Source organism: Fringilla coelebs (genome assembly GCF_963513975.1).
Source record: "Fringilla coelebs genome assembly, chromosome: 4".
Classification (NCBI taxonomy): Eukaryota; Metazoa; Chordata; class Aves; order Passeriformes; family Fringillidae; genus Fringilla; species Fringilla coelebs.
In genome coordinates, this window is record NC_140032.1 from 8,960,112 (window position 1) to 9,204,300 (window position 244,189).

At 39.7% G+C, this 244,189-nt stretch overlaps 3 protein-coding genes across 3 annotated transcripts; 2 read left to right on the forward strand and 1 right to left on the reverse strand.

The window, feature by feature from the left end:
• Positions 1 to 2,414: 2,414 nt before the first annotated feature.
• ZFYVE28 (zinc finger FYVE-type containing 28) lies at positions 2,415 to 148,879 on the reverse strand. The gene is made up of 14 exons (XM_084203833.1): positions 148,610 to 148,879; positions 81,790 to 81,930; positions 63,228 to 63,365; positions 60,505 to 60,707; positions 58,681 to 58,770; positions 56,237 to 56,326; positions 53,488 to 53,589; positions 44,500 to 45,867; positions 33,023 to 33,127; positions 18,836 to 18,990; positions 18,180 to 18,296; positions 16,556 to 16,660; positions 5,557 to 5,660; positions 2,415 to 4,646 (listed from the first exon to the last, which is right to left on the reverse strand). Exons 1-14 carry the CDS (start codon positions 148,646 to 148,648, stop codon positions 4,515 to 4,517), a joined length of 2,889 nt encoding a protein of 962 aa, XP_084059959.1. The 5' UTR covers positions 148,649 to 148,879; the 3' UTR covers positions 2,415 to 4,514.
• Positions 148,880 to 149,481: 602 nt separating this feature from the next.
• On the forward strand, positions 149,482 to 202,097 carry CFAP99 (cilia and flagella associated protein 99; the record flags this gene model as incomplete). Its single annotated transcript, XM_084204529.1, has 16 exons — positions 149,482 to 149,569; positions 152,237 to 152,364; positions 163,311 to 163,455; positions 165,569 to 165,663; positions 171,689 to 171,801; positions 173,921 to 174,101; positions 178,708 to 178,788; positions 181,836 to 181,901; positions 182,833 to 182,892; positions 186,772 to 186,860; positions 189,103 to 189,307; positions 191,022 to 191,163; positions 191,944 to 192,095; positions 194,271 to 194,476; positions 201,016 to 201,175; positions 201,794 to 202,097. The coding sequence occupies 16 exons, from the start codon at positions 149,482 to 149,484 to the stop codon at positions 201,959 to 201,961; spliced, it is 2,079 nt and encodes a 692-aa protein (XP_084060655.1). The 3' UTR covers positions 201,962 to 202,097.
• Positions 202,098 to 207,519: 5,422 nt separating this feature from the next.
• On the forward strand, positions 207,520 to 223,563 carry RNF4 (ring finger protein 4). Its single transcript, XM_084204327.1, has 7 exons — positions 207,520 to 207,906; positions 213,796 to 213,959; positions 214,421 to 214,541; positions 215,266 to 215,352; positions 217,716 to 217,881; positions 220,476 to 220,524; positions 220,861 to 223,563. Exons 1-7 carry the CDS (start codon positions 207,723 to 207,725, stop codon positions 221,008 to 221,010), a joined length of 921 nt encoding a protein of 306 aa, XP_084060453.1. The 5' UTR covers positions 207,520 to 207,722; the 3' UTR covers positions 221,011 to 223,563.
• Positions 223,564 to 244,189: the final 20,626 nt, after the last annotated feature.

The following is a 244,189-nucleotide window of genomic DNA, read 5'->3' on the forward strand; positions in this document are numbered from 1 at the left end:
AACTAAGACAAAAAATCAGCTTCCTACCTTAGAGTGAAACATGAGGGAAAATAGTTCTTTACACTTCAGAACCTTCATGTTTAGTGAAAACAAGAAATGAAATGAGTTCATGAAAGACTAATTGCCCAGTTTGTTTTATGCATGAGCCCCAGCATTCCTAGCACATGCAGTTACAGCTTGTTTTCAAAGAGACCAATTACTTCATTAAAACATCATCTTCACACTTCCAGAGCTGCTTTAACAAGTCTTCTCCTCTTCATCCTTCTGGTCTATTATTTTACCATTTTCTGGTTTAAGAGGAAAGGAAAAAAGAGCCAAATGCCAATATCTATAATTTACTAACAGCTATTAAAACCTGAGAATTAGGATCTATCCTTTCTCCACCACAAAGTAAAGGAATACTGCGGAACTTTAAACACCTTGGTACAAGACCCATGGCATCTCAGGCAGCCAGGAAGGACCTGTGTGGCAGGATGCTATTGCAGGTACAAGGACACCAAGTGGTTTGAAACAAGCCTGTGCCTGGGAATTTGAAGGGCAAGATCAGGAAACAATAAAGATGAAAGCTCTTTGAGTTGTCTTAATATTTCACTATGTGTAAGATATTCACGGAGGCCACAGAGTAAGTCTAGTTTATACACAGCAGAAACTGAAAGCTGAGTGATGGGGTGAGGTAAAGGGTGAAAGAGGAGAAGGAAAAAGAGCTAAATCCCCCCCAAAAGAAGTCAAAAGGATGCCTACAGAGATGATTTCTTCCAGACAAGCAACATAAAGCATAATTCAGTGAAATGGTGTCATTAGAAAATACAGTTCACGGTAAGCCCTTGACTGCAGTACAAACCTTGGTTCCAAATGAAAACATTTGAGCCATCACAGTCCCTCTGATGAAGCAGAAAGCAGGAGTCTCTATGCCTGCATGTGCAGGAACAGAGTGCTGCAGTCCTGGCACTGGCAGGGAGATGCTATCGGGTGTTGCCACGGAAACGGCGGTGCAGCCCCAGCAGCTTTGACTTTGCAGGAACTGAGAGTTCAGCGAGGCTCTGGGAGCTGGCTCCCCCAGCTCCAGGCAGGACTGTGATGGGGCTGTGTTTGAGGCTTTCCCACAGCCCACCTTTCCCATCTCCCCAGCCAACTAAAGGCACAACCACACACAGGCTGTTTCCCTCCTCCTTCCTTCTCAGCTCAGACAATGCGCACTAAGGTCACTCCTCACCCATCACTTCCATCCAGGTTCCCCTCTTACCAAGATGCTGTGTGACAGCTTTTCAGTCTGTTTGAATGTTCTGGACAGGGGTATTCCCTGGAAGCAGAGGTATTTTACTGAAGTTCCTTTCACTGGAGAGGAAGCCTTGATATCCACCTGCATTTACAAACCCAGAGAGAGCTGGAAACGCTGTACAATTTGTACAGACCCAGAAAGGATCACTCCAGAGTTTACTGTAATTACTTTTTTCCCCCTGGAAACAGGCTTGATTCAGAAGGGAGCTGCCATACAGGAGAGTCCAGCACCAGGTGAATTATTGCTGTCTTTGGCAATGTTGCTCTTACCTTAGTATCCTCTTCATGCCCATTGTGATATCCCCAACAGGAAAACTGCTGTGAAACATACTGTATTTTGGAGAAATCCCCTTTTTAATTAAAAAGTCCCTTTAGGATCAATTTCTACTGTCACTTATTCATACACCTGAAGGCAGCATTATTTGCCCATAAACATTATGCATGTTAATTCAGATACAATCTTACATTTGTGTGCAGGCTTCCCATCAAGTTTCCCCATTGTTGCACCACTGAAGCTGAGACCCCAGTGTAATGGAGCTGTAACATATTTTCTGTTCAGTGAAATGACATCCTAGAGCCATGCAGCATTAAGTCCTCTGGAAAAGAAAATTAATTCTCATGAACCCTTTAACAGCTGTATCTTGTACAGGGGGCAGAACAAAGCAGCACTGGGCATTTATATTTCCCAAGGATAACTGTGCACAGAGATCCAAGGAGCACTGTTTTCATTGCAGATTTGCATCCCCCACAGGAAAGATTATTCAGATGTGACACAGGCAGATCAAACATGCCTGATGACTGAAGTGGCCATTGACACAAGATATTTTGGGAAGGGAGATTTTCAGCTGGTGGCAAGAGATAGCACGAGGCAATGCTAAGTGACAGGCTGGTATTCCAGCTCTATTTACCACCCCTTCACTGTATGGGTGACTTCCATCTTAAAATTTAAACTAATTTCTTTCATGTTATTTGCAAAGTGAGAAAGAGTTAAGGCCAGTTTGTTTGACAGGATGGCAGCTGTCAATCCATGTAAACAGACCCCAAAATGAAAAAGCAATCCAGCACGTGGAAGTAGAAAGTCCTGACACTTTAATTATCTGAAGAGATTACAAGATGAAAGTCTTTCTTGAGGCAAATGTATATTATTATTGATATAGTCATTGTGCTTTTCAGTAAGAGAAATAGGAGTCTGTATTTACATAAGAAACTATAGTGTCTGAGATCTTTAAATATCATATTTATGGAAATGATTCTGAATTACAGCATTTACAAAATAAAAACAAGCTTAAATAAATATTCAGTGCATTAAATAAGATTTTTTTCCACAGAAGCAACTTTTTGTGCATATTTATTTCACAATTGAAGTTTGTTGCAATTTTTTAATCCTATAAAAGAAGCATTAAATTTCTTGTGTGTTTTTCTGTTTTTTTCTTCCTAAAAATAAAACTGCAATAATCATTGCAATGTGAAGCCTGAGATTTAAGCCTGAATAAGTATCATTGCTTGCACCACATTACCCATCTCCCACCAATCACCCAACCCCATGCCTTTCCAAACTCCGGTGAATGCAGACACTCCAACCCAAGGATTTCATGAGAAGGACTTCAGGGATGTAATAACAATAAAAAATATAAATAAGTGAGGATAACACATCAGAGCTGACATTGTCTACAAACAGCATCATAAGGCTTGTGCATTACACATCAACTAAGTGAAGCTGTTTCATCTGAATCAAAATGACAGTAGTGCCAAACTGCAGCACCCTTATATGGCTCATTAACACTGAACAGCAAACCACTGAGCAAAGGGAATGTCCCCAAAAAAATAAAATTAAAAAAAAAATTAACACTGGCCAGTTTTGCCTTATCATTTTGAGTGATGACCTTTCTCAGGCGTGATACCGCAAACAACTTCCTCACCCATTTTTGTATTTATCACTTTGAAACACAGTGTGTAACACCACAAGTCAGGAAAGGGGGCACAGCAAAGAGCTCTTGATCTCGTTTCCTCTGTAACCACAGCACACACTGCCTTGCTTTTCATGTGGCCAACTCAAAGCAGGTCCAAATGCCTTTGAAACCTCAGTGCTCAGGGACCTCTTACTGCAAATAGTTCATGCAAGATCGTAGCATGAATGCGTGTGAGTCTCATTTCTTTCCTCTCTGAGTGGAGATAATTATTCCCTGGTGTTTCAAATAAATACAAATGTCTTCTGAGTTGTTAGCATGAGTGAAGTACCAGTATGCACTATTTTACATGGTTACTCTGCCAAATGTGGACAACAAGTACCCCTCTCTGGCTGACCATTCTGTAAGACCTTTTAGATATCTCATTACATATTTGCCTTTTAAAAAAACCTCAGTATGGGAGAAATAATTTGTCTTGTCTACTAAATTTTGCTGCCAAACTGTCAAAAATATCTATTTTAATATTAATTCATTTATTTGGTAACCACTTCCTCTGAAGTTTAAGTTTTAAATGCTGACATAGAAACCAAACTTCTGTGTCAGACTTTTATTAACAAGATTTCACATAAATGATTCAGGTTATAAATTCTTCCAAAACTCCAAACTATGGAACTGGAAGTTGGAAAAATTTGGAGACAACTTGGAGTTATTGCTCTGCTCTGTAAATAAAAGGCAAGAGAAATATACTGGTTTAGGGCCTTCAGGGCTTCCTATGGGATTCACTGAAAATTTTGCCTTTGTAAATATTGAATACAGATCTGAAATGATTTGCTTTTATTAGTCCTAGCATAGGTAGCAAAAATCTAGACATGGGGAAGTTAAATGGCAGCAGGTGGGAGAGTGCTGATGCCCCCAGCCATGCTGGGATTCCAGTGGGCACAGGAGTGTCTGAGCTTTGGGACTGATCCACTGGGGATGGACTAATTAACTGGCTACTCTGTTGCTAGCATGTAAGATAAGCAGCAATGCCTGTTCAATTCTCTGAGCCCTATTTCCTTCCACACAGTGCATTTGTTCTGCATATGGCATCGTAACATTAATGTTATAAATTTATGGAAGACTGTCCTGTAGCCTTAGAGCTACAGACGCTTCGTAGTTCCCTTTAGCAGCTTAGTAAAATGCAATAAAAACTGTCTGTACAAAATTTATAATAATGGATGTCAAAGCCTACGTGCCCTCACTGGGTCCCTCTTTCAAGTTAATTCTTGGCTTAGGTCAAATATATCAGTCCATGTAAGACTCCAGAAGCCACACCAGTAGTTTAATATGTCAGATACCAGCTCTGTCACTATAGAAAGGAGTGACATGGAACATGTAACAGTGAGTGCAAACACGGACAGGCTTCATCTGGCCATAACGAGGTAATGGAGCAGAGTGGGAGGAACAGCGGGAACAGAAGATCTGAAAAACAAGAGGGGAAATTTCTCTTCAGTTCTTCTGAAGAACAGGATGGCACAAAATTGATTTCAAGGGAGGGGAGAGAAGATTGTATGAGCTAGCATCAGCACCATCCTCAGCACAGCAAGTGCAGAGCCCCAGCAGGCAATCCCTACCCAGTTTAACTGGCCAGGTTCAGTCCCTCTAGTGAGGGTGCCCAGCACTGACAGTAGCCAAGGCTGGCCTGTCCTCCTCTGCAGCTCACAGGGGAAGGCAGCTCCATCAGAGGTGCAAAGAAGCATCTCTCCCTTGGTTTTAAAGAAAGGCTAGGGGAATATTTGTGAATATCTCTGAATTTCATACTCCTGCAAGTCCAGTACACGGTTAAAGAAAGCAGCTTCTTCCTTTCTAACTTGTACCCCAGCCAGCAGGCAAAATGGGATTGCAGATTTCTGGCTTCCTGTGGTACATGACTGCTTTTTTCTCCCTCGCTCCCTCTTCCACCCCCACAAACTTGCAAAGCAGCAGCCCTACACACCAGAGTGATCCTCCAAAGGTTTGGGAAGAAAGCAAAGGGACACCCTGTCCCTGCAGCTGAGCTGTGAGTGCATCACCCCTGTCAGTGCAGGCTGCCCTGGCTCTTTAGAGCTTACAGCAATAGTCCAGAGTGACTCTGTTGGGGTGGGGAGTGTTCTAGGACCTCAACAGGGAATTCTGCCTCCAGCCTCATACAGCTTATTGCTGTATAACATTCAACCCCCTCCCCAACCCTTTGTAAGCTGTAAGAGCTGGCAGCCCAGGCACAGAGCAGCACCTGTGAATTGAGAACCCTGGCTGAGCGTGCACATTCTGCTGCACAGCCGGGTTCTGTGGTGCACATGAATTTGCTGCTGGCTTTGGTGGGAGTTCCTCAGAGCCCTGAGTGAGTCATTACCTTGCCACAGCTCCGACAGTGGTGCTTCCTGCGAATGACTGTGAAAGGAGCCTTGCATGCAGTGCAGTAGCTGCAGACTTCATCTGGAACCCAGTCGGGAGGATCTGTCAGAAACACAGCAACAAAAGGGAACATAAATCAAAGGGGAATAAAACCAAACATGTGATTACCAGATCCACAAGGAAGTAGGGAGAGTAAAATATAGCAGCAGCTGCTTGCATCTGCATTTCTCCAGGTGCTTTGCAAACAGTAGCTGAGTGAGTTCAGGATGCCCAGGAGGGCTCAACTCCCCACTTCTTTGCCAGGCACCCATCTTTGGACAGAGCAGATCAGGCATTAAAATGGCCCATGACAGCTTTGGACTCAAAATCTATCTTAGTCAAATGCAATTCCAGGGAAAAGGAGATAAGCAAAATAAAGCAAGAAGGCAAGAGATTATTAAAGCAGAACTGAATCACAAGTGTTTTTTTGTCAGTGCCACCACCATCAAAACAAGCTTAGAGCTGAGATCATTACCAGCCTCTTCAGCCTTCCCTCCAGATAGGCCAATTGCTTTTCTGCAATTAGGCAAGCAACTGTACAGGTAACAAACCCAAAGCCTGATTACCATCTGTTCAATTATTAGGACTCTTCCTGGAAGTCACCAGTAACTACAGCAAAACCACAAAATCAAGTGTACACAGCTTAGCAGAGAAAGAACTTGCCCATTACCACAGAGAGCATGTTTCAGTTGTTTGTCTTCTGTGAGCTCTCCAGCCTCCCATAAAAGACAAGCAGGGAAATGATTTGGTTTTGGCAAGGCAGAAGGCATTGGGCTCCCTTCTGTCGAGCTGTTTCTGCTCACGACAGGCTGACACGACCTCAAAGAGTCTGGAGTTACAAGTGTAGAAATGATGAAGCTGACTGCTTAATTAAGTTGGTAAAAATCTAATGAGTGCAAAGCAAGTTCTGTCCAGAAGGAATCCATGGACAAGGTGAACATGAACTACACATGAACTGATTTATCCAAGTTCCCTGAATGCAGCTCCTTTCTGAGTATTATTTACAATTTGCAAGCCATGCAATTGCTGATTTATAAACCTGGCAAGCAAGATCTCTGCCTCAAGGAGCATACCATCAAACAACAAAATATATGGTGCAGTTGATGCAGAGGTTAAGAGGACAATAGCTATAGGCAGAAAGATAATTAAATGAAAAATCCACTGTTTTGTTCCAACATAACTATGACCAGTTTTCATGTGTTTGTCACATTGCAACATTTGTCAAATTAGAAGTACAAAGGATATAGCATTCAATGTAAGAAACTGTTCAAAAAGCAGATTAGTAAAAACAAAGAGAACTTAAGATTTTGACTCAGCTTTTATAGGCTTCTCTAGACTACTTTAGAGGTTGAACTAGCTTAAGGAAGCTATCTTTCACCTAATGAGCACATCAGTCTGATAAAGGTTACACCCACAGGGCCAGTAACCAAACCCAGAAGTTGATGTGCAGAGAAATTACTGATGTGGTGGAAAAAAAGGAGATTGCACAGATGAGCCCTCATCTCATCCCTGAGAACAGTTCACCAGAAGTTCTGTGGGGACAGAAGGTTACAAATTCCTGGTTCAAAGGCAGAGTTTCCTTCAGCAGCAGGGAGATACAGGACTGCCAGCTTAAGTCAGGCATTAATAACAATGCAGGAAAGACATTTTTCTTTCCACTTTTTTTTCCTTTTCTGCAGTCTCCCTAGGCACTACATGTATCTTGCCCAGTGAAAATTACTCTAGTATCAGTTTATGACGTAGATTTTGAAAACTTTTGTCACTTTCTCTGATCTGAAACCATGGCAAGCCTGATGGAGAATCCCCATGCTCTCCATCCAGGAAGCCCCTTGGGTTATCACATATATCCAAAACAAAAAGCAAAAATATGAACCAATAACAACGTTCCTGTTTACAACTTGTCTCTACATGGATTATGTTTCCAGGGATTTAACCACCCAGTGATTCTCACTCATTTTGAACACAGCAAAATTTCAGAAGGTATTCAAGCTCTGTGCCACCAGGTCTCCCTCTGCAGGTCTGGTGGAAGCAGGCTTGGTAAGATGCTCAATTTGATACTGATGCTTTATAAACTGCATTGCAGGGTGGGCTACCAGGTTCAGATACTGATTTTAATATTCACATAACAGCCACAAGCACAGGCCCTTTCTGTCCCCCCTGCAGCATCCCAATGTGATGTGCCACTTCTGCAGCAGCTGCAGCCATCATCACTCCTCAGATCACAGGTAGGTCACACACATTATAAGCCAACACAAGCCCACCCCAAAGAACTCATCAACAGAAAGCAGCTTTCTTATCAGCTGCTTAATTTTTGGTTTGGGTTTCTCTGAGGGGCTTTTTTTTTTCTTGCTTTGTCTTTTGTGGGGGAAAGAGTTGGGTTTTTTCCCCCCCTGCCCTATATTTTTCTGTTGTTGCCCTTGAAGCGCAATGCTGAAAAAGTTATTTTTTAATTGACCTTGCATAGATTTGCCTCCATGCTAAACAAAAAGAATAACTGCAAAAAAACACCCCAAAACCCCAGCCCCCCCAAAAAACCAAAACCAGGCAAATAAACAAAAGACAAAAACAAAAACCACCCAGCAAATTTTGATAAATAATGACCTCAAACTAACAATAATCATATAAGCTGTAATTCACAGTTACAGAATCACTTGACTGACAGATGAATTAATCTGAAAACTTTGTTTTTGTAAATTCCTTTTCATAAAAAATAATTCACAACTCATTGGCAATGTACAGAAACAGTACAACCCTCTGCACAGAACACTCTGCCACAGCAGAGGGACTCTCTCTGCCTCCACACTGGTGTCACCTCAGCTGATTCACTAAGTGTCACTAGGGTGGCCAAAGGGCACATTTCCCCAGACAGTGACTCATCAGCAGGGGGGCACAGCCAGTCCCTGTTGCCTCAGGGGTTTTGTGCCCTCCCAACCACTCCACCAAGATCTGCTGCACTGCAGCACACCCCCAAATAGTAACACTTGGTTATGTAACAGCTTTTAACATTCAAAATGCTGTACAAATGTAATTGCTTTAATCCTCATCACCCAGCTACAGTCAGTGTGTGGGGAGAAATCAGGAGAAGGATGTCTTGCACAAAATCAAAGCGGTGCAGCACTGAAGTGACATTTGAAATAGGGAACTTTGGGCCCTACCCCAAAGCCTTTCCTTCCAGCTGACTGAAAATGGCCTTACACTGCCTACAAAGGCAGAGTTGTGACACTTTGCACTTAGAAATCAAATGCAGTGCTGGAGTGGAGCTGCAGTGCTCACCCTGGCAGGAAGGATCAAGTCCTGATGGCTGCGTTTCTCCGAGCCCACAGAAGCCACCCCTTGGTTCCCTTCCCCAGCCTCATCTCACTCAACCCTGGGAGCAGCCCCTGAGTTACACACATCAACGATTGAGTCACTGGGCTTTTTATAGAACAGGCTATTGAAATACTCTCTGAAGAGCCCTCTCCTGAGGGGAAAAGCTTCCATGTGAGGAGCAGAGAGTGCGTTACAGGAATTAAACCCCGAGCACGAGCCTGAAGCTGTGCTGGGAGCAGGGCAGCAGCACTGCACCCACAGGCTTTTCATGTTACACTCCTTCTCCAGGCTATGCTGCTCCATTAACTCTGCATGCTGCAGCAAATAGCAACATCCAGTCTCTAAAGCATTATCTGCCTGTGCTTCAGGGATTTGGAGAAGGAAGGGAGGGAAAACCTTGTTCCTGGGCTAATTGGCCCAGTGCTTTATCATGCAATGAGAGTTTGGAGAAGTCTGCTGGGAAATGGATGAAGTCCACAGCACAAACATCAAAGAGGAGGAGGAAGGGAAGGAAGGGATTAATGAGACAGTCTACAGATATAAATTTTAGAAGAAAACATTAAAAACATGCACAGAAAAAGAGGCAGAGAAATGAAGAGAAACAAGTATTTAAATGAATAAGAAACAAGTTTAGAGAAAGGAAAAAGCACAAGATAAAATTAGTGTTATGACTGAAAAAGGCTCTTAACTATTCAAACAACTTGCATGACAATTTCTCATAAATCATGAAATTTTACAGTCTTTTTATTTATTCTGTAGCTTTAGCATTCACCTTTACATGTGCATGCTACCTCATTAGGTAAAAACAGTTTCTGCTCCTCAAGTTAAAAGTAAGATAAATCCAAGATGCTGGAGCTTTAAGAAAATCATAATCATGGACAAAAAAATCACAGCCACTGTAAACTATCAAAAAGAATACATTAATTTGGCATTAAATATGTGCATTAGACCTAATGCAGTCCCATCTACTCTTAGAAAACCAAGATGATCATCTCTCTGTCTCAGAACACAAGAGGAGAGAATATGGACCCAGGTCTATCAGCTGTGATGACTAAAACATTAGCCCAGAAAGCTGAACTGTTTTCTGTGGTGCTGAGACACAAGGGACCAACAACAGAGAAACAACCCCAGAAGTTGTTGGAGCTTGCAGAAGACCTAGGCCAGCAAATCTGTACTCTGGTAGGAAACCAGTCAGAAGCAAGACACCACAAGTCCCTGCTGAAGAGCAGGTGCTAAACCCTAAACTTGTGATGTTTGTGTTACAGCCAGACAATTCAGAGAAAAGACCCCTTGCTGCATCTTTTATTTGTATCAATTATTCCTAATGCAGAACTCCAACTGAAAGTTCCTCCTGCTGGAGCTCTCTGACCAAAGCAGGATTGTAAATTCTCACAGTTTTAAGCACAGAAAGTTGAATAACAAGTTGACTTGACTTTACCTCCTCACTTCAACTGCCACAGTAAAATGAACCTTTTTTGTCCCTCATCACACCTGATTTTCCACATGTTATTCTGGGCAATCTCTGACTTTGATGTAAGATTTCTAACAGGCAATTGTACCAAAGTAATTTTTGTCCTTGCTCAGAAGATTCAGTGCTGATTACGGCCAGCTTGACATTTTTCAAAAAATAAATTTTTATGCTTAATATAATTTGGTGACAATTTTGGGGCTAAGGGAGAAAAGAGGTACAGACTTCTTAGTTTCAATAGCTTTCTTAGGATGGAATTTCTGTGCAAATCTAGAAAGCTTTTACCAAGACAGAGCTTTGCAAATTTGGGCTCAAGCCTCTTTCTGATTCAACATCACCTTGAATGATGTCCTGTGTTCATTCTGTCCAGGTACATGACCAACAACTTATTCTTTGGGCAAAATAATTATTTATACAAAATGTAGCAACTCTCACAGAAAACACTGGTTTCCATTGAGATATGGGTCAAATCTTTACTTTAAATCAGATGGAGCAGAGACTTGAGTCTTCCATATAACCATTAGTAGGAATATTCTCTGTAAGACTTACCAATCATTATAAAATAGAAAAAAGTTGATAATGTAGATCTACAGAAAACATACCAGAACACTCAAAACATGTATTTATTAGACAAAAAGTTTAAAACCTAATCAAAATCCCAGTTATGATGTTACAGAGTTGAATAAGCCTGTTCTTTACAGTGTTTAGGGGATGTTTTCCCATAAGTGCTGCATGGAATTCTCAACAAGTTCCACATAGTGCCAACAAAGAGGGATAGTCTTTGAGAAGGGAAAAGGCTCTGAGCAAGTTCTTAAAACCTAAGTCAGATTGAATTATTGCACTAAACCTAAAACCTGTAAGAATCCTGTAATTCTACATGCATGATTAAATATGTTCAGTTGATTATAAAACATTGCCTCCATATGGAAATTTGACTCCTCTCTCACACAGAGTAAACAGAGCTGCTGAAAAGGGATAAAGTGAAAAGTTATGTGGACAGAACAGGTTTGGCCACTGAAGTGTGCAACAGTTTAACTTCTTTCATTTACAAGGTGTTGCTGGTCATCACCATAAATAACAGAGTAACCACAGCACAAAGGGGACCAAAGAAAAACTGAAGCATTCACCTGGGGCTGACAGCTATCTCTAGAGCCATGGTGATTAGATTCTGCACACACAGGAGCATGGGTGGGTTTTTCTGGCCCATAATGCAACAAGAGTCTGAGCCTGGGACTGTGAACTTCTGAGTCGTGCTTGTGCTGCTGGTTAGAGAGCAGTGACCAAACAGGAGTGGGTGGGATGGCAAGGGATCAGGGGGAAATAGTGAGTGCTGTGAAGCAGACAGATGCTAACACTACTTGGCACAAACAGGTATTTGTACTGGCAGCCACAGCCATCCATTATGTCTGCAGTTTTTAGTAGCAAGCAAGGCAGTTCTGTACAGATGCTAGAGGGATAAGGAGTGAAAATGCAGGGATGGCTGCAGAGACAGCTGAGATGCTACAGCAAATATTTTCATGAAGTACCAACAGCTTCATAATGCTTGCTGCTTTCCTTGAGAAAAACCTCCAGATTTCTAGATATCTCATGCTAGGACAAGAAGTATAACTCACTTTCTTAGCCTGCCTTTAACTTCATTAAATGGATAATTTAAAATATTCACATTTCCCTCAGTTGTAACAGATCAGTCCTCCTGAGTAATAAGTTATCCCAAAATACATGTACAGTAAAACTCATATTTGCCCACCTTTAGTATTAAAATCACCAAACTCACAAGGATAAATGTAACGTTCCCAAATATGGTGAGCAGGGTCACACTTATGCTTTATCCCATTAACAAACTGATAAATGAAAACATAAAAAGGCAATAATTTCGAAGTCAAAAAAGTTACGAAGTTCCTCTGTGTGTGCACACCTATGTAAACACAAGACAATCTGCTAGCAAACACAAAGCAAGTTTTCTGTTAGGGCTAGAAATATGATGCCAGATGCATAAATGGCAGAAGGACACCAAACTTCTTCCCCAGTGTTTGCTGTTTCTAGAGCTGTACTGGATATTAAGAATGACACAGCTCTATCCTGATCAGGGATGCACTGACACTGGGTTAAATAAAAGCAATTTTCTCACATTTTCAAACACAGAGGTTTCCTTTACATTGTGTGTGACCTGTGCTGCCCATTCTCAGTCAGCTCTCATCCAGCTGTGGTTTGTCCAAGCTGGAGCTCAGGAACTTCCCAGCAAGGCTCCTCCTGTGCTGGTTTGTAGCTCACCAGGGCACAGGGAGAAAGGCAATCCCATGCAAGTTCCAGCACACAGGCCCCGTCTGCTGTTACTGCAGTTCAGAGCAAGCACCACTGGCAGGCAAGAGCCCAAGCTTTTTGCCCATTTGTAGCCAGCCACTACAATTTGCTTTGAGTTTATACATAGAATTTTGTAACCTACTGGCCATCACTTCCCTCATACAACCAGGACAAGAAATTTTACAATATTTAAAAAATACTTATTGAATATTGCATAAATTAATATTCTACCATAGGAAAATAAAATTGTTTTACCCTCTCTCCCTCTAAATATAAATAATTTTTTAATACTCCATGAAGTATAACTGTATACACTTCCTTGACAAAAATCTTAGAGCATTAGGACAACAAAGATTAACATACAGACCATAGGCTCCTGCTTGTTTTGGAATGCCAATTAATCTGTAGTTTATTGTATTTCAACCTTCAGAAGGTCACAGGATTTAACTCTTAAACCCTTGCCAATGTCAGTTGGCTCATAATAAACATTCATATTTGTTTTATGACCTAGACCAGCTGGTGGGTTTTATATACAATAAGAATGAGAAATCTGACAAAACAAGTGATTCATCTTCATAATGTGAGTAGAGGCTAAAACCTTCAGCACAATCTTAAGGCCATTTATTTGTTCAGGTTGCTGAGCTTGCTTTCCATTTTTGGGTTTTTTTTAAATACCATTGATTGAATACAATCTAAAGCATTTGCTACATTCAGTTAGAGGGATTTATTGGATAATAGGGAAGAGCTTTCCTGGCAGGTAGCTGGCAGGACCTTCTCAATTTGATACATACTCTGCCTCAATGGCAGAAGGGAAGAGCTATGATGTGCTCCTTTGCTTTCAATTGTTTTCACTTTCAGTTGAAATAATTGAGTGACCTGAGGTATAGAATTGATGTGCAAAACAGGAATTAATTAACTTTGATGCAATGCCCTCAGTCTTTGCTTGAATCCCTTTACAGTGATAACTGTGGTGTAACTCCTGTTGATGTGGCCCAGATTTGGCCAGAAGGACAAACCCACCAAACTCCCTGCAAGCAATAGGGAACAATGTTCAAGCAGCAAAAGTTGCCTTATCCACCAGACATCTTCCACCTGCACCCAAACATCACCCAAAGTCAGGGGCTGTTCCTCCCACAGGGGCCAGCAAAAACAAGACACATAGGGAGGTGTTGTAAGAGGGAAAAGGCACATGGCTGCTGAGGTTAAAATCTTGGGGGAAGTTTATGCCCCATGCTGGATGCCTTAGGGATGGCAAAACCATGTATCCCATTAGCTGTCCCTGCACACCTCAGCAGAAAAAGTCTGTACAGCATTGCCAGCAATGTCAACTTGTGACCTGAAGGGACAGGGATTTAGCATGTATTGGAGGTGAGGGGTGTTCCTAAAGTTCCCATAAATTCAGCAAATTGTTCCCCTTCAGATGCCCTTATTAGTAGACTTTCTGTGCTTCTTGTGTTTGGAAGGTGAAGCTCATCTCCGTACTCCTCAACATCCTGTGTCTCTTTGGGATACATAAAACTCCTGCCCACCGGGCCTGGAGCCAAGTTACAGCAGAGTATACTCTTCAGTTTACACAGTCAGAAAAGCTGCACTGGTTTGTAGATATTTACAGCATAACCATGAGTAGATATTTACAGTATAACCACTTACACATAAGCCAAGGGAGGCTCCCAGAGAAAGCCTGCAAGGAGACTGGTGCAGACGGGCCAAGCCTCCCAGTGAGCCTGTGTGAGCCCCAAAAGCAGAGTACCTGCAGGAGCACCTGCTCACTGGCTTGGTTTAGAGGATATGTTAGCATGGGACACCATTGGCCAAGGCAGCACAGCTCATCCTGGCATCCACATCTATTTATTCAAAAGGGACTTGCTTATCCCACCAAGACCTGCTTTCTGCCATGCAGGCACACACACAACATCTGCTATTCTGGAATAAAGGTGCAGGCAGGGGGTTGTTTTTGTTGAAGTAATCTCATATGCTATAAATACTACAGATCTGGTTTTACCATCTGCTTAGGGCAGGGACACAACTGATTCACACTGCCTGAGTGCTGCTTTGGAACCTCCAAAGATTCCCCTTTACTGTGTTGGCCATAACATCACCTAAGTACTCAGACCATGCTCCTCTTATTTCAGTAATAACATCCCAACTCACTTCTCCAAACATGAACCATTCCCCATGCCAATAGCAGCTGCCATGAAAGGCTGAAGAACCTTAAAAGCTGAGCAACATGCCAGGGAAGAGAAATGATTTTGCTGTGACACAATGCCCATCCACTGTGAGAGGGTCATGCAGCATCCTGCAGTTCAGAATAACTGGCTTTCAAGTTCTGTAAGGCAAATTCACCGACAGCATCAGCATCGATCCAAAACAAAAGACAAAGAATTGAAATGGTAGAGAAGGAATAATCTTGCACTCTTTTGCAATACAGCCTATACATGGTAAGGATTTTGCTTAAAGATTTGTTCCTTCCTGCACCTTCTGTGACATTCTGAATTACAGCACAATAGAAAAATCAATTAAAATGACTACTGAATAGTTCTTTATCTGCCTCCAAATCATCTTCCTCCAGAAGAGATAATATTTCTACAGTGCATTATACATGAATTAGCCCTGCTGTTCTAAATAGATTAGATCCTTTAGCCTGCAGCTTCAGAAGAAGGGTAAGCAAGCAAACCATGGGTTTTATATAAGTTATAAATATGCATATTCCTCTAAAACCTAATCTTTAAGAGTTCTTTTCTTCTCTCTGTGATTTCTGATCTTTATTACAAATGACATGAACCAGTATTTCTTTTCTCTTGGTCACCACCCTCCACATACAAGCAGAGGCACACGCTGCTTTATCACCCAGCTCTGTCATCCTGCATTCCTAACCTCTCACTGGAAGGACTGTAGTGTACATGGACAAATATATAAAAATAAATCAAAGTTTTAAAGCACAAGGAAATTACTGCACACTTGAGTTTCTGGGAAGCTCAGAGACAGTTTCATAGCTGATGGTTGTCTTGTACTTCTCACTTGACCACAGACATATTATGGCTCTGGTAATTGGGCTCCTGGCGTGCTGAAACCACCACTTAGCCCTGAAGATCAAAGCTGATTGCTTTCTTGTTTGCTCCATCTCATATATCTCTTTTCTTATTCTTTGACTGCAAGTGCTCTGATATCTTTTAATCCATTTTTTATACTGAGTTTGCCAGAATAGGACTTGAGCCCATAACTTACTCTGAAGAAGCTCAGATTAATAAAAGAGAAACAACTTGTGAGCTTTCAGAATACTTGAACCTCAACCAAAACTCTGAAACTTATGTGCATTTTTCATTCTTACCATGTACTCAGTGAGATTTGAGCAATCTCAGCAGACTCAACTAAAACTATCATTTTCTTTGAAATAATATGGTGAAGAATGTGAAAATATTAGCCAAAACACCTTGATCAAAGACAAAAGTAAAGAAAATATGAAAGGTACTTCTACCTTGGGATAAAGCAGCACATCCACATGCAGCAAATGATACAAAAACCCTCTCAAGATTTGGCTGAGAAAACCTTACTGAGGGCTTTGCATCTCAAACAGCCCTCAGAAACTCATCAGATGTAACATCATACCCTGTATTAAAGCCTTTACTATATACACTTTCTGCACTGATACAGAGCAACTCATACTGAATATGACCATTTGTGCATTAGACTTTCACGAGGCTGTTAGAAAAAACCTGAAAGAAATACGCTCAGTTTACCTTCTGCCTTTGTCTCTAAACCAGCATGACAACATCTTAGACTCACCTTCCAGAGCCAAACATTAAAAGACTTTACATTTTAATGATCACTTTTTTAATACATCAGTGTTGTCTCATTTTAATTCTTAGAAAAAAGAAAATACCTTCAAAGTCCCCATCTCTGGCTTTTGCTGCAAGTTCTGAGGATGATATACTTTCTTGACATAAAGCACAGTCTTCCAGTGCTGCGTTCCTTAAACCATGATTAACTGTAAAACAATTCAAAAAATACTCATATTTTCCCAATTTTCACTTAAAAGATTCATGTTAGACCTTCTGGGATTAGACCACAGTAGCACCTTCTTAGACTTCTTGCATTTTCTCTACCCTGACACAAACAAGTCTCCTATTCTGCTTTGGGATGACAAGAGAAATGAAAGAGGCTGTTATTACAGGACATGCAGTCTTCTTCCTTCTGCTAGTTTCGCTGCATTACATTTCATTTCCCAATTCTTAACTTGGATCCTTTAACACAAGTAGATTTTGAGAACAATGAGAGCTTCCCAAGGTGAATCCCACACATCAAATCACACATATCAAAGAGAAACTTCACCCCAAAACTCCCATTTTTTGCTCATTTTGTTTATGCTTACTTTTGTCAATACCATCTTTTATAATACAAGAGTTCATCCATTAGAAATTACATCCATCCAAGTACTATTGATTAAAATATATTTCTCAGTGATAGTTCTTTACAGCTCCAGTTTCTTTATTACTATTTGAAGGTTCATGAGCTCTTGTGCTCTATTTCTAGCAATTCTGTCTAACCCCATTTATGTATTTTTTTTTTAAACAATAAAAAAAGCCAGTCTATTTTCACATCATGACAGGCTGTTGTGGAAGTTTCAACCAAAAGTAACAGAAGACTGATGCATGCTGTGCATTTTCCCACTGCAGAATTGGGACTGGTATGGAGGTTTTTTCTGCTGACTTGATCCAACTATTTAACCAAGTATTTCACATAAAAAGCTCAATGCTTTTAAATGAAATAGGGAGAAAGAAAAAATTTTCAATCTGGAGGAAAGGAAGGAGGAAAATAAAAAGAGCTCTGGTCACTCTCAGATGCTGGTTGTTCTAATGATAATAAATGACAAAGGTAATTGCAGCCTTGCTGGGATGACACTGTTATTTCTTAGATAAGTTAGCAGACTTGCCACTTAGAAAAGAAATAATAAAAATGTTCACAGAGGGAAAAATATCTTTTGTTGGTTCATGATCTAGTTCTGGTTCCATTACTTTAATTATCTAGAAGTGGAATGTGGTATTTTTCTATTTTGAAGCCAAATTCTTCAATTTGTTCAAGAGAGGACAGATTTCAGCATCTTGCAGAGCATCCCCATCTTAGAGACTGTTCTTGGTAACTTAAAATGTACCCGCTGTGAAACAAATCTGGGGCCAAACCCTGCATAAATCATAAACTATGATTTATAAGGGCTACAAACACTGTGCTGTTGTTAAAAAAAGGAATTTGGAAACAGCAGATGAACTCTCTGAAGACTTTAACTCTTTAGTATTTGCCTTACGACAAACTCCTGGCTCCTAAACAGGATTTCATCCTGTTTACAGTCTGTTTCCATGACTCCTTCTAAACTTAGGTGAAATCACTGTACAGTGAATCCTGCCAAAAAGATAACAATATGTTAGGGGAATTTGTGTCAAATAGTTTATGGATTCCCACTGGGCTACCAGCAGAAATTCATTATAGAAAATAAATGTTTAGATCTTTACCTTTCTTCTGCTTTTCCTTGTCTTCTGTTTCAGGTTTGGTTGCCATAACTTCAAACAAGGTCTTTAAGATACTTCTCAGATCACTAGCATAGTTTGTCTGCAACTGGTCAGCAACACCTTAGAGTTTGAGAAAATGGGTAAATCAATTCTAGACTGTTATACCATCCTTTAAAAAAGCATTTTAATCTGCCTGTTAGCACCAGTAATGGCTTCACTTACTTTTAAGGGGATCACTTGCTCACATTAGGAATAAAAATGGAACACATGATTTAGCTAATTCTCCTTAACGGCCAAGTTACATTCTGGTTTTCATGCCACCTGCAAGCCAATACATATATTCCATATCCTTTGGCAGGAAATACTGAGAGATTATTTTTGCATGAAAACAGAACTGCTAAGTCAAATTTCATTCCTTGAACACAATAGGGCATCAGGGAAAAATCAAACCTGATACAAGTCCAAATTCTTCAACACTAAGGTCTAAGATGTCAGCATCTCTGATTCTGTAAGTTCCAAACAGGTAACAGATCCTTCTAAACCAGAGTTTTCCTGAAACTTCATCTCAAGTCCTTTTTACCACAAATTGATGTGCAAAACCCCCCCCAAAAAATCCAAAAACCCCCTAAAAATAGTTTCTAATTCAATGATTCTCATACCTGAGATACAGACAAAAAGGCGGTGAATAAGATCATTACTGCCATGAAATCTAGATCTGATCTTCTCTCGTGTGGCAATTTTGGCAGCCTGCAAAGCCAGCTGGATTTCTTCCTGATCAATGTCATCAGATGAACAAGAACTTGTCATTAAACTGCTGTCAGAGAAAAAAATAATGTAAAGGAAAGTAATGTAAATCTTCACTCAGTTGTTCAGGATGTTCAGCAAATCCTAAAGGATTTATGACTCAGGCAAGACTCTATGGTAGCAGAATTAATTGCTGTAAATTCTTGTTGAAGTTAATCAGCACGCAACCAATCACCAGCACGTTTGATTTTCACTCTGTGACAGCTGCAAAAAAACTTGAAGCAGAAAATCACTTGTCTGTATTTTACTGCATTCTTCCTTAGCTGTTACAAAGTGCTGTGCCATTTTTCACATTAACTTCTTCTAAAAGCTCAATTCTGAGACCATAACTCCACCAAAAATCCTGAAGGGGAATATCAACCTAAAAATGTGAAGGTCAGTTCTGAAGTCAACTTAGAAATTTATGAACATGGAAATTATCTGAAAAAAAGAAAGAAATTCTGAATTATGTTACCTTAATATAGCAAGAACAGAATCTAAATATAACTTCACCAAAAAAAATGGAAAGAGCACCAATAAAATATGATTTACACAGTAGAGGTAGGTTAATTCCCTTATAAATGTAACATTAGAAATAGCTGAAATGTCAAACTATTGTGAAGAATGGCTCATCAACTCTGAAGAGATTTAAATGTGCCACCAAATGTCTACTCAAACTTTTAATTTTTTGTTAAAAACCAGATGCCAGACATTCCCACACTCTCACCACCACCACCACCACCCCTACCACATTTCTCTCACAGAAAAGCTTGAAACAACCTGAGACAGCAAGGAAGACTTGGAGAGAATCTTCAAATATCAGGAATTACCTTAAATATTTGTAAATCAAGGTGTTTAAAACAGGGAAAAGCAGCATTTTGCCCCTATAAACTCTTAAATGGGACTAGAGCAGAGGATGTAACTACACTGAAGTCCTAAGGATTCACTGTGCTGACCAGAGGAGACAGGAGCCTTCTCACTTGACTACATTCAAGTCAGAGGGAACACAAACCATTTTTCTCCACACACTGGAAAGAAATTAATATTGCCAATTATTACAAAAAACTAGACTATTTTACTTAAAATCACATTTTTGCTGTCCAAAATTCCAACACTCTTTACAGACAACTACCATGTTAAAAGATGAGTTACTAACTGCATGCATAAGTAGCATGTATAACAAAAAAGTAATTTCTAACACATTTTGAGTTCAATCTGCTTTTACCAGGTGCAGAAACATTCACCATCTTGCAGATCCTGTCCTTATGGCAGTATGCATGAATAGTTATTCTGGGAGAGGATACATAGGTAGCATTGTTATTTATAACAAGATTTTATAGGATATAGTTTTCAAATTCTACCTGTAGGCTCCACAGGTAATCCTTTGAAATATAAAAGAGAAATAATTATGCCACTCCATTTTAAAAGCCCTAGCAAAAAGAGACTGAAAATAAATAAGTACTGGAGATATCAATGGCAGATGTGTAGCATGAGTACCTTAACTGGCCCCCCATTCCTCCAAACACAGAGTAAAGATTAGGCTTGCAGGAGACTCATTTTATTCATGTCATCTGTTGCTACTAACAAAAGAAAATTCCTGTAAGGAGATGTTATTTCTGTGTTTACAGTTCCAGCAGCACCATGACTGACTGGGCTTATCAAAGACACTGAGAATGAAGTGAGAATTTTCTTTCAATTTTCCTTTGCCTTTCTGTAGGGGATATAGCAGATATTAGAACAGCAAAGAAAGGCCTGTGTTTAGGACAATGAAAAGGTCATGTACAAATGTGGCTTACAAAAGAATAAACTGAAAGGCAGCAAGAGCCAGGAAGAGATTCCTGGCTGACAAGGGTGTGCAGTCAGAGGATGCCTGTTCACACAAACCCCCTCACACACAGATAAAGGGCTCTGCCTTGCAACATGGCCAAACAGGCTCTAGTTTTTGTTTTACATAAGAACTTTCTTAGTGATACACACATATGCACCATAAATTGCTCTGCAAAGCAAGCATGGACCTCCTGACAAAGCCAGATGCAGTCTGTGTAATTATTATTTTAGAAGAAGTTAATGTGAATAACCCTAATACAAAGATCTCTTCAAAACTCCCAAAACACAGAAACTTCAGTGAGGGGGAAAAACAGGGCCACTGAATCAAGGATGACTTTTCCCTCCAAATCACAGCTGAAGAAATATTTCAAAGAAGGTGTTAAGTGGGCACAGAGCTGTGAAGAGTGCTTTTCAAGAATATAAGCTATTTGGTCCTTTGCTGTTTTGCAGAAAGGAAGAAAGGCTGATTCTACAATTCTGATCAATTTTAATAATAATGTTTGCCTTTCTGAGCCTCCTCCAGCTGGGAGGAATGCAGTTTTACCTACTTCATTCAGGAATGTGGTTTGACCTACTTCCACTGCATACTTTTCTGTTAGATTTTGTGGTCTGTCATTAAGACTGGTCATGTCACCACAAGAGTGGCTGGGACTCTTTTTTCCCTCAAAATCCCCAGCAGGGAACACATGTGAATTGCTCCAGCACTGTGGATGGAAGGTCAGCATGTCTGCACACTCACATTGATGACACACTTTCATTTGCACACTCCCATGACAACCACAGTATCCACAGACAGGAGGTTCAGAAAAGAGGATATTTTGTTCTTGGGATTGCTTGTGCTACTACAAAGCAAAAAAATGAATACTCCAGAAAAATTTAAAACTGGACCTAGGAATTGCTACAGAGTCAGAAACAATTACTCCATCCTTACCAACACAACCAAGTCCAACTAAGACAAAAATGACTCTCAAAGAACATCTAATAACCATCAGTTCTTTACTTTAAAGTCTATCTAACTGTTAAAGAATGTAGCCAAAAATACAACATTGTAGAGACAGTAAGAAATACTGCAAGAACAGAAACACTGCAATTGTTTCAGATAAACAGCAAAAGAGCCAGCTATTTTTAAATATTAGAGTATCCCAAACAGCAATGACTACAACCATGCAAATAGATTCTCATGATTTTATAAATTGATATTATAGAAAACAAACCTGAAATATGATCTACTGGATGCAGCTTTTTTTTTCTTTCTATAAAGAATATCTTTCCTTCTTGGCTTATCTAACATGGATAATTTGGATCAACATTTTCAGCCAATACCAGATGTTTAGGAAGCATTTCATTAGTGTCAGACTACACTTGGATCGAGAATATTTCACAGCCAGCACCTACAGAATCATGTCTCATTGCACAATACAAACAGCCATACTACTGCTAGAGACAAGTCCTCATTTTCTCAACTATTTGTGTTGACAGGAACCCTGAATAACCCAGTGAATTAAGTTACAAAGAGGTAACATCAAAATAAACATGGAACTCTCCTTGTGAAACATTTATCATATACACAATGCTTATCAGGCATTAATTTTTCAGACTGTAAAAACATTGCAAAGCTAACACATCTGAAGGTGAATATTGAGAAATAAGATGTTATGTTAAAGGTTGATTCCAAACAATAAATCTGCTTTTACCTTATAAAGGGACAGATACCTTGAGGCAGATAAAATGAATTAGCTTTTTGTTTAACTTGGCTGCAGCCACCCATTTTAAAATTACACTTCATTTCTTAGATGAGAAGAGTCTGACAACTCTTCCAATACTGTCAAGGTGTATCTCTACACCTTGCCTGGTCTCAAGGCTTTACTGTGAAATTTAGCCAAATATGTACAAGCAAACAAAAGCCAGTAATGTAATTGTACACAATAAAATCTTTCACCAAGATGCAATCTGCTTGCTAACTTTTGTGTTTCAAAGGACACTTCTGAGCCAGTTTAAATAGCAGTACTCATCCATAATGGAAAACAGGACTGTGGAACAAGAAGGTTATGACAGACATTTTCAGAAGTGGACAGACATTTCAGGTAACCATCTGTGATACTGTAGGCTTTGGGCTGTGCTTGTTGGTCACTGACATTCATCCAAAACCAGTGAAAAGCAGCAAAGTCTAAAACCAAACAACCAAAGTCAACCAATTCAACGTGGGTCCAAATTTAAATATTATACATTTGTGCTCAAAACTTAGCAACAGCTGTAGAAATCTGTGTCCACTCACAGATGTCTCCTTTCAAATTTGTCTGGAAATGTTTGGTTCTTGTAAACCCGAAATCTGCTCTGCATGAATGCAGAATGTATGAGATCCTCTGAAAGAATTTCTCATTATTCACACACCAACCCCCAGAGTATCTTAAAAATGCATTAAATATACAGCAGTGACAGACAAACATAATTTAAAAGCTCTTTGCTTCAAATACAATGAATACAAAAATTCAACTGAACTTTCATGTTTTCAAATTAATCACAAAAAAACTTTTAAAAATACATGGCTTGGTTTTGTTTCTTTATCTTTTGAAATCTTAAATCAAAAGCAATAGTGGGTCACTTCTTGCAAAGGAAAAAGCCCAACAGAGCCATTGTACTCTTTATCACAGAATTAGAGAATGGTTAGGGCTGGAAGAGAGCTTGAAAATTATCCAGCTCCAACATAAAGATGTGGTGCAATTATGTCACCAAATTGAAAAGGAAATTAAGACCACCTTTTAAGTGTCTGATTTCAGGCAAGGTCTTGAATGACAACTGATTTCCAGGAAAAGATCTCAGAAGATTGTCAGTGGTGCCTGTAAACAGAGACAGCTCAAGTTTCAGCCACACAAACTCATCCCAACCAAGTCAAAGAAGAAAACTCTATAACAATACGACAAATGTTTACTAGAAAAGTGTTAATAGATAATTCAGTGACTAACCTCACCATTTATGTTATCCAAATACCTGTGACATCAGGGATTCCCATTCACTTTCTCTGAGAATCTCCAGCAAACTACACAAGCAGGGGCAGAAGCAGAATGTAATTCTCTGCAACAAAACAGGTAAAACCTTCCTGCTGTAATGGGAATTTATAGCTCTGTGAATTCAAAATCCATGCAAGAATTCAATTCATTAATTGGTACCATTCTGATGCAGAGGTTCACCCAGAGATACATTTTAAGACCAAGGTGCTCTCTAGGAAAGTGATGTACAGTAGCAGGTGAGACCCTTGACAGTAGAGAAATGTGAAAACTTTCCAAGAAGTTTTCTGGGATTTCACACATTCCTCATGTTCTACACAGAAGGACATTACAGTCATAAACCTTGTTGGAAGTTTCTACAAAAGGTCACTAGCCCAATTCTTAAATATAAATTAGTGTTCATTTAAAAATTGATCAGAGACTGTCTACAAATTATAAAGCAGTGCAATTCTTTGGACTTAAATGATATCAACTCATTTGCACTAGTTGGCCTTAACAAATCTCTCATGTCCATTATTTAACACCACAGGTACTGAATAACTAAAGATATATACATGTGTAAGTGTGTCATGTATGTGAATTTCCTCCTATACATTTAGAATATTCTAGTTCTTAGAATATTTCTCAAAACACATTACCATGGGCTCCCCAAATTTCACTGTTTGCTCATACAGAGTTTGGCATAATGGCCACTTATGCTCTGTGTACAATATCAATAACATACATTTTTTATCCAATCCACAATATTTAAGATTCTCTCCCATTTGAATATCTTCATCCTTATGGTAAATGAAAAAAACCCAAACCAAAATGTTTGCAGGCAAGTGTATGTTACTGATTGCACACAATTTCTAAAACAACTTCAGCAAGTTGGTACATTGCTCCCACTGATATTTGTGTAGGCTGTAACTGGAAATCTCACCACTAACCTGTCAGCCAAGCTATTTACTCTTACTCCAGAAGGCTGTAGTCAACTCTGGGTTGCAGTTTGCTAAAAAGAACAAACAGCAACTCCAAAGGCCATGTAAAGGTTCAAACACAATAGTTCAGGAAAGACAAAGGTTGCATCCATGAGAGACGACAAGAGGAAAATTACAGGGGTTTAGGTAATGGATATGTAATTCCCATATCAGCAAGAAAAAACCCCAACCTACTTCTCATCCTGCTTTTTGCAGTACCTCTAGTGTTTCTTTTTGGATACTCTCAGCAGACACACTATAAACAGTAGGCTAAAACCTGTTGGTTTCTAACATGTGCTAGTTTTGATACGGTTGGAAGAGAAACTGTGAGAATCATGGCTTCCTACAAATATTTTAAGTTAGCTGGATGGCTACACACTCAATTTTAGAGTCACTTAAACCCAACCCAGAACATTATATGATATTACTTAGATAATAGCATATAGATTTTTAGCTAAGGACTATGCTTTAAGGAATGACCCCAGAAGCTCCATTTAAAGGAGACTAAAAAAAGATTTAATGCAGAACTTTATTTCTTGTCTTCTAAACCCTAGGTTTTTTTTAGGTCAAGATGGTTTTTAAATATAACCCAAATATAACCCCTTAGCTATTTCATCTCTCTTTTAAGAGAAACAGGTCAAGAGAGTAAAAAACCCCACCAATCAACCCAACCACCCTTAAAGCACACCAAGGCTTCAGAACTTTGTCTTGAGAAACAAATCATGTAACTGCATGCAAATCCTCTAAGTGCTAGAAATCACCAAAAGAACTGGACTTGATTGGACAGGGGGATTACCACACGTGTGAGCAATGCCCAGTTCCACTCACAGCACGTGCTGGAAGCCCCATCTGCTGTCAGCCTTCTGAATTCCTCACTGGGGGGAATTACTTCTCCTACACTGCAAGATTTGCAGAAGCCTGTCCTTATCTTCTCTTGCCCCTGTAGAGGTGGGCAATCCAAGGCTGGCTCAGTAAAATAAGGAACTTGGCTAAGAGGATTATCCCAATGTCCTAGGTGGTACTTCCAGTCAGGAAAAAGTCCTGAGCATTGAATTCTATTGAATTTGAAATCAATAGCAAGAACTTCTGCTCCAGAGCCTGGCAGCTTCTGTAGCTCCCCCTTCTGCTGGAAGAACATCTTGAATCTCTCCTCAGCTGTTCAGACCTCAAACTGCAGAGCATTCTCACTTGGACTTTGCAAAATCCACAGCTGGTAAAGCAGCATCTTGCCAAACAGATCCACTGTAAGAAACTCAGCTTAGGAGAACTTATGGCTTACTCAAACTCATCAACACTCTGGACTGGGTTTTCAGATGAATGCAAAGATGCAGTATTTCAAATGGAAATTAAAATAAACAACACTGCCAGCACTGAATTTATCAACTTTAACAGTGCTCTCTCCCAAATAGCTTTTTTGATCATTATAGATAAAACTTCTCTAAGTGTGCATATGAAAAAATAACTAAAGAGCATTAGTAATCAACAGTGGTGCTTTCAAACCATCAAATTTAATGTCAGAGACTTGCAAGGTACACTTACTGCTTTTCCTAAATTAAACCAGAAAGGGATAAACCCTGCAAGATAAAGTTATTGTAAAATTCAAGAAAAAACAAGAAGTTAGAATATTACTTGGGTTCTAATATGACTTTTTTCAATTCCACCATGACATTTTTTCCAACACTTTCTTGCAATCCAACTTGCATTTAAAACTCTCAATCATTCACTCACACTGCAAAAGGATAAATAAAATGAGATTAGAAAGCAGAAATATTTAAACTTCAAAAATATATATTGAACTGGAAAAACTGAAAGTGAAATCCACAAATAGTAGAGAACTTATGATGAAATGGTATGTAAAACCAGCTCTGGTATCCAAGCCAGGGACAGAGATATATCAGTCCCAGCTTTTATACTTTATGCAGAACTTGACAAAGGACAGGCAGAGCTTGGATACCTGACATAAATATTTCAGGGCAAAGAGTAATTTTATAGAGCTCATTAGCAATGGCCTCTGCCATAGGCAAGCCCCAGTTCTGCCTGGCATCACAACAAGTGAATTAATTCATTCAGCATCCAGCTCCTGCACATCCACTCTTGACTTGCAGCTCCTGTGTGTGGCAGAAATGGAGATGGAGACACAGCTTCAGAAATACTTCTCAGCACAAGGAAGTCTAAGGGATATGGAAACTTGGTAGCATGACATTTTCATATTGCTTCCATCAGTTCCCTCAAAAAATAATACAAAAATGAGCAGGAGAAACATGAATGCATCCCAGGGCCTAGGAGAATCCCACAGAAATTCCGTATCCAGATGTGGTAGCCAAAGCTGAGAAAAGCTAATGAAAGTATTAGGTGGAACCTTAAAATTTTAATCAGAAAAGATAGCTGTTTCTTTATTTTCACCTTCAATACAGCTGTAAGTATGAGGAAATCCTCTCTTTTTTCCTCCAATCTAATTGTGGTTTTACAATGTATCTTTAGTCATGGACAAAAACTCTGCAAAAACTGCAGTTACTATAGTGATTTTAATTACACATAATCTGAAAACTCCCAAACATGCTATTCTAAGGGTTTTACTGGGAGAAAAAAACACTAATCTGTAAAATAAAACCTAATTTCCAAAAGCTAGTAATTTTGTTCTATTACTATCACAGGGAACACCAAGTGACATTCAACAGCAGATTTTTTACACATCACTAAAATGAAAATGATTATAATTGTGGCCAAATTACTAAAAATGAAAATTGCAACTGAGTTATGTAGAAACAAGAACACAAGCCCATTATGATCACTTTGTGTCAGTCTCCAGCCATATGGTATGTTTGATATGCCACTTGGAATACAGCTCCCAAATGGGAAATTTGGAGTGTCTACCAATTCTGCCAGAACAGTCTTATTGCCTCTGCCACTGAAGCTAGTCAGCCTAAAATACTGAAATACTGCCCTGCTTCACTTGATTTACACAGGGAGTAATATATTCTATATTTACTTCAACCACACTGAACATTTTAACACCTCTAAAATATGAAGTTTATAATTTTAATAGGGAAAGACAAAAACTTCCAACAACTGAATTCTCACCTTCCCACTGTAACAAGCACTTGTTAACATTAGCCTGGGTTGTTCCTTGGAAAAAATAAAATCTGCATCCAGTTGTTAAAGATATGCATAAAATATAAAATATCCTGTAGGATATCTTAGAAAGGAACACTATAACAGAAAATGCTACACCATTTGGAGATTTAATTTTTTTTTTGTGTTGCAGGGTGAAGAACAAGATAGGCATGAAACACATCAAGAAGAATCCTGGCGGTGAAAACCCAGAGACATCTGCTTCAGTCACACACGTATCACTGACTAAACTCAGAAGCAAAAGCTGACAGACCTCATCAAAGCTGACTTTTTGTTTTGCTGGTACTGCTCAGCTGGTTGTTGGGGCAAGGGATTTAGCAGCTGAACAAAAAGACTGTATACAGCAACCTATTTATGAGTGCATTAATACTGCCCTCACACTGCCTGAGTGACAGAGCTGTGCAAAACAGCCCAGACTCTCACTGCCTAAGAGACACACAAACAGTTTGCAGTTCAAAATCATTAGGCAGGAATAGCATCTAGAGTGGAAGTGATTCAGATTTGCTCAAGGTATAAAAGCCCTTTCTCTTCCCACAGCTCTGCTCACTGAGCTCTTTATTCCAGGACTCCAGTACAGTACATGTAAAGCCATTACTAACAGCCTTTTTCTGGTTGTGAGCAATCTCTCCATCAAGAGCAGCTCTACAGAAAAAAAGGAGACAGAAAATCTACAGTAATGCCCTGATCAGACCAAAAATGACAGTACCAAACAGCAATGCAGAATCTGTCATTTTGCATAGCTTCAATGTGAGCTGACCATGCTAACAAAGGCAAAAGTGCAAGATAGAAGAACTGGAGACAGAGCTGATCAGGTGGACTGACCAGCCAGTTAAAATGCATTGTTAATGGATTTGTTGTACTCCATGTTATGATCTACAAGGTCCCCAGAGTAGCTGTGGTCTCTGTTAAAACCTGCAGGCATGTAATTTGTGCTCTAGCTTTGATAGATTAAGCTCTGGACCATGAGATGAAAGAACTTAATTCTCCTACTATAATTCACAGTCCTGGAGAACAACCAAGTTCTTTTTTCTTCTTGAATCCTTTTCAAGGCACTGAGTTCTACTGATGAGAAAGCACTGTATAAAACCTGCTTCTGTAAGAAACTGTCCACCCACATGAATTTTGTTTGGTCTGAGAGATGGGCAAGAAACTGGCTCGGAGCTCCCACTCAGAGTGCTGATCCATGGTCTGCACCTGGGCTGGAGCCTGCCAGGAGTGGGAATGCCCAGGGATGGACACAGAGCCTCACTCCTTCAGCATCACCACAACAATCTGGATGACAAGAGTGTGAGCACCATCCCCAGGTCTGCTGGTGACACCACACTGGGCGGTGAGGTGGATGTGCCAGCAGGGAAAGCCATCCCACAGAGCAGGACAGGCTGGAGCAGGACTGGCAAGAGCAGCGTGGAGTTTAACAGAGACAAGTGCAAGGTCCTGCAGCAGTGATGACACTGAAGAGCCTGGCACAGGCTGGGATCCTTTGCTGAGGGGAACCTGGGGGTCCTGGTGCACAACAAGAGCTGAACAGGGCTCAGCAGTGAAGCTGCTGCAGCAATGACAGCAGATCAGATGCTGGAATGCACCCACAGGGGCACCACTAGCAGAGATGAGAGATGCGACCGTCCCAAACTGCCGAGAGCTTGTCAGGCCACACCTGGAGTACTCCTGTGTCCAGCTGTGCTCTCCACAGCTGGAGAAAAGGAACAGATGGACTGGAGAGCATCCAAAGGAGGCTCATGAAGAGGACAGAGGACCAGACCTATGAGGAGAGACTGAAGGAATTCTATCAGTATTTGATTCCCTGGAGAAGGCTCCAGGGAACCTCACCACTGTACATAAAGAGTGGCTGCAAAGAGGATGGAGGCTGACTCTCCACAAAGAGCCACATGGAGAGGACAAGTTTTACCAGGGGAGGTTTCATCTTGATATAACAAATATTTTACACTAAGAATGATCAATGTCTGCCCACATACACACAAATACAGATATTCTAACTGAAGTATCTAGATAAATATCGCACTCTAATTGCTGGCAGATCCTTGCTGTTTCGCCATAAACTTGAGTCACAATTCATTGCAGATACTGCCTTTTACACACTGTAAACAATGCTCTAAAACTTCACCACCAATTTTTTAAAATGACTAAAATAGCAGAAAAATACACCAAAAACCACCAGTAGTTAGGCAGCAATGACATCTTAAAAAACCCCCAACCTGTTGACTAGGTAAAGTATCTAGTGTAACACTAAGGTTAGTTTTAAGAGTTATTACTTATATTTGAAGTTCTCATTTATTGGTTCTTTATAACCTTAAAATAAAGAAGTAGAGTTTACCATGTAAAATTTACTCTAGGCAGACAAACCCTTGAATACAGATTCATCAGTATTTCTTTCTCCCTGGCACTCTTAGAACAAAAACTCCAATGAGACTTGAAATCCACTAATTGTAACTATCCTGTTCTTCTGTTGTCTCACTTATTTTTCCTTATCATTCCCAAATCAATTTTTTTCTTGCATTTTCTAGCTGCAGTCTTTCAGAGAACTTAGGTCCAAACTTTGAGCATATCATATTATTCCTTGCTGAGAAAGCTGACTACTGGTATGGGCATCTCAAATCTGGATACCACTTAAAGAATATTTTGAAAAAAATCATCTTCTGAACAGGGCTGAACATTTAACTTCTTCACCACCAGAGACTAGAAAGAAGAACATTTTACATAGATCAGGTACCAATGAAATCAAACTTTCCTTAGCAAAACCATTTGAGAACCAAAACCACTGTTTTGAAGGGTGCTTTGGGATACAAACAGTTGGAATTTTCTCTCTGGTTCTCCATTTGGAAAACAATAAATGTACATTTCTAGAGAATTCCATATATTCAATACTCCATTGTTTCAAACCAATTCCATCTGTGCTATTTAATACACAATTAGTTCAGCATTACTACTGCAGTTAAACTGGTTTTGCTATCACAGCTAAGTTTTCTGGAGATATTCCCAAAACATGCTGCAATCTGACAACATGACTGTCAGTCTCAGCACTGATTATTTAACAGCACAAAGGAATTGCTTATGTTTCACAGGAGGATGAAAGACCACATAAATGTATTTCAAGAATTCTATCTTTAGCCAATTACTTTCCAGATAAAACTGCAAATGTTACATTTAATGTCTAATTGTTGTTTAGTATAAACATCAAGAAATTAGATACATTAAAATTGCATATTTCAGATTAAAAAGAAACAAACTCCCAAATTAGGTATTATTTTGGATATGCATATGGCATCATGGAAAACCCAGTTATTTCAGAAAAGAACATTTTAGAGATGTTGCAACTCTAGAGAGGCTGTTTAATGGCCAAACAAAACTCTCCAAAGAGAGAACAGAGGAGCACCTAAAAATAACATCTTCTAAAAAATTATACAAATAGATGCACTGAATATCACATTTCTATGCACAAAGATCTAGGAACATACTAGTGTGAAGCAGTTAGAACTTAAAAGTTGCTTTTTTCTTTTATTTCATTAAAATGAGTCATTAAAAGGAGTTTCAGCTATTTTTAAACTGAGTCTTTCAAAAGGGTTAAGTCCTGTCATTACAGTCAAGCAAGCACTTTGCTGGTTTGTTTTACTGGACCACAAACTACACCTCTGGTAATATTCATCAGATTGCAGCAAAATAGACAACTTAGATTTCATCAAGCCACCCAGGGACGATGCAATGCTGTTTTTCAGTGGACAAGAGCTCAAAGGCACTGCCTTAAAAATCAAACTTTCTTTTACCTAACTACCAATACAGTGTCAACTGCAACACTACTGTACAAAGGCAGTCCAGTAAGGCCTTCCAAAGAGGTGGTGCATCTAATCAAGGCTTATTCTCACTGCTCCAGTTATTCCTGAAGTGTCACTGAGGCTACACCATCCATTCACACAGCCCTGTGTGAAACAGTCTCCAGTGCACACAGTACTTGGAACAGGGCAACTGCTGCAAGCAGGTAAATTGGGCTTTGTTTGAAGAACAGTCAAAAGGAAATGCATTTCAAAATTAATACAATGAAGAACAGCTTTTGTTGCCTCTTTCTGCCCTTATTTTAAAAATACAAGACTCTAAAAAACTGAAGACAGTTACATCCTAAAAAAACCTCCAATTGTTATTTGTAGTATTGCTTCTATCACTATTAGAAAAGCTATCTTATCTCCTCTTTTTATCCCCAAACCTAGATGAAATTTCCAAATCCTGAAGTTCAAATGAAGTTCTGGGAAAAAAAAAACAGATGAAAAAGAAAGCACAAGAAGCAGTGGAAGATGATCTACATCAGCTGAAGTAGGGGTATTTCAATCTGTCTGCACCAGAGCAAAAATGTTACTGCATACATCGCATGCAATACATCTCATACATGTATGTTATGCAAACAGTGAAAAATGCAAAGATTTCATTTTTATGTTTTAGTTACATTTTTCTGTCCTAACTTTAATTTCACTATCACTCTCAGTAAGTGCTTTGAGTAAAACTGAAGTTAAAACTCTCATGCAGTTTCAGAAGATGAGAATATAAAATAGTTTTGCTAAAACACCAAGGTCATGGTTTCAGTCCCTGTATGTGCCATTCACTTACAAACTGAGCTCCACGATGTCTGTGGGGCCCTTCCAGCCCAGAATATTCTGTGAAGTCAGAAGCAGCTCTTCACTGTATTCCTACCAGTGTTGGCTACCAACAGGGTGTAAGTAAAACTGTTAACTGGAACATCTTTTATTTTACAAGGCAAAACAAAATGGAAAAGACATGTTTTTTCAAAACCTAAAGGCTGGCTAAGAAAAACATTTGTAACTTGTCAAGCTACAACCTGAAGTGTCTTCTGAGAATTGCTACATGGATAAATAAAAGTGAGATCATGGACATATGTAAGTGGTTCCTGCATGCATTAAAAACTTTTCCATAAATAGTTGTCTCATTTGTCACAGCACTGAAGAAAGCTGGCAGGTTTAAAAAAACAACAACAAAAAAACCCAACCAAAAAGCACCTGTTGTTCAAAAGGAAGAATACTCAGAAGTGTTGCTGTCACTTGATTAATTCAATGAAAATTTTTAACCAAGCATAACTCCATAGCATTTGTCAAATCTGACTGCAAAGCGATGTTATTACCTCAGAGCGTAAATGCTGGAGAGACTACAGGTAGTGACAGAAACACTCTCATAGTCACTGCTGGAGATGGAGCTGAGGGGGGAATCACGTAAGCCATCCTGAGAACTGGAAAAACACACGGAGACAAAATGAACTGCTGAGGCAAGCAAAGGCAAAAACAGAGCATTGAGATAAGTCATGGCTTGTCATGGGTCATTCAGAAATAAGAACAAACTGGCGCTTCCATTTTTTTGCTCTTCAGAAGATGATACAAACCTATTCTGTTTTCTTCCCAAAAGGACGGGCAATTCAGCAAAGTCAGTGGGCACACATCTTGCCACAACCTCCAATTAAATTCATGCCATACAATTAAAATATTCAGGAAATAACTGTGAGTCTTACATTTTCATTGGAGATAGAGGAAATAGCTTGCCCATGCTGCTAAGTGGGGTATAACCTTAAACCAAAGGCATAACAAAGCTAAAAGTTCATAAAGTCATCTTGGGTTTCAGGCCAAGGCACAGTAATCCATACACTTCAAAAAATTCTGAATATTGTGAGAAGTCTGACCTACATTTGCTCCCCATTGGAAGGAAAAGGTCTGTTAGAAAACAGAACATTGACACCTGGGTGATGGAGCTGAATACATCCACCCCTAAGTTTGCTCAGTCCCTCTAAGTGCCATATATGTAGCTCAAATTTTGTGCTTTGAGCCAACAGATATCTAGGAAGGAGCAGTGCCATGGCAAACCACTGACACTTGGTTAGCAGAGATCCACTAGCTACTAATTAAAAGGATATGACTAATTTAAATGAATGGTAGACAACTTGTCTCTGGCATCCCTGAACTAATGAAAGGCCTCTAAATAACACATCATTTCAGATCTTACATCATATTATCATCATAAACTAGAATTAGAGGAGTAAAAATAGTTTCATAAGCACTTATAAACCTATCTCGTAAAGACCAATTTCTTGTTTGAGTAACAATTTACTGCTCAGCTACTGTAAATTCCATAAACTGAGAAAAAATTAAATTATATGAGATAAGAAAATATGTAATCTTGAGCAGAGATATCAAAGTTGTATTTGCTCTAGGCAGTGCAGAAGATTCGCTCAAGCCAGCTGAACTCAAATGTTCAGTCAACAAATCTTTGGACAATGCAAAGAGAAACCTAAGAATCATCTCCAGTTAAAAGAGAGGTACTTATATAGGTCAGGGTTATTTCACCTTTCAAAATTGTGAGTAGATTTTTTAATGTCCTTTTGCTTTTTACATATATGCAAGGCAGTTATGTTTCAAGCTCTTTTTTTCTGCCAAATTTACTATTACAGCTATTTTTTCAGCTAGAAGTCTGGAAGAATGCTTAAGGGGAATTCTTCAAAGCAGTGTATGGAAGGTATGTGCTCTAATCCCCAAGAAATAATAGGATTTGTTTGCATACCTCCCACTAATCACTTGGAAAATGTACCCCTTCATGTTTCTCATTTCTGACTGCCAATCTGAAAATAAATCCCAAGTGTACCATGCTTTAGTTGAAAGGAGAGACTTCACAACCAGAAAATAATTTTATCAGACTTGAACAAAAATCTATTTAACTTTCATTCGTTTTATGTAATTTCCCTTGCTAATTCTGCTCATTATGAAGAGATATATGCATTTAAACAAAGGCTTACTCTTTTATAGCTCATCACCTTTACCCATCCAATCTTACAATATGGTCATGCTACTAAAATGTAATTTTACTGTCTGTTTTACAGCAGCTGAATGATATTAAAAAAACCATTAGCAGACAATTTCCCACCATGATTAGGCAGGTGTGGTAGTGTGCTCACCCCCCTTTTCTTTTCAAACAAAAGCAAGGAATGGCAGTCTGAATGCTGTACCCAAATTGGGCTCCGGGGAGACAGGTAACACCACAGGAGCCAAGGGCCATAAATCTTGCACAGCAGCTGAGAGCTACTTGAGCACACAGCAGCCCAAGTACAATGGGCATGCAAACATGAGTAAGGCACATCTCAGCCCAAAAACAGTCCTGCACAGCCCAGGGCCTGTTGAGCTCTCCTGTGTGGCAGCAGGCTGCATGCCAGGATCTCCCCTCTCACAATTATTCCTCAAGGCTGAGTGAATCCTTATCACACCAGATACTGAGTAAGTGAAATTGGGAATAAGCATGCTGAAATGTAGAAATATTAGCTAAGTGACAAAAAGATTGACTGCACATCCATAAATAATCCTTTAGACATAAACCATTGATCAGGTCTGGGACTAAGTCTGGACCCAGCTGCAGCCACACTCCTCCCTGAACCTCAAGACTCAGTGAAAGAGCCTCCCTGGCAGCTTTGTCTGACCCTGTCCTCCATGTACTAAACATTGAAGTGTACCTTGTCACTGAACCTTGTTAAATTGCTCTTACATTTACCATGGAATTTTGTTAACTCTTTGTCTCACAGCAAATACATCACTGCTTCTCTCTTGCAAGTGAAGCACATCATTCTTTTGCTCAGAATAAACTAATCTTTGAACAGCAAAATCAAGAAACAAGAACAAGCAGCAAACTCAGCATCTTCTTGTATGCTCTTCCACCTCCCCACCATTTCCAGATTTTTCCAGTGTAAAAATCCTGCCAGCTGATTTGGGTAGTAGTAATTTTTCTGAAAGATGTCAGGTTTGCTGTCCTTCAGTGCCTTCTGTGAAGCTCTGCCTGCTATATTTGCAGTCCAATCCAAATATCTCAGTTACCATGATTTAAGCACTTAAATTCCATTTTCTCAGGTTCTTAGTTTTCTACTTTTTTGTTTTAAAGAATTTAAGATTTCAAGTTCTTACAGAGAGCCCAAAGGGCTTACATCTTTCCCAAGAACTCAAAAGCTTACACACATTTTTAGGGAGTTAAATGCTCTAGCCTAAAACATAAACCAAACCAACCAACACCCTAAAGTTGCACCTCTCTGCTAAGAGCAGATATTATTTATTACCAACATTGACCCAAGACATGAAATCCCTTTCTATCATCAGCTGCCTATGTGGAATGGACATTCTGAGAGCCAAGGCAAAGCAATAAAGCACCTTCATGGTAAGTAAACCCAGTGAGCATGATGAACATCATGGCCCACAACCAGCTGGTGTCATCAATTATCTCAATGCTATCTTTACCTTCATCTTCCCAGATGTCTTCAGAACAGGCAATAAGCCTCACCTCATCTCTTCTCCATACTTCTTTTCCTCTCATTTCAATCTTCTCTCACTCCATACCAGTTCCTATCAGCACAACTCCTTCTCAGCAGTTTCATCATCTCACCAATTTTTAAGACTTGTCTTAGCCCTGTTTGCCATTCTAAGCTGCTTTATAAATGCCTTAATTTTCTACTTCTCCATTTTTCTCTTGGGGCACAAACCTGACCATGCTGAACAATCTGCTGACTTCAGGATGAGATATCCATCCAGTCAGTCATCATCTGGCAATGCAAACAGCTTGAACACACTTGACACAAACCACACTCAGACATTGGTTTGTGGTAATAAACTCTGTGTAGTTCAAGCAATTACAACATGGAAACATTTTTCCCATTCCTGTGTATCCATAAGACTGACTCATTGTACTGGAAACAGTATTTATGATTTTAACAGTGTTTATTACTGATTCATATTCAGGCTTTAACTCTTGACATAAGAAGTTCTGTGTTTATTTAGTACTAAGAAATAGGAATCCAATAATGGTAACTCTGTTTTATAATTTCTAAGTGTTATACTAACTAGCTTTTAAAAAAAAACTTTAAATAATCACTGCTTTCCCTCTCAGTACACCCAGTCTTAGGATAACTATAGAGTTTTCTTCATATTAATGTCTGCCTGAAGATCCTCTGTGCTTTTCTAAGGTGCTGGTAGATCCTGAAGTGAATCGACCTGTTTTTCCTATCTCAAGATTCCCATTATCAGCTGGTGATGGCTCAGCACACACATTCATTAATTAATGCACAATTATAAGAGAAAACCGTGCATAAAGCCCCATTCTGCAGCTGAGAGCTGCTCACCCTTCCTTCCCACATCAGCCCAGTGGTGACCTGACCTTCACCACATCATGCTCCTTTGCAATAATGTTGTTTTGGACTGGGATTCATTGGACTGCTTAAACTGGGGAATGTGGCAAAATTTTCTTTCATTTGTAGGTCTTAAACGCCTACAGCGCTGTTTTAAAAACTGCATTCTAGCACTGGATAAAACCACTACCCATGCTCATCAAAACATCATTCTTCAGCACTTCTGATAAAATTACAGAATAAAGATTTGAGGACATGGAGCAAAGTGACATGGGGGGTTATGGCTGCCTCTTTTCATGGAATACTGGCAGACTGAACCAATGAACCCTTCACTGAAAGCTGCTGGCCACTTTTTGCAACTATTCTAAAAGAAAAAAACTGAAAGCCACCTTAATTTTATCCATGCTTTTTTCTGCTGGAATATGTTTCTAGCCTCCTACATTTAATTAAACCTCTGCTTCAGGGGACAGTTTCTTCATGAATGCTACTAATTGAATAAAATTACATTTCATATTACAATAGTTAATTGGCACAAGTATTGTTTGACTGGCTCACTACATGAGGGCTGACTAAAGCCTCATGTGTCACACCAAATCTACTCAAAAATTATCTTTTAAAACTTTTAAACCTGTTATTCCAGGAATCCCTACATTGAAAGCTAATATGCTTCCCTGCTCCAACTGATATTTAGACCTAGTAAAAGGGAAGCTGGCATGGAACAGTGAAACCAAAGCTTTATAACAGTTGTGTTATAGGATATTGCACAAAATCAGAGTTCAACAGGCAAGCTAAAACATTGCCATTTCAAATTTGAGACCTGCATTGTTAAACAGAAGGGGAGGAGGGACTGAAGAAATTAATTTATACTGAATCAGAATTTGGCTAGCTGCACAAAGGCAATAAACAGAATACTAGAAGGGGAGCAAAGAACTTCAAGCAACAGCCAGATAAAGGATTGCTTAAGGGAAGTTTTGCAGTTAAAAGGCTGATATTTGATTCCCAATCAAGTGCTATTTGCTTTTTGCTGAGGATTTTTCTTTCTCCTGAACAGCCAGTTAAAAGACTAATCAGCACAAGACAATAAACAGACATATTTTTGTTTATGGGAACTTGCACAGCCGTCCATTAATTTTCCATGGAAAAGCCAACATTTTTATGTAAAAATATACACAATTTTCTTAAGTCTTACTGCAAAGGGAATATTATAAAAAGCATAAATTTAAGACATTTAATCAAGTTAATTAGAATTTCAATATCAATTAATTTAATTTTGATAAAGGAATACTCGTAGAAAAGCTAGAAACTCGGACAAGCTAGAAAGGTACTTTGTGTGAATTTGGTTTTGGTTTTTTTAGCAAATGTTAGCCACCCTCCAAATACAAATGGCTGAATGGCTGTTTTCCATGCATTTATAAAGGTGCAATGACTTATCTTAAAGTTGCTGCACTGAAAATGTGCACATGTCACATGTTGCTAAGGAGTGAACAAAATAAAGTACAGGCCAAAAAAATCAAAATTAGAAACCAACTGTCTGAAACAGGTGTTCATTTTTAATGAAGTTATTCTAATATGCTGAGGAAATAAGATTTTTAATATGTTACAGTATAGACTACTGTAATATATAAATATTGTACAATATATACAATTAAGGATTAAAGAAGTGAAAGACTAAGAAAAGAGGCAACTTGAACACCAAGCTCAAGAATAAATTATTCCTCTTATTCTAGAGTTGCAATACAGATCAGCAAAGAGCAAAACATGCTTTTCCAAGGACACCTCATTCTTCCTCCTTACACTGAAAAAGCATATGGCAAAATATTCTGATTTTTAGCCCCCACAAGTAAACGCAAACATTGCCAGCATCCAACAGCTGATGGACACAGCTGGAGCTTGCAGGAAGGGTGAAGGTAAGAAATTCTCCTCACTACCAACTGCAGCTCCTTTTGTCCTTTTGAAAACTGTCACTGCAAAAGGCTTCATCAAGAACACATTCAAACAGATCAAGGAAAACAGAAAAAAAAAAAAAAAGTAAAACTGAAGGTAGACATTTTAAATAGACCTGCAGTGGAAAAGTGAGAAACTACTCTTAATAATCTCTTTTTTTATATCAGAACTGTTCTGAGGTCAGTATGTAGATAAACAAACATGCAATGGAACCAGATATTTAAGACTAAAACATGCAAACACCAGTGTTTTATGACAATATCAAACAAGTTGCCAAACTTCATAAAACATTAGCAGATTTACATGGACTCCTCAGCTCCAGAAAGAACAGAAAGACAAATATTTACAAAGCACACACAAAAAAATATCTTCCCTCTTTGTAGTTTTGTTTCTTGCCTGAAAGAGCATGAAGAATTTTATATTTAAATGAACATTAAAAAAAAAGATTTGGTATAGTTTGCTTCCAACTGAAAAACAAGGAATACTAGATAGAGATTTAAAGCTTGGTTTTGGGGTTAACTTATGTTCTTTTTTATCCCAAAACACCAAATGGTGGGGTTTTTGTAGTTTATCATCTAGTGTTCTAGTCCTACATGGCTTTCCCCCTTTAAGTGTTTGTTTAGTTCCGTGTTTGTTTGGTTACAGCCTTTATTTATCACCTTGTCCCTTCAGCAAGTCAGACACTGCATCTTTGCTGGTGCTTTTCTTGTATTTGCATCTCATTAGCACTGCTGGCCAAGACTTGTGTGCTGTTGGTGTTTTATATCTTTGAGATACAAGCAAATAAAAAAACCCCATAAAATCAGCTAACACTTAAAAACCCAAGCAGCAGAGACCTGTCACTAGCCAGTGATGGTTGTCTGCCATGGTGTGACTCCATCAGCACACAAGGGAAGGGCTGGGATAAGAAATGGGCTGCATGGTCAGATCAAGAGGGCAGTGGGAAATGGCTCTGGACATCAGTGACAAGGTGTCCCTCCAGGCAGCCTACTGGGACCAGAATTACTTAATATCTTCATTAATTACTCAGATGAAGGGATTGAGTGCACCCTCAGCACACCTGCAGGTGATACCAAGCTGGGTGGTGCAGCTGACACACCTGAGGGACAGGACTCCATCCACAGGGACCTGCACAAGCTCGAGAAGTGGCCCATGGCAATCTCATGGGCTCTAACAAGACCAAGTGCTGCTGCTGCACCTGGGTCAGGGCAGCTCCCAGTGACAGCACAGGCTGGGGATGAACAGATCCAGAGCAGCCCCGAGAAGGACTTGGGGGTGCCGTGGGGGAGAGGCTGGACATGACCCAGCCATGGGCACTCACAGCCCAGAAACCTCCCTGTCCTGGGGCCATCCAAAGCACCGTGGGCAGCAGGTGAGGGAGGGGGTTCTGCCCCTCTGCCCCACTCAGGTGAGACCCCACCTGCAGCACTGCGTTCAGCTCTGGGGCCCCACCACAGGAAGGACACGGGCCTGTTAGAGCAAGTCAGAGGAGGCCACCAAGAGGGATGGAGCACCTCTCCTATGAGCAAAGGCTGAGAGAATTGGGATTCTTCAGCCTGGACCAGGGAAGGACCAGAAAAGGACCAGAAAAGGCTTCAGGGTGACCTAACTGGGGTCTTCCAGTACCAGAAGAAAGCCCACAGGAAGGATGGAGAGAGACTTTTTACAAGAGCAGGGAGTGACAGGATGAGGAGGGGTGGCTGCAAACTGAAGAAGGGAAGGTTCTGATTAGATAGAAAGAAATTCTTGACTGTGAGGGTGGTGAAGCCCTGGCACAGGTTTCACAGAGAATCTGCAAAGGTCCCATTCCTGGAAGTGTTCAAGGACAGTTTGGATGAGGCTTTGAGCAATCTGGTCCTCTGGGAGGCGTCCCTGCCCATGGTAGCAGTTTGGAACAAGATCTCTAAGGTTCCTTCCAACCCAAACTATTCTATGATTCTATGAAATCTTTAGTAGAAGAGTGTTTAACCTTTATTTTAAACTCCACTGAATTCTGAGGCTAGACAGAGAAGCATGAAATACCAGCTATTTCAGATACAAGGATTATTATGGTAAACCCATCTGGATCACAGAGATTACAACTATAATGTCATATTGTGTTTTAGACTTCCTAGAACAAATGGTTTGTATCACAACACTCACATTTGAGGTTTGTATCACAACACTCACTTTTGAGAACCGCTTTATTCAGAAAAAGGAAAGAAAATTTTCTTCTACCTGGTGACTTACAGTAACTAGAAAGTAAATACATTTATCAACTTGATAAATGAGCCTATCCTGCAGCTATTCCATGTGTATGAGATTGCTTATTGTTCTAGCTAATGGGTCCATCATTCTGAAAATAATCTACTGACTCCAACATTTCCCCTATGGTTAAGCTGGCATTCACAAGCATGTAATAGGGAGCAGTCACAGAAGCCTAATGTGATCTGCCAATTTAAAAATACCATCAAAAAGCAGTGATTAGTCATTGCCCAGGCAGCATGAGTGAGGAAAAGTCCACAAGTTTTGTTACTGAATTATCTCTTTTCCTGATAATATGACTAGTGATTCAGAGGCAAGACCCCAATCTTATATATATACATTTAAGGCAAAAATAGGATCTATCCATATATAACTTTTTAATCTAGTTCTCAGTAGAACCCCAGCATCCCCATCTTTCACAGAACATACCTAAGGAATTGGCATTAGAATGCTTCCAAATAAAGTAGCAACAATCTAGTGACAAAATACCTCCATCCCTACTGCTCTACTGCTGCAAAGGTGGAATGCTTGACAACTCAGAACAGATGTACTGTAGTCTCAAAAATGAATACAGCTAATTAGAAGTAATCAACAAAGTATCTGTGTAAAAGGCTACAGTGAAAACAGACAATCCAACTAACTTGCTAACAAAATATTCAAAAACATTCACCCAAGAGTTTTACTACTCAAGAATGAATAAGATGAATTATTAAGCTCTCTTTCAAAACTTCCTTGATGCCTGGAGTCTAAAGCTGGCCATCCCTAAAAAAAAAAAAAAAGGACTCCACAGGGGGATTCAAACAGCTCTAGCTCTGTGAGCCTGATGATCATACCAAGCAACTTAAAATGTATCCAAAGCTAAAAGAAGTAGACAACAATATGAAGGTCTGTCTGGGAAGTCTGGGAAGATTTAAGGAGACTTCTGCAGAGGGAACCTCTTGGGAGCTCTGTCTAGGGGTCAAGAAGCTTGTGAAGAATGGTGATTCATCTGTCAAGCCTCTGGATTTCCAAACAGGTTCTGCCAAAATACCTCACTAAGGGCTTTTAGGAAAACTAAAGAGCTACAGAACAAGAGGGAGGGGCCCCAAAAGGAAAGATAATTCTTAATCACAAATTGGGAGAAGCTGTTAAACAATCACTTCTCAGAACGGTGGGATTCCATGGTTGAGCACCCTGGGAGCTTTGTTTTTGTGTATGATCTTCAAAAACAGGGCAAGCAATGAGCTCTGACAGGTTACTACCAATGCAAAATTACTCAGGGTAACAACCAGAACAGACTGCACAACTTCCCAAGATCCTAAAGTCTTTTAGCATCAGATACAGAATGACAGCCTCTGAGACCCAAGCAACATCCTGGGGCTTTAGCAGACAACTTCAAAAAGAACCTCAGCACACCACTTAGTAAGAATTCCAAGTCAAACACTGAAAGCCATTGAAAAACAACTGAAAACAATTATGCCACTGTGCACAGCCACAGTCTGCTCATAACTTGAGTAAGAGCAGTTCTGATTCACTTATTGCTAAGAGGAAACTGTATAATTGAAAATTGTTTAGGGCAAGAGATAAAGCATGATCAAAGGTATGGACAATTTGTGGACAACTTCTGAACAAGTAGGCTCTGACTTTTCCAATCTGAAAAAGTAGCCACATTGACAAATATGACTTAGGTCTACAAAATCACAACAGGCAGGAAAGGCCAGACAGGAATCAGGAACAAACAAAAGCAAATGGCAAGACAGACCTTACAGCACTCTCTGTAAAAAGACAATTCTCAGATAAAGTTTTAACAATATTAGCAGAGACTGGACAAGACAGTGGAGAAGTTAGTACATTCACAAAACATGGGAAGCTTAAATAACAGCCTACATATATTTATGATTTTATTCTATTTTTCAGACCTGTTCTCAAAAATTCATGTAGTATCCTACTCAAGGCAAAAACTGGTAGACAAACAGTCTGAATTTTGTATTATTTATGAGGAAACTGATTAAACACAGTGATTGCTTTTACATAGTATTCCATTTGAAGTGCTGCAAAATCATGGAATGTCAAAGGGACTTGTGAATTACATCTTAAAATGAAGTCCGTTTTGAAACCCTGTTGTAAGGCCCTGAATATTATCATACATGCAAGCCTAAGATAGTAAATAGTCAGAATAATGAAAAAGATAAGCTGAGTTTTGTGTATGCTAAGTCATATTTAACCTGTAAATGCAATTGGGTCCAGGCCAAAGAACTCATGATTCTATTTCCACTACCAGTAAAATATTTCATAATTCAATTGGTACACTTATTTCTGTAGCTTTTATATTGTGGTTATACTTCATGGTTCAAGCTACCTCCACTGTGTTATCCTGAACTCTGTGAACATAACAAAATGGCAGAGCCTGCATCACACACACATGGAAAGCCAGCTATCACAGAAATACAGAAAACAAAGGTAACTTATCTCTAATGTCTTCCCTCTGCTTCATGATATTAATACTTCAGGGAAACTGAGGACTCACTACAAAACAGGTTATCCTCTAAACAGTAAACCAAAACAAAGTCAGGTTTTCTACTGATCCATGTAAGATCCCTCGTGTATAATCAAAGTTGAGCTGAAGTGTGGCATTTTCTTTATTACAAGTATTATGATGTTATCTCCCTGTTATCAACTAAGTTCCTTACTGTCATTAAATATACAGAGCCTTAATCCATGACCTCCACTCTTCTATCAGCTTTGGCTGAGATGGTCCAACAGGCTTAAGAGCCACTTTGCACTTTGCTATGCTCCTTCAGCACACACACATTCACAGGTACATTTGTGCCCACAGGCAACACAGTCATATCAAACCCTTTCTCTCAAACCAAGCCAAGGTAAAATGTGTTTAGATAACCATTTAATCCCATGCACTGATGCAAAAGTTAACTTTTTAGTATTTGCCAGACACACTTCTCCTATAAAACAGCAGAGGACAAGGGAAGTAATGACCCAGGTACCGTTTAGCAGCAATGCCCTCTTGGATATATTAAGCAGGTAATGTATCATTGATTTCAATGATACAGAGACACTGGATGATTAAAATTCAGATCTCCAAATCTTTTGCAGAAAAGCTGATGTCCAATAAAAAGTTATCTGCATTAAAATTATATATGGATAAATTCCTTAATCCTGCAACACTCTATTGTTCTTAAAATCAACATTAAGGATACGCCAGTCACTGCAGTAGAAGGATACAGGAATTTCTGTATATGCAAATTACTACCAAGACATCAAGTTGCTCTTACCTTGAACTAGATCTTGACTTTACATCTTCCTTTGCTGTCCTTTCACTACTAGCATCTTCATTGTAGTCCGTTTTTGTATCACACAGTTGTTTCCTCTTCTCCCACTTCTTCTGCTGATTTGAGATGCTTTCTGCTTCTCCTTGAGAGTCACTTTCTACTCCTACCTGTGAACCTGAGGAATGTGCCAGGCACTTAGAGGAGACTGGCAGTTTTTGCTCTTCACTGCCAAAGTCTCTTTCTGCTAACAAAGCAGAAGTTTCAGGTTTTAATGTTTCCTGCTCAGGGACTGAATTGTCCAAGTTATCTACATGGTCCATTTCCTTAGACTTTACTAATGTGTATGAAGCATTTACAACACCTCCTGCAGAATGTTTAGTCTTTAAACCTTCAACACCGTCCTCCCTGCTGTCTTCACAGCTGCCACAACACACACAGGAATTAATCAGACAGTTTGTGGCAGCTATACTGAGTTTATGGGATTCATCCTCCTCCTCATTTGCTAATGGATTAGCAGATCCAGGAATACAGCTAATAGCTGCTTCTGGGGTCGTTACTGGGGATTCTGAGCTAGAAGGAGATTTAGGATTGAATATTACAGTGGCAGATATTTTCATGCCCCCTGTCCTGTGCGCTATCACTTCCGCTGTTTCCGCGTCGTCGGCGTACGCATCCCAGCCATTGAGGTATAACTGTGAGTCTGCACCTTCCAGACAGCTGCACGAATTTGGAACTGCAATGCCAGGCATCTGTTTTCCATCTTCAACATTGTTATTATTGCTTAAGTCACTTTCAGCATCTTTTAAAAGCAAAGTTTCCTCTGTCTGATGGCCATTCTCATAAAGCAAAGCATCTCTATATTGCAGGTTCTGTTTTGAATCGTGGCAAGGGTTATTCACCCAAGCAAAAGTATCACTTACTGAATCCAACCCTGCCAGAGCTTCTCCTGCTCCATCTAGGTCATCCATAAAAAACACTCTGTCCTCTTCATCAGTTAAGTTGTCAAGATGGTGTCTTGTTGGTGAAGCTTCTGTGCTAGAACTATTTCTCAGGCTAGGTCTGTGAGCTGGAGACTGACAGATGCTTGGAGGGGAAAGCAGAGAAGACATTTCATCACCGACTCTGTGCACCATCCTGTTCAGCTGCTCCAGCTCCTGCTCATCATACTGCATGGAACAAGCCAGCTCAGCCTCTGTGTTCTCAGCTTTTGCTGAAAGTTCCTTAGGAGGCAAAGCCGCGCCAGTTATGCCTGGTGCAATGACAGAGGGTACTTCAGGATCTGCTCTGACAGGAAAATCCACATCCTGCGAGATGCACAGGTTCCGTTCCAGCGTGTGCAGTTCATCCTCGGTCAGCGTCTGAAGGAGATCCCTGAAAATGAAGAAATACACACATCACTTGTCATTTATAATCATGAGGCATTGATGTTACAGATTGCAAAAAAGCTTTTACTGTTAGTGCAGAAATCCAGAACTTGAGGGCACAGAATACTTTTGACTGTGTAATTCAGTGCATTTGGCATTCATATCCAGAGCACGTGACTACTGATGCCTGAATTTGAGATTACTCATGCAAATAGAGGGCATAAAATTATATGCATGCTTGCAGTGAAGCCTCAAAATAAACCAAAACACACACAAAAATGGAAATTTTCCCCTCCCCATCACTTATACCGAAAATGTCACCCACAATTAGATTTATTTCATCATTTTACTTTTTTAATTCACAAATTTGACTTTGATTAGCAAACCAATTTTCCATCCTTCAAGTTGATTCAGAAAATTATTCTGCAAAAGAGTATTGCAGAAGTTTCACAGCATTACACTGTCAGATAAAAGAATTCAATAAAATAGTAATATTGCTTATGCACCACTGGTATCTGGAAGCCAGATCAGGGAAACTGGCATTGGAAGTTGGCTCTCTCCTGCCTCAAACACTGAACTCAATCTTCTGGCTTTGTCTGGCATAAACTTAATTTCTTCACAGTGGCTCCAATGGGGCTGTGTTTTGGATTTGTGCTGGAAGCAGAGCTGTTAACCCAGGGGTGTTTTTGTTATTGCTGCTCAGGACTCACACACAGCCAAGGCCTTTCCTGCTCCTCACCCCAGCCCAGCAGCGAGGAGGCTGGGGGTGCACAAGGAGCTGGGAGGGGGCACAGCTGGGGCAGCTGACCCCAGATGACCCAGGGATATTCCACACCCTATAGATGGCATCAGGCTCAGTACTTACAGCTGGGGGAAGGAAGAGGAAGGGGGGGTGTTTGGAGTGGTGGCATTTGTCTTCCCAAGTCACCATCAGGTGTGATGGAGCCTGGCTGCCCTGGGCATGGCTGAACACCTGCCTGGGGAAGGGCTGAATTTACTCCTTGCTCTGTTTTGCTAGTTTGGGGTTTTTGCTTTATCCATTAAACTGCCTTTATCTTAACCCATGAATTTTCTCCCTTCTACTCTTCTGCTTCTCTCCCCAAACCCACTGGAGGGTGAGCAAGTTGGCTGCATGGGGCTGAGCTGTCAGCTGGGGTGAAGCCACAACACCAGGTCGTTAAGGACTAAAGCTCCTGCACCGTGTTAAGGACAAGGCAGGTCTGGAAGCAAACACTGAGCAATTCAGCAAACTGTGTTTTCTGTAGGCATGCAGCATCTCCACTGTTACCAAGTGTCCTCAGTACTGCAGTTTAGGACTATGGGCACCTGAAAACAAAGTGTTATTAAGTGCTTGATAACTTAAAAACAAATCTGCAGACACAGCAGCATGTAATTTTAGGCCTGACTTTGATTTACAATATCCTTCTCAATTAGAAGTCACATATACAAATATCCTCTGTCAAGAACTGCTGCCACCATTCCCAAAGATCACTAAGTGTATTTTAGCATAAAAGAATGGATGGGAAAAGCAAGACCTGTTCAACAGAGATCAGGAGTCCATTATTCCTCATGTGTTTAGGAAAAATTTGCAAGCAGGTAACATACAGCTGGAATAATAATATGCACATATTAAAAGAATTCTCTTAAAGGAGTAACTTTGGTATAAAAAAGAGGCCAAAAACTACCCAAGAAACATTCAATACATCTCACACCTTGATTTCCAGTAAACGGTTTACATTCTTAACTTTCTAACTCAAAGATCAAATATTTTTGCAAGTACTACCAGTTTTTCAAATAGCTCAAAATATATATCACTAATATCTGACCTGCACATCACCTACCTACAGTTTGAAAAAGCTAACAGGTTAGACATTCTTAAGTCAGAAAAAATTACAGCTATGTACATACCATGCACTTAAGATTTTATTTCTTTAAAAAAATCTTGCTTTATATAAGTAATGTGACCCTGAAAAAAGTTCTAGGCCTCCAGAAGTGCCACTTATAAGAACAACTGCACTCCCTTTTCACTTTTCACACTCTGTAACAGAATTTCCTAGAATCATTCTATCTGCATCTTCAAATCTAAAGTTTGACCATTTCTTTCAGTCACAAAAAAGTAAGAAAGGAAAATGGGCAATCTTTCTTAGACCCACTTGCCTAAAAAGCTATAAAGCAGTATTGCTATTTGGCACACTAGAATATTTTAAATACCTATACATTCCTTTCTTTTGTCTGCACAGTATGTAATGACACCACCTTATTATTACTCAGATCTTCTATTTAACCCGTGTCTGTAAGAGATTAGGCACTTAAACATCACCTTAATAACAAACTGAGAATGGCTTAGGTTAAAAGGTCAACATAAAACCAGTAGTGTTACCATCAGTTATTTTAGAAATAATTACACCAATAGGATAAAAACCCCCCCCATAGAATAACATGATTGCTGCCATGAGGCTCTGTATTAGGAATTTCCATTTTGTTAGTGAAGAAACTCTGATGTAGAATTTTATAAGCATAAACAAAGTAATGTGAGATTTTACAAACAGTTGGGGTTTTCATTTTAAAAAACCACAACAAACATCAGTAAGCACAGAAATGTAAAGGTGAAGGGTTTAAGCTTGTCCCTCACATATTCAAAGATATAAAGACAAAGGAAACTTCTGGGTTGGGTCAGGGCTGGCTGGTCAGGCTGGCTCCTCATGGGTCCTAAGGAAGAGGAAAAGCACAGGACAGTCCCACAGGGATCCCTGTGAGCAGCCAGGCATCTCTGAACCAAGGCAGTATCCCTGTGTTCCACAATCCACAGGGAGCTTTTCTTGCACAAACTAAAAACTGTGTGTCAGCAACTGACCCACAGAAAACTGCTTACACATCAGCTACCCTTCTCCATACACCACAGTCACACACACTTCTCAAAACAAGAAAATGAGCAACTTCTGCAAACAGAGACTGCACCAGCAACATCCAAAGGAATTTGCTTTCCATCCAAGCCCATCAGCATAATTGAGAATGATCCACTGGGCCCAGGGAAAATATAAGATTGAATCTTTGGACTTCCAGCATTTATTTTGGGGTTTTATTCAGTACAGAACACCACATGGCAGCACCCAGGGTTACTGAATGTCTGGGTGTCCAGAGCTACTCTGCTTCCTTTCAAAGGCTCTGAGAGCCTGGCTGCTCAGACCTATCCAATACTGGTTTCACACATTCACTGGAAATTCCGGGCTGGAAACACATTTTTACTTTATACTAGCTTGCTCCATGGGCTTGAGTAATAAATTCTATTTCTGCCAATAACAACACCCCAAAATTTAAAAGCAATTCTATGTAGTTGTGAGGATAGTAAATAAAGCCTGATCAAAAAAAAAATTAACAATAATAAGAAGAACAACCACCAGTGAAATCAACTGACAATCCTCATGTCTTTTTAAGTGAGTCAGATCCATGCAGCCTTGCAAGAATAACAAAACCAGTTGAATTACACATGGTAGCCTACCAGCCCTGTAATTTCAGTAGAGAAATAATCCTGCTTTAAATTCAAAGGGAATATGCTCATTTTCCTAATCCAAACACTGGAAATTTTGCTATTAACAAATACAGCTTATTCTAAAAGAGGCTCAAGTAATTATCTTCACTTCTCTGGTTAAAAATTCCCTAGATTCACCATTTTTAAGGATGACAAATGTTTGAACAACAGCTACCTTTCAGATATGCTGTACATCAAATTATACAGGACTCACTGCCAATATGTCATGCTGTAAAATGACTATGAAAACACTGAAAATGAATGTTAACCAATATATGGAAAGAAATGTGACATTTCACCACTAAAACCTGAACATCAGGCATCATCAGTAAACTTTAAGTTTAATTAAACTGTAGCTACTACAGTGGTTCATTTCCTTTTTGCTGAAGAACCTTTAACTCATTGTGCTCATATGGACAAAAAGGATTTCTCCCTCTGCTTCCATTATTCAGAAGCCACAGGTGAAGCCAGCTTCTGCAATCCACTGTGACGAGCAGCAGTGTGCTTTCTTCTCACAAAGGCTTCAGAAAATACAGAATTTTTAAAAGTGGATGCTGAGGTTTCCCCTGCTCTTTTACTCTTTTTGGCATTGTATCACAGACAGGCAATCTAGCTTTCGAAATACGAGGAGCATTCTTCTTTCGGTGGTTACAGCGACTCTCAGAAAAACAAAGCAAGTTCTTCAGATGTGCTCTGCCTGTTACAAGCAGCAGTAGAGATTTGCTCTGCCTACTGCAAAACCAATGGACATATTTTTACTCTACTGCCAATATCCAGGGTACAGAAATTACAAAAAAACTTCAAAGACAGGAGGCCAGATGTCTTTAAAGACAAGTTCGGCTTAACAGAGGTCAGGGCCACAAACCCCCTAATCCCGCACGTTCCTCAAGCCTCTTCCATTAACTTTGCTCCTAGTCTGACAAGAATTTTAAACTGCTTTGTCAGAGAACAGCTTCATTGCTACTGCCAGCCTGTCTTCAGTTCATGCTCCAAAGGGAGCACAACCAGCTGGCCCAGTGGAGCTGCCACTGGAGGAGCCTGGTGCAGGTACAGGGATGCCACACACATCCCCCCACTCCTGCTGCACCCTGCTCTGCTCACCAAAGTCCACAGATCTGTCTGACACTCCCATCACCTGGAATGGTCTAGAAACAAGCACCAGGAAAGCAAAGAGCTCTGAAACAGGGCAGGATTAGGGAGTACTGCAAATTCCCAAATTTGCTGACTTTTGAAAATCCCGGAACCTCCAAGGCATATATAGCATATATATGCATATATAGCATAGGTAGTGTTTTATCACAAGAATGTTCAGTGTGACAGGCCTCTAAGTGACATATCTGTGCACAGAGCAGGTGATGTGATCTGGGTATGTCCTAAGCAGATTGCAGCAGTTTGGCAGAAATGGTTCAAACACCTTAATTTCAAAGGCACAGAGACAGCACTACTATGTAATTATGCTTTGGTAGATGTAATGCTAATGTTTTACACACAAAATAAAAGTCAACACAAGCACCTGGCTTAGATATTAATTAAAGCATTCAAAGCCATAATTTGCTGCTCAACCTTTCCAAAAACTCAGCAAGAACCCTTACAGCTTTTTCTCAGAATCTCAACAATCTCTATTGTTTTCAAAGTTGTCAGCCACCAATAGGACACCAAGAAATCTTCATACCTAATAGATATTTATCTTCTCTGCTAGTTATTATGTGGATAAACATAATTAAATACAGTACTTATCTTTGCCTTATGGATATTTTAGGATAATACAGTTTAAAATTAATTACCTGTAATCCTACAAAATAATCAGCTCTGTGTATGATGTTACTCCATGAGCTAAAATACTTAGTTGGCTTAAAAGTTATAAAAATTTACAGAGAAATTCACTGGGATGTGATCACATTCTGCAGTAAGATGTTCTACATTCTTACAACAGGCACAAAACTGGAACACAAAATGCAGCTGTTTTTAACAGAAGACTTCTGAATCTATTTTCATGCCTTAACTATCGCTGCTGGAGACTGGAGAAAGACTCCAGGGAAAAACACTCTTCCTTTGTTGGGGAGCAGAAGTATTGGTATCAAATATCATTCCATCTTCTTCATAGGTTTCTATGAACCTTCTCACAGAGTGGGGATTGCAGCCTGATGAGTTGAAAAAAAGCCTGATAAGAAAAAAAAAACCTACACAGCTTAGGGACTTTTAAAATTAATTCAATTACTCTGTATGAACAGCACACTTATTTGCATCTCATTGTTATTTTCCTTCAATGTGTTTTCCATTCAAGAATATTACTAAAGGATCTTTCTGAGCTCAGTTCTTGCCAGTATTTGAGTTCCTTCAATTCAGAGACTGCCAGACATGGAATTTCATATTACTTCTTGCTTGAATTTTTGCTCTGATAGATGTTATCTCAGTAAGAACACTTTGCCAGCTTTGTCTCCCAGACAACTGAAGTCACATTTTTTAATGCTCCCTTTCCTTTACAGAATAAATACAAGTCTTAAAGTATATCAGAACTTTGCCAGAATTGAATATGAGAGATCTGTTTTTTAAAGTTTGCATTGAAAACTGTATTTATTGAACAAACAAGCATTTAACAAATTTGTTTTCAACCCCAGAGCTGTGTTCACAGTAAAAAATGAAAATTAAATGAAAATTAAATGGGCTGAGCAATACACTGACTTCATTGACTTTCATTTTTCACATTGTGAAATATGAGGATAATAAAGCAGAAAATACAGATTATGAGAAGAATATTAGCTTTTAAATATCTTTTGGCTTTAGACAGCAAGTGGAATGCTGGGGAAAATATCTGCAATAGCCACATATTGGGAATAAGGTATTTTAATGTAAACTTCATGAACTTTTCAAGCTTCAATACCAATAAAGCTTTTTCCTCCTTCTAACTTCAGTTTTGCCCCTCAGTTCATGCTGTTATTCTTAGCCCAGTGGTTTATAATACCATAATTACTCAAAAAACCCCAACAAACCAAACATGTTGATTTATCAATTTTAATTCTCAGATTTCAATATGAATTTCACTAATGTACCTAAAAATAAGACTTCTAGACAAAAATACTAGGAAGCTTTCAAGGGACACACAAGGATGTGGTCTAGATATTTATAAAGGCTAACTTCAGAAATAGCTCCCCTCTGAACCCCCCTTGACAGAGCTCACATTCTCCCTCAGGAGATGCCTCACCTCTAAGGGATGAGAGGAGATCAATCTGGATATAAACTATGTGAAAACTATTCTTGTATCAGACTGTCACCATGACATCCAGAGAAGGCAATAAACTGCTGAAAATTGGACACAGGGAAAAAACCCAAACCTTTCAAATTATCTCTAGAGATTTCTAGGGACAGAAGTTGCAGTTGGTATATAAATCTAAATTCTAAGAAAATAACTGGGCTTATGGATTAAGAAAATTTTTTAACACCCAAATAAAGTACCTGAAGAGTGAACATAAAGATCCTTTAAAGATACAGCTCATTTTCTACCAAGTAACAGATCAGTCTTCTAAAAACCTCAGCTAAGAAAACAAGATTTTAATGTTCTTTATACTTGAGCCAAAGCCCACATCTCCAATGGTAACCCACACTGAAGCATTATGGAAAGAAGTATAAAGTGATTTATCCTGTAAAAACCAAATTTACAATATGAATAACTGATAGTCATTTCTATTAGGTTAAGAATTATCTGAGTATTGCATCATGGCATAACAAGAAAATGTAATAAGCCTGGTTAAGCAGAAACGTTGATGCTAATTAGAAACAGAATCTACCAAAAATAAACTCCAACTTTACTACTTCAGGCATCATATAACCAGAAGGAAAATGTGAAATGCTATAAAATGATACTCAAAAAAAAAAAAAGAAAAAAAAAAGAAACTATCACAGAGATTAAAAGTTCAGAAAACTGCCATGAAATGAGAAACTACATTTAGTTATTTCACGGGTATATCAGGCTGATGAGAGGAAAATGCTGTTTATGGTTAACATAGCAAACAGAAACACTTTTTTAAGCATTTATGAGTTTCCAGGACTCTGATTTTCACTACAGAAGAGAAGCAATTACAACTATCATTTATTACTTGCCTTATTTTTCTTAGCAAAGTGTGAAAAGGTCTGAAGAGTTCAGACATATCTTCTGGTTTATGGTCCAAGTTTAATGGTCCCTCGGAGTAGACAACAAGGCCACTGTAATTCAAACACATGCATGAACACACACAAATGAAAATTTTATTACACAGAGCAACCACTGAACAGTCAGAAAAGCAACTGTACATAAACATTAGAACAACATTTAACTACATCTCATTATCTTATTTTTGCCTTATTCACCCACAGCTAGAATTAGATGCTATTTAAAGTAACAGGAAAAAGATCCCATCCACTCTGTTCCCCTTTCTTAAACATGTCAGAAAAAGCAATGGAAGCATAAAGGGAAGAACACACATTTATTTCATTGCTGCAGCTGAATGTAAAAAAATTAAAACCACAAAGAAAATCCCATAAAGGAAACCTATTATCAAGTACATTGGGGGAGGTCCACTGATTTGAGATATTGCAGATGGCTTTTTCTTTCCAGTCTAAATTTCCAGGCAAGGTAGCTGACTCCTAGCTCCTATTTTTCTACCTCTAAGATAAATATAACATGGTATTGACATATGGTAAAAAAAGGAAACAGATTTTCTTGATCACATAAAACATATTTCGAAGAAACCATGCTTTTAAATCAACTCAGCACTTGTACAAATTTCTCTGGAGAGAGGTAAATTCACAATCCTGAGAGCTTCCAGGTACTTCACTGTAGGTATCTCAACAGCTCCTCCTGACCAAATCACCACTGCCCAAACCTGTTTGTGCGCCATGGATTTAACAAAATTCACCTTCAGATCCCCTGTGCCACACCCTACTGGGTCTGAGAGGATTCCCAAAGGCACCACTCTGCTTCAAACTATTTAATCCCCTGCCCACTGCAAAAGCAATGGATGTTTCCAAAGGCAACCTGTTCTCACAGCTGAGATGACATCAGTTTTCCTTTTCCAAGGCCACTTTCCCCTTCCTGTCCATAGTGTCAGTGCTCTATTACCCAAGATATTTCAAAGACATGTTCCTTTCCTGAAACTCAAATTCCACTCCAGAGAGCTATGTGGGACCCAAATCACCCAGAGTGACAGTGACCCTTGGCTCAGGGTCTGTCAAAGTCTTACCCTAAGCATTGTCAAAGTCTTTTTGTCACCAGGCCCTCCCTAGGGGTCACCTGTGTGACCACCAAGGACACTCTGAGACACAGCAGCAAAGCTGATGTCACAAGCTATATGAATTCCTCTGAAGTATTAAAAAAAAAGACCAGGGGATTAAGGTTTTGAGGGCAGGAGCAGGGAAGAGGAGAGGAGAGTCAGAAAAAGTTGCTTCCTTTCCAAGTCACTTTTAATTTTTTTTTTTTTGGTGGCTTAAGACAAATTATCTTGTTGCCAGGGGTACCCAATTTTATCTTTTTCTCTATGCTTGCCAAGCTTCAACAAGCAGGCTGCCACAAAGTGAAGCAGCTATTGCTGACTCATGTCTTGTGTTCTGCATAAGCAAATGTCACTACTTTGCTCAGTGAAAGCTCAAGGCTACTCTCCTCAGACTTCTACCTGATGCAAGTCACTGTTCCTTTGGCAGTTTGTCAGCCACAGAATTTAACTCCTGGAAGGAATTTTTTTTAAAAAGTGTCCTAGACCACTACAGAAAAAAAATATATTATGAAATGGCTTCTGTACATGTGTAACATTTGAAAGAGCTCTGTGATACTTCATGACACTCAGTTCCTTATCAGTGGATAATTAGGAGCACTTACACTTCTTCCCTAACCTTCTTTGTAATTTGGGATAGACATGATCTATTTGCCAGAGAGCCCTGGTTTTCCAGTTAGTGTTGATGTGTTCTCCTTCACTGTGTCTTCCAGCAGCTTCAAACTGAGTTCTCACATTCCTGTTGTCTTCCAATAATCAGATTATTACTGTTCTTATTTTTAGAATGACAGTTAGAGACAATATACTATTTAACAGGAACAACAGGCCACAGGGATTTCCTGAGGAGAAGAGTATTACACTCAGGATTTGAGGGTTTTTATTTCCCTCAATTATCCTACTTATATTAGCTAACTGTAAAACGTTCACAATGGTAAAATATTAAAAATATGCTGGCTTTACTCCAGAGAAACTGCTGCCTTAGTAAACCATGAAGACTCATTAGGAAAAATGCATCTGATTTGTTCAATATTGCAAAAACTGCATGAAGCAAAACCACTGTCAATTTAGTTGAGTGGTCAATACAGGGCACAAATCTACACAAAAGGCACAAATATTAATATTTTGCTTCAAGAGAATTAAGCCTAACTCAATAGTTACAATGCAGTTTGCCATGATAATTCTTTCTGAACCTAGAGTCATTGAGAAAAAACACACAAATTTAATTGAAAAATCGTAGTTTTCAAGACTTGTATCCTTATGTCATCCTATTTTTGAGTGTCACAAAATGTGCTTTCAAAAATATTTCTGACATCATGACATTACAAAGACTGATGTTCCTAATTTTTAAATTTTGCTGGAGGATGCCTGATCAATTGTTCCTGCCTGCTCTATTTAGAGATCTACCATCTTTCTTTTTTTTTGTCTTGCTATTCTACATTAAACTGGTAATGATTTAAAACAAAACAATCCTCCTCTTTCATTTTTTTTAAAAAAACTTTAAAGCAAAATCAGGTGAAAGACCATCAAGATTCTGAACACAGCTTTTCAAATCTTCAATAAACCTTTCAATGAGGCAGAGCAGAGAGCAGTTAAAAATTACTTACCATACAATGGCTAATCTTGGAATTGTAAACATTAAAGCTGGTTCATAGTCATCTATCATATCTTGAGTGAGGTATCCAAGCCTTAAGGCTCTAAGCAGAAGAATAAAATTATTTAGTAAGGCATCAAAGTCATGAAGAACACATTTCACTAGGGAAAATTTTGAAAAAATTGTTATGAGCCAAATCAAACTGATAGCAATTAACTCATGCACTGGTTTTCTACAATCTAAACCACTATATATCTATATATCTATATATCTAAAACTGATTGCTTAAGTCTCTGCTTTAAAGAAAAATGTATAATAAAAACACAAATGCAAGAAAAAAATCCCATTAAGCATTTAAAGCTTTTATAGTCATTCAAAACACAATTCACTTTTATGAAATTTTCTCTATTTACTATTTCATGTCAAGCTTCAGCTTGATACTGAAAACCACTGGTGCTGACAATTTTTCAAATAAAAGAAACACTTTTGAAGTAATAAGGGAAAGTATTTGGTTTCATTTTCAAATACAAACTGCTCCAATTATCAAGGTCAATCTCCCCCATAACAAAAAACTTTAAAAGCCACCCAAGAACAGCACAGTTCTAACAATAACTCTTACTGAAATCTAAGGATTTAATATATGGGGGAGACTTCATTGCCCTCAAATAACTTCTCAATGTTTTAAGCCCCTTTTAAACTAAACCCCATTTTGCTTGGATTTTGTACTTTGCTGTATTTTCCAGGTTTCTTCAAAATTTTCAGATTTTACCAAGTTTCATAACATCCTCAAATTTTTTCTCTGACTTGTTCATATCAATGTTTAAGACTGCAATGAAAACTGCACATGAGTCCTGCTTTTGGTCCCCAAAAGAATGGAAATAACTTTTTTTTATTCCTTGTCAGCATTGTCTAGCCAGTACTGCTGGGGGTGGATGGGACACAAGCACAAGGCAAACCCTGGCTGGTGCCAAGAGTGGATGGACACACTGGTGTGTCTCCCTGTTCCTTCCTACAGCCCAGACAGATTTCCCAAAGCTACAAGTAAGAAACCATCTTTTTATTCTTACTGGGGAAATACAGAATCCCAGAACTGTCAGGGTTGGAATGGACCTCTGGAGATCAGCCAGTCCAACCCCCCTGCCAGGCAGGGTCATCTAGAGCAGGTGACACAGGCACACATCCAGCTGGGTTTGGAATGTCTCCAGAGAGGGAGACTCCACAACCTCCATGGGGAACTGTTCTGCCACCTCAAAGTAGAGAAATTCTTCCCCATGTTGGTGTCAACTTCTCTTGTTGTAATTTATGGCTGTTCCTCCTTGTCCTGCTGTCCCTGGGCACCATGGAAGAGAGCCCCATCCTCTTAGACACAGCTTTGAGATTTGTGTGCATTGATCAGATCCCCTCAGTCTTGCCTCTCTAAGAGGCCCAGCTCCCTCAGCCTCTCCTGTAAGAGAGATGCTCCAGACCCCTCCTCATCTTTGTGGCCTCTGCTGGACATGTGCATGCCATAGGTGAGTATGTGTGGTAGCTCTCTGACTGATGGAAGGTAATTCCTGCTACTTGGGACCTTTGCTGAGTTGTAATCCTGTCTCCCAGAGTGCCTGAAACACCTCTGATGTGTGGCAGTGTGCTCTGTACTCCTCCATTCCTTGATCAAAGATCCACCCCACCAGACCCAGGCTCTGCCTCCCCAGCTCTCCTGACATGACAGTGAAACCAACACTTATCCTAAGGGCCTCTTACAGTCAACTGCATCTAAGAATTCTACACAGAACACCATTCACTAATTTTCTTTTAAGAACAGTGTTGCACTGCTCAGACCCTCACTTAGGCTGAGTATTTCACATGCTGCTCCCCTCTACTGCCCATCTGCAGGCTAGTTAATCTGTCAGAAGAGAGAAGAAAAAAAGCTGTTCAAGAGAGTATATTACAAATTCACACTTTTCTTTGCACCTTATACTTCTAGACCTTATGGATTGCTGAATAGATTTCTTTCATCATTGTCCCTTCATACATATAGAGGCAAAGACCAGTCCTTTGAGATTTTCAAGAGCTTTTAGGAGTTCTTTATGAAAATCACTGGAGGTTTACAGATTATTTGAATCATGTCCCCATGTATTCTTGCATGAAACATCATTAAGTCTTGATGCCTTGAACAGATTTAGCTTATTTAAATGCTGAGTCTTCATGTACACATCTGTAACTAGGCATACCAACAATACAGTTACTGTTGGATTATTTACTCTTGTGTTTTGTTTTGTATTTTTTTAATGTAGAAAACAAAAAAACACAGGTTTGTGCCTGCCAAGCATGCTTAATACCTTGGAATTTGGATACTTATGAGAAAAGCAAAATACCTGGTGTTTTATGACAATTCTTCAATATTAATAGTTAATGTACTTCAATAAAAACTCAGACAAAGCAAACACAAAAATTAAGATCTAGTCCTTAACTTACCTCTCCACAGTTTCACAGAACAGTACAATAACCTCTTGCTGTACATAGTATTCTTTTGGAGACTTCACAGGTACCATGGCTGACACGTAACTACAAAAATTATAAAATAATGTACCATTGTTTCACATGCTTTAACAATAAACCAAACCTAGGGCAAATCATCTTAGAGACCTAAGATGATTTCCTGCACCAATTTGTATTTATTTCAACAGCACTCACTATGAAAACTGTACTGAGTAACAATCTATGAGAAACACAGCCAAATTACTTATTGAAGTGGAATTGAGGCAGTGGAAGACAGCAGTAATTTAGAAATATTATAATTATATAGCACATTTATGATACAATGATGTAATTATGATAGCACATTTAGCTATCAGAACCCTTTACTGTGTGGCACAGTGCCTTTACTGCCCCATCTTAAAGACAGAATAGTTTACTCTGCATTTCCACAATAAAAAAAAAAATCTGACTTGAACCAGGTATTTTATCTATAATGATTTTACCTGAAATTAGATGAGTGGAATTCAGTTACCCAGATGAGACAGTTTATGACATTTAAAATTTGGCCTCATTTCTCATTTCTGTGTGGAATTACTAGCAAAAGCACTAATTCAACAATGCAAGAAACACTGGTAGAAGTTCAATGGTTTTTTTGTCACTTTTGCATTACTTAATTGGTCACTTGTAGAATACAAGTAACACAGAAAGGGAAGAAGTTGTTTGCAAAACAATGGTGAAGAAAAATGCTGTACATAGAGAGCTGGTATTGACAGGCCAAAAAGTGCACAGACACTGCCAAGAAACAGTTACTGCTGTCTTTGGTGTCTGCACTCAAACCCACACTTCAAAACATGTTTTTAGACAACATTTTCAGTTAAAGATTTTTCAATGTAACAGAATAATGATGCCTTTACTAATGAGAAAAAACCTGCTTACCTGAGTGAAAGAACACGAGAAAAACAATACTGAGGAAGGGCAAGTGGTAATGTGGGACACAGCAGTCTATAGGCTATTCCCAAGAAATCTTCAAATACCACCCAATTCTAAGAAACATGTTCTGCTAAGAGCAGCACTGACTGTGTCATATTAGATCCATAGATAATCCTGCCCATTATCTTGCCTGTGAGCAGCACCACAAACACCTAACATACAGGCAGGTAGCTGGTTACACTCTGAAGCACAGTGCAAGACTGGTCAATGTGACCCTTGATGCAAAAAAGCATCACCCCAAAAAGCAGTTATTTTTACTTCAGCTATAAACCTCAAAGTCATTTTTCAATCACAAGTTTTCAAATCAGTGATTTCCTGTGGTTAATTATGGTTCATGTAAAAGCACTTCCTCCATCAGAATTCAATTTGCCTTCTTAAATTCACTGGGTACATCTTGCTTGTACCACTAAGCACAAGAGAACAAAACCTCTGTATCTAGAATATTCATTATCATTCTTTTCTTTTTAAACATCTATTTGTTGCCTTTTCTCTGACAAAGAAAACATTAAGAGATTTATGGTTTCCTTTTGTGTCTTGGAAATTCTCCCTCAAATGCCATATGCCAGTATGCAAATGGGGGATTATAGTTTAGTTGGAGAGAGCAAATGTTGATTGCTAAAATGCTATTTAGTTTTCATTACTGCTACACTGGAAGGAAAAATCTAACAATACACAAATTACTAAAGAATTCAAATACAATGATAAAAAAAATTTACATCATTTTTCCACTCCAAGAATACAGAGTGAAACAATTTCCAAATGCCAACGAGCCAAAAACCAGCTGCAGTGGCTAAGACATGGCTCACAACACATTTACTTCATCTGTTTTACCTTAATTCAAACTCAGCAAAAAGGACATCAAAATGCTTGAGGGAATCTTTCATTTTCTCTGTGTAGAGGTTCAAATCCCTTAAGGCCTGGTCACGGATGATATTTCTGACTTCCTCCAGGCTTCGGGTCAGGTCCTTGGCCAAGGGCCTCATGGCCATACTCTCAATTTCACGATTCATAATAATTGAACCAGCAGCCAAACACTATGAAAGACATGAAGTGATAAAATATTAGTTTTTACAAAGTAAAAATACTTCTATACTTAAAAACAAAGCACGAGATGTGCTTTTGAGCAAGGGCAGTACTTAGCCCTGGTTGGAGGCAAATTATTAAACAAGTGAAAGATTTAAGGCTGGTATGTCAAGAGTCAAAAGCTTTCACATAAAAGGTTAGGGAGCAGCTCAGCCAGGAAGAGATGAGGAGGGGAAAAGGCTGAAGTACAAGAATGTCTTAGGGTGACCACAGTGCTGACAGAAGAAGTTATTCTCCCACCAGTTAGGCAATAAGCATCAGTAGGATAGATCCTCTATGCACACACAGATTCCTTGCATAAAGGAGGTGGGAATCCAGCAAAACTACAATCCATGGACTGTTTTGATTTGGGCTTTGATTTGGATTTTTTTATTTTATTGTAAAAGAAATCTGTTCCTTATAAAAAGAACAAATTCTGCAACTGTGATGTCTTTTACAGCAAAACTGCTCACTGGCTATCACACAAGGATGCAGTTAGGCCAGTACCCTGCTTCCCCATGATAATATACAAAAAGCAGGTCACTGAGTGATTCTTCCCTTCCAGTGTCTGGAAAGCAACTCTATAAGACTCCTTGCCCCAGGCATTATACATGGACTCTCTGTGAGCAGCTGACAAAGACATTAACAGTAGATTTTTACTGTAACACATTAATAAAACTTTTTTTAAAATCTTGCCATTGACACAACTGCTGGCTTCATTCTTTTATGGTTACATTTGGAAGACAACGAGCACCAATATAAATCACACCTGCTGCATTAACAGAAATCTTTCTGTTAACTGAGGAAATACAAGGTTGTTCTCAAAGATCAGTGGTTTTTCCCCCTTTTTTAAAATCTCCATTTGCAGGTGTGTCACCCCCCCCTCCCAGGCATCCTGTGGATGGGAGAGCCACAGTAAGAGGGACCTGCAATCCCAGAAGGGATCCTTTCTCAGCAGTCTGAAGCATTGATTGGAGGGCACTCAGAGAAGATCATGTTCTTACTTCTTATCAGCCAAAGCAGTGTTTGTGGGAAGTATGGATAGAGTAAGTGTTACCTGCTGAGAGGTATTCTCAGTCTGCTAACTCAGTGATTGTACTGACAAGGACAGAAGTGTGTACTCATACAGCTCACACAACCTTCTGGCCCCATGAATTCACAGGAGGACAGTGCCTACAGCAGTGGGAGTTGCCATTACATCATCACTGCACTTGTTACTTGCCCTGAAACCAACAGGTCTCTCCAGCCTGAGGGTTGCACAGTGAAAGTTTGATTTGGAAACAGGTTTAGCTGTTTTATTCACAGCAGTGAATAACACAAGACTTAGGACAGGATTACAAAGCATTGACATACCAAATAATTTCGTAAATTCTGTCTAACCTTCTCTGACTCAAAGGAGCCTACAATTAACAACTGTCAAAGCAAGTTTTAGAAAGAGAACACATGCAGGCATATTGGACTGAACAAGATGGGAAATCTTCATGAAGAACATGCACTTGAAAAAGAAAGGAGAAACTGGTAGAGGAAAAAAAAAAAGGATATTAACAGGAGGCCAAGGACTGCTTCAAATACAGGAGAGACAACACTGAAAACAAGACCACAACATTCTGTTGTGTGGTGGGATGTCTGGACTAATTCCTCCCTCAAGTCCCAAGAAATTCATGGTGCCACCTTCAGTTACCTTCAGGCCAGTAAAAGTGAAGAGAAAAAGTGAAGAGTTTATCACTAAAGATGCCACAATATGAAAAATGCCACCAAAAATGATTTATTTTTTTAGCCAAAAGACATCAGAAGTAATAAAAAAATATCTTGCATATCACAGCCTTTTGTTCTGACACTTCAGCCTTCCTTTGGTTAAAATAACAGAAGCTTATTCACTACAAAAATTCCTTGATCCTACAGGTTGCTCTAGAAGAAGTATTTGAAAGAAGGCTTGGTAAGAGAAACCAGGTAAGAGAAAAGTGGACTTGAGTGTTCTGCAGAGGAACTATTGTATTTTTGGCATACACATGAAATGAGGAAGTTGTGTGCAACAAATGACAGCCTGAGGTTGCATGTTTAGGACGAGCTATAGCATAACACAGCCATTAAAGTAAAGTGACAACATGCACTTTTATCTGTTGGAGATGAACTTTTGTCCTGATAAAACTTCCTAATACACTTTTTTTCCTAAGATCTTCAAAACACAAGATGGCTGATCAGAAAAAAAACCAAAAATATCACTCAGATGCTAAACCACAAAAGAATAGTTTTTCACTCTAGAACACTGACAACACAATTATGAAAATAACCTGGTATGCTCTTAGCCCAACCAAAACCACAGTCACAGAACCCCATTTCTCTGAGCACCCCCAGAGCAAGTTCTCTTGTTTATTTTGCCCAGTAATTATTTTTTGTATTTCTTTCTGAAAAGTCTGAAAAGGTTCTTGTGGCTTTACACAACAAAAATAAGTGTGTGTTAATCCCAAAGAACAGAAGTGTGACAGGCCTACCTCTGCTCCAAACCAAAGCTGCCCTGCAAGGTTGTCATGGCGGATTTCCTCTGGAAACTTAACACAGAAGTCTCTGTTGGCCCGTTCATGTGGAATGCATTCATCCATGATCTGGTTTATGATGTTCAAAACATTATCCTGAAGCAAAACACAGGATACCATATATACTGTTTGCACAGAAACATTTTTTTCTTCTAAAACAGACTTTATTAGTGAGGTACCAACAATTAAGATAGAAAATGCAGTGTTTAACTCTCAAGGTCTTCATACACACAGTGAAAAAACAGAATACCGCATAGAAACAAGAGCAGCAAACTTCACTCTCTGTAATTTTCCTAGAACTGTTTCTCAGATTAGCTGTGCTTAACTTTGACTTCTTTAATGGGACACCTGATGAGGAGGCATGACAAAGAGCTTGTTACCTCCAGCTATCTGTACCTATCAGGAGATAAACTAGAAGTACAAGTGAATTATACTTCTTCCATTCCCTCTCACCACATTCCCTTTATTCCCAAAAGAGCATCTGACAGGGTACCTTGCAGTTGTTAGACACTGAGTTATACTGGGACCATTTAAGCTCATCCTGGTAATCCACAGCAGTTTACACACCTGAATCCCAAGTGGGCAAGGGCTGGCACACACACAGGATAAGGGGACACCACACAAATTAGAGCTTTAATAACTGCTCTGATCTACCTCTGCACCAGGACAGTGATCAAACACCTACAAGCAGTTTCTTGATATGCAGTAAATAATCTGTATTCATTTATTTGAAAAGATAATTTTCACATTCCCCTGCTGGGAACTGTACAGAATTTAATTAACATAATAAAGGTAGATTGAGAGCATGAAAAAGGCTGAGTGCTTTCATAAAGATGTTTTGTCTTCTGCTTCTTCCGCTATTTACAGAATTCACATTCTATTTAAAGTATTTCTCAAACAAATACCACCACATCTGTCTGTACCAAATTGTTTAACAGACAGAATTGCCTTAAATCTGTACTTTACTGGTTTATTTTCATCTGCATTTAAAAAACAATAGAAGACAGGAATTTTGAAGAAACCTGCCTCTTTAATATGTTCCCCATCAAAAAAGAAAAAACCCACTTTAGCTACAAAGAATGACCCAAATTTTTTTAATTTCTCCACAGACTGCTGCACCTGCTGCTGCCACAAAATAATCTTAACATTAAGGCTGTAATTACAGTTGTCTTCATCCAAAATAAGTGAATAAATTAACAAATCAGCAATATTTATTACACACTGGTATAAGGTACTTGATGTGTTAATGATTAAAACACTTTCACAATAAAGTATTTTTGCAAAGCTGTCATGAGATATGTTTCTTTTCGATAAAGTTGCAAAAAACAAACAAAAAACTCCACCTCATACAGTTCAAACATACAAAGAAGTGTAACAATCAACCATCTTCTCTAGATGTAAGACTGAAAATCAAATGCCCTGTAGCCCCTGCAGGGCATCACAACACAGACCATGGCTAGCAGGTATGAGAAGAGACAAGAAAAGAAAACCAGAATCACCAAAAAAAAAATTCCAGATTTTAAAGATGAAACCTCCCCCTCACTGAGCTGGGCCATTGTACTGCCAGGATCAGTGGGGCACTAGGATCCCTTAGAAGCCAGAGATGCCCCTTGCAGGAACTGAGGGAAGAATCAACCTTACCCTCCCTAGGGTCACTGCAAGGGGCACTGCAGTTCAAATGCTGGAAGAGAACAGAGCAAAGGTGCCCAGGCCCTGCTGCAGCAGCACATCCTGCACCCCTGGCTGCAGAACACCCAGCACCTCTCTCTCCAGGACAACAGGGAGTTAGACAAGCATCAAATCCAAACTGGCAGGACACTTTAGGGTCAGAAAAAACAGAATAATAGCAAGTTTCCTATTCTACTTCCACTTCTTAATTCATGGTACTGAGTATAGCTCTCCCACCATTATTTAGCTAAATCTACCTGGGAACCAAACTATTTTGAAATAGGTCTCCTAAGAAAATCAACTCCTAAACTACCTAGCTCCTACCCAAAGTAACAGAGCACAGACTGAAACTGAGGATAGAAACATTTACATTGTAGAAAGGCATGAGTCACTCATGAAGTGTTTCAAATCTGTTATTACTGATCTATTTTGAGACCAGGTGCTTTGCCTGTAGCTCTCACTTTATCACTAGTGCAATACAAGTTGCTCTTTATCATTAGGATGAAAAAGCCAGATTCCTGTTTTCAGAGAATTAATCAAAGTTTGCAAAGGCCTTTTTGCATTGGAGAGATATAGTGTTAAAAAGCAATCTTACCAGTTAAAATTTTACAAAAGTTTCATGACATGCAGAGAGCTATTAAGGCAGGAAACTGAGAAGAACACTATTCAAATCTGGTTATATCAGACTGTAAGTAATCCAATTACATTTTATTTTAGGACATGATATTCCAATTTATTTTACTTGCCAACCAACTTTAATATGGGGAAATGCAATTTTTCTCTTACTTTTTTTTTCCTAAAATGCTACACAGAATAAGAGGAAAAGCCATTCTAAAAAAATTTTCCTCCCTAAATTTTATTTTACTTCAGTGGATTATTTTTTAAATGCAATCTTATTTGACAGCAGCTACAAGACAGATTGAATTTCCCTTACATAACCACCTATATACATATTCAAAATTCCTGATGTATCAAAGAACATTTCACACCAATAGAATAAAGAAAGAGGACTCACAGCTGGTAAGCAACTGTTCCATGGTTTTGCTCTGTTTTTCTTATCATTATACCTGTTAAAAAGCCCTAAGATTCTGTCTAAATCATCTCAGGAGATAATTATTACAGGCATCATGAAATTTTATACCTCAATGCACTTAAATATTGCAACTAAAGGCAAGATAATTCAACATTTTACAATATACTAATGTTTAAGTATATAATTTATATGTTTCCCACTTAAAAGACACTTAATATTCTTCCTCATTTCTATAATCTCTAGATGCTTCTGCTCCAAAGGACCCAAGATCTACCAACACATCTTCACATATGCCAAACTTTGAGTCAGGTATTTTTTTAAATATGTGCAGTACTACTAAGTTCAACTACAAGTAATTAGAATTTTAATATACACTTCCCAATGGAGATCAATCACAACAGCTCCATCTCCAGCAGCAGTTGTCTATATGCTTCACATGGGCAGCTGGTTTTTCTGTCAGAGAGCTGAGTGAAAAAGCCAATTAAAAAGATGGGCATCTTTTCCTGCCTAGTCTAGCAGAGATACAGGAAGATTAGGAAAGAACAGTTGATGGAACTTTGATATAAAATGTACAAATATTGAAAGATTTCTACAAGGTAAATTGCTTTTGCTGTTTCAAGATGTGCAATTTCCCAAATTCTCTGTTGTTCTACAGGGTTCATTTTATTGTCCTACAGAAGAAAAAAAACCAAAACAAACCAACAATTCTCTATCACTTCCCTCTTGCTTCCATTTTTCTTATGACACCCAGAGCAGAGTAACTTACATAAAAAATCTGGAATATTTGCTCCCATAATAATTTCAGATCTCAGATGCTTTAAAACTGGAAGGATGCCAGCCAATTTAGACAGACTATCCAATGCATTGTAAGCAAATCAGTCTTTTCTTTAGAAGAGCTTCAAGAAACATTCAATTTATTTAATTACAGTATTCTGCTTTGTAAGCTAATAACGAATGGGTTTGGATACATGGTAGCACTGAAATTTTGCTCTAATTTAAGCAACAGAAATCAATTAGTTGGAATTGAAGTAGTAAATCTTTCACTTGATCCATCTTTCTACATAAAAGCCTCCGGAATTTAATGCCTCTTCTGGTGGCTTTATCTGTTATCTTGTGGTTTATCTGCACACTGGGATGTGCACAGCTTTGCTTCAGGTGCTCTGCTGAGGCTTTACACAGCACAGGCAGCCACTGCAGAGATTCTGCTTTGGGATGTACTCCAAACTCCTCTTTTCCTGGAAAACACAGCTCAGAGTTTCACATAACAGACAGCACATATATTTCATTTTGATAGGGAAGAAAATGAGTTACAGTCAGACAATCTATGTAGGTAGCCACAGTAGAGGACAAAAAGTTGGTTTATTTTTGGCCCATCAGTAATTAGCCATATATTAAATAATTAGAGCATAAAGCTAACATCAATTGCTGCATTAGCTTCCTGAATAGGTACCAAAAAAATGCCAAGAAATTAATCTTCCTTATACTATGAAACATATGTTCAGAGCAACAAAAGGCAAACTAATCTACCCTTTTGTACATGTCATTGATGAAATTTACACCATTCTTCCACAACATTAAACTTAATATGACCTTTCTGAGGTCTTTTGCAAGACTTCTTCAAAAGAAGGTAACTTCCTGTGCTGTTCAGTACCTCTCTAACAGCCATGTTTTGAATTATCAGTAAAATCCAGCTAAGGCAATATGGTCTATGATGTTATCACCACGAGCTTAATAGATGATGATATTTTAGCCTCTTCATTTAAGTCCATAACATTTTTTGTTACCTTTTCTAGCTTGATGTTAAGTTCCAGAACTCCTTCAACATCACATTATGAAAATCAGAAGTCACTGATGAACAAAAATTAATGCCAAAAATAAAGGAAGATTTTATTGCAATTAAAGCAGTTTGTGAATATTTAGGGGTTTACAGGCTACTTAAAAGAAGAATCCAGTACCAAGGTGGTGCCCTCTCTGATGTAACAAACAGGTTTTCAATATACACACAAAAATCCTGGCTGCAGAACCCAGACAGCTGTTTCACATTAGAGAGCCAAAGCCTCTCCATGGCCTTCCCTCCAGTCCATCTTGCACAGCTCCCAAAGGCTGAGCTTTCAGACTCTTTTTGCCTCATCAGCTAACTGATTATTTCCCACTGGCACTGTAGTACTATGGAATTGTTTGGGTTGAAAAACACCCTTCAGATCCTCGAGTCCAACCACTAAGCCAGCACTGCCAAGTTCCCTGCTAAATCATGTGCCCAAGTATCACATCCACAAATCTTTTCATTACCTCCAGTGATGGTGACTCAGCCACTGCCCTGGGCAGCCTGTTCCAATGCTTGGCAACCCTTTTCATGAAGGAAGTTTTCCCAATATCCCATCTAAACCTCCCCTGGCACAACTTGGGCCATTTCCTCTTGCCTTTTCTATTGTTACTGGGGAGAGGAGTCTGAACCCCACCTGGCTACAACCCCAGGTAGTTGTAGAGAAAAACAAGGTGTTCCCTAAGCCTCCTTTTCTCCAGGTTAAACATTTCCATCTGCCTCAGCCACTCACAAAACTTGTGCTTGGCCACAGCACTGCTGATCCAGGCCAGGTGCCATTGGCCTCCTTGGCCCCCTGGGCACACCTGGCTCACGTTCAGCCACTCTCACCCAGCACCCCCAGGTCCTTTTCCACGGGGCCCTTTCCAGCCACCCTGCCCCAGCCTGTGGCACTGCAGGGGTTGCTGTGACCCAGGGGCAGGACCCAGCACTGGCCTTGTTGAACCCCAGACCCTTGGGGCCACTGATCCAGCCTGCCCAGATCCCTCTGTGAAACCTTCCTGCCTGTTTAAGAGATCAACTCTTTCACCCAACTTGGTATCATCTGTAAATTGAGGATGCAACTCATGAGACTCCACTTTCTAAAAGGAACAGAATTTTTCCATGTATGAACTTTGGAGAGCAGCTCCTTGTTTAACCCATCCCAGTAGAGAGTAATACCAAAATTCACCATGAAAAGGCAACTTGGATATCTAGCAATTTAAATTCGGTATTGTCCCAGCCTAGCAACAACAACTCTCAATAAATAAAAGAGGAATCCCCATTCACAGAGGGCAGAATGAAGGAGATGTCATCATGAATTACTGCCATCTTCACTTTGCCTTCCCCTGCTGCAGTGAAAGCATCCTGCATCCCCAACACATTCATTGCTGAGCTGGCATGGATCCAGCCTTCTTCCCTATGGTTCTCTGCTGCAAATTAATTCCCTGACCTGCAGTGCACAGCATTTTCATTCCACTCTGTCCACAGTCTTAGATAACAGGAGTTTCTCACAATGACCTATTTGGTCCATGTGAGCAAGTGGAAACACATGAAAAAACTTGTTAACGTGAGAAACTAAAATTTAAGACTACGGTACTAAACATTATTAGGATCCTGTTTTCAAAGAAAAAATATATTTAAATATTAACTGCTCCCTCCCTGCATAAGATCAAATATGAAATGCAGAAAGAAAATACAATTCCATTCATTTGATGGAGCTGTATTTGTAGCCCAACTTAAAATACAGCATTTTATATTTTATAGCCATTTGCTACAAAATATGAAATATTTAATAGCAAAAATATCATTATTCTAGTAAATATATAATTATTCTATAGTGACCAGAAGTTTCCCAAAGTTATGAAAAGAAGCTGTTAAAAGCCAACATTTAAAAAGACACACTTACTTATTTTATTTACTGATAACGAATGTTTAACTCTGCAGGTTTATTTTTCACCCAACTACAACATTCTGCTGATCACCTGACATTACTGGGGGAAAAAAGGCAAATTTAACATCTGTGAACAAAACCCAACAGACAAAAACCCCAACTCTTCCGATACTTATAAATTACTTAGTGTACTTAGAACAACTATACTCAAGTTCATTTGCAGTGAAGTATGGTGAAAACATATGAAAGGGTTGACAAGTCTGCCTGCTTGCAAAATAAATGTTAAGGGCTTTCACTCAGTGGCAAACCCAAGTAGGAAGCAGGTACCTGACACCAACTGTTTGAAGATGTCAGGCAGCACAGTGAAGACATCTGTTAGAGCAATGCAACTCACACAAGGCATCACTACTAGGAGTAATGAAATAACAAATGTTGCCATCAGTTACAAAACAACTGAACTGGAAATGAAACTCTAAAGGAAAACCACCCAAATTTACAAGCTCTATAATGGCAGGAAAAAAAGTAAAGTAGATGTGTGTATTGTCTCAGATTTAAGCTTAATCTTGACATCATCACTTTGAAATGGCTGTTCTCAGTTTTTCTTTCTTTTTCTAGACTGGCACCTATCAGTCCCCACCAAAATTAAATTGGAAGACAGTGCATAAAAGAAAATAATTTTCTTTGAATATGTCTTAGCTCACTCTCACGTCAAACGGCCTCATCCTGGCACAAATTTGTGACTTTCCTACCTCTGCATCAAGTCTCTTAAAAACAAACCTTATGAGAACTTTGTTCTGGAGTACACCAACTCTGCTCCAGTTTAAAAACAAGCCTCAAACAAAGATACAATTCAGAAAACAATCATGATTCCCTCCTCACCACAGATGAACGAGGAACACCCAATGGGTCGGACAGAGTTTGCTTTTGGCTCTTCTTCCCTCTGTTGTTAAAAGGTATCTTTGTCTGCTACAGTTTCTAAACTTTGTGAAAATGAAGGTCTCTTTCAGTCAACTTCCTCCCTTGATCTCAGTAATTACCCTGCTGTCTCCTCCACTGACCTCTACTAACATAACTAATATAATGTCTCCAGGGCTGCAAATCAAGCAGGCAAGAAAGACCTGGCCATTACTTCAGCTAAAAGTACTCCTGGTTCAATCCACACTGTTTAACCTCTGTCTCAATTAACAAAATGACATCAGGAATAGACTCTTGCCAACTTCTAACCAATCATTAGGTTTCAGAACCCAGCAGGGAGTTCCTTTCACTTTTGGCCAATTTGTCTCCTTTAATGAGATCTATTTCTACCTAATTCTACAAGAAAATGTTCTTCAATGGACAGATGCAATCAAACAGGAAAACATCCCACCTCTGAACTGTCTCATTGTTCACAGTGATTATGGTACATACTCCCAGTTTGCTCCTGTCAAGAATGCTAATGATACAATTAGTATTTCATAGATAACTCACTGCCAATCCACTACAGCACTGCCCTCTGAGTTCTTTAGCAGCTCTTCACAGGTACCCTCTCCATCACAGAATGCTTCCTTTGCAAAAACTGCTTCTCTTCAGCATGGATACAATTCCAAAAAAGCACAGAATGAAAGAGCATACATCTCCCCCCTAGAGATTCCTTATTCTCATACCACTTAAACTCATCAGACAGTAGGAGACACCTTCAGATAAGGTTTTTTTGCACCTGAAACAGAAAGCCACTTTCCATTACAGAACTGGCGTCAGGCCATTCTGCAGTGTCAGCCTTTGGCAGCCAGGCCAGCTGGAGCCTCAGCTCCTTGATCTCCCCATCTCACCCTCCCCGCAGTCCCTGTCCCCATGTCCCACCAGCACTCAGGGCTCTTGTGCTGGGGACACCTGGGAAGGGTTTCAGTGCACAGACCCAGAGAGAGCCACGTCATTTCACTGCTCAAGTTCACAGACAGACTCCACAAACAGTGCATCAGTACAGCTGAACAAGTGTTTGCAATGTAAAGCTGACCCCAGCTTATTTAAACTAGCCTTGGATAAGGATCTAAAACCTCAAAGCTCTCTCAAAGTTGTGCTTTGAGGGGTGCCATGCATAAGTGTGGGAATAGGAACAGGAATAATGTAAATTTGGAATGGACAACTTTTAAACTGACGCTGCCAGCTGACCATGGAATAATGCCTAAGGAACTAGGTGTGATAACTCAGAAATACACATTGGAACAGGGTTATTTTTATATGAAATCAAAGTTAATTTCTCTTGTTTGCCCGTGCTCAACTACATAGCCAAGCAATAAAGTTAAGATATTTACTGAAACCAAAATGTTTATAACATTTCTACCAAGTGCCCAAGGGCCTGAATCAAAGACTGGGCAGCCAACATGTAGAGCTGCTAAAGTTATCGCAGACCTCTGACCAAAACCACTCAAATTTACAGAAATATTTCCTCCTGAAACCATTCTATGCCTTTCCATTAATACAGTTATGAGGCTCACTCGTAACCCACAGCACTGGTAAATTTAAAAGTCTTTGCCTGCTAGGAAAGAAAGAACACATTTAGCATTAAAAATCAATGAAAAATCTGATTTTACTGAGTACAGAATTAATTGAGCAATTGAACTATGCTGAAGTTGTACAGCTGCAGACAAAAGACAAAGAAAGGCCAATTGTGAAATTACACCACAAATGCAGAGTTATATCCAACAACACTTCAGCTGAAAACCAAGGAGCCAAAACCTTTGGAGACTTTCATTCTAAGAGTGTTCAAGCTTCAAATCATTCCTACAGTCTGTGTATTTTAAATGAGTGATTTAAAGTTCTCCTGAAAATTTACATCAAGATAATGCTGCTTTCCTGGTTGAGGAATCCCTCATAATTTTCTTTTCTCAATTATAAATTATGACATTTGCATTTCAGAATAAGCCAGACAACCACAAATGTTTTAATTAGACCTACTGAGAAAACTCATCACATTCCAGCTACAGGGTTAAAATATTTTACAGTCAAATTTGCAAACTCCCTATGGAGGATTATTGTACAAATAATAAACAAGGCTGGCACTGAGGCCAGAGGTTTGTACAAATGTATGAAAATGAAATTAATTTCTCATACCAGTTATCAGGTAAGCCAAAAGTAAACATGACTCCGAAAGCCTGCTAGATTCCATCTCTGATTATCTGTGTCTGCATCAGACCCAAACAGAAAAAACCAAACAAAAAACATACCAAAAAAGACGTTTTCACAGTATCAGAACAATTCCAAAGCAAAAATTACCAGAGCTTACATCACAAAGGCAGTTTAGCTCAGAGCCTCAGTTGCACAAATCAATTGAACAAGCCTTGCAGCCTCAAGAGGATCATCATTTACCACCTCTACATGAACTATTACTCTGTTTGATTATGAGCCTTGTGTATGTGGAATAGCAACAGCTTCAGAGCAGTTACAGACGCTGCAGGGCAAGTGAGAAACCAAAGAATACAAATATCTGCTGCTTGGTATTTGTGTAAGTCATCTTCAGGCACAGAAACTTGAGACCTCTAGAGAACTGAAAATGTATTCTCAGGGCAAACCTAAGAATTCATATTGTGTACATCTTAAGTTAGTATCAAGAGCACTACATTTCCTGAATTAAATTCTGAGCTTTTCTCAGAACTGTGGAACAAGGAGCAGTACAAACATCTAACAAGTACCTACCTTTATCTCTTCACCAGGTGAAGAACCATGTACTTGGGGTAATGCTGCTGCTGTTCATCTCAACACCACTTTGAGAAGTGTTGAAAAAACAGCACTACTCTAAAACAAAATGGAAATCCAGCAGGTGAGAGTAGGTGGTGTAAGCAAAAAAGGTAAGCTTCCTTAACCAAGAGCACATCTTCTGCATAATTAATTTTACACAAGTATAGATTTCCCAGAGCCTTTAAAATTGGAAGCTTTTATGAGTACAAGCATGCATAAGCAGGCAGAAACAAAACCTACTATCTGAAGCCTGCTCTCCAACTGCAAATTCATCCTTATCACAAGCTGTTTTCATATCAACCATTTCAAACTTCTTCAAAGAAACACTAGCTTGCTAATACATGTAATACTTTAAAAAATGAGTAATTTTTTAAATTATTGTCTTAAAGTCTGCAATATTTTTCACCAAGAACACTGTGCAGCAATGAGTTAACACAAATTCTTTCAAAAGCATAAGCTGGAGGCAGAAGACAACCAGTGCATCTTTACTCCAAAAGGAACTTGGGGTTATGAGTGAACTATTTAAACTCATTCTCTCTGGCTAATTATAAAGTTGCAACGACTGAACAAGCCACCCTAATGGCTAACAATTTATTTCCTTCCCATCACCTTAAATTCCAGCCATTCCATTAGTAGTTTATTGTTAAATTATACACTAATAGTAATGAAAGGGCAGTCTGAAATTAATCTATTCTCTCAAACTCCAAAACATTTTGCAATCCCTCCTTCCAACATGTAGAAGTCCTTGTTGTGTCCAATATTTATTTAACACATATTTAACACGGAGAGGCTTTCATCCCAAGGTGCAGCAGGAGCATCCAGCAGGAGGAGCTCGAAGCCTTGGCCCAGGCCCAGAGATTTGGCATCACTGGCCTGAGCAGAGCCTGTGGGATCAGTCTGTGACTGCAGTGCCCTGCTGGAGGGCTCCAGGCTCCCCAGGAGCAGCAGCAGGGCAGCCGGGGCATGGCTGGCTCTGTGTGCGATGCAGGGGAATGCACAGAGCCTGCAGCTGGCAATGGCACCGTGAGAACCTCTGGGGAAGGACTAAGGGACAAACAAAGGAATTGGGGATGCTGCCCCAGGAGGAGGAAAGCCAGGGGAGACCTCAGTGCAGACACTGCTCTGTCATGAATGACAGGGATGAGGGAATGGCCTGAAGCTGTGCCAGGGGAGGTTTGTGTTGGATATCAGGGAAAGGTTCTGCCCCCAGAGGGTGGCTGGGCACTGAGCAGGCTCCCCAGGGCAGTGGGCACAGCACCAGCCTGGCAGAGCTCAGGGGGTGTTTGGACAACGCTCCCAGGGAAGTGGTGTGACCCTTGGGGATGGTGCTGTGTGGGGCCAGGAAATGACGATCCTTGTGGGTCCCTTCCAACTCAGGATGTTCCATTCAAGGATTTTGTTTAATGAAAACTTACTTATAACAACCTGACACATGAGAAAACCAGATTGCAGACTATTGCACAAAATATTCTTCATAATAATCCATTATTATGAAATGAATTATTTCTTATTAAAAAACAGGCTTTAACTTTCAAGTATGTTAAGGTCACAATGAAAATTAAATTCCACTGCTAAGAACTGACTTGAAAAAATTACTAACTTGCCTTCTTGTCTTTCTTATCATACCTCCCCAGTATTAAAGGAAAAAAACAAATAAATGAAAGGGATTTTTCCATATGATTAAGTGAAAAGGCTTCTAGCATAAGAAAACAGACTTAATCCCCAAGTACAGAAACATCACAAAATAAATAATTTGCACGTATTGTTAATCTTGCTAACGTGGGGCTGCCATGTCCATATGGAGAAAAGAAGGAAAATTGCAGCATATTTAAGTCATGAGACTACATAAACAATTCAGACTACATAAAAAATTCAGTGGCTGATACTAGAATCTATCCTTCTTTGCAACAATAAAAAAGAAATAATTAAAATTTAGCCAATCACACTATAGCAGAGCTGACAGCAATCCTCTGATGGCACTGCTGAAGAGTGTGGAAGAACCATAAAGCCCCTGATAGTCAGACACATCACATTACATTAATTCCTACATAACTGGATCTGGTATAGTATCTTACTTCCCAAATGCTGAGAAAAGTCAGCCTTAAAATGACCTGGCTCCATTGTCCTCATTTAGCCTCCAAATGCTCTGGGAATGGCACCCCTGTGTCTCAGGTCCCCTGCCAACACTCATTCAAGGTACCAACGTGCCAATTGGTAGCAATATAAAAACTATGATCAAGGGCAAATAATCATTGATTAAGAAATGAAAAATCATTTTATCTTTTGAAGCTATTGGAAGACTCCAATACCTCTGAAACTAAGAGCCTTCTACAGCTGGGTTTTCTTTCACAAAGAAAAAAAGTATTTTTAAATTTGAATAAAGCTTGTGACCAAAAGAAGAAACTGTTCTAATTGAAGTACAGATAAAATATTCATTCTGTTCTCCTGTTAGCACCTCATGTTTTATATGGATGGCTGCCTCATCCACCAAAGGCAGTGGCTTTCCACAGGAGTTTGCCTGCAATGATTGTGGTCATCATGAGCAGATGGTACAGCACAACCCTGCATCACAGCTCTATAGCAACAACCTATGGCTACCCCAGCAAGCACCATTTAACATAATATAATCACCTCCCTTTTTCACTGATAAAAAATTAATAGTGTTTTGTACACAAAGATAAGTTCTTTTCATTATTTAGCAACTTGTCAATCCAGATTGAGTTTCACCCTTGTGCATTATTGATTACCACCTGTGTTGTCATTTCATGCTACATCAACTTTTGTTTATTTTTAAATATATATAATAAGAAAACTCAAATGTCACACACTGAAGAGCCTTTCCATTTCCCACTACAGAGAAATCAATGTATGCTCTATGACAATTCACTCAGCTCAGTCATGTTTTTCTTCCACTCTGGAAATGTTACTAAGCAATTTGCAAACCCTGCAACAGCTTCACAGTTCTGCCTGACAGTGTTATGTTCAAAGTTTGGTTTGTTTGGAGTTAGATTTTTGCTCGTCTGTTGTTTTCATTTGTTTGGTTTTGTTTTGGTTGTTTGTGGTTTTTTGTTTTGTTTGGGTTTTTTATGCTACTGTTGTTGGGGTCTTGTGGGGTTTTCTTAATGAAATAAAAAAGCAATACAGAAATCTGCCCACATACGTGGTGAAAGCTGATGTGAAAGACAGCTGGACTGCTATCCCCCACCAGGCTGAAATTGGTACCCACCTCCTCAAGTGACCCACTGTCAAACAGGATCACTGCCTTGCTCAGACACAACACAGCATCAGACAAAGAGCTTCCCCACTTCTACACTTGTTTTATCCATCCATCTCCCTCTCCAAAAAGCAAACAACATTCCTAAGCTTTAAAGATACACAAAAAACATATTTCAAAGATAAAGAGCATATATTTTCTTTTTGTGTTAAAGTTTTGATTCAGCAAGGCCAAGTGCAAGGTCCCTCCACATGTTGGGGAAATCTAATGAGAGGTGTCCCCAGCCACAGCAGGGGGTTGGAGCTGGGTGATATTTAAGGTTTCTTCCAACCCAAACTATCTTATGAGTGTGATTTTAGCATGTGACAAAGCAGATTCTCCAAGCATGCTCCAGCAGCACTGTTCCTTTACTCCTTGTTTGCCATATTCAATTTATATCATCTTTATATCAATTTATATCATCCATAGCCCACAGTAAGCTCCTTCAGCCTGGAACACACATTCCTTTATGGTGAGGACAAAGCTTTGTTTCCACTGACACTTGTATGTCAATTTATTTCATAGTGATGCTTTCAGTTGTTAAATTGAGCTTGAGGAAATATGGAGATAAATGTGGTTGAAACACAGCATTTTGGACAAAATTCACCACATATTTTGTACTGCTACAGAAACTGAGACAGACAAGTGATAAAACACAACACACAAATGTGATTAGCTTTCTCTGAGGGCTCCAACTCCCCAGCAACATTTCCTCAGGCTCCAGGATAACAAAGGTCAGGTTCACAGGTGCCTCCTCCTCAGCACTATATGAAGGAGTGACCTATACAGGAGGCAGTCCACTAAAGACTGCATTTTAAAGCCTCATGTTACAGCAAACTGCAGCTGCTAAAGCTGAACTGGAAACACTGGGCTGCCAGTTACAGTAATTCAGGAGTTGCTTCCCAAGAAGGCAAACAGCAGGAAAGGAGTGAAGATCCAGTGTAATGTACTGCCAGTCAATGCAGTGTCCATCACCCCTAGCACTGAGCCAGAAACAGCCATGCCTCACAAATATTAGAAATTCCCCATTTTACTGTGCTGTGGAACAGTGCAAAAGGACAGCACAGGCAGGAGAGTCTAGGCTTGCTTCAGGTCAGTGCCCTGATGGGGCAAATTCCTTCCTTGTGCACTTCAGCAGGTCAAGAGACACTGCTGAGACACAATCTGCAGGAAGAATGCTGATAAAACCATGCTGGAGCTGACTCATGTGCTATTCTGAGACCTCACTACTGTACACAGAGAAACAATTCTCAGTGTACTGAAACAGCAAGCAAGGACCATGATCCTAAAAACATTCTCACCTGTTATGCACAGGTTTGTTACTGGTGAAGTCCTAACAAATCTCTGCTTTAGAAACAATGGGGTTTTTTACTCTAAAACAAAACAAATGAACTTTTGTAATATTTAACAATAAACCCAACTCCATTTAAATAGCCAATAAATTGTTTTAAACCAGCTTACCAAGTCAACTAACAAAATATTCATCAATTTGAAAACAGCAACAATCAAAGCAAATTAATTTAGAGAATGATAGTGAATGCATGAGTGAATAATTTAAAAGTGTACATGAGTTACCATCACTTCTTGTAAAACTCAATACTGTGTGAGGTTGTGAGAAGCATAGGAAAGGACACCTTGTTATACCACTGATATAAAAATACTGAAATAATTTGTATTGCAGGGAAAAAACCTCAGCTGAACAAGCACTGCATATTACTGAAGACTCACTTTTGCAGAGATGTTTTTCTTAAGGAAAAAAAGAGTTTTCCTTCTAGAACCATCAATCATGTTCAAAAAACCAAAGTTTTACATTCTACCTACCTTTTGGTTCATTTAAGAAAAACTTACACAGCTTTTTATCATGCATCCCAGCACACTTTAGGTGTTGTTAATCTTTACAGAAACCAGTACAGAAGTGTTTTATTCTGTTGAATAGGTATTAATCACACAGTAAATGTAAGATATTGTATTGATAGATATGTTATGATTTCACAATATTTGACCACTGACATGCAAACAGCAAAGCAAAATGAGGGATGGCATTTTTATAATAGGCTACCCTAACTGGAAAACAGTGTTACATCACATGGTGAAAATGAAAAGCTTTGAAAACCATTATCTTACTCATCTCACCACTCTTACTCATGGATTATGCTACTCAGCATCCTGCTGTACAGTCAACCCACAGCATTTGAAAACCAAGCTGCAAGATGTTCAGAAATTTTGAAAAGTTAATTTACTGTAAAAAGTGGGATTATCAGCAGACAGTATTATGACAAAGCAGAAGACAACACTCAGAGCTGCAGTTCTTTACTAAGGCAGCATCAACAGTCTTGAAGACCACAGTTCTCAGCACATCCAAAATGTGCCATACCTTCAACCTTCCTTGACTAATTCTGCCAGTTTTGTTAAGACAGAAAATGAAGTATGTCCACTATAAAGCATTACATCCTTCAGGCTGAGACCTTCTGGTTTGTCTGTCTGTTCACACACTACAGTAAACTTGGAGATCTTTAACAAAACTATCAGAAGTTCAAAGTAGACACAGAGATTGAAATCTTGGCTCTTCAGATATGGTTAAGAGCCAACATAACACCCAACCTCTCTCCAAGAAGAATCACAGTTTGTAAGACTTGTTAGCATTTTTAAAAAATCACACTAATTTAAAGGCATTTCCTCTCTCTAATTGATAAAAATAAAATTCAAAAACATCACTTGTTAATCAAGCAGACACTATTGGTGAATAATATGAAAATAAGCAACCCAGGAACAATGAATTAATTTAAAAAACAAATGCCAAGATAGGACACAGAATTTTTGAAATCTTTGTCCCTAAAAAACACTAAAATCTGATAGAAATGCTATGCCTCTAAATTTCATGGAGATAGAAATTGGGAATGATCTGGAGCTCTTAGAACTACAGTTTCCATGGAAAAGCTAGCACAAAATAGGAAAAAAAATCATGTAAAGACTGGGAGTCTGGTAAACTATGTTCTGTGGTCACAAAATACTTTTCAAAAGCATTGCTTGAAGAGTCAGAAAGTGCACATTTCTAAAGAAAAGGTCTCAGAATTGCATGACAGTTTTTGCAGACACCAGAAGCATTGCACAACGCACCTGTTACCCTCCTTTTACATGCACAACCTTCCACCACAACATTCTGAGCCCAGGGCTTGCTCTTGGTTCCCCATCATTCTTAAACCCCACCACACCTTAGGCTAAAACCAATTTTTCCTCCTACTGTGTGATATTTGGTCAGCAAACATCTACATTTGGGTTCTTACTAAAACACTGTCCCTTCTCTTATTTGGAAATTACAGGACAAATTCTTAAAAGAAACCAAAAAACCACTGCATCTACACAGAGTACCACAAAATAACATAAGACATAATTAAGCAAAGCCATTTTTGACATGACATTTGACAAGGATCTGACCTATTCTACAGAACTTTTAAAACTAGAAATTACAAAAAAAGCTGCCTAAAAAAACCATCTTTTCTTTCAGTTCTAGCAACAGATTGTTTTAGTAACAGCAATCTGTTTGACAAATGAAATTACCAGACATCAGAAGATAATAAGAGTCACAAGGCAGTGAATCACTACAGAACAAATCAAGCAAACTGACCAAGGAGCAGTCAGAGTCTGCATTTCCTGCACTCCTACAGGTGAAACATTTAGAGAAGATTTTTTTTTTTTTAATAGAACAGCTCTTCAGGTCTGCCTATACTACAAGGAAACACATCAGAAAGCCTGTGTGCCTGCAGGGAAACAGGGAATAGATTGTCATTGCCAAGGATGAAACAACCAAGGAGATTTTTCCCGCACAACGTTAGTGTTAACCCACCCTTAATATCAGAAAACCTTTCCTGCCAGTCTGGAAAGAATTTGAGTAGAAAGTTTGTGGAATATCACTATGGGAGGTTTTGTAGAAGTCAGATAAATATTTGTGAAGTGTGCTTTGGGTACAGCTGATCTGTCATTCAGAAGACTGAAGTCTTCCCCTGAAGGCAACTTTCACATCTATTTTTTTTTTCACTCCAAGTCACAGCATTTTTAATTGCTAATAAACTTGCAGCTTCCAGTTTGGTAATCCCTTAAACTCACATTTTTCTGTAGGAACAATACAGTAGGAAATTGTGAAGATATTCACAGTCAACAGAAGTATTGAAATTGTTTCTGACAGAACAATACATTCACTGTCACTCTTTCTCTGCAAGCACACTTCAAAAAGCTGCACTTTTGAAATTTAGTTGTCTTGCAAGCAAACACAGAGCACTTGACTGTTTTTCTTTTCAACAGACTCAGCTAACCTAATGTGAACACTTCCTACAATGATCAGAGCACTTTTCTTGAAACTCATTGTAACATGATTAGTGATGAAATTTTTCCACATAATGAAGCTTAGTACATTTTATTAGGAGTAACAGGAAGAAATTTTAGCAAAAGTGAATCAAAATCAAAGTCTTTACACTTAACTGCATCATATTTTACTTGCTGGAGATGTAAATGTATATTTATTACTATGGTCCTTCCACTTGCAATTGCCCTGTAGTGACAGCAAACATTTACTTTTCATACAGAAATCCTCATACCACCTGAGCATCACGTATTTTAGATTTGAACCTACTCCAGTTAAAATTGTATTTCTTAGGTGTGACTGGGAGAGGAAATATCAAAGCATTCATGTAAATATGAAGGGTACAAAAATGTAGATTCTTTCTACCTCTAAACATTTTAATTACCTAAACACCACATAGCAGTCTGAATATAGTTCATTTACTAATGAAAAACCCTGAGATTCATGAGGCATAAAACTGAGCAGCTACAAATGACATGCCTATTTTTTGCTACTTGAAATTTTGAAACATTTCTCCTGCCCTGTAAGCTCTATATGCTTATTTTATAAGAAGGAAACAAAGTTTATAATGTGCATTCTTATTCAGGGAAAGCATCAACGCACTTAAATGAGATGTAGGAAATTTAATTTATGGATAGTATTTTCAAGAATATACCCTTTAAAGTAATGAAAGGCATGTATCTAACAAAGGTTCATTTTAAAAAGCTCTGATGATAAAAACTAATACAAAAAAAATTAATGGCATACATTAAATGTACATAAAAATCCCAGTGAAATCAGGAAGTTGCCACTTGGATTACCTGACAGGAGCGAAACTGGTTGACCAGCAGTGTACATCTCTGTGGGTCTTTTCTTCCATCCAAACTGTCCAGTTCAGCTGCTACTTGATTTAGTTCCTCATCAGCATAGTAGAACTGAGCAAGGAGCTGTGGGTCTGTTCTCTGCATTGGAGACATGAACAATATCACATTACTATTGCAAAAAAACCCCAAATCAATCCCAAAAACTAAAACAACTTTAGCTAGTTGTATTTACTGTGATTTTTTTTGGACATATAAGCCAGATAAGCAGTATGACAGCATGGAAAAGAATGATATTGAGATTATTTACACACACTCAAAAATTTTTTCTACTTTGAAGAAAAAAAAAAAACCTCTCAAAAAACATCTCACATAATAAACCTGAGACATTACTCAGCTACTATTATCTCTAAAACCACCCTGTCATTCTCACTTCTTGTGGCATAATTATCTGGAGGAGCCAACAACTGAATCAGAAGTTTTGTTTATTAAACAGAAGCAGACTTCAGCTCTAGGCAGAACAAGACAAAGTTGCTTTCCAAGCTAAAACAAACAAACTCTACCCCCAAACCTATGAAGCAATGGAATCATCTATCAAGCACCATGGTAACCTTTGCAGCATGGTCTGGTCAGAATCCTCCCTTTGAGCATCACAAGAATGAAGCCACAGAAGAGAAAGGTACTGAATCTGCCAGGGCCAAATTTACAACATTAATAATATCACTAAAAAAGGCATTACAGAGAGAAAATTATGTCACAAGCCTTTCAGGTGGCAAAGAACAGAATCACAGAATCATCACAATGGATTTCTGGCCACATTCAAACAAAGCAGCAACTATAATAAAAAGACCAAACAAATAAAGGAATGACTCCTCAAAAACACTGAGAAATATAAATAGTAAATATTTATACCATAAAAGGATTTTTTTGAACATTAACAGCTAGGAGTTCTGGTTCCAACATCTTAATTGTAAGCTGTCAAAAATCTACAGTCTTGAATAATGTCTTCACTATAGCCCTGATATAAAGGTGCCCAGGGAGAAGAATAAAGCTTGTGATATATGGTCAGGGAAAGAAACAAAATTCAAAACAAATGCTAATAAGAGGGAGAGCATGTAATTACTCTACTACTAAATTTTACGTTGTTTAGTTCTAAATTTCTGTATTTATAGCCAAGCTTAGTCAAGCATTTCTTTAAGCATTCTCTACCTGATGATTTTATTATTTCTGACTTTTATATTTTCCTTCAGCATTTACCCACAACCATTAAAACCCTCTAGAAAATAAACAAAGATGCAGGATTCTGTGTATGGAACTGTGACAAAGCATGACTGCTGATTTTTAAGCATCTAAATTGCATTGCAGAAGCAAAATAAGGCAATTTATTAAGACTGGTCTCAAGCAAAACAAGTATGAGACACTTAGCTCCCACATGGCTGATTTTTTCAACTGGAGGAACAGAAGTTTTAATTGAGTTCTCTCAACTGTGTTATGTTTGGTGTGGATTAGTAGTGTGATCTTTGATTAATTGTGTCAATCATATGCGGTCCCTGGCAAGATGAAACTGCATGAAACTCTAAACCTCTTCACAGGGGGCCACTTAAAGTGAATAAAAGAAAAGTTTACTAATTCAATTTGCTGTGCTAGGTAACAGAAAATTAGGGATAGTGCCATGTTCAATGCCAATTTTTATTTTCAGTTTATGCAAAATATGGTTCAAATAATTTAATCCAAATTCTTTACTATTCTTTGGCAGAATGAGAATTAGCAATTCCCATCCTTAGGTACTAAAATTAATAGAAAGACTTAATTTGAAAACATCTCATGGAGATGTTTTCACTTACCCTGGTAGTTTGTTTCAGGAAATCATCCCATTTAACAACAAATTAATGCATCCAAGATCTTGTTTTCATTTGGTGGACTTCACCAACACTGCTCATTTTGCCTTTTCAGTATTAAATCTATTTTCCTATTTCTTTTTCACTGACTGCAGTAACCCCTTTAAACATGCCACCACTGTGGAATGCTCTTTTGAGTTTGGGATTTTTGGGGAGAATTTTTGTTGCACAGGAAGGTTTTTTGGATGTGGTGATACAGCTGTAATCATCTCAACAGCCTCTTCAGTATGAGCTCTCCAGGCAGGCCTGCAAGTACACCTTGCATTCCTTCTGCCTAATGTCCCTTTATATTCCACATATTCAGCCCAACAAATGGCCCAGGGTATCCTGAGTATCTTTGCTGCCAGCACAATGTACCAGTGGAGAATATTCTTCATAGATTTGAAACCATCACTTCATATATGGTCAAAACTTGCTTTCCCCATTTTGTATGCTGTACACAAACTATCATTCCAGCCAGTACCAAAACAGGAATCAGCACACCACAAATTAAACAAAAAAAAAAAAACTCCAAACAAAGTAACACACATTTAGCCATGTTATACAATAATACACCATTATTTTGGGAAAGATCCCTCACTGAGTATTTATTTTAATGATTTTCACTTTTTAGTAAGTTCCACTCAATAAGTCAGATACCAAAATCAGAAGATGCCTGCCTGTCATACACAAAGTCACTATAAAACTGTCCATATGAACAAGTTGTATTAACTATTGAACTGGTTACATACTGGCTTTACCCATCAAGTCCAGCCAATGAACAGTGACCAGGATTAGGTTAGTTCAGTTTAGTGCATAATGAGTTCTGATCTGATTTTTCAAACAGGATTTAAAGAGACTGCAAGAGAATGTTAAAAAAAAAAATCTTAATTTACCTGTTAGCTTGTTACAGGTTATTAGAGACCTGTTAGCTAGTTACAGGTCATTAGATTAATAACAGGTCTGTATAATTATTTATTGCACATTATCAAAGGAAAAGATGCCATTCTCACATCTTGTAAACAACCTGGTAGACCAAAAGCAGGAACTCTCACTAAAAAATAGTGACAACTAACAGAGAAGAAAAATTCTAGCGTAGACTTCCCAGCATGAGACAGAGACCAAAAAATAAACTACCAACAAGAAGCCAGGGTGCCAAGAGACCAACCTCAAACCACACAGTAATTCTGGAATCTAGGCATCACTTTGAAAATCACATTTACAGACATAAGGGTGGTTCTTAGGGACACATCCCCTTTTGAAAAAAAACTGCAAGTACTTTTTGCATGATTTTTAACAGCAGGTTTCAAGTATCTCTTTTTGAGTAACAAAATGTGTGTCATTTTAGACCTGACAGCAGCCCACAATTTGAACATTAAAGGGAAAGTTTTCCCCCAGGTTTCTGTGATCCTTTGTAGAGAAGCATAGATTTTCTTCGGGCTTTTTCTTCTACTGAGATTGCAACAGGAATGCAGCAGCCACCACCAAAAGAAGGCATGATGATCCCAAAGAAGCCAAAGAACAGACAGAAGCAAGGGAACCATGCAAGTGAGCAATAGTGATAGCACTATCTTCTGAAGCCTGCCAACTCTCCTCTGGAAAATAGTCCATCATTTTTGAACTGCTGATCTAAAGTCTTCAGAACAGCTAAAACCCAACCCTGCTTAAAATAAATTCTATGCACTTGAAAAGCTCCAGGTCTTCCATTGTTCACTGGCACTCTTCCAACACTAAGCATTTGTTTTTCTGCCACACATTCAGGAACCCTGACTTGATCCCTATGGAACAAAACTATAGAGAAAAGCAATAATTCTATGCCTTTGCTGATGGTAAATCCAGATTGTCTTTTGACACTGGAACAAAGTAAACTTACATCCACTAGGGTAACTTTTCAAGTAGAACTTGGTAAAAGATGCATTTTACACAAATACATGTATTTTATTACACATTGTATGAAATGCCTTCACAACCACAGGACAATATTTGGTGACAGAACATGTGCAATACTTTTAACTGCTGCAGGGTGCAGATGACACAACCCTTCCTTAACCAGGAAGGTTAAACATCAGCTCAACCATTCCTATTCTGCTACAGCTCTAACAGCTGAAGTGAAGTTTTTGAGAGAGGCCATCACGTTCACATCAGTGGAACTGCCCTGCATCTATGCAGCTTCCTTTATTCCCCCTGTGGTAAGGGAAAGGGCTGTTTTAAAAGCCTGGACAGTAAGGAGTTAATGCATTGCTATGCCTCAAACACCAATTTCTCACTCAAGTGAGAAAGTCAGAACAGGATGTGCCTGGAAATGGGGGGTGTGCAAACAGAGGACAGCACCTTTCTGGAGCTGATTTTCCCATTCAGGTCCATGGTGAGTGCACCAAATCAAGTGGAGCAGCATGGAAGTGGGGTCAAGGAGTCAATAGGGCCAAGTGAGGCGGCTCAAGAGCACCCAGGACCTAAAAGTGCTCCCTCACTCTTTTTGGGAATTCTCCATCAGAGCACTGTGCGTAGCCCACAGTGTGCCATGAGACTTGGAGGGATCCCACCCAGGAAGGGACCCAGGCATTTCCATGCCAGCTCAAATGTACATAACCTGACAAACTTTTTGTTTCATGGGCCCCACTCCCAAACGATCACATCTGTGAACAACAGAACAGCAAAACAGTAGTCAAGCCTCACCACTGGACCCACAGGTGGTGTCATCTTTCCTCTCAACTATCTGCTCTTATCCTTCTCTTTCTCTTCCTTGTGTATTTTGTGATATTTTTATACTTTCATAAAAGAGAAACAAAATGCCCACATACTTTCCACTGCAAATGAATTGTTTTAAAATAAACCTGCCTCATAAATACACTAGTCACTCAGTGTCTTTTCACTGTAATTCAGCCCAAGGATTTTATTAACAAGAATCTCAGCCTGCCTCAGAGGCAGGTCATAATAGTAATGTGTCTCCAATAAGGAGGGTCCAGTTGTTCTCAGTCTAAATCTGTTGCCTACTACATTTTCAGGGAAAGGAAAGAGGCACAGGATCAACCTCAAACTTTCCAATCCCCCAAATAAGTACTGCCATTATCAGACAGTCCCAAATATGAACAACTACAGCAGAGCACAGAAATTTTTTTAAAAGGGACTTCCCAAGAGGAAGCACATTCCCTTTAGGATGAAAATTCATGAAAGCTATAGGGTAGAAACTTGCTTCTATCTGCAGTGTACAGAAAATAATGACTCTGTATTGGAAGACAACTCCTTGTACCAGGTGGCAATGTGGTCTGTGCAAAAGGCAGAATTAGGCCCTAAAAATTTAAATATAGGCACTGATGAGCCAATCCAGTATTTTTAAAGCTTACAAATGATGTTGTATATAACTAGTTTTAAGCTAAAAATTTAACTAAGACCTACATAACATTATCAGGAAAAATAATTTTGTTAAAAAGCGACAGGAATTAGGCACAAAGTCCAAAGTGTACTTATCCCCATCATGGAAATGTAATGTACTTACAGCAACAGAAACTTAGTCAATTTACAACTTTTTAAAGCAGTCACAGTTGCAGTGTAGATTTAACTGGCAGATGACAAATTCCAAAGACTGAAAGTACTTCTTCAAAAAGAGATATCAGCAAGTGGTTACATCTGCTTATTTCTCACCTCACATGTAAGCAAGTGTATTCACATCCTTCCTTTGGACAGGCACTTGGAATTTGTCATTAATTTCCAAATGCTGATAAATAGCAAGAAGAAACAATAATTCTCCAACAAGCAGGTGAGTCAAAAATCCTGGCATTTAACTGTCAGAAGGTTTAGCAGCAAAAATTTTTCTTCGTACTAAATGAAAGAGGAACTGCTGTTGCAAGTACATAGTTGGGGGGTTGTTTGGTTCTGGGTTTTTTACTTAGTTTGTGGTATTTTCCTTTTAATCTATTATCTGAAATGCTATCTGTTAGAGAAAAAAAGGAAAAAAAATTCCCTCAACAATCACATTTTGTACAATGTCATGAAGTCTTATTCTAGTGTTGCACATGCATTAAAAAAAAAAGGATTCAAAGATGAAGACAACAATTGGCAATTGATCACGAGGATATGGAAAAAAAAGCACTGTGAAAAAAGCTACAGCCTGGTTAAAGCTTTGCCAGCTGCTCTGTGTTTATCTATAGAATATCATCACACAAGCAAGAAAGACAGGTGAACAGCTTGTTAACACAATAAAATGCTAGCAGCACCTTAAGCAAAAAGACAAACAAAACAAACAACCAACCCCAGCGAGATAATGATTCATAGGACAACAAAAATCAGGTGGATAAATGTTTCCAATGTTCTCTACATTGGATGTAATTCAAACTCCCCCAAAAGGAACATCTTATAATGGTTATATTAAGTAGAGTACCAAACATCTGAGACTGCCACGCTGTGGGTTCTCACTCATGACAGATCAAGTCAGTGTACGCAGTTCCTATTTTTGAGTGTTCATACTAAACTGGAAAAGCATGTGCTCAAATCCATATTTTCTGGGGGAAGCACATCAGCATATGCTGAATACAAATTACTGAACCTTTTGGACATCTACTCTGCAAAACAGGAGCGCTCTGCAACTGAGCCCAGCCTCGATTTCTAGGAAAGAACACAGACCCCAGAAGAGAAAGGGGTTTTGCCGTAGGAGAGTGATGGAGCAACCACTTCTACCAAGAGTGGGGAACCTTCAAGGTTGCCCACTCATTCAGCCTATGGCAGGCTATTTTTAATTAGCAAGAAGTTAACCTTACCCAGATTGCATCTGTTCTGCTCTTGATGCCAACTGGTGAGTGATTTCCCTGCCTTTATCCTGACCCATGAGCTTTTTCATCCTATTTTCTTCCCCTGGCCTGTTGTGCACAGGAGTAAGAGAAGAGCTGGGTGGGCACCAAGCAGCCAGACAAGGTCAACCCACTCCTCTGAATTTGTTAAACACTTACCCCAAAGCCTCTCCCAGCAGCTAATGTCTCACAGTCTGACCTTAAGTTAATCACATTTCATTCTCAGCTGTTGCAAGAACTATCAAGTTCCAAGAACAAATATTTACTTAGAAACAAATTCAGCTTGTCAGGATACATACTGAAATATACAAATCACTCATTTTTTTTTCCTAAATGCTTTTATGCAGTTTGTTTCAGATTTGTCTAGATTTTTGTATTTAAATATTACACTAAGCATCTCTTCAAACAAAATTGATCCTGCAGTGCTTTTAGTGATTTGTTACCTATCAAGAGGAAAAGAGCCAATTTAGCTCCCTGGGCTTGTTGATCGATTATGCTCAATTCCAGATGTACAGCCCCAGCTTGCACAGAGGAATCCTGGGGCATTTGCAAGTGGCACCCAGCAATTTGTTCTGCAGCAATGCAAACCATCCTGCCACACTACATTTCACAACTTAACACATTAGAGGACTTTCAAGTCACTCTAGTTACGTCATACCATGTCTAATGCATGTGTCTAAATATTTATAGCAATTCCTAAATATCTGGGCAGTAATGACCTCTTAGACATGTCTAACATGTGAATTTCTCTCAAGTTATTATGTTGCTATAACCTTTTTTCCTTTCAGAACCAGACTTTCATTCTAAAAAAACCCAACTAAACCAAATAAATGAAAAAAACCCAACAACCTCAAGCAATCACTCTGTGCAGTTAAAGGACTGTTTTGAAGACTCTTTTTGGCTGTCACCTTTGAGCACACACATTCCTAAATTATTTTTTCCCTCCTAGGTCTATAGTTCCAGTACTTCAGTCATGCTTACCAGACCTGATAAAATATGAATTTTGCTTTGCTGTTCAGAACTAACTCATTTTGAACAATATGCCATATACAGTTTTTTACTTCTAGATCATAACAAGGATATCTTAATCAGAACACAGACAAAGCTCCAACAAGAGGGAAAACTGACCCAGCGAGTTGAAGCCTGCTGACTGTAAAAGAGTTGCTCCACAGTCCTTCTCAGGTATTAACAGGCATAGCACATTCCTCAGTTTCTTCATGTTCAAAGCACATCTTTATTTTTTTTTTTGGCTTAGCAAGCTCAGGGTAAGTCTGAGGTGTTCATATCATATTTTAATAAAAGCACCATCATCTGTGTGAAGCTGCTCATACATAATCTCATTTGCCTTGTAGGAGACTTTCAATAAACTCAAGCTGAACACCTTGACAGATGTTTGGGATTTAACTACCTTGGCATCGTATCAGTAGCACAATCAATCATTGCAACAAAAAGATTTCATCAAAACTTTGTTTCCAAGTGCATCTGTTCAAACCTGGTGATGAAAGAAACTGCTTGTACAGCCCTCAGCACAGAAACTTTTCCCAGCTTCTGCCTTCTGACAATAACTTCAAATGAATGTTTGCATAAGTAAATCTTTTGATCTTATTTCCACTATTTCAGCTAAATCATATAAGCAAGTAGCTTTCCAAGTGCCATCATCAGTCACACTGTTTCCTACTCAGTTTTCCAGGTAAAAGCAAGCTTCAGTGGTGGTTAGTCCCGTATTTAGCCCAGCACCCATCTGTGGAGTTCACCCATGTCTAACCAGGAAAACACTCCAGACACAGTCCCCAATATCAAAGATTTAAAATCACCTATCTTTGCACAAAGTCCCCACTTCCTTGTAGGCAGAGCCTACCTAAAGTTTTAGGGAACTTTTAAGAATTCCATTGCTTTTAACCACTTGACACTGTGATCAGTATCCTTTTCCCAAGCACACTTGAGCATGAATAGTGGCTTTGAAAATTACCAGAACATGAGCAAAAACAAAGGGAGAGGAAAGGCACCAGACAGACAGACCAACAGCAGGACTTGAAACCATGTTTAAAACCTTTTAAGCAGTCCAACAACAAAACATATTCAAGTACACAAAAAGCAGGTATTTGCTGGAGACAGGAAACTGACTGGATGCTAGTGCACGGCAGAAGGTTCCCATGCATCCCTGCTCCCACTCCCTGCTGAATTGAATTTTTTTTTTGCTCAATTAGGCATTCACAGGTCTTTTCAGACAATATCCTCAAGGTCTGTCCTTGGTCTCCTGGTCACGCAGAAAACCTCTCCTGGGAGACAAATGGGTTTGTACAGCTATCGCTGTTTTCTGTGCTAGCTCAGCATACAGTTTGAGTTTGACCACTTCTCCTCATCAGCATGCATGCTGGATAAGCTCTATCAGTCTTCAGCTATTCTCCACCCCAAACTGCTCCTTTTAAATCAAGACACAGAATGCACAAAAACTAAGCAGAAGTTAAAGGCAACCATGAATGCTTTTCATGCTTAATATGAACAGTTCTGTATCAATTTATTGAGAGGAACAATAAAACAAAAATCCAAACAAAACAAAACACAAAAATACCCCAAACTCTCTAGTCAATACATATAAGTGATTCATACAAGGATTTTCAAATCACATATTGTTTCTTCTGGAAAGATCAAGCTCTTCTGACCTGGCTGATGCCTCTTCAGGTACATATAAAACCCTACATAATTATGGCACCACCTGTTTAATGAATGGACACTTTTCCCACATTCTCAGCAACAGCTTTCAGAGAGGCTATTACACATACACTCTATTGCCTATCCCCTTTTACTGACCAGCAATATTGCTTTCACATAACTGTTGGTTGTCCCCAAATGCATTCTGCAAATTTCACGTTGCCAGGTATTTCTATAGAATGCTAAATGGCAAATGAGACAAAGGCATTAATTGCAAAAGTGATGTTAAAAGGAAATTCATTACTGGTAATGCTTACTGTAATATTTACAATGCCTTGGAAAGAAGGCAAACTAGTTTGCCTTTACTGTATTTGATAATAATATTGAAAAACAACATTACATTGGAGGCACCACAGAAAGGAGAAATGTGATGTTTGAAAAACAAAGCTAGCTCAAGTAATGCAAAAATACTAGCTCATAAGTAAAAATGGACTTTTATTTCAATGTAAACACCTTCTGCAGACCTTTATTAGCAGACAATAGAAACCTTTATCCTCCAGCACAGCTGAATATCTTCTCTACCATCCTGCACTATGCAGGCTCTACACCCCAGTCAGGCTCCAGAAATGAACACTAACTAGGGACCGTACCAAAATCACAGAAAGACTCAAGACACCTCGTATGTAATGGGGCAAAGAATTCCAGTGCTTCCAGAGCCTCAAGGAAGGACACCTGCTGGAGTAGCTTTAGCTTTTATTTTAATCACATAACAGGTTAAACTGTTCCATTGGTTTCACTGTGAATACTGCATTTGACACAAGGTACAGCATAAATGCAGTCTTGGATCAAAGCTATTAAATTTATTTTCAGCTGCAACAGTGAATATTTTTCCCTAAGCAACATAAAATCCAAGTGTCAAAGGTTTCCTGACATTTCTAAAATCCAAGTTCACAATTATTGCCATTAATTTCGAGACTGCTCTGAAAACAATCATTAACAGTTGCATCCAGCCTGACTTCCCCAGGTTTCTAAACTACAGTCACACAATCACATTACTTACCTAAACCATGTCAATTTGCTCTAGAAGGGGCAAGAACAACCACAGGCATTCTCCTATTCCTCATTTTTCCTGCTCTAGCCTGTTTTGTGTAAAAAATGCAAAGTGAAGGTCAGAACCTGGAAGTACTTTCCCACAGAGGTCTTCCCTAAACCAGACACGAATCTCTCCAGCCCAATCAGTATTTTGTTGTTCCATTCCAAGGTTCAAAGATGAGATCTCCAGATCCCTCTAGGTCTGCCAGGAGCAAATGGTACAATTTCCTTCTGAAGGCAAGAGACACCACTTAAAGCTTACTGAAATAAAAATTTCGTTTTCGCCCTTTCTTGCTACCTTAGAGACAAACTCCTTTGCATCTGAATTTAGCTCCAGCTTTTTCTGTTTTGCTCCCTCCAGCAGTGGTTACACCACACCTGAGCCACAGCTCTGCTTTAATTTCCAAAATCCAGGGTGTATGACACGGGCAAGCCTGCAGACTGAAAATGCCTGCAGAGCTTCAGGGACAACCAGTGATGATCTAAAAAAATCTCAATGCATTATTAAACACAAACCTCCTGCTTTTAATACACATGACCTAAGAAACTGTGGAGAAATACTTAAAGGAGACTCATATTTTACACTTTTGTTGTATCCTGCAAACACAATCAAAGCAATTAATTGAAAAGTCTTACAGTGAAACATTTTTGGTTATCCCTCCAAGCAGTTACTTCATCTAATCAGGCAACAGTTTCCTCATGTACTGAATATTTTACAATTCTAATGCTATATGGCTTTTCCTTACCAAGTTACAGGTGAAACACAGCATTTCTTTTCAAAGAAAATGGAGTAAAGACTGACAGGGAGTTCTTTTAAAGCTGCATATATTCATACCAGTATACCATAACTCAGATTTTTTTTGCTATTTGTTTTCCTTGATATATTTTTTTACATTATTTGTAATTATTAATGATATTCATAGAAAATCATTACAAGACAAGCTAAAAGAGAGCACATCCAATTAAAGCTTCTGTCCAGGAAGATACATTAACTTCAGAGACGATATTATCACATCCCAAAATTGTGCTGTGAACACAAACACCATTCAAAACCATGACTAATATCCATAATCCAAGATATGTGTTGAGAGAAATTTCATTCATTTACTTTTTTGTTTATTTATTTGAAAGAAAAAAGGAAGTACAGAATTTATCAACTGGAAATGACAGGCAAAAGAATATAACTTGGAACTCATGAAGTCTGGGGATATGCATGTATTTTCAAGGGCCATCGAAGATTATTTATATTCAGCAAAACACAATTATGATTTTGAAATGGACTGAAAATAGAAATGTAAATCAAGTTGGCAGTGTATTTCTACTCTCCTAGCAGCTACTGCTTGGTTGTTAGTGTTACTACCTACACCAGCCTAAGGACTAGTCAGGACCCAATACAACCTGAGACAAAAATGGGTATTACCTCTAGGGGGGTGGGTGGGTCTAATTACAGTAAGATGGTAAAAGTACTGACTGATTACAACACAATGACTCATTATGGGGACATGTATTTATATATGAATTCCACATTCAGCAAAATAATCTGTCAAAAATTTATGGCAAAAATTCCCAGGTGTATCAATGTAGATTGTTTCAGAAAGACCAGTCTGAGACAGGCAGATCAACATTTAAATTACACAAAAGCCACGTGTGAAATATTGTGGTTACTGTTTAAAGTGTCACTGAATGCTGGAAGTGCTGCAATGAGGAAAGCAATAAAAATCTGAGGCATAAGATACAAAAAAAGAACAACCAAAAGTACTAAGGCAAAGCCAAACAGTACCAGTGTTGAGAATAGAGCAAACACAGGAAATAAAGATATAAACTGAAAAGATGGATTTATAAACCAAACACAAACTTTCCTCTTTGAAAAGCATCTTGGAGCTCCATAGTAAATCCAGCCCTTCTCACTGGTAATTTCTGAGCATCAAAACCCAAAGCTAAATTCTAAAGCTGTGATGAATGCAGGGCTCCTGACAAGACAAATCCTAGAGTGCCAGATCTTTTCAGTGGTGCCCAGGGACAGGACAAGCAGTAATGGCCAGAAAATCAAACCCAGCAATCAGCACGAGTCAGAACTTGACACTGAGGGTGGCAGGGCAGTGGAGAGAGGCTGCCCAGGGAGGTCATGGAGTCTCCCCCTCTCTAGACATGAAAAATTCACCTGAACTCATTCCTATGTAACCTTCTCCAGGTGCCCCTGCCTTGGCAGGGATGTTGGACTGGATCACCACCAGAGATCCCTTCCAACTCTAAACTATTCTGTAATTCTGTAAATGAAATAATTTGAATTATGAAAATTACATTAATAGCCATTGTATATATAAAATTGCATTAGTAAAGGAAAACTTCAAGAAAGCTATGCTAGCTATTTTATTCCATAAAGGAAAAACTAAATTACCTGTGAAGTGAGACTTGCTAAATTACCAGAAGAGCTATTACAAACATCTTTATTTCCCATGAAATTTCATTATGCAAAATATGAAAAACCAGGAGACTGCTAGACTTCTCAATGACTATATATAATGTTTCTTACCACAGGCTTGTTTGCATTGGTGAAGCACAGACATAGAGAACCTCCCAAACACCCCAAATTTCTGCAAAGGAGCTTAGTGAGGCTGTGGTCTGCCACCCCACACCCCACCACCATCAGGGTGCCATTTGTCCCTCTGTGGCAACACATGAGTGACTCTGCTGCTGCCCAGCTGGACCTGCACTCAGCCCAGAATGCCAGGTGGCCCAGCAGAGCCTTGTGCTTCCCAAAAGAGAACAAAAGGGAGAAATTTCTCTTACACACTTAATTTCTCTCTGAATAAATAGGTGCATAAAAACATGTACAGCACTTAGAGCAAGATATACTGCAGGAAAAAAAATTTAAAACCCCAAAAATTGGAATTCAAAGAGAAAAGTTCCTTTTGTCTTCATTCTGCTCAGGGCAGCACTGATTCAGAATTCCTCTGCACACATTGTCCTCTGCAACAGATGGGAAAACTCCCCAGCAGAGCAATATTATACACTTCATCAATTAATTGTGGAGGACAACATGACTCTCATACATTTCATTTTACATGCTGAGGAATTTATTCTGACTTGCAGTGGATGACAGTCCAATGCAGGTTTGCCTTAGTACCTCACCACAAGCATTCAAGCATTGCTCAGTACAAGGGACAATGTGGCATTCACATTTTCTGAAAAAATCCCTTCGCCCAGGATTTTTCTCCTAGGAAGCTGAGAGGCCTCAAAGAAAAGGAAAACAATTCTTATCTCATTTGCTTCTCCTGTGATGTGCTCATGTGGAATGTGTTTGGAGATTGTTCACCCACAGGTGATTGTTCCATTGGACTCGGCTGTCAGTTGTTTTCACTTTTTGGCCAATTGGGGCCAAGCTGTGTCAGGACTCGGGAGAGAGTCAGGAGTTTTCATTATGATCTTTTTAGCATTCAGTACCTTTTCTGTATTCTTTAGTATAGTATAGTATTCTTTAATATAATATAGTGTCATAAAATAATAAATTAGCCTTCTGATAAGATGGAGTCCTCCTCATCACTCCTCTTGGACATCAGCAAAAATCTCAGCGATAGGACTGCAGTTTGATAACTGACACTGCCCTTATAACCAACCCACTCGATGATGTCAACTTCCAAAAAGCCCCACTCTAACAAAATATCATCACAAAAACTTACTCTTCAACAGCAACTAGAGCAAGCCACTTGAAATGACAAAAACAAGCTTTTCACTCATTCTCTGCAACACCCCAAAGTCTCTTTCATGCTGCCACAAGACAGATTCACTGATTTATATACAAGGGGAAAAAAATTTTGCTGGTTGCCATTGGAAAAGCTCACCTAAAGCACCAAACTGACAAATTGAACTGATTTCTGATAATGAACTGATAAAACAGAATGCATGTTACAAAGTTGAAATAAAACTTCTTCATTCTTTGCTTATTCTATTTATCCCATATACACAAAACCAGTTTTTTGCAACGTCTATTTTTTCAGTGGCACCTTGAAAGAGTGGCAATAAAAACACTTCTGAACACATTTCAGGTGGACCTCAGTCACTAATATTCTTTTATATACTTTAAAGACATATGAAGAAACATTCTTAGTGGGAAATTAAGTATGTCTGAGTTTCCTAAGGTGTAGCTCATTGACTCACATTCCCACATGACTTACTGAGTCCTTTCAGAGGTTTCTAAACCCTTACCCAGCCTAAGCATTAACTCCACCTAGACTGAAATAACATGTTCTGAGGGTTTTTTCCCATTCATAAAATCAGCACAGTTCTAGCTGGAAAAGAGTCAAAAGTAGCAGTTTTCCAGACTATTTCTCAAGTTTGTCTGTCAGCTTGTGCCAAGAAAAACTCCACTTAGGCATCAGCAGCCACAGCACCCCAGAAATAGAGAGGAAAAAAAAAGCATAATGCCAAGGAGTCCAGAGGAAAACCAAAGTTTGGTAGAGTGAAATCCCAGCCCATTCCCTGAGAACTGGGCATTAAGAATCTGGTCCAGTTTTAATGAGTCCACACCTGTGCAGGAGAAAGGCAACATATGAGGCTGTGAAGACAAAGTAAAAAGAACAAATCCTGCAAAGACAGAGCATAGCCTGGAACCAACATACTGCAGACACTGCCTTCAGAACTTTTCAGTTCTAGGCAGCAGATGGCTCAGCTATGCCAAAATACTTCTGAAGTACAAGATGTGTTCATTCATGGAAGCTCCTGTTACTTGATTTTCCCATTTGTCCTCTAGGATCAGGCTGCTGAGGCACCCCTCTGCCAACATGTTATTTCTCCTCAGAAAAACATTAACAGACTGAAGGGGAGAAGCTGACATCATACCTGATGGCTCCAAAATTACACATGGATTAGCAGCCTTGGCTTATTAAAAAAAAAAACAAAAAAACAAAAACAAAAACACCAACACAAAACAAACAAAAAAACCAACGAAAAACAACCAACAAAAAAACCAAAACAAAAAAAAACCCAACAAACAAACTCACCAAGGAAAATAGGTAAAATGTGAAGAACCAAGGCTAATTTTAAGAAAAAAGAGTAGTCATGTGCTGGAGGAGATGAGATGTACTGGTTTAGCTGGCCACTGCCATCCATAAGCTTGACCTGAAATCTCTGCACCAAGAGAGAAAGCCAATGAACTGAGATCAAACCAACCAAGATGAAAACACTGGTGAGACACTGATACAGAGAGAAATGTCAGAGGGACAGAGAAGAATCTCCTCAAAACTACATCTACTACTGAGGCAAAGTTTCTGTCCATTTTTTTCCCAATAACTGATCGCAAAGCCTTGGATTAAAGCCATGTCCTGCCTGCAATACAGCTTCACTGAATATACTAAACACATTCCAAAAAAACCTAATCCTTACTTGGATATTGGCAATACCTCATTCAAGACAACACCAGTGTTCTTGCATCAAGCCAAAACCAACCAACAGTTCATGATTATTACTGTGAATTCATCAAGAAACCAGTAATTACAACATATGTTGTTTTGATTATAAGAAAAGCAGAAAAGTGAAAAGGACACTTCCCATTCTGAGGAGAAAAAATAATCTCATCAGTGGAATTTAATTACTTGGTCTATGTGTAAGTAGTTTTAGCAGTAACATATTGCAGGATGCATTCATTTCAGTGTATACACTGGTGGATTTATTTTTCCTAATGCCTTCAAATCACTGAGCCTACTGGACCTGATAGCAAAATTTACAGTGCAGCAAAGCAGGACTGAGAAGAAAAGAGAAATGTGAGCTCTCTAAGAGGAAAGAAAGTTTTTGCATACATTCAGGTTTATTCTCTTGGTAGTTTGAAATTTTTCTCCTTAAAATCAACTTCTAGCAGATTCTCATTAGGATGTACATGGTCATAAAAGCTGTATTATTTTATTATATAAATTTCTGATATGATAGCTGCAAAATAATTTTAGGCAATCAGATGACCCACTGGCCCATCACAGTTCACATCTGCACCAGCAGAAATTCAAATACAGCACTAAGGCAGCACAACATTTCTGAGAATCTTGACATCTGCTTTCTAAACCCACAAAAAGCTGTTATGGTTATTTTGGCTCAGTTTAAAAACAAACTACTGAACCTCTGCAGCATACTGAGGAAAAAATGTTTAAAGCTGGTTTATGTGCAAGAGCCTATTATAATATAGCATTATACATAAGGTTCCCCAGTGACTGCTTCACACAGAAAAGGTTAAATTGCTTAGAGAAACTGTTTTGCAAGATGCTAGAAAATGAATCCCGTTTCTTATTGTAAGCCATTGCCATTCAGACATCGTACCACCCTACCAAGATAAATATGAACCCATTTGCATATACCCAGGTGAAATTTTGCACAGAGTAATAACAAACTACAAAGAAATTTAAAAAAAATGCTAATTAGCTGCCACATCCAGCATTGCAGAACACAGCAAAATAGTTCTGTCTAAGAAATAGCTGCATTCCTGTTCTTTCAGCATTCTGCAGCATATGGATGAACAGCCAGGCTGAAGGCAGACTTTGACAGATTTACTGATTTATATACAAGGGGAAAAAATTTTGCTGGTTGCCATTGGAAAAGTTCACATAAAGCACCAAACTGACAGATTGAACTGATTTCTGATAATGAACTAATAAAACAGAATGCATGTTACAAAGCTGAAATAAAACTTCTTAACTCTTTGCTTATTCTATGTATCTCACATACACAAAACCAGTTTTTTGCAACATCTACTTTTTCAGTGGCACCTTGAAAGAGTGGCAATAAAAACAATTCTGAACACATCTCAGGTGAACATGACAACGAAGTCTTAATACCAAAAAAAAGTGAGCATTCACAGGTTTTATACCACTGCTTGTAACTCTTATCTTCCATATTCTGGCTATTGGCAAAACAACTAATTTCTATCCAGCCTGGCAATAACCTAAGTAATTAGAGTTTTCAAAAAACTGCTGTGTCCTTTTCTACAGTTTAATAACCAACCTTAATGTAAAATTTATATTACTGTAGGGTTCATCATGATCTGGCTATGCTTCAGTGCTCCCAAATCATTCTGAGAGACCATCTCCAGCTTCAAGACTTAACCTTCACAGCAAGTGTTAAAGAAAAAGGCAGAAGGGAGAGCACCAACAAAGAACAGGCAAGAATCAGACTGGCTCAGCAGACAGAACACCAGCTCCACACCCCTCTTCCTCCCTTGCCCTTCTGCAACACTGGGTCAATTCCTTGTTTACTTGTTCAGGTGTTCAGTTGTGCTTTTTTTCTGTATGACATGTAAATGTGAAGTGTAAGAACATATTATCAGACCTAGTAAGACATTTTGCTTTCAGAAGCTGCCTTCTGCTTGCAGGTACTGCCATCACAACAATTTGTTGCAGAGCAACAATTACTTAGATTTGACTTCTCAGTCAAGTGACTACAGGCCTGTTACTGTTTGAACATTGAACAATGAAGGAGAACAAGGCAGAAAAGACAACCTGGAGTTGTCACCTCTGCTTTTACCCAAACTTCTACAGAAAACAAAAAAATACATCATCATATTCCAATAGCATTTAGCACATGCTTGGTATCAGTTTCATAGGCTCAATGATGATAAGCAACTTACAGAACACAGGAAGACAACTCAAGCTACTCCTCATTTTCTTTAATCAGATAGCAACTAGCATTATTCCAATTTATAAAGCAGTGCTAGCCTTTGACAAGGTAACCCACTTGGCTGATCCGGGGAAATGAGGTGACATAACCATTTTGGATTTCAGTAAAGCTTTCGGTGCTGTCTCCCACTGTCCTTCTGCATAAAACGTCCAAACAGCTGGTAAAAACATCATGTGATGGACATCTTCATTAATGACCTGGATGCAGGACTGAAGGGTTCACTTCCTGAGCAAGTTCACAGATGATCCAACACTGGGAGGAGCTGTTGACTCCCTTGAGGGCAGAGAGGTCCTGCAGAGAGACCTCAGCAAATGTGAGGGCTGGGCAGTCACCAACCATGTGAGGTTCAACCAAGGCAAGTGCCGGATTCTGCACCTGGGATGGAGCAGCCCTGGGTGTACAGACAGCCTGGGGAATGAGGGGCTGGAGAGCAGTGCCAGGGAAAGGGACCTGGGGCTCCTGGGCAGTGGAGAGCTGAAGGTGAGCCAGCAGTGCCCTGGCAGCCAGGAGGGACATCCCTGTCCTGGGGACATCAGGCCCAGCATGGGATGGGATTGTCCCACTCTGCTCGGGACTGGGGCAGCCTCACCTCAAATTCTGTGTGCTTAATACTCTGCTCCCTCCAGTAAATAATGAAGAAAATTAACTAAACTAAGCATCTGTTCTAGTAAACCAATCTTTATGGGCATCCTCTGCTAAAAGGATATCGAAAGGATGCTGCTGATTATAGTTTACATCAGAGGAAATGTAAATAAAAATTTTAATACACACAGAAACTTAAGACAGGCTTTTATTTGCAGACTAGAAACTGAATAAAAAACCCAAGAAATCAAGACAAACGACTGTAGCACACAAAATAAAGAACCCATTAAGTCTTTTTTTCAAAGGACCAACTCTGAGATAAACCAAAGGCACAAATTGTGTTTCAGGAGGGAGAAGTCTAAGCAATGAATTCTCAGAGAAATGATGCCCTATTGCAAATGCTGGTTCACCAACGAAGGGAGAGAATGATGCATCTGACTCCATCTTATCAGAAGGCTAATTTATTACTTTATGATACTATATTATATTAAAGAATAATACCCTTTACTAAAGAATACAGAAAGGATACTTACTGAATGCTAAAAAGATCATAATGAAAATTCATGACTCTCTCCAGAGTCCTGACACAGCTTGGCCCCAATTGGCCAAAGAGTGAAAACAACTGACAGCAGAGTCCAATGGAACAATCACCTGTGGGTGAACAATCTCCAAACACATTCCACATGAGCACAACACAGGAGAAGCAAATGAGATAAGAATTGTTCTCCTTTTCTCTGAGGCCTCTAGCTGCCTTTCAGCTTCCCAGGAGAAAACCCTGGGTGAAGGAATCCTGTTCAGGGAATGTGAATGCCACAATGCCCTTTCAGCCCAACATCCCTGAGGCCTCAGAGTGGTCAGAGGTGAACTGAAACCCCCACAGAAAGACCCAGGCAAAGCCTGCATGAACCAGCAGAAAGCACCACTGTGAGCCTGACACCTTGGTTATTTCACCCCCAGAGCTGAGTAGCACTTACACAATTTAGCAGCAATCATACCAAGTGTTTTGCAGTGGCATTTCTTACATGCTTGAAAGCACAGAAGAAAAACCATGACTCAGGAAAATGAGGTAAGAGGCAGGCTTTCACAGTTAATGTGTGGTAATTTAATGCACAATAATCTCAGTTCATGATCACATATTTGAATTAAAATGAACCTTCAAGACAACAAATATTCTTTAAAATTTGCATTTTTAGCACAGAGACCAATGGAACTCAGAATTGCCACTAAATTGCAGAACTGGAAAATCCCATTTTCCTCATTGTAGGAGAAAACAGAAAAATGTGAACTTATTCTGAGGAATGTGACTATACAGTAGGAATTGCAAAAGAAAATATTTTGGGCAAAACAGTGAGAGAAGTCTTCAAATACATTAGAAAATAAGGTTTCAGGACAAAAGGAACCAAAATCCAGACCTGAAAATGGAAAGTCATAAACTTATTATCAGCTTCATCTACAGGTGTCACTATCCAGCCAATGTGGAAGCATGGAACCAATCAAATTCACAATTCATCTTCACGCTGTTACATACAACTTTCCTCATCATTTACTCATAAAAGAAAATGGTGTGCCAACAATATAAGTAACTGAATTAATTTAAGCTTTACAAGCAACTTTTTCCTCTTTGCAACTCTGTGCAAAAAAAAAAACCCCACAAAACCAAAAAACCAAAAAAACAATCCAAGCTACCTAAGAAACCATGGAACCTCCATTTTTTTTAATGTTCTGCAGCATTGCCATGTTTTCTCTCTTTCCTTGAATTTTTCACGATACTCAATTTTACAGATATTCACAGACACACAACTGTTGATGCAGGGTGAGGATTAGAGAAAACACAACCAAAGAACAAATAAGATATCCAAACAAGAAGCCTTCATATCTCTATTGGCTTTCCCTGTTTATACAGAGCTGTTCACATGCCTCTAAGGAAAAGCAGATCCTCTCAACCAAGAATATTTCATGGGAAGCTTTCTTATTCTTTACTCCTTTCACGAAAGCTTGGTCATAAATGTCTGTGTTTCACAGCTCTCAGCTTTATTACACAAGACCTCCCCTTTGCTGCAACCATGTCTGCAGGAAACTTACTCTACTGATTTCTCATTGAAATAAAATTGTTATTCCACCAAAGGTTGCCCAGTTTGGGGGGAAAAATGCATCATTAAAACATTGCAAATGTCAAGTTCTCTCCTTTCTACAAGCACATTATTAAATGGCCATGTTGGGCAGGTAGGAATAAAAACCAGTAACTCAAGGTACAGCTTTAGGCAGCTGATGTGATATGGATTTTAACCTGAAGCGAGGCTGGTGACATTTTGGTAAGAAACCATGATAAAGAAGCAGTAAGCTAAAAACTATATTGATTATATGTATTTGTGATATTGATTAAATAAGACAAGGGGGGAAATAAAGGAAACAGAAATGAGGAAGCTCCTAAGGAAACAGCAGAACTTGCATCCTCAACTCTTGTAGCTGAGATTTGCACTATCATTCAATTACTTTGTTTTCTCTTACTGTGTTTCTTTTAGATTTCTAATTTCTATTCAAGAGATTAAACACTGCAGTTCTTTAAAAGCCATTTTACAAACCCTTTAATTACTCAAGAGGCTGTACAAAATAGTATTTAAAAATAAGATGAAAAAGCAGGAAGAGCCAACAAATGGATTAAATAAGGAATGGGTATCTCTGATTTTAATCCTATTTCAACTTTCATGTCTGGTGAACAATGAGAAAACTATCAGCTTTGGGCCTGGCAACTGCTGTATCAATGTCTGCTACCAGCATTAGCACTGAATCCATCTGTGACTGTGGAACAGTTCAAGGACTTCAACAATATGATTACAGCCTTTAATTTTCACCTGCAACTGTATGATTAAGTTTAATAAAACTGTGGTCTGTACTGTGACTCACATTCTCCAGTCACCAATGAACATTTGTTGCACCAGACACATAACATGCCCATCTTGTACGTGGAAAATTAAGGTAACATTTCACAGCACTCCCTTATTGCAAAGTATTGCAATACAGAAGAACATTCTGAGAATAAAGCTGTGTTTGTAAAGCACTTGGAGATTCTTGGATAAAAGATATTATAATTAAAAATTAAATTACTCCAAACTTGTGGGAGGCTTTTTGCACCTTTCCCTAACAGAGCTCACACCCCCACACACAGCACCACCACTATAATGCTCCTGCACAGACAGAATCTAAGCTAATTCCAAAGTTCAACCCTGCCTGAAGCTACAAATCTGAAACTCTTGCAACTAAGGAAATTCAGCTCTTTCATGTAACTAAGACTGAAACACACTAAATCTGAAGCTTTCAGCCTCAGATCAGGAATCAATGTGGTAACCCTTCAGTGAGCTTAAAATGTATTGCCACCATTTCTTTTCTATAATTTCAAACAAATACCTACAGAAAAAATATAATGAATAAGCAGTAAGAAAAGTTACTGTGACATTCAAATAAAAAAATTGTGAGCACCTGTTCACAAGATTTTTCTTATCATTTGGCACTTTTATTACTTGTGAGTCAAGTTAAGAAACCCCAGCAAGCTTTGCTGAAATATTTTTCATGTATATAGCAATCATTTCATACAACAGAAGAGCTATATTTCACATTTTAAAGCCCACTACATCTGAAAATCCACACACACATCGTAATGGTACCTACACTGAAAGTAAAAAGGTTTTAAGATGGCTCTGACATCAACAATTTATTGCACAGCTACTCATATGTGTATTATGCTTTGTCCTAAAAAGACACAACTCTGAAATGAGACTCTTGGCATTACTGAACATGGGGAAGACAGCAATAACCATAAAAATAAAAATTAAACACACCAGCTGTCGCATAATTTGGAAGCATCAAAAGTTACCCCTTATTTGCTTTTATCCTCAAAAGAGATGTCTGGAAAAAAAGCAACTTCAGAATCAGTTCACTGAAGACCTCACAGGCAACTGAAAATGAATGAGGAAGTTGATCTTGCACTTTTACTAGAATCACAGAGTGGTTTGGGTTGGAAGAGACCTTTCAAGGTCATCCAGCTCAATCCCTTTGCAATGAGGGGGGAGTACCTTCAATAGATCAGATTGCTCAGACCCCATCCAACCTGGCCTACAGGGATGGGGCATCCACAGCTTCCCTGGATAACCTGCTCTGCTGTTCCACTGCCCTCCCAGCACCTATTCCTTATATAGAGCCTCAGTCAAAGCTCTTTTAGCTTAAGGCCATGACCCCTTGTCCTGTCACAGCAGGCCTTGTTAAAAAGTCTGTCCCCATTGTTCCTTAGGCTCTGAAAAGCTGCCATGAGGTGCCCCTGGAGCCTTCTCTTCTCCAGGCTGAACAACCCCAGCTCTCTCAGCCTGTCCCCGCATCAAAGGATGCTCCAGCCCTCTGAGCATCCTCGTGGCCTCCTCTGGACTTGTTCCAAGAGGTTCCTGTCCTCCCTGTGTGGGGGGCCCCAGAGCTGCCCACAGCTCTCCAGGGTGGCACCTCACAGGGGAGGAGCAGGAGCTCAAAGCCAGAGCAAGGACCTGCACACACCAGGATAGCTGGGAAGCAATGGCTGCAGATGTCACACATTTAGGTAACTCCACTGTGCTTTGATTTTTGAAGATTTTCTAAGCCTTCTGATGTTGACATTTTTGTAGCAAACTTTCTCACACCCTTTCTGTAAATAACTCATTGTTTTGCATTCTTTTACAGAAGAAGAGAAATTTGATGAACTGTTGGTTTGTCCAGAGTCATTGGAGAGGCGGCACTGTCACCCTCCAATCCACTGTCACTTCTAGAAAACTATAAGAAGTCAGAAAATAAACTTCCCTTTTTTTTCTTCACCTTGAGAACAGCAGTGTACACTTGTGTTTTTTCATGTCCTATTGTGACACTACACTGGATACCTGCTTATGAAGCATCCTTCCACAGTGGCAAGTGTTCATAAACCTATGATTGACAAGGGCAATCAAGATACCAAAAATGAGAAAATCCACCCAAAACAGAAGATAATGATTTATGTTAGTCAGCTGGTAAGACTTCACCACAGAAAACTGTGGCAGTTCTAACCAGCCTTTTCCCCCCCATCCTATTTAACATTCAAAATTTGCAGAACAACCTTCAGCTTTTACACAGCCAAGTTTTGGGCAGACAGTCTCCCTCCTTTCTTTTCTGGTTAGGCAAAACAGGAGATCTGCCTGTCTTTATAATCTCTATTGGCAAGAGAAACCTACCCTGAAAAAAGCTGAAGCATCCCTTCCCAACAGCCTTCTAAATGTTGCATACAACAGAAAAAGTAAGCTGCTGTGCTGAATACAGAACTAAAAAAACCCCAACCAAACCCATATATGTCTTTTACAATTACATAACATAACATTCTGTCTCTAAAAAAAAAAAAACCACAGAAAACAAACAAACTAACAAAAAACCACTTCACATAAAAACCTGGCAGATTTTACAAATATTGACTCCCTCCCTTTGCCATCTAAATAGGAAAGACAAGTAGTAAAAAAACAGCAATTGTTTCAAAACATGTACAATTTTGAACATATTAACACTTGACAGAATCTCAAAACAAGCTGGGTTGGAAGGGAGCTTTAAAGGACATCTGGTCCAACCCCCCTGCCGTGGGCAGGGGCATCTTTCGCTGGATCTGCCTGCTCAATAGATTTCCCTATTTTAAGCATTAACTTCTCTCCTAGCCTTGACTGGGTCTCTCATGCTTTTTCAGAGCGTATTATTGCTGCCAGTGGTTGCATAAGAGAATTAGTGAGATTTTCAGAAATGCCAGCAAAAGTAAAAATCACAACCTTAGGAACAAAACAGAAATTCAATTATCTGCAACTATTCCCAGATACATTATTTTTCACAAGCAATAACCTGGAAATAATTATTTAATTTTAAGACCCACCCTCTAAAGCAAAATCCCATTAAAAAATGTATTATGTATTTGTACATCTTCAAGTATTTTTAAATATACAACTCACTTCCTACAACATATGGCAGATAAAAACCAGACAAGTAATATAAGGGGCCTGGTGCATTTGTAAAGTTCCTTCCATCTTCTGCTTAAAAAAAAAAATAAATAGATCAGTTTAAAAAAAAAAAGATGAGTTAAAAAAAAAAAAAAGAAAGATCAGTCAGGCTCCAAGCAGAGTTGTGCTGAGTGTGAGCAGGCCCTCTAGCAGGGAGATTATGTGATTATTTTGGGATGCCGCAGTCATGTGGCTGCACAGCAAAGCTTTTGTGGGAAACATGACACAATCCCAGAGCACTCCAACTGCTGCCAGCAACTCGCCCGAGTGCATTTCCCTCCAACACACCCACAGCCACAGGAAAGGAATTACAGATTTCAGGGCTGTGGCCTCAGCTAATCAGGGAGTTTTTATTCCCTGTTGCAGCAAATTTAGAGGTTCCTCTCTCATTTTTCACTGGGTATCACTTCATGATTATCTACCCCAAAAGGCATCTCCCTGGGTATTGCATTTATTCAGTGTTTGTCTTTCTGCTAGACAGGTACGTTTCTCAAACATTTTCATATAGTCTCACATTGTACTTTTCAGAAAAACACCAGACTTGCTAAAAATATTTCACTGGATTATATCTCAAAGACCAATTCACTATTTAACTTTATTTAACTAATTCTGCCTCTCAAGCTGTCTTAAACTCAGAATACTTCCACATTGAAGTGCAACAGTTAAAGCATATACAAAATACTAGCCTCAAGGTAGGACAACTTCAATAAAAACTGAGTGCAAAATTAAGTATCTGAGATGTTAAATAACAAAATACTTTTATAATAGAACAGACTGGAAATTCACATATTTACCTCCTGTCACATGACTCATCACTAGTTTGCTTTTACCTATAAATATGACAGACTCACTGCCAGGTACATGGAGTACTGGAAAACACAAGGTAATTACCTGACTTCAGGATTACAGGAATTTGACCATTAAAAAAAAAATCAAACCTTGTAATTCAATACTTGCATGGGGTATTTCTGCAGCAGGTAAGTTCTCACATGTGTATCACTCAGCAAACAAAACCAATTCCTGTCTAACAAAAATTAGCAAAATGTTATTAAATATAAAACCTCATATGAAAAGTAACAGAAACGTACAGTCACCACAAAAGTACTCCAGAACACCTGGGAAAGAAACTCCTATTCCCAGATTTAAATCAACTCATTTAACACCTCAGGAGTGAGCTGAGGAACATATCTGACTCATTTGCTGTGGAACTCAGGCAATCCAAGGGCACAGCTCAACCACAGCCACTACAGCCCTGCTATGAGAAAGTTCCTCAGTTCTGGCTGCACAGCCACCAGTGGGGCTCCAGGCTGGAAGTGCAGTCAGGAGGGATTTACAAACTGGAATTCTAACACAGAACTTATATTCCAGTCTTTGCCAATTCCTGCAATAAAAGTTTGTCACATTGGCAAGATACGTTCTTTGCCCTGTTTGTGTGAGCCAAACTGAAGGCCATACACTGCACCAGCTCAACTCTTTCCCTGAAAACCTCCCCAAACTTTTCACAATGGGGTTTTTTCTGATATTTGTTAAAACCACAAGGTGTGTGATTTCATGCCATCGCAGACACCATCCCCAGGACATCGAGGCTTTGCTGGTGTACCTGGCTGACCTCAGTGCCTGTCTGTGTGCAGCAGCTCAGAATAGCACAGGGGGTGAGGCAGAGTTTAATGCACGCTCCACTACAGCTGAACACAGCAGCAGCAGCAATTCCCTTTTTTTCCTTGGGAACACACTAAATGAGCCAAGCTGTAACATGCAACTCGTTAATGACTTTGGAAGTTAAAACCTTTCAAGTTAAAAATATGCAACAAAAAGCATCTTATTATTTTGACTTGTCTACAATAAACCACAAACTAATAAAAATATTTTTTAAACCGACTCGTGCAGTTTGATACTTTTTTCCCAGTAAGCTGAAATAATACTTGAGAGGGGAAGAGAAAAAAAACAGGTAGGATGAAAACCAAGACTACTGCATTTTGAGGGAAGAGACCATATTTGCTGATGCATCATTAAATATAAAGGTTCCCTTAACATTTTTAGGATGGACTCTTTAAACTAAAGTTTTTCATATGCTTTGCAACTGATTCTCACATTATCTTAATTCTTACACTTTCTAAGATTTTTATCCCACTAATTACATGAGCAAACTAAAGCTTCTTTAGATCACTTCCTGACTAGCTGCTAGTACCTTCCTAAGGTGTCAAATAGAGTTTAAGTATTTACTGAGCATTTCTAAGGCTTTCAGCTTACTGTACAACATCCAAATCCACTCACATGACATTTTGTAAAACTCCTTCTGAACTGAAATACAAATCTGAAGATACAGCCTCTCAAAGCAGGTCACCATGGAGTCTCAGGCAGAGCTCTATGAGAGAGGGAGAATTAATGCTGACTGATGCCATAAATACCATTTTGAAAGAGAAAGACAAAGAGCAGGTGGGACCATCTACTGTTAATATTCTTCTCAGCATCCTAAGGTGCTCTCATTATACACATCTTGAAAAAAAATAATTAGAGCATTAATAAATCTGCTAGAGATTACAGATTGAGAAGTGATTTTTTTTTCATCAATATGTAAAAGGTATCAATAGTAAACAGGTGAAACAGATGAAAAATGTTTATGGTGTTGTTTAGCTGTTATGGACTCACATTTGGTGAGCAGATCTGTCCTGTGTGACTCTCAGCCCTCCCCACAGCTCATCAGACCTTGCAACTGCCCTGTTTGCCAACCAGTATTTGACAGTACAAAACTAAACCAAACAAGCTTACTTCAGACTTCCTTTTTTCACTTTCAGTAACTTCTCTTGACTTGGCTTCTGCCAGATTAATTCAGCTATTTAATTCCCCTTCATGGCTATAGAATTGCATTTACACCTTGTAAACATACAATTTTAACATCACTGAGTATCTCTAATTATGCTGATTTGTAGTAATATGATACAAGTCTCCCAAGTAGAAACTGATGAAGCTGCATCTGGTTAATTTTACAGGGAATTTGAACAGAACACTAAAATGCATCAAGTATCCTATTTATCTCAGGTGTTAAGATACTGAATGAACTGCATTCTGCATTAAACAGTTATTTGATGACCTAATAATTTTATTTACTATTCAACCTACTTACCAACTTTAACTTTTCATTTTTCCCATATTGAAGTCAAAGGCCTGATATATCTCTTTATAGCTTAATGCATTTGCTTACCCATGCAGAAAAAGAGCTCTACAGTCAGATTATATCTATTTGCTCACAAGACACAGTCTGTAATTAATAATTCCCTACTCTGACAAGCCAATACAGCAATCTTCCATTCTGTAACTCTCAGTCTGTAAATACAGATTACAAAGACACAGCACTCTAAAGAAACCAACTCCAAATCCTCAAGCACAGCCTCTCCAATAGTTTGTTTACTCATTCAGCTGAACACAAAACAGTCTGACAGTCACCAAGTGACATCTGCTCGCTATAAACCTTTCAAAAAGCAACAGCAGATACCACTAGCATCGGCTTCCTCAGAAGAAACCAAAACAAACTGAAACCAAATGAACAAGCCTCACTTTGTTGTTTTTTTTCCACAGAACTCAGTTTAAAAGCCTGTCTTACACCTTCAACATCACCTGATCAGGGCTAGGGCTTGGGAGCACAAAACAAGTGAATGCCCATACTGGTTTCTATCCCATGCATCCTAACCAGCTGCACCAACCCCCTTAAGCATGCTTAAACATCCTTTAGCTTGCAACTCTGCTGGGAAATCGCTGCCTCTGAGCAGCAGACTACATCATCTTACTTCACAGAACAGGTCTGGCCCCATATTCATCCTCAATTTGCTTTTCGAGCCTATTCAGTGCAAGTCATCCAGTGAGGGAGTTTGAAGTGAGTTGATTCCAGACAGCTGCTGAACACCCACCTGGCACTAACTCACTACCCTCTCCTGGGGGATGAAGTGAAAAAGAGAAGGAAGGTAAAAAGACCCTTGGATCAAGATGACAAGAGTTTTACACCGGCATAAAGGAATTAATTCCCTACTCTGAGGAGACGTCCAGCAGCTTCCAGGGAAGAGGAGCTCCAGCTTCACTGGACTGTGAAGACGAGTACCATAGCCAGAAACATCCTCTCCCTTGCTCCTCTTTTCCCTGAGCTTTCACTAGTGAGCACAGCATCATATGGCATGGCATATAACATATAACACCCCTTTGGGCAGCTGAGGTCAGCTGTGGGCCAGCACTGCTTCAGCCACCAGTGAGAAACAGCCCCACAAACCCCCCTGCTCTGCAAACAGAAAACTTCACAATACCCCCCCAGCCAGACCCAGCATTATTACTAGATTTCTCTGAGATTCCAACTGTAAGACTTCTTTTTTCAGTCCCAGGATCCTGGCTGCAAAATTATTTCCCATTACTATCTTGAAAAAGAATAGGATGGGGACCTTTAAAGGGGTCTCCCCACCTTTACAGGCATTTTCAGACACTTTTTAAAATGTTCATTGTGCGCAACTTTCTTAGCTAGGAGTCAGTGACAGATTCTTGAAGTCACTTCACATCCTGCCCAGCATGGACCAGAGCACCATGAATGGCAGAGGCAGGCATGAAAAGGCTCACAGAAATGAGCTGTGACTTGCCACATGTAGGGTTTGTTTTGCTGGAGGAGTTGTTGCTTGGTTAGTTTAAAAAAACATCCACAAACCCATACAGCAGATTGATCAGAAGGCACATAGGTATTACTAGGCAGAAAGTAGAAGAGGAACCTTTTTTCTAGTTTCCTTTTTTTAAAAATCTTTATGCTGCTCCTTTGGGCAGCAAGGATACCCCAAATGTGTATTAATATGGTTGCCCTGGTGCTCATTAGTGCTGCACTCAAAATGCTGCCAACAGTTTGAACAAACATTTCTTGGCTGGAGGAGGTAAATATTTGACAGCCTGATGTACAGTCAGTCTTACTTGGTTAAGCACAGGTAACTCAAAACCATGTTGTTGTTCACATTCAATTACCCCAAATGCAGTTACTGTCTCTAAGGACCTGTTGAGTAGCAGATATTCCAACCTGGTGCTCAGTACTGAAGCCATGTGTTAATGCTTGCTTCAGGAGAGAAGGAATGCAGAGAACCAACCATCTGGAATATTCAAATTCAGAGTTCTGCATATATTTTAAAGAGTCACCTTATTGTGACTGTCTCCATAAGTTAATACAAAAACATGAAAAACAAAACTTGGAAGACTTTAAGCACTATCTAAGATCAGTATTAATGAACACTTTACTACAAATCTGGGAGAAATTCAAATCTCAAATGAATCACACTGTCTATTACTAATATTCAAGTTAAACCATAACATTTATATTCAAGATTTTGCAATCAGCTGCCATATAGCTAATTCCCAGGATTTTTCATTAAAGTAGATTTGGAAGAGAACTCTTCAAACCAAACTGACAATTATCTGCTACACAAACTAACCAACTTTAGGCAGGTTTCATTATGATGGACACTAAAGATGATGAACAAGCAGAGGCTCCTGCTTTTTTATAGTGCACCTTTGCATCTTTTGCCTTCTTCCACACAACTGTGAAACCCCAAAAAAGACCATCTATAAGATGACAGGACATCATTCTAAATCAACTTTGTCAGGATGCTTTTTCTTTGTTACATTCTGCTTAGCTAATGACAGCCTATTCTCCACCATTTCTTCCCTGAGCCATTACCATAATAAAACTTGGTGACATTTAGCACCAAGGAAACCCATCTGCTAACACTTGGACAGCTAGTATCTTTGACAACCTAATTTTCATCAAGGACAGGAGAAGAAATGATCTCTTGCTAACACTACATCTATCACAAATGAGATCAGCCTGTGCTTTTCATTATTTGACATGGATTACATTTGGAAAGGAAAATGGACTGCTGCATTAATGCATCTCCCTGTGCAAAACATCGTCTGCAATTGTACAAGTTTCAAGGCAGAAAGAAGTACATAAGGGAAAGGGATTTCTTTAGGGAAATCAGGCAATGACTGAAGGATGACTCAAAGTGATGAACTCAGATTTGTAACTTTCTTCTTACGTGTAAATTAGAATAGACAATTCAAATGTGAGTTGTACATTTAAACATCTGGAAGAGATGAAGATTACACATTGTAGTCTATAACAACTGGTCAGCATCCTAGCACTGTATGTTTATAAACTCCAAAGGTGCTATAGAGGTTACAGCCAAAGAGAAATCTTCACAGAAGTGATACCAAAGCCCCAGAGCTGAGTCTGTATATACAAAGATAAGAGCTATGTAAATTCCATATGGTTCTATAGAGAAAACAAAAAAACATAATAAGAAGTGACAGAAAATAGATCTACTGCACATTCTGTCATACTGCTACCATAGGAGGCCAAGTACCCCCATCCTGCTTCACCCAGCTCTGGGGTAGGGGCAGTGCCAAGCTCCCCTTCACATCCACTGAGTATCCTGTGGCTCCCACAAGAGCATCACACACAGTAAGAACAAAACAAAACCCCAAAAGAACAGATTAAAAACAACCAAAAAAAAACCCAACCTCATAAAATACCAGCAAATCTAGGAAACACAAAAGGATGAAAGATTATATTTCCCATCTCCCTCCTCAGCTCCATGCATAAATCCCTGAGCATATCTACGAGGAACATGTTAACTGAATAAATTTATTCATGTTACCATAGATTTTAGAATAGTTATGATTTAGGAAGCAAGATTTTCTTTCCCCTCATCCATCAATCCCATTATTACCATACTTCAATTACAAAATTCTCTGCAGCTCACTTTCAAGGTATCAAGTATTCAGTATTTGAGAATACTGACCTAAGTCCTGGTTATATTGCAACAGGAACAAATAACAAAGTATGGTCATACAGAATCAGGGCAAGTATGTGATTAACAGCTTATTTTGTTTACAGGTTGCTGTATCCTGTGGCCTCTGCATAAGTTGTTGCTGAACTTCCAGATTACCCACTAGTAAGTTTAACCTTGTATTTTAATGCAGTGTGCCAGAACTCACAATGAGGCAAGTAAAAATACTGTGCTGCTTTATAAATCAGTTCTTCATGGACAACAGTGGCAATAAAAGCCCACTAAGAAAACTGATGTGAGGATAAATGCATTTTTAAAAGCCCAAACACCTTTAAATCCCCTTTAAAGAGACCACAGACAACACAAATTCATATTACTCAATTTAGCTCAACTTCAGGATCATCCTTCATGCCTATTCACAAGAAAAAGCCTAAATAAAGAATGGTTGAGATCTCTTCTATCTTCTTTTCTTATGGCCTCAGTAGACACTAAAGAACAGAAAGCACATTTACACAAAATCCCTTTAACTCTTTTCACAGAAAAAAAAATAAGAGAAAGGGGAAGCTGAAGAAAATATAATGAATTCAAAAAGCATACAGTAGGAAAAAAACTCAAACTAACTTCTGATGGAAATATTTTCTGTTCTCTTGAAGCCTCTGAACTTACATTCGCTTCAACACTCTGGTCCTTTTTCAGTCTTGACAAGAGACTTGCTTTAGTGGCTGACACTCCACAAAACACCCCCAGAATAAAGGAGATGTATCAGGATGGTAAATGTCATTAAAGTAAAACAGAAGGATGAGAGATAAAGCAGGAAAATATTTCTAGCCAATTTTAGCACTAAATTATTTAAGCAAAATCTTCCATTCTTTAAGTCACCAACTGTTTTGAATTCCTCCTTACACATCTTATCCCTTCTCTCACATAACAGTTTCTCTAGATGAGCAAAACAAAAGGTTAAGAAGAAATTTAGTATCCTTCGTGTCCTGAAAAAAATTTGATACAAAATTAAAAAACAACCCCAAAATATGCTGTCCTACTTGGAATTTCCTTTAGTCCAGTAATAACCAGAGTTCTTACTACCTATTTGAAATTATCCTTGTGCCAGTATGGTACAGAACAGCAGATTTGAGCAATTTTTAAACAAATATACTCTAAGCTTGTATTTCCAAAGTTATAATTAGTGAAACACTGGCAATTTTTATGAATGACATCACTGTCAGACTTGATTTATATTCCAAAAATCTCCTAGCAGTTATGGACATGCAAATCACTTTACTTATTCAAGTACATACAGGAATCTGGAATTATATGAACTAGGCATACAGAATTCTATGACAATCACTTGCAGGTTCAAAACAAGAATATTCAATCTTGTTGCTCTACTTTGTGATGTCTGTAAGATACATGTTCCTCACTGAAGAGTTAAATACTCTCCTGTCTCATATTCTTACATAATAATTACCAGAGTTCATTAGAATTTCGTTTTTTTCCTAAATGTACTTTTAAACTAGCAAATGCTGGCACTGATTTTTTGTGCATGTTCTCACTGAATAGCATGTCAAATATGCCATTTGAGCTTTTAAATTTTTAGCCTTACAGTTTAAATTATTGGCCTGCAAAAGCCTCCATGTGGATTTATAAGTGCTGTCTGAAGAATTCACTTGAGCAGCTTTAAAATACTCAGAAGGAGACAGCACAACATCTGTCCCTGACAAGCTGCTGAAAACCAGGCAGGAAGCCAAGCACTCCCCAAAGTTCCAGCCCAGCAAAATCAGGCAGTCTTGAACAGCTGCAAAGCAAGAACTGCTTTTAACATTAAATCAAAGAAATCAGAGCTTGTGATAAGCATGCAGCAGTTGTTCCTTGAAGTTAACCAAAGGAAGAGAGGCACAGCTTAACTCGCCCATATCAACGTATTACAGCTTATTATTATTTTACTGACGAAGTTGTTTGTGTCTTTTAAAATTACATTAGATTTAAAATACAGGGAAGGCTTCATTGCTTTGCAAAACTAAACAAATCCCCCTCTGAGGACTTGACTATGCAAATCCACAGGAGAAAATAGAGGGAGCAGAACAGTAGAAGAAGAAAGAGCACCACAAATTAGACTTTGGACGCTTCTGTTCACCAGCTTCATGTCCAGAGCCTTCCCACAGATTTCAACTGTCTTTTGGGGGGTTGTTTTGCTCTTAAGGAAACAAGAATAAAAATTGTAACAATGAACACCACAAAACAGACAGAGTGAAAAAGGCTTATAAGATCAAATGGAGATAAACAGAGGTCCAAAGAGATGAAAGAAAGGTAATTGGTAATTCTGAAAGTAGAATTCTAAAACGAAATTCTTAACTCCTGGTGAATGCAGAAAGACAAAAATTAACAAACAAGAAAATCAGTCTGTTTTATTACTTAAAAGAATGTCAGAATGTTTCAAGAAGAGAAGTATCAACTCTTTCAAGATCAAAAAAGAAAACTCAAAAGGCTTTTTCTAGCAATAAGCAACAAGTAACATGGGTTTAAACATGGTGCATTAAAAAAAAAATCTTAAAGCGTGAATTTTTGAGGTACAAAATAAATCTTGAGCAAAATTTCACCTAAACACACGCAGTCCCATGTTTTGAGTCCCTCAAAAGTGTTCAGCTACAAATTTTTTTTTTCTGTATAATAGATTTACCTACATTTTTCCTTTTTCTGCCTTCTTCCAGAAGGCTACCAAATCATGAAGGATTGTAGTTAAAGAAAAAAAATTCTAAGTCACACAACCTTCAACTGCCTTCTGGTTTTATGCATGTATGATATATTAGGCTGCACAGGAACCGTGGAGGCTGGTGAACCAGCTGGGGAGCAGGTTACCACACTGCCCAGGAGGGACAACCCTTAAGCAACAACCTCCTGGTCACGAGGAGGAAAAAAAGCTTCCCCCAGAATGCATTGTCAACATGTGCTGATTCTTTATACCCCACTGGCCCTTCCCCTCTGTTCTGCCCCTGTGCCCTGATTGAATTCGTGGTGATGTTCTGCCCCACTCCTCGCTAGCCCTGTTTAGACCCCTGCCCTCTGTCTGGGAGAGCTCTCCATCCCTGGAAGCCCTGGGGTAGGAGCTCAAAAGACCCTCCCTGGAACCCCATGAAAAGACTCTGTCCCTTCCTTCTGCATCACTCATGGCTGAGGTCACCCACGAGCTGAAACCCCTGGGCCAGAGCGAGCCGTGCCGGTGCACCCAGGACATCTTTGAAAGGTCACAGCACTGTCACCTCCTCCTGCCGTGACAAGGAAAGGCTCAGGGCCACTGGGATTCCTGAGCCCGCCCTGTGCAGGTCCTGCACAGCTGGCAGCACGCAGGCTCAGCCAGAACAGCTCCCACAGCCCAGGCAAACAGCGGGGCAGAGCAGGAGCCACGGGAGCGACCCTGGTGTCCAACGTGCAGGACAGGGGAAGGCTGCAGATCTGCAAAGCTGGGGCTGTGCAAGAAGCTCACCCTGGGAAGAGCAGGGGGGACTGAAGGAGATCCCTGTGAGGCTGGGCTGTTGGCAAGTGCAGTGAACAGGTCTGACACCTTTCACTACCAGAACCATGTCATGAAGCGCCTTTCAGACACACATCCTGACTTCCTATTTCCTTCCTGGTGCTTCCCAGGCTCAGACAGATCCTGTCCCATTACCTGTCCATGCTGCAGTAACAGGGTGAAGTGAGGTTTTCAAACTGGTGCCTCCAAAATGCAAATACCTAGTGACAGGCAGCATGCTCAGAAGGAACCTCTGTGCAGTAATTACCTTCCCCATCAGTCTAAAACAAGTCAAGCATCATCCTTCAAAAATCATACAAGCCCACCAACTTTTGTTGCTCTTCTTGTTCTTGTTACCTTTTATTCTTGTAAGATTATGTGATACTTCAAAGGCTGTTCCATTGTTGCTCTGAATATACTTCCCTTGGTTTTATACCATGAAAGTTTGTGATTGAAAATTTCATACCCACTCTTGTCTGGGTATTTGAGTAAATGGAAACTAGATAAATTTTACTTACACCATATAAAATATAAAAGGAGAGGCTTGTCCAAACTTACTGACAGCTTGAAGAAAAGCAGAATTACTAGATAATCAGAAGAACACAAGAGTGATTTCACATTAAATATAAGAATCATCTAATTTAACTTGTGGCTGCCATGCAATGATGTCCTGGAGAATAACTCTCTGAACATCATTCACCTTCAAGTCAAATTATTTATCTTAGAGTGCCATGGGAAACAACACAGCCTTGAAGCACCACAGTGAAAATAAAAATAGCATCCATAGCTTTCCCTCTAATATAGCAGATATTGACAAACTAATTTTTTCCATTATTCTTCACAGGTTTGCACTTAATCTATTTTTTAACTTCATTTGCTTTAGGAATCAGGCCTATACCAATGCTGAGAAAGAACTGAAGTCACAATAGTCAGCCTTCCATTCTGCTCAGAGACAACACAAGCTAAAATGCTCTTTAAAAAAATCCCAGAATTGATACCAGAAGCTTCTTTGGTAAAGTAAGATTTAAATGAAACATTTTCCTCCAATGGCAGCTACATACAATGTGATACTCCAACTGTACATACAATGTACAAGTTATGACATGTTTTTCATTTAGCTCTAAATAAAATTACAATAAACATGATTTAATAAGTTGCTTTAGAGAGTTGCAATGAGACTATTCAAACACCTTCACTAAAGCAACATAACTAAAACATTAAACCCCACAAAACTAGTAAATTTCACAAATATTAACTCATCCAAGATTAGAAAAGGGGACTCTTTCTCCAGCCTATCATGCTGCTGGTTTTAGAAATTCTGTATTAGATTTTCAGGGACTGGTGGAAGGACTGACTGAGTAAACAAAAACCACAAAGAAATATTTGGAAGATATTTCTCATGTAAAATACAGGTGTGGCCCCAGGGATAAGGACACTTGGGGTCAATGGTCTGCAATGTACACAAAGAGCTCATGCTCAGCTGCTGTGCTTTGCTGCCTTTAGGTTTAGGCTTTATGAGTAAAATGCTAATGGGAACTTATACAACAATAACTTGTGTATTTATCCATCAGAACACCTAAACTCTTGTCCATGCATGAAACATGCTGATTAATTATTACCATCTATCATCATCTTGAGCCTCCAAACTTGGTACAAATCCACATATTGGTAGAACTGCAAAGCAGGCAGTCTGATTCTTTTGAAACAGCATTAAACAAAATTACTTGGACTTGGAAAAGAGTGTGGCTTCCACAAACTCCATTATGGTGGTATCTGAGAACCAGTATTACCAGTATGATACAAGATGCTACAGAACCTTGCTGTTCCAAAGGGAAAAAAACCCACAAACACAAAACTTCATAAATATTTGTAGCTAGACATGGGGAGATGAAAAGGGCTAAGATAAAGTTCTTACTCAGACACCTGGGCTCCACAAGTGTTTTGTGTTTATTTGTTTAAGGAAAAGGAAATAAGCAAAATAAGCAAGGCTTCTCTTTCTCCAAAGCTCTGCCAGCAGCTGCAGCATTCCCTTTGCCCTGAGCTTCACCCAGGTGATGTTTCATAACTCTGGTTATGAAAACATGGAATAAATTCCCTCTCCTAGCCAACAGTACATGTTATCTCTCACCTCTCCAGGATGTCCTTTTCTCTCCCACCTCACCATCCACCTCAACACTACTGTGCACTGATCTGAACTTTCTGAATATTTGGAGAGAGAAAGAGCTTTAGGATTTTCACATATAAACTGGGGAACAAGATATGCCTAGCATGCTAATTAATCCCAGAAGCAGTTTAGCTACAGCCAAGGTTTTTATGATTACACTGCAGGAGAAAAAAAACCAACAAGGAGTTCTTGTCAGGGAGCAGCAGGGAGGAAAGCAAAGAACACAAGCTGGGTATTACTGTCCAACTGCAGAGCTGACCTTTCAATATTAAACAAAACCTCCTACATATGCTGGAATTGGGTGAGGTAGATGGCTCAGGCAGGAAAACAAAACAAATGAAATAACTTATGCACCTGCTATATTAGGGAAGAGGGAGACTGTGAAAAGCAGCTCCATTTAAGTATATATGGTCACAGTAACCAACAGTGCTTAAGAGTGACCACATGAATCAAAATGGAAAAAAAATATTTGAAGAAGTCAATGAAATTAATGGTGAATGAATTAAGACACAAATACAGCAGCAGTCTGCTCAATGTGTTACAGGAACACTGTATCGTACTGATCAGAAGCCAAAAGCATTTGGAAAAAAGGACACAGAGATTAAAGGCAAAGTCTGTGCAGGGTCTGAAATGGCACAGCCAAGAGAATTAAGGGGAAAATCAGGATGGATGGTGGGACTATCCAAAGAAAGATCAAGAAACATGGCAGGCAAGAACTAAGGTAAAAAAACACTGGTAGGTACTGGACACATGTTCAATCTGAACTGAAATGCTCAAGAAGGTTTTTTAGAGCAGTGAGTTTATGCACTCACCCTCTACCCAGGACAGAGAAAGCTACAGGGAACAAACAAAAGCAAGGACATGATCTTCCCTTGTAGGTGACCCCCAGCATTCCCATCCAGCACGGTGTCATCATGAGCAGCTACACTTGGAGACATCTCCCACATCTGAGCTCCTGATCTCGCTGAAGGTGGCACAGCTGTCACCCCACTGTCCATGGGGCTCCCAGCAAATCCTGCATCCTCCCTGAGCCAGCCAGACTCTGGCACGGGCAGGAGCCTCCTCTGATGCCTCTCCCAGCAGTGCAGGGCTCAGGGCAGGTGTGGCAGCAGCACATTCCCCTGCAAAACAGGTTCTCTCCAGCATTTCACCTACATTTAAATATCAAACAACTTTTAACTGCATCGTTTCAGTGACTTGAACTGTTAAATAGAGGAGTAAAACAAAAAAAGCTGTAAGACAGGCAGGGTTTTATAATACAGTGAAATTCCTCTTTATAGTTGGGTGTAGTGTGCCAAGTTTATTTTTAAAATGCCTTCAGGGCTAAACTGCAGAAAATAGAGCTTTGCAGATAAGAATACCACTAGTTCCCTTAGAGGTGAATTCAAGAAGCTCTGTACTATCAGGAACCACATACAGAAAAATACAGAAGACACAAAATCATTTTATCATTAGAAAAATTGTACTGTTCAAAAAGACTAACACTGCCTTACACTACAGAGAACCTACCACACTATCTGCCAGCACTAAGGGAATTTCAGGAATATTTCTATTATAATACTGATGTTTTCTATTTATCACAACTCTCCAGAGCAAGCTTACAAATCAATATTTTTCAAAGAGTATCACTCATATAAACAAAATTGCTCACCCCTCCAGAAGAAAAGGTTTAAACTAAAGTTATGATAAAGCAAGTGAGAAAGAAAAAATAAAATCTTTTCTCACAAAGAAAAATCCTGAAATGCAAAACAATTACAAGCAGTTCTAGTCAGTCATAATTCTGAACTGTGAAAGATCAAGTTTGGCATGTTAATATCTACCTCTGGGAAAGCCAAGAGACAAGCAAATTGCTCCATAAACATCTCGATTTTATTGCTGGCTATGATGATTTTATGACAACTTACTGCAACTGTGTACTTTTAAAAAGCACAGAAGCTACTCTGAAGCTGTAATATTCACAGTAACATCTGCAATATTCTGGAACTTTCATGGTCACACTGTACCTGCAAGGAAAAGCCTGCCTGGCATCAGGACTTTACCAAACCCACCACATTTCAAGGTTCACTTTTAGGGTATTTTTTCTGTTAAGCATTTCAGTTTTCTCACAGATGTTTCTAAGGAATTTAAACCCTTTAAGCAATAAGTAGCAGAAGGTTTTTGTCACAAAATTAAAAAAAAATCAACATATATCAGAATTAGAACTAATTCCTCAATACTTTAGAGAACTACATCTGATTGATAAAAGAAATGAAAGAAGTGTAAGCCTTAACATATCGAGCAAAGGTCCTCAGAAGAGATAATATAGGAAACCTTTACTACTTACAGTTAATGTCTGACATCTTTAAAAAGGCTTTATTTCATATCAAGATTAGCACTTACGTTAGAGAATATGATCTTTAAGGGTAAGTCAGACGTGCAACATTAATATACCTGCAACATTAATATACACAATCCCTTTTAATCTCCTCACCTATGCACTGGACCAAAAGTTTTCTTTTCAGATGCTCTCACAGTTATTTAAAAAAAAAAGCAAAGTTAAAAGCAAGCATTCAGGAATCTTCACATTTCCTCATAAAAGTGATCATTACAGTTTTCAGGAAAACAAGGGGGGGGGGAAAGCACTTTCAAGCCATTCTGTATATTGTCTCAGAATCACTCAAAATGCTGTTTTATTGAATACTTGCAATGGAACCATAATTCTATTTGTCTTTATTCCTATTGGCATAGACATGTCAAGGCCTTAAAAACATGTTGAGTCTGCCAACTTTTACCAACCTTCTTCCTAAAAGGAGGGTCAGTGTTTGGTATTCATCTCTTACTCAATACTCAAACCACTGCATTAAAAAGGTAAACCATAAAAATGGGCTCAGACCTAATATAAATGATCATATGTTATAACATTATTGCAAAGAGATTTCTATAACTAATTCCAAAGTGTACGTTCTACAAAAAGCCTAATGTTCTTCCCAGCACTCACTATGAGATTTGAACAAGAAATTCCAAGAAAAACAGCTTTTCTTATCAAAGAGCTTTTTCTTATCAAGCAACACACAAGATTTTAGCTGAAGAAATTTCTTTCATCAGTCAACCCACAGAGGAGGTGAGATTGTAGTCAAGGCAGAAGAGTGACTACTGTGCCAGACTGAGTTAAGGGATGCAGGTTACAATCTCAGCTCAGCCTCAGCCAGCCCTATACCCTCCATTTCAGTTTTCCACTGGAGATTAGGCTCATCTTCACCTATAGAAATGAAAGCCTTTCAAAGGAGATACTGTATCAGTTTGAGGCAATAAGATGCAATTTAAAACTTGATTTCTCTGAAGTACATCAAGAAAGCACAAGAAAGGGGATTCAGTTCTTCAAATCTAATTGCATACATTTGTACTCCCAACTCAAGTCTCAATACACAAAATAGGATTTTCCAAAAAAGACTGCAGACTTCTCTCTTACCTAACAAGTAGAGCCTACTGAATCAGAACCCAATGGAAAGTAAAGAATAAAAAACTATTTAATTCCTTTTTGAAGCTTGCACAAAAACAATAAAAACAACAGGCTAGCATCAATACTGAAAAAGATCATTCAGCTTCAGGTATTTTGTACTACTCCTTATTTCTGTTGCAGACTCATCTTTTAAAATGAGAGGGTTTATGTATTCATTTCTCTGGAAAAATAAATTTTCCTTTAAAAAAAAACCAACCTTTATAAGCAGTTTATATGAATAATAAGTTTTAAATCCTATGAATCCTAAGGCAGCACAAGGCTTCAAGTGGTGACATGGAAACCAAAACCAAAACAAGACACAGAAGGTGTAAATGGCACTGAACCACACCTCACTTTCCTGAGACCTAAGATGGAAAGAAAAGTTTGATATAACACCTTGCATGAGCTACTCCCAAACATCAGAGTTCAAATGCTCCTAAGAGGAAAGGTGGAAAGTCAGAAAAATATTTGAACAAACCACAGGAAATAATCAAAGTATCTGACTTCCTCAAACAGATTTAAATCCTATTGCATCTATAAAGAAATTCATCTTTATTTTAGAAATTTCTCCTATGAGTCCTTATTAACAATGATGTTAACTGTAGATGAGTGCAAGCTAGGAAAAGTACAGGTATAAATATTATACCACAGTACATAAATTGCCATTTAGGGCATAAAACTCCTGCCCCATCATCCTGCATCTCCTTAAAACCAGACAAAAGTTCCTTGATGAACTTCCTGAACACGTCCAACAGACAGCTTCAGAACTCTAAAAAGTGTTGGTTTTATTTACTCTGTTGTGTTGCACTTTTCTTACAGCATGAAAATTTTAGACAACTTCCCAGAATGTTCCAGGTTGGGATTGGGTTTTGGGTTTTTTTTCAGTCTGGGTATTCTGGATTTATTTGGCCACAGTTATATTGTCTATTAACAATAAAATAAAGTACACAAAGAGCTTCAGGGAGAATGAATCAAAAAGAACCCTTGTGATGATGCAGGATATTGATGATATACAAATCATGTTATTTCCAAAACAGCTCCAGCTGATCAAGTTTTATGTTATTCATGCTATACAGAAAGCTAAGGAAAATGTGATCACTTGTACCAGTCATGATAAAGCCAACACAGAACCTGACATAAATAATATCACAGAACATCATTTAGTACTTAAACTATTCCAAAATTATAATAATCATAGAAGCACAAATTGCTTGTAGCAGCTAAAGCTGGAATAAACACATGAAATTCCCAGTCACCCTGCTGCAAAGCTGCTTATTCAAGTCACTCGTGCATCATTCAAACTTCCAGCTTGGTATTTCTTCAAGCATCACATTCACTGCTTCTAAATGTAGTCTACTTGCTTGAAACTTTTCACCAAGATACAAAAAATCCACGTTATATAAAGCACTCTTTCCTGATACTGATGATGCACAATGAGTCACCACTTCAAAGCCTCCAACACACCACCACAAGACACATTCTTTTAAGTCACGAATAAACCCTAAAGTGGTTTCTTCTGTCTTGCTTCTAATGAACCATCCTTGGTTCCCAACAGCAAACTGAAACTCTGACAGCCAAGAGAATATGAGCTCCACAAGCAGAAATTAAAACTTCTTAACAATACAGACATCTCCTTTAAATCACTATTTGCCAGATTTGTTAAATCACTATTTGCCAGATTTGTTATTTTTAAAACTTTTCTAGAAAGGCTGAAAAAACACAATGACCAGTGAAACTGGTGTTCATGTTGTATCTTTGTTCATTTCTTTTCCAGGCTCTTCACAGTAGATTTGCAGTGTGGCTCCATGATCTGCAACAGAAGGGGGTGGAGGGGAAGAGAGGGTTTGAAAGTTTAGTGTACACTCTGCCAGTGGCAAAGAGGTGAGGATTCACTCAATTTAAGACAGATAAGCTAAATAACTTGATTGTTACATGAACTGCTAGACTTTTTTTTTTTTATGTGCAATAACCTGTTGATATTAAAAAAAAAAAAGCTGAAAATTATTCTTGCTGAGGAAATGATTATTCTGTCCTGGCTGGTGACAGCTTCATCCATAAAAAGCTCTTTCTCAAGCACTTGCACCCCCAGCCCACCTGAGCTGCACACACCTGCATGTGATGATGTGAGTGTCCAGGCAGACACCTCCTCCAGCCCAGACAAGCAATGCTGCAGGTGTGGGCCCCAAAGAGCCCAGCAATAAGAAGCCCCTGCTGCAATAGCTCAGTTAGGTGTGGAAAACTCTCCCAGGTAGATAGTCCACCTCAGGCATGCACTGCAACTCCTAAGTACCACTTTATTATTACAAAATTCTAATGATAGAGTCAACAAATGGGTATAGACAAATGTGCACACCCAGATAGATGCACATGTAAGTTTACAAGCAAATACACCCAAGCAAGTCACAAGGGAAAGGCAATAATCTGGGTTATTTGTGAAGAACAAAGTGAAAGGATGCCCAGATGAACTGAAACAGCCCTGCCAGTGGAAAGCACACAATGCCAGGGATCACCCCAAATCCTCAGAATTGGGTGAAGCAGCAGGAGAGATACTGCTCCACTGGAAGAAGAAATCTCAACAAAAACCAAAGGAATTTCCTAGGGAACTATTTTTGTTGTCTTTTGCCATGAGAGGGGCCAGCATGCACAAAGAACATCTCTACAAGCAATGACTCAGAACTAGTGAGGTGCTTACAGCTATCTGAATTTATTCACCACCAGGAATGATTTTAGAAGTACTCATAGCAGTACAACCCCTCTATCAAAAAGATGTTCCACCACATTTTCATCTTTTTTCCTTCTTTAAGAGGAATCTGTCCAGTTGGTGGAAGGTCACTATTCCTCTCATGATTTCCAATATCCCAATCTAGAAAGGTCTTGCCTTTTATTACTGAAGCAAAAGCTAAAAATGTTATCAATGTACCTCAGATCATCTCAGATAAATACTGATGGTGCTTTATGCTTTAAATGGAGCTTTATTCTTGTTTCTACTTAGCCTACTTTCAAAAAGAAACAATTACATTTCTCAGCTGCTTTCACGTGATTTCTGGTAAGGCCATTATGAATGCCATGTGAAATTTTTGGCTATGGAAAAGACTGCTTTTCCAAAAATGCAATGTTTTGTGATGAAATACAGCACTGTAAACTATCACCAATAATTATATTTTTAATTCACAAGTATAATGTGAAAACATGGCTTTTTTGGTCAAATAATAGTTTTTCACACCCAAGTTTCTATTGCAATTTAGCCAGAACAGCAAGAACTAACACAGATCAGAGCTGAGCTCTGACAGTATTAGCCCCTTGTGAATAAAGCACACCATCAGCTCTACAAAAGTAATTCCGTCAAAAATAACAAGCTATGAATACATATATAAATTTGCTGTGAATGGCAGCAAATGTAGTATTCAAAAACTTGTTGACTGCATGAAATTTTACAAGGAAATCCCCACATTCCTAGCCATGGAATAGGGTTTTGGTTGGGTTTTTTGTTTAACTAGGACTTAAGCACACATAGTCTCTTACTATAACTAGAGTACAGGTGAAAGCTAGCTGAGATACATAACATGCTTCTCTAATGCAAATGTATAATTTCAAAATCAGTAACAGGTTAAGGAACATTCCTGCTCACTCTTTTCTTGCTTGGTTTCTTCCTCAACCCTCACCCTCCTCTTTTTGCTCTGCAACTTCAGTTCCAGCACAGTGCAACTGCATCATCACTAGGAGATGCCAGGTGCAGGGAAAATAAAAATACAAGAAGGTTAAATAGATGTGAATAACTTAGGACCCCAAACTGCCTTAGGAACAGAAATTCTTAATATGTCTGAAAAAACCTCCAACACTTTTCCCCAAAGCAGAAAGCCCAGCTGGTGGCACTATCCTGAACAATGAGCCAATGAAACATGCTACACTGGAACTTGCTGACACAAGAGCCCAGCTTCCTTCCACCGGGACACAGTAAACCAAGGGGCAGCTGGCTGGGATGGTGTGAGCCAGCTCCACACTGCTCTCAGCCAGACAGGCACTCCTCATTGCAGGGCAGCAATGCAGGAATGTCACCTCTGCTCCCCTAAAATGACCTGTCATGCACAGCACTGAACTCAAGGTCCTTGGGGCACAAGCAGAAATCTGGAGAGGTTGCTCACAAACAGAGCTGTAACAGTATCTGCTAAAGAACCTGGGACAAGCTCTGCAAGGGGCAGACCTTGCTTTGTAGTCCATCACAACCTGATACTTCTATGGCTTTTTCAGTTCTGAGTAAATGAACTACACATAGATAGCATATTATGGATTAAAAATTCCACATTAAAAAATCTGCCACTACCACACTTCTGCAAAAGTTACACATAGCAGAAAACCCTCTGCAGAACTATGCTGTATTATTAATTTAATTTATAATTTTTTAGGTGTATATTTAAATTCTCAATGAATGCTGGCTGGCATTGGTTCTGCCAGATAGCAAGGAAGTTTCTGGCAGCATCTCACAGAAAACATTTCTGCAGCCCCACTGCTATCAAAACTGTGCCATGCAAACCCAAACCAGGCCCTAAAGCCACTGCTGAACAAAGCTAAAGATTCTCCTCACAACATGAAAATGGCAGGTAATAGTTATTGCAAATGAATGATTGTGTCTTCCTGCAAGGCTTGGGTCCAATCATTCAGTCACATTACTGCAGTGTCACTGATGACAGCTGAAAGTTACTAGTGCTGTCCATAAACGACAGTGAATACCAAAAAGAACAAAGTTAAAAAGCATAAAGAAAAATAGAATGTGCTCACAAAGCTCATACTTTTTTCTGTTGAAACCTATTCTATGAAAAATGTTGATATCAGTTTTACTCAGAGGTAGGATTTCCCTCTATTCACTAGTACCTATTTTGGAAAGGTAGATCATAACTTCTGGGGTTACACTGATCAGAGATTTTTAGAAGGTAAATCCAAACAACTCACCCTGATTGAGGTTTTAGGAACCTACCTTCCTAAGTGCCTGATCATCATCCCATACACTAGCTAGTGATATTATATGACTTGCCTGCAACAAGTAAAATCCATTATGAAACCAAACACCAGCGTCCAAGAACCTCAGGCTTCTGGACCTGTGTAAAAAATCAGTAGTTTTAAACCCTGCCACAACACCAGCTTTACTTTTTTGTTAAACAAAACAAAAGAGCACAAAAGATTTGATGTTGAAGAACATACTCTACCTTTAAAAAGAAGCTACAAATCCTTTCAATCCATAAATACCTGTTGTAAACTTATGTGGTGACTCTAATAGTCACATTTTATGCAGAAAAGCTGTGTTGTTTCAGGTAGTTTTCAGGTGGATTGCCCACATGTAGGTACCAACAGCACGTTCAGCAAGTAGCACACAACAGTGCCTATTTCAACAGCAGATGTTCTGTCTAAACAACACAAGAGAGTGATTTTTCCAGCAAAAAGCACGGTCATTCAGTGGACAATCAAGTATTAGGAGGTTTTGCACATTCCATGTGCTACACATGATGAACCTCACTGTGACTGAGTCACCTCCACTAGATTATCACCTATCATCACATTTGCTCCAAGTTTCACAGTGTCTGTGTGCTTGAAAACTCCCAGGCATACTGTTCCTGAAACCTGAGAAAAGGTGCAATTTCAGTCCTTTGACATCTTGCACATCCACCTGTAGTGGCAAAATTTTTTGGGCTTGGAGGCCAAGTCAGACCTATAATGAAGCTTTGAAGATCTTGGTTTGAAGACTCAGGAGGTAATAACAAACTTCAAATTTATTTCTTCAAAGGGAAACAGTGAGAAAGAAAATGAACTGCAACTAAAGGATTAAGGGCAGTGAAGTTGATGTTTTGGTTTCTGTAATTTAATTACAAAAGTCATCAGGCAAGATGAGAAAGTAGCACAGATATACATTTGCCACAGACTGACCTTATCAACAGGTGGCCTTTAACACTGCCCACGATCCCAGCCTGCTATAACAATATGTGCTGCTTATTGAAACAGACAGAAAAAGAAACTGGAAAAATGACACTATTTATGAGAACTCTTTATCTCCATCTGCTGCTCAGCTAAGAAGGAAGAATTCCAGGAGAAACTAGTAGAAATCAGTTTCATGGGAAGTTTATACATTTACAAACCTTAAATTGCTCAATTTTATTGTACACTGTTTAAGCAAGGCAGTACACAGATTAAAATTTGCTAGATTATGCTGTGTATTCAGTTCTTACCCATAATAATCTGTTTACCTAGAAATGAATAGTGTCAACATCTATAACAAGAAATATAACAGACCTGTTAATATTTCAAAGGAAACAGAAGCTTGTACCCAATTCCCTGCAATCTTTGCTACATGTACCAACCACAAGCAAAAACAATTTCAAGCAAAGATTCACTCATTGAGTTGCTGGAAACACTTCAAATATAACAAAACAAATGAAAAAAACAACCAAACAACCCCCCATCTGACTCATTTTCAGTGAGCTTATTGCTTTAAAACACTTTGTTGATTTATGATGCCTAATAAGAGACTTGTGCTATTAAAATACAAATGAGACATTCAGGTTTCTTTCTACCTGCTGCATTATACCTGTTTTAAAACACATCCCTAAAGCCTACTAAAATCTGCACTTAAAATGCTAAACTGTAAGACTGAAAAAAAGTGATTCAAGATGACATTTTCAGCTGTTTCTAAAAGTTTCCTTCCATGAGTGCATGTCTGAAGACGTGTAATTACTTTCAATAAAACTAACAAGTAAAAATCCACGTTAAAGCTGACATGTTGCAACTAGAAAGCATTTCTGCAATTTATATGTCAACAAAGAGAACATGCAAATTATGTAAGCAAATGGTTGTTAGACATTCAAATGTTTCAGTTTTACAAGTAATGAGAGTTTCTTTATAGTGAAATTTATTCAGACAATTGGTGATGGGCAACAGTGCTTTTCAGCTCAAACTGCATAGTACAGATACTAAGAAAACAAGAATACTTGATTAAAAGTATTGTTACTTGCTGAACTAGCTCAGACATATTTCACATTCAGTTGTCAACACACAGAGTCACCTCCACTTAAGATGTGCATTCAGTTTTTGTACTAAGTGGTTTTATGAATTAATTACTGAATCTAATTTATAATTACTAATTACCTGTGGGGATTTACACGTGCAATTATTAGAAAACGCCTTTGAGAATAACAGAAGCTGCTCTATCTCACTGCCACGGTCTGAAGAATCGGTTTCTGCACACCACAGCAACTCTACCTGATGCTATGAAATTGATAAATTGCAAAATACTTCCACTGGCTGCACCAAATCTTCTGTGAGCTGCATCAGGGATGCCACAGGGACAGAAAAGCTACCAAAAGCTCAGCTGAAGGGCAGCTAGATCATACAATTTTTTTAATTTTTTTTTTTGTAAGTAAATCATTACCTAGGCAAGCCTAGCCTCAAAGCCTTAGCCCAAGTACCTTCCAAAAGCTGGGTATGAAATTTTACCTTCAAGTGAAGTGAATGACAAGAGCTCCCTTTGACTTTCAAGAAGACTAGGATATCACTCTAAATAAATATATATTTTTTCAATTTTTTAGCACAATTTAATGTTAATCTAGTGCTAAATTAGGGCAAATCTAGTCTTGCTGGAAGAAAAGAATAGGCCATGACTCCGAAGAAACTGAATTGATTAAGAAGGGCTGATCTGATCGCTTTAAAGCAGATCAGTAGAACATTAAACTCATGAACAAGGTGGATAAAAGACATTCCTAAAGTATAAACAGAACTCCATTTACACTAAGTTTGTTGAAGGGAAAAGCAGAAGTAAGGAGCACCCATAGGTATTCCATTTAGGATGATTACTCTATAATCAGATTAATTGCTAAGAGGCAAACTTCTGCATCTTTCATATGACAAACTGAGGGCTCTGCTTTACCATATTGGTACTTCAACCTGTAACCCAATTTCAGTGTCCCGTTCTCACAAGATATTTTGCTCAAATTTAGCAACTCCCTAAAAAAACTGCTAGAATTACTTAAAACTCAAACATTGCTGATGGCCAGAAGAGTGAGACAGCAGGATACAAGAGGGGCTAATCCAGCCTTTTTGCATAATCTGAATTATTCCCCAGGGTGCTTATTTTACCCTCAAGATTTACACATTAAATACATGAACGCAAAGAACCATAAAATATTGAAATCAATACAATTTCAGGTCACTCTGGTTTTAGGAAGATATCTAAATTGTGCAGGAGTCTTGACCAGGACATTTCTACAAGTGCCTTTCAGATGACATTCATCTAGCTAGACAATGATCAAAAAGGTCAGTGCAACACAACCTTGCTACCTTTAGCCAAACCACCACAGGCAATGGAAATCAAGATACTGAGCACAAGAAACCCCAGGAGATGCCCAACAAAATCCTGGTAACTCTCTTAACCCTCAGCAACTCAAATATTCATCCTACAATATAAGCCCTACCCGAGCAATCCCTTTCCTCTGCTGGGGGATGACAAACAAGAACATGATAAATGTGGCCTGACAACCCTGACTATCTTTCTCAAAAAAGCTATTTTGGCTAGTTCTGGTATTAAGAAGAATCTGTCACAAACATCTTTAATTCAATTTAAGATGATGAAGGGACTGGAGCACAGTTCCTATGAGAAAAATCTGAGGGAGCTGGGACTGTTCATCCTGAAGAAGAGAACAAGGTCTCATCAACATCTGTAAATATGGTAAGAGAGAGGGCACAAAGGATGGAGACAGGCTTTTCCAGAGGCTCCCAGTGTCAGGACCACAGGAAATGGGCACAAACTGAAACACAGGGGGCTCCCTCTGAACATCTGGAAACACTTTTTTGCTGTGAGGGTGACTGAGCACTGGCACAGCCTGCCTGGAGACATGGTGGAATCTCCATTTTAGAGATACTCAAAAGCCATCTGGAGATGATCCTGGGCAACTGGCTCTAGATGTGCCTGTCTGAGCAGCAGGGTTGGACCAGTTGAGCTCCAGAGATCCCTTTCAACCTCAGCCATCTTGTGATTCTGTAGTTCAGATGAGGAAAAAAATTCTTAAAAGACAGAAAACAAAGGTAATGATCCTTTCTCAAATTTTCTCTGCAGACATGGTAAAATTAACAAGAAAATTATACCTACTAATAGAATATAATTTGGCATTTAATTCTACCATTAAATATTATTAAAATTATAAAATACAGTATTTTAAAATATAACATTAAAATACAATATTGTAATCCTGGAAAGATACTTTCTTTCAGCCATCCCAACTAAACTGAAAAGTTACCTTAAAATAGATGCAATATCTTCTAGTCCCTAAACAAAAAATCAGCCAAAGTGTGGATTTTCTGAAACAGTTACTGGATTTCACCTTCAGGCAGTTACTGCCATTAAAAGCATTCTGGCACCAACAAGAATACTATTATTAAAAAACTGTATGAAAGCACTCAAACCAAGTTTTTGTGAATCTCACTAAAAACAAATCTAGCAAATCTTTTTTTTTATTCTTGGAAGCCATTATACATTGAAAACAACAAATCAGGATACCTGATGTTGTTCTCACGAGATAAAATGACAAAGAAGAGAAGAACAGACTAAAACAACATGATCATTATTGTGAACAATCTCTAGTTTCAGGCTTACTTAAATTTTTGCTTACAGAAGAATGGGACTTCAGGAAAGGTCAGAAACTGGAGGAATCCTAGAGCCTCTATGCACTCTTAACTGATAGCTATGACATTTCCATTCTCCGGTATCTCTATAAAACTTAATTTTTTTTTTTTTGGAGCAAAACACAGAAGTACCTCTTCCATTGATAACACTACTACTTCAACAGCTGAAAGCAGATTTGCCAGCTCACTTTAGGAATTCCAAGAGGAGCATGCACAGAAACAACACTTGCAGGGATGTGACTTGCCCTGCTTAGCATTCAGCAGAAAGAATAAAAGGCAAGCTCTTCTAGGAGCAAAGTCACACTAAAATCTAGCTACAGATGCTCCAGACTGTCTCCTGCAGAAGCGTCTTTCACTTCCTCGATGTGGGAAGCAGACAAGCCTCCCTAGGCTAAAGTTAGCCTTTCAATAGCTTGGCAGTACCTCTTCCCTTAGCAAACAGAGGAGTGCTCCTCCCTCTCTGCAACTCTTGTGAGCCTACAGAACTGCAAGTACTCTATCTGCAAATGGAGAAGGCAGAAAAAGTCAGTGCAGCTTTATGGCTTTGGAAAATGAGGCTGTTCAAGGTGTGCTCAATGACAGCAGCGCGGACGTGGAACAGGAGACTGGCACAGGCAGCAGCAGCCCTGGCCCAGGCTCTCCTCATGTGCCATCATCTCCAATGGAACCATCTGCAAAATTACCTCTTTCTTTCCTCAACTCACAGGCACCTTCTGGAAACTTCTACCACAGTAATATATAAGAATAAACAGCTCTACTCTGGATTTTGGTTACTTTCATTATAGAGAGGAAGCCATAACTGTCTCTTCAAAGAAAACCTTCTTTAGAGATTCTCTAAAAATAGCCTAAAGCCTATCCAACCTCTCATGAAAAGAAAACCTTTCAGGATGCCTCAAAATAGCATTTTAGAAGCCAAAGCAGAACAAAACCTAAATCAGCAAATGCAGCTATATTCCAAGTATCCAGAGTCAAAGCTTCTGTGTAAAAAAGTTCTTTTCCCAGATGAATTTTCCCCACCAAAACTGTAGATTCCTTATGCTCATCATAAAAAACCCACCCACACCACGCACCCACACATAAACCTGCCAAGAAGACTTAGAATGAAACAGAACAAACCCTTTTTCAAGGTGTATGGTCCAATAAATAAGTATCAGTCATTGAACACAAAAAGTTAACTGTCAAAACCTGTCCTTCCTCAAAAAAGGATTGGCAAGAAAAAAATCTACCTTTTCATTTTCTGACTTTTTAAAAAAGTAAAAATAAAATATATTAACCTCACAGCCTCATTCAATACCTTTAGTCACATCATGTGTATTTAGGTTCTCTCTCAGATCTTTGCTCATGTTCTGCTTTTGACCTAAGGCAATCTCATTCAATATGGAAGAATGTGAAATTTTTAACTGCACTTTGTAAGAAGTTCATGAATCCACAGGCTTGGAAATGTTCATTTCCCCAATATTACATGGCTCAGTTTCACAGACGACCTTTATTGAGTTGCTGCTGCCAAGAGTAATCCCACCTCCCCCAGCCCTGCACACCTGGCTGGCTACCACTCAGCCCTTGGATAACTCCAGCTCATCTGGCTCTTCACTGTCACATTGATTTAATCAGCAAATGTGGGGGGAGAAGCTTTCCAAGGGGCAAAAAGAGGAGTGGGAAAGAGTTCAGTTCTCCTTACACTTGTCCAAGCTGCTTTCCTCCAGGCTGAGTCAGCTCACAAGGGCTCCAACAAATGCCAAAGCTGGAGGAGCAGCGGGAAAGAGGCCAGAAATGGTCACAGTGCTGCCAGGCTGGTTTAGATTGGCACTGGGAGTTGCAAGGGAACCAGCTGCAAATGCAGAGCAATAGGTTGTCCAGAGTGAAAACCACATTTGCCAGATTTGAAGAACAGGTCAGCAACAGGCCCTTGCACTACAGGGGCAACAGTGCATCCTGAGCACTGCTGGCAAGGAGAGGGAGGCAAGCCTGCCTTCCAGTCAGGACTAGGGAGGCATCTGGAGGGCTGGGTCCAGCTCTGGACCTCCTAGTAAAGGAACAGCAAGGACATACCAGGGGTAGTTTATCTAAAGCTGATGATTTTGGCCTAGAAACATCTGTCATGCTAGGACAGAAGTAGAACAGTTCAGCCTGGAGAAAGCTCAGAGTGGATCTTATCAATGTATATAAATATCAGATGGGAAGATGGAAAGAAAACACACAGACTTATGGTGATACCTAGTGAGAGCAAAAGAGGCAGTAGATACATACTGAAATATGAGAAATTCCACCCAAACATCAGGAAATGCATTTTTACTCTAAAGGTGACTGAGCACTGTCACAGGCTGCTCAGAGAGGTTGTGGAGTCTCCACCTTTAGAGGCATTTGAAACCTGACCAGAGCTGGTCCTGAAAAGCCAAGGGGCACGGACTAGACAATTTTACCAGGTCTGTTCCAATATCACCCTCTGCCCAGTTCCCTGATTATAACAGCTACAAATCATCTATCATGTACAAAAAGCTATGATAGTATCACCCAAAACCAGGCAATTCTTCATAGACATAAAGAATTCCTATATGCTTCATTAGTTATCATTGCATTATCCTGAATGAATCCTTGAAACATATTGAAGGAACACAAAGAAGGCTTGACATCATCCTGGTATAAATACTATGACTGATTTATTAAAAAATTACAAGAATTAAATTCCTGTTGTACATGAAGAAGAGCATTCACCTATGAAAACAACTCACATGCTCATGGTTCAGCTGTGTAGTCTCATGCCTTACTACACTCTTGTGCAAACTACAGCAGCTGAAACTAAAGAGGGTCAGATTGTTCAACAGCAATTTAGAGGAAACCCAAACATTTCCAAAAAGGCCACAGCTTTGGAAATACATTTGGTCACATGCTTCCCCAACCTGACCTGAACCAATACCCCAGCATGACACCAGCAATTAGCCTGTTGCTGAACACGGAGCTGGGATGTGACTCAAAGGTTACCAAATCCTGGAAACTCGAGATCACAAGTCAGCAAACTGGCAGTCCAAAAGGCAATACTTCTTAAGCTTTTCTCTTCAGTTTGTTAAATAGCATTATAACTTGCCTTTCACATAGATCTAATTCTCACACCATTCCCACTGGACATTTTACTTTTCAGTCTGAACTTCAGTGAACCTACAGCAACTGCTGAGAGTTTTTTTTTCAGGAGAGGTGCAGTAGGATAACAGACACAAAAGGTCTACAACATGCTAATTAATTCTTTTCCCTACAGATCTACTATCATACTTTGATGGGCCTAGAGAACAGTATAAAGCATCTAGATACTTAATTTTTCTTTTTGAATATTCATTGCATTAATCTATTACCAGAAAAGTACAAAGCTCATTTAAATATTATTATGAGGCTGCAGAGGGTGCTCCAACACTGCTTAATAGACAGTTTCTATTCAATCCCATATTCCTCAGCAAATCCCTCACTGAAACAATTAGGATTTAGAAATAATTCTGAAGGCTGGTTAAGAAGAGACTTCCCTTAACACTTTGTTTTATCCAGAGAGAAAAGTGCTAAGAATCACAAAAGAAATTCTCCTCCCCACACCAACATAAGGTGCTACCAGTGGAAAAGCATCAGGAATGCAGCCCTTCTCCACCATATTGCCTTTTTCCTGCACCTAATTGCTCCACATGGATCTCAGGGACTGGGGACCAGGGAAAGCAGGCACACAGATACGGAAACACATTATGTAATATCATCCTCCATACCCCTTTTAAGTTGCTTAAGCAAATAACCTCCCTAGAAGCAGCTTCTGCTGCTTTAAGAGTTGCTCCTCAAGAAGAGCAAAACTTTCAGTTCTTTTTGTGACCACACAGTGCCACTATAAAGTGGTATAGTGCCACTCAGTGCAGAATGCAGTGACTTCTGCAGGTGCTGCTTGCTTTACTACTGGAGAGATGGGGGCAGGAGTGTACAAAGTAAGAGCACCTCTACTTGTGTATCCCAGCTCTTACTTTTTTATTTAGCTGTGCAGAATTTTTATTTGCTAGCTTTCAAAAACAAAGTGCAAGGGAAAAAAAAAGGAAAGAACCAACTGCTTTTGGTTAAAATTAACAAGGATTTGTATTCTCCTCTTTCTTACAGTTTTCTAAATCTCATTACAGTAAGCACACAGTGAAAAATATTACAGTATCTGACAATACTGTCATTTCAATATATTAATTCTGAGCCAGCTAATGAAAATTAAATAGAGGAAATGCTTTTAAAGTATTTAACATTTTTTTAATGTTTAAATAGTGTAATTAGCCCATCTTTTTCTCTTTTCTGGTTCCAAGCCCAAAATTAACAAGTTTTAGGTTTGATAATTCACATATGGAACTTGAAACAGAGAACAGATATGCCAAACTCACAGTAAAGCATTCACCACATACCCTCACAGCTCTTTTTGGTAAGAACAGCTAGCTCAAAGCACCATGCAGTTCAAGAACGAAAACCTTGTCCTTTGCATAAATATCACTGCCTTGCCCTGCTACTCCTGCAGAGGTTTGCTTCCAACACGTGCTATCTGTGCCTCTAACACTGCAAGATTACTTGCATTAACATTTTATACAAGGTCTGCACCTTCATGTCACCTAAGAACAACTTTGGGTGAGCCTATTTTATGCTAAAGAATTGAATCAGAAGCCCAACCCTCAGTCCCACGTGACTTCACCTGGGTTCAGACTGGCCTCTGTGTTACAGAAATTAACACCTTCTATACAAAACACAGAACAGAACAATAGAATTGGTGCAGTTTGGGCCGGGGTTTCATTTTACCAGTATTTATATTATGAGTAGAACATAAAACAGAAGCCCTGAAGACACTGAAGGTGCAACTCCACAGCTGGTACAAGGCAATATAAAGATCATCCTGCCACCAAAGGAGGAGTTCGTGCTGCCCCTCTCCCCAGTTAAGCTGGTAACTGAGCCTGTACAACTGTATAAAAAAAGGAATGAAGCTTCCACCTGTCCTAGAAAGATGATCCAATCTAGCAAGACACAGCTACATAATTTCCAACACCAACATCAGGGAGGTAAGACAGGAGTACATGACTGCAAGCTGAAAAACCAGCTGAGCACCAGCAGCCTTTCTGCATTTTTGTTACTGTCCTGGTTGACTTAAAATTCACAAGGGGAGAGCACAAAAATTCTTGTTGAAAGTCAGGTATCCTGGACACTGGAGACAGGCAAATATGGCAAATACGCCTCTCTTTGCTCTGAAGTGATCACTATTGCACTAATACATTTGACCATATCTTATTTTTCAGAAGATTTCAGTCATTGCAATAGAAAAGTGACCTAATAGGCAGTAAAAGGAGGGAGTAATAAACAGTGTGTAGTAACAGGGTTCAAGTAACCAGACTGAGTAACTAAAATCCACATCCTATCATGAGTTTGCAAGAACAGGTTCAAAGGCTAAGATTAGTCATTATTTGTAAAACTTTTATCCAACACTGTAAAGCCTGGTTACATCACAGGTACCAGCACTTAGCATCTAATTCCTGTTTTACTATGCAGCATTTCTTCAGCAACTTGATTTCACAAACAGCAAACAAAACAAAATCTGGAAGTAAAATGCCCCACCTCAGTTGAGGACTCACACCCTCCAAATTACAGAAGCATTTTAGTGGAAGGAAACCCATTCTTTCCCCCCCCCCCCCCTCAGAAGTTTAGCAAGTCCATAAACACCAGAGATGCTACCACGAGGGGGAGATGAGAAAGACAGAACTAAGTGGAGGGATGGCTAGTGAGGCATCATTTTAACCATGACTAATTAACAGTTGAAAATCACCATTACCTATCTCCCATATGTTCTCATTTGTAAGGAGGAGTTGGACACTAAATCTAAACATATGGCAACAGTAAGTTGCACTCCAATCTTTGAATAGCAAAGTACATACAATCTGCTCTATTGCTTCAGCTGTAAAATGATATTGCAGGGTAACCTAAAAGGAAAAATCATCTCATAAAAAGCACTGGATAGAAAGAAGTGGCAATTAAGGAATAAAATGGTTGGTTGAGAAACCCCCAAATTAAGCTTTTCTGGCTAGTTTGGCTATTGACCTACATTTAGGGCACCAAATAACCCCTTCTCACCTTCATGCCTCAGTCCCCTATTTCAGAGACAGGAAGCATGACTATTGGTATTTGAAAGATGCACAGATGATACCAAGTCTTGGATCACACACAACATGCAGGCACATGTGGATATATATAGACTGAGAGATAACTGTAAAAAGAGCTGGAACCAACCTCACAACATTTCACTGCTTGACCTGACTGATAACAAATCACTCTGGGCTTAAGCAAAAATAGTGCTTATCTTTCCTACAGTAAAACTAATGTTTACAGGAGAAAGGTCATCACCTCTTAACTCTTCAGGATTGCTCAGGAATTATTGTCTTACATAGCATATGATTTCTCACAGATTTCTACCAGACACATTTCTTTTCTAAATTACTCAAAAAGCTAATCAAGCTGATCAAATGCACTGAACAAGTCAGATATTATAAAATATACAACCTCTTTGTTTCACACAGGAAATAAACACAATGAGGCACCTACAATTCACCAACACTACTTCATTAACATCCGGACAGTAGATTATATATCCATGAAGACAGATATACATATATTACATCAAGAAATTAACAGAACATTTATAATGCAGAGCAAAACATGGGTTTAATGTTTTCATACAGAAAAGTACGTAATCTTTCTAAAAACTCATTCATTTTTGAAAAAAATGCATTTCAGTTCCATATCTAAAAATACTTCAAAATTCAGAAATAAGAGTTGTTTTAACATTAACTTATTGGTTTATTGTATCAAGTATACACAGGACTGTCTACTATGAAACTGCCAAATAGTAACTCCAAAATTTCGGTAGAAAAAGAAATAAACTGAAAAACAGTTACAACCTAAGACTAAGGCTTCCTGAAATAAACTAATTGTCAAAGGAAATAGTGTGGCAAATTAATTTAGAAAATACAACTTTATAAATCACTGGACAAAACAAATTGTCAACAGAATACAGACTCTAAAATAAAGATAAATGCCTAAATGCCCAATAAGAAGCCTTGCTACCTTGTCTCTTCTAGTGAGAGAAGTGAAGAGAAAAAAAGCCTACTGCCTTTCTACTTCAGTCCCTGTCTTCCTACTGTCACCACTACTATCAGGTCTAGTATTTGTCAAGCATCCTGACTGAAATCAAGAAGGAAAGAAATTTATAGCAGGTTTGCAATTATGCAGAAAACCGCACCAAAAATTCTAGGTGGAAGTAACACTAGGGAAACAGAAAACATTGCAAGCAGTAAACAAAACTTTTGGACACAAGGGTATGATATAGCCTAGGGGAAAAAATTAAAAAGAAACCAACAAAAATTTAAAAACCATAACAGCAAAGCAAACAAAAAAACAGCCAGAAAAACAAGTCTTACTGAAAATGAGAATACTTGCTGTGGATATAACATTCTCTTCAAATATACTTAGTCAGCTGCTTCAACAAAACCATCAACAAAGGAATTATCAAAATACAATAAAACTACCAAATATACCCTTCCATAAAATAACTCCAGAACACCACCACAATAGCTGAAACCAGACTCTCCAACATGAACATATCAGTTCTTAACCACTTCAATATAAAGAAAATATTAGCCAAATTAACAATTAACACTGGTGAGCACCTCTCAGTGCACAATAAGCACTTTTAAACATAAGACCTCTTCCAATTATTTCCTGCTGATCATGACATAACTTCCTTATGCTCAACTTTTTACAAAAAAAGTAAGATAGCTGTGCAGTGCACAGAAGATCATTCCTCAAAAGAACACACTGCTATCTATGGTCTTGAAAACAAACCTCTAGATCCAGCCAAACTCTCCACCACAAACATTCATATCATAGAGGAACAGACCTAAAGAAAAATCACTGCAATCAAAATTACAGCCACACAAACAAGGTCTGTGTGTGCACTTGCAATAAGCATCCATGGCACCACGTGTCCTTACAGGACCTCATGTAACCCCCCCTCATCACCAAGGGACACAGAAAAAGCAAGCTGCCATTCCCATTTCATCTCTTATACCTTGAGTGAGGACCTGCAAGTGTGCTCTTTAAAATACACAGCAAAATAAATCACAGTTTCCAGATGAGATTTGAAGGCCCTTTGCATTTCTGCCTGCTCCTTACATCATAGTAACTCTTCCTTATTCTGTAAGGGTTCCATCTATCCTGCACCATAAAATGACATCAACTCCATCAAGACATTTTTGTAAGGCTGTTGACTAGACCAGATGTCCTGGTCCAGCTTTACAAAAAATACTTAGGAAAAAAATCATTAAATGGTTAGCAATGCAGACATCCACTCTCTATATAGGCATCTTGAAAATAAAGTAAAAAGCAGTCAGTGCTTTGAGAGGATTTGGAAGATTTTACAGGAAGAATGCTGGTATGTTCTCATTTGTATGCTAAGAGCACACAGACTTGAACAACTGGACCAACACAGAAAGGTAAAATTTCTGCCTACAGAAGGAGAATTCTCTGCTTACAGAAGGAGAATTAGACAAAGAGACATTACTATGAGAGCCCACACCACTCATAAAAAAGTTATTAGATGACAAACATCCAAATGCCAATTTTAGACAAATACTCAAGACCCCTTTCAAGCTCAGGTAATTTCTTGGCAAGAAACAATAACCTGAAAAAACTGTGGTTTTGAACATATGATGGACTTCAGAATGTCAGGAAATGTTTCCTACATTAAAAGGCTACAAGGGAACGTGAGAATTAGAAGAATGCAAAGCAGAAATGCAGAACACCCTGAGCATCAGGTTAGTTTAGCCTCAGCCACCTATGATTCTCAGAGATCAAAATGCCACTTGATGACAGGAATTAACACATTCCAGCATAAACATCACCCTGATTTAAATTAACCTGTGTTCTATTTCAAAATAAAGAGCAGGCATTTTGAAAGAGTAGGAGAGTCATCCTCTCGTTTTCCTCTCTCAAACTATTTTTCTTCCATTTCTATGCCAAGTCTTTTCTTCAACCCATCTTCCTCACCTGTCTCCTCCAGTTTCTTTTCCCCTGTCTGCTTCCCTTTCATTCATTCATTCATTCACCCAGTGGTGTACCCAGTACTGATGTGATGCCCACTCTTACATTATTCATTCTGAATGACTATCAAGTATGAATACAGACCCTACAAGAGAAGAAAAACAAGCTTATGGCCTACCAAGACTAAGCAAAGTGTAGGCACAACTCAGCTCCTGTTTATCAGCTTTTCAGGGCATCTTATTCCTAAACAGTATCAAAAGCAGTAACAGCAATGGAGGAGAGGGTGGTGAATGCAGAGGGACCAGAGGAAGAACCACCATCTATAGGATCAGGAAGGTGAAGAGGAATTGTCAGGCTAGAAGCCTAAATAGTAATGCAAAAAAGCCACTGACTACTAGAACAACAGCAGGAAAACCCTACAGGCTGCAGGGTAGAACAGACACACAGGATGTTCTAAGTCTGATCCTTGTCATCAAAATAAATAAGAGCAAGACCTTACAGTCACTCCAGCAAGGCATACTGAGCCAGGAATACATTATATTTAAATTGTCCAAACATTCTATCTCCCCAAAAAAAAACCTCATTCTTTGCTCCACCCTAAATCTAGACTTCTAGAAAATGCATTACAACTTCTGTCACTCACCTCTTTTCAAGAAGCAGGCAGCTGACACTACTGCCTCAAAGGAAAACCATATCCTATTACCCTGAGCTGTCCACCAGAGCCATGCTCAGTGCTCTGCTTTAGCTGACTTAGGGGCAGGCCAAGTTTCAGGGATTCAAGAGCCTCAGCTAGCATAGAATGCAGCAGCTCCCTGCCTGAATGCAAGCCATCACACCAGTGATGCCAGCTTGTCATTTGAGATACAATGAATAGTTGGAACATTGAGTAAGTTCAAGATAAAAACAAAGACTCAGCTGAGAACAGGTAAGACAGACTCAAATTTAGCATCATCCTCCAGTAAAACAATCAAGCTGGAGAAACTTGCTCTTTCACATGCACTATGAAGGTGGGTCAGTCTTCAAATGTGAGCCAAATAAACATACACCGTCTTCAATTTATTTATTTTTAACACCATTATTTAAAAATAGTTCTACTGAATTAATTTAAGTCAATGTTGCCAGCACAACTGCCAGGAAAGTAGATCATCACAACTATTAAAGCAGTTAAATGCAGCACATCAACAGCATTTGCACTGTTTATTTTTCAGTTAGTCCAATAAGAAAATGTTTTACTGTGGTCCAGTGCTGAGGATATTCTTAGTGGGAGTTTTTTTGTCATTTCTCTGAAATAACCTAGGACAAATGCATTGTGATTTCTAAGAAGTAATTTTTTTGTAAATTCTGTTAAGTACCATCACATCGTGGGAGGAGAACAACAGAATCTAAACATCCAAATCAGGTTTCCTGGAGAAACACCAGAAGATGAGTCTGCAGGACAAGGGCCACATTAGGCAACACCACTGGATGTCTGAAAATATTCTAAAGAAAATGTTTACTCCACTGGAATCAAACTCAGCTTTAAGCACTGAGAATCCAGCAAGCATGGAGAAATATTAAGGAATTGAAAAATTCTTAGTCATTTAAAAAGAAACAACTTGATGAGCTGTTGAATTATAAGAGCACAATCTATAGCTCAACCAACTCCTGTGCTGCAGACTACCAAATTTTTTAAAAGGGCCCAGAAGAAACCGCAGTTTCCATTTGTCTCTTCTTTGTCCCTAGGCACCTGCTGCAGGACAGAGAAAGAGATAACCACCAGACATCACACCAGGCTAGATGGACCTTGGATCTGATACATTTTGATTCTGCTCACAGCAATCCACATCAAAAAATAATTTCACAAGGTACAAATACATTTCACATCAGAGTAATTAAAAACAAACAAGTAATTCTTAGACAACTGCAATAGTGGCCTCCTTCCCTTTTTCAGCTACAGGTAAACCAAGACTAAGAAACAATATGACTGCAGGTAATTGTATTGATTTAGCTGCAGTGCTACAATACATCAGCAAAGAATTATTAGCTCCCACACATGTGTTCAAGCCACTAGATGGTGCCTCTAAAATGAAGCAATTCAATATGCAAAACTCTGAATAATGCATGATGATTTATAAGTTGCCTTCCTCAGGATTGTTATCAATAACACTGATTAATGTAGTTAAATAGCTGCAGACTCTGATCAGAGAGGGGCAACAAGAATAATTACACAGATAAGTGAGATCAAAGAGCTGATCATTAAAACAATGACTTTTCAAAAACCCAGTAACAGCTGTTTTCTCAAGTAAGAAAAACTCTTCAATCTTCTGTCTTGGAAAGCCATTAGTTGCTAATATAAATATTATACTAAATAATAAATTTTGTTCACAGACTGCTGTGCCCAAAGGTTTTGAATACTGTATGGCACCAGTCAAATGAAAGTAAGTTATAAATAGCTTTTACCTGTTCTTTCACTGTTCATTGTAAGACATTTTTCCCAAGAATAAACTTGCTCTAATTCTCTTCTGTGAACAGCAAACCTTTCACTTGTAAGATTTGGAAATCATAAGATTTAAAATAAGATGCTAGCTGCTTTCCATCTATCACTGGGAAATCATCCTTCCTTTTTTATTCACTCCCCCAAACTAGTATCAAGAGTTGCTTGGCAATTCCAGCAGCTTTGTCCTTTTTCATTTCTGACCATTTCCATCCATTTAAATGCTGCTCAAAATAATTCTCTCTCCTCCTGCATCTCATTCTACTGACCCAATTTTAAAAATGCTTTTTGCATTATGTTAAGCACAGTTAACTGTGTACTTTTTTACTACCTTCCATTCTTCTAACAAACTTCGATTCATATTTAAAATCCCTTTTTCTACTTACAATCTTTTCCTACTAAAAAATTCCTGCAAACATGTTTCTTCTCATACCATTAAAAAAAACAAATCAGCTACTTCCTATTGTATTTCCCATCTTTTACTTTTTGGAGTCAGCTCTGCCACTAAGTAACCGTGACAAGGTTGCTGAGAAAGATTACTCTTTGTGAAGTTTTTGATGGTCAACATTCACCTAGGACTTTTTTTTTTCTTTCTTTCTTTTTTTTTTTTTTTTTGAGCACTTCTCCTTGTGCAAATACAGAATCTCCTAGAGGTTATTTGACTATTTTTGAGCTTTGCCACTGGCTCTCACTTTTCTACTTTAAGTGATTGCTCTAGATTCGCTAGGCACACTCTCTTCATCTTACTTGCCTGTTCCAATGTACCTTTTTACTATCTATTAAGCCTTTTCTTAAATTAGCATACCTATCTGCTGTTCCAAGTCCTTTAACAACTATTAGTAGCAACAATTATTACCAGCTATGGCTCTCTTTCATAGAAATATAGCTAAAAAGAACCTTAAAAACGGTAAGAAAAAGGCACTATGCACAGACATAGAAACAAGCCTTCTCCGAGTACCTGCCATTCCACTTATCCCTAAATGCTATTTCTGCTCATAGAGCACCACTGCAGACACACATTAACAGGCAGCAAGAACCTCTTGGAGAGGTATCTGTTAATCCAGAGGCAGAAAGCAATTATCAGGTTTAAGAAACCCATGAACAGTATTTCAGAACAAACACATGGGAAGAAAGCAACTACAATTCTCAGCATCTCAAGCACTCCAGGGGGAGAAGATGCTCAGCCTCTGAAGGGTGTGAAAGAGCTGTGCTGAGTACCCACTTGTCAGTAAGTGTTCACTCCCAGCTACAAGTTGGGGCCATTTCTGTGAACCCACCTTCACATCCCCAAGGGAGTCAGACAGCCTTTGATTTAAAGCAGGCACTGAGGGCACAGCTGCACTTTGGTCCGTCTTAGAGGAGGGGGTGTTAAAAACCATACCTACAAAACCTCCAGACTTCATGCATATTTTGTGATCCTTATGCTGGTCCTTTAACTGGAGCCAGGCATTCAGAAAGCAGTAGCTTTACTACCAACAACTACAGATTTGGACTGAATTACAGAAATGTAAGAAATTCTTTACCCTAACTGCTATAAGTTCACATTTACTATGTGAAAGAAACGAGGAGCAAAAAAAATCAGAGATATAAACACAAAATAACCAATATTTTTAAAATAAAAATATGAAAAATAAACACACACTGAAGATGTTTCAGTCTGTTATGCTAAACAGATTAAAAAACATATTCAAGTTGTAGTTAGAGACAGACTTTTCTCCTCATCATACACAAAACAGCTCTTTCAAAATCTCAATAAACATGAGCTCAATTCAAAGCAGGTACCCCTTTGAGCTAGTTACCCACGCAATTTTCAAGCTAGTCTCTGGATTTAAGCAGCAGCATTCACAGAAATTATTCTGAATTCTTTGGACATCAAATGCATTTCAAATCTCTGCAAAACCAGCCCGGTTTTGTATTTTTGCTGGATGCTCAGACGTGCCTGGGAGCAGGTTCTGACCGGACACCTGTGGAATGCTCCAGCAGGTACAAGATAAGAAATTCCCTGAAGTGGCAGGGAACATTTCTATTATATCTGTGCACACAGACAAATATCTTGATTTAGACAGGATCATTCTTTTGTCTCAGGAAGGTGGTGATGCCTGGGAATCCTGCAGTGTCCTGAGGAGGTCAAACATAGAGTAACTATTGTTCCACCGATGTGCTGCAGTTCAAGAACACTACTGCTTCAAATCACCCCTCTGCAAAAGTGTCCAGAAGCAAACACCATTCTCCCTCCAAACACTTAAAAACACATTGAATGCACAGTCCCCAAAAGCAAAACACATATTACAGACAACACTTTAAAAATTAAACAACAATCAATGTGGCAGAGGAGGCTGGAAAAAAAATCTTGTCTCTGCCCTGTCTCCAATACATCAGTTAAAAGTCTGCCTCCCAGCAGCTCCACAGATCACGTCACTGCTATTTATTTCATTCTCTGGTTACCTCCACCACTGGCATTTGATCTGGTTTATTAGAATCTGGCAGATCAGCATACCTGAGGAACAGAGCTGGGCAGGAAGAGCACTGACTGAACAAGGATCTAGGGAAGTCGTGCTGCTCTCGTGACAGGCTCCCAACATTAGTCAAGACTTTCCACTTCCTACACCCACATTTTCTCTGCCATTCTTGGTATGTTCAAACAGAGGCAGCAGTTACCAAGTAAATATCCTTGCCTGGATGCAGGTCCTGCATCTTGCAGTAATGATTACCCCAAGACTTTTGTGATTCCACCTTGTTATGCACTCTGTTCTATTCCATTTCCTTGTCTCCACCATTTAAAAAGATTAAGCTGAATTAATTTACATATTTTGGGGCTGTGTTTTTTTCAGGGATGAATTTTGAAATAGTTCCCCTAGGATTAAGCTAAACAATATATTCAGGTTTCTGAGCAGGCTGTACTATGAATTTGCTGCACTCTGATGTCATCCCACCCCTCACCTTCAAAAGTACCTCTGAATGGCCATCAAAGCTCTGGGCCAAACATCCAGTGCTGTCAAAATCTGCTGCCATGCAAAGATCCTATTATATGGCAGTAGGACCTGGAATACTTCAGAAGTGTTCCCCACCACCAGGAGTAGCAAAACCTACCTGATAAAATGCACCTGGAGCCCACAGTGCCTAACAAGGGGTTACAAACAACATAAGTCCTGAGACCTGAGAGCCCCCACCAGGATAAGTATTAAGCAAAGTCCTCCTCAAAATGCATTACATCCAAAAGAGACCCTGGAACCCACTGATCTTTTGGGAAGGCGTCCTTGCAAATTCCTTTAAATAGAAAAGCAAGCAATACAACCAGGAAAGGTACAGTCTCTACATGTGAGATCCTCTGTCTCACCCTCTATAAAAGAAGTACTATTCAAACCTCTGTGTATTTAATGATATGATCCACACCCACTCAACAGCACACCAGGAAAAATGCCTTTTTCTGAAGCTCTTACAATTCACCCGCAACCCATTCTGAATACCAGAACAAAAATGATGTTGCAAGCTACTGAAAACTAAGAAAAACTGTTGGCAAAGGTACAAATACACAACAAAAAGCAGCAGTGCTGGTTCTAAACCAACAGCAATAGGTGTTCCTGATTTATGAGGCCCAGTGTCATGAAACAGGCTTGAAAAGTTCCTTCACCCCAGAGGAGTCCCACAAAACTTTAAGTATACATTGTTTGATACAGACCCTGAATGCCAAACACATACCTCACAACAAAGGGATAGTATATTAAAAAACAAGTTTTATCATAAAAATATAAAATCTTCATTAGGAAGAAAAACAATATGAAGCCTAATGAGTTCTGTTTAAAAAAACAGTGAAAAAGCTATATTCACAAAGATTTCCTCTGCATTTAAGGTTAACAGTATTTCTTTTAATTCATTAACTATTCTTCTCTTAGTTTTTCCATTGTATAAAGCATATAAAAATAAGAAAATTCAATGAAAGTTATTTATATCTTATTACTGTATTTTGGTTACTAAATCTCTATATTATCTCCCTTGCAGTTATTAGCAGTTATCTGACAATTATGTGTTCTTCAGCAGTACTCAAGAGTCAGGACTACACGTGAAATCCATAAAGCTAGCATAATATGAACTTTTATTTTGCAGCAGCATCACTGCTTTTTTTTTCCCCCCACTGCAACACACTGGCCATAATCCAGCCAAAAGAACTGAGTAAATGGAAGGTTTACAAACTGAAACCCAGCATTGATAGTAAAGCAAAGGAAAAAACGACTGATAGCGACCAACAGGAGCCAAAATTAAATCAAACACTTCAGAAAGTGAATAACGATACTGACTGCCGTAATGCCTGGACAAGAAAAAGATGCTATAGATGTTCAAAACCAGTAAAGTCCTTGATTTACGAGCCGAACATCACATGCCAGACAAGATCACCCTCCAGACAGTTGTTACTTAACTCGAGCCAAAAGATGATAATTTCATTGCAAAGCAAACTGCGATTCTTGGATTCCCTCCAAGAATTTCAAAGCGAGAAGGGCACAAAGTACTCACCTACAGAGCACCTTCCAATAAATCTCCTAACTTAGGAAGTTTCCAGGCGCACACACACAGCGCTAATGGCACAACCGGAGCGCCCGAACATCCCCCGGCTCCGTGGTCGGCGCAGCCCGCAGCGCACCCGGGAGCGCAGCCCGGGCACGGCCGCCAGCCCCGCAGCCCCTCGGCGGTGCCGGGCAGAGCCCCGAGCTCGCCCCGGGCCGCGCTCCCCGGCTCGGAGCAGCCCCGCGGCTGCCGCTCTGCTTTGTCATCCCCCACCTCAGCGGGCGCCGCGCTCCGCGCCGCCAGAGCCGCTCCCGCTCCCGCGCCCCGACCGCGGCCGCCGGGACCCGCTGAGCGCCCGCGGGCTCCGCTCGCCCCACACGGCGCCTCCCAGCCGGAGGAAAACCCGCGGCTGCGCGCCCGGACCCGCCGCCACCCGCGTCCCGACTTGCACCCGCGGGGCGACGGTGACCCCGAGCAGCGGCGGCTCCTCGCAACTTGCCTTGGGTTTGTACAGCCACTTTCGGAACCTGTTCATCATCACCGCGGCCGCTGACACCCCGCTGCCGCCGCCGCTGCCGCCACGGGAGCTGCCGGCTCCCCACCCGCGCCGCTCACAGGACCGAGGCGAGCCGTGCCCCTGGCTGGGAGGCTCCGCCGGGTCGCGTTCTCCTCCTGCTCCGCCGCCTGGTCCCGCGGAGCGGCCGCCGGGCGCTCCCGTCAGCGCAGGGACCGTCCGGCGGCTCCGCGCGCTCCGCGCCGCCCCGACCGCCCCCAAAACATTGCGCGGCCGGCGGCAGCGCCGCCCCACCGCGCATGCGCGACACCGCCCCCGCGCCCTCCCCTCCCCACCCAATCGGGTGGCTGCTTGGGGCGGGCCAGCGCAGTCGCCCCGCCCACCCGGCTGCTCATTTGCGTAACACGCGGAGGGGGCGGGGAGACTGCGTGCCGCTTAGGCCACGCCCCGGGGACCGCCTTGTTGCAGTGGCTGCCGGGAGTTGTAGTTTTCCGCGGACAGCCCTGCGAGCGTCCCCTCGGGAATCGCAGGCTCTACCTGCGCCCGCCAGAGCTGTCCGTGCTCTGTAAACCGGCGCGTCACCGACCGCTGGCTGCCCGTGAGCGGAAATACCGCGGGGGCGAGGCACTACCTCCTTGGCAACGGCAGCAAACAACCGCCGCCATCTTGTTTCCCCGCTCGTGTAGTTCCGGGTTCCCGGTCGCGCCGTTTCGCAACACTGAAGCGGGCTCGCAGCAGAACTACAGCTCCCAGCAGCCCTTGCGCTCCATGGCAACGGCGCGCGCGGGGTCCCTGCGCCTGGAGGGACCGCGGCGGGACACGGACGGCACGGGCCCGGCCGGACCGCTGGGAACGGGATGGGGAGCGCCGGGAACAGCCGGGAGCGGGAGCGGCGGGGACAGCCGAGGAGGGCAGCGGCAGCGGCGGTGCAAGGCAGATGTGGCCGTACGTGACACCTCCGGAAAGAGCCGGGCGCAATTCCCGATGCGTGCGAGTGGCGGGTGCCCCGGGCAGGCTCGTGGCTCCTTCGTCCCTTTATTTTCACACAATCACAGAATCACAGAATGCTTTGGGTAGGAAGGAACCTAAAGTTCATCCGTCCCCAAGGCCCCGGCCATGGGCAGGGACTCCTTCCCTTCCCCCAGATTGCTCCGAGCCCCGTCCAGCCTGGCCTTGAGCGCTGCCGGGGATGGGGCAGCCACAGACTGTGGGCAGCCGGTGCCAGGGCCTCACCACCCTCACAGGGAAGGATTCCTCCTCAATATCCAGTCTAAACCTGCCCTCTCTCAGCGTTCATATTCATTAGGTGTTCATAAGTACAATAGAATACATCCAGGGGGCCTGTGTCACACTGTGGACAGGGTTGTTGGGGTTTGCTCCCTGAAATTTTGGGCAAGTAGCCAGCCTTGGTGTCCTTTGCTAACCCACCTCATAAACATAACACGACTTATTTGCAGAAGGTTTTGTACAATAAGTATTTATTGTAGAGTTCTACAAGATAAGAGATAAGAAATACCATGTCACGTTAAGGAAAACACTTGCAGTAGGTATGCAAAACATTGAAATACATGAAAATTAAAATTAAGATTCTCAAAGTGAACATTTTCCATCTGATTTATCTGAATTTTGCAGGGAGGCTTAGGTCAGCTCATTTTAAGAAGGACAGCTTTCATTAGAGGAAATGCAATCACAATCTTTCTAGGCTGAGAATGTGGGGGCAGATGGAAAACCTGAAAGAACCTTTCAGGTCACTGAAACCAATTCCTACAATTGTGGCCACTCTTATCCTATGTAATTGCTTTCAAAATATCTCCAAGCTCCCCTGTAAAATAAGGTTAAATCAGGTTCTCACCTCCTATAATTGAAATCTACAGCTGATAATGGAAGAAAATTTCTGCCATTTTATACACAGTATAAATTTATATCATTTTTATACATAATAATTGGAGTAGTTTCCCAATTGATTGTGTGAAAATAAGGGTGCATATCATAACAAAAGAATTTTATTCCTGATGTGTATGTTTTAAAACACTGACAATAATAATAGCAGCTTCTTTAATTAGAAGTGGGGTCCTTTCTATTAAGAACCCCTGTATGTTCAGAGATCTGAAGGCTTTACTACCCATCTTCATTTTCACATTCAAGTTTTGGAGTTTAATGATTGTTATTTGGGGGGTGGGGTGTGGATATCAGAGCAGGAGAGCTCAGATTTCTTACTGGTATGCCAGAAGAAAAAGCATTTGTTACTGGCAGAGCTGTTGGAGCCTGAATTATGATTCAGTCTAAAGTACAGAGATATTTCTCCCTCGCTTATCCAAAATCCCTTGTGAGTGTAAGAGCCTTGGCAGGTTCTTACCTGAGAAACAAAAGATTCTCAGAGGAGTGGAGTAACAGTGATTCCCTTGCACAGTGGTGCCTCCTCCTTCCCTTGCACAGTGGTGCCATCCTTTGTCATGATCCAATCCTGTTTTGCTGGACTTCTTTTTTAGTTGGACATTTTGTCTTGTTCATAACAGGCACCTAAATGGCTATATTGGACATAATCACAGACAAACTTTTTTCTTCAGTTCTTTGAGATTAGTAATGAAAAGTGCTATTTAGTCAATTATTGAGTAAGATGGTGCTGAAAGGCAGAGTACAATACCACTGTGTCTGGAAATATTATCATAATATTTAAAGCAAGAAATTAATTATGTTTACCACAGTGGGAATAAATCATCTGGATCAGGCATTCTTTTCTGACATCAAAATATGATGATATATAAAATACAAGAATTATTTTCAAAATTACATTTTTATTTTCACCATAGAAAGTTACTTTTGGTCTCATTTTTTTCCCACTGCTAAACCCGATGAATGACTTTCAGGCCTAATAATTGCTGTCATTGGTCTTTCATACACAACAACATGTGTGTGTAGGAACAAATGCATTATAGTTCTTGTCATCTGAACATTAAAATCGAGGTACCAAGTCCTACACATTCTCAGACATATGGGTAAGGCTTCATTTGAGATAGACAAAATCCAGTCATTTCACCAGCAAAGCATCAAACATAAATACTCCACTGCTGTGCCTTCAGAAGCCTTGGCAGTGGCCCAGACCACTGAAATTCTGTGATCGTGGCCCAGCCTGCTGACCAACAGTCATTGCTTCCTTAAAATTCCTCTCTGTTCCTGTTCTTTTGTTGCTTTTGTAAAACAGACTGTTTACAGCAACATGTGATGAAATTTAAGGCTAAAATTTTGCTTTCTGATGGATCTCACTGGGAAGAGCAGTGTGTTAAGCAGGACCTGTATGCACACAGACAAAAATCCGTGCTTTTTTCTATATTATCTTTAATTCTATTTTGTCAAATAAGCTGGTACAGTAACCATTTATCCTTAAGATATTTTGAGATTTTTGCAATACATAATTTTGTCTTCTATTTTCTCACTGTTTGGACTGTATTTTCATTTCTCCTGTCAGCTGTTCTGAGTAACTGGGATTTTGAAAGCTTGACTTAAATGTTCTCTTCTACATTACTGCAGTGTAACTTCTGTGTGAGCCTATCACCATGCATTATGCCACAACTGAAGGAGGCATGAAAAAATAATGATTTTCTGTATTTATAGGATTCTCCACGGTGAAGATGGTCAGCCATGGAGAACTTATTGCACTAATAGTGCAACAGCTTAACAAGTTTAACCCTGATAATCAGAGCTTGGAGGATTTCCTGAATGAATCAGCTGTGATGTTGCAGGTATATTAACTTTTGGTTGACCTTACACAGTTTACCTTGTTACTATGTGATATTAAATGCAAAGGTACCTGTTTTCTAACATGTTGTTGTACCTTTCATTGATTTTCCTTACAGTGACATTTTTTGTTCATGAGTAAAGTCCAAATTTCTTATGGTTATCACCAGAAAACAAGGCAGTAAAGATCAGAGGGGTTGAAAAACTGCTTGCATAGCAACAAGAGGAAGGAAAAAAAAAAAAAGCAACAACCTTCCAAAATTGATGAGATAGTCATAGAGAAAACTTCTGTTCCACTTCTGACTAAGCTGTTTTGAAGATTCTTGTTCTTTTCTTCCTTCCAAGTAGAAGTTTCTGACAGCACCAGCCATTTGTATGTACAAATGCAGCTCAGAAGCTGAATCACAGGATCAGGTATTCTTGCTGTGAGGACATAAGTGACCACCACAGCAGTGGGATAGAAGGACAGTGACAATAAATCATCCAGCAGATTCTAATTTAATACTGCAAGTAACCAGACCATGATTTTCCCATTTGTGTCTGTTCTGGCTGAAGTAGTTCCCATCCCTTCCTGACCATAGTGTGTCACCTCTTCCCATCTCTTTGTCCTCAATGTCACCCTGACTTGTGCTGAGGCAGCTAGTGGAGTGAATCAGCTTTAGCAAACCACCAAGGGAAGGCAGTAATGTTGTTTAGATTGCTATTGTCTGTGTGTGCCATTGTTATTAAATGGCATTGTTGGAGCCCTGATCCCACACTGCCATGTGGCTCCAGTGTTCATTTCCCCTTCTGACAATAAGGTATAAAGCACTGCTGTTCCAGTCAGACAGTCTTTTGCATTGATTTTGCATAAATACAATGACCAAAAGAATATATAAACCATGGAGGTGTGATAAGAAATCTGGGGCTGAGCAGTGGCTTCACACCCATTCCTTGGCTACTTGCCTTCTCCAGCAGTTGCCACTCAGGCCCCTTCCTTCCTGCCCTCCTGCCTTGTAGTACTGGCATAACTCTTTGTGATTCATATTCTGAATTACATCAGGGAACTGATCCAGTTTCAAAATAATCATTTTTCACTGGGCAGAGAGCAGGTAAATTCAGTTACCACTGCTGCCCAAATAAATGCTTACAAAAATGAGTCTTCAGATCATTGCTCTTCTCAGCCCAGGAAAAGTGGTACAAAGACAAAACTCCAATAATTCCATTAGAGAAATATGAATCTAAAGTTTCATAATAAACCCTTTCAGAAGGGGAAGGACAAGGAGGATAGCTGAGGCTAAAGGCAAGGCCAAAATCTTTTCTCTGGTCTAGTTTTTGGTCACCTACTACACAGGAGTTATCAAAGAAAGTAAAAAGTAAAATCTGTGTTTATATAAAATTCAGCTTTGTTTCAGTACCAAATGGGTGATTAAAATTCATCATGAAAAACTCACTTACTTCTTTCTTTTCTGTTTCATAAGAGGCATATGATCCTAAAAATACTGTAGCATTTTTGTACACATGTTTTCCAGGCTTTGTAACTTACCAATTAGCCAATATTAACTAACCCATGCAGAAACTTCCTTCAGTTTGTATCCTGATTTACAGCCTGGCTCTAAACCACAGATTGGATTCATACCTGTTTGTCTCATGCCAGCAGCATAACAAATAGCAAAGCTCAGGTTGTCTGCTGACCCGAAAAAAATCAGGAGAGTCAGATTCCAAGAGATCAAATCTAAATAATTAAAAGACACAGCTCCATAGTTATTTATTTGCTGAATTAGGTGTGCAGTATATCACAGTTGACTTTTCTACAAGTCTTCTGTTCTTTTAAACTCTTAATAGTTTTCCATCCCCTTACAGTGCATACAGATGTTAACACTGTAGGTTTCATTCATGGTGTATATCTCTATTGTGTTTGGATGGTTTAGAGTCTTTATGTCTTCTAATGTGATATCTGAGTTTTCTTGTTTAGTTCTTTGATAACTTGTTGATGGCCTCCATAAAATATCCTCCTTAACCTATTGTTCACCTGTCTGGGAGTGTTCCTGGTGAAAACAATAATTTTGGGCTAGATTATTTCTCTCAAAATAAAAACACAGTACACACAAGTCATTCCAGAACATGTTCAAGGGAGTTCAGCACCCCACTGGCAGGGGCTGAAGGAGGCACTGTGATGCCAGTCTTGTCAAGTGCCAGATCCTCAAAATAAGAACCTCTGACAACCAGATATTGTCACCTGAACTGCTAGGAGCCAAGGACATTTTGCAGAACAAAACCTCTGTCAGAATAAAGTAGATTTTAAGAGCAATATAAGTATATGTAGGAACTGATTGAAATGAAACAAAATTACTCCTTTGGAAATCTAATAAAGGAAATGAAGAGATGGGCATCCTTGGCTGATCAGAAATGGGGAAGACATCAGTAAAGAGTAAGAAATGAAATGTAGAATGGAACTGAGTTGGGAAGCATCTTGACAGACAGCTTTAGTTTTATGTGCTAGAATCAACTGTGAGATGGTAGGTGGAGTAAGTGGGTCAGATCAATGGACTAGCAGGATGAACTTAAAGTAGCTTTCCAGATGGTTGGTTTACTAAGATGGGGTTGGTTAAACCCACAACACACACACTTATTTCAATAAAATAGAAAATTCTGAGACACTGCCTTAGATTTTTAGCTAGGAAGTTATAGGAAAACATTATTTGAAAGATACTGTTCAAAAAGAGTGAAGAAGATGTGCACATAAAGTGGTGATGATATCCTGGGGACTAATCTGCATGAAAAATGACCTCTGGAGTAATGAGTTTGACTGACAGGCAGGGTGGCAATAGAACCAATAACTGAGGCAAAAAGGAGCATGAGAGGGCTGAAGCTTTGTCTTTGTATTGTTGAAATTAAACTGACAACAACGAGAAGGAAATGTCACAGAGAGGGGTGAGCATCTTAGATGGAAATTTAGGGTTCTTACTTGTGTACATGATAAATGGGAATATGTTATGAAAGGAAGTTGGATGCAGTGCTACAGGAGGGAGTCTGGAAGGCACAATCTGTCTTGATCCAAATATCCCTGTCAACCATTTACCAACAGCATGAGTCCATTCTTGTGGGAATCCTTGCAAATTAAAGCCATAAAAATAGCTGGTGAACTGAGGCACAGGAAAAGAAGTGAAAGTGGGCAAACAATTATATTTTAAAATGAAGGACTTTACAATATGAATGTATAAAAAAAGAAAGAGGCAAGAAATAAATCGGGTTGAAGCCATCAGGTTGAAAATACACTGGATTTGCAAATGATAATAAGAAGGAATTAATAGATTTCCATATTGTATCTTTTACTAAGTATACAATCAGTCATTGTTGAATATTCTGATCAAAATCCAACAGGTTTCTTTTGGTTTCACTCTGCTGCAAAAGTGCCAACAGTTCAGAGCACAGTCAATCTTCAGCAAAATTTTATTTTTAATTTCTAGATGTACATGAGGTTACATAAATAATTAAAACAAAATTCAAAATACATGATTATGTGAAATAGTATATTTTGGTCTTTCATAAAAACTGTGCAGAAATGTTTCTATTTTGACAGTGCTCGATGGTACTGTACTGTTGAGGTTTGGAATACTCTGCTAGCCAAATATTGAGAGGATGGCAGAGAAAGATAAACTGACTTCTGTTCTATGCTCCATCATTTTTCTATCCCTGTTCTTTCTCTTGCCCTCAGGTTTACTTGCCCAGGTGTCTTTATTTAACCTGTCCCAGTTCCATCTCTTCAGGTGGTTGGTTCCAGTACTATTGTCCCTGTGCAGCAAGTCCTGCTCACCTCTTTGGTATTGTTCTGCTCACCTCAAAGTTCTTGCCCATTCAGTTCCAATCTCTACTGTACCTCAATCAAATGAGAAATCTCTCTGTTTTCAAACTGAAGCCCACAAGAGGCAGATGCCACAGAGAAGATAGGTGAGACAGGATCTCTCCTCTCAGTTTGAGCTCCCACACTGACCCAGCATGGCTTGTCCCAGGCTCACCCTGTATTGTAGTGAAAGCTCTGCTTGCCCTGGACTGGGCATGGTAAGGGCACACAGAATCTTCACTGCTTAAATTCACACAAAACACATGCAAATTACTATTTTTCACTTGGCAAAATGTGCATGGATTTTCATAAGAAAACCAAAAGGCCAAAGTTTGTAAGGCACTGCTGACCCCTGTGTGCCACTCTGAAAATACATCCCCAGCTGTTCCCCTGCATTTGGTTTAAAATTACTCAATATTTCTAAATAATTAGGTAAAAACTTGAAAAAATGACAACTTTCTGTCAAAAATCAGTTACATGTCTGAGGCCATGTGAGCTGCTCTCAACTTGTTCCTCTCAAATAACATGGGAGGTTACCCATTAACTTCAGCAGAAGCAGAATCAACCTCTTGATTATTATTATTATTATTATCTTAACTTCTTAATGCATCTTTATAATTTCATTCAAATGTCTGTTCCACCTGAGCGTATTCTCTCAGTGTAGGAAATCTTGTTTCAAGCTTTGAGACAGAAATCCCTTTGGAAAACATTTGGCTGTACACTCTGCTTCTGAGTATATTCCAGAGGGGCTGCCCAAAGTTAGCAGCTATTACCCTGTACATACCTTGGTGTACATGAGAAAAGCAGTTTATTTGTAGGAAATGATGGCATTAGATTCTGCTCTCCAGAGGTTTTTTCCTAGCTGTATGTGGGATTTAGCTTTACACAGCCCATTTACAGCAGCCATGGCTGCACACCTAATCCCTGTGTGCTGCTTGAAAAAAACACCCATCTTGCCCTGCATTTTTGTAACTGAGGAAGATCAAGAAGATACCACATCAAATAACCACTGGGATTTTTCACTCATTGACATTTTTCACTCATTGCACTTTGCAGCCACCCAGTGTTTCAATATACAGGAAATCAGAAAATTAGTGCCAAAAAAAAAAAGAAAGTGAAGTTAAAGAAAGGTAAACTATTACTGGGACAGTAGTTCAGGTCTGCCTGAATCACTGCATGTATAAAGATATAATGTTCTTTTGGTGTGATGGAAATGCATAAACAAACTGCTGAGTGCCAGGGAGCTGTCAGTGTTTAAAACCAAGGTGTCAGGAGAGAACATGATCCCTAGAAGGCCACTCAGGAAGCAAGAAAGGCACATTTAAATCTCAGTTCCTATCTTCCAACTCCCAGTTCAGGCCTCTCTATAAAAGTGGAGTTAGGAAAACTCACTGATTATCATACTTTTGTTTTAGAGAAAAAGAGATAAAATATGGAAGGATTTTTAATTATTGAATAATGGGAGATTAATAACACAGTTTCCTCTAATTAAAATGTTATGATCAAAATCAGTCTAGAGGTGTTAAACTCCATATATTTTATTTCTGCTACATGTAAACTTTACACCATAAAAGGAATTTCTGTTTATTGTTCTCAGACTCTCAGTGAGTGATCAGACTTTATGTTCTTCCAGGAACTTTGAGTTGTAATTTAGTTATTTACAGTCATTATGTTTATTGTACTGTAATTTACAATGTTTATTACATAATATTGGACTTGTTTTTCACTGCAAATATTTTCAATAAAACACAGATTCATTAGCAATATGATGGATGATTCCTAATTGCAACAAGCAATCCCTTGCCTTCAATCCCAAAGAATCATTCCCTCAAACCTCCTAAAAACAAAAAAGTCCAGTTAAATGCTTTTACTTCAATATTGTGACCTTGTTGCTATTAGAACAGAATTCAGTTTGAATTATCCTGAATAACACTGTAACTTAAAATAATTCCTAAGTCTGTCTCAGATCTTTAAATTATTATATATTCACATTTAAATTTACATCTGCTCCTGTTGTTCTTCATTTGAATGGCCAGATTACTTCTCCTTGTTTATCTTCCTAAATGCTTTTTAATGCTCCTTTTATCAGACTGATGCTGTCCAGATAATATTTTCATTCCTCTGTACTAAACCCCCTTCTTTTAATTAAGCATTCTTCACTTAAATCTATCAAAAAGGATCCATATCCAAAGGTGATCTTTCATTCAGTGCATGTGGTGCATAAGGATATCATTTAATCAGACCTTTTATAGGACTGGACTACATCTGTTCATTTTGAAAAAAGGTTAAATTTTGTACCTAACTGAAGCATCCCAGGTATTGTTCTTCCTTGTGACTGTCAGAATCAAGCTTTGGCTATGATAAGAGACAGATTTTAACACAGGAGTTACCATGCAATGTCTGTGCCTTTCTCTATGCACAAAACTCACTTTATTTTCAGTGGGATTATCTGCTTCAATCAGAGCTGCAGGATCAGACCCATCATATTGACCTTCCTACATACATCCCAGCTACAGAAGAGCTTATTTCTGTAAAACCAGAACTGCCACCCCAAATTCACTGTTCTGCTCCTTTATCCCTCTCATGCTGATAGCAAGATATGTTTATGAGCTTCCCATTTCACAAGAACATGGTGTGATTTGGCACAACTCTTCATAGTTCTCGTTTGTGCTGGTTCAGCTGTGTCTCACACATGCCCACTCAACTGATTTTACTCAATTGGGAGTAAAATCCTCAAATGTCAAAAGTCATAGATTTAAATATGAAGACAATGTAATGCAAGAATGATAGATTTGGTGCAATAAAAAATCCTACTAAATTATAGAAGTCTACTTTGTATTTTTAGTTACTGACATAAATGCAGACTAGGATCTTTCTAATGAAATGATAGAATTTGAGCTTCCTGTAGTGTTCTGGGATTTAATATTAAGTACAAGGGAAAAGAATGTTCCCTGTACCTCTTAATACAGCATTGGTCAGCATTGTCTGCTCTAGATGAAAAATACTAGCTTGCAACATAGATGGTGAATAGTAGAAGCAGGATATTTTCCTACTTAAATCCAAAGATCCCAGGGGTTTTTCCCACTGACTTCACAGAAAAAGAAGACTGGGTTCTGGTGACTGATTCAAACCCTGGTGATGTCAGTAGGAATATTTTATTTCATTTTTACAGCATTTTGATTAGACCCTTGGAGAGGACTAGCATTGATAACTGAAGCACTCTAAACTAATCAGGCTGTATCTGCAAAATGTGCACGTTCTTCCTGGAAGAAGACAAGTTCACTACATACTATTGCACAGTTCTCTCAGGAGGTGAAAGCTATTTTATCTTTTCATCAAATATTATCTTCTTTCTAAAATGTTTGTTTCACCTAAATTATGTCCTTAGCCAAAGAAGTCTCAAACAGAGCATGGCTGATATTTTTTTCCTTTTTTCACTCCAGAGAGAAGAGCTTTTCTTTCTCTCCTTTTCTGATCTCTCTGGCCCCTTCAAAGAGGTCCCACTGTAACCAGCCTTATTATGATACACCTAGGGTGGAAAAACTTCCCTTTTGCAGCTATTTCTCCATTTGATTCATGCTATTTCTTGTACTAAGCTATGCTGGAAGTTGTTTGTGTTCGAAGCCCTTCTTACCCAGTCTCTTCTCTTCTTGAGGAAACTTGACTGATTCCCAGCTACAGCTGTGTGTCAGACAGCAGGAAAAACACATCCATGGAAGCAGGCTACAGGTACTAGGGTTTTCCCAAATGGGGGAAGGAAAATTAATCAGCACATAATTAGACAAGAATCACTTTTTTTCCCCAGGACCATTCAGGATAAATTCAGACAGAATTAGGGGTTTTTTACAACTTAAAACACTTAGTTATCAGAAAAAGCTGGATTTCAATGCCATAGAGAGAATACTGTCAGATATTTGTATCTGTTCAAGATCTGTTTTGTCTTCTGATATTTTTAATATTCAATGAACAGAAGATGATCACTGCATGTGTTACTTTCACCTGTAAATTATCTGGCATTCCTTATGCTGAAGGGCTCAGATATACTTGCAAACTTAGCTAACTGCTAGTTGTTTCAGAAAAATATGTGATTAAAGTGTACTTAAAAAGGTAAAAAGTTGCTCTGATGGACAGAATAAATGCTTACAAATTAGTATTTATTAATTCTTTTTGGCACCAATGACTTAGTGTGTTGCTTGGGGCAATCTCTTACCTGCTCGATGCCATAGTTCCTGCATGTACAAAATAATATTAGCCAAAAGCAACCTCATTAAGTACAATTAATGCTAGTGAAATGTTCTGAAAACCTCACACAAAGGGTGCTATAAACATACAATCTGTCATACTGTACCATTTCAGGATCACTTGACCCTCTGTGAAATACATCTCACTGACATACAGCACAGCACAAAGCCCCACAGAAAGAATGTATTCAGGAATTAGTGCTAGGAATTACACCTGCCCAACACATAACTTTCCCAAAGCCATTATTATTTCAGATATACAGATAAACTGTAAATATCCTGGATGAAATTTGTAGAGGACATAATGCACTTTCTATTGAGAGAGTATCCTAACTGGTTTAAAGCACTGGCTCAGGTTTTGATTCACTAGATTATCTGAAGGCCTTACCAACGACTGGCTCACCTTTGGGATTTCCTGTCCAAGTCCTCCTCCTGCCCAGTCTTGTTTAGTTGAGTAGTGATGAGATCACTTCCTTAGGTGACACAGCTGCAGGCTGCTCAACTAGTCTCAGTTTTTACATGTAGAAACAGAACATTTGGTACCTTCTGTGGCTGAAAGCAGATTCAGCTGATTATGTTTCATAACAAGACTTTTTGTCCTCTGGTCCCCAGGATTGCCAGTCAGTGCTGATGTGGGGCACAGCTGTCCCCAGGCTGCACTTCCTGTCACCCTGTTGCTTGTCTCAAGGCCATGTAGTGGTTATGTACGCTCTTGCTCAAGGTGTAAGCAAGAGTAAGAACTTCTGTGTTCATCCTAACACTTCTGACTGAGTTGTTAACTCAGAGCAGCAAAGTAGAGTAAATGTAGACAGACAATTGCATTTTTATGCTGCAGTCTCCACTGTATAGGAGATGAGTTGGGCACAAGTGGTGTCCTGTTGTTACCTGTTTGTCTACTTTTGGCCACCTCTGCAAAGTACATTTGAAAAGCACAGGCTGGCCATAGCACTTCATATCAAATCACACAGAACATGAATGCAGAGATTCTGATCTCATAAAGATCTTGAAAACAACTGAAACTTTCTAGCAGAGATAATTGAGAGAATTTCTGTTGGGCTTGTTTCCAACAGGCTTGACCAGTTTTATGATGGACTTTCTGTTTATTAACAGAGCTACTATTTTCTGCAATTTCTTCATAAATAACACCATTTGCTCAAGGGAGCAATTGTTTTAGATTCAAAATGTCACAATCCTGCTTCCACTGGAACTACAGCCTCTCTGACTTTGCCATTTAGTTATTCAGATTTGCTTTTGCCTTTTTTAGTAAATTCTTAAGAGATCTCATATCAAATATGATATATATATGTATTTATGTATATATATGTATTTCATAATTTAGTGGGGTCTTAGATTTATGGGTTTTCTTTGTTAGTTTCATGAAAAAACTTACATAAATCTTCATCTTCATTAAAGGTGTATTTGGAATGAATTGTGTGCCTCACAAGAATCCTCAGTGCTTAGCAAGATGGAGTCCATACTTTCCTTCTTTTTTTTTTTTTTTTTTTCTTTTTTTTTTCATATTTCAAGATTTTTTCAGTCTCTTTCCTCATTTTTCTTGGTGACAATGCACAAATTAAAAGGAATGAAATCTCGGTTTTGAATAGAAGTAGTGAAAAATATTTATGCTTGCTCTGAATGACAACCTCAGAAAATACACTTTGAATCCTTCTGCATATTTTTTTACATTTAAATACTAGAATGGTAATTTTAAAGTTCTGCCTTATATTTGCTTGATCTCAAAGCCATGTATAGTGTCACTTATCAGAAAACTCACAGAATTCCATCCAACAGCCCCTAATAATGCCCATAAAGTAAAAATGAATCACATTAGGGAAATAAAGCAATCAAGAGGGTAGCAGACAGCCTACCAGGCAAGGCGAAGCTCTCATCTGATACATTATTGCAGTTCCATTGTTCCCACACCTCTGAGCTCTGGGAGAGATCCTACATCAAACGTGGACTACACATTTTCAGAAGATGCACTTAGCCTTTTTTCTTGGCTTCTTATCTAACCTCCTTAAATCAAATGATCATTATTGTTTGTCATTTTGTCATAGCTCAACTGGCCATTTTCAATTCAAGTAATAACAAACTGGTCTGGGCCTCAGATTTTATTACAATGTTTAAAGGTGGTTGATCCTAGAAGTTTATCTCATATAGTAGCAGATATTGCATAGGTTATTTATTGTGATTGAAACTCTCTGTAAAGTTGAGGAGCATTCAGACTTATTAAAGGGTTTATAGGGTAGGATCCAGAAGGAAGGGACCATCCCACTCTCCTGTTCTCTTGGGATACTGCATGAACATTACAAGTGACCAGGAGCATTAGCTGGATCAGAAACAGTCTGCATTAAAAAGAATCCTGGCACTCACTGGTTTACCTTAAATCAGTCTTGTTCTCCAAAACTGGGTCTCAGTAGCAGTTAAGAGTCTTTTCCATAATCTCTGTCCAGCTTCTCCCCTCAGTTCAGTCTCCCTAAGTAGCACAGATTTCACCCACAAAGAAGAGGTTTCCTGAGGAAAAACAAAATCTTACTGAAACTTTCTTATACTGTTGACTAAGTTAATCATTGCTCATAGCTCAGAGACTTCAGATTTTCTTTGCATCAGCTGCTGACATTGACACATGAAGGTCATTTAACTCAATGCTTATGTCAGCAGGTAAAATGAACACTTAACATTGGAGAAAGTTACATTTTACTTAACAAGGGCCATTAGTTTGCTAGGACTGCCCTTATTTGATAGCATTAGAAGGGCAGCAGCCCTACCAAAAGCACTGCTGTTCATTGTTCATGTTTTCCAGTTACTTCAAAATAATTGTACTTTTTGTACACAACTATTTTCTTTCCAGAATGCATTAATCATTATTAAATTTGTGTCTTTATAGACTCTTAATGTGACAGAAGAAAAATTTGTATTGGATACACTAGCAGGATGCATAGAATATAAATCCATATTGGATGTGGTGGTCAATGCCTTTTATGTTCAGGATGGGAGATACTGCCCCATTTCTGAGCGTAATCTCTATAGAGGTAAGTTGTCTTTACCAAATGCGTTTACCACAAAATTTCAAAAAATATAATTTTACTAGTGTAAGTCTTGGTATTATATTGCATTGGAAGCACTGTCATTGTGTCTAGTGCAGTGGGAAGTACAGGACCTTTTCTAATGTCCTAATGAATGTAAAGTCCAAAATCTGAAATTGTTATTTAGTCTGAAATCTTTCAGGTGTTTACTGGAATTTCACCTAAAGAGGGTAAGATGCAGTTGGAAAATAGGTTCAGTGGCTGGAAGAAGCATATTGGACATTTAACCATCGTTCAGTGATTTCCCTTTATTCTCTTCTATGGTCAGTACCTCTGCCATTCAGACACAAAAATGTGTAACAAAGCTCTGTGTGCTGAGGAACACAGCACATCTCACAGTTTCAGACACAATTGTCTCTATCCATGCGTGGGTTTCTTCATTACTGACCATCACAGTGACATAAGTAACTTAAGATACTTCCACCTGTCTCCAGGAGTGAGGGCAATTATTTTCATTTTATTAATTACTTGGTTAGAATCAGTTCTGATACAATTATATCTGAGAGTATTCACCCAGTTAATTAGGGTAGTTACTACTCCCAAAGTTATTTTAGGTATTGAGAAGTACTTGAAAAATTAATTTAAAAAATATTTTCTGCTACTTATTTAATACACATATACTGAGGTTGATCTATCAAGTCCCCAAATAAGCTGGAATCCCAAATACCTCTGTCACTGGTTCTCTAAGTCAGATAAGTTCTGAATCTTTGTGGGCATATTTAAAAGTCAATTTAATTCAAAGTGGTTGAAAAATAGAAAAAATGTATCTAATATAAATATATCTACATTTTATGTTTTAAAAACTAGTAAATTTTTATCACAGTTCTGGTTGCTTCTGTCACAATCTGGAAAAATACAGAAATCTAAATCAAACAACAAACAAAAGGGAGCCTGAACTGTCAAGGATGAAATTATTAGTGTATCGAGTTTATTCTGAATGGTAATGCCTCATTGTCTCCATTTCTCCAGAGCCATGTTTTTCATTGTCTGGGGCACATAAATTATACCTTTAAGCTGAGTGATGCTATAATTGGATTGTCAGGACTGGTCCACTCAAAAGCTTCCATTAATCATAGGCAGAGGGTAGGAACAGAAAATTTTCCTTTATCAACAAGTTGAGAGTCTAAGGTCATTGGCTTACATTTTTTTAAGCTGCTTGTGATTCCCTTTGCCAAGCTGCATTGACACTTAAATGATCAAAGCTGCTTATAAAGGCTGTTGCTATGTGTGAGCAGATTTGAATTTAATAAAGCTTGTAGGAGATAAATGTATATTCTGCTAAGACTGATTAAATACGTTGCTGTACTAAAGCACATGAGATTGAAGCCTAAAGATACACTGAGTTGGCTGCAGCACATTGGCCAGAATGCCCTGATTTTACCATTACAGTTTGGTGGCAGCTAAAACAGTGCACTGTAAGTGAAACCTGATTGATCAAAGGGAGTGGGGACAAATGAAAACTGATACAGGAGCCCATGAACTTTACAGGTCTACTAAAATTTCACAGTGCTGACTGTGCCTCTTCCTGTATAATAGAATAGAATCATAAATCATTTAGGTTGGAAAAGACCTCTAAAATCATTGAACTGTGTACTTGCCATAGAGGGTGCAAGATTCAGGTTTGAAATTTCACAATTTAAAAACTTGATTTTATTCCAATTCAGAATAAAAACAAAGGTTACAACATTTTAGGAAATATGGTCACTTGTAAAAAAACCAAAGCAAATACTAGAACTATTAAATTTTATGTTTGATTTTTTTGTTATCTATAATGTTGTTATGTATAATAACCTATGAATTTGTAACAGAAGAGTAAGAACTATCCTCTCTAAAAACATTAAAACCAGAGTATGTTGAAAAATTCACTGTCAAAACTGTTGAAAATTAAGGTAACAGTCTAAATCACAGAGTATGTTGAGTAAAGGGTTATTAGGCATAGTATAGGCTTTTTAGAATTGAGTATAGGTTTTTTAGAATTGAGTATAGGTTTATTTAGTATATTGAGTATAGGTTTATTAGAATTGTCTGCTGCATTTTAAATCTATTCATCTTTTGATAGTTATCGGTTATCTAGCTACTTTTCAACTAGAAGAGATTGGTCTTCAGCACTTCAGCAGAATTGTGAAGTCCTTGGACACTGCAAAAATGCAAAAGGTACAAAACATTTTAGAAAATAATTATCTCTTCATTGTGCTTGATTAATCAGATGAGTTTTCTCAACTTTGAGAATAAATTAAATTGAGAAATTACTGCTACATTCTGTTAAAATTCAGAAATTGAATTAGAATTTTTTACTCAAAAAACCTTCAATTTCTTTACTTACAGGGGGATTTTTATATTCAGTCAAAGATCAATTTAAATGTATTTTATATAATCTGAGAAGGTCAAATAATCACATAATTTACAGTTTATGTAATTTACAATTGTCCTAAATTGCACACTCACTCTTGCCTCTGCTCACATTATTTCTTTGACATTATTTCTTTGCCTCCGCTCACATTATTTCTTTGATTTTCTTTTTCTTTCTTCTTCATTATTTCTCTGCTCACATTATTTCTTTAAAATCAAGTTTTTAAATTGTGAAACTTTAGACAGGAGAGGTTTTTTCCATATGCAATGAATCAATTGAAACTTGTAGTTCCTGATGTTTAGTGTTCTTCTTTCCCTTAAACAATCCACTGCCACTTCATTATCAAGCCTATTGTGCTTCCATCACTTTTTCTCCTTCCCAAAAAAATACTTGCTGGCTTGGAGCTATGTATGTACCAATTGCCCCAGTACAACAAGTACAACATGCAACTGACCAAACCACTGCTGCCAAATAAAAAGTGGGACAAAAAAATTCTGCTTCCCTGTCCTTTTCTGAAGTAATGAATTTGGGGTTTCCTCCGCTATTTTTTTTGCTATTTTTTATTGTAACTGTAGAAATATAAATATCTTCTGTTTCTCTTTCAAAATCAAAGTGCTAATTATTTTAAAAGCTATGTTGTACAGAGGAGCAGAAGGATAAACTGAGCAGCAGTGCTTTCTCATAAGCCCTGTTTTCTCAGGAAAATGGGCTAAAAATTAAATCACTGGTGACACAGCATCTGTAACCTTTGATTATCCAGATGTTTCAGAGCATTGCCCAAACACACTGTTTGAATAACAAAGATGGAATTAAAGAGATAGGCAAATTTTAATAATTAATACTCAAAAGGCTAAGGTTTATCCCTACAGTGATTACTTTGAATGTTCATGTGGATGCCAGTGTCTCTTTAATGAGTAGAATTGCTTTGCAATATGTAGGGACAGAGTAGGTTAAGTTGTCTGGTTTTAGATGGACTTACTATGGAATGCTTATTATTAATTCCATTCAGAGACAAAAATTATATATTTCATTAACAGTTAAAAAGAACAGAGGAGTGGCTGGAAGAATTATCATAATCTGGTAGACAGACAAATCACTCTGTCTAAAATGCTCTCCCAGGCCCTTCTTTGGTAAACATCTTAGCCAGAGCGACTGGATTGGATGCATCTTGAGCTCATTCAGCTAGCAACACAATTTTCCCACATCATGCCAATTACCTCTTGTTGATTCCATTCATCTAGCTTTACGTGGCTTAAGCATCAGTGCCCTGATGTTCTGGTTTAGATAATGCTTCTTTCCTTGTTTGGAATAACTCTTTTGTGATAGGGAAGTGCTGTATATTCCAATGCTGTGCACCTGCTATCATTGTAGCAGGTGTGACTTGGTTTGCTTAAGTATCTCACCAGATCCTCATCACCATGGTACCTAGATTTCCTTTTCTTGTATTAGAACAGTTTCTTTGTCTCCAAAGCGATGCTAGATTAAATTAATGCACCTGCAGCAGAGGGTTTAGAAGCAGCATTTTGTCCCCCCAGCAACAGAGACAAAAGAGCAAAAGGCAGATCTGCAGCCTTAGCAACAAAAGTTATCAGAAATTTGGGAACCTCCTTCAGGATGCTGACCTCTAGATTTTGCCTGATGACTATTGTGTCTGAGTTCAGTTAAGACACTGAAAAAATATTCACATATATTTATGAAGGACAGATTTACTTCAATTAAAAAATAAATTCAGCACATCACAGGACAAGTGGAATTTTCTTCATCATGCAGATAAACCTCACTCAGATGAATAGTCTTCAGGTGAATGATGTCAACCTATGGGAGATTTAAGACCTTTCTCTTAAAGACCTGTATGATGGAATCCATTCCACTCAAAGTCACAGTGTTTCCCTGTGTTTGATGAATGTTCAAATATTTTCATTTAGGCAGAATAGCATTTACACATGCTCATCTGCTTGAACAGCAAATCACAAGCTCTCATTCTGTAATATTAAGAATACATGCAAATTTTTTTTATGATGAAATAATTACAGAACCATGGGATAAAACCCATTCTTGTAACTTTAGTGTGATTATCCTTTGAAGAAATTAGCCATGCATTGCTGGCTCAAATCTATTTTTGTATTCTATTATTCTACATGCTATTCTTCTACATTTATTTTAAAATTTAAGGGTGTGTGTGTTAGAGAAAATACACTATTGAAATAAAAAGTTGAAGTAAACAGCTTTGGAATTTCTGAATTGTCTGTAAAAACTACAAAATAAAAGGTGTTTTCTTTCTAGCATTTAGGAACCTGTTTTTTCTGCTTCATGTTCTGATTGCTTCTAAAAGCAGTTCTACAGAACTTCTGAGATAATCAAAGGAATATCACTACATAAGAAGTGGGCACTGTAATAGAATTTAAGATGAGGTAGGAGTAGCAGGACATGATCAGCCTCGTGGTGGATGGTGGGTAAAACCAGTCGAAGCTGGGTCAATAATATTTTCAGGCAGTGGCTGATCTGTGTGGAGAAACAGAACATGCTGTTTCCTGCAGTTAATTGCTTAACTCAAGAGTCAAAATCTTTTGTGAATGGAAGCATTTCAGCTTTGCAAATGCCTTCATGGATGTAAAGATAATACCAGATGAGGAAATTTCCCATTTTTTATTTGTTTTCTAGAAATCCATATGATCCCACTGTGTAAAAGTGTGTTAAGAATATTAAGTTCAAATTCTCAAAAGTAAGGTATTCATTCAGCCCACTGGTAAAAGTACTTCACAAAACAGTCTTTAATTAGACACACTTGTGTTCCTACAGCCAGAGTATACATTAAAACATAAACATGGGTACAATTCATTGCTGGTGTAATTCCATCACTTCCAGAAGGGAAATGGTTCTTCATTATCATACTGTCTGAGTAGTGAAAGTTTTGGAGTGTTCAAGACGGAGGAGTAAGCAGAATAATGCTGTTACCAAATGACTACAGTGACTTTGCTAAGGAGACAGAGCCTGGTAACATCCAAACAGAAATTTGAGAGAAGCCCCATTCTGCTGCTCTAAAAGCAATGGCTGCTGATATTGGGGTTTTCCACCTGTGTCACATGTGGCCAGAGACAAAACAGAAATGTTAGGGATTTTTCCTAGCAATTCAGTTCACAAACCAGAAAAGTTTCTTTTGTCTTATCACCATCTGTGATAGGGATTATCCATACTAAGATTGTGAATTTTGTTTCAGGCACACTGGTCAGAAATGATGTCCAGTCATCCTACATTGCCATTTGCAATCCCTGCAGTGCCTGGATGACCATTCCAGGGCTGTGTTCCAAGAATTCTCTAGTATGATGCATATTGTGGCATATCCTTACTGTAGCATTTCTCTGGGGACTGTGACTAAAACAGTACAAAAATATAGATCACAGTGTTGATATCTGATTACACAGTGAACCATTCTCTGTACCTCAGGAGTACATAGTAGCATTTATCAATCACATAATTACCTATTTGTTTTAATATAGGGGGAAGTGTTAGTAACCAGTACAGGACTGGTGCTGCTGTAGGAAGCCTCAAGCTGTAACAGCCAGCTGTTAAATACAGCAGCTAGAAATCACTGGGTGCCTTTATTATAGTTTCATCTGCCTTGAAGAGTTAGTGGAGTTGCTTTGTGAAAGATAGTTACAGCTTATATGACAGACAGCCAGTGAGAGCTGAAACAGCAAATTCAGAGGTGTAGTTTCACACGGCACTGTAGTGGACAACTGACTGAAGCCTTTGAGGATGGACCAGGCTGTAGAAGAGGACACAGAGAGGGAGGAGTTCAGCTTAATGAAAGCTAGTGAAAAAAAAATGGAATATTTACACATCACCACCTACAGTATTTCTGTTTCTGTGAGCTCTCTGAATACCTAGAAATTTGAAACCAGCTCAAACCTCATATTTTAAGTGTATCAGCTCATGATCAATACTGTATTATAGTCCCTGTATAGACACTTGTCTACATGGGTTTTTATAAACTTCATGTGTAGTCAGGGTTTCCCATCAGATCGGTGCTGTGGCAGGGGATATGTTCACTGTAATCACACTGACTGCTGGGATAAATGCATGTGCAATTTTGTTACAATCACTGGTAGAAGTAGTGTCTACACCATGCATCTTTTCTGGTGGAATTCAGTCTAGACTTTTGGCATTGTATTCTACATTGCAGAAGTACAAATTACTTTTAGGTGGCAAATTAAATCCAATATACATGTGCTACAGTGGAACATCCTCTGTAAGGACAGTGAATGACTTTCTAGACCAATGGGAAGAAATGCATCCCCCACCATATACTTATTAAATGCCACGGAATCTGGAAGCATCAAAAACCCAACTTCTTCACAATTCAACACTTAGTTTATAATCAAGCTTTTAGGGATGAAATAACTCCTTTTGGATGGTGTGTTAATAAGCTGACACCTGCAAATTTAGGGAGCAGCAGTAGTTTCTAGACAAGAATGGGGATAATATTCATTTATTATCCAAGGGGATAATATTCATTTAGTCCTGCAGTGCTGGTCAGTCTTTTGACTACCAAAAGCACAGTAGATTAAAATATGGCTAAATTTAAAGGTTAATTCCTTGGAAATGGTCACATCAAGATTGCATTTCAAGTAGCAGACTGCTTAGATCTGTTGAACATCTGCAGCAAATACCTTGAGTCAAATCTGAGTTGCTTGTAGCTGAATTATTCACAAAGTTCTGAGACACCTTGGACCTGGCACCACATTTGAATAAAGGAGCTCCCTGGTAGTTCTGCAGAACTAAAAATTCAATACAAAAAATTCCATGGCTCTGTGTAAGGTGGGGCTCATGCCAAGTCTAATCTAATAAGCTCTGCAAGTCTCCATTTGAAGCTTCTCAAAGTGACAGTGCACTGCTTCCCAGTATGTCTCATAATGTCAAAATTATTTAGTGGACCTTTTTGCTTTTACTGTGATTATTTCAGCGCCATACTTGTACTTTCATTTCCAGTAATTTTAATGGAAGACCTAAGGTTCAAGTTTGGAATTTATATTGCTGTAAATGATGCAGGCTGAATCTGAGTGCCATTTTTCAAGAGTGTTTCAAAAGGCCATTTGAATACTTCAAGATTTAAAGAAAGGCTTTTGACCTTCTGGTGAACTGGAGTGGCAAACAAAAGTTCAAATGTTAGTTGTTATTTCTCCAGCATGTAGACCCCTACGATGTATAAATATGCCAAATTTCAGTCTTTTCTTTTAATGGGAATATGCCAATTAATTATATTTCGATAAGAGAAAAAGCCACATTGTCTAGCATTTATTATAGTTTTCACCAATCTTTGCCCAGTTCCCAAGGAGCTGAAAAGAATTTAAATCATTCAGGTGCAGTGTCTGGCCTGACATATTTCTGGGCTTCATGGGTCTTCTAGTTCTAGATAATCAGAAGTCCACTTGGGTATATTAGACTCTGAAACTCTACTGTAAAATTATACTAAAATCAGTGTATTCCAGTAGTAATTAATTTTGAATAAAACCTTTTTTTTTCGCAATGTTTGAAGCAAATTAAAGATGAATCAACACATCTCTATGTTGTAGCCTGTAGTTTATTTTTTGTTTTACCACAAAAAAAGTTTTAGTATCTATCAGTTTTTCACAAAATAGAGCTAAAAGACACGGGATTGTCCACCAGCTAATAAGAACCTAAAAATACAAAGCATCTGTGTTTGTAATGACAAGATCAAATACAAGCAAGTTCTTCAGCAGTGTTTGTAGTAAAAGCAACTGTCTTTTTGTAGTCTTATATACACCATGTCTCCAACATTCATATTTAAAAGAAACCATATATTATTAGTTTCTTAGGTTCTTTTTCAATGACTTGTACCTGAACACATGGATAAAAGATGAATGGAGTCACATCTACGATTCAGTGTATGTGAAAGAGAACTTGATTGACCCACTGCAAAGGTAAGTAGTGTTTAAGTAGCCTCTGGCCACCTCAAAGTTTAAAAGCTGGGGGAAAGCTTCCCCTGAAAGTTCACATTTCTGTTAAAGTGTTTCTCATACTGAAGTCACTCAGAACCCTCCTTGTCTACACAAGTCTTTAGCAGTCCTTTTTACTTACCCAGAGGCAAGGTTCTCTCTCATAAAAGTCCTTTCACAGCTGTTGTACATTTGCTTCCTAATGCCCCTGAATAGATAAAACATCATATTCTGAAAAAAAGTAAAATAGAAGGTTCAAATTATCTTAGAGTCATGCCTCATCAGTCACTTCCACATCTGTATGACATTAACTATTTTAAAAAATGTTTGACTTCCCTGATTTTGGCTTTATGCACAGATTTGTTTATACTGATGGTGATAAAATCCTTTCTGAGCAAATCAGATAAGCATATAAGCAAGTATTTTAAAGTTATTATTTATTTACAGAATTGCAGCATCATTTAGCAGCTTAAATGCTCTGAGGTGCAACAGCTCATTGGTTAGGTGGTGATATGGTAACACTGTACCCTTGCCAAACTGGAACATTTTCATGTGGAGAATAGCTCTGCAGCCTACCGGGTCACTTTTTACTCTCATTTGTACCCAGAACATATAAATTACACCAGTGTGGCTGCAGTCACACAACCTTCTCAATGCAGTAGAGATTAACCCAGATGATGGCAAAAAATGTTAGACAAAAACATGCTATGAACAATACCAGCTGAAAGGAGTTTTGCATCTGGTTCTGTCATATCAAAGTCCCTAGAATAATCCTTTCACACTGTGTAATTTATTAGCACTTTAGCAAACATATATAGTATATTTGGCTTGCACTACTCTGAATTCCACTGAGCTCTATAGGGACCACAGGGATATATCTGAAGTCAGAATTTGACTCAAAATATTCCATTGTAGTGATTCTAGTTATAATAAATGTAGAATAGTATAAAAATACAGATAGAGAGGTATGGATATACACATCCATCCCCACAGAGCTCTTGCACATACACATTCATGCAGGCTGAGGCCACTGCTTGTTTCATTAGCACCAAGTTTATTGGAGCTGTCCTTCACAGTCAGTTACACTCAGTGTAATGAACCCATGTTTTGCCTGGAAGTGGCAAATGTAAGTTACACAAGAATGTTCAAGACTAGATTTGGTTACTGGGTTTGAAACATCCTTCAGGGGTCTGAAGATGCAGTGATGGATTTAGTCAGTTCAGTAGCTGCAATTCTTTTAAATGTGTCTTTGTGTTCCTCTTTCTAATATCAGTGAGGTTAATATAAAGAGTCTTATTTATTTTAGTGGAGCTTCATTACTTGCATAAGCTACTTGCAAGCCTCACCCTGTAATGACAGTAACAGTCATATAAACAACTTACTGTAAGTTTTCACTTAAAAAAGCAATTGGCTTTTAAAGTTCTGGGGAAGCTCCACTGCATGTGTAATATATAAGGATATAACATATACAGAGGAAGACAATAACTGGCTTGAAGCTGTCACTGTAATTAGACTGTGACACCCTGTTTGTGTTTTACCTTTAATCTGCATCTTCCTGTCAATCCTTAGAAGAAGTCTGAACCTTGATACAAGCCCAAAGGTACAGAAATCAAAATCATCTTGGCTGCCCCCAGGGCTCACTGAGGGTTCATTTGATAATTCACCAAACTCCTTGGATCTTTCTATTGTTTCTGTTAGAACTGCCTGTGCTCTAAGATTGATCTGCATGTGCTCTGTTGGTACATGTGGCAGCACTGTTTATAGTCTCTTCATCTAGGTATGTGAAGTGTGCAATTAGCCTATGACAGCTGCTTTTCTGACCCCTAATCTGGTCCTGCCACAAAACCAACTGGTCAGAGAGTTGTTTATTCCATAAAAACTGTGGCTATTTCACCACTAGTAATCTGAGTGGACAGCATCTGTCAAGAGGTGAAATAACACAGTGTAGCTAAATCCTGAGTACAGATTCACAGATTAGTTTTAATAAAATTGAATGGCAGAAACCATTACAGAATTTGCACCAATGCCAAACTTATCTACTGTTTGTAAGTTTGTATGAAAGAAAAAAACAAAATAACATTGAAGAATCTGGGTTTATTTGAAGGTGGCAGCCAAAAGTGCAGCAACTGATTGAAAAGCTCACAGATAAATTAAGTAATCGTACCAGCACTGTCAAGACTTCAAGAGTCACTCAGCCAAAGGAATTTAATTTGACTGTACCCAAGCCACGTGCCATTCCTCCACCTTCACCAGCACCTCTGCCAGTAGTGCCAAAAAGACAACCTGTAAGTTGGTTTCTTTTTTGAACGACACTAAATTTCATGTATGCTTCTGCACAAAATGGTAGGGGAGTTAATCATCTAAATTTGGGGTTTTTTGCAAATGAATTCACATTAAAATAAAGGGAGAAGCAGTTTCATTGGAAATGAGATGGACTCTAGGGTTGCAGCTCCTCCTTGACGGTGGAATTTTATTTACCTTAATGCTGAATCTCTAAAATTAAAGCTTTCAGTTTAAATTCATTGCTCATGTAAAAATTTGTCTTTGAAATGCTAAGTTATTTTACTTATTGTCTCATATTGTGATTTAGTTACACTGGTACAAATCAGAGACCCGCAGCTGATGTTATCTCACTGGGGTAAAGCAAACAGGATCTGGGATTAAGCTACTATGACTAACTTAATAAAGACTGCAAAATCATCTGTATTTAAATGGAGTGGGAAGTGAGCTTAGAAATCATAGATTTGGGCATTATCTGCCACCTTGTATTAGCACTTCAGGTTTTAAATAATACATGTGTTGAATACTCTTAGAAGCCATTTACATCTTAGGATGGCAGAGCAATTTAATGGTAGTGTGTTATACAGTTAATGGGATTTTACATTGAAACAGCTTAATACCAGGCTCTGAAAAACTGCATTTAATAACTGCTTAATCAGTATAGGAATGAGTCATGTTGCTGTCATTTTAGAACTTTATGCTGTGCAGCCCCTCTTAGAATAAATTTGCTTTAATGCAGATGCATTTAGTGAAGTTCATTTGTGTTGTTTGGATTATACTAAATTTGGTTTACATTCTGGCCAGGTTTGCAAATTTAAAGCTTGTATGACTCTAAAGCCATTAGTGTAGTAGTGGCATATCTTCTATTCATTTCTGTACCTCTCTCAGCAAATTAAAATTCACTTTACTTTGCCCCATTGTTGCCAGTATGACCAATTTACATCCTGAAATGAACAGAGACTGAAAACACAGCTCACATGGCAGGAGAGGGTCAGTAGGGTGAGAGCCAGCCATAGTGTGGCTCCTGTATGGTGGAGGGTTCTCTGTCATTCAGAGGAACACAAGGCTCTTCCACATCATATCCTACAATCTGCTGCAGAAATGTTCTCATCCATTTTCTCACAAAAGTGTTCATTTTAGGAGATACCAATTTTTTACTCATGGTACTCATGCACCTGTCAAAGAATTTGTCATATGGTTTATCAGCAGGGACTAGTGTAGCCACGACCCACAGTTACTGCTCCACATTGGAACAGCTGAACAGAACTATATGGAGGCATCTGGAATTTGAGCAATAGGTTATTCGTCCCTATGTTGCAATTAGTTCATTCTGATTAGTAGGATTATTATTTTAGGTATTGCTTTCTAGCATTATTTTATTCCAGGCATTTCTTTCCAAGTAAGATGAGATGTGTCACATACATTGGGTCTGGAGCTGGGATGGCACTGCCATCCTGTGTGCTGAGCACACACTGCCTTCCCAGGGGAGTGCTGGCCTGTGGGTTATTGCAGAGGGCAGGGCAGTTGTCCTAGTGACCTATAATGAGATGGGATTCCCTGTGGCATTCACATTCTCTGAAAAAATTCCTTCACCCAGGATTTTTCTCCTGGGAAGCTGAGAAGCCTCAGAGAAAAGGAAAACAATTCTTATCTCATTTGCTTCTCCTGTGTTGTGCTCATGTGGAATGTGTTTGGAGATTGTTCACCTACAGGTGATTGTTCCATTGGACTCTGGTGTGAGTGTTTTGACTCTTTGGCCAGTTGGGGCCAAGCTGGTTCAGGACTCTGGAAAGAGTCACGAGTTTTCTTTCATTACGATCTTTTTAGCATGCAATAAGTATCTTTTCTGTATTCTTTAACATAGTATCCTTTAATATAATATAGTATCATAAAGTAATAAATTAGCCTTCTGAGAACATGAAGTCAGATGCATCATTCCTGCCTTTGTCACGGATGCCCCTGCAAATACAGTAATTCCCCACTGGCGTTGGAAAGTAACTGGCCTTGGGGTAACATGGCCCTAGAAGCTTCGGATAATCATTCATCATCATAAATGTTCATCACTAAGTAAAAAGTAAAAACATTTTAATTTTGAGATTTAATAATAAAACAATTCACTCCAAATATTTGGTCTAAAGGTTATAAATTCATATCTCCACTGGCCTTGGCACACGTGCACATGGATGCAGACACGAGTGCCCATATGCATGCACACATTCACAAATACAGTTCTACAAGGAAAAATGAGTGCTTTACCTTGAGGTGTGCAAAGAAACAAATGGAGACAGGTGCATAAAGCTGATAACATGCAAAATTATTTAGACACATTTAACTTTCTTGGATATCTTGGCCTAGAGTAACAGAATCCATTCTTTTAGTGTCAGCACTATACTAAAATGATAAGATTATTCAATTATGTTATTTTAAAATTTTCTGTAAACCAGTCATTTATTTAAAAAAAAAAGGCTGCACTAGGATGTTATTGTAACACCATTCAGCCAAATTTAATGTATTTTTTAGGTATTTTTTTCTATTATTTCAGCTGTGTTTCATGAATGAAGTTACTGATTGTTTAAAATAATTAAATGGGTGAAATCACTTAGCAAGTACAGAGGTTTTCTTTGCAAATATATAGACCTACCAATATATTTGTGATATTATCTATAAAAATAAAAACACACAATAAAATAGCATTGCATTAGCTTTTCCTTTTCCATCTTATGACAGTAACTTTAAAAAAATAGAAGAGTAATGAGCACCAAAGTTCAAAGTGATTATTCATTTTTCTCTTTCTTAAACATCTTGTGGTACCTGCTCCCTAAATAATCCTCTGGTTAAGGGATGTCCCAGAGGCTATGTGAGGCTGACCACTGCCTGGGGAGGGAAAGCAAAGTTGGTGTCTCTCATTCCCAACCCCCTTTTTCACATTTGGATTAATTAGGTACGGTTTGGCCTTTTTTGATCTCTCTGTTGCTGAAATTTACAATTTATTAATAGTGACTTTTTATCCTCTTCCAACAATTGGGTAATTGCTGTATTGTCTGTCTGTCTATCTGCTTGGTACTCATCCCCATGGGCTAAATCACAAGGCAAAGAATGTTTTTGAAACAGCTAATGGAAAAGGCTCCTCCTTCAATTACTTGGAATAAGCATAGCAGTTTCTGAGGAGAGATTTTCAACTTACTCTGGCAGATGAGTGCAGTTTGCAGGTAAAGCACATGAGTAGGAAGTAGAGTGAAATAAACTGATACTCACTGCCTGTGGAACCCTTTGCAAATCATCTGGGCTTCCATTTCTCCATCCATAAAAGCATAATAAAAATTCTTCTGGGAAATACTTTCACTGCTACTTCACTTTAAAAACTCACAAAAATACTTGAGCAGTCTCACCAGTGCATTTAATTGCCAGCTTCTTCTGTTTGTGCATTTGTTTTACCTGTAGATAAAGATGTCATGCAGCAAAGGCAGTGTAAAGTCCATTAAATCCATGATTTTTTGAAAGTGTAGTTCATCATGTAGTCCAATAAAGCAAGATGGGATTCCCATGTTCCCTGAACTGACCTCCAGTACAAGACAGAATATATATTTTCCCCATTAATTTTGTAACTTTTAATTGATCTAGCATATTTTTAGCAAGATAAATATTTAGGCAGGTGTCCAGTAAACTGTCAGACTCTCTCACCCATTCCTCTCAAGGAGACATCCACTCTTTTTTCAGAGCTTACTCTGGGATAACTTTATTGCTCAAGCAAATACAGAAATTAGCCTGAAGTCTCTATTGTCCTGGCGATCCAGCTGACAGCCAGTCCTGTCCTGGTCATTTTAGCTGACATGTGATTGCTTTCCCAGGTCTTTGACTGATGCTGGAAGGACCCTCTGAGTCCTTTACCTCCCAAACATTTAATCCACACCTCCAATGGTTTTCCCTTACAAGGACATTGGGACAGGCATGGTAAACCAAAGGCCCATTTTGCCCAGTGTTTTTTCCCAGCAGTGCTTAAACACTGAGCTCTGGGAAGACCAGAGGGATGGGACACCTGCTGCTTTTCTCCAGCTTCCTTCTCAGGGTCCCACCATTTCAGCTCAAAGACCTTAGTTACAATGAAGTTCCTGGGTATTTAATAAACTTCAAAGGATTTCTCTTCCCTGAACTTCTTTGGAGTCTGTAACTTGTTTCTACTACCACACACAGTGCCACAGCTTAACTTTATTCAGCTGCCCTATCTGGCTGTTGTTGCTGTGAAAGTCAAATTTATGAAATGCCAAACAGAACTGTTCCCATTCTGGAAACATTCTTCTCCCCTTGATAGGGCCTATAGGATTTATTATTGCTTTAGCCTTTCTTGTACTACTTCCAATATTGTCTTTCTTTCTGGTCTTTTGAGCAAAGGTTATGTTATATTGAACAGAACTGAAAAGCTGGGTAGCTCCAACTAATTGGAATCTGTCCCTGTCTTCTAGAGTGGCACTAATAGAAAAGAATCAATATTTTAAAAAATTAATTGCTGCTGTTCTCCAGTAAAAGTGGATGAGCTTTTTTTTTGCCTGCAAGAATGTGTCACTTGGAATGTTTTATATCCCATATTCTAGAGATTTTTGTCTTTTAATATAGGTTCCTCCAAGCACCTATAAGCCTCCAAAGGAAAGAAAGCAACTAGAGGAAATCAAAGCAAAAAATATCCAAAAAGCAAAAGTAAGTATATTTTGTTCTTCTTCTATCCTTTCCTTTCTTCTACACTGGTTCTTCTTTATTGTTTTGTCTTCACAAATCTTAGAACTTTATCTGAAACATATCTGCTTTTGCAACTAAATGGCTCATGGCTTTTTCTCTAGAGTCATGAAGTTTGTATCCTCTACTCTGTTTTACCACCCTTTTCCCACCTTCTTTGTTTTATTATTAATAGTCCAGGACAAGGTCCACCTTTTACTCACTATATGAGTATCATACATGAAATTTTGCAAGCAGCCATATAAAGTAGCAGAAACATGATTACTTCTTTTTTTCACAATGGTTCCTCTAGTCCCATGGACATGTGGATATATAAGGTATTCACTTATTTATTAAGGCTTCAAAGTACAAAATAAGTTCAATATTTTTGAGGGTTTTTTTCTGAAATAACTGAAAAATAACCACATGTTATTCACTGTTTTAAAATACCAGCAGATTCTGACTTCTTTTTTGTGCAGACTTCATACTCTTACGTATTCTTCATACATTCCCTTCAGCAGACTGAGAGGGTATGAAGTCATCCTGGTTTGTAAAGAAACAGAGTACATGGTCTGTGTGTTAAGACAGCAGGAGAAGGGAGGGCCTGGAAAAAAGAAACAGATCTATCTATTTGATCCAAATAGCTAGATGAATCTTGTTCAAGGAGGTAGCTCATAGTTAAAGCAGATTGTTGTTGTCTTCTACTTGGAAAGGAATTAATTAAATGTCCATTTCCACTTTCTTTCTCCATTCCCACACTGTAGTCACCGTATCCAATCAAATAACAATATAAACTTGATAAAAGGTATGCCATGTGGCTCCTTTTTATCAGTATTCTCCCACCCCCATTCTGAAAATGCCTGACTGGTTTTTACTAGCCAATAAAGTCTATTCATTACTGGCTGTCCTCATGTCCATGTGAAAGGGACACTGGATTCTGTTCCTAAACTGTGGTGAAAGCTTTAATGTGTAACAGATTCTAACTTTGCATTCCTTTTGCTGATCCATCATCTATGCTTGATATTTCATTATAAAACAATACAACATTGTTTTTTATCCTTTTATAGTTTCCATATCATGGGGAAAGCACATCTATTTGTCTGGGTGCTTATTTGCATGTTAAAAACTTTCTAGAAAAACTGGGAAAGAAAAGCCAAATATCACAGTGCCTATATCATCAAAAATCTATGACAACTGTAAAATCATTTAACAACCAACCACATTCTTCAATAAAGAAAATGCATTAATACAAGAAACAAAGATAAACCACCACAGAAATTATAGCTACAGTAACAGCAGTTTTTGTCACTTCTTGAATGCTATTAAAGGCATCCAGAGCATTCACAAAGGTCAATTCCCTAGACTGTTTGCTAAGCAAGCTGAAATGATGGGTCCTAGCAGAAATTTGTATGAAAAATGCCATTTGTTTCATAGCATTTTTGCAGAAGCTGTAGCTGTAACTCTAAGAACCACATGTGAGCATTTGTGAGGAATGAGAACACTGGAAGCCACACTCTAGACATTTATAAAAACACTGATGTTATCAGCTGCTGCCCAAAAAGCCATTAGAAAATCTAGTCAGTGTTTCACAGCTTTGATTAGAGATTTGGTTTACAACCAAAATAAATATCAAAAAAACTAGAAATATGGTTGCCTGTACTTCCCTGTATAATGACTTGGCTTTAATGCCAAGGGTGTGCCTATTGAATCAACCCCTGCTGGAGTGATACCCTGTATCTCAAAACCAAAGCCATTGTTTGTCAGCAGTCTGGAAACAGTTACTGCCAATGGTACTGATGTGCCATGGATAATTATGATATTTTTAAGCTCATATCTGGACAAGCAACATGTTTCATATGGACAGACCTATCAAAGGCTTGATGTCCTGTGCAAAGGATACATGCAGGCAGAACTGTGTAGAAAATCAATTCTTGCTTACTTCAAGTCTTTAATCAGGAGTGAAAATGTATGTAAATACTAAGTCAAGCTTTTGGAATCCATCTTGGGACCGATGTTGTTTCACATCTTCATTAATTACTCAGATGAAGGGATTGAGTGCACCCTCAGCACACCTGCAGGTGATACCAAGCTGGGTGGTGCAGCTGACACACTTGAGGGACAGGACTCCATCCACAGGGACCTGCACAAGCTCGAGAAGTGGCCCATGGCAATCTCATGGGCTCTAACAAGACCAAGTGCTGCTGCTGCACCTGGGTCAGGGCAGCTCCCAGTGACAGCACAGGCTGGGGATGAACAGATCCAGAGCAGCCCCGAGAAGGACTTGGGGGTGCCGTGGGGGAGAGGCTGGACATGACCCAGCCATGGGCACTCACAGCCCAGAAACCTCCCTGTCCTGGGGCCATCCAAAGCACCGTGGGCAGCAGGTGAGGGAGGGGGTTCTGCCCCTCTGCCCCACTCAGGTGAGACCCCACCTGCAGCACTGCATTCAGCTCTGGGGCCCCACCACAGGAAGGACACGGGCCTGTTAGAGCAAGTCAGAGGAGGCCACCAAGAGGGATGGAGCACCTCTCCTATGAGGAAAGGCTGAGAGAATTGGGATTCTTCAGCCTGGACAGGAGAAGGCCTCAGGGTAACCTAACTGGGGTCTTCCAGTACCAGAAGAAAGTCCACAGAAAGGATGGAGAGAGACTTTTTACAAGAGCAGGGAATGACAGGATGAGGAGGGGTGGCTTCAAACTGAAGGAGGGTAGGTTTTGATTAGATATTAGGAAGAATTCTTGACTGTGAGGGTGGTGAGGCACTCACACTGGATGCTTCGAAAAGTTGTGGATGGCGCATCCCTAAAAGTGTTTAAGATGGGATGAAACTCTGAGCAATCTGGTCTAGTGGGAGGTGTCTCTGCCTATGGCAGAGGCTTTGGAACAAGATGATCTTTAAGGTTCCTTCCAACCCAAACCATTCTATGGTTCTGTGAATATAGTGGCTGGGGCTATAAGACTTTTTGAGATATAAAATTGTTCTTAGAGAATTTAAATGTACCATGCTCTTTAAGATAATTGTTTTAATTTTAGGATCTGCTCCTGGAAGCAAATACTAACCAGTTCAGGTGTGCGACCGTTGAACCTGAAAAGAGAGAGGTATGGTGCAAAACACATGCTGAAAAATTCCCCAGTAGGGAGATGAAACATGACTGGAGTATTTAAAGATATCTTACTTAGAGTATTTTAAAAAAATGTTTATTTGAGCTTAAGAATTTTGTGCTATGATTTATAGCTAAAGAGTCATTTCACATCCCTATTCCTGCATTTGCCTCTTTTGTAATGCACAACCCCCTTTTCTTATATTTCTGGTTTATAATTTTCCTAATTTTGAGACAAGCAACCTTTCCGTGAAACTGCTCCAATACATCTCCAAACTGGCAATAATTCTCTAAATCCACATGTTATTTTTCCATTAACTTTGATGCCACAGAGCAGCCAAGCTGAGGGACTAATGGTCCTGTTCATACAGAATCCTTGCTTTGGTTGATTCCCAGTTCACAGTTAAATCACCAATATCTATGTATGTAATATATTCATTTCAGCATCAGTGCTGCATATTCTATTCACTGTGTTCATCCCCATGATACCAGACAGTTTCACATCAGTATCTATAGCTAACATCATTAAATTAATAAGCATGAGTAGAATTCTACCACTAATTAATAACTCCATGAAGTGTGTTTGACATCCTATTTTGTCCTCTCAGTATCTATTTCAGTTAAAAGATTAATATATTCATATATATGTAAGTAATATTTCATAGTCAAAGAAAGAATCACTGTTACTTCTTAGCATTATTTAGTCAATATTTTGACCGATCTTTGTATGTTTGTATTCACACTAGGTTGGGTGTACATAGCAAGATTTTGTGTGTATTACAATTCCAAAATATGCAGAATTTTCTACTCTCCAAAGAATATTTGATGAATATTCATATGTTAGTTTTGATAAATACCTAATATCTTTTGCTGAGTAATTGAAAATTTGTTTCTGAAATGAAAAAATGTATTTTTGGTTTGAACTGCAGAACATAAATGACAGTATGGAGAGTAAACCAGTGTTCAAGGCTCAAAAGATCCAAAGCAAGGTGAGTAACCTTCAAGGAACTGTTATCAAATGTACTTGCAAATTTGACACAAGTGCAAATCTTGTTGTGAAAGAAACTTGACTTGAACCCCTGTTTTTACACTAAGGTCTTTGGCCTGGAGCATGGAATGGATTGGGTCTGTGGTTCATAGATTTTGTCCTATGCACCATTAATAATCCACAAAGACGTGGTCAGGGAGTGACAAGAGCAGGGCTACTCCAGGATGGAAGAGAAATAAGGAGCCAAAGGTGATGAAAGCACAGGCAGTGCCCTCACCATGCAGGACATACTATCTGAAAGTGAGGAGGTTGGTGGCAGTGATGGGTTCTGCTGATAGCAAGTCACCCTTGGACAAAACAAGGTAACAAGTCAGGTCTGGGGTCCACCCAGAAGTCCAGTCAGGAGACAAAGCTACAACAGTAACCCAGGTCACTGACAGCCGGAGATAGAAATGGAGACACAACCAGGGGCAGAAGAATTCCCAGCATAATGGAAACCAAAACCCATTTCTGAGTGTAACTGAGGCTCCCAGGCCAGTGAGCTGGAACTCCAGGAGTGAGTGCAGGTCCTGGGTGAGACTGGTCAGGGAGATCAAAACCTTTAGGTTCCCTGAGGTAAATTGTGTGTAGTTGCACAATGTAACCATATTGCCTTTAAAGTGTTTTCAGTTACAAAGGGAGAAGATTTTATGTAAAATAGTATGAAATGAGAGTTGTCCACAGCAAAAAAGAATTGTGAAACCTTGGTTTAAGAACTCAGCATAAGGACAGAACAATCTTGCATCAGTACATCACTGTTTCAAAATGAGATCCTAAAGAATGCTGAGCAATCATTCCAGCTAATGACTATCTGATGCACAATATACAATCAGGCTGGGTGCTTGCCTTGTTTCCTTCAGACACATACTGAGGTCATGAAATCCACTATCCTGATTGCTTCTCTTGTAGAGTTTTCAAGGGTCAGAGAATTGTAAACATGAGAAAAGAGCTGTTCAGCCTTAGCAGTGGAACACATGGAAACTCACATTGATGTTTCTGCAATAACTGCACTACAGATTATCTTCAGTTTTGTATTGTTCAATCTGACACCTTTCATTTGTTTCAAGTTCTTATACAGAATCATTTCAGCTGTGCTTATATTGTGGTCTCAAATATCTTGTGAGCAGGTCTGCCTGCTCTTTAAAACCATGTATTTAGGTGCAGCTCATAAACACTGTGAAAAGATTGATTCTCCACTTGGGGGACTGGGCATCTGGCAAGTATTTCTAAAGCCTGTCTGGCATTTATCGCACACTGAAGTTATCTTTAGTAACAGTATCAGCTACTCAGTCTGCTTGCTTACAGTCCAGCAGCATTTAAATTACAGTACGGTAATAAGATCCTAGTTCATTTTGCACAAAAAGAAAGAGGAAAAAAACCCAAACCAGGAAACATTTACATAGTTAAAACAAACACACGACCTGTAATTATGTGGCCTCCATTCAGAACTGTATATTCCATTGCCCTTTCTGATAATATAAAATAACAGAACTTTAGTGCAGACTAACAAGAGTCAAGCCATCTGCCTAAATTGCATTAAGCAAAATATGGATCTGGCATCCTCTAGCATTGATTAGGGCTACTTCTAAAACTTGCTGGTATCTCCTCTAGATGCATAAACAGTTTTATCTTGTCTAAACACATTTGCCTTAAGGTTGGTTAGGTGATATTCAAGATGCTGCTGTAACTTTCAAACAGAGATAGGCATATTGTTATTGACTTTTAAAATACTTTCCATTCCTGTTGCCTTCCTGCCTGTGCCACTCTCTGAGTAGACAAATACTAAGAGGATGGTTTATCCAAGATATATATATATAATTTTAATCTATCTTCAAATTAATGAAATTATATAATGTTTTAACCAACTAGTATTTTGCTTTCCTCTTTTTAGAACACCCACAGTATATTAAATCTTTTTTTTTTTATTTTAGAGATATATATTATGTGCAGCAGCAATTATTTCTCTTGCTGTTCCAAAGTATTTATTTATCATTTTCACTGGGAGAATGAGACAAATGCATCATCACTCTATCTCAGTCTGCCTCTTGTTCATATCATATTTGCTCTTTACATATTTATTTGTTTTGGTGAGTTGTTGCATGTTCATTAGGTGGCAATAGAGAATATGATATTTTCCCACAAGAATTAGTGCTCTGTAATTTTCCCACTTACTTCCATTTTCTCATCTTGAAAAAAGGGAAGATATCTCACAACAGGAAGAGAATGAGTAAAATTCAGAAATTCCTTGATACTATATGACATAGAAGAATCTATTCAGTTATTTTACTTATACCTGCCTGCACATGTCTTGGGAGTCCTAATTATTTCAACTATATTGCCATATTTCTGTTTCAATGTCAGTCAGATTTCTGGTCAATAAACCGTGGAACTGAAGTTTAAGGTATTTTCATAAATAATCATTCTTAGTTCAGTTCTCTATCCAAATTATAGTTGGTAAATACAGAACATGAAATCTGTATACACAGAAAACTGTAAAAAGTATAGAAACATCTACATGTGTCAGAAAATATCTCAGGAAACATTTTATACACAGTACAGGCATAAGATACAAACTGTACTTACAATGCAGAAGGCTTTGAGATGTGTTGAGATGCAGATCAAAAAGCAGAACATCATTGGGCATTAAGAAGTCATAGTAAGTCAAACAAAAGAAATAAAATACATTGGTTTGGATTCTTTTCCAAAATTCTTCAAGTTATCATCATTTTGTCAAGAAACTGACAGGTAATTAATTTCTTTGCATTAAAATATGCTATCTGTGTAAAACCAGTAATTTTACTTAGTGAATTCTAGGTGATGGAATGTGTTTGCTATCCTCAACCTACCTAATTAATATAATTTAAAACCCATGATTTTTCCAGTTATGTATTTCAGGAGACTTCAGTTCATATTTCTGCATACAGTATTTGCAGTATGTAGCTTGAGTGATTCTGTGCATCTGTTTCTCAGCTGCTCATTAAGTTCTTCATTTGGAATTTAAATACATGTTTGAATTCTGAACACAGAACTTGTCTGGATTTAAGTCAAACATGTTATGATTAAGCTTTGTTTTCTGCAGGAATGATCCCAGTTCTTATGTCAGCAGCACTGCTTTGCCTTGGTTCAGATCAGGTCTCTTGCATGTGTCTGCAAAGGTGACCCATTTTCTCTGAACACCCTGACAGAGAAATTGATCCTTTCCTCCATCAGTATTTAGAAGTTGTCTGGGAGTCAGTCTTAACACAATACTTTGAAGAGTTAACAAAGCAGCCACAGGATCTTGTCCAAGTTACATCTTGAAGCCTAAAAGTCACTGAGAAGTGTTCTTCACTTCTACTGCCTAGAAAATGGATATGGCAATGGGTGATTCCAGTTGTCTTGGAAATACTTCTACATTGTAATAGTGATTATTTATAAAATGCTTTCAAGATCTCCCTATGAAAGGTGCCACTTTTGTTCTACTTGACTGTTCTGGCTCACTAAACATCTTTCAGAGAGGCAGTTTATTGTCTTTGTCCAAAACAGATCAAATCCTTTTGCACAGCATATGAGAATTGGAAAATATGAAAGGAAGTGAAGACATTCTATGGGATTTGACATGGTCCAAGACTGATTACAAATTTATAATCCACTTGGGGGACTTTGCTGATTTCTTAAGCAGCTTGAGTGGTTTATGAGAGGCATGCAATTTCATTGTGAATGTCAGATTAATGCAAGATGAATGCTTTAACCAAAATTTATGCTGTCTTGGGTCAATTTATTTAACCCACAGAGATGTTTTTATACTCTGTTTCATGGTTTACATTACTAACTGTGGAATATACATTCCCTTTCCTGACAGATTGACAATATACCCATTAAATTAAACACAGCAGCTATTTTGAGGGAGGGTGCCCTCTACCAGCGGAAATTACAAGAGGAGCTCAAAAGGTAGGACCACGCTTCACCTAAGATTGCTTTTCAGTTCCCTGGATTTAGGATATGAGCCACATCAAAAATAATTAAGTAAATTCCAGGTAAACTAAACTAATGGATCTGTTGTAGGGCTTTCTATTCTATAAAAACAGTTGACAAAGGAAGAGAGAAGTGGGTTGAAGTGGATTGAAGAAAAAGTCTACAGTAAAGTAATACTTTTTGTGTAGATGCTGTACAGTGTTACTGTGTTCTGATTTAGCACTCTGGCTAGTGTCCCCTTGCAAAATCCAACAGCTATCACTTTTATATTTATTCCAATCCTCCAGACTAAATAATGACATTAATACACATCTATTTCTGTGTCCTTTGTAGAAGATGCATCTATATTAAGCCAAATAATTTCATGTATCTCCATTTTCTTCAATGGTTGTAGTCAACTACATGCCAAGTTTGATACTTGAATTTGTTTATATGTACATTAAAATACCTGTCCATTTCTATCACAGTAAGATATAGCACATTAAGAATGGTCTTTTCCTTAAAGCAAGATAGGCCAAGAGCTGAGAGTGACAGCAGGACACGTAGGAACAGTGTCCTCACTGACAGCAGCTCCACAGTCCCCTGGCAGGCAGCAGGACAGATTCAGGGACAGGCAGCAGCGTCAGCCAAGGGTCCTACAAGAGTGCAAAGGGACGAGTCCGGGCCAAGGTCCAGCCAGGAAGCCAAGTCAAGAAGGCAGAGTCAACCTGGCCCCGGGCTGGGTGCAGGCAGATCTACGGAGTAGCTTAGGCAAGGACCAGGGCTGTTAACCCAGGCTTAAATATGTCTCCTGGGAAGAAACTACACACACCAACCAGGACTTTTCATAGCTCTTCCTCACACAGTTCTTTTCACTTCAGTCCCATCCAGTGTTAGACAATCACACTGCAGCAGAGCTGTCTTTGAACACAAGCACTGAATCCAGGGTGGTGGGGAAGTGGGGTAATAAGAGGTTGCAGGTCCTTTTGTGCATTTAGCACTCTAAGAAACCTTGACATAAGGATTCCTCCTCCTTCAGCAACACAGGTTTTCAGAGGATGTTTACTAGGGAAAAGGTGACTCCTGGATGGCCCCTGAAGGTTTTGTTCTACAGCTAGAATCACATAACATTTTCACTAAAAAACTTCACAAAGATAAAACTTATATCATGTTATCCTGCTTTAGTATTACTTCTAATCCACCTGGCTTAGCAGGCTAAGCACTAAATATTGATAGCATTTTAAGTCCTGGAAAGACTGTGTAAGTTTGGATTTGATCTTTGGACTTAACAGTATTGGTTCATGCATCAGGATTTTAGCAGGTAGATATAAAACATAACTCAGGTTCTGTTATCAGCTATTCACATATATTGAGGTTCTTCCATATTATATATGCTACTGTTCACTCTAGCTGGCAGAATTTGTTCCACTCAGCAAAGGAATAGTTCCCTGCAACTTGACGCTATTTTATCTTAATGAGTTTTAATCTTCAGCTGCATTTAAGACAAAACAGATATATATATAGAAAGAGATAAATATATAGAGATATATATAGAGATAGATGTATCACATGTATATGCATTGGGGAGCAGCAGTAAGAGGCAATTCACTCCATGTTTGTGTCTCTGCCCTAGTTACTGGCTCATTCCCTCCTCTGCTGCAGGACTTTCATGAGCCTGCCCCAGGGCTTTGCTAGGTTTTTCTCTCTCAGCTGAGCACAAAAAATAGGGATGTGACTTTGTTTAAGAGCTGAATACTTCTTTCCCTCATTACAGCAATATTATTTAATTAACAAAATACAAAACAGAAAGTTTTTTGTTCTTTGTGTTTAAGTGGACAAGAAGATTGTCAAAGAGGAAAGATATTTGTTCTTTCTACCTCTAAGCAAAGCAGTCCTCTGAGAAAATGTACATCCCTTTACCTAATTCTCTCTGCTCCTTATGAGAATCCATACATAGCTAAAGTTTGCCCTCTCTTGGGGCTTTGTTTTACTGAAAACTTTCAGGTCCATGCTCTCATGCACTTTCTTCCAGTCTGGCTTTCTCAGGCTTTACACATAGTAGGAACATCTCTTAGACTGGAATTAAAATATATCTGTCAAATGGCTTTGTGATTACTGCCTTTTTTCTCTGCAGAGACCAAACACTTTCTATCAAAGGCTATGGAAATGCTTTACAAACCAAGGCAGGGCTACAAAGCTGGATCCCTGAAATAGTATACTACTTTTTTCTCTCTTGCAGAGTTGAAAATTTGCAGCAAGGGGCTGGAGATTCATCTGAATTCTTGGAATGGCAGAAACAGATGCGTGGAAAAGATTTGGAAGATCAACTGGCTGAAATAGAGTGTAGGAGGCTTCAAGGAAAACTGAGTTATGAAGAGGCAGTTCTAGCCCATCAGAATGTAACCCAAGAAAATAAGAAGAAAGCTGGTCTATTGAGAGAAGAGGTAATACACACAGGGATGCTCAAATTTTGCTGATTTCCAATCTGTGCAAATCATAGCACAGATGATACCTGCTATTAGAGGTGTAAAATTCTATGCAGTGTCTTTACTCACTGGAGTCTGCAGACAAAGGAAAAAGAGGGCTCTAACTTCCAGATACAGCGATGCTTATACATGAAAGTACTTTTTACAAGTTTTTTTTATTTGATTAACACTTATGAAGTAAATTGAATAAAAGCAGAAGGTCAAAGAATGCTCCCTTATATTCTGTCATTATGCAAATCCTTTTTCAACAGATACTGAGATACTAAGCACCATTAGCATTGAAATCAACAATATATAACTGATTTCTTTATCTTGTTAAAATGAGACCCCCAAATGTGAAAGTATTTGTTTTCTTAAACTGATATAATTCAATTTACTTCATACTATCTGACACATCTAGATTTCTCTTAGGTAAAAATGCAGACAAACAACCCTGTTTGGATCCATCTGTATGGAATTTCTCTGCATATTTATGCCAAGAAATATTTTCACACTGTTTTCAATCTGGCAAATCACAGTTTCTCAAAATCATTGCTAGATCTTTTTGTTGATGACTCACATTACATTTTCCCAGTGCTTTTCTTATAAACTAAACAGGTGATCAAGAAACAGCAAATACTACAGATTTTAAACTTTTCACAGCCACCATCACATTCTTTTCTATTTCTCCAGTTTGTTGCTATGCCCTGTAGGCCAGTACCTGTCCCTTGACCATCTCGCAAATGTCAGTGCAGTGTCTCAGCAACATAAAATGAGACCACAAATGTACAAAATTTTCATAAACACCATGCTATAAAAGGAAAATTTGATTAATGAGTTCCTTTTCTGTCCTATAATGCTTTTCAATCTTTTCTGGCATCGATGTTTGGTTAGAAAGACTATAGCAAGAACTTAAAGTGAACCCTAGTGTACAACTGAACATAGTATAATTGCTCATACTCATTCCAAAAGTATTGCAATTGTTATATTCACTTCAACTTCAGAGTATATGTGTTTGATTAGTTAGCAGAAATGTCTCAAAATGAATAGATTTGGGGGTGTGCAAATAAGACTTGCTCTAACCCAACCAATTCCACATAGCTCTCTTTGCTTATCAACAAGCAGAGCACGTCATCCACATGCAGATCTCCAGATATTCACCAATGTTCAGCTGTCATGCTGACCTGCTTCCTTCTTTTAAAACTCTGGTCTTCCATCTAAAACAGGAAGAGCAGCAAGGAATCTAGTCTGAGAAAATAAATTTTCCTGCTTCTTCTTCCTTTCCTCTGACAAAGAACATGGTACCCAAAAGTGGACTTGCCATTACAGAGCTGTAACTTGAGCCCAAGAAGTTCCTGCAGGCACACAACTAACAGTATTTTAGATTAGCACACTTCTTGCTATCTCGCAACCAGATCCAGAAATGACTCCTTCTGTCTGCTCTTGGAAATGTGTAGGAGGGAATTATGGAAAGCAGCAGTACAAATGTCATGAAGGGCAGTTATGTGTAAATAAAACACAGAGAGGGGAGCTTAAATCTGGGACTCTTTCTTGTCCCCAGCCATTGTCCTTTTCTACTTTTGTGGATGATGTAATAGTTTGAATCCAATTGTCCTTACCCTGTTTCAATGATTTGAGGCACTCAGATCACCACTTCTCAGGAGTTGTATTGACCTGTTTGTTTGTGATTTAGCAAGCAGAGCTGATGCACCTGTATGCAGAGAAACGTCTACAGGAACAGAAAGAAATGAAAGAGCTGGTGGAGCAGGTCATGGAAGGACACAAGAATGTAAAGCAAGCAAAAGCAAAGATCCAGGAATACAAACAACAGATAGGTATATATATTGCCAGAAAAATGAGAGGTGATCCTAAATATCCCCAAACTACTTAATCTTTCTTTTAGCATGCCAGTTACAATTTTTACAGAAGAGAAAGTGAAGTTGAGGGAAAGATCCAGGCTATACATTCCCATGAATGTATGAATATGAATTCAGAAATCAGCTGGCAATGGGCAGATCAGAAATTCTAAAGTACTGGTCACGGGAATTACTCTTAGTTTAAACAGGAGATATACATCACTAATGTTCTGCAACCAGTTTCCCTTCCATCCAAAAGTAGCTCATGTTAATGACTCTACTTTTTTGTCAAATGCAGAATTCTCTGGTTGTGTATCTCCATCCTTGTAGTCATAAGGATTGAGGCAGGCAAAGTGTTAGTCACTCCAAAATGGACTAGCAGAGCCTACCAGCCTTGGCAATTCAGTTATTTCTAGGATATACACAGCTTGGAAGACTATGAATATTTTCTATTTTATAATATCCTTTTATTAAGTAATGAAACAGTATGTACAAATGAGAACAGAAATTACAAAGCAGTAATTCAAAGTGTCTGTGTATGTATATAGTACATTTATGTGGTGCATAGAAGGATAGATGGTGGAGGTGGGAAGTACTCATTTATTTCTTTAATGATTCCTCCCACCAATACCAGACTGTTTCCTCAAGTACCTTTAGATCAGTATTATTATTATTCATTAATGCATATGAATTTTCCTCCAGATGGACTACTTGTTAAAATAGGCAAACAGCTAACTGAGATTAATTCTTATCTTTCAGTTCAGCAGGTTTGTGAAGAAAGTGGAGAACTCCTCCGGCAAGCTTTAGAAGAACAGGAGGAGAAGAACAGGAAAAGATATGAACTAATTCAACAAATACGAGCTCTTGAGTCTACACCTAGCATCAGACACAAGTTTGTTGATTTAACAGAGGTAAGCTCAAGAGGAAAAACTACTGTTTTTACATAAATGTGTACTGTATATGTTTCACACATTCAGAGGGATTGTGGACTGCAGATATATCACAGTCTGGATGGATGAAGTACAAAGTGACCCCATGCATGTCGTATTTTGTCATATTGCATGACAGAAGTTAGATATGAAATGGAACATTGACAAAGTCTATAAAATTAAAATTTTATCAAGAAGAATATTCTGATGTCAAGTGAAATCTTAGTCCTCTTGAACCTTCTTTGAATTTTGCCAATGGGATCTGGGTTTCCCAATATCTTACAAAAAGAGTCTGGACAGTGATTACAAGATGTTCTGTGCATCTTCACAAATTCAAAGATCTGTCAGTCAGGGTAAGAACTGAATCAACACCAAGTTTGGACTCATGTATACTTAGTTATATTGCAGTGGTGATGGCCATGGTAATTATCAAGATTGATTTCCTTCACTTTCAAAACTGTCAGCATTCAGATGTATGAAAGAGATTGTCAAGAGAACCCAAAACCTTCTGAGCTGTTACAATTCTGTGTAAATTACTTGTGTGTGTAAGTCTATAATTTATACTAACTGTATTAACTGTATCTCAAACTTCTTGGACTTGCTGTTGATGCACATCAACTCATATGTCTGGGATTGGGCTCTTCAATGCCCAGACTTAGGCAGCATCCAGGAATCTCTTATCTTATTTGTTAACTTAATCAGAAGATTAGCAGATTGGACATAAGGAATACATTTTTTACAATGAGTGTGATGAACCACTGGCATAGGTTGCCCAGAGAAGTTGTGGATGCCTCTTCCCTGGAAGTGTTCAAGGCTGGGCTGGATGGGGCTTGAAGCAAACTGGTTAGGAGAATGTTCTTGGCCATGGCAGGGCTTTTGGACTAGCTGGTCTTTAAGGTCCCTTCCAACTCAAATTGTTCTGTAATTCTGTATCACAGCTTCACTGTTTAATTATAGTGACTATTACAGTAGCACTCTAATGAATTGGCACACTTTTGGTGATAGCTTACCCTGGTTTTCTTTCTACAAAAGGCTTTTTCAGGCTTAGTGCAATTAAGTATTTGTCCATAAAATTCCCATTCATTCTCCTAATTTTTAAAGTACCAGTTCTTCCCTTCATGGTACTTTAGTTGCTTGAATACCAGTAGTATCTACTGCATGAGTGTAGAACTTTTCCTATTTTAGGAACTACTTCACTGGCTTCGCTGAGCATTTTTGAAATGCAGACACTCAAAACATTCAGCTTCTACCACTCTATGCCTCAAGCAAATTCTTTCCTAGACATGTTTGATGCCATGCTCAAACACTACCACTGATATAGATAGATAGATAGATAGATAGATAGATAGATAGATAGATAGATAGATAGATAGACAGACAGACATATATACCCTGTTGCAAAACATTTCCCTTTCACTTCCTGTGAATACAACTCTATGGTCATTTCAAGTTTAATACTGGACTTGAAAGAAAGGAAAAGTATATGTAAGAGCAAGGGCCAAAACTGAAAGCCTTCACAAAGCTGTTTGGAAATGATCCATCTTTGTTTGCAAACTAAAGTGCAGAAGTCTCACTTTAGATCTCAGCATCTCATTATCATTCACATTGCAAAGTGGCTATTAAAGAGCCTTGATTAAACATTCAGATTCAAATATTTTAAATTTGGGCATTAGGACCTGAATTTTCTGGGTGTGGAGCATTGTTTAGTCCTAATAATTTCAGACAAAAACAGTAGATACCATTATAGATCAAATGCATACTTTGGAAATAGATAAATACAAAAAATGCATATTCTTAGTGTAAAGTCTGTTCTGGTTTCACACATTAAAAAAATTTATTTTTACACATTTTAAAAATTCAAAAGTCTAATTGAAACTAAAAGTCAAGTAGATTTTTTTTTATAGCAAATATATTGTATTTATGATTAATCTTCTATATATTTCTCAATGCTTTTTCTTTAAATGTTTTATGAAAGATATGCTCTAGATTTTAAAACCAGTTTTTAAATACCAGTTAGTTTAGGACCATCCCTATATTTCTGGAAATAAGAATATATTCAGTGTGAATTCTAACACAATCAAAATATTCTGGTTTTACTCATTTACTCTCCCCTTGGTATTTACAGTGTTATTTAAAGCTGTATTTTGTGTTCTCTAGACTGGTGGCCATGGTTTATTTGGTGAAATGTCAATAGTGGAACTACGAGAACGCCTCACCCTACTCAAGGAGGCACAGAAGGCAGCAGAGGAAGAGAAGAGAGATCAGATAATTCATGAAAAACAAACTAAGGAACAACTTCTTCTAGACAAACTGGACCAGATTTCCCAATTCAGAGCAGAACTTGGACGAGCAGCTGCTTTCAAGTCAGTATAAAACAGCATGTGACATTTAAGACATTGCAACTTTGGTAATATTTTGCCAGCCCTTGAGGAGAAGAACAAGTAGAGAGCAAAATACAGGCCTTCTGTACTTTTGTCAAGGATTGCACTGGGGCCAGGATTTCCTTTTAATTCTTGAAAATAATTTTCATCAGATTTAACAAATCTTTTTCATCATTTATGGTTGAAGACATTCCATAGGCTAGTGTTGACAGTATTGCCCCAGGATTCAGAGCCAATAATATAAATTTAGCAAGAAGTTTTGCCTTTCTTCTGTTCCTTTTCAGCTAATCAGAACTAATTTGATGTTATTAGAATCATTCTAGCTTGACACTTAAAGTTGTTTCTCATTCTCATCTAAAACAATATTAGAGCTGTATTTTTCTTCCTTGAATTTAATCTGTAAAGTTAAAAGGAAGGTCTTATTCTAGAAGTTAAAAATATTTTAGGAATATTTTTATAGCAATAATGAGCTATAAATTAAATACATTTTAGCACTAAATCAAAAAGAAGTTCTTTGCTTACAGGCTAAGCAAATTCTGCATTCATGACTAATATTTATTATTTATTATCAAATGTATTAATCATTGTCATAAAGGATACATAACCATCACAGATGCTTCATATATGCAGAAGACAAGTCCCTTCCACAAGGGTTTTAAAGTCTAAGTTGAAGCTATTTACAAATAAAGCTGAGCAGGAAGAAAGCCTGTGTAAAAGTATACAGCATGGCACATCTCTTGATCTTATACCATTTTTACTGCATCTTAAATATTTGCCACTTTTTTGTTTCAAACTGTCTTTTATCTTTTCCTTTTTGTGGCTTTGAGAGATAAGTCCTTGTCTGCCATATTTATTTTGCAAAGTGATGTTCAGGCTGACATTCAGAAGGCATATTCTATCAGGCTACAAACACATGTTTGTAGACATGTCTTAGATTCACATTTATTGCCAAAGGTGGCTTCTCAAAGTTCAGTTCATGTTAATCATTTATCATCCAATTCTACATCTCAGTTACAGAAGGCAGTATTGATGTATTCCTTTAGTTTTCACTCTTCTCAGCTGTAATTTGGTTTGTTGCTAACAGCCAGTCTCCAAAGACTGGGGTTTTACTATGTTAGCATTTGAGAAGAGAGTTTAATGTATTTAATGAATCAATAACTGCAGCTGCAGTGGATTGACTCCACAGAGCAGTGACCCTCTTTTCTATGGCACGTATGAAGAAAAGATTTTAAGACTTAAGAACCTGAAATGGAGTTGGAGCTAGAAATATACTCTCATTGCTAAACACTCAGTATTGTGAAAGCCTGTGGGAATAACTCAAGCCACTGCTTTCCACTAGAGAGGCAAACTAAGCATTAAGAACTTGTGTACTAAATAAAACCTGTTCCACTGGTACCTGCTTAAAGAATCATCTGTTCTAGATGTGCAGCCTGTGAATTTTGTATAGGGTTGGGTTCCTTTAAACTAGACTTTTTGGCTTAATTCAGAACTAAAACTGTTCTGATCCTGAAATAAGCTGTGCTTGAATGAGAAGCTTTGATTCACTTTTTGTTCTGTCATTTGAAATGCTTTTTAGAACAGATCAACATGCCAAAGATAGTAGAATCCAAATTAAATTATACACTAAATTTCAAGCCTCTGACTCAATCAGTCAATCTGGTCAGATTCTTGATAAGTTATACAGTAATTTTAATGGAGCCCTGTCTGCTCTCTAAATAAAGAAATATAATGTTTCATTATAGATGTTAGAAGGCACTTTCCTTTCACGGTTCTAGGCAATTTATGTGTGTATACAATTTATTTATATGTTGGAAGTAATTCCTATAAAAAGGCATCATTATAGTACACCAAAAATGTTGTTCTTTGGGAGCGTACTTCATGCATTTTCATACAGAATCCAAATCTCTGGTGTTATTTTTGTTAATACAGAAATATGGCATGCTGGCCATGGCATTTACAAATGCTAGACACTTTCATGCAGTTTTTATTTCTCCCAATAGAAACTATGAGGCTTTGTGTATTAAACCTTGAATCCTGAATTACTTCTCAAACCACTGTGAGTGATTAATTGTTTGGGTTCTATTCTTGATATGCTGCACAGGAGATGTAAAAAGCTGATTTTTATGTTTACAGAATTGATTCATCATTATAGGGATAGAATAGCAAATCTTACCAATGGTCCTCAGAAGTTAGCCTTATGCATCAATATAAAATTATGTGTTACATCCTAAATTGCATTATGTTGAAGGCTGCTACTAATCAGCTAAAGTATGGCAGCTAAACTAAGCTAAACACCTGCTTTAGTGACAGCTGGAGTTTAATCAGGTCCCTACCAAGCAGGTTCCTTTCAATAACATTCACAGTCATTCATCAACACAAAAAAAGCACATTGTGCCAGCATATAATGAGCTATATTAAACAAAATAGGAAATGGAACATGAAAAATTACAGAGACATTGGCCTTTAATAGACTGCAAGCCATGACATCTATCACAGCAGTGGCTTGGTGAATGCTTGCAGGATGGCACATATACTGGACATCCCTTTAATTGCTAGAATTTCACACAGTTTGGAAATCAGCACTGTCATTTGAAGTGGACAAGCAACTCTGCTCTCAGCTTTCAAACTCAAGCACCAGCAGATTTGTGTGTGTTTGAATACAAGCTAATGTACTCAAGTTACATGCCTGTGTACTTGAGACACAACTCCCTTTCATTCTAGTGAAGGACATCAATCAATCTAATGCCCTAAGAATCACACAATAGCTCGAACCAGTTGGCCTGAGGCTCCCTCCATCCACATTATCTGTGGTTTGGGGGGAGAGTTACTTTGTGCTGGACTCAAGGTCTGGGACTGCAAGCTCTCACCCTTCACATGGTTTAAAGCTGTCAGAGGAGAGAGCAGCACTAGTCCTCCCTGACTTCCGTGTGTGAGGAAGATGTACAGACTCCCACCAAGTCAAGAATTCCCTGGATCCCCATCTCACACTGTGGTAACGCTGTGGCACGCTGGACTCCCAGCACTGCATTACAAATGATGGTGTTTGCCAAGATGGCAGAGCAATCCTTTCCCTCCCTGCCACTGCCAGGGCTCAAATCCCTCCCTGACAAGCGGCATCAACCACAGACGCTGAGAGAAAGGTAACCCCTCTCTCTTGGCCTGAGCTGGGGAAGGGTGGGCATAGTGTGAAGGCAGCCAGAGCAGGAAAAGGAGGAGAAGGAGAAGAAGGAGGAGGATGTAATGAGTTCTTCACTATCATTGAAACAAAAGGGGGAAATTTATCAGTAATGATGGATCAGAAATATGAAGATGTGAAGAGAAGCTGTAAAAAAAAGACAGGCTTTTCTCAATGGTGACCATTGAGGGGACAAGAGGAGTATCAGGAAACACTTTTTACTGTGGAGATGACAAAGCATTGGCACAGATTGTCCAGAGAGGTGGTGGAGTCTCCATCCTTGGAGATGTTCAAAAGCCATCTGGACACAGACCAGGGCACACAGTCAAGGTGGCTCAGCTTAAGCAGATGGGGTGGTCAAGATGACCCCCCAGAGGTCGCTGCCAGACTCAGCCATTCTGTGATTCAGTGACTGAACTTGGATTATGCAACTTCAAAATTTTTACTTCACATGAGGAAAACACTGTTATGAATAACAATAATTTCCCCACCTAAAATTAGGTGCTTAATAAGTTAATTTTTTTGGAAGGGAGCCAGATTTTGAATGCTTAAATCACTCACATTAGTACAAAACAGTAATCAGTCTAATAGTGTAGTGTTCTTAAATGTCAAAATAGTGACTGCCTTAATAGTGAACTGTTAAGAATTAGACACATTCACTGTGCTAACTGCAGTAACTTTGAATTATGTTGTAGGACAGAAAAAGGCAAGGTACTGTGAAGTACAGACAGCCCTACTCACTGAGGCTATGAGAAACTTTTTTTTTAATATTGTTACTTGCACTATAAGCAATTCTGCTTTTAAAAAAATATTTCTGTTTTTGCACAAGACTCCATTTTGTAAGGTGAGCTTATAAATACAGCCCAGCTGCTTGATATTTCGGTGCCTAGAATGGTCAAGTGGTCATTTTTACTCAACCTCCTACAAATATTGAGTCAGTTAAGAGCTGACTACATCTCTTACGTACATCTATCTCTTTATACTTTAGATGCAAAGCTTTGAAAATGTAAATGAAGAGTCAAATATAGATTATAAGAGGAAATCTCTGAGCAAATCTTCAAATTCCCCATTTTTTAAATATAGCTGAGAAGAATTTTCATAAAATGTCACATAATTTTCTATTGATCTGGAGAGGATTTTTCTGTGTACTAGCCCATTCTGACTGGCTGTTACCTTACTTCCTTAGGAAATACATGATATGAGGTGACAGAGATCATAGGAGGTTTTTCTGTCCTGAGCCCTCAAAGTTCTCAACTGATGACAAAAAAACCAGAATTTTAAAATTTCTTTTTTCATTCCTTCCTCTCTCAGAGTTTCTGTTATGATATGGTGTGACATCTGAAAATCTACGGGATTGGCAGCTTTTTGGAATAGTGTAGATGACTGGCACAAGACTACATTTAGAAGAGGAATGAATATTACTGTGGAAATAAGCAACTATTGACAATGTTAATATAGAAGCAGCTGCTGCTGCTCCCTGATGTTAAACCTCTTGCTATATTTCCTTTAATTGTATTTAAAAGAATCTGGATTTGCATGTAAGGAAAGATTTTGTTGTTTATTCTCATGGACAAGATTTAATCACGTACTTACTTAAAACTGTACTATTCTACTATATCCTTTGGAATGCAACGCCTTCATACAGTGCAAATAGAAATAAATCCTGTCCTCAATTAGATTAAGTGATAGCACACAATTTTTAGATTTACAATATAGTGTTAAAAATTAATCTCAGTGTAGCAGAGTATATCAGAGTCTTAAAGAGGATAAGGAAACATCATCCTAACCAGATAGCATGACATGGAGCCGACAGGTTCAGGGAGAGTCTCAGGAAAGGAAATGAGAAGCCAAACTTAACTGTGTGCCTTACTTAAGAGTTCACAGTCACATTTCAGAATGTGACACAGGTCAAATTTCCCCTTCATCCAGTTCCTAAGGATTTGGGGACCTCTAGTCAGGAATGGCTACACAGAAAAAAACTCGTTATCACAGAGAGTTTCCTATAAGCAGAGATAAAGCTAACAAGGCAGGCAAAAGCCATCTCTCCCAAGATGAAAGAAGTGTTTGGATCCCTGGATCCTTGATACAGACACTTGTTAAAGGCAAATTGGTGGGTTTAGGATCAGAAGGTACTTCCTTCTTCCCCATCTGCCAGCTTCTCAAGAAGTATGTCTTATACTGAGACCACCCAAGATATAAGGAAAGAGTTCAGTTGTAAAACATTTCTTTCCAAAAGACAACTTGTCTGTGAAACTAGTCCTGCCACTGACAGAATGAGAGCTAGAGAATCAGTGGACAGTGCCCCAGTGCACTCTGCTCTGGGTCATTTGGAGTCTTTATTTGGTTTCCAATAAAAGACGTTTCCAAAAAAATGTCTTTTTATGTTGCAGTGATGCAATTGTCATGTTGCACCACTGCAACATAAAAAGACATTTTATAAAACTATCCTTTGCCAGCTGCTCCTAGCAGATCTAACATGGCTATACAATTGTGTATATTCCTTGGAAGATCTGACTCTTCCTTTAGCTCTGAATTTAGCCAGAGAATCACAGCTGCTCATGACATAATATTAACTCTACAATTTGATCTTACTAAGCTAAATTCGAGGGCAATGTTGAATAAAAGAGAAAGTTGGCTATCCAAGTGGGTCACTCTGTATACAGGGTGTAACCTACACGGAGAAGTTGTGAGTAAATCGGGCCAATTAGGTGAAAGTATGTAAAACCCGTTGAAATGGAAATTCCAGGGGACAGAAAATTGGCTACAATAGAAGGGGGGGGAAAGGAAGACTATCCAGTAATGTCTCTGGTATGCCTTACTTTTAGGCTGCACATGCTGATATCAATTTATGCTCACACAGAGCAACTAACTTTAATTAAAACATCACCATCCCATTGATTCTGTATCTGGGCATTGGGATTACACACAAAAAAAAAATATTTTATTTGCCAAGGAATACAGCAATCAAGATGAATACTAATGATCATATAAGGCAAACTCCATAGTTCACACAAACAAAGAGCTGCAGTATTATCCCAGGTTTTGCACATTTTTTTCCTAAAGAATGTCATGTCAGGCTTGAAATACTTAAGATATTGTCATCATGGCATCCTGTGAGAAAAAAATTATTTGATGTGGTTTAGTAATGCTGTTCTGTAAACAAAAAGAGGCAAACTGTGAGTACCACATGCAAGTTATATTTATACAATTTAAATCTCTTTTGAGTCTAACTGGTTCTCAGAAGCAAGAGCAAATTCATTATTACCAAGGTAATGTGTGCTCAGATGGACTTATTCTGTGGGATGATAATATTTTACCCTCTCATTGTTTCTTTTTGACTTTTCAGGCAAGAAGAAAAGAAGAAGTCCCAGCCTGGTGAAAGGCCCACGAAAGATGAACGCATTTTAAACCTGCAGAAGAAGATTGTAGAAAAAACAATGGAGCGTAAAAAGCAAGCAGGACTCTTGAAGATTAGCCCCCAGAAAACCCGAATCGTGTCAAGCAAGGTCTGGTTATTACATAAGGAGAAAAGATCTGCAATAGACCTGCTGTTCACAGACCTTTGCTCAACTGCCAGCACTGGCAAGGGGCAGAGGCAGATGGTGCCATACATGGCTGGCAATAACAACACCCTACCCCCTGCCTAGGCACTGTTTCTACAGCCGTGGCCTTGACCTCACCTTCTTTTCACACATTCTGCTGTCACAGAGGAGGACTCATGCATTCAACACCTGCCTTCCCACTCTTACCACCACACATTCATCCCATCAAGACAGCATCTTACCCCATCTCCACCTCTTGTCTTTCCCAGCTTCCTATCACACACATCCTGTCTCACCACACTGGGATGCTCACCCCTCTCCCACCCAAGGCATGTTACAGTTTATCATTCCCATGGTTTTGTGGAGAGTTGCACCAGTGTTTGAGTCATCTTAAACTGGGCAACCCACTCTGCTGACTTTTCTGTTCATCATGCCAAGCTTAATGCTAACAAGTTTCCCAATCATGTGAGCAAACAAACTGTGTTGTCAGCCAGCAGGATTATCAAACAGAAGTTTAGTGCATTTGCTAAAGAGAACCATTGTATCACCTGCAGTCTGATCATCTCTCTGTCTTTCCTGCAGGAATCTTTTCAATGGAACCATTGGAAAGAACTGGAAGAGAGTAGGGAAAGACAATTCAGAATCCTTCAGCATGGTTTTATGGACAGAGAAGCAGTTCAGAAAAGGGAGCTCATTGCAGCAGCAAGAAGTGGAGCCAAAGCCTGTATACTGCGCTCTGATCTAAAATAAAATACATTTGGAACAAATTCAGGTCTGCTGGAAATATCCCAGTGTACCTACAAGGTTGACTTTTATTCTTTATTTCACCTTTACAGTGTGATTAGAAAAATGTGGTCCTACAGGCACAATAGAATAAAAATGTACGGGGGGGTTGTAATATCATTTAATTTTTTATGTTCTTTTATAATGATAAAATGATTAATTATATAATGATTTTTTTCTGCTATAATCAAAAGCTTTAAGAAATTGAAACTTTATCATCAGAGCTCCTACAGCATAATGGCAAATATCTGTGTAAGAATGTCAAGAACTGTATTTCTGATTTGTATACTATGCCATGGTTTGTGACACTTACTTTTCCAAAAGAATAAAAATGAGGGTGAACCCCAAGGAATATTTGTTTACATTATGCATCTTTTCAGAAGGCATGGTCAGCCCAAGTTCCTAATATGTCTTCTTACATGACAGTAACTATGTAAGAGGATTGCCAGTTTCAACACTGTTTTAGAGGATGAGGGAAAAACTGTTTAGAAGATTTAGAGGATGTGAAAGCCTCCAGAAGTCAGTCTGGATTCACTGACCCAGCCAGACCGTTCCTCTATTTGCAGATGTAAATTTCTTCAGTCTTAAAACAGTAAAAGGAGAACATAACATTGATCTCTTTAGGGAGCTGCTTTCAGAAAAAGTAAAAATTCTGTTACTCACCTGGAAGATAATTTGCCCTCTTACAATTTCTATACTGTGTAAAACAGCTTTTAAATCACAAAACTTACCCAGGCACAAAGCCAAGGAGGATATAAATCAAAATTAAAATCTGCCCAGCATTAAGACTATGTAAGGTATTTCTATTTTAACTCAATGCCACTTACTAAGTGTTTAATTATGGCTATTGCAAATATTTAAATTGAAGGAGACTGTCACTGACATTAGAGTAAGGCAGCTGCTTCTAATGCTCTCACAACATTGCATTTCTCACTTTTTATTGAAGGAGGTCTAATGGAATTCTTTTATTGCCATCTAGCTGTGAAGATCACTTCCACAACTCACAAGCTGGTAAAAAGTGCTGTATTTTTCACTCCAAGTAAATGCTCTAGTAGTCCACAAAGGCAATGCAGGTAGGGCTCATGCTCCAGAGCAAGAGTTAAGGAACACAGGAGAGTGAAAAGAAGAAATCATAGAAGTAGAACTACATAGAAAAGGGAACTATGATACCATGTCTAGTACAGTATTGTATGTCTTTAAATTACATCCCCTTGATGGCAGGGAGTTTGTCTTCCTTTGTGGTTGTTCAGCATTCTTTTGCACTGCATTCCAGAGCAACAAAGCTAACTGGTGACTCTTAACACCTTGATTTTCCAGAAGCCAGCAATTAACAGCTGACACTCATGCTCTAGGATATTGCATGGCTGAACAGTTCTCAAACCTTTTCATAAGAATTTTAAAAAGGAAAAAAAAAAAAAAAGCATCATTAAGCAGATATTGAGATAGTGGAAATTTCAAATCCCCATTACACTGCAGGCTTCTTCCCCTGTGATTTTGGACCAAGTTTTCAAAATTCTTATTGAATTGCAATCAAGCTGGTTCAGAATTATTTCCTTCTCCATATTTTCTTTGCTCTCAAATGAAAGGACTGAGGAATAGAAGAATCTCAATAATCCAGCTGTGGAATTTTTGCCTTCAGAGATCACAAATAGCCCTATTACTACTTTGGGATCTGATGCATAAAGTCATCTTCAGAATCAACATTTTGAGGAATGTAAAAGAATGTGTTTTGAAGAAAATACCAATATATTCCTATATTGGTATTTTTGTATCAATATAGCCTATTAATTTTTCAGTGATGGCAGGCCTTGCAGCAGAATACACAGAATAACATAAAAAATACCACCTTGCTCCTGACAAATGTGTATAACTTGATGCTGAATACAACAGATCCTATCCAGAACCACTCTGCCCTGCCTTCTAGAGCACATTTCCTAGTATTCCTGTGTGGTACATGGAAACCTGAGGTGAGCAATGCAGAGCAATCAAAGGTCTGGTGGGACTAGTTAGCCTTGTGTTACAAAAGCAGCTGCAATGGCCCTGGAGCCAAGTGAGCAGTGAAGGCACACAGCTCACTGAGACTTGCTGCCTCAGCTGGTGCCTGTGGCAGGGAGCATCCACCTCCTGCTGCAGCCACACACAGATAACTGAGGGAGCAACGCCTCTACACTTGCTTCACGGAAACGCAGGTGGATGAATAATTCATGATTCACTCATTTACACATTTGTTACACCATTTGCAGCCAAGAAGAGGTGCCTGAGTGAACAAGGCTGACTCTGAAATCATCCATCAAAACAGAGTAACAAAATCAGAGGTTGCACCTGTCTGATCATAGTGACAGGCTCGTAAGGAAACATTTACAGTGCTGGAAGCTGTACATTCAGAGATCTCTCACTTCAGCCCAAGCAGACAGACCACATGTCCTAGGGTGACGTTATGATGTTGTATCCCCCCCCATTCGTGTGTTCTGTTTATGCTGGATATTGTGTTCTGTGCCTTCAAGACTGGCTCTGAAGAGTGAAAGTTTTGTTTTGGTTTCTTATCAGCTCCCCCACGGCTGGCGGGACACAGAGACGGGGCAGTACATAGTGCAGCTTTTGCTTTTTGCTTGGCTTTTCGCTCTTGCTTCTGCTTTGCTTTTGCTTTGCTCTTGCTTTTTGCTTCTGCTCATTAGTTAGTTTAGCTAAGCAGTCCGATTTTTCCCTGGACTGTTTTTCCTTTCCCTTTTCTGGAACCCCTCGAGCCTGCTCCGCACTGGGCCCTGGGAACACCGAGAGTTTGCACCCTGTGGCTGCAGCAGCTGCCCCAGCGCCGGAGGCACTGATAACAGAGTGACCACCCCAGAGAGACTTTCTGAATTTGTCATCTTTTTCAGAGTGGTGTCATCCGCTATTGGTCATTTCATGTGCTGGGGGTGCTGTTCCTGTTAAATAAACAGGTTCTTCCCACTTCTCTCCGAGGAGTCCATCGGGAACTGGTTGGAGGGAGGGGCCCCCTTTTGGAGGTTTTCTCCCAAATTTGCCCTAAACCAGGACACCACAGAAGCCTTCGCATGCCACTAAGGAGGTGAAGGAGGTGTAACAAAGCCCAGATTACCTGAGAAAGACCAAAGGGTTTTGCCACGTGACAGGCACTGGACACAGGGTGCTCCCCACTCAGGTACCACGGTCACTTCTGGTGGCATTTGGCTCCCTCTTCCACATCAGCCTCAGGAACAAGGGAAAGCTCACATTCCGTGACTGCCATGCCAGGCAACCAAAACTGCCCTAGAGAACATAGGTGTTTTATTATTTAAATGAAATTAAAGATGCAGAGATGGTTACGTTGGGATAACAGGGGAAAAAATACCTAGTACAAATCTCCAGCACTCCTCTCCCAGAGGAGGAGAAGGGAAGACAAGTCACTAGGGGAAGCTACCAGTTCATCCATAAACAGCCAAATTGCCAGGTCCAGAGCAGTAAATCCAGAAAAGGACAGCTGTTTATTGTGCTAAGGTAAAACTGTTGGAGAAAACCCTTTTTGATAGTGAGGTAATGACCTTGAAACACCTCTGCAGGTGTGTATGAGTTAGACATTGGATCTGGAGTAATTATTCCATGGGTAAGAGGTAACTATCTCCCACACTCATGGCTCTGATGAATTTTGCTCAGTCCTTTGGAAACACACTGAGAAAAATAATTTCTTCACAGAAAGGGTGATTTGATATTGGACTGGACTGTCCAGGGAGGTTGTGGGAGGTGGTAGAGTCCCTATCCCTGGGGGTGTTTAAGGAAAGACTGGACATGGCCATGGTCTTGTCAGTGAAAATCAAGAATAAAACTCCTTAACATCAATACACTGTTAGGAAGGAGGCATTACTTTAGTACAACGCCAGATGCACAGGAGGTAACTTGGCCTAATGTGCATGCCTGGCTGAAGACGATATATGTGTTTATTAGCCAGAGATCACAGAATCACAGAATGTCCTGAGTTGGAAGGGACCCACAAGGATCATTGAGCTCACTTCCTGGCCCTGCACAGCACCTTCCCCAAGAATCATGTGATTGTCCTGAGAGCCATGGTCCAAGCACTCCTTGAGCTCTGCCAGGCTGGTACTGTGACCACTTCCCTGGAAACCTGTTCCACTGCCCAACCATCCCCTGGGTGAAGCCCCTTTTCCTAATATTCAGCCTAAACCTCCCCTGGCACAACTTCAGGCCATTCCCTCAGGTCCTGTCACTCACCACAGAGCAGAGATCAGTGTCTGCCCCTCTTATTCCCCTCATAATGAATTTTTAACTGCACTGAGGTCTCTGTCTTCTCAGGCTCCTCTTCTCCAGGCTGAACAGACCAAGTGCCCTCAGCTGCTCCTCACACGGCTTCCCCTCAAGGCACTTCACCATATTTGTCATCCTCCTTTGGATGCCCTCTATTAGTTTAATATCGTCCTTATATTGTGGTGTATATATTAATCAGAGAAGTGTTAGATAAAAAGTTGCCTGGGTTTGCCCAGCGAGCCTCAGAGGAGCCTATTGAGGATCCTTAGGAACCCCTGGTGGTCTGCCTGGTGTTGGTTTTCACCCTTGGTATAAAAGCTGCACAATGTTTCTGAAGGAACTGCATTGGGCTGGCTTGGCTTGTTACAAGGGGCAGTGACCACCACACAGCTCCATCAAGTGCTCCTTCTGCACTGTGGTTGACATGGTGGTGTTCAGTCATCAGCTGGACTCGATGATCTCAAAGGTCTTTCCCGACTTAATTGATTCCACGATTCTGAGATTCTGGGGAACGTTCCCACAAGACGGGGGTGGGGACGGGAGACTGCGGGGGGGAAGTAGGGAACCCCACCCCAAAGCTCACACACACTCCACCTCCAGGTACAACAGCTCTGGAGAGCACAGCAAAAGCACGGTCTGGCTTCGGCCGCCCTTTCAGGGTCTGTCAGGGCCGTACGAACCCAAGGACCAGGAGACCTTTCCCGAGGCGTGGCGACCGAACTCAGTGGGCCTCTACAACCCCGTTTAGGCCCCACGGCCGCGCGAACTACAGCTCCCAGCACGCCCCACGGCAGCCGAGGGCAGAGGAGGTGGGGCCGGCCGTCTAACCGCTGTCTGATTGACGTGCGTATTGACCACTCCGCGAGCGCAGAGTCGCAGCTCAGCCAATGGTAAGCTGGCGAGGGCGGGCGCTGCCGTGGGCCGCTGCCGGCCGGCTCTGAGGTGAGCGCGGCGGGCCGGGGGCTCGGCCGGGGGGGGGGAGCGGCGCTACTGGGTCCGTCCCTCCCGCTTGCCCGACGGTCCGGGGCGGCAGGTGAGGGAGGGGACGGGAAGGGAGGGGGAAGCGGAAGGGGAAGCGGCCGTTCGCGGTCGCAGTGGGGGGAGCGGAGGAGATGCGGCCGTTCCTGCCGGTGCGCGGGGCTGGGCCGGCGCCGCCCCCCCTCCGGCCTGAGGACGGTGCCCGAGCCCCTTCCCCGGGTGCGGCCCTGTCGGAGGGGCTCCGCCGCAGCCCCCGCCGAGAGCCGCGTGGCGGGTCCGCCCTCCCCGGCCAGGCCGGGTGCTCCGGGGCCGGCTCCGCCGCCGCCCGTTTCGCGGGGCGGCCCCGCCGCTTCTGCTCTGCCCTGGCCGGACCGGCGGGCGGGCGCAGCGCCGAGGTGCGGGCACGGCCGCGCTATCGCTGTCCTGCCCCGCCTTCCCGGGAAGGGTCTGTTCTTCGCCGGCGGAACGGCCGGGGCTCGGTGGATGTAGCTGCATGAAGTTGTCGCTCTGCCCTCCCATTTTGTGTGACAGCCGGAGTGAGGGGAATGTTCCTCGCCTACCTCAGCCCGCACCTGCACTTCATTACAGAATGTGGAAAGACTCAACTTTTTTTCTTTTTTCTTTTTTTTTCTTCTTTTTTTTTTTTTTTCCGTATTCTGTTTTTGGGATTATTGAAAGTGAGTTGTGGCGTCTCTCGGAGAAACTTGTGCAAGCAAGAGCAGTGAGCTTTACTTCTGGCCTGTATCCATTTTTCTTTGCTGTGTCTGGAGTAGGACATACGGCCGATGAAAAGGTTCACTGTGTTGTTTTGTTCTGTGAGTGGGTTTGAGGGATTTCTTGGTTGTTTTTGGAACTGTTTTGGGTTTTTTAGGTTATTCATGAACCTGTCATATTTGTCTGTAGGTGTAACTGCCTGCTTAAAGCAAGCAGACTGGTATATTTCTGTTTATAAGCTGGTTATCTCTCATCTTTACTCTTTTTATGGTGCTCTCACCAAGGTCTCTTAGTATGGGAACGTTTTACCTAATTTGGGTAACAGACTCAGTTTCTTTTTTCACTGAAGTTTAAGAAAATGAAAGCATCTTTAAAAGTACTGGAAGTACAGGATAGGAAGGTGTAAAACAGTGAAAAATTAGTGTTCTCCATGGTTAAAACAATAATTGACACTAGCACTTTGTGCTTGGTAGGTGTGTCTTCTGAAGACAAAAATGTCGTTATGCAGATGCATCTTTGATACAGTGTTTCCTGTTGTTAGGGGTGCAGAAAGACGTCGGGGTAGAGCTGAGGAGCATTAAAGGCATGGTGATGCCTTATACTGGCTACCTAGAACAGAGCCTAGACAGAGTTAAAGTGGGTGTTTATTAAAGGCTTTTAACAGGTATCCCTTGGGCAGTGCAAGAGCCTCGCAGAGGCTACAAGCAAGATGGACAACAGTCACGAGTTTTTCGGGCAGATATATGTTTGGTCTGTTTGCATATCAGGGGTTAATTGTCCAATTACAGCTTCAGGTAATAAAGTGACATTCCCCCAGTTTACTTGCCCCCAATTTACTTTTGTTTATAATTTTTGGGACTGAGGCTGTGATGATGACCTTGGTTTTAAGGCCTGGAAGGATTGTTTTGTCCAACCAAACTGTGATGAGAGCTTACTAACACTCTATATGAAAATGCAGAATTCAACATTAATCCAGTAGAGGATCTGAAAAATATAAAACTAAAATGTAAGGCATCATTTGGATATTACATCTTGACAAATTCAACATATTGGTGTTTGTCAGCTGTGCCGTGCACATTCCCAATGTTTAAATTGACATTATTGGTTTCCTTAAGTAGGTACTTCAGTGAATTTGTCGTGTTTAGGATAAATATGAACTTAAGTCTTATTTGTATTAGTGAGACAGGGAAAATGTCTATCTCTTGCTTCAGACAATTTGCCTCCATTCACGTGGGAGACCAAGACTTTGTTTTGAGAGTGGTGCAAGAAAAGTTTTCAGTATTCTAGAGAATCAATTGCTTTTGGGTGGTAATTCAAACATGTTTGATTAACTCAGCTTGAACTCGGTGAAAATGTTGACTTTTTTTAGAGGAAAAAACAAGATACTTAAATAATGAATAGCAGTAGTTACCACTCCTACTGTAAACATTCCTGATTTAAATAGCTTGACCTTTTCTCTCAAGTATAGAGAAAAGCTGGTACTTGTAGTCTTTGAAATGTTACTTGTTCTGAGAGCAACACTGTTTAGGAACAATAACTGCATGTGCAGAACGCTGCATATGACAGGAAGGGGAGTGCCCTTTTCTGTTATTGTACCGTCTTGCAGTGAAGCAATAGAAAGTCTGTAAAAGTTAAAAGTATTTATTGGCTTGCTAAGTTGATCTGCTAGGTTTTTACACAAAGAAAAGTCTTTTTACTTCTTAAAAAGTCGTAATTTTAGAATTTCAAATTGATGTCTGCATGCATCTTGCTAGAAGTCTCACAAATAACTGCAGCTAAAGCTGTGAGTGAGGTCACTGGATGTCTGTGGATTGAGGGGGGGAGGTTGCTGCAGTAATTCTTTGTATTAACAACTTTTGGGAGTCTTGGTGCTGCGTGGTTTCATAGTGACTGCTGGAAGAAGAGTGTTATAGGCTTTATCATTAACTTGGCCTGTCTAGTCCTGTGTAACAAACTATGTTATTAAGTTAAGTGGTCCTGCAGTTTTGAAGATTATTGAGGAATTTTTCCAGATGAGTGTATCTCTTAAGGTGCAATGAGTATACCCTGTTCCTGTAAGTTACTGAACTTGATCTGTGGTGTATTTAAGAAAGTGAACTCTGCTTTGCTTTCAGAATGTTTGGGCACTTGATGCTCAATGAGGTTTCCCAAGTAAGCCAGTAACCTGTGGAAATCTATAGCCTCAGAAAAGGTTTGTTCCTAAAAAACAAGTTACTGGATTGTAAGACTCTTTCCACAGTCTTAATAGATTCCTTCTTAGTAAACAGCACTCTCCTGAGGTGAGCCATGTTGATATTGATAAGCCTACCTGTGATGATTTGAGGTAGTTTTACAGTGATGAGCTTCCCTGTGGCTGCTTATTCTCAACATAATTTTTGAGAAGCAGCTTCTGAAGAGGTATTGAGCCATGGGAAGCTGGAACATTTGTATCTTATTTCTACTCTCTGCATTAATTATAAAGAAATCTAGTTGTCAGTGTTCTAAGATTCTGAAAATTAAACCATTTAAATAGCAACAGTGTTCTCCGTCACTTATGTCAAAAGGTGGTTCTGTTCCCCACTGCAGGTGAGGGTTGACACAAGATCCTCTGAGACATTTCACAACAATCCTGTGTTTATAAACAGTGCGGTAATCCTGTAAATAATCTGGGTTTTTGTCTGGATAAAGAAGTGTGTGAGTATTTAAAGTGGATAGGATGGTCTTAACAGGTCTTTTATTTTGTATTACTTCTGTTTTCACCATAACTTTAAAATTGAAGTTGGTTTGTTGCCTTCATTTTTTCTTCTGTTACAGCTCTTCTTTTGCATTTAAGCCACTCATAGCCAAAGAGAATCTTTGCAAACTCTTGTTTGGAGTCATCACAGGTGTTCCCCGCAATATTTTTAACCTTTCTGAATATACTTGGTTAGCAAACTGCTGGGTTGTTTTCAGTGTTAACTCTGAAAAGCACCAGGTCTTGTGAAACCTTCTGGGTATTTTACATTCAGACCCGTGCTGCCTGATGAATACAATAAGCTTATTTTTTGCTGTCTTTCAGCAGTGCAGGTATGTTAGTGTTGTTGTTCTGAAAGAGTCTATTTAAAAACAGTTCTGACAACCTGTAATTTAAAATAAGCTTATATAAAGTTAATTTATTTATATTTCTTAGGTGTGTGCATCAACTAACGTTTTCCAGCTTTTAAATGTCCAGGTATTTTTTCCATTCGATATCTGAGGAGAATCGAGGAAAACGTGTCTTGGCTTTCTTGATGAAATAAAACTTATAAATTATCTAATGGCTTAACTTCTTAATGTACCTCCAGTGTTGCTCACTCTTGTTCATCCTCTTGCTGTGTGCAGAAAACTGGTTTACCTAAGTAATTTTTAATTTCATTTGTAGCTGGCCAGTGAAGATAGTAACTTGTCTTGAAGCAATTATTTTGAAAGAGCAGATATGTAAGGTTTAGGGATGGTTCTCTCCCTTGCCTCCATCCCTCATCCCTTGTGCTGTTTCCTCCTTCCCCTCTCTCTTCCCCTGGTCTCCTAAAACCTCCAAATCCCTGAATAATGGTCATATTGAACTAGGAGCTTGTATAGCACTAGAAAATGTGCTCACAGAACAGTCTTGCTGTTTTTCTGGTTTTTCTTTGGTTGGGTTTTTGTATGATTGCAGCATTAGTCATGGTCTGGTTTTAAAAGTTCTTTTCTTCTATCCCAGAAACTCAGTAAAGTGAGTAAAATAGTATCTTCCCAAGATTGTTGATAAGGCTCACAGAGAAGCTTTTTTTCTTAACTAGTGAAATGAAATCTAGACCTTAAGAACAGTGGGATGAAGTGTTAAAAGAGAATTCTCATTACCTGTTACACAGGCACAAATTGTTATGGAAGTGATTGCATAGGTGAGTCCTGCATTGAGGCAGCAAGAGACTGAAGTCAGTCTGCCTTCTTTGGTAGCCTGAATCTTTAGCATCCCAGGTGACAACATAAGACTATTTCTTATCTATCAGGAAAGCTGAACATGTCAGTTTAGATTTCCAAAAAAAATTGGGAGAAAGTGTTACACATAATAGTTCCGAAAATGAGATCTGTTGTGCACGTGGATTCACTATGCATTAAGTCTGGCATATGTGGTTCAACTGGGGGCAGAAAAAAAAGGCATATTGACTTTCATTTTGGCTTTTGTGCTGGTTTTAAAATGAAAAAAATGTGAGAAAATTGATGAGTCGTGTATTATGTTGCTTACAACTATATGTAAATACATTTTCAGGCTTTGTAATAAGCATCAAATTGAGTGTAAGCGTTTTTTCAAGTGTGTTTTTTTGAATAATGTCACAGTTCAGTGTTAACAGGTCTCTTAAGAAAGTGATTTAAGAAATGGAGTAAGTTGAAGCAGAAAAAGATCAGTCAGGTTTCCTTTAATTGAAGGCTAGGATTGTCTACCAGTGCTGTTTTATCCCACTGTGTGTTCACATGGTTCCCCATCTGGGAGTAGACTACAGAGTGTGTGCTGGTCTTTGTGGCAAAAATCAGTCAGCTCTGGAGACAGTTTAGCAGTTCTTGTTTAAGGTAGTGTCCCAGTTTTGGACAAATTTAGGAGGAAACGTCCTGAAAGGCTGTCTCCTCTAATAGAAGGCTGGTTTCTGGTTTTAGCAACCCCTCCCCCACAGGTTCAAAAGGAATTCCCTTGGAGAAAGTGAAAAAGAACCTGTTTATTTAACAATCAGATTGCTCACAGGCATGAAAAAAGGAGTGAATAATGTTAAATAATAAAGCCTCTCATTGCTCTGAAGAGATAGTAGATTCAGAGTCGTTCCTGTAGGTGTGGCTCGACAGTGGGGGCCCCTGGGTGATGTGTTTTGGACTGGAGAAAAGCTGAACAGTTCCAGAAGAAGAAGCCATAGGCCCAGGAAAAAGCTTCCTGCCTCAGCTAAAGAAGAAGCTAGCTAAAAAAAAACAAGGAACAACTCTGTCTGTCTCTCTGGAGAAAGAAAACTGAGAGCTGGGAGAAACCCAAACGCTTATCTCTGTGTTTTTGATGTTTTTGAACACAGGCACCACAATCATTCCACTACTTCCCCCCCCACCCTCAGCTCTAAATTGAAGCTACAGGACTCTGCTCTATATCTGAGCACAGAGCAGACAGCAGGGGATACCAGGGCGTACAGTCGCCTCAAGACACATCATTGTTCTTTTCCTGGTCCCTCCACTGTGTCCACTCACACCCAGCACCACTCTGTGTTGGGCAGGTGGTAACTGTACTGCAGGCAGGCTCCAGGATGGGACCTTCAGTACCCTGTCAGTTACTCAGAGCTGCCTTGATGCTTTTGACCTCTCCCCCTTGCTGGGTAGCTGGACATGCACATGTGCAGGTAACAGAGAAGCTACAGGGAGCTCATATTCTCCTGCATGTCAGCAAGTATTTTGAAACTGAAATTTGTCTGCTTCACTTGCTTTAAATTCCTCTCAAGCTGTTTGGCTCCCAGCTGTTGGAATCTGGAGATGGGTTGCAGAAAAAAGCCGTTCATCTGGAGTTTAGATTCTCTGAAGATGGCTATTTATGACAAAATTCCCACTGATTCCTGCCTGCAGACATTGCCTTTAATATCATTCAGTTGCTTTTCAGTTCAATGTCATTGGGATTTCTTGGGAGTTGCTGTCAAACTCACTTTTCCAGGTGTTTAGTTCACAGGTGAGAATGATTGTGGCTTCAGGCCCAGCTGCAGGTGTCTGAGGCTCACATACTGAACTTGGGGATTTCCCTCCCCTCTGGCTTTGGGCAGAAACTGGTGGCACAGCAATGGGAATATGGGAGCAGGGGGGATTGGAGAGTACAAGCAATGGAGACATGTAACCTTCTCTCTTCTCTTTGATAGGTTTGGGAGAACATCATCCAACAATCTTCAGAAACCTGGAGTTTTTATCAGTGAGCTACTTAAAGGAATCTAAGGAAATTATAGCCCTAGCTTCCTTGCCATTACTTTTTTGGTGTTTGTACCTCTTTTTCAGTGGTTTTAGACCAAGAAACACTATGAGCACAGTAAGTATTTTGCTACTCAGTGCAAACCTGATTCATGAAACATGTTTTCCATTGTATTTCTGCAAACTGTCTTAAGAGTTTGTAGCTAATACACAGGAATATAAATATATTGAATCTTCATGTACATTCAGATTTTTAATCACTCTAGGTGCTAGCAGTAGTACAGAAGTGCTCACAATATCAGCAAAATCTGATAAACTCTGAACTAGTTTCTCATGTGCAAACCATCATGATAGGCTTTTTCTTGGTGAGGCAGCTGGTAAGAGATCTGGATCTGGGCTGATTTTTTTTCCTTGCTGGAATCAATTCAGATAAGAATAATCCATACCACCTTGTGATGATTATTACAGCCATTCCAGGAGTGTTTTCTGTACCTCTGTGTGCTTTCATTGGTGTTGCAAAATTGAGGGCTATGTTAATACTGCTTGCACAGAAAATGCTGAGTCTTTGTTCTCTCTTAGACTCAACGAAAGCGCCGTGGAGGAACAGTTAATTCTAGGCAAGCTCGAAAAAGAGGCAGACTCATGGCTTCTACAGCTGAAATGGCTTCCGAAGCAGAGCCAATAGAACTTGAAGAAAGTGGTAAGCTTTCTCTTGAAGTGATAAGAACAGAAAGTGCTTCTGCAGGGTTTGGGTCCAATTTAACATGTATTTTTGCCAGTTTCTAGGCTGTTTACTGGAGAAGAAGGGAAATATGATTTTAGGAAGTGCCTAGTGGCACACACTATGGCATGGCTAAATAACAAGCCTACTGAAAACTGGTTTGGTTTGTTACTGAGCTACAATGCATTTGCCACTAGTGATAGATGGGTTGCACAGGAAAAGTCCTAAGAGCTGCTCAAATGTCTGCATGTCTATTCAGATGAGATGGGAGTTACAGCAGCTGCCACTACACAGAGTGGCAAACTAAATTTTGAAACTCCCAATTTTGAAGACGATAAGGAAAACTTTTATCATTAATTGTGCCCAATCCCTCAAGGGAATGTGCACAGCACCGTACTATTATATCCTATATGATTCATGTTATATTTCTGTGTGACAGGCATTCTCCTGTCAGATGAATTGTCTGTTGCTGTTATGATCTGACAGAACTGTATGAGGAGCTTGGCTGCTCTTTTGCATTTCAGCTTGCTGAAGACAGGGCTGGTAAAGCTCGCTGTGGATTGCTGAGGGCAAAGCTTGAGTAAGATGTTGGACTCATTCCTGAAGAGAAGATGGACAGGAGATGGTTGAATCTTAGGCTATTACAGTGGCAGGCAATTTTCCTCCTCTGCAGTCTTTGACCTTGATTCTAACTGTTTTTCAGCTGGTGAAGAAGTAGTAGATCTCACATGTGAATCTTCTGATCCTGTAGTCGTTGATCTAACACACAATGATTCCATTGTGGTAAGTAGTGAATAGCACACTTGCCTAAATATTGTAGTCAAATTAGTTTTCTGATGTGTTGCCTGATAAAACTTACCCTTAAAGTCAGATTCTAAGTTCAGATTTTGCATGTCAGGGCTTAACACAGGACCTGTGTTACAGATAATAAAGAAGCTGCTCTGGAGGTGTACTTGCAGTTAGTGATAGGGTAGTATAAAATAACTTTTTGCTCCAGAACCTGGAGTTTATACAGATCAGCCATAAGTAATGTAACATAGAGATGCAGTTATAGTTGAATTTTTTCTAGATATATCAAAGATAGAATCATAGAATTGTTTGTCTTGGAAAGGACCTCTGTGATCATGAAGTCCAACCATTCACCCAGCAGCACCAAGCTCACAACTGAGCCATGTCTGTAAGCACCACATCTGCCTATCTTGGAAATATCTCCAGGGGTGATTTCAAGCTAATGCCAGTGGGCTGCCCTTGGCAGCCCCTTGCAGTTCTTGACAACTCTTGGTGAAGAATTTTTTCTAATACTCCTATAGGCAAATGATTTAAAGAAAAAGCCAGAGAGAGTAAGTAAGATAAGTTTGGGGTAATACTCCCAGAAGTCTTTAAAACACCTTATTGTTTTTTTCTACTCCTTTGAAAGCTAGAAGAGTCTTTGATCCAGCTGACAGTGTTGTTTATCCCCTCTGTTTTGGGATGCCACTGCTGCTGTGCCAAGCAGAAGCCAGCAACAGGAATATCATAGGGAGAGTTTCTTGCTGGGGTTATTCCTGAGCCTTTGCAAAGGAAGGGCCTCAAACTTAACAACAGAATTTGTACTTACCCTGCTCCAGTTCCACCAAGAGTGGGTTGGGGGTTGGGTTTCTTCAGCAGCTGCTGTAATATGACATGTTTATGGACACCAGTGCTGAACTGGCCTGTTTGAGGAGTAAGAGGGAAAGAATCACCTGAAACCCTAAACCATGGAACTGAAATGAGGGAGCAGGGAGGAGGGCATTCAGGTGATTTGTAAGTTGCTTCTATTCCTACCCCATTGGAGCAGTGGGAGCAGAACCATCAGCATCCACATAGTTTTTTACAGGGAAGCATTTCATATACTACTTTTAATAGTCCTAATCAAAATAAGAGTAATAGCCTTTCATTCTTAGCTTGTTTTGTTGGAGCTGCTGAGCCTAGCTGGTCTTTGTATGTAAGACCAGGGGTGCACAACAAAGTCTAATTGTATTTTCTTTTCTCTCCCTTCCCATGTGTATTGATGCAAGATTGTTGAAGGTGAGTTGACATTTTAAAATTGCTAATGGAATTCTCCTAAATGTAATAATTACTATTTTTTGTTTGCCTTTTTCAAGTAATTTGAGCAGCATTTATTAAAACTGCAAAAGGCCAAGGACATTGCTAAAGCATCTGGCCAGTGCCTTAGAGAATGAATCCAGTCAGTATCAGAGCTTGTAGAAAATACTTGAAATAAAATATATCAAAAGCTGCTCTAAATATTTATTTTCTAAAGACAGAATTTCTTTAAGCCCCAAGGTGACGATAATTTTAATTAGCACTAGAATATTGGTTGTGAATGAAAAGAAAAAGTCAGAAGTTTTGTTTAACCTGTATTGCAGTAAAGGAACTAAAGAAAGTGATTTGTGCTCATAGTATGCACTAGTCTAACATGCCTCAAATTTTCCAGTGAGAAATATTAATTTTTTTTCTACTTTAGATGTTAAAATAGTTGCAGGTCTAAAGAAGTTCATCTTTTACATCTTTCAGATGTAGTTCTAATTACATTATTGGAGATGTATTAGTATGTTGTCAGCTGCTTATCCAGAATGTAATCTGTTCTGTGCTCTGAATGAAGCAAGAGTAAGTGAAAAATGCCTGCAATAAAAGTTGTAGCTGAACACTTAGGAAGGAAGTGGTTTTAATTTTGTGACTTTTTGCATTGTCTTATTGTTTAGTAGCTTGATTATTTCTGCATGGATACTGGAGTTGCAGAGATAAGCTTGTGTTCAGTCCTCTCTCTTCCAGATCACAGCAATTGTTGCAGTTCCTCAGCATAGGATTGTAGCAGTTTCTGTCAGTAAGGATTGGGAGAAGTGTTTTCCCTTTACAGGGGAGATTAATTCACAGGTAGTGTAATTACATGGAATGTGTGACACTGAGGATCTTCAAGATTAGGTTTTAGCTGTTTGTAGAGTGAAGAGTTCAAATTATTTGTGTCAGTATGTAGCAGAATATTCACAATGTCTGGACATGTTCAGCCTTAATATTTGGAAACTAGTTTAAGATTGCTTTTAACCCAGCTGAATATGGTCTAATCTTGCATTTCAAGGATAGTTCCAGGGAGAGAGATAATAGTATAGCTAACTTAACAAAATTAAATTACAGAGAACCAACGGCAAAGGAGAAATCTGAGACTAAGAAGCCAGCGACAGGCAGACAGCTGTGTACTGAGCAGTGATGATGAAGATGAAACAAGAGATAATGACGTGTATGTGGCTGATAAAGCAGCTCGAGAACTGGGACCGCTGGAAGAGGAAACTGCAAGTTCAAAGTACGTATACCTCATGAGCTACCAAACGAGGAGTTGTGCTTCTTTTGAGACAGGACTGAGTTGTATTTGTCATCACCTGACTTCCTTTGAAGCCTTCACTTTCTCAGTTCCCTCTTTTAATGAGTATGACATTCCATGTTGCACGATAGTCAAATGATACCGTTTTCACTTTAGGATGAAAAGCCAGCCCAAAACTGATCTACAGCTTTGTATACAGCCTTAAAGAAGAGTGTGGGGTATGGCAAGGAAGTGAGAACTAGTCACAGGCCAAAGCTCATAATGTATTGCATTTCCTTTTCCTACAAAGCTCCAGTAGTTACATTAGATATAAAATACTTCTGTTGGTGTCCATGAGGTTTGGTATCATGCGACTGGCAGGCAGCAGATTGGCAAATCCCAGTAAAAACACTTATGCTTTCCCTGCTTTTTTATATACTGTACCTTTCTCAAAGCAGCCTCTGTGTTTCCCAAGGTATACTTGAAAGGTGATCCTGGAGGTCATGCTCTTATGGTCACTTCTTGTTCTGTCCTATGGATGTCATGGAGCCCTAATATGTTTATATGTGGGATGGGAATCTTGCTGTTTGACTCAGTAAAGACCCCATTCTGCAGAGAAAGAGTAAATCCTGCTGCAGTGTGTTAGGCTAAGGAAATGAAATCTGGTGTCTATGTGACTAGGCAAGTTGAAGTGATGCCTTAAGTTTTAGCATTTATATTTTTCAGATTCTGTACTGCATTAGTGTATAATTCTGAACTCTATATAGAATGCTAGTTAGATGTCTTCCCATTTTGGTCAGGCTAAACAATCCTTCTGGGAGCCAAGGTCACACCATTTGCCTCCGGCCCTGGAAGGTATAAACAAAAATTAATTGTGGGGGGGAAGCAAATCAGGGGAATGTGATTTCATTACCTGAAACTATAATTGGACAATTAACTTCTGATATGCAAATAGAGCAAACTTATATCCAGCTGAGAAACTCGTGACAGTTGCCCATCTTGGGTGTGCCTCTGTGAGACTTCGTACTGCCCAAGGTGTATCCTTTGAAGGCCTTTTAATAAAAACCCACTTTATTCTTTCAACTTTGTCCAGCCTCTCTTCTAGGCAGCCTCTCCAAGGCATCAGAAGGACATAAGAATTGTGGTATAAACTTCTTTTAAAGTGGGGTTTTTTTGGTGGGTTTTTTTTTTCTTTTGGGGAGCAGGGGAAATACAGGGTTAAATAAAGCTCTTATGTGCCTTGAGCCTTTTGGATTACTGAAAGGCAGTGTAGGAGAGAACTTGAATATGTAGCTTTTGGTGCCAGATCATAAATATGCTACTGAAAAGTCCTATGTTATTCTAATCCATAATGTGTTTTGCCAGTGGACTTGTAAATGTTTAAATTTTGGTTAAGTAATTCAGAGAACAAATACCACTAATTGGATAAATATAAAAAAGTAATAGTTGGTTGCTTCAGCTTCCTCTGTTAAAGATTGGACCTTCCTGGTCTGTGTAGGTAAGGCTGAAAGAACTCAGTGCTGCAGCATTTAACATTGACAAAAGAGTCCTTCCTGGTGCTGGGGATTGCCAGAGCCATCTGTAGTGTTGGACTGTTAATCCTTCTAAGATCATCAATTGGAATTTGTTACTGAAGTGTTACAGCTGGTGCCTCAAGAATTTGAGGAGTAAAAATGGGAGAATTAGTGGGGTTTAATTCTGCAGATGACACTAGGGGTAGATGTTAGTAGTGCTTCCTGCTTGAATTGAAGATAATGGGAAAAAGACCATCTCATGCTTTCTATGCCTGTTTGATTAATAAATTACAAACTGTGATTCAGCATGAGCAGTGACATAAGAAAGCCAAATGTTTAGGTAAAGAGTTCTGAAGGTTTAAACAAGAGATTAGTCTGTAAAGAAAAGTGTCAGGAAGGTCTTTATGTTCCTGCTAGCTGCTATTATTCAGCCCTTGGGCTGGGCCATGTTCCCTAGGCACACAGGCTGTGTCTGTTGCTAAGTGTGTGTGCAGTACTGCTGTCCTGGAGGCTGAAAGCAGCAGAGGCTCATCTGTAACCACAGCTTGGTAACAGACACTGAGTCGGTTTTTCCACCTTGGAACTGGAAATTTGGGGTTGAGTATTTCCTTGTGTCAGTGTGTTCCCGACCTACATTTTGTAAGGAGGAGTTCTTGAAGTGCCTGTGTTACTGGGCTGTTGCTAAATTAGAGCAGGGGATTTTTGAACTTCTGACAGCCTCTTCCCTTTCTAGAATGACTTGTTTCCAAGGCAGAGCTCAGTGCTTTTGTTACAGAGCTATCATTGATGGCCTGTTGGAGATTAGTGCTGAACAGAGCAAGAGACTGCTGTGAGTTCTTGTGCTAGAGCAGGGTGACTGAGTGCATCTTCCCCCTGGGGAAAACCTTTCCTTTAGGACAGAGAGACCCAGTCTTGTTATTACATGCCACAAACTGGAGAGTTAAAGGTGCACAGGAATCTTAAAAAGAAATGGACCATGGTGCACTCAGATGGTGATGTGACATTTTGTGTGTGGGTAACCCTTGATGTGCAGTGAAATTAATGGCTGCATGTTCTTTCTTGTTCTGTTCTCTGTACCACAAGGCCGTCTGGTACTGTTAGCTGTCCAATTTGCATGGATGTCTACTCAGAGGTAAGGACCTGCATGCTGTCATCCTTTATATGCTGTGTGAGGGAGAAAGGGGCAGAGGGGGCTCATTTGGCTGGTGTGGGATGTTACAGAGAGCTGCCTTGAAGCACAGAGCTTGCCTTGGAGCTCATAATAACTTGTCAGTCTAAGTCACTTCTTGGTGGTGGGGGTAGAGGGAGGAACCCTTGGCAGGAGGGCACTGAAAGACCTTTAAGTTCCTTTCTATTATAAGAGTAAAGGACAATTCCAGATAGTCTAAGTCCTGTTTGTGTGATGGCAGTAGACCAGCAAAGTTGAATTCTTTACTTCTAATGGCTGCTGTGGTTTCTTTTCTTCCAGATTGTGCAAAGTGGACGACTGATTGTGTCAACAAAATGTGGCCATGTCTTCTGCAGCCAGTGCCTCCGTGATTCCCTTAGGAATGCCAACTCTTGCCCAACTTGCAGGAAGAAACTCACTCACAGACAGTATCATCCCATTTATATATGAGTACTTTTATTTCTCAGGACAGACTCAACTGGATTTTGGGGGAAATGTTATATTTTCAGTGCTCTGAAGATTTAAAGAGCAGCAGGTTGTGCACAAATCCAAATAAAACTGGTTTTTTTGGAGACCAACTTGAACGTATCTAGACAGCTTTTTTATGGTCCAAGTTGCTTCTTGTTACGTTCCTGGTTATCATGCTACATCAATGACTGTCTAAACTAGATCAGCAACCTAGACCAGGAAGGAAGCAGTTAATCCATTTCCTTCTACTTTTTTTAATGCTTAAATGAGGGAGTGTGAATATTTTGTTTTTTCTTACTCTATTAATTATTCCTACCTTCACATACAGGTATGGAATAGTTTCCTTTCAGAAGACAGATTAGCAATTCACAATTTCATTATGCCATTTTTCATCCTGTAAGAAGCTCATGACTCTTTGCTTTCTTGCGTATCATCTTTGCCCAAGTAGAGTGAGTACTGTGCTGAAGGGTGGTTTTTCATAAATCAGTCTTAAATTGACAACAAGGGTTATGCAATAAAGTGACCTGCTGTTAACCAGCAGTCAAGTGTTTTGAGCAGCAGATTTGAATGTGCAGATGTTTTTATAAGCTCCATGAGATCCCAGGTACATAGACACATTGCAGCATGTACAATGTGAAAATAATTCCTTGTTTCAGCTGCCAAGAATTCCTGTATTTTAATCCCAACACTGAATTTATTTTCTCACATGATGAAATGGTCTCTTGGGTTTACTTGTGCTGTAACACTCTCCTAATAACTGTCAATGGTACAGTCTTCTCTAAGCTTCCTAGTGATGAAAGCAAAGAAGCAAATTCATCTGTATGCTGAATACCAAACTATCTACAGATCTTCTTACTGTATCAGCTGTTCCCAGTGTAATGCTTTAAGTTCAGTGTGTTCTCTTTGCTGTTGTTACACTGAGAGCTGACTGGATGTAGCCTGGTGAATAGCATTAAAAATTAAATAACTGTACTGCCATTTTTGACTGGAGGCTTTAAAAAGTGTTTGGTAGCAATGTTGACAGCCAGTTAGAGAAAAGTTTAATCTCCCTTTGCCCTGAGGGTTGTCCAGTTTTTTTTAAAATGCAGTTTTAAAAAAGAAGTCAGCTATATCTCCTAGGAAAGACAATTCCTCTAGTTGAGAAGGCAGGAATACTCCAGTTTATGCACTCTTATCCAGTCACATTTTCCCCAGGACTGAGTTCTAAATGTCTGTTTTAAACTTACAGATAAAATGTCTGAGCTGATCTGGAGTCCAGGGTGAGCTGATACAAACAGGTTGATGCAGACAAGATGATTAAAATCAGTAGTTTGTGATCCACAGCTGTGGTAGGTGCATCCATGAGAACCTCCAGATTTAAACCTGGCCAACTTCTCTGAAGTTGGTTGCTTATAGAAACCATTATAAGAACCATTTTGTGCCCTGGTGCAGCACAACTGAAGGGTGTGTTTAGTTAATGTTGGTATCACAAGTGTCTTTGCTAACCTGTCCTTATCTGTAGGAAACCTTTAATTAGAGAAGCTCTTCTAAATTAGCTGTCTCAAGCTGCCTTGCAACCCAAAGTAAAGTTGACTTTTTTTTTTTTTTTTTTTATTAGGATGTTTCTGATATAGAAATAGAGAGTTTTGTTACATAAAGGCTGCCTGAAGAAATGCAGCACCTTCACCCCCCTGGTTTGGAGTGGCTTTGGTTCAGTGCTGTTAGCAGAATATGCAGTTGCTGTATTGTGGTAATAGCAGCGGTGACTCCTACAAAGTTACACACAAGTGGTTCCTGTGTGCTCTCATGGGGAAGATAGACTACAAACAAGGACTAGAGCTCTCAGGATGCTGCAGTGACAGTGATGGCTGCAGCTGGGTCCCAAAAAGCAGAGTTGATGCTTAAAGTATTAATTGTGTGAGGAGAAGCAGCCCAACATTAAAACTGTAGAGACCCACAAGGGTCACAGAAGCTACTTTGTCCCAGTAGCTTAACAAAGAATAAATTACTTGTTTTCTTGGAGTGGCTGCTGTATGAAAGGAATGATCAGAAGAGGATTTAAGGGATTACTGCTGAGGATGAGGGTGAGTCAAGTCACTTAACCATGCATCTTTCACAGTCTACTAGCCATGGCCTAAATGATTTTGCACAACTTCCTCCATGTAAATACCACTTTAGAGTTAGTGTCTCAATAAATAGATCTAATCAAAATTTAGATATCATAAACTATAACAAAGAGTTTTTAGCTTTTGTGTACCCTGTGAAGTGCCACAAATTTTGTGCATCTCAAAAAGGATATTATGTCTCAATACATGGGAAAAAACCCCAGAAATTCATTACATGCTTTTTTTCTTCAAAGGAAAAAAAAAAGTCTGATATATTTCAGTTCCAGCAATATTTCACATTGGCAAGAACTCATAGAAAATGAAAAAATCTTTATATTAAGTAGATGTCTGTCTTGTTGTATATAGTTCAATTTTTCCTGTATTTAATTGTATTCAAGTCTGTCTGCCCATCTATGTTGCACTCTGCTGGTAGGCAGAGGATTCTCTTAACAGGTGAAAATAAAATGATTGGATTGATCAATCACAAGTGCTTCTTTTCATCATGCTGGAGTCATTGATTTGGGGGGAAATAATCCTGAAGGCCAGAGCTTTTCAGATGCTGGGGCCACTGTGGGTTTGGGGAGCCAAGGAGAAAGGCACCACCTGGGGCAGGAGGGATGTGGGGACAAGAGAGTGAAGTCCTGCTCAGGATGGGGGCAATGGGGCAATGCAGAGGTGGAGAGGTGGCTTGTGAGTGGGGGGAGCCTGGCAGCCAGTGCCAGAGAGAGCAGTGAAGAGAGTGGGAGGGTGTTGGGCCACCTCCCTGGGGGTCCCATTGCCTGCTGGATGAAGCAAGCACTGGAGAGAGGGCAAGGAGGAATGCAGAGCAGAGAACTGGATGCAGGGTAGTTTCAAAGTCACAATAAAGCTCACTTGATTTTTTTTTCTCCAAAGAAACTAAAGAGATGCTCTTTCCTGAAGGTCTTGGCTTATCTCTCTTAGTTGCTTTTATTGTATTTTGTTTTTTTTACTCTTTATATTGTACACAAATGGAGTACCTGCCTTTCCAAATGCTGATGAGTAATTTGCTATTTCATTACACTTTTGTTTTTATGCTAAAATAAGCTTATAACTTTTTTGCTTTCTGCTGTACTATCTTTGCCTTATTACATCCCATTCTGTAATAATGGCTCTTTTTTTTTACAAGTCAGGATTAAAGTGACAACCTCTATCATGCAACAATGTAACCTGCTGTTCAACAGCTGTCAGATGTTTTAAACAGAGGGTTGTGTGGACAGGAAGCCTGTTGTTATTGGGAGTCCTTGCTGCTTCAGTTAAACCCTTGATCTGCTTCTGGTGGAATATTGGATCCATCAGATCTGCTCTCTGATTTGCAGCCACATTTGGCACTTTGGGTGGATGAAGCATGCAGCAACTGCAGGAAGCTGTTCTCACTTGGGGTTTGGTTCTGTATCACAGTTTTGGAAAGCAGAAGGGGTGGATATGAAAAAAGCCAGAGAGAAAACCAGGTCCAGGGCATACCAGCCCTGGTCTAAGGAGCTGGGTATGAGCCATGGTGCAGTGGCTGGGCTGAACATGTGATCTGGGTAATGTTTGCAGTGCTGCAATGTCTGAAGTGAAGGCTGAGATTGGGCGGACGATCCTGTGGGCTGGAGAGGAGACATGGCTATGGATTGGGGACCAGTGCAGGAACATCACACACTAGAAATTGGAACTACAGAGCAAAGCATACAGATGTGTTTGCAGCCTTTTGTGTGTGAGCAGCCAGCTGGCAAAGGGGTATTGCCAAGGGTACGTGTTGGTGTATGGCAGGTGAAACAGATTAGCAGGGCCATCCATAACTGCATTCTGGTTGCAGAGCTCAAACCTCCATTTACCTGGATTAGGATGGTGACAGGTCAGGGGCTATGCTGACAGGTGACACGATGCCATCTATGAAGTTTTGTTAACTGTAGAGATGTGTCCTTGCATCGTGTCTTATCTACACTTGCTGGCAGTGAATGCTAATTTCATATGTTCTGTTAAAATCTGTTCTCTAGGTTAAGAGCATGCAGTTGAGCCCTTGGGCTTCTGAGGATGGTTTTACATCCAGATACTTTGTCTTTTTATGTCAATGTTGCCTGATGATGTAAAATCTATCTTGGTTGTTTGTGTTTCATCTAAAGACCAAATTCTCTGTGGTTTCTACAGTTGTCTTAGGGCCTGCGAACAATGAGATGTTTTAGAGCTGCTTCATATTCTTTCTGGAATCATAAATCCTCCTACAGATTCTCTGAGAGTTCTGGAAAGGTAAAAGGGGCAGGAATATCTGGTCTGGGGCATCCCTCTCACTGCTGCCACCACCACCTAACAAGGTTTCTATATCCAGCACACAAAAAATTCAGTTACTCAAGAACTGTTATTCCTTTTTCACCCTTTTTCTCTCAATGCCCTCGTGCTCTTTGTTGGGCACCAAAATCTGTCTTGGTTTCAAGGACAGGTGTCTGCTAAGGAAGGCAGGAGCCTCCCCTGGTATGGAAAATGTAAACCCCCTCCCTCTGAATTATTATAATTTTGAAATTAGCGGGCTCTCAAGCAAAGATATGAGAATTGGTACAGCAGTTCTTCACTACTGTGTAAAATGAAGCAAACAAACAACACCAACCGGGGCCCGGAGCGCAGCCAACCTTGCAGCCGCAGGTGCGCCCCCTTCGCTGCAGTTCCAGGCACGGCCGGCAGGGGCGCTGCTGGCCCCCGGCGGGCAGGGCCGGTGCGGTGACTGCCCCGCGCCTGCAGGGGGCGCTGTGGCGCGGGCTCAGGGGGCGCGCGGCAATGGCGGCTCGGCCCAGAGGGGCAGGGACGGAGGAGAGGCTTCGCTTCACAAACCCCGGGGCAGCCGGTCCCGGTGCCCCAGCAGGACTCTCAGAAGCAGCAAGCTGGCCTGGCAGGACATCTCAGCAGGCAGGGGGAGCGGGGCTACAGTGCAGTGAAAGCTCAGAGCAGTGCTGAAGAGACAGCAGGGGCAGGACAGCAGCGACCCAGCTCCCAGCAGGGCAGGGAGGGCCGGGCTCAGGGTCCCGGGCAGCCGAGCGGGGGGACGGATCCCTCTGTCAGTGAGGGGGGTGTTCATGAGGTCCCAGTTCAGTGGCTGCTCTCAGAGCAGAGGAACAGAGGCTCACCCCACAACAGCAGTTCCGACCACCATCCTCCTGCAAAGCCAAGAGACAGAGAGCGAGAGCCAGCCTGCAGCTGCCCCAGCCCCATCTTTTGTCAGCCCTGTCCTCACGGTGTCTCTGCCCCATCGGACAGAATCTCCCAGGTAAGAGAAATACAAGATGCCCTCCTCTCCCGAGCTTGGCCATTTCTTGTGTTTTTCTTAAGTACCTAGTTGTTAGTGTTTCCTAGCAAGTTATGGGAAAAAATTCTATAAGTAAAAGGAGCAAAAGGAAAGAAACCTAACCCCCAGCACCAGAGGAGAGCACTGCCATCTCTGTCAAGGAGAGCTGTTGGTGCTGTGTCCAAATGCTGTCCAAGAGTCCGTGTGTCCCTTCAGAGAGGGGTCCCACCCATGCCAGTGGTGCAGGATGTATGCAGAGGTGATGTGATATGTACTGGTTTTCTTAGGAATGAGATGGAGGTCTCAAAGACCATTTCAAAAACATTTTGATTGGTTGCCACATCTTTCACTCAGTACAGCCCTTGATTACACCAGCAATGTAAACCTGAAGGCCTTACTTCCCCCTAGTAACTCTGCTACCCACAGATTGTAGATTCAGACTTTGTGTATTTTTATTTTCCATAGTAGATGTTACCTTGAGGTTTTAGGTAAGCAGTTAAAATCAGATATACTAGGAATGGAGAACTGCTTATTTCTAATCCTGTTTCCTCTCTCATATTTCATGAAGAAGATATTAGCCTTAAAAATCTTACGCATAAAAACAACAGGTTATGATATTGATTTAATGCAGAGGTTACAAAGGTCAAGGGATTAATGGTCATAGAGGTGTGTCTATTTGAGCACTTGTAGGTGTCAATTTTAAACACATTCTGATTCTTTATGCAGGAACTTTTTCCCCTTGGAGTACACCAAATGTTTTCATACACAGTAAGGGATTCTTCATGCTTCTGGGGAAAGAGAAGGGCCTCTGCTTTCTCTAGCAGTAGTGTATCCCACTTAGTGCCTTATGGGATGGGATAGATAGAGCAGCATTATTTTTTTAATGTAAGCTTCTGTGTAGCTCTTTTTGCACATCTTGACTTGCTGCATCATCACAAGTGGGCAATTCCTAATTAGTGTGATTAAAAGCACATATATTGCAGTGGAATGGAACACGAAAGTTAGTCATTAAAACTCTGCTGCAAGGAGGTGCTGTGCTATCTCTTCTTTCCTTTGCCAAAAATTCCTCTGCAAATCTAATTTCAAGCGTTGCTCAGCAGAGGAAGGGTATGATACTGTGGCTATTTCCATGACCGGTATTACAACACCATTTCCCCAAATCATTTATTAGTTGCCACAAAGATTGAAGCGTATTTCTAACTAATTCAGAAATCAAAATTTTAGACATGGATCATGCATATATTTGTGCCTTCCTTTTTGCTGGAGTGCAGACAAATGAATTTTAAAAATAGCCTGGGGTGAAGGTTTAAGTCATTCGTTTTACAAGGCTCTTTTAAAGCTTCTTTCCTAACCTGCCAAATTATAGGATGGCTATAATTTGTTTAAGTCTTTCAACATTTAAGAAAGTGCCTGCTGCATATTGAAGCATTAACTCCCCTTAGCTGAGCAAATTGAGCGCGGGGCTGCAGGAGCAGCCGGGGCTCCGCTGGGAAGGAGCTGTCTGCTCAATGCCAGCCCTCATGAATTGCAAAGAGCTAATTAGAAGAAATGCTCACAAAAGACTGATTTTCTGACACTTCTGCCTAAGAAATATTTGAAGTGCTTTGGGCATTCTGAGGGTTTTCTGTCTGTAGAGACGGTTTGTTAGACTTGCCATCAGTGTTCCTTTTATTTTTGTCTCCTTCCACCTCTCATATCTGAAGGCAGAGAGCATTGTGTGGAACAAAGTGATGCTCAGCCACTGTCACCATAATTCAGAAAGAAAGGGGACTTCCAGATGGAGGTGCTTGGACCCTAAAATTGATTTTTTATTATTAATTTTATTTGATCAGCAAAAATCAACCAGTTCCATAAACTTCTACAGCCATCTACAGGAGCTGCAAATTGTCCCCCAAAGCTGTTTTCAGAGGGGAGCAGAGACAAGCAATTCAAGCAATGTTGGAGGCTGGGGATTTAATAAATGCGACCAGGCTCCCAGGCATGAACTCAGGCAGAGCCCTCATTTTGAACCTTCCTTCCCTGAGAAATCAGGGCTGTTGTTGGCCCTGTGTTCAGGGATGCCAAGGGAAAAGGCTGATGCCCAGTTTGCTGGATCTGCTGTGAACCTACTACTCCCTCTGGCAGCAATGGGGTTTCAGTGAGCCACAGCAGGGCAGTACCTGTTCATCTGAAGAGATGAATGAAATAATTGTGTTGTGTGCACAGCAGCTCCTTGGAAATGCAAGAGAAGTAGGAAAGGTTTGCAACCAAAAAATGGACAATTATACCTCAGTATTGCTACCTAGGTATTCTATAGGATTTTGTTGGTTTTAGTATTGTTTGGTATCTCTTAGGATGCCTGGAAAAAGCTTTCTGGACATTATTTTGAAAACAAATGTTTATGTATTTATCTGTCCTACACACTGATTTTACAGCTGGACTTGCAATGCTTGGATATCCTGGGCAAGAGTGAGGTTGTCAAGTCTAACCTCCTCAGTCATCCCTTTGGGCTTCCTCATCTGAAATTGCAAATATCCACAAGACTGCATCCTTAATATCTGAAACATCCCTTGGGTAAGGTGTTGTGTTTGTAGGCTGGGAAACACCTTGTGGTCCTGGCCTTGGGTCCTGCATCCCCCATTCCCTGCCATAGTGATGCCCAGACAGAATTATGGCAAGCCAGACCAGGGCACAAGGCAGTTCACTAGGATAGAAAACACTTTGTGTCTGGTTTAGGTTAGATCCAACACGTAGAAAGAGTTTGAGGCTGTTGCTGGTGTTTGACAGTGCAGCTTTGGCTGGTTCCTGGCAGGCAGGAGCTCACATCCCCAGACTGAGTTATGTTGCTCCTACCTCGTGCTGCAGCCAAGATCCCATGGGAGAGACCATCCAGCACTGACATGCCTGGAGTGACTTGGGAAGCTGCCCCCTTCCTGCTGCCAGATTTCTTCTGGAAAAGGGTTTTGTGCTAGGTGGGAATATGTGGGAAGTGTCCTCTGGGATGCACTGACCTCAGAGACAGGAAGAAGTGACAGTGCACAGGAGACTTGGGTTTCTTTGTGTGGGCTTTTGTGCCATGTCTCCCTGATTTCTGGTTGTGGGATTAATCAAAACTTACAAATAGGATAAAACCAAGGTGAGGAAATACAATGTTGGCTGGTACTGTTCCATCTTGGTCTGGGCACACACCCTGACAGAGGCCTGGGATAAGTGTTTCCAGCCAAGTCCAAAGCATATGTGCATGTATGTCACCATTATCTTTATTCCTCTTATGGTATAGTGCCAGCTTGGAAGGAATCCTGATCCAATCCTTCTTGGCAAAAGCATAGTCTAGACAAGATGGCCTAGCACCTTGTCCAGCTGAATCTTAAAAATGTCATGTGTTGGGGAGTGCCCCACATCTCTGGGGAGTTTTTCCCCATGACTGACTGTTCTCTGTGTGAAAAAATTTTCCTCTTGTGTCCAGTCTCACCAGGAGTACTCATACCTGTTAGCTCCCGTCTTTTCCATGTGACTCTCTGTAAAAAGGGAGTCTCCATCTTCTTTGTAGCTGCCCTTTAAATTCTGGGACATGGCAATAAAGTCTCCCCTAAGCCTTCTTTTCCCAAGGCTGTACAAACCCATTTCTCCCACCTTTTCTGTTATGGCTGGTTCCCAATCCTCTCATCACCTTTCTGACCCTTCTCTGAACCTTCTCCAGCCTGTCGATATAATTTTTGTGTAGTGGGGACCAAAACTGAAGATGGTATTCCAGGTGTGGCTTTACAAGTGGGATAATGACATATTTATCTTTGTTGGTGATGCCCTTGTTGATGCAACCCAGAATCCTGCTGGCTTTCTTTTTATATTGTGTTGAAATATTGTTGGAACGCAGAGTTGCAGATTTTGTTCATTAAACAAGGGTAATGAAAATGATTAAAAATGAATGTCTTTCTCACTAGTCTATTTTTGCTTTATGTGTTCAGTAATTTGAAGAAATTAGTGGTGAATAGCAAATTTTGTCAGTGCTGTGAATAATTATACCTGCAATTATTAAACACTTGTTATTAAATTTGATGAGGAAGCTGGCAGTTCCTGTTTAAACTGCATACTGTTAATACTAAAGAAGCCAAGAGAAAAACAATGGAGATGATTAGGGATCTTGCTGGGACATATTGAAGAAATCTGACTTTTATTCAGCCTAACAAGGGAACTGTTAGAGAGGATTTAACTCAAGTGTTTAGTATATTGAAATTTATTGCAGTGACAGGCCCAATAAGAGGGAAGCAATTATTAAAGGTTAATGGCAAACATTGAAATGTGCATTTGTGGTTCTCCCCTTCAGCACTAAGCTGTGAGCCAAGCATCTCACCAATACCATCCCTTAGGTTTTACATGTGAGACAAGAGGATAGACCTCTGACCAACACATGGGTGGACAGATGGACAGAAAAAGACACAGGTCACAGAAGGGCAGTTTGGATTTAGCAATGGAGTCTCTGTCAGGAGCTTCCCAACTCTTGGGAGTGTCCCATAGTGAGCCAGTAAAAAGTGAGCAGTGTTTCCCCATTGCCTCTTTGAAGATTGAGGTTTGAAAGTTAAAATTTGAACTGCTTCATTTTAGGAAATGAGGCACACTGTGTGAGGTCATTAAAAGGCCTTGCAGTTGATACTTCAGGCAAACAAGCAAGGAACGCTTGGATACATCAGGTGAGCTTCGCTTGAATACCAGCAGGCAGCCAATGAACTTAGGGGAGCAAAGAACTTCTCTCCTGATGTGCTGTTGCTGTGAGGGCGATGTGAGGCTTCCACTCTCAAAATCCTCCATAAGTAAGGGCCCAAGCAGCCACAGAGGCTGCTGCAAAATCTACCAAGTGTCAGAGTCTTTTCTGCCTGTGGTGCTGCTGCACTGCCTCCCTCTGCTGGTGTGGCTGCCTGGGATCACACCCAGCGCAGATCTTCCCTCCTGCACTCTGTGAGCCAAGGCTGGGCCCATGGTGCTGGTAACACCCCTCCTGTGCTTCTCTTGGCATTTTCCCACTTGACTATTTTCTCTCTTCCCTTCCTCTTTTATGAAAAAATAAAGTTGAATTGTCACTTAGAATACCAACATTTAACCTTGTTTGTGTTTTCATCTTTCTTTTGGGTTTTTAATCTTTCTTTTAATCTTTCTTCAGGTTTAGAACCTGATTCCTTTCTGCAGCTGTGGATCCAGGCAAAACTTGCCTCTCCTCATCTTTAGTAGATTGGAACAAATGCAGCCTTGTGCAAGCCCTGAAGGGACTTTTGGGGTAGGCAACCTCATAGCATAGTGTTGGTCACAGCTCTTAATGCTGCCCCTCTTGGCTGGACACCCCACTCACCAATGAGGAGAAGAACTTCCTGCCTCTTGCTGAAGAAAAAAAATCTTGAAAATACTTCTATGGAAAATAAATAAAGCCCCTCTCAGGGTTTTCTGGGCAGCCTAGAAATTAAGAATTACAAAGAATCGTCAAAACCAGAAAATATTTTTCTTCAAGAGCTAAGTATTTTCTTGAAAAACACTTTTATTTATGATTGTGGTCATAAATCAGTGCAGGACACACATACAACATGCAGCTCTTGCTAACTTCCCCACACCAAAGTGCATGGGCCTTTGTGAGCTCCTGTGCTGAGCCAAGAGGGGAATCCCTCCCCTCTAGCTCAAATTTGTTTCAATTCATGCTGATTTTACTATAACAGCAAAATTAATAGGAATTAATTTCTCTGTCAAGCACCTGAGCACCCTTCTAGGGTGAGGATGACTGGCGAGGCAGCTTCTGCCTCTGGGGCTGCTCCCTCACCGTGGTGCTGCAGCAGCTTGGCCACTTGTGAGCTGATTGTGACTTTGCCAGGTGCACTTCAGTGTGAACCAGTCCAGGAGCAAAGGCCAGACAAGCCATTTTTCTCATTCTCTGGCTGGAGAAAGGACAAGAGTCTGCCAACAGCATAAAATATTGGCACTGCTACTTGGAGACGCAAAGATCAGACCCTGTTCAGAACTGAGGACCACCTCCAAAGCTATTTTTTCCAGGAACCTTGACAACTGCTAGCACATTTGGTTGGTACAAAGCCAACTGGTGTTGTAAAAGGGTCAAAAGGTGAGAAGGTATTGATTTGTCTGACACAGAAGGTGGTCACTGGTGCTACACTGCATGCCACCACATCGGTCACCTGTGGGCCAGCGAGGAGGGGAGGATCCCTGAGTTATAAATTCACATCATGTTTTTGCCCTGGAGAAAAGGTGCCTGATGTGCTTAAACAACAACCACCTCTGTGTGCTCCAGGGTCTGTGAGGAAAAAGAAATTATGGCTCAGATTAGAGAGGTGAACAAAATAAACACTCATATTTTTCAAATGACCTCAGCTCCAGAGGAGAGATTAACAGGCAGCATTGGGATGTCTCCATTAAACAGATCTCCACTAATGGCTTCAGCTAGACAGAAATATTTTTTTCCTACTGCTGTAGAGCAGATGAAACTACTGGACGAAAATAATGGATATTAACTTTCAAAAGCATGGTGATTTGGACTGAAATAAAATTCCTGTGGTTGGCACTATGTACTTGAGTTATAAGATCAAGTAGTGATTTACTTATGAAATTGCTACAGGGAGGTCTTTGAAGTGGTGAATTGGGGTAAAGCAAGCCATAATATATTTAGCAACAGATAATGCAAATTGCAGAAGAGAAGAAGAGAGGAAAATAAATTAACTCTTTAAAATGTTGTTGAGTATTTATGGGGAGGTAATAGGTTTCATGTGAATCAGAACATTAATCCTGGGGTCCTGGAGAAATGCCAGATCCAGTAATTGCATTTTGTCAGCCCAAGTCACATCCACAAGAAAGTGCTGCAGGCTTGCACCTACTCCAAGCCCCTCCACCACACAGAGAAATACTTTCACCTCTCTCATGCCCTCCTCAGGGTTCCCAAGTCCCCTCTAAGGTCATCCTGATGTTTCAAGACCCTTAAAGATGCAAAGTAAAGTGCCTGTATTCTCATAGGAAATATGTCAGTGTTGCTGCTGCAGCTCCCTGCCAGCAGTGACAGTCTGTGCCTGTGCCCAGCTGGAACCTGGGGATGGCCACAGAGGAGGTGTCAGGTTCCTTCACCGGCCTGAACAACCCCAGTGCCAACAGCTGCTCCTCACAGGACCGGTGCTCCAGACCCTTCTCCTGTTGTTATTGTATTGCAAAGGTTCCATATTGCCAGAGTTTCCTACCTCCTCGATGTTTCTCACAGGCAGCTCCTCTAAGCGCTGCCTCTTCCTTCTTCTCACAGGAGCCAACTGACTCCAGTCCCCCTCAAGTAACCAACCTACTCTTTTATAACACTCTTCTTCTTATTGGCTACAGCTGTGGCCTGTTAGAGTTAGGCCTGTTCTTAATTTCTAATGATTGGCTCAGCTGCAACTCCTTAGGGGTAAGATTGCTTTCTATGCTACCTTTAATTTCTTATACTGTATCCCCCTACATTATCCAACTTCCTTGCCCTCCTCTGGACATGCTTCCACACTTCAGTGTCTTTCTCACAGTGACTGGGCCCCAAATTGAGCACAACATTTGAGGTCTCATACTTCCCAGGGAAACAGGTGCACCCCACTCCTGAGTGGGCAGCCAGGGAGACTGGCAACTGCCAAGGGAGACGGGCAACAGCCCCCCAGGAACAGGGCAGGGCATCTTGTCATTGCCAGAGCTGCTGCATGTGCACAGCCCACAGCATTATATGATGTGCCCCAAGCTGAGGACAGTAACTATTTCCAGGCAGGGAACTGCAGTCCTTGCTTGCAGCAGCCTCTTTCCCTTTGCCCTTGTCTGCCTTGTTGGACCTTTTTGTGAGCCCTGAAGGCACCTGCAGGAACTGTAAATCAGTTACAATGACCACGTTGCAGAAGTTCAGTACGGCAGAGACAGATTAAAAGACCATAACTTTCATGAGCAGACGTAAGTGTTAAGAGAGATTTATTTCGAAACAGCTTTTGAGCTCTTTGGTGCTACCTGTGCCAGTTAGAAGAAATGTCTATTAAGTCTGTAATCTGCCAGCAACTATGTACACAAAATGCACTGAACTGATGCTTGTAGCCTAATTGAGATGCCTATTGTGCCCTCTGGATGTACCAGTGCTGCCTGGAACTCATCACAATAAATAGATATGCATGTTCTTACACAGATGGAAAGCAGAGCTGCTGTATGCCAAGGATTTGCACAGCATAGGTGTCAGTGTGCTTTTGATTTTCCATGTGGGTTTCATAGTTTTCCACGGAAAATAAACTTTCACTATTTCCCTACCACGCCCTAGCCCAATCCTCTGGGTAAAAATAACAAACACATGACCTAATGCAGTGCTGTGCTGCTGGATGTGGAGGCAGAGGATTTGCAGCATCCCATGCTGATGCTCAGGCACCATTCCACAGTTGACAGCAGCTCTTAGAAGGGCAGTCAAGCCCTCTGTGCCAGGCTAAGCAGTGCTAACAGAGTTAATACTGAATTGCTAAACTGGCCCCAGGATGTCTCTCTTGCAATAGAGGTCATGTCCTGCATCCTGCCTACAAAGCTCAAGAGTCTTCCTGGTCTTCTCTCTGCAAAGCAGATCCTACTGTGGGAATGGTGGTGCCCCCGTGGAATCGTGCCTGAGGAGGGGAATAAACCACCCATCTCACACAGACACCGATACATTTGTAGGCTATCACATTTTAACATCCAAAAAAAAAAATGCTTCTGTGATGGATGATTTACTTATTTCTTTTACTTCCTGAACAACCACAGACACCAGTCCAGCCTCCAAAGTCTCTGTTGCATCAGAGGCCATGGTTGAAAAGACTTCCAGCTCAGTGGGTGCTTGTTTGCATGACCATAATTGTATTCTGCTGCTGGTGAGGACTGGAGGGAGGAGGGGAGATGACCAGGCTCTCTTCATCTCCATCCATCCTCCCCTTTCCCAGTTTTCTGGGAGTTTCTGGGTCAGGCTGGGGCAGACCTCGCTCTGTTCCCACCACCAGTGCCTTTCAATGTGCTGACAACAGCGACTCAAGGGTCCATCATGTATTTACTGCTCACCATCTCCCTGCCTTCATTTCATAGAATATGAATATTTCACAGAATATATCCTGAGTGAATATTTCATAGAATATATCCTGAGTTGGAAGGGACCCACAAGGATAATCAGGTCCAGTTCCTGGCCCTGCACAAGACAGCCCCAAAAATCACACCATGGGCCTGAGAGCATTGCCTGTGTTCCAGGCCTGGGACTGGCTGTAGAAGCAGCGACCTGAGGCAGCCATTCTTGCCTTAGTGAGAGTCCTGTGTAGAACAGCAACTTGTTACACTTAGCTTAACTTTGATAAAGACACTGTTCTCTTGGGAAAGGTGCATAGCAGAGAAATAACTGGAGCCATAAACACCATGTGTGAATGTTGTTCCTTTGGCTCCCAGAATGATGGGAGGCAGCACATTTGAGTGAATGGCCACTAAGGGCAGAAATGTCTGGTCTAACAAGTGCATTGTGGTGTGGCTGTGGCCGTTTTGTCTTTTCTTCTGTATGTTCCCAAGACTTCCTTTAAACTTTCCCGCAGTAGAAACATGGATTGTGTGTAATAAAGATGGATCCTGCTGGAAGAAGCAGTTGGTTTTTTTCCAAGCTGTTGCATTAGCTTTATAAATTATCCTTTCAAATGTCTGGCATTGATTTCTCAGTGGCAGACAGCAGCCTGGATGAGACGTTGGTCTGGTCTTGCTGGATATCAACACTATCCTGCAGGAACAGACTTTGAAGTTTCGAAGAAATGCCCATTTTACCCAAGTGTGTATAGTATACACTTATGGTTCCCACATGGAGCTACTAGAAGGAAAACCAGAAAGGAAACAAGCATCTTCTGGAGTCAGCTTTTTGTTTTCTTAGCACACTGACTGAAATGTGTCTATTAAACTACCTCTTGCAAAACCACAGGGTATGGTGAAATTTTGTGCTGAAGATGATCAGTAGAAAGACTCCAGGGAATGAGGCTTAAAATAATATAACTTTTAGATTGTGGCAAAACTCTGAGAGGAAATTCCAGAAAGATATTTTAAAGTTTAAAAAGTGTTCCCCAAGATTTCAGGAGGTCCAAGGGCAGTGAGGGATGAAGAGCTGTACCCACAGCCAGCCCTTCCTCTAGGCAGACCTCAGGAAGGAACATCTACATTTTGATTTATAAAGTCAGTCCTTCTTAGGCAACTCAAGACTTAATACTAGGCATAAACAACATTTGTAACCATTATCTTACAGGACAAAACAAAACCAAGATCAAATGATTGATTTTGTTGTTTACAACATAGATACAATGCTCATTCCTAGGTGCAAGAACTTGAACTGCATTAGAAAACATAAGAGAAATGTCCTTATTTTCTTTTTTTTCTTACCAGTCTTTAAAAATCAGTTACTAATAGATCTTTCTGTCTTTTCCCTACCTTCTTTCAAACAATGGCCCATCCAAGGGCATCTCTCAGCTACAGCTGCTGTTACCTGCAAGAGAATACATAACAGGCTTCACCTCCAGGCATCACCTTGGAAACGGCAGAGCAGCTTTGTGCAGTGTCCAGAGGAGAGTGGGATGCTCTGCAGAGAATGAAAAAGGCATTGCCCTTCTCCAAAGAGCTCTCAATCTGTTGTTCATGGTAGCAGCAGTCCCAGGTGGAGGCAGATTGATGTGGGCTGATGCTGGCCATTGTCAGCCTTGACTCCAGAGCCCTGGGCACGGTGGGGTCAGAGCAGTTTGGTGCGCAGCTCGTGGCACCCAGGCCTGGGCTGCTGTTTCAGGACCTGTGTGAGTAGCAGTGGCGCAGGTCTGGCGAGCACATCTCTCAATGTCTCTTTTGTTATGGCAAGGAGGAGTTTTTGCACTGCGTCAAAATGTTCTGCATTGTGGAGTGAGCCTCTGGCCACTGCAGCAACATTACTCTGATTACAGGGAGTTGCATCGTGCTAAAATAAATCACATCCTCCACTGGCTGATGTCACTGTGGAAAGGAATGGCCTCACTGCCTGCAAATCTGTGGCTCTTAATAGACAAAATGTATGCATACATGGAAAGATAATGTATTCATAAAAGATAAAGCAGAAAACCAATAGCATGTACTAAAAAAAAATAGGTGAGTGACACAGACACTTACAGAGCTGCAGAATGAAGTCAGGCTGTTGTTTCTATCTTTTAATCACATTTTATCCCAACAGCCCAGCATTGTCACACACCCTCACCCTGTGCCCCTGGAATAGCTCTGCTGGCTGCTGGAGTCAGCTGCAGTTTCTTGTGACGTTTTGGCCGCCCCAGAGATCCCCTCCAACACATTGCCATAAATAAAGCCAAGTAAAGGCCTGGGAAGGCACCTGTAGCATAGGTCAGCATTTGTCTTGCTACAAACAAAGGGAATCCTGCTTGTTTTATCTCATTACTAGGGAATTGGGCAAGAGCTATCCTGTGCAAAAGCATGGAGTGCTGGGAGAGATGCCTGTGCTGAGGGTATGTTGCAGCCTGCAGTGACATGAAAGCCACATGTGCTCTGTGTTTACCATGAACTGAGCTGCTCTTTGTGATTTTTACACTGCAAAACACAGTATTGGGGATTCTGGTGAGACTGAAGCTGAAAAAAGGCAGAAGGGCAGCAGAGAGTGTGTGACCAAGGGTCAGAAGGAGTTAGCACTAATTGTCTCCAGCTGATCAGCTAGCTGTGATATTTGTACACACCTTTATTTCTCAAGGTGATATGGAGGTGCTGTAAGAATAATGAGCTCTTCAGCTTGCAGGCAGAAGGAAGCTTTTACTAAAGGTGAGACATACTGACAGTGTTCCTGACCCTGAAAAGACATTTACCTTCATGCTTGGACTTGATGAGACATAAAAGTCACCTGGGTAAAAGGTGGAGAGGCTGCACCTGGAGGGGAAATCAAGCTTTCCCCTACCCACTGCGTTCACTGTCCACCTTGGGAGCTCACATCATGCAGCCTTCAACACTCAGCACTGCCAGCTGCCCAAAGAGGGAGGCAATGCCTCCTGGTGCCAGTGGCCACACAAAACCCAATGCACAATTTTCACCATGGATGGAGGCAAACAGGACTCGGGACTCTGGGCACAATTTCATGGAGATAAAACCAGGAGAATCTGTCACCAGCTGATGTACCTGGGCTCTGTGTGTGTGTGTGGTCCCTCTACATCTCCATCAGGTTCAGAGGAAAGATGTGGCCATGCTGAGCAATTTGGCAGCCAGGCAGGGCGGCTACAAACCATAAAGCAGACAGGTTAATTTACTACCTTAACTCTTGAAGGCTGCCTCAGGCTGAGAAAATCAAATCTTCACAGAGAGTGAAGCAAGCAAAAAAACCACAAACATCTGTCTTTGGTGCTGCTGAGAGTCTGGGAAAAGAAGCCTACCTGCATCTCAAGATGATGGAGGCACCAACAGGGCTTTGGGCTTTGGGAAATGATTGCTATTCACAGTGGGAATGAAGTGAAAACCATTAATTAGCCTTGTAATTGGGGAAAGCAGAACTCTATTATATGAACAAGGGGGAATCAGCCTTTTTATTTACTAATGTTTAGGTTTTTCAGCTGAAGGCCTGAGCTTGAAGATGTGCAGCCATGCAAAACCTCCACACTGCTTTGACAAAGCCAGGACTTCCTTCCCTTACAGTGATCATAAATGGGGGGAAAAAAGAGAAAATGGGTGTTTAGTGTTGCCTGGACTTGCTGAGAAAGAGCAGGAGGTTACAGTAATTTGTATGTACCCTAAGCAATAATTTTAAAGAAAATTTTTAACTTTTTTTTTTTTTTAAGAAAGAGGTTTCATCCCTTGTGCTGAGGGAACATGGATCAGCTCACATGTCTTGCAGTGGGGCATTTCCAGATTGCCACAACACTTAACTCTGTGCACAGACCTGCAAAGGTTCTTTGCTCATGAGCTGATTTTGCACATGGGCAGGATACAGTGAAAGAAAGGGTGACTCAAAACCTTGACATTTTTCCTGGTCCCCTCTGTCTTTTGTTCTTCTGTTTGAACTGCATTTTCTGTACCATCTTCTCCTGCTTTCTGCTAACACATCCTCACTCCTTCCCCTCTTGGCTGCCAAAGAAGCTTTGCTGGAGGCTTTTTAGGAGACCCTCACCACAGCTGAAGTCCCAGAAACATCTCTAAAAATCCATGTCTTCCTGTCTTGCCTGCAGTCAGTACTTCTCTTCCTGTGACACTCGTGGGACACTCACCTGCTCTGCCTACCCAAATCCCAGCTCTCCTTGACTTGCAGCTCTGTGAGGTTGTGTTCTGGCCTGTTTTTGGGCTATGTCTTCCACAGCTGCTGTGTTTCCTTCATTTACAAGGATAACAGGAGGAACACACTGTAAAAACTCACCCACGCTAACTAGGCCAAGCAGATGACACTTCTTGCAGTTTAACAGTACCAGGGGAAGCATTTTCCAATTTTATGCAGAACTTGAAAAATGGTCAATGATTTTTTCTGTGCCATTGAAATTCCACTGGCTTTTTATATGATGTTAGTGTTGTGTTTTTTAAGAGAAAATGAAGGTTTAGTTCAACTATGGCAGATTTTTTACAGAGCAATCTACTTTATAGATGGGATTTATATGGTTCTTGCAGTAAGGCATCATGACAGATAGGCTCAGAAAGAAGGTTTGCACCATGACTTTTATTTCCATTTAATTCTTGGGAAACTGAACCCAAGGAGGTTAAATAGAGGGTGGGAATCATGGAGGGCACTGGGCAAAAAGGAAACTTCACCCATCCCTGTACTTCCGAAACCAGAGCACGAGCAGCATCTGTGGGTGACCCAGGTTAGATCAATTTCTAAAGAGTATCCTCAGGAGAAAATCTCCTTCCAAGAATCACATTTCTGGCAGGCCTTCCCCTACCAGCTTTCTAAGCTTTCAAGCTGCCAAAAATGAATTGCTCTCTTTGACAAAGCTTTAGAATTAATTCAGGCTGAATCTGCTGCCCCTTCTGGATTTGAGTTATTATCCATTATTTTCATCTACAATGCATTTGGCTACCACACACTTTTAAATTAAAACATTTTTCCACTTTTTTTTTCTTTTGCACTTTGAAGAAAATAAAATTGCTTGAAATGTAGAGAGGTAAACCTTCTTTGAGAAGTGCAGGATATTTGAGTAAATATTTAGCAAAGAGTATTAGTCATAACAGCAAGTTATTTTACTGAAGCATATGATGTAGTTGTTTTATATATCATTTATTTGCAGACATATAATAAAATATCTTTCTTTGTTTAGTCTGTTTCCAATTTAGTCACCAAGAAATAAAATAATTAGGAAAATACACCCATGTCTTATCTGGCACAACAGCAGTGCCATATTTTTAATTTGGAATGAGATGACTAGAAATGCTTCATTAGCTGAAGACAGGGAGCTGTTATATGGCCTGTGGAAGCTGAAATGTGATAGAAATAAATGTAAATAAAGTTATCATAACCAAACCCAACTATAGCCTGTATCCCTTGACTCCAGTTGGCATGAATTATTGACAATAATGTAGACGTTTTAAAAGGGGGAAGAGAAAATTTCTCATTTCTCAGTCAGCCTTGACTCAATTAACCAGAATTGGAAGACTTTATGCTTGAAAAATGATTTCTGATTATTTAAAATTGCAGGGCTTCTCACTTGTTGTTGTTCTGAATAATTTGGGCAACATCCTAAAGGGCTTTGGAACAAGTGGGAAAAGGACTTGTGAAGAAGAATGAAAGGAGGAAGGAAACGAAGGGAGGAAGGGAGGAAGGGAGGAAGGGAGGGAGGGAGGGAGGAAGGGAGGGAGGAAGGAAGGAAGGAAGGAAGGAAGGAAGGAAGGAAGGAAGGAAGGAAGGAAGGAAGGAAGGAAGGAAGGAAGGAAGGAAGGAAGGAAGGAAGGAAGGAAGGAAGGAAGGAAGGAAGGAAGGAAGGAAGGAAGGAAGGAAGGAAGGAAGGAAGGAAGGAAGGAAGGAAGGAAGGAAGGAAGGAAGGAAGGAAGGAAGGAAGGAAGGAAGGAAGGAAGGAAGGAAGGAAGGAAGGAAGGAAGGAGAGGAAGTGTCGGAAGGAAGGAAGGAAGGAGAGGAAGGAAGGAGAGGAAGGAAGGAAGGAAGGAGAGGAAGTGTCGGAAGGAAGGAAGGAAGGAGAGGAAGGAAGGAGAGGAAGGTGCTGCTTTTGTGCCCCAGCTGTGTTTACATGCTCTCCGTTGATGTTCACTGTAACTGGTTGGGCTGTGTGAGGTGCAATGTTTGCAATACCCAGTCTTTCCTTGTTTCACTCTTTTCACAAATAAATGGCACATGGTTGATGGTACAAGGCACTCCCTGAAAGTGGATGCTTTAAAAGTCCTGGTTTTTCTCTGAGATTAAAAATAATGGTATGCTCAAAGATGTGTGCTAAATGTTCCTTTTCTTTCATGTACAAGTCAGTTCACATGAAATTTCTACTATTTCTAAATAAATAACTAAATAGATCTATAGATAATCTAGCAAAAGCCCCAAAACCCAGCAACTGTAGCCTTCTGCTAATGGTTTGTGCCCTGAAACAGTGTACATTAAAAGGCCCATTTCTGCTGAAGCTTTTGATAGTGCACTTGACAGCTCTGATACTAAAGTGGCACAGAAAATGCCTCTGCCAGCCTTGCTAATGCACAAACTGCTTCCTTGCACTTACAGAAATGCCTCTTGCAAGCACATACTGTGCAAACATGTCAGTGTTTATTAAATCGGGGGCTGGGATGTGGAACGGCCTCAGTTTCCTCTGATACCAAGGCAGATGATGTTCCACTCCCTGCAGGAACAGCTCTTAGCTGGTAAATAATGCTATATTCTCTTTCTTCCTCAAGTAAATTCCCTTTCTCTAGCAATCTCACACTCTTGGAGTGATGCCAACCTTATCCAAATGTGACTTGCCCTTTGGGGAATTTCCTTGAATAATTTCTCCTGTAGGGATGAGAGAAGCTGAGAATTATGGCACCCTGTATTCATATAAATACCATGAAATGGTTGTTTACAGAGAACTGCTTATCAATCCAGCAAAAAGCCCCACTGTGCAAATGATGTGAATTGGTTAGAATAACAGGTAACTCTTAAAGGACCTGCAGCTGAAATCCACACATATTTATACTTGCTGCTATGAGATTTCTGGTACTTGGCATCTCTTTGGAACACATCGTCATATTAATTGTTCATTTTCCGAGGATCAAAAGACCAGGTTTGGACTTTAGGAGACAAGATGGAAATGATTCAACAATGTGGGGGCAAACCCAGTCAGTTGCAATAATCTCATCAAATATTTAAGTTGAAGTACAGATGCTTATTGTGGTAAGAAATTTGGTCTGGACTGGAATTTCACAGCAGGTTTTGGTATCGTTGATCTTGAACCGAAATTTCTGTTGGGCCCCCAACACTCCAGGTCTGGATACAGCTCTGCAGGCCTCCTGTAAATCCCAGTCTCCATGGATATAGGCTGCTCTATGAAGGGTGGAAATAAAGTTTCCCATGGGGTTGGGCTCTGTGTCTTCTCTGTCCTTCACTGTCCTTCCCAGATCTCTCATTTCCTCTCTGCCTGGCCAGGCAAGAGGCAGCATCTTTTATGCTGTGCTGACATGGGCTGATTGGCCTGTGAGTTCTTGCCTACCTGATAAGGGACTGGAAGTGTTTTTCCCCTGGTGGGACTACCCTGGGATGTGAAAGCTAATATCTGCCCAAAACTCATAAAATGACCTGTGGGGTCACTGCCTCTGTCAAACAGGACTGAAAGTGATTGGTGGATTAAAAAATTCTTAATTTGGTCACTGAGCCAAGGTGGTAGCATTGGTTTAGTTTCCTTTGCATACTACAGCTGTAAACAGTGTGTAGAAATTACTTTCCTAGCTTATTTTGTTTTTTAATGCTTAAACTTGTATGTTCTTTTGCAGACAAAACCCCCACTCCAAATGGGCTCTGTTTGCTGCATGGCATTGTGTGAACCAGGTTAACCTTGTGTCAGGGGTAAAAGCAGCAAAGCTTCGTTTTGGTGCTGTGTCCTCCACTAAGTCATGCAGCTGAAGCATCATGGTTTGGTGGTCAGTGTCTGCATCACAGCTTAGGGTGCAAAGAGGACAGGCTCATGGGGGTTTGACTCCATTCCTGTAAAATAGAGGCTTCAGATGGATCTCTTCTGTCTCAGACTCTGCTCAGAAATGGGTACTGCCACACTGCAGAAGACCTGGGGAAGAGAGGCAAAGGTCAAGAACAGGAAACACAGGATTATCAGCTTCACCTGAGTTCCTGCTACTCTATTTGAGCAGGGCACCATAAAAAGCAGTGCCATAACAAACAGTGCCATGTGACCACATGTCCTTTGTTGTTTGGTATTTTTAAGGTTGGGGCCATATATCTTCTGGAAAACATCCAGAAACTGATCATGGGGCATCCCAATAATAAGTGAAATTTTAAGGGTTATGTTGAAGGTGGTCTGGTAAACTTGGTTTGTCCAGACTTAAATGCAACACCTAGAGTATCCTAAGGCCCAGTTCTCCACCTTGTTGTGTCAGGATGGACAAAAGATGCTGACTGAGACTGCTGTTAATTCCCCAGGGGCTTGCTGGTGTGGAGATGTTCCTATCTAGGACTTTCTCTCCCCTGACATCCAAGAAAGACGATGCAAACCCATAAACCCCCTCACTGTTACTCTGGGCTGAACTACTTTACAAATGTCATTTAAAATTCATGAACTGGATTGCTCAGAGATGAACAGAGGCAAACAGGAAATTTTTATCCTTTTTCTCTGTTGAGTTTCTTAGGCATAGGGTGGAAACTTGGGTAATCCGTGAGCTCTGTCTCTTC

Excerpts from the sequence above, each read along its gene's own strand:
- RNF4 (XM_084204327.1), top strand. The coding sequence starts at position 207,723 with ATGAAGTTGTCGCTCTGCCCTCCCATTTTGTGTGACAGCCGGAGTGAG. Across the intron at positions 213,960-214,420 it reads CAAGAAACACTATGAGCACA|ACTCAACGAAAGCGCCGTGG; the intron begins GTAAGTATTTTG and ends GTTCTCTCTTAG. Across the intron at positions 217,882-220,475 it reads GAGGAAACTGCAAGTTCAAA|GCCGTCTGGTACTGTTAGCT; the intron begins GTACGTATACCT and ends CTGTACCACAAG.
- ZFYVE28 (XM_084203833.1), bottom strand. The coding sequence starts at position 148,648 with ATGATGAACAGGTTCCGAAAGTGGCTGTACAAACCCAAG. Across the intron at positions 16,661-18,179 it reads CAAGGAAAAGCAGAAGAAAG|TTAATCATGGTTTAAGGAAC; the intron begins GTAAAGATCTAA and ends ATTGTTTTACAG. Across the intron at positions 5,661-16,555 it reads CAGAGATGGGGACTTTGAAG|ATCCTCCCGACTGGGTTCCA; the intron begins GTATTTTCTTTT and ends TGTTTCTGACAG.